The sequence below is a fragment of the Megascapheus bottae genome, chromosome 13 (genome assembly GCF_031878675.1).
Source record: "Megascapheus bottae isolate mThoBot1 chromosome 13, mThoBot2.hap1, whole genome shotgun sequence".
Classification (NCBI taxonomy): domain Eukaryota; kingdom Metazoa; phylum Chordata; class Mammalia; order Rodentia; family Geomyidae; genus Megascapheus; species Megascapheus bottae.
The window spans coordinates 2,288,227-2,564,125 of record NC_143521.1 but is presented as its reverse complement, the minus strand read 5'-3'; the positions used below and the strand labels follow the sequence as shown (position 1 = coordinate 2,564,125).

General features: G+C 36.6%; 2 long non-coding RNA genes across 2 annotated transcripts; both read left to right on the top strand.

Moving 5' to 3' along the window:
• Positions 1 to 34,626: 34,626 nt before the first annotated feature.
• Positions 34,627 to 123,805, top strand: LOC150055414 (uncharacterized). The gene is made up of 3 exons (XR_016537426.1): positions 34,627 to 34,680; positions 116,553 to 116,621; positions 123,764 to 123,805. It is a non-coding gene; the product is annotated as an uncharacterized LOC150055414 (long non-coding RNA).
• Positions 123,806 to 127,336: 3,531 nt separating this feature from the next.
• On the top strand, positions 127,337 to 252,114 carry LOC150055413 (uncharacterized). Its single transcript, XR_016537427.1, has 5 exons — positions 127,337 to 127,379; positions 210,253 to 210,372; positions 248,138 to 248,229; positions 248,944 to 249,051; positions 252,040 to 252,114. It is a non-coding gene; the product is annotated as an uncharacterized LOC150055413 (long non-coding RNA).
• The last annotated feature ends 23,785 nt before the right edge of the window (positions 252,115 to 275,899 follow it).

The window sequence follows — 275,899 nt, the reverse complement described above, 5'->3', positions numbered from 1 at the left end:
CTATAATGAAATTATTTTTGGATTTCCAAAATGGTTTCTGAGAATCTTACCTCTTTATAGGAATTGGCTTCATTGCTGAAGAATTGTACAAGAATTGTCATAAGTTGCTTGCTTGATTTTACTTGCCGAATGATCCTAAACAAGTCACTTTGACTCTTTAATTAAGCCTTGGATTATTTTTCTGTGAACCAAGAGTTGTATTTGAGAGCACTAATCAATAGAGCATATATAATATAATAACTGATACCATGTAATAATAACTATCACCTCATCAAGATGGTAACAAATCATAAAATAAAATAGGGTTGTTTTCCTTGTTTTTCATTCTAAAATCTTAACAATAAAGCAATTCCAAATGACTGTTGCTCCGTAGAATAAAAGCATTAAAGCCATTTAATTATAAATTTAATGATAAACCAATTTTACTGAGGGATATAAAACTTGTAGACACGAAGTCAAATTTCTTTTGGTAGGTAAAAAGCTCCTGGCTGTTTCAGAGAAAGAATATGTTTCCTGTGACATTTAATCTAATAATAAAAGCAGTGGGATAACTCTTACGGGAGGCAAACAAATTATATGAAGTGCTCCATTCTGGTTGTTGCAGTTCAAGATTGAATAATCTTCACTAATGTATAAAGAGTTAGTTTATCACAATACAGAGGAACAAATAAATATCTTGGAATGTAAAGGCCATCTGATATAATTGGTGGTTTACATTTTAAAATGCAATACATATCACAAAAGATTGTTATTAATATTTTTCATTGAATTAACTTAAATTTTAAAAGTTGGTTTTAACTTCAGTTTTGGATAGCATACTGTTTCATTCAATTTCAAGATACAGTATTAGCTCAAATTTGTTGGAAGAAATTATTTTTTACCCTGTGAAATCTTTTCAGACTGTTCAAATGAACCCCAAGCATTATAAATCCTTTACAAAGTAATTAAACTAAACACCTAAAGCACCTTCATATATTTTCTGCTTAGATGTAAGCACAAACATGATTTTGAGGATGGTGGTGTCTAGAACAAGTTGAGGCTGGTTTAGTTGAAGGGGGTCTTCCTATAGTAGGACCATTTCTTTTCTGATCCTTACGTTTGAACTCAGGATCTGGGTGCTGTCCTTGAGAGATTTTTTGTTGTTCTATTTTGCTTTTTGTACTCAAGGCTAGTGTTCTACCACTTAAGACAGTTCCACTCTGACTTTTTGGTGGTTAATTGGAGAGAAGAGTCTCATGAAATTCCCTCTCCCAGCTGACGCCTGACTGAGATGTTCAGATCTCAGCCTCCTGAGTAGCAGGATTATAGGCATGAGTTCTTGGCTAGCTTTTGATGATACTTTTCAGTGGCTAATGGTGGTTACTTAACAGTTCTTTTTGCCAGTTGTGGAGCTTGAACTCAATGCTGAGCACTGTCCTTAGACTTTCTCAAGATTAGAGCTCTAGCTCTTGAGCCACAGGACCACTTCCAGGTTTTTCTATGTATGTGATACCAAGGAATCGAACCTAGGTTTTCATACAAGCTAGGCAAGCACTCTACTACTAGGCCACATTCCTGAATCCTTAACAGTTTTTTTTAACTGCATATAATCATTCCCATAATGCATTTTGTTATAATGATACTAATGTGCAGTGCATAAACACAAACTCTTAATTAGGGGTTTTATTGAAAAGACTACTAAAGGACAGCCAAATTCTGGGCTGTGCTATTTAAAGAGTTTTCTTTCTAGGAGACAGGACAGAATGAACTATCTAGATAGGAGTTAGAAGGAGTATTTAGAATTGGACTTTGAGCAATAGGGGTAGATCTTGAGTTTGAACTTAGGAAATAGATGTCTGCCTCCCTCATTTCTATCCTGCTTTCATGCATCAGAAGGCATTTGAGTGTTAAGTGCAAGTAAGTAAATTTATTATTTTTTCATAACCAGGGTAAATTTTTCCTGAGAGTACTTCTTTTCTTTTTGTTGATTTTTGTGATTGAGTTTTACAACAGTGCTCAACTGAAAGATTCCTAATAAATTCTGTAGGTTTTATTGTCAAATCTTGGATGAGCTAATGATTTGACTAGTTCTAGAAAAAGAAAAGGCATATTAGGAACTTGAAAGTAATTATTTCTTTCCTTACAACAAAAAAAGAGCTAAACAAACCGAAAATAAACAACTGCCTAAAATCTAGAACAATAAATGGGGAGACAGTAAACTGGAGCAAAAGCCAGCAGCTGAAGAAGGCACCTGTAGGAATACTGCAAACTACAGTTGTTCCAAACTCAATATAGTCATACAGGGGTCAGTCTTCTCAACTCTCCTGAGTTTTTTGTGTTTTACCTTCAAGAGCTAAGCTGAGTTCTCATTATGAAGAAAAGAAATCTTAGGAAAATCTAGTGTTTCTGGCAGAGAGAATAAAATAAATAACCATTTTCAGCATACCCATAGATTTTTGCTCTCTTTTATACCCTAATGTTTAAGGAATAATATGTTGTCAGCATATATAATTATGTGATTTTTATTTCATTTTATTTTTTTGTGCTGGTACTGGGGCTTGAGTTAGGGCCCTGGGCACTGTCCCTTTCCCTCTTAAGGCTGGCGCTCCATCATTTGAGCTATAGTTCCCATTGTGGCTTTTTGGCAGTTAATTGGACATGAGTCTTATGGAGTTCTCTCCCCACCCCGGTGGGGAGGGGTAGTTTCAAACTGCAATCGTCAGATCTCAGCTTCCTGAGTAACTAGGATCATAGAAGTGAGCCACTGATGCCATGCCATCAATGCATATTCTACCCAAGCTATTATTCTGCAATAAAAAGATATCCGACTGTAGCCCCTTTAAAATTCAACATAGACAAAGGGGTATACTCACTTTGTGCTTAATTGAGATCTAATCATATTCCTGTTCTTTCCCAGATCTTACTCCCAAGTCAATATGGTTCCTCTATAAAAAGAGATAGTTGTATTTAAAACTGTAGAATGTTACAGGCTCTATTCAAGGAATCTTAGAAAAACTCAAGACAATGGGTAGATAAAAGCAAAGAGTACATTTTAGCCTGACAACATAGTTATAGGAAACAAAATGTCTTACTAAAGACCTTTTTACTTCAGTTCTTATTTGATATGTCATATCCCACAACAAAAAAATCATGAGCATGCTAAAAAGCAAAAGGAAATGGAAAGACTTGGAAAAAAACCATATTAAATGAAGTAAGCCAGACACAAAGGAATGGTTTCTCTCATTTGTAATAATTAGTACACACCCAGGACTCTCCTAGCAGAGGACTGCAATAGCTCAAAACCTAGATACATAAGGCTATATAGGATGAGGCTAAATGAAAGGATCTCCAAGATGGAAACAAGAGATTTACACTGTGTGATTGTTGTTCCTAATAGTATTTCTCTTCTATGTTATTTCTTTTCCCTTTTGTTGCCCTTTGGTTAATCTCATATTGTTACAGTATCTGACTTTGTTACCTAGCATATTGTATATACATTTACTTGTTTATTTGAAATAGGAAAGGGGAAGAGGGAAAACAGGATGACTGGGAGAGAGGCAGGGAGGGAAATGGGGACAAAAACATGAGAAGAGATCAATGTGTGAGAAGTAATGCACCTAATACTTAGCAAATATAACTTTAACCCCTCTATACATTACAACAAAAAATAATAGTTAAAAAAATCCCCAAACAGAGTAAGCCTCAAGACCAGACTCAGATAAGACAGAAATGTTAAACTTAGTAGCACCAAAATTTAGAATAACTATAATTAATACACAATTGTAAACTGATCTCCTCCCCCCCTTAATATGGTAAAGCTCTGTTTGGTGGTGGAGAGTCTTAGGTTTCCATAAGGTTGTAATTGAGAAACAGCAAGAAAATTTGAAGACATTTAATTAAACATTTTTCAAAACTAAGATGTCAAAAGGAAAAAGAATGAAAAAGAAGCCACACAGTATTCAATATTTGAAGAAAAGTTTTCAATAAACATTTATATCATTGTGGAATAATGAAACAAAGGATATATATATATATATATGTACATATATATATAAAACAGATATATATTAAACAAAGGATATAGATATGTAGGGCCTCCTAGCTGGTGGTGTAGAAGCCCAGGTTGCTATCTGTGCTTCCAAGACTGCAGAAAGGCACATACACTCCTGGGCACATCCAGTGATGTGGGTGGTTGGGAACTGGAGGGCCCCTGGTTGCTTCCAGTAAGTGGGGCATGTCTCAGGATACCACTGGCTGACGGTTGCATCAGAAAGGTCCCTATTTGCTGCTGGTATGAGGTGGAAGCCATTGCATTATCTGTATTTAAGCTAGCACCTTTTTTATAAATTAAGTTAGATCTGTACCTGGAGTCTGGTCTCTAGGGTCTGTGTTGCTGTGATTATTCATGTGCTCCATTGCTACTTCATTCCACTCCCAGATGTCTGAGAAGGACCCGGATGACTACATAGATATATGTGAGATATATTGTATATGGGATAATGAAACAAATGAGATAGATATTTATATGTGTATATATATATATACACATATACATACTCATATATATATATACACACACATACGTGTGTGTGTGTGTGTGTGTGTGTGTGTGTGTGTGTGTGAAAAAACAGAAGGGAAAAGTAAAGTCTTATTGCAGAGCAATAAGGATAAAAATTACTTTGGACATCTCACAAATGATGCAAGCACAAAGAGATTTCAATGTCATATTTAAAGAGTTGAAGGAAAACCCCTCACCAACTTAGAATTCTTTATCTAATGGAATTCCCCTTCAAATACAGATGAAGCCTTTATTAGACAAGCAAATATTTAAGGAATTTGTTTGAAAAAGGCTTATCTTGCAAAAAAGGTTTAAACCTATAGTTCACATAACATTTAATGATGACATAAACTTCCTCTAAGTCTAGGAACAAAACAAGGATACCTCCTCTCACAGATCCTATTTAACATTGTACAGAAGGACTTGCATTCAAAATATACAAATACTTCTTTAAAATTTATCAATAAGACAGGACTAGATTTTAAAAGGGATAAGAAAATAAACAGCAAATGATCAAGATCTACATAAATAGCAAATAAGTATGTGTAAAATTCTTACTATGCCATTCTTTATTTTATAATAAAACAAGAGTGAGGTATCACAGTACATCTATCATCACAATCTATCCTAGAATCCAAACCACTGACCATAGCAAATATTGAGGAGCATATGGGAAAACAGCTCTCATCCACTGCTAGTAGAAATGAAAGATGCTGCATCCATGTGGAAAACAGTTTTGAAATTACATTGCAAAGCTAAATTTAGTCATCATTATGTCTAGTAGTCATCATGCTCCTAAGTGTATATCCACATGTTTTGAAAATGTATATTTACATAAAATCTGCACACAAAGGTTTATAGTAGCTTTATTTGGAGTTGTAAAATAACTCTCTATAGATGAATGGATAAACCTCCACAGAACCCAATATTATCTTGTGAAGAAAATAAATCATCAAATCATGAAAAGAGTTGAAGGAAACTTAATGACTGGTAAGTAAAATTAACTAGTCTGAAAAAGCTACATGCTGTATGATATCAAATATGCAAAATTCTGCAAAAGGCAGAAGTATATAGCACAGAAATGAGTGGTGCTGGAAGCTCAGCATAGGGTGAATGATGTGAGTACACAGGAAATTTTTATTTTATATTTTAAAATTTACTTTATTGTCTTATAAAGGTGATATACAGAGGGATTACAACTACATGAATCTGGTACATTAAGAACAACAGTCACTCATAATTAAGCTCTTGTTTCCCTGTCTTAGAGGTCCATTAATTTGGCCTCATTCTATATTGCCTTATGTATCTATTGTAATCCTTTGCTAGAAGAGTCCTAGGTTTGTACTAATTATTACAAATGAGGGAAACCATTGAGTTTGTGTTCCTTTGGGTCTGGCTTACTACACTTAATATGATTTTTTTCCCAACTCTTTCCATTTCCTTACAAATAGGGTGATGTCATTCTTTCTGATAGCAGCATAGAATTTCATTGAGTATAAATACCACATCTTCGTGATCCAATCATCTACTGAGGAGCATCTGGGTTGGTTCCATATCTTTGCTATGGTAAATAGTGCTGCAATGAACATCGTTGTGCTAGTGGCTTTAGTATGTCCTTGTTTCTGGACAATTGGGTAAATGCCAATTAGGGGAGTTGCTGGGTCATTGGAGAGCTCTATGTTTAATCTTTTTTTTGCCAGTCCTGGGCTTCAGCTCAGAGCCTGACGACTGCCCTTGTACTTTCTCAAGGCTAGTGCTCTGCCACTCGAGCCTCAGCACCACTTCTGGCTTTTTTCTATGTATGTGGTATGGAGGAATCGTAGCCCAGGTTTTCCTGCATGCTAGGGCAAGGGCTCTATCACTAGGCCAAACTCCTGGACCCTAGGTTAAGTCTTCTGAGGAACCACCATACTGCTTTCTGTAGAGGTTGAACAAGTTTACTCTCCTACCAATAGTATAGTAGCATTCTCTCCTGGCCATATCCCTGCCAGCATCTGTTGTTTTTGGATTTCTTGATCATGGCCATCCTACTCACTTTCTTGTAGTTATTAATGCTGTATATGCTTGTTCAATGAGATTCAGATGTATGTGAAAAGTGAGAGACTATTTCTGAGGTTATTTTTAGGGTTACAGAGAGAAAAAAGAAAAAAAACAATACTCCCCTTCTGTCAAGCTATTTTCATCCATACCTTCCTACTTAGTTTTTTAACTAAAGAAGCAAATGGGTGAAATGAGGTTTAGGTAAGTAATAGCTGGTTTTACTATGCAATTATTGAAGTTGATAAGTAATCACAGAGCTCACAGCTGATAAGAATTAGAGTAGGAAGCCATTTTCAATCTCATTTTCTTTTTCCTTCAGCATTAGTCTCAGAGAATTCGTAGACAAGGTAAGATTCCTATCTACCTTGTCTTCTATATAAAAAGACCAGTTTTTTTTAACAAAGCATTTGATGTATACAATGCATCTTGACTGGTGTCATCCTTTCAACACACCTATCTGCCTGCAATCTAGCCCATCCCTTATTTTTTTTCTTGATCCTATGCTTTACACAATACGTTCCTATCTACATTATATTCTATTCCGTGGCTAATTCTTTTCATTTTCAAAAGACATTATTGTAAATGTATTGTACAACAGAGTCACTGTAAATTTCTTTATGAACAGTCTCATCCCATTCCAAATTTTCTCTCAGTTTTTCACCTCCCAATTCCCTTCCCCCCATGTTGTACAGTTCATTTTCAACATAGTATAAATGATGGATTAGTTCACCCTTTATCCCATCATTTCTTTCTCCCCCTTCCCTCTCCAGACAAAGGATAGAGAAATCAAAAACAGCAACATAAGGGAATACTCTAAAGAATAAAGCTAAAAAAAAAACACAAGCCTTACCAAAAAATAAAAAAAGTCTTGTGTCCATTCCCTGGAGTTCATTTCCATAAGCATCATTTTATATGAACATAGCTATGGAGCCTTGGTTCATTCTTCTACCCCTTTCCTTATACCTTTCTTGTCTAAGTACCAGGAAATTCCTGGTGTTTATTTTGTTGGGATTTGACTTAGAATTTCTAAGAAATTATACTACGTTAGTTCTCCAGAGAATCTAGTATACTTCAGTTTATTCTATTTTAATTGCTTGCATGCCAAAATTTAATACATATCCTAAACAAATAAATCAAGAAAAGCAAGGGAAGTGATGGGTTGGCAGGGATGGGGGTGAATGTTGAAAGGGGTTATATTGATCAAGACTCACCTTACTCAGAAACTGTTCTGTTGAATGGCAACTCCTTTCTACTCCTTTCTCCTTTAACAATGAGTATTTAAAAAAATCACTTCTGGGTAGATGATAAAATTCTAATTATTTAACAGTAATACACAAAATTATATCTTCCTTGTCTGGCACTGTTGTTTCAGGTCTATAATTGTAGCTACTCAGGAGACTGAACTATGAGAATCATAGTTCCAAGCCATCTTGGGCTTGAAAATCAGTGATTTTTATCTCCAATTAGCCACCCGAATAGTGGAAGTAGAGTTCAAAGTGATAGAACTCTAGCTTTGAGCAAGAGCTCAGGGACAGCACCTAGGCTCCCAGTTCAAGCCTCTTGACTGACAAAAAGAAAAAAATTTCCTAAAGATACATATCATCCAGAAATATTTTAGCAAATACTAGACCATTGAATTAAAAAGTTTTCTTTATTGATAGATTGATTACAAAAAAATGAAACTCAATAGAGAAACATGTATGTAATGAAAATAAATGATTAAAAACTTTGTATTTTAATTTTTTGTGATTTTTAAAACATAAATATGGATAACATCCATGCAAAGGTACTTTACAAAGCAAAACATTAAATGGACCATGGAATTAAAAACTATGTATCACTAAAATCATACCAGGGAAATGTATTTTTAGAAGATACAATTTTAGAAAAAATAAAAACTATTCATACATATAAAATTGACATTAAAATTTGTAAAATAATTTAAATTTTATGAGAGTATGCAGTAATGACAATTACAGTACATCATATGAAAGCATTTGTAGCACACACTTTGTTATGAACAGTAATAACTTAATATGATAATGATAAATTGAAGAAACACATAGTAATTTACTTGTCTGCCCAGAAGTCTTCATATTTAGGTATAAGCCATAGAAAAAGTGGGCAAATATGTCTCAGAAAAGAGACATGTGTATGTTCGTAACTGCTTTTTCCATAATAGCAAAATTACAGCATTTTTTTTTACCATAACTAAGATATGAAAGTAACCCAGATGCCCCTCAGCAGATAAATGGATAATAAAAATGTGGTATTTATGTGCAATGGAATTCTATGCTGCCATCAAAAAGAATGACATTGCCCCATTTGTAAGGAAATGGAAAGACTTGGAAAAAATCATTAAGTGAAGTAAGACAGACCCAAAGAAATATAGGCTCCATGGTTTCCCTCATTTATAACAATTAGTACATGTCTAGGACTTCCCTAGATGAGCATCACAATAGCTCAAATGCTAAGTACATATGACCATATAGGATGAGGGTAAGGGGAATGAACTTCAGGGTATGGAAATAAGAGGTTTATCTTTGTGATTGTTCTTAATGTACTTTGTGAAGTTATTTCTTTTCTCTCTTCTTGCTTTTCTTCTTATGGTTTCTCTCATGTTGTTACTGTATCTGACTTTGTTACCTAGTATATTGTATAAACATTTATTTGAAATAGGGAAGGGAAGGGGAAAAACAAGATGACTGGGAGGTGTTGGGGGAGGGAAAGTGGAAGAAAAACATTGGAAGAGGTATCAATACTGAAGAAGTAATGTACCCACTAACTGACAAATGTAACTGCAACCCCTTTATATATTACCCACACAACAAAATACAATAAAAATAATGGAAAAAAATTATAAAAAGCAATTTAAGTGTTGTGCAAAAGCATTAAATTATTGATTAAATTAGTTATTTAGTTAAAAATGTAATTTCTGCTTTTCAAATTAATATTTGAAAATTAATCTTTGATTAATATTTCAAATTAATATATGACTGAATCCTTGATACAATCTATACACAAATTCACACAATTTCCTGATATTTATACACATGCAAATTCCAAATACAGCATGTTTTTGTTGGTATGCTACAAAATATTTGTGACTCCATCCTTGAGTGTTGCTTCATCATTGAAATAAAGCTTTAGAAAATATCACTTGCAACATACACATTATCACTTATGGACCTTTGAACATAAAAAAAGCAATGAAAGTTGAGTGTTTTTATCATGTGTCAAGCTCTCCACAAGCTATTGAGAAATTAATCCTCTTCTCAAGACTTCCATGTCCACGAGAGTGGGCAGTTTTTAGCATGAACCATATTATCCTTATGCCTGCCTTGCTCTTCTTCTTACTTAGAATACCAGTTCTGTTCATTTTAATTTCCTATGTTCTTTACTAGGAGCATACTGAATCTATTGGTTTCATCACTGTATTTTCAGGTATGAATGATGGTGTTTTCTGTGTGAGATTTATGCCCTCAATTAGATTATGAACTCTTTTATGGTAGAACTTTTATTATTCTTTTCATTTCCATTTCTTAGTACAGTTCCTACAATAAGTGTAGGTTTAAAAGAGCTGATATTGCCTCTGAGTCAGAGTTCTGAAGTTATTAGATGAACGTCATCCTGGAGTTTAGCTTTTTATCATTTCTGACTGTGTATTTGTTGAGTAAGTAGTGTCAATAAACTTTGTAAGCTGCCTTAAGCATATTAGGAGTAAATATTTACATTTCAGACAACTGATGTATTTGTGGGAAATCATAAGTATTCAATAAAACCTGGTATTTTGTTAGGCAGTCTTCTATTGTTTAGTTCTAGCTATACCATTACTTGAAAGTAATAGAGCCGACATTTCTTTGAAAATCAATATTAAATACTTTATTAATTCAGAATGCCTTAACACCGACCATATTTATGAATTTTTTATAAATTTAAGACATCTGTGATATAATAAAAATGTGGCTACTACCCACTTTCCTTCTGTAGGTCTTGCCATGCTTCAGGCATTATAGGTACAATTCTTTATTTTGAAAAATGAAAATGTATTGACACTCTCATCTGTGATAAATGAAATAAGGCAAATGGATTGTGACTTGGCTTACTGCAATGGATTGTTTCTGTCCTTTAGAAATTTCAATTACAATGCCATTTTCCTTTTTTTTTCAGAGAATGAAAAAGGAAGAAATGAAGATATCATGGGAACTCGTGCATATAGTTTAAACATTTGGCAGGCTGTGGTGGGCCTAAGTTATATAGAAAGACGTTGTCAAAAACAAAGGAAAACAAAATAAAACTAAAAGCCAACTAACAGACAAAAGCCAGAGAGGTTAGAAGATTTTAAAGTATAGGAAAGAAGCCTGAGGCATAGTAGAGAGTTCCTGTATGTCAGATAATAATCTCTGTCTCTGTCTCTCTCCGTCTCCCTCTCTTCATTCTCTCCTGTCTCTCCCTTTCTCCCTGTCTCTCTCTCTGTCTCTCTCTTTCCTGAGGGTATCTTGATGCCCTTACAGGCAGCACTGGCTGAGAAAGAGACAGGTTCCTCTGTTTACAAAGACTGTCTGTGTCCAAGCAGGAAATTTAGAGATGAGTTTTGGGTTTCATGATGGCCAAAAGAAAGATAGTGTAAAAAATAAAAAGGGTTATAATGTCACACATAGTTTGACACATGACAATGGCAATTGTTCTTATGATGATTATAAACTGTCCTTGCTGGTTATGGATGGTCCAGATGCTGAGGAGGGTTCTTAGAATAGTTCTCTGCTGTGTGGGAAAGCAGTTGTTCACTTTCATGTTCTCTTTCTGTTCTGTCCTGGAATCCTGTAAAATTGGAGTTGTTCAGCTTTTCAGATTTGTTAATGCTACCATTTAAGACCGAGGAAGGAGCCAGGAAGTAAGATTTCCTAAACAGATTCAAAGAGTGAGGGTCAGTACTCTTAACAGATGGCAGTTTGACTTATGGAAAAGTCAATTGCTCCTTTCATTTCCAGCAGGCATTGAGAAGAGCTAGAGAAACAGTTCCCAGAGTATGAGGAAAAGAGAAGCAGAAGCTTTGGTGTCAAGTCAGATCAAAGAATGTTTGAGGATAGTTAAGCATTTGGAGGGAGCCCATGAAAAGTGGAGGGAGCTATTCCTTCCATCTCCAGCCTCATGTGCACATTCATCTAAGATCTGTGGGTGAACTTTCATATGCAAAGCAAAGCTCAGAATTGGCCTTCCCATCAAATGTTCTTGTTGTTCCTTCACATTCATGAAGCTGGGACCTGGGAGCACAAAAAAGGGAAAAGAATAGTGACGAAGTTAAGATGAACTTTTGTGGAGCTGAAGCCCATGTTAAATGTCTAACATAGGCAGGATCTGTTTAAAACTATCATTTCAAATGGTACTGTGACCATAGCGTGAAATCTTTTGGATGAATGATAAACACTGAATTAAGAAATATCTGAACAAAATACCTTCTCTCAGGCCTTAATGTTTTGAGCTTGCAAAGGCTAACAGAGAGCAATGATATGATTTGTATGTGGTGACTATTGAAGTTCAATGATATTTATGTAGGAAGAAGCTCAAAAGATGCCCTTTAATCAGAAATATACTCTATTGCTGTCCCTTTGTCAGTCATCTTGTTTGCAGGAAAAAAGAAAAGACTCACATAACTGTCTTGAGTAGAAGGCAAACCATTCCTCAAACAAGCAATTTTTTTTTTACCTTTTTGTTTTCCTGGTTATGAGGTTTGGATGTAGGGCCTGGCTTTTTGATAGCTATTTGGAGGTAAGACACTCATGAACTTTCCTGCGTGGGCCAGCTTCAAATAACAATCCTCAAATCTCAGTCCCCTGAGTAGCTAGGATTACAGATATGAGCTACTGGCATAGCCTTCTTTAACATTTCAAAGAAAATAGCCTAAAGCTTAAGAGATTGCATTGTTTTTGTTCTCCTCAGTAATAAAGTATTGAAAGTGTATCTGGAACTCCTCTAGGGACAAAGACTGAGATAATTGTCAACCAAGCCACCCATGACTTGGGACAGTTTGTCTATGCATACCTTTCTGATCCCTGACTTCAATCCTTCCCAATGTCTGTACCTCAGAAAATGGCTTGAAGATATATCTTCCTACAGTTGCCATGTAGTAAATCTTTCTCTGCCCTTCCCCATGTCTGTTTATTTGTCATATATGCATGAGGAGGTGGATCTGTTTTGGGATTCCCGGAGTTTGGGGTTGGGGCTTAAAAACCTGATTGATTTATACCTTCATCACATTGAAAGTATCTAATAGTCAAAATGTGACAGGAAGTCACTTCCTTTCTTTCCACTGAAACCAGTAGTATCATTCTTCTGTGTGTTGAACTTTAGAGTTCATTAATTTTTAAGTAGATGGAGAAACTTCAAATTAACTAAGTACAGCCAAGAAAGTCTTTTTGGTCTTCTGATTAAACTTACAGTAAAATGGGGCTAAGGTTTGATGTTGTTCTCCAAATTATCAGATATTGGAGACTTAATCCTTGATGATGAAAAATTGAAAGGTGATCCCTTTCATGAGGGCTTTGTGCTCATGAATGAGGTAAGTGTTATTATTACAGGATGAAGTTAGTTATTGAGAAAGTGGATTCCTGATTAAAGAACTAATTCAGTCCTTTCCCTCTCTGTGTTACATGGTCTTTTCACATTCTATATTGTGCCATGAAGTGAAACATCAAGAAAGCTTTTCCCAGATGCAGGCTTCCTGACCTTGGACTTCCCAGACTTCAGAAGTATATAAAATATATCTCTGTTCTTTATAAATTACCTGTTCTCAAGCATTCTGTTTAAGCTACACAAAATACATTAAGACAAATGGGAGGAGGCAGCTACAAATATAAATGAAAAATGTTCTTTTAATCTCAAATTGCAGTGGATTAAATGAAGCACCAACTGTAATGATGTTAAATGCCTTTAATAAATTAATTGAAGATAAAAGAAATACAAAATTATTTACACTGAGTTTAGAGCTTGATGGGCTACTTTGAGTCATTGACAAACTCAAAATAATGCATTGTCATTGAGCAGCTGGCCACTCCACGTCTGAAAGATTTATCCCTTATTTTTTCCAGTACTGGGGCTTGATCTCAAGGTCTAACTGCTGTCCCTCAGCTTCTGTTTAAGTCTAGTGCTCTACCATTTGAACCACAGCACCACATCTACCTTCTTCTAAGTAGTTTATTGGAAATGAGAATCTTATAGTCTTTCCTGACTGGGCTGGCTTCGGACAACAATCCTCAAATCTCAGCCTCTTGAGTTGCTATGATTACAGGCCCAGCTTTTATCCATAGTTTTGACAGCAAAGGTACAGAGATGTAGAAAATTGTTAGGCCTTATATATTGTTTTTCTTCTTGAAGTATCAAAGGTCAAGTACAGGGCCTGGAACCTGAAATAGACTGATGGGACTTTCTACTGTGATATTTAAGGTTTGAGATTTTAAGGATTTGTATATATGTTTGATAATTCAAACTTTTTATTTGTGGTAAGCTTCATTTATTAGAATTGTAGGAAACTTCTGATTAGATTTCATACCTGGAAAAATTACATCTCACATTTATTTATTTATTTGTTTTTATAATTTTATTTTTATTGTAAAAGTGATGTACAGGTAGGCTACAGTTACATATATAGGTATTGAGAACATTTCCTTTTGAACAGTATTACCTCCTCCCTCATTTTCTCCTAGGTTTTTCCCTCCTGATCCCTTTTCATCCAAGTTTTATAGTTAATTTCCTACATAGTGTCTTGTACACTGCTGAATTGATTCACCTTTCATCCCACCATTTCTGTGCTTCCCCTTCCTCTCCCCAAATCAGATAAACTTTCATACAGGACCAAAAACACAGAAATTTAAAAAAACATTGATAAAAGGGAATAAAAATAAAGCAAAAATATAGAAAAAAATCCCATTGATTCCAATTCTTGGAATTCACTTAGATAAATATTGCTTTACATGATCATATGCATGTAGCTATTGAGCCTCTGTGATCCTCTCCTAAGGATATCCTCCTGTGGTCTCACTGTATGAATGTTTAGAGTCTTATTTAATTTATCATGTCCAAGTGTAATTCTTTTGTCTTTTACTATCCATTGGGTGTACTTGTAGATTTGTAGGCACATTCTGATGAGTGAAAATGAGGGAAACCATACAACCTATGTTTCTTTGGATCTGGCTTACTTCAATTAATGCATTTTTTTTCTGTTTTTCCATTTCCTTACAAATGAGGAAATGTCATTCTTTCTGATGGAAATATAGAATTGTGTATATATACTACAGTTTCTTGAGCCATCATCCACTGAGACGGCATCTGGATTGATTTCATATCTTCGCTATGATAAACAATGCTGCAATGAACATGGCTGTTCTGGTGTCTTTAGTGTAAGCAACCTTTTATTTAATGCCCAGCTTTTTCAGATTAGACTGGAACCCATCTGTCAGCGTTCACTCCTTTTAACATTTTGCAAAAATGTTTAAACAAACAAGACACTCAAGTCCATTAACATTTTTAAAAGCCTAATCTTCCTTAGAATGTTCCGATTCACTGATAAGGGATTTTGAATTCTGAAAAATAATTTGCGTCTATTTTTTTCTTAAAGAATTTATTAACATTGATTTTTACATGATATTTCAAATGACATGTTTAACAAATAAGTATTTAAGAAGGGAATCTCTATATACAATCATTGTTGTGTCTATTTTTTGATCTAAGTGTATGGAGGCTTAATGAAAAGTATCTGAACTTGGAACTTGAGCACTAAAGGATAGAAGCGTACATACGTGTTTTTAGAAACAAAATGCCTAAAATATAACAAAACTAGCTTTTATCTATAAATATTGAAACAACTAGCTTATTCATCTACCAACAGCTTTGTCATCTGTATGTAATGGAATATTGATGACTTTTACTGGGGAAGTTCCCCAAGGTATCACACAATCTGGATTTATAATCAGATTTCTCTAAAGAGAATTCAGGGAAGATGGTAGAGGAGAAAGCACAGAAATCTGTCTCCCTACTCAGACAGCAATTAAACTGAGGAATTCAAGGGTCTTCTATGGATGTGACCTTCTGGGAGCTTAGAGAGCAAGTACTAGTAACTTTATTCAGTTACTACTCTTACTCTTGACTCCTCAGTGATTACCCCCACAGCACCACTCTCATTTTTGGACCAGCTTGTACACACTTTTTTTTTTTTGCAATTGTGGGGCTTGAACTCAGGGGCTGGGTGCTGTTCCTGAGCTTTTTTGTGCTCAAATCTAGTGTTCTATCACTTGAGTCACTTCCAGCTTTTTTTGAGTAGTTTATTAGAGTTATAAGAATCTTAGGTACTTTCCTGCCCTGACCTGGTTTGAACCATAATCCTTATATCTTAGTCTCCTGATTAACTAGGATTACAAGCATAAGCCACAAGTGCCCGGCTTGTGTGTACTTTTAAGGATCCAGCAGTGATAATAAGCAGCTTGTCATCCATATGAAGGGCGTGGGGGGTACATATTCTAATTACTAATGTAGTACCAGATTGTGAATGGGGCAGCCACTTTAACAACAAATTTTTTGCAGCCCTGCTTGCCATTGTGAAAGTAACATCTGGACAACTTAAAAGACCGGTGTATTTTAGAGTCCTTCACAGTTTCTTTCTTTATTTGGGATTCAGACATTAAATAAATGGAATTAGATAAAAGTCTCACTGGCCAGGAAAGGTACAGGCTTATAAAAAATTAAAAAAGACACTAAGTTCACACTTCCAGTTGCTGCTTGGAACAAAAGTAGCTTACATTAAGAACAGAAGACAACACAAAAATCAGCACAGGAGAGCAGATCATAAATTTCGGGCCAGCTTCAGCTGCACAGTGCCTCCCCTCACATACAGGAAGTAGAGAAACCGGATTCCATTGTGACCTCATTAGTAGACTCAAATGTCTAGATTTCAACTAAAACATTACAGGAAATTCACAAGGGGAAAAGAAAGCAACGAATTCTTCCCTGAAAATGACCCCATGGCTGATATGGCAGGGAAGTTTAAAAAATAATTACTCTGAAGATGCTAAAGAAATAAAGCAAGATGGGTCAATGTATGTGAATTAATGCACCTTCTACCTGGCAAATATCATGTAACCCTTTTACTAATTACAATAAAAAAAGAAGCAAAATTTGAGATGAAAAATTCACTATTAGAATTAAAGGCAGAGTTGATCAGTACAGTAAAGAGTCAGCAAATTTGAAGGAGACTGAAATTATTGAGTCAGAGAATTTCATTTATTTATTTTTAAATTTTATTTTATTGTTGGGGTGATGTATAGAGGGGTTATAGTTACGTTCATCAGGTAGGGGGTACATTACTTCTTTTTTTCATATATTTTTATTGTAATTAATACAAGGGTTACATGATAATTGCCAGATACAAGGTGCATTAATTCACATACATTGTTACCCTTTCACATGTCTTGATCCCTATTTCCCTCCCCCACAACCCCATCACTCATATTGTTTTCCCCCCTTTCCTATCCAATTTCAAACAAGCAAATACAAATGTATGAGATATATCAGGTAACAAAGTGAGATACTGTAACAATATGAGATAACCAAGGGACAGCAAAAGAGAGGAGAGATAACATAGTACATTAAGGACAAAAATCATTCATTATATGGCTTTTGTTTCTATATCCTAGAGGTCCTTTTATTCAGCATCATACTATATGACCTTATGTATCAAGGTTTTGCACGATTGCAAATCTCTGCTAGGAGAGCCCAAGGTTTCTACTGATTAGGAAAAATGAGGGAAACCATTGAGCCTATGTTCCTTTGAGTCTGGCTTACTTCACTTAATATGGTTTTTTCTAAGTCTTTCTATTTCCTAACAAATGGGGCAATGACATTCTTTCTGACAGCAGCATAGAATTCCATTGTGTACAAATACCACATCCTGTTGATCCACTCATCAACTGAGGGACATCGAGGTTGGTTCCATATCTTTGCTATGGAATAGTGCTGCAATGAATATTGTTGTGCTAGTGGATTTAGTATGTCCTGGTTTCTGGACAATTGGGTAAATGCCAAGTAGTGGAATTGCTGGGTCATAGGGGAGGTCTATGTTTAGTCTTTTGAGGAACTGCCATACTGCTTTCCATAGTGGTTGAATGAGTTTGCACTCCTACCAACAGTGTAGTAGTGATCCCTCCTGGCCACATCCCCTCCAGCATCTGTTGTTATTCATTTTCCTGATCCTGGCCGTTCTAACTGGCGTGAGGTGAAATCTTAGAGTTGTTTTGATTTGCATTTCTTTTATAACCTGAGATGTTGAGCATTTCTTCATGTGTCTATAGGCCATTTTTGTTTCTTCTTCAGAGAAGACTCTAAGTTTTGGCTCATCTTTTAATGGGATGGTTGTTTCTTTGGAGATTAGTTTTGGAGAGATTCAATTTTTTGAGCTGTTGACATATTTTAGATATGAGGCCTTTGTCCGTTGTATGGTTGGGGAAGATCTTGTCCCATTCTGTAGGCTTCCTAATTAATTTACTAGCTATGTCCTTTGCTATACAAAAGCTCCGCAGTTTAATGCAGTCCCACTTATCCAGTCTTTCTCTGATTTGTTGTGTTTCTTGGTCCTTATTAAGAAAGTTTGGACCTGTGCCAAGGAGGCCTAGTGTATCTCCTATTCCTTCTTCTGAAGTTTTCAGTGTGTTGGCTTTTACCTCATGGTCTTTGATCCATTTGGAGTTAATTCTAGTGCAGGGTGACAAAGAAGGATCCAACTTTAGTTTTCTGCAGGTTCTTAACTAGTTTTGCCACTACCACTTGTTGAAGAGGCTATCTTTCTTCCATTCTATTTTTTTGGCTCCCTTGTCAAAGATTAGATAGCCATAGGTCTGTGGTTTAATATCTGGGTCCTCAGTTCTATTCCATTGGTCTTCAGGCTTGTTCTTGGGCCAATAGCAAGCTGTTTTGATAATTATAGCTCTGTAATAGAGTCTAAAGTTTGGAATTGAAATTCCTCCTGTGCTGTTCTTTCTGCTAAGAAGTGTTTTTGCTATGCATGGTCTTTTATTATTCCATATGAAATTTTGGATTGCCTCTTCTATTTCTTTAAAAAATGACATTGGGATATTGATGGGTATTGCACAGAATTTGTAGATAGCCCTTGGCAAGATTGTCATTTTCACAATGTTGATTCTTCCAATCCAGGAGCATGGGAGGTTTTTCCATTTCCTCAGTTTTGGTTTACTTTCCCTTTTCAGGGTTTTAAAGTTTTCATCAAAAAGGTCCTTTACATTCTTAGTTAAGTTAATTCCTAGGTACTTTATTATCTTTGAGGCTATTGTGAAAGGAGTTACTTTCCTGATTGGTGCCTCATTCCTCTCACTGTTGGCATAGAGGAAGGCAGTTGATTTTTGAGGGTTAATTTTATAGCCTGCTACCCTTCCAAAGTTTTGAATCAGCTCAAGGAGCTTGGGAGTAGAGTCTATAGGATTCTTTAAATACAGAATCATGTCATCTGCAAAGAGGGAAAGTTTTACTTCCTCTTTCTCTATTTGGATCCCCTTTATGCTTGCTCTTTGCCTTATTGCATTGGCTAGGAATTCTAGTACTGTGTTAAAGAGGAGTGGAGAGAGTGGGCATCCTTGTCTCATTCCTGATTTTAGAGGAAATGGCTTTTAGCTTTTTGCCATTAACTATAATACTAGCTGTTGGCATACACAGCCTTTATTATATTGAAGAATGTTCCATGCATTCCTAGTTTCTCCCGAGCTTTTAACATGAAGGGGTGTTGGATATTGTCAAATGCCTTTTCCACATCTATTGAGACAATCATGTGACTTTTGTCCTTGCTCCTGTTGATGTGTTGAATTATATCAATTGATTTGCCTATGTTGAACCAGCTTTGCCTCCCTGTGATGAATCGTTTTTGATCATAGTGTATAAATTTTTGATGAGTTGTTGTACATGGTTGGCCCTTATTTTGTTGAGAAGTTTTGCATCAATGTTCATCAAAGAAATAGGTCTATAGTTCTCTTTCTTTGATGAATCTCTGTCTGGTTTGGGGATGAGGGTTATACTGGCTTCATAGAATGAGTTTGGTAAAGAACCTTATTTTCAATCTTGTTGAAGAGCTTGAGGAGTATTGGTGTGAGCTCTGCTTTGAAGACTTTATAGAATTCATCTGTGAATCCATCTGGCCCTGGGCTTTTCTTAGGTGGAAGGACTCATAATGCCATTTCTCTTTCAGTGCTTGAAATAGGCCTGTTGAGTTGGTTTAGGTCTTCTTGGTTCAGTATGGGTATGTTAATATTGGCTAGGAATTCATCCATTTTTTTCTAGATTCTCAAGTTTGTTGGCGTAAAGTTTTGAGAAGTATTCCCTCATAATAGTCTGGATCTTGGTAATTTCTGTCATGGTATTACCATTTTCATCTGTGATTTTGTTTATTTCGGTATGCTCCCTTCTTTTTTCGGTAAGATTTGCCAAGGACATGTCAATTTTGTTAATTCTTTCAAAGAACCAACTCCTTGTTTGTTGATTCTTTCCATAATTTTTTTGGACTCCATTTAATTTTGCTTTGATTTTAATATTTGCTTCCTTCTAATGGGATTAGGATTGGTTTGTTGCTCTTTTTCCAGGAGTTTAAGGTGACACATTAAATTATTGGTTTGTGATTTTTCCAATTTGTTATTGTAGGCACTCACAGCTATAAATTTTCCTCTGAGTTCTGCATTTGCCTTGTCCCAAAGGAGCTGGTGTTTTGTGTGCTCTTTTTTGTTGAATTTCATAAACTGTTGGATTTCTGTTCTGATCTCTTCGATGACCCATTGGTGATTCAACAATGTGTTGTTCAATCTCCATGAGTTACAGGGTTTTCTTTGGTGGAGCCTGGTGTTCAATTCCAATTTGAGGCCCTTGTGGTCTGAGAGAGGGCAGGGAATAATTTCAGTGTTTGTGAATCGGCTCAGGTTTGTTTTATGCCCTAAAATGTGGTCTATTTTGGAAAATGCTCCATGTGCTGCTGAAAAAAAAGTATATTGTGTTGTTGCTGGGTGGAATAATCTGCAGAGGTCTGTTAGATCTTGTTGGTCTATATAGTTTTCAATTCTAAGGTTTCTCTGTTGAGTTTTTGCCTTGTTCATCTGTCCATAGGTGAGAGTGGTGTGTTAAAGTCACCAGCAATCACTGTGTTTCAATCTATGTATGGTTTCAAAGAATGTAAAGTTTGCTTGATGAAGTTCCGAGCTCCCGGATTAGGTGTGTAGATATTTAGGTTGGTTATGTCCTCCTGGATTAAAGATCCCTTTATTAGTATGTAGGAGCCTTCTTTGTCTTTTCTCATTAATTTTAGTTTGAAGTCTATTTTATCTGTTGTCAGGAGGGCAACTCCAGCCTGTTTATGGGGGCCATTACCTTGATAAAGTTTATTCCAATTTCTCACTTTCAAAAAATGTTTGTTTTTTTTTTGGGTAAGTTGTGTCTGTTGAAGATAGCAGAACGATGGATCTTGCTTTTTGATTCAACTAGTTAATCTATGTCATTTAATTGGAGAGTTAAGTCCATTGATATTGAGAGTCAGGATTGAGAAATACTTATTAGTTCCAGCCATTTTTACAAGCTTTCATTAGGGCCTGTGTCATGATAGTTTTTGTGGTACTTAGATATTATGAGTTTTAGGTGCCATATCTTTCTCTCTATTACATTTGTGTTGGTTTTCTATGTGTAGAACATCTTTGAGAATTTTCTCTAATGTTGGTTTGGTTGCTACACAATGTTGCTGCCTTTCCCTGGAATGGAATGTTTTTATTGTTCCCTCAGTTATGAATGAGAGCTTAACTGGGTACAGTATTCTTGGTTAGTAGTTATTTGACTTCAGGGCATGACAAATATCCTTCCAATCTCTTCTTGCTTGCATGGTCTCTGCTGAGAAATCTGATGTTATTCTGATTGGTTTGCCTTTATAAGTGATTGTTCTCTTCTCCCTGGCTACTTTTAGGATCCTATCTTTGGTCTCTATTGATGCAGTTTGGATTATAATGTGGTGGCGGGATGTTCTTTTCTGGTCAGGTCTGTTTGGGGTTCTAAAAGCTTCTTGTATCTGGATGGGCCTGCCCTTCTGGATATTTGGGAAGTTCTCTGAGATGATTCCCTGAAGTATATTTCCAATACCATTGACCTCTTTCTCCAGATCCTCCTCAATACCAATTAGCCTTAAATTAGGCTTCCTATTTGTATCTTGGACCTCCTGTAGCGTTTTCTCATATTTCCTAGATTTGAATCGACTCATTTTCTGTTCTTTCTCTATAACAACTAAATCATCTTCAGCCCCAGAAATTCTCTCCTCTGCATTGTCTAACCTGCTATCAAAGCTATCTACTTTATTCTTCATCTCCCTTGCTTCTAATTGCTCATTTTTGATGCCTTGCATCTCTTGTTTTAGATCATGTATGGATTTCTTTAGCTCCTTGATTTCCATTTGAGTGGTTAGCTCAGCAGCTTTATTCTCTTTGGACATTTGCTTGAGTTCGGTCACCTTTTTGTTTGTGGATCCTATGAATTCATCCATTTTTCTTTGAAAAACCTTTATTATGGCCTCCTTTATGGCTTCCTCTTTTTCACATATAACCTTGTTTATGGTTTCCTCTTGTTTAGCTGTGGCTTCCTCCCTTTTCTCTTTCTTTATATTTTCACACTTTTCATTAATGATGTTTATCAATTGCATTTACATAGCACTTGGAAGGCTCTCCTCTAGATTTGCCACTGACTGCTCCATTGCCTCTTTATGTTGGGTGGGAGATGCTATTCCTTGATTTGACATTTTTCTTGAGTTTCTTGTTCTATCCATTTGAAAATGAGAGCAAGATTAATAGTAAACAAGATTTTAATTTTTCAGCTATAACCAACCTAGACCTTTTTAGTTGGCTGACAATAGATGTTCGCTCTTTTAGGTTGGTAATATCACTGTCTGTTTCTTTTTGTGCACTTACCTACAAATCTAATATAATCAGAGATGACCAATTTATGACCAAAACAAATAGCCCCTCAATCCAATCTGTATTGTATTTAAGTCCCTCTGGACCTATAGTATAACTGAACACCTAGATACACAGCGTTGCTCAACAACCATCAAATGTAGAACCATGCATTATAAGAGCTGAAGGATGAACAGAGGACCAGAGATAGAAAAATAGTATGAGAGACAACAGGGGACGTTCAGAAAGGATAACGTAGGAGTGTAAGGATAACTGACCTAAGATGATAGACAGGTAGAGTATTTGAGTAGAAAATTTAGATGTACTTAGATAAAACTTATGAAAATAAGGAGAGTAATAAGAAGAATATATAGAGAAAAGAGGGAGGTAGATGTAGGTGATTTCAGTGATACAAATTTTAAAAAGAAAAAAGAAACAAAACAACAACAAAATAAAAGAAAATGGAACACACAGACACAAACAAAAACAAAACAAAAGAAAACAAAGCGAAACAAAGCAAAAAAGAAAAGGTGGGGGGAGATTCCTCAGTGTTCTGAGTTCTTACCCAAGAGATACTAGGGTTGAGAACCAGGAGTTTAAAAGGCAGGTGACTGTATCAATATGGATATCGTTTCGTTTTTATTTAGACTGTACCCAGGGCTGTCACTGTGTTTCTAGGAATGACCACAGTGACAGCAGGATTGAGGGAAAAGAGAGGAGAAGAAAAAGAAAAAAGATTGAATCCTAACATTAGAAAATAAGGTGTAGGTGTAATGTCAAAGAGAAAAATAAGAACCTCTAAAAATACAAATGAGATGGGGTAGAAGAAAAAAATAAAGGGTATTCTTCAGTTTTTTTTGTGGGGGGGGCAGGATAGGAAACTTGTGTCTCCACTAAATTCGGGATCTAAACACTTCAGAAAGTCTTTTTCTCTTGTGCTTTGGCTTTGCAGTTTTTCGGATCAGATTGCTTGTTTGGTAAAAGAAAGCTGAAAATCCACAGGCGGCTTTGTTTACCAGGTCTGTGCCTGGCACAGGGGATGGATGGACTTCAGCAGCGCTGGGGCCCAATTTCCGACTAAGGTATCTCTGGGAAATCCTTTGCCAGTTAGAATGACGGCGTTGCCAGCATCACCTCTCAGGTTCCAATTGCTTTGGCCAGGTCTTTGCCAGCAGTCAAGATGGTGCTGCGGGGCACCCTCCCAATTCTGTTCCGCGAGTAGAAGTGGAAACTTTTCCTTGGAGGTACTCACAAATTGCTGGATTGTCCGTGAAGCTGGCAGGTCCGTGCACGGCCGGGTGTCAGCTCTGGGTTCGCGCAGGCTCTGTGTGGCTCTGTCTGCAGCTGGTGGGTCTGCGCTGCCGACAAGCACTGTGTCTGCTCTGATTCAGAAGAGCCTTTGTCTCCCCGGCCGCTCCACGGCTGGCGGGGCTCCACACTCTCTTCTCACGCAGATATGCCCTTTTTTCCTCTCTGCCTGAGATATCTGTGGTGCTAAAGCTTACTTAGGATCAATTTCTGGTAAAGAACCATCTCCTGCACTGCCAAAATATGAATCTTGGCAGGAGCTCAGTACGTCTCACATGGAACCGCCGCCATCTTCTGCTGATCTCCGGGTACATTACTTCTTAAGCATGTTTTTCCCCCATTTCCCTTCCCTTCTCTATTTCAAATAAACAAATAAACATATATACAATATACTAAGTAAAAAAGTCAGATACAGCAACAACATGAGATAAACAATAAGGGAAAAAAGGAGGAAAGAAATAGTTTCACATAATACATTAAGAACAACAATCACACAATCACAAAGATAAACCTCTTGTTACCGTATGCTGGAGTTCATTTTGCTTAGCCTCATCCTATATGGCCATATGTACATAGCTTTTGAGCTATTGTGATCCTCTGCTAGGAGAATCCTAGACACATACTAATTGTTACAAATGAGGGAAACCATGAAGCCTATGTTTCTTTGGGTCTGGCTTACTTATTTAATATGATTTTTTCCACGTTTTCCCATTTCCTTACAAATGGGGCAATGTCATTCTTTCTGATGGCAGCATAGAATTCCATTGTGTATATATATCACATCTTCTTGATCCATATATCTACTAAGGAGCATCTGAGTTGATTCAGTATCTTAGAGCTCTATAATTAGTCTTTTGAGAAACCACCATACTTTTTCCCAGAATGATTGAACAAGTTTATACTCCTCCCAACATTGTAGTAGTGATCACATCCCGCCAGCATCTATTGTTATTATATCGCTTGATAATGGCCAATCTAACTGGGGTGAGGTGAAATCTCAAAAGTTGTTTTGATTTGCATTTCATTTCTGTCCAGAGATGCTGAGCATTTCTTCCTGTGTCCATTGGCCATTCTTATTTTCTCTGCAGAGAAATCTCTCTTTGATTCTTTAGCCCACCTTTTAATGGGACGGTTGTTTCTTTGTGGATATGTTTTAGAGGGATTTGATTCCTTGAGCTGTAGTCATATTTTAGATATAAGTCCTTTGTCTATTGTAAGGCAAATGAAAATCTCCCACTTTGTGGGCTTTCTATTTATCTTGCTATGTCCTTTGCCATACAGAAACTTTGAAGTTTATTACAGTCCCATTTGTCCAAACTTTCTTTGATTTGTTGTGTTTCTCAGCCTTTATTAAGAAAGTTTCAACCAGTGCTGAGGAGCCCAACTGTGTCTCCTATGTCTTTCTGTAAAATTTTCAGGGTATCTGCTTTTACCTCAAAGTATTTGATCCATCTGGGGATGATTCTGGTGCAGGGTAAGAAATAAGGATCCAATTTTAGTTTTCTACGGGTTTTATCCAGTTCTACCAGCACCATTTGTTGAAGAAACTTAAGTCAAAGAATATTAAGAAAAATCGTCAAGGAAATATGAAGAGTCCAAAGGACCCATAGACCAATGTTAACCAGACCAGCTATGCATTAAGAAAGTCCTAGAAAGGTATTTTATGTGTGTTATTATGTGTGTATGTATGTGCATATACACATGTGTCTCTGTGTGTGTGAGAGACACAGAGTTTTAAAAGAAACAATGCCTGAATTTTCCCTAATTTGATGGAAGACATGATATTAAAATTCAAGACATTCAACCAAGTCCAAACAGGATGACTTCAAAGATATCCATACTGAGGTGCATTATAATTGAACTGTTGAAAGCCAGTGGATGTTGAAAGCCAGAAGGAAGTGTTTCCTTGATTACAGATGTCCCCCCCCCCCCGCTTGCCAGTCTTGGGGCTTTATCTCAGGGCCTGGGCACTGTCCTTGTGCTTTATCCAATGCTAACACTATACTACTTGAGCCACAGCACTACTTATGGCTTTTTTTTCTAAGTACATGGTATGGAGGAATTGAACCTAGGTCTTTGTGCATGATAAGCAAGCACTCTGCCACTAGGCCAAAACCCCCAACCCCAGTTGTTCACTGGTGAATTATAGAAAATGAGTAAAGAATATTAGTCATCTTCAAATTTCTCTAAGAAATTCAGAGAATAAATACATTCTAGTTCATTCCAAGGAATCAGCATCACTATGCTGTCAATGTTGACAAAGACAAATAAGGTGATCTAAAAGGCAATATCCAAATATCCTTTCAACACATAGATATAAAAATGTTCAACAAAATGTAAGAAAACAAGCTTATGTGATGTATAAGTAGGATTATTCATGCAGGGTTTATTTCTTCACTTCAAGGGTAGTTTGGCATAATAAATTGTGTCATTACAGTGATGCATTTCTTGAGAGAAGGAAAGAACCCCACCTAGCAATCTCTCTTGAGGAAAAGGCATCTAGCCAAACTCAGAAGCTATCTCAATTTAGAAAAAAACACAACTCATGGATATCATACTCTGTTTTAAAAATGCAAAACTTGGGCCAGGAGCATAGCCTAGCATGCATGAAGCCCTGGGTTTGATTCTTTAGTACCATATACTCAGAGAAAGCCAGAAATGGTGCTGTGGCTCAAGTGGCAGAGCAGTAGCCTTGATCAAATGTATCCAAGGACAGTGCCCAGAACCTGAGTTCAAGCCCCAGGACTGCCACACACACACACACACACACACACACACACACACACACACACACACACACACATAACCCAGAAAACCCAAAATAAACGAAACAAAAAAAATTATCCAAAACACAAAGCTTATCCTCTAAATCAGGAAGAGAGCAAAACTACTCATATCCACCACCTCTACACAACACCATACTTAGAGATCTGATAGAGTAAGTTAAGAAAGGAAATAAAAGTGATACAAATTAAAAAAGAAAAGGTAAAATTTTTCTTTGTAAGATTTTAGGACCTTATATGCTGAAAACCATAAAAATTTCCACAAAATTCTTTTTTTTCAGTTCACACTGGACATGTATGGCAGCTTGATCTACCCAAATATGAAATTTAAGAAGCCAAAACTATTCTAGCTTTGTTAAAAGAAAAGTGCTGTAGACTATTGTCCTGATGATGGTTAACAATTCAGGGTAAATCACCACGCAAACCATGTTACAATCTCTGTTCAATTGGATTATGGCTGGTGTAGGTCCTAACTTACACTTTATACAGGTATGGCTATGACACAACGAATCCTCAAAGGACACAATTCTCAAATTATCGACTTCTTCAGATACAGCCTCAAGATAATTCAATTTCTACTATGATAATCACAAAAGACATATTTGTCTGTACTGAATTAGTTCAAATTAACAGATGAACCTGAAAAGGGAGATGCTTTCTGATAAGGACAAATGCAATTGAGAATTCTGATTAGAACTTATTATTATTATTATTATTACTATTATTATTATTATTCTTTCTTTCTTTTTTTTTGCCAGTCCTGGGCTTGAGCTCAGGACCTGAACACTATCCTTGGGCTTTCTCAAGGCTAGAGCTCTACCACTTGAGCCTCAGCACCATTTCCGGCTTTTTTTTCTAAGTATGTGGTACTGAGGAATCCAACCCGGGTCTTCATGCATGCTAGGCAAGCACTCTACCACTAGGCCAAACTCCTGGCCCCTTATTATTATTTTTAAGAGTAGATATTAAAAAAAGTTAGTAATTTCTAGGGACCAGTTTAGCCCTAACAACAACAATTCACTCAGATTTAGAGGTTTTTCAATTTGATGCTTTTTCAAAACCTGATTGGTTTCTATTTTCAGTAAATGTTTGACAGTTCTTTTTTTACTTAATAACAGTCTCAGCACTTTTATTAAGCATGCAAGACTAACAAAAACTTGGGCAATGTATAACAAAGTGACAAGAGAGAGCTTTTACAATTAAGTCTTCTAATACTGCCTTCACAGTGCGAAAATTGTGCTACATCCACCAAAAGAGGGCCCCGTCTACTGAAATATTTTAGTACTACACGCCAGGAACAAACTCCTTTGCATTTGCATTCAGATTGCTCTTGACCACCAGATCTTCCAGAGAAGAGCCATCACTGATAACAAGGTCATCAAGTTGGTCTTGAATTTGGTCCAACTTTGTGGGAGATCTCGAGCTGGAATAAACCACTCATTCTCTCCTTCCTCCTCCGGAATTTCTTGGAAACAACGTTCAATAAATTCTTCCCACAGGTTCTGAGAGAACTTAATGGCTGCTAGGGAAAAAATGCCCATTTCAATCATCATATGTAAAATTATTTGAGGATGGATCAATAGTCTAAATATAAATATGTATACATATATATACACATACATATATACATACACACATATATATGTATATGTATATATATACATATATTTATGTCTGTATGTATTTGGTGCCAGTCCAGGGGCTTGAATTCAGAGCCTGAGCACTTTCCCTGAATTATTTTTAAATTTTTTTTCTTAAGCCTAATGCTCTACCACTTGAACCACAGCACTGCTTCTCACTTTTTCTGTGAATGTGGTATGGAGGAATCAAACCCAGGACTTTGTGTAGGCTAAAGCAAACGTTGTACTCTTGGACCAAACTCCTGGCCCCTAAATTTAAGATTTATATCTAACAAATCTAAGAGATATAGAGATAAATCTTGATTACATGAAATTTCACATGTATGATATAAAAGACAGATAATTAAAGAAAAATAGACAATTGGACTGTCTGGAAATGAAATGCTTAACAGAAGGCAGTAATGACAGTAAAAGCAGCATTTATAGAATGATGGATATCTTTGAACACCATATCTGAGAAGATTTGGTAGTAAGTAGGGGTAGCTTCTGATTTTTATGTGAAATATATATTACAATATATAATATTAATTACATAAAATATATCTATAATATATCCATGATACATAAAAGTCTCCTAATACACAACAATAAAACTACCAAATGTACAGCCTGACTCTAAAATATTCAAAGGAATTGAAATTATATTTATCCAATGAAGATTCATATAAGACCAGTGTGCATAAATATGCTCATTTTTACAAATTTGTAAGGAAAAGAAAATCAGAAGTACAGTGTGATATCACTTCATATCCATTTTGACATGAACTATCAAGTAATTATTAAAATGTTTTATTTAAAAAGAACCCTTTTTGAAAGGGTTAATATTGCACTAAGTACCACTGTACAAGCCTGTAATTCTAGTTACTCCAGAGGCTGAAATCTGAGGATTGAAATTCATAGCCTGCTAGTACGGAAAACCCTGTGACTCAACTCCAATTAACCACTAAAAAGCTAGAAATGGAAGTATTGCTCAAATGGTAGTGCACCAGCCTTTAGTAAAAAAATTAAACATGAGCATGAAGCCAGGAGTTCAAACCCCAGTGCTGGCACATGGCACACACACACATGCACACACACACACACACACACACACACACACACACACACACAGAGAGAAAGAGAGAGAGAGAGAGAGAGAGAGAGAGAGAGAGAGAGAGAGAGAGAAGAGGAGAGGAGAGGAGAGAGGGGGGAGAGATCAAGCAGAAAAGAGATAGAGATAGAGACAGAGAAAGAAGGAGAAAGGAGTGTAGATATTGTCTTGTTAATTTATAAAATTAAACTCGATATAATGTTTCTTCTACTAGCTTATAGGATTTTTGAACAATATATATTATGACAGAAAAATGAGAAATGTATCTACTTGAAAATGAGATTCTATTTTTATACCTTATAACAAATTTTGTAATTGTATTTTTTTAAAACAACAACACTAAATTTGGCTTTAAATTATTTTGTTTTAAAAACTCCTATTTACAGCTTGGTACTGGTGGATCACACCTATAATCTTACCTATTCAGGAGGCTGAGATCTGAGGATCACAGTTCAAAGCTAACCTAGTTAGGAAAATTCTTGAGACTCTTACCTCCAATAAGTTACAGGAAATAAAAATAGTTGGAAGTAACACTGTGGCTCAAGTGGTAGAGTGCTCACCTTGAGCAAAATGATGGTCAGGGACAGTGCCCAAACCTAGGGTTCAAGCCCCAGGACCAGTAGAAAAAAATTCCTACTTATTCTCCCAAAAGTCAATACTGAGAAATAACATTTATTTGAATTATTATATGTTGCTCTCCAGCAACACCTGTTCGAGAGGGATACCCAGGGCCAGTTCATTTCCTTATGAAAATAGATGCATGAAATTTTACTTGTTAGCTTTACATTTTCTTATGGAAGGTTGATTGGAAGTTAAAATCTGTTGTTAGGCCAACATCTTTCTTGTGAAAGTTCAGTCCTCTGACAGCTCAACAAGGATGTTCGAATGATAAATCAGCAGCAGCACATAAATAGTTCTCAATGCTTACATGCAGTCAAGAGTTTGGATCATTTTCCACTTCCAGCTGAGGTCTGGTTTGCATTCTACGTGCATGGGACAGAATCTCTCTTATCATCATAGTTTTGTTATAATAATTGCTATTGAGCATCATAAAAATTACTGGCAGGCAGGAGTCTGAGTGAGCCTTTGAACAACTGGCACATGTAGATAGTGTTTGTTAATATAAATTTTATTAAATGGCCAATGAAAAGCCCAAGGAAGGAGTCAAGACTGAGAACTATCATATTAATTTGAAGGTGGCGGGGCAGGATGATTCTGTGGTGCAATTTAAGATCTAAGAGGCATACACCACTTAGTAAACTAATGAAAGCCTATTGTGAATGACAGTGAGGCAGATCAGATTCCAATTTGATGGGCAGCCAATCAATGAAACAGACACACCTGCACAGTTGGAAATGGAGGATGTGTTCCAGCAGCAGACGGAGGTGTTTACTAAAAAAGAGAACCTGCTACTTTGCTCCAGAACTTTGTTCTTATAGACCAAGAATACATTCTTAATCAGAAAACTGCAATTTGGTTCCACCACATCCTGACTACTACAATATAGTTATTTCTATTCTTTCATTTTCCCCTTCCCCATTCCTTTATTGTACATAAAGAAACTGGTGTATGTGCACAAGCATATTGCTTTTCTGTTTTCTTTTTTAACTAAATGGCCAATGGTATATTTTGATTGACATCAAATGGAGATGGGATGGGGAAAAATACTGGTTCTGTGAAAATATCCCCTTTCTCCATTAGTGGCATACTCATTCAGCTTTTATCTTTATATTTCAGTAAGTTATTTTGCTCTCACTGTTTTAACAAAAAAGGAAAAAAAAACAACAAAAATCCTTGCATACCTTGTTTGATTGGAGAATTTTAATGTTTTTGTTTATCATTGTAAAACCAAGGACAATTTTATAACTTTTTTGTATGTAGGGCAAATCTATCTTTAAGTAGGGGTAGATTACTCTTAAAAAAAAAGAATTCTAGATAGTTTTCCCTTAAGTCAAGTGTATTTTTGTTTAAATAAACTTCTTGTTTAAAATGAAAACAATATATATAAATTTTATTAATATTAACACATCAAACACTAGCCAAAGTATAACTGCCAATATCGGAGAATTAATAGAAAACTTGTTTTGCTAATGTGATTCATAGTCTTCTCTTTAAATACATTGAATTTATATAAATTGGTTTTATGATAATTAATCTAAATATGAAGGATATAGTTCCCAGAGGTGATGAGAATACTGCTCATCATATATTAAGTATTCTCTGAGGGTAAGAATGCTCTAATGCAGAGGATACATTTAAGAAACAAGAATGAGTTTAAATTTGGACTTGCTAATTTGTTTCTCCTTAGTTAAATAAAATTAAAAATAGTGAGAATATGTTTTTATCTCAGTTGAGGGACATTTATGAGAAAAAAGGAGTGTTTTTTTTTCCTTTTTCTTTCTTTTTGTCAATTGTGGGGTTTGAACTCAGGGCCTGAGTAGTGTCTCTGAACTCTTTTGCTCAAGGCTAGTGTTACGTTCTTTAGAATATCTTTAGAATTTTCTTGAGAAGTCTACAAAGACATACAAGGTTAAATTCTCTAATTAGTATAATGGATTAGAAGTTAAATTATTAGCATTTTTTTTCTTGAAAGTTATTTGAAAGAAAATTTGACAGTCCTCTATAACTTGAAAAAACAACATAGGGGAAGAGCTGGTAGATACCAAAACCTTGGTTCAGCTGGTATATTGTATATAGATTTATTTGTTTATTTGAGAAAAGGAAGGCAAAGGAAAAACAAGATGAGTGAGAAGGAGTGGGGGGAGGGAAAAACATAGGAAGGGATAACAATGTTCAAGAATTAATGTACCCGCTACTTGATGAATATAACTGTAACTCCTCTGTACATCACCCCAATAACAACTTTGGTTACTATTGTAATATTTTGAAACATGGTCTTATCTGTTTAATTTGTTTTCTTTTTAAAAATATTTTTATTGTGATTAATAGAAGGGTTACATTATATTCACCAGATACAAGGTGTATAACTTCACAAACATTGATACCCTTTCTCATGACATGGTCCCCATTTCCCTCCCACCCTCTCCCCGCTTATCTTATCACCATTTCCCTCCCACCCTCTCCCCACTTATCTTGATTTCCCCCTTCCTATCCAATTTCAAATAACCAATTAAGCACATATAAAATATATCAGATAACAAGGTGAAATATTGTAACAATATGAGATAACCAAGGGATAGCAAAAGATATGAGAGATAACAGCATATTAAGGACAACAGTCACTCATTATATGGCTTTTGTTTAAAGCTTTTATTTTTTAAAGCTTTTACTTTCTAAGAAATAAAAATATCTATGACATACAAACCCTCAGCCTAATTTTAACTATATTCTAAAATCTAAGTGCCAGTGATTGTATATTGAGATTCCCTTCTTGAATATTTGTTTGTTAAACATGTCATTTGAAATACAATTAAAAATCAATGTTAATAAATTCTTTAATAAAAAAGAAATAAAAAAGAAATAATGATGCCTTTTAAGCCTTCTTTTATTCCTAGTTTGTGCTACAATTCATTTGAATAAAGTTTATCATTTGCTGTTCATAACTATCAAAGCACTGTTTTCAGGATGAAATAGCAATGATAAAAAAGAAATAACTTTTGCCTATGAATTTCTACCCCAGAGAATATAATATTTTTTTCTTGCCAGTTTTGGGGCTTGAACTCAGGGCCTGGGTACTGTTCCTGACCCTCTTGTGTTCAAGGCTAGCACTCTATCATTTGAGCAATCATGCCATTTTTTGTTTATGTGGAATTGAACCCATTGCTTCATGCATGCTAGGCAAACACTCTACCACTAAGCCACACCCCAAGCCATTTCTGGCTTTTCATAAGTACTTATATTCCCCCAATATGCTGGACATCATCTTATAAATAGTTATTTTTTATTATGCTTTGTTTTTTTTATAAAATTATATAGAAACCTTATCAGGTACTTTCACATCTAATAACATTCTGGGATGTACATGTTGTTTACTTTCTATTAGTCATCCAAATTTTATATTTGGACATTGTTTAATTTTTCTTTTATGTAGCAAATTAGAGTTTCTTATTTTAAGTAATTTTAAATTATTTATGAACAAAAATTTTGTTAAAGCAAAAAATATCTAATTTATTGTAAGATTCTATTTTTCAAAACTTAAAATTTTAGCTGAGGATATAATCTACATCTTGACCTAATTCCTGTTTTGTATATTAAAATTTGTTTACCTTTTATTTGTATATAGTAGTTCTAAAAGATGATTTTATTATATTTTAAAATGTGTTACTCAAATTTACTAAACTAATTCTTCCCAAGAGTGTATTGATAATGTAAAGTCTACAGTATTGCCCATTAAAGGCTCTCCTACATGTAGTTAAGACTTCAGGTTATTTCTTACTATTATCCTTGTATTCTCTTTCAGAATAGGCACCATGTAGATCGTGTAAAGGAAGCACAGTGAGTGGTTAACTCATATCTTATTCAGTTGTTGAGGAAAGATTAGGAATTATGATTGGTTTTTCTTAAAATGTTTCAGTATCAAAACTTACTGATTAGCAAGTTGAGATCATATTTGATGAAGGTATTGTGGACTTTAAGCAAATGAGCTAGGGAGACAGAATATTGACTTTCTTTAATCAGAAAACTGATTTGTTTTGCAAAATCACTAGTTTATAGGGTGTGATAGGAACTCTGAAATCTCTAGTTGCCTGTCTGAATCTGTGCATTGCATGGAATGAAGGTGAGGTCCTGCCACAGCCCTGAGCTGTGAATTGATGCTCACCTGCCAGCTAACAGCAGTAGAGCCTTTGCTCACTGCAACTGGGGGTACTGATGATTTCTAGTTCTAGCACAGCCTAAATTGCTTCCTTCATACTGCCGGTGTCACCATGGTAACTGTCCTCAGAGACCCACTGTGACACTGAGAATCTTGTTCTAGTGACTAGATAGAATTCTAAGTAGGGTATTCTTTTAAAACAGGCTAAAGAAATCTGATTCTACTGCCTCATACAAGATACATTATGCATAGTATCCAAGGTCTAGACAAGTAAGTATTAAATAGTGAATTAACACTGATTAGAAAAACATGAATTTCAGAAGAATCAATTTCTTAAATTGTTAAAGATTGATGTCTCATTTCACATTATTAAAAAATTAAAATTGAGGGACAGTGTGGATTGCCATGTGAATCTTTGCTAATCTTTGGAAGACAGATTTAAATTCACATTAGATAATTGGCTGCTATCTTTTTTGTTTTGTTCTGTAGTGAGAGAGACAGTTCTGGGAAGTTACATCTCATCAGCTCTACAGAGTGTTATTGGTATGTACCTATTGTTAACAATATTGGTGTGTAGTAGATTGATACCATCAGAATAGCTGCTGTCTTTATAGACCCTTTACCTTGAACATGATATGGAGCAAAAGCATGAGTTCAACAAATATAAAAATGATTTGATAAACAACAGAAAATTGATCTTTTTCTTCAAGGTGGTTTGAGAGGCAGTGTTAGTATACAGATTTTAGATATTGTTTCCTCCATGGGAGAGCCTTCTCTATATCATCTCTGCACTTAGTATTCAGTGATTTTTTCTGGTCTTCCCCATCCACTTTCTCCTTTTTCTTTCTTTCAGTACTGGGATTTACACTCAGGGCCTTGCACTTAGTAGGCAGGTACTGCACTACTCCATCCAACCCTCCTAGCCTTTTCATACCTTAGTTATTTTTCAAATAGTTTCTGGTACTGTAGCTATCACAGCAGAGTGTTTAGGACACTACAAGGGGAATGGCATGGAATGACAAAGACACAAAGACAACCTCAAGGAACTGAAGTAGAGGAGCCAGGGTGCACTCCATTGTTCACGATAAAGGCCCCTAGTATACCTCCCAGGCGATTTTTCATTATCTAGGAAGGTTAGACAGCAATAACTTGCAAAGTGTAGTAAATTCCTTTTCTAACACAAAGCTGACATCCTTCTAATAGAAAGGCATTCTCAAACTGATCATCATACTTTTAAGCAAACTTCCCTGGATAAAATAGCTATATCCTTATCTTGACCAGTGATAGGGGCCAGGGCCACTATGTCTCATGTGCAAGCTTCTGCACACCACTGAAGTGACCCTCGTCATGTAGGCATTTTGAGTGCCTTTACACTCAGTCAAATATGCCTTCAGCCTTGCTTAGGGAGAACAGCGATTCCCAACAGTCTGGCATTTAAAATAAAGATTTAAGTCTTCTTCATTCTCATAAATTATAAAATATGAAGGTCACTGTTTTAATGACAGGTCTCACAGAGTACTGAAATAAGTTTGCACAAATATATGTCAGCCCCTCTAGCAGAGCCTAGTTGGAAGAAGATCCTCCTCACTGCTGGGCCAGCAGTGCTGTTCTGTTGGGCTTTCTCTTTTCCAGCAACTAGCCAGTTGTCTGTTTCTTACCTCCTTTTCTCTGTCTTGTTCATTGCTATACGTGACTCTCCTCATAGCCTCCTCTTTTCTGCTGTGGCCTCATCTTAAAAATTTCTCAGCAGTTTTAACAGCAGTTTTATATCTTAGCACTTGTCCCTCAAGCTAGATCATACTTTGCTCTATGGTAGTTTACATTCTGCTCTGCTTTTTTTTTTTTTGAGGCAGAAAGTTGTTTATTGAGAGGAAGAACAAACTGCTGGCCCACACAAAATGGAGGCACATGAAGACAGAGGGGAAGGAAAAGAGAAAAAGAGGAGCGGACTTGTGTTGAGCCATATAGTATAAGGAAAGGCAGGAGGTGGGATTCTGCTTTACTTTAAAAAATAAGTTTTTTTACTTTGACCAAATTTGTCTGTTGACATTCCTCTCTGTCTCAGTAAGCCGACCTGCAGTCCTGCCATTATTCCTGGAGCACTGCTGCCATTCTTCATCTCTAGCTAATTTGCTACTTTGAGAGGAGCTTTTCTTTTCTTTCAGCAAGTTTCCATAGACTTCCATCTAATTGCCTTTCTCCTGAGACCTTGGCAGCATCTGATACACAACAGTAATGGCTCCAACCATGGATTTCTGACAGGAGTGTTGAGGATAATTATGGCACAGTTTTCAATATGCTTGATGCTTGGACAAAGTCTGTCTGTAAGCTCATCCATCGTATGCATGCTTCTTCCTTTCTAACTTTCTTCCTCCTCCTCCTCCTCCTCCTCCTCCTCCTCCTCCTCCTCCTCCTCCTCCTCCTCCTCCTTCTGTCATGGGGTTTGAACTCTGGGCCTGGGCCTTGTCCCTGAGCTCTTCAGCTCAAGGCAACCACCCTACCCTTTGAGCCATAGCACCACTTCTGGTTTTCTAATGATTAATTGGAGAAAAGTCTCACTTTAGTGCCCAGGCTGGCTTTTAACTGAGATCCTAAGATTTCAGCCTCCTGGGTAACTAGGATTACAGGCGTGAGCCTGGATTTTCTTCTTTTTATCTATCAAATTCTGCTATCTGTTCTGCCTGCTCTTCAATGATATCTCTGAGAATGTTTATCTGATAGACCAGTTTGTACTTCTTGTTTGATTGTGCACTGAAACTGTGGCTTTCTTAAATTTCTCTTCTACTTCAGAAAACATCTGTTGCAACATCTGTTGAAGTGTCCCCACTTCCTTTTCTGGGAAAGTTTTCATTGAGAGGTAGATTTTTCTGATGATGATCTCATGTTATTGTCAGTACACTGTCAGGTTTTCATCCAACTTTTGGTTGTATATCCCATTCCCTGGTGTTTATTTCTGACTTCTGTCCTGCAGCCCATTTTGCTGCTAGCCTTCCCTCTGCCTCTCTGACAAAATTATTTAGAACTTCACCTCCTGTAGAAAATTCATATTTTGGGATATTATCTTCCTTCCAGAGGGTGGAGTCCCCACATGTTCTAAATAATGTTTCTGCTTTGAAAGTGATTTTGTTCTCCATCTAGCCCTTAATGATGGTGGTTTTCTTTTCCACTATTTATTTTGCTTCTAAATTTCTCGTTTATGTGGTTGTGATGCCATCCTGAAAGAGATCATAGGTATAAAAAATGAAAGGGGAGAGCCAGAATCCATTTTTTGTTCCCAACCTGGTTTGGTGAATGGACCCTATGATTCCCTGCTCCTGTTTCTAGCCAGGCAGTCATGCCCTGAGCTTTTGCTCTGGCAACTCAGATTCACAAAGGCTATGATTAATAAGCTGCAGCTCAACCCAAGTTTCCTGCTTCTGTCCCACGTTGACCTTGAACTATAGTCTTTTTACCTATGGCCTTTTCATAGCAGAATCAAGGGGGAGTGCCACCATACCTAGTTTGTTCGTTGATATGGGAGACTAGCTAACTTTTTACAAAAACTGGCCTTAAACTTAATGATTTCTGCCTCCTGAAAAGCTGGGGTTACAGGTATGGCAACTGGAGCCTTATTAGAAACTGTGTGTGTTTGTGTATGTGTGTGTGTGTGTGTGTGTGTGTATGCTGGTGTGTATGCTGGTGTGTGTGTGTGTGTGTGTATGCTGGTCCTGAGGCTTGAACTCAGAGCTTGAACACTGTCACTGAGCTTTTGTGATCCAGGCTAGTGCTCTACCACTTGAGTCATCTCTGGCTTTTTTTTGTTGTTGTTTCCATATCATGGAGTTTATTTCATTTAGCATAATTTTTTAAATATATTTTTATTGTAATTAGTAAAAGGGTTACATGATATTTGCCAGATAGAAGGTGCATTAATTCACATACATTGATACCCTTTCACATGTCTTGGTACCCATTATCCTCCCCCCCAGACCCCCCACCTGTTTTGGTTTTCCCCCCTTCCCTATCAAATTTCAAATAACCAAATACAAATAAATTCAATATATCAGATAACAAAGTGAGATACTATAACAATATGAGATAACCAAGGGATAGCAAAGGAGATGAGAGACAACGTAGTACATTAAAGGACAAGAATCATTCGTTATATGGCTTTTGTTTCAATATTCTGGAGGTCCTTTCAATTAGCTTCATACTATATGGCCTTATGTATCAAGGTTTTGCTCTATTGCAGATCTCTGCTAGTAGAGCCCAAGGTATCTCTGGCTTTTTCATGCTTAATTGGAGATAAGTTTTACAGACTTTCCTGCCCACACTGGTAGAACCACAATTATCAGATCTCAGCCTCCTTAGTATTTAGAATTACAGGTAGAAGTCACTGGTGCCTGGCTAGAAGCCATCTTGATGTATAATCCCAACAAAAAGGTATAATATCACATTTATTAAACTATTTTAATATAAAATCAAGAGAAGAATGCTTTGGCTAGTTTGTTGAGAGATTTGTATATGATTATCTGATGTGCATCTGTTCTTATTTCTCTGATATACTTTTCTTTTGCCTTTTTAAAAAAATTTTATTGTGAAGTTTATATACAGAGGGGTTATAGTTACACAAGTCAGGTAATGAGTACATTTGTGTTTAAACAGCATTTACCCCCTCACTTATTTTCTCCCACTTTCCCCCTGATTCTCATCCCCCAAGTTGTAAAGTCCATTTTCATTTTCAACATAGTGTCTAGTTAGTATCACTGCTGCATTGGTGCATCCTTTGTTCTATTGTTTCCGTGATTCTGCTTCCCATCCCCTAATCAGATGAACTTATACACAAGACAAAGGGGACAGAAATAAAAAAAGAGTGACAATAGGTAATAAACAACAGGAAAAAAGAAAAGAACTTCAAACAGTATAATAAAGAAAACTAATTTTCTTTGTCAGGCATGGGGCTTGAACTCTGGGCCAGAGTACTGTCCCTGAGCTCTTCAGCTCATGGTTATCTCTCTACCAGTTGAGCCATTTTGACACTTCCTGTTTTCTGCTAGTTAATTGGAGATAAGAGTCTCACAGACATCCATGCTCAGGCTGAACTGTGATTCTCAGATCTAAGCCTCCTGAGTAGCTAGAATTGCAGGTGTAAGCCATTGGTGCCCAGCTGAAAAAAACCCTCTTGCTTCTATGTTTTGAAATTCATTTTGATAAGCTCACTCATATCCACATCTCTACTGAGCCGTTGTGATCCTCTGCTAAAAATAACCTGGACATATACTACTTATTACAAATGAGGGAAATCATGCAACCTGTGGTTCTTTGGGTCTGACTTATTTAGCATAATATAATTTTTTCCCAAGTGTTTCCATTTTCTTGTGAATGGTGATATGCCTTTCTTACTGATGAAAGCATAGTATTCCATCTTTTTTTTATATACCACATTTTCTTGATCAATTCATCTATCTGGGTGATTCCTTATCTGGGTATCTGGGTGATTCCATATCTTAGCTTTTGTAAATAATATTGTGCTGCAGACCGACTCAGCAGGAGTGCGGGGAGACCAAGTCTGGATTCACAGGTCAGGAATGGATTCGGCGATGACAGACAGACACAAACGCAAGGGAGGTTTGAAATCTGCTGCGAAGTTTTACTTGTTGAATGTGAGATAATATACAGTCAAAGCAGGAGCATTTTCTTTCAGTTGGCATAAGGTCAAAAGATTACAATTATGTTTAAGAATGGTTACAGGGTACATTTTTCTAAGTAGAAAAGAAACTTCTCCCTCTCTTCTAAGGAGTTATGGTTAATATGTCAGACATTGTGGTTAGGCGTCATCCGCCTTGGCATTAATCAATATTAGTTTTGTTTACCATTTGTTCCATTCTAGTTCTTTCTATGATTCTGTTTCTGAGTCAGTAATTATTACCCTGTGCCAGGAATTGTAAAACCTTAAACCTAAGAGTCCATTGTTGCTGTTCAGTTAGAGCACACCACGGTGCTCTAGCCCTTCCAATCCTTTCCCATGTGATTCATTATGTACTTGCAATGTTTACACAAGTAATGCAGACGCATTAAAGGCATATTCAGGCCAACTAACATTTATTACTAATTCAAAGATCATATTTTCCATTTTAGTTTCTAATTCTGTCTTATTATTAATAGAATGCATTGAGGTCATCAAGGCTGCTGTGGGTGTGTCTTGCGCCAGAGTAGCCGGGCATGCACTTTTAGTTCCTGGAACATCTAGTCGCTCAATCAATTGTTTAGGCCAGTAGCTGGCACAGAATATTACTGCCATGCCATCAACTATCAGAAATGAAAACAGTGTTAAAAGAATCCCAGCACCCAGCATTATGAGAATTCCACGCATATGTCCAGGTCTCTGCCAGGGACCTCCAGGAGGCCTGATCACCTTTGGTGTGAACCTCAGGACTGGCAGCCATTCAAGCTCTTTCTGCTCCATGCTGCACAGACTCCACTGGAGTGGTGTAGCAATATTGCAATGGACATATTTGTGCTGGTTGCTTTGTTATAGTCTTGTTTGCAGTCATTTGGGTAAATGGCCAAGAGTGGGATTGGTGGCTATTGGGGAGCTCTATGTTTAGTCTTTTGAGGAAACTCAGTAGTGTTTTCAAGAGTGAATGAACAAGTTTACATTCCCACTTACAGTGTAGTAGCAGTCCCTTTTGGCCACATCCATACCCACATCTGTTATTATTAGTTTCCTTGATAATGGCCATTCTTCTAAACTATTTGTTTGTGAATATGTGGGATGTAGTGGCAATTGATATAAAAGCTTGTTATCAGCATGGATATCTCTCATGACAGAAGCTACTTTTTTGATTTGGATCAATTCATAAGGACAAAAACGATGAGACAAAGTATCATACAGAATTTCCTAGCTGACTAGATATTATATTGTGTTGTGGGAATGGAAGTGACCAAGTTGGCATCTGGAGGATCCTGTACCCAAAGAAGAGCTATCCTTGTGTTCACTTTAAGGCTCAGTGTATTCTAGTGGGAAAGCATGAGCCATATTCCCTGAAACTGGTTCCTGATCAGATCCCTTATACCACAGCCCCAACATTGTTAGATCTACATCTTAGTTTGAGAGGAAGGCTTTTGCTTTAGAAATCAGTATTAGTAAATATAAAGGGTGATGACCAGGATGTGAACTTTTCACATTATAAGCATCTACCAGAAATCATGAGAAAATGTGACCAAATTCGCTTCTCTAGATAAGCGAGGTTGACTGACCAAAGTTTTTGCATCCCAGAGACATTTTCTTGTTTAATCCATGTTGTGTTAAGCACCATATGTTCATACTGCTTACACCCAGGGGAAATTTTTTCAAGAGCTAAAAATTCCATACTTCAAGGACAACTTAAACAGACATCATCTCCCAGAGAATATCAAAATATGATAACTTTATGCAAATTGCTCATAAAGGGACAGAAATTTCTGACCTATGATAAACAATTTGTGCAAAGTACTCTCATTTAAGAGAAACCCAAATATTCCATTCAATTTCCATAACCTGGGTATAATATAATTTTCTCTAAACTTATAAATAATAGAACATACTAATCAGATTTGCCTTAATTTTTTTCCCAATGTAATCAGAATCTATTTCAGAGGTTGGAATCCTAGATACTTTTAGATTTGGTGATGGATATTAATGGTTAGGAAATGCATTCGGGTGTTTTCTTAAAATCCCAACCATGGAAAGGAAAGAAGCAGGACTTGGCAGATGGAGGGGTGGATACATGATGTACTTCCAATAGAAGCCCCTCCCCCCACCATTCAATAGCATTTCAGATTTGTTCTCAAGGTGGGTATTTAGAGCAGCTATGTGCATATTCCCTTAACTTGGGGAAGGACACTTTCCAGGTAAGACAATTTCTGCTAAGGTTTTAGAGGCAAGGAATTCAGCACAATCTGTACCTGGCAATAATTCCTTTTAGTTGTAATATGGATCACAAGACTCATGATTATGGGCTGTCACCAAATTCATGGATAGAAGTTCTACCCCTCATCTCCTAGCATGTGGCCATAATTGGAGTGATGGTGATTAAGGAAGTGATTTAGTTAAAATGAAGTCTAGAGGTGAGCCCTATTGAAGTATGATATCATTCTTGCAGGAGGAAGAAATTTATATTCAGAGAGACCCCAGGCATTATGTGTTCAGAAAAAGAGAACCAATAAGAATTCCCTCTGTAATATTAAGTGAAGTAAGCCAGATTCAAAGGAACATAGGCCCAATAGTCTCCCTCATTTGTCATAATCAGTAGAAACCTTGGGCTCTCCTAGCAGAGATTTACAATAGAACAAAATCTAGAGACATTAGGCCAAATGGTATGACACTAAATGTAAGGAACTCCAGGATAAGAAAACAAAAGCCATATAATGAGTGACTGTTGTCTTTAATGTACTATGTTATCGCTCATCTCTTTTGCCATCCCTTGGTTATCTCATATTGTTACAATATCTCACCTTGTTATGTGATATATTTTATATGTGCTTAATTGGTTATTTGAAATTGGATAGGGAAGGGGGGAAACCAAGATAAACAGGGAGAGGGTGGGAGGGAAATGGGGACCATGTCATGAGAAAGGGTATCAATATTTATGAAGTTATACACCTTCTATCTGGTGAATATAATGTAAGCCTTCTATTAATCACAATAAAAAATTATTAAAAAACATTAAAAAAGAGAATTCCCTCTGTAAGAAATTTGAGAAACTTAGAAGGAATTAGACCTGATGACATTTTGAAGTCAGATTTCCAGCTTCTAGGTCCATAGAACTAGCTCCTTATCTATAGTAGTCTAGAGTTAGGCACCAAGTGAAGACATTTACAAAGCTAGCACATTTTTTATGATGAGAAATATTTATCAATGTGATGCAAAAATAAAAGGAGCTTTAATATATACTTATTATTTTTAAATGGCTTAATTAGCTCAACTAGTATCTGCCACTAAGGAATTAGTGTAGCTGATATTTTTCACTGAATATAGCAGAACCAGCCCTTAGAGCAATTCTAAGGAGAAGAGGGATTTTTGCCATAATTTGGCAGTAGTGGAAGTAGAACTTGGGGAATTACAATCATTTGACAAATACTTTATAGAATTATTTTTTAAAGTTCTTTTGAACATTTTATTCTGAACTTTTTTTTTTCTTTTGCCAGTCCTGAGGCTGGAACACAGGGCCTGAGCATTGTCCTTGGGCTTTCTCAAGGCTAGAGTTCTAATACTTGAGCCACAGCACCACGTCTGGTTTTTTCTGAGTATGTGGTACCAAGGAAGAGAACCAGGGTCTTTGTGCAATGCTAGGCAAGCACTCTACCACTAGGCTACACTTTTTGCCCCTATTCTGAACTCTTTAAAAGTAGGAACAACTTCTACTAAAATAAAACATTACACATCATATATTTTCCATTTAGTATATGTTACAGGTGTATTATAGTCAGTAGCCTAAGTATTGTATTGCTTATTGATTTCATTGGAGATAAAATAGTAAGAATTTGTTTTTGAAGGTCCTGAGTCTTGGACTTAGAGCCTAGGCACTGTCCTTGGGCATTCTCAAGGCTAGAGTTCTACCTCTTGAACCATAGCACCATTTTTATCTTTTTCTATGTATGTGGTACTGAAGAATTGAACCCAGGGCTTCATACTTGCTAGGTGAGCACTCTGCTACTAAGCCACAGAACCAGGCCCATAGATTGTTATTTTTGTTACAAAGGAAAACTTGAACTGGATCTTAAGGGGTGGGACATTTAGAAGAGGGGCAGCATTTCTGCTTAGACAATAGTGCAGGATGGATGGGACACAGGCAAGGAAACACTTGCTCATTGGGAGACAATGACAGGGTCCAATTCAGCTGTCTGGTTGCCTGCCCTTTCCTCAAACTGGAATGAAATGAAGCCAATAGAATGGGGATACAGAGCCAATCCTAATTACAGCTGGTAACGTATCAATTTCCTGTCAACAACCAGAGGTTTCAAGGTTAAATTCTTTATAATATGTGTCACGAAGAAAAATAGCTCCATACAGCCCAGGCCTTCTCCAAGACAAGCTCTTTTACCTCTGAAAATGCCATGCAGTAGTTACTCTTCTTAAAGTTGCCACTTGCATCCAGAAAGTGGCCTGGGTCAAACGTATCTGGGAAACTTCATCATCGTTTAGGACAGAATCAGAGACGTTAATATGTTTGTTCCCTTTGGGATAAAATAGTCTCTGAATTGAATGTCCTTAGTCACTACATGGGGCATATTAACAAGGAGGACGTCAAAATATCCCTGGATCTCATGTACCACTGCATCTGTTTAGGGCATGTGACTCTTATCCTGCATGGATGGATTCTGGTACCTGCCAATCACATGTTCATTCTCTTCCTGCATTTTTAAAATTGAAACTGAGTTTTTACATCATATTTCAAATGTCATGTTCTACAAACAAGTATTTACAAAAAAATCTCTATGTGCAACTGTGGGGCACGTACCTCGTGGCCCAGTGCTCACTTCCTGGTTTTGGAGATCCATCCTGCCTGTCTCCTGGTTGGGAGGTTTGGCTATGGTTTGTGATGTAAAATAAGGCTACCTGGAACCCATGGATTGGCCCTGCCGCCCCCTCTGACCGCACCTACCTCCCCCTGTCCTGCCTACTTTTATGTTAATAGATTCCTGCTTCTTACTTTAGCCTCTGGTATCTTCCCATTAAATGAGTCTGCTGTGACATTCTCCCTGGCACGTCTGTGTCTTCCCTCTGGAGAAGGGAGGGCTGGGTGAAGGCGGCCAGCCGGCACTATCCTTTCTCAGTCTCCTCTTAGTCGGGGCGTGTTCTCTTTGCCCTTTCTGCTGGTCAGGAGGCAAAGAGTGCTAAAAACCCCCACATGCAACAATTGGCACAAAAATTTAAGACCATAAGTAGCCTTACATTGAATCATTGTCATGTCATAGATACTTATCGAACTATATGATACAATATATCAACAAATGTCTAGAGAATATTTATCCTATCATAGATCTATATGTCCATGTAGATATAATATGTCTCCAAATTCATGTCAAAGCTAGCACATTTTGAATAGAATTGAGGACCCAGATATTAAACCACAGACCTATGGCCACCTAATCTTTGACAAGGGAGCCAAAAAAATAGAATGGAAGAAAGACAGCCTCTTCAACAAGTTGTGCTGGCAGAACTGGTTAAGCACCTGCAGAAAACTAAAGTTGGATCCTTCTTTGTCACTTTGCACTAGAATTAACTCCAAATGGATCAAAGACCATGAGGTAAAAGCCAACACACTGAAAACTTCAGAAGAAGGAATAGGAGATACACTAGGCCTCCTTGGCACAGGTCGAAACTTTCTTAATAAGGACCAAGAATCACAACAAATCAGAGAAAGGCTGGATAACTGGGACTGCATTAAACTGGGGAGCTTTTGTATGGCAAAGGACATAGCTCGTAAATTAATTAGGAAGCCTACAGAGTGGGACAAGATCTTCACCAACCAAACAACGGACAAAGGCCTCATATCTAAAATATATCAACCACTCAAAAAATTGAATCACTCCAAAACTAATCTCCAAAGTAACAACCATCCCATTAAAAAATGGGCCAAAGACTTAAAGAGAGTCTTCTCTGAAGAAGAAACAAAAATGGCCTATAGACACATGAAGAAATGCTCAACATCTCTGGTCATAAAAGAAATGCAAATCAAAACAACTCTAAGATTCCACCTCACTCCAGTTAGAATGGCCAAGATCAGGAAAACGAATAATAACAGATGCTGGAGGGGATGTGGCCAGGAGGGATCACTACTACACTGTTGGTGGGAGTGCAAACTCATTCAACCACTATGGAAAGCAGTGTGGCAGTGCCTCAACAGGCTAAACATAGAACTCCCCTATGACCCAGCAATTCCACTACTTGGCATTTACCCAACCATCCAGAAACAAGGGCATACTAAATCCACGAGCACAACAATGTTCATTGCAGCACTATTCACCATAGCAAAGATATGGAACCAACCTAGATGTCCCTCAGTTGATGAGTGGATCAACAAGTTGTGGTATTTGTACACAATGGAATTCTATGCTGCTGTCAGAAAGAATGACATCACCCCATTTGTTAGGAAATGGAAAGACTTAGAAAAAATCATATTAAGTGAAATAATCCAGACTCAAAGGAACTTAGGCTCAATGGTTTCCCTCATTCGTCATAATCAGTAGAAACTTTGGGCTCTACTAGTAGAGATCTGCAATGGAGCAAAATCTTGATATATAAGGCCATATAGTATGAAGCTAATTGAAAGGACCTCCAGGATATTGAAACAAAAGCCATATAACAAATGATTGTTGTCCTTAATGTACTCGGTTGTCTCTCATCTCCTTTGGTGTCCCTTGGTTATCTCATATTGTTACAGTATCTCACTTTGTTATCTGATATATTGAATTTATTTGTATTTGGTTATTTGAAATTTGATAGGGAAGGGGGAAAACCAAGATGGGTGGGGGTGTGGGGGGGAGGAGGGAAATGGGTACCAAGACATGTGAAGGGGTATCAATGTATGTGAATTAATGCACCTTCTATCTGGCAAATATCATGTAACCCTTTTACTAATTACAATAAAAAAAAAGCTAGCACATTTTAACTTTTTATTCCATCAGGAAGCATGAGCTTAATTTAGAGTCTTCCTTTATGACTTATTGAAAATAAGTAACCTAATTATCCATACTTTATAGTTATTATTCCAATCCTGTATTAATTTTGCATAAACCATTCATTAAGCTGTAACATCATTCAGCCATATTTTTAATCAAATATGCAATCAAGGCTGAATTTATGGGATGGTCATGGTTGCATATACTTATAATCCAAACCACTTGAGAGATAGAAGTAGGAGGATCACAATTCAAGACCAGTTCAGGTTGTCAGCTCCCCTAAAGTTAGAAAATTCTATCAAAAACAAGTTGGATATGATGACATATGACTGTGGTCCTATTTGTGAGACAGAAGGAAGATCCTAATTTGAGGCTGCAATTAGTAAGGCCAAAATGGCTAGGGATGTGGCTCAGATAGTAAAATGTGAGGTCCATTTTAAATGTCAGCACTGTAAAAAACAAATAAAAATGTAAATGAAAGAAAGCAACAAAATGGAACAGCTGTAATTATTATTGAAGATTAAGAGAGCTACGTTGGTTAAGCACAGTGTTTTCAAACAAAGCAGATAATTTACTTTACTGATATGGTGCTCTTGGAATTTGGATACTGGTGAACATTCAGTGACAGGAATGGGTTAACCCAGCTGGAGAAGCCTGGTCCCTAGCCTGGACATTATTTTCATGCCTGCATTTAAGTGGCAGGCTCATTGGAGTGAGGTTGTTGCTGACTGGCTGAATTCCAAAAGAAGAGGTGATGCCACTGATTGACTGGCTTTCAGAAGCATGTTCATTGAGGTGAGATATCATTGACTGAACAAACAAATTTAATTCTAGGTCTGGTTGTTACCTTTTAGCATGACTATAAAACAATCATTTTTTCCCCTAAGCTTAGGGAAACCAGTGCCTTGCAAATGAAGGTGTTGATAAATATTTGCTGAGCTAATTGAAAGATGGAAGATGTCAAGTAGGGGAAGCTGGGCCTTAAGGAGTCACACTTGGGTATAAAGCCTGAATCTAGGAAGATAATCCTGAATCTATGAGCAGAATAAAGGAAATCTCAGCTCCAATGCAAAGATAGCTTCTCTGTGACATTGCACTTATACCCTGAACTAGTCTGACTAAAAGAAAAAAATATATAATCAATATATAGAAGAATTGACATCTAAACAAGCTTTCTTCTTTCTTTCTCTCTTTAAATTTTATTTTAATAAACAGAGTGGTCACAGTTACGTAAGAAGGTAAGAAGAAAGTATCTTTCTGAATATTGTTACCCCCCTCATATTCTTCTGCTTTCCCTCCTCCCCACTTTACTTCCCCATCAAGTTGTAAATATTATTTCCAACATGTTGTCCAATAAATATTGCTGTGGCATTCGTTGATCCTTTGTCCCACCATTTCTGTGATTCCCCTTCATGTCCATAAATGGAATAAGCATACATACAACATAAAGTATAACGAAATCAGAAACTGACCACGGATTAAACCAAGGAGAAAAAAATGGAAAAAAAAAAGAAATAAGTCCAAATAGTACGCAAAAAAGAAGAGAAAGAGGAAAACAATACGATAACAAAAAAACCTCATTTCTATTTTGTGGAGATCATTTTGATTAGTAATATTTTGTATGATCCCATGTACACAGCTATTGGCCTATTGTGATTCTCTGTTAAGGACTATCTTGGACATATACTAATTACTACAAATGAGGGAAATCATGGAGCTTATGTTTCTTTGTGTTTGGCTTACTTGTCCTGGCTCTCTCTGGTTGCTTCTCCTCCCCCACTTTTTGTCTTTCCTTCTCCTCCTCCTTCTTCTTTCTTTGTGTGTGATCAGTTCTTCCTCCCCATTCTCCTTCCTGACACAGATTTCTGAGTACAAAGAAGTGAGCAAAGGATGAATTACCAGTTAAAACTTAGTAAATAAGAAGAGAAACAGGTTTATTCCCCCTTTCCTGCAGTTGAAAGATAAATAGAAGTTAGGGGAGGGAAAGGGAGACAAAAACCCCTCCCCTCATCTTGTTTTCCCCCCTTCCCTTTCCTATTTCAGATAAACAAACATATATACAATATACCAGATAACAAGGTAAGATACTGTAACAATATGAGAATAACCAAGGGACAACAAAGGAGATGAGATAACATAGTACATTAAGAACAACAATCCCTCAGTTGATGAGTGGATCAACAAGATGTGGTATTTGTACACAATGGAATTCTATGCTGCTGTCAGAAAGAATGACATTGCCCCATTTGTTAGGAAATGGAAAGACTTATTAAGTGAAGTAAGCCAGACTCAAAGGAACTTAGGCTCAATGGTTTCCCTCATTTGTCATAATCACTAGAAACCTTGGGCTCTCCTAGCAGAGATTTGCAATAGAGCAAAACCTTGATACATAAGGCCATATAGTAGGACGCTAAATGAAAGGATCTCTAGGATATAGAAACATAAGCCATATAATGAATGATTGTTGTTCTTAAGGTACTGTGTTATCTCTCATCTCTTTTGCTGTCCCTTGGTTATCTCATATTGTTACAGTATCTCTCTGTGTTACCTGATATATTGGATATATCTGTATTTGGTTATTTGAAATTGGATAGGGAAGGGGGAAAACAAGATGAGGGGTGGGGTGGGGGGGAGGGAAAAGGGGACCAAGACATGTGAAAGGGTATCAATGTATGGGAATTAATGCACCATCTATCTGGCAAATATCATGTAACCTTTCTATTAATCACAATAAAAAATATATGAAAAGAAAAAAAAAAGAACAACAATCCCACATTATATGGCTCTTGTTTCCATATCCTGGATGTCCTTTCATTTAGCCCCCTCCTATATGGCCTAATGTATCTAGGTTTTGAGCTATTATAATCCTCTGCTAGGAGAGTCCAAGGTTTGTACTAATTATTACAAATGAGGGAAACCATTGAGCCTATGTTCCTTTGGATCTCGCTTACTTCACTTAATATGATTTTTCCAAGTCTTTCTATTTCTGTCCAAATGGGACAATGTCGTTCTTTTTGATGGCAGCATAGAATTCCATTGTGTATCAATACCACATCTTGTTGATCCTTTATTTCTTTTTCTGAGAGGCTCTTATTAAGTCTTTAGCCCATTTAATGATAGGGTTGTTGTTTCTTTTAGGATACTGTGAAAAGTGATCTACAAATTCAATACAGTACACATCAAAATCCCAACAACATTTGTTAATGAAATATAAGAAGCAATCCAAAAATTTATTTGGAGTGTTAGAAGACCACAAATAACAAAAAAAATTCTTAACAGGAAGAAGAGTGCTGGAGGAATATTAATACCAAGCTTCAAACTTATATAAAGTCTTAATTGTAAAACTAGTTTGGTATGGCCACATGAACAGACCTGAGGAGCAAGAGAATAGAATTTAAGACCCAGAAATGATCCCACAAACCTACAGCCATCTACTCTGTGATAAGGGAGCCAAAATTACAGGATGGAAGGAATACAGCTGGGCATGGTGCCTCACACCTGTAATCCTAACTACTCAGGAGGTTGAGATCTGAGGATCACAGTTCAAATCCAGGTGGAGCAAGAAAGGACCAGAGATTCTTTTCTCCAATTAACCTCTAGAAAATGGGAGTGGGGCTTGGCTCAAGGATAGGGTGATAGCCTTGAACTGAAGAGTTCAGGGGCAGTGTCCAGGCCTAGGAGTAGGGAGGTAGCTTTGAGCTGAAGAACTCAGGAACAGCACTGAGGCATAGTTCATGCCCCATGACCCACAAAAAAGGAGAAAGAAATACAGCTTCTTCAACAATTGATACTTGGAGAATTGGCTATGCACAAGTAGAAAACTGACATTCAATCCTTGCATATCATCTTGTACCAATCAACTCTAAATGTATCAAAGACCTCAACATGAATCACATACCCTGAAAATATTACAGGAAGGAATAGGGGAAAATAGTAGGGTATTTGGTACAGGTCAAAGCTTCCTAAATAACTAGAAACACAAAAAATCACAGAAAGACTGGATAAATGGATGGCAAAATAAATAGCCCACAGATTGGGAGAAGATCTTTACTAGCTATACAGTAGACAAGGACCTCATATCTAAAATATATTTAGAGCTTAAAATTACCTTCCCTCTCAAAAAAATACCAAAAGAGAGTATATTTCTTATCTCTTTGTTCCAAGGCAGAGCACAATGGTGTCTTCCTCTCTGTGTAGTTGTCTTGCAAAGACTGATTTTTTTTTTCACAGCACAGGTAATTTTGATTTGATTCTACAGAAATGTAGCATTATGTAGAAGGTAGGCTTTATCTAGGTATTACTATCCACAGCAGAAGGTAGAGAAAGTACAAATAAGGTTACCTGGTAGTCCACAGAGAGACTTGTAAGTAGGGAAGCAGGGTATGAATTGAGCTCAGTAGACTAAGTAAATAGTGTAATTAGCTTTGATGGGATTTGGAGAAATCTGAAACTAGACTGAAAATGAAGAGATGGCAGTCACTCCATTGCATTAACCATCCTAGAAAGCTCTGCAATCTAATGTTACACTATGCTAGAAACTGAAGGATGTGCAATCAGGATCAACCTTTCAACATAAAGCTGAGAAGTTGGCAAAAAGTAGATGCGTGTGACTTCATCGTTAAAGAGCAGGAAGTAGCAGTGAGACCCTTTGCTGTTTGATATCTGGGGAAAGAAGTTGAGTAATCAGTGGCAGTGGCACATGATTATTTACTAGTCCTTGAAATTCAAAGCAAAGATCAAAGAAAATGAACTTGACAACAACACAGAACTGAATGGAATGAAGAATGTAGAATGATACTTAGAATTATTAGGTCTTTCTATTTCCCTGTTTGACATTAAAACCGTGTTTGAGAGAGTTTGGTAAACACTTGCACTTTTTAACTCATACAACTTCCCAAAGCTTTGGGAAGGCAGATGGACAGATCCTGGGCATCTCCAAAGTCCTACTTAAAGAGTGTCAGGGTGTCAGCAAACATAGAGACTCCTGGAGTCTCCGGGGACCCCACAGGCAGGAAGGAAGGACGGAAGGAAGGAGGGACTCCTGGAGTCCCAGGGTATTTGTTGGGATGCCTCTGCCAGGAATTGGGCTGGTTACCTTGTCCTGAAGGCTTTTGAAGTTGGTCAAACAGCGAAGAGCCTCCTGTCTGTAGAATAAGAGCCCAGGGACAAGGAGAGGGAGAAGAAGGAATAGATGAGACCTTCTCTGGGTTTACGCATATGACCAATCATCTCTCAAGCCACTGTGGGTTGGCTGTCCACTAGGCATGTACCGCTTATGTAGGCAAAGGCCACGAGGTCGGTTCAGGCAGCTGTTTAGCCCAATAGTAAGCTCAGAAGGCTCTGTGCTTCCAATAGAGGAAGGCCTAGGAAAGAGAAGTTAAAAAAGCTCGATGAGAGGTGGCCAGGAGGCAGGTGGAGGGGACCCAGTTAGTCCTGGTGCTTTTCTTCTCCTGGGTTTCGGCACCAAATGTAAGGAAAATGGAGGAGAATGTAAAAGGAATAGGCCAGACTTGAGCCTCAACAGGTGAGGAGAGTTTATTGAGGAACAGGGAGGGGCACTAACCTTCCCGTGTGATTGGAGGTTTTGCTCAGATGTTTTAATGATACAAAAGTACCAGCATTGGCCGGGAGTTTGGCCTAGTGGTTAAAGTGCTTGCCTGGCATGCACGAAGACCCGGGTTCGATTCCTCAGTACAACATACATAGCAAAAAGCCGGAAGTGGTGCTGAGGCTCAAGTGGTAGAGCTCTAGCCTTGAGAAAATCCAAGGACAGGACTCAGGCCCTGAGCTCAAGCCCAGGACTGGCAAAAAAAAAAAAAAGTACCAGCATTATGACCTGGTGGCAATCATTTCCTATTGTCTGTATTCTTATGCTATATCTGTGACACTGAGGGTCTTGACAAAAAAGTTGAGGAAGGATTAATTATCAATCATAAATGTAGGCCAACTGTTGATAATTATTGTCATATATAAAGCTCTCACAATATTAGGCAGATGCTTTGCTTAAGAACAGTTGCTCTGACAGATGAATTTTTCAATGGTCATTAAGTGACTGAGGACTCATTAGTAAAGTGTTCATTTTGTAATATGGTTAGGAAATGAATGGGAACCTAGTGTTTTCTTAATTTGCACCTTAAAGTGGAAGTCTAAATGTGTGTGTGTGTGTGTGTGTTGTCTCGAAGTTTTATCTTTGTGACTTAATATTTCACTCTTTATTTATGGTTTACAGATGATACTTTACGTGGACAACTTATTGCTACTATTTAATTAAAAAAGGTTAAATTTGGAGCTTGGAGTGTGGCCTAGTGGCAGAATGCTTTCCTAGCATGCATGAATCACTGTGTTGATTCCTTGGTATCATGTGTACAGAAAAAGCCAGAAATGGTGCTATAGCTCAAGGGGCAGAGCACTAGCCTTGAGGAAAAGTGTTCAAGGATAGTGCCCAGACCCTGAGTTCAAGTCCCAGGACTGGCAAAAAATAAAAGTTTAAGTCAAAACCAAGTTATGTCAAAAATATCAAAAAGAAACCAAGAAGTCATCCCAAAAGTGTTTTTGTCCCCTTTGACTCATGCATGTCATTGTGATGACAGTTGAGTGCTCAAAATTAAGAAAACAATAACAAAGCTTAATGAGAGTTGTAAGTTTTTATGTTCAAAATCCCCTCAAGCTGCCAGGCTCATTTTTTCCCCTTGTGATTTAAAACTATATTGCAGAAGGGGCTTGATTTAGAACAAATGATCTTTTTTCTTTTCCTTCAAGAGAAAAAATACAGTAGATATTTTTCTTCATGGATTGTCAAAATTTTCTTAAAGACATGATAGGCTAAATGATGGTCCTCAAAGGAGTCTGCACTCTTATCTCTGGAGCCTGTGACCATGTTATATTATATGAAAGGGTTCACAGACAAGATTAAGGATTTGAGGTGGGTGGTGTTCTAGATTGGGTAGTATTCTGGACTATTTAGATAGGTCTGATAGCTGCATTTATGCAGTAAAACGTGGCATCTGCCAGAAGATTCATTTTGAATTTCAAAACTGCAAGAAAATAAATTCATTTTTTGTTTTCAAGTTATAAAATTTGTTATATTAGCAATACGTAAATATACAGTGTTATGGCATTTGCCTACAACTTATTGTATCATTGGTGCTTAAGTTAATGTGTGATTATTGAACTTAATGTATGATGTTATTTCTCATCTTTTTTGTTTCTCCTTGGTTATTCTTATATTGTTACAGTATCTTACCTTGTAATCAGGTATATTGTATATACGTTTATTTGTTTATTTGAAATAGGAAAGGGAAGGGGAGAAACAAGATAAGGGGAGAGGATGAAGGAAGGGAAATAGGAACAAAAACATGAGAAAGGGTATCAGTGGATGTGAAGTAATGCACATTCTGTTTGGTGAATATAACTGTAACCCTTCTATTAACTGCAATAAAAATAAATGAGTTCTAGGACAAGAAAAAAATTGATCTGTCAATTTTGTGCTAGTTGTGTTATCAACCACACAGAGTAGGGTTTCCCAAATAACAGCTGAATCAATGCCAGTTTGATTATTTGCTTAATTAGTTACTATGCATTCAGTAAATAGTTTTCAATTCCTATTATTTGCTTGGTGAACAAAATAAACTAACATATACTTTCTTCAAGTTAATATGTAATTGTGTATATTTTTTCAGTACATGGGTAGGGATTAAAACTTTCATGAAGAGGAAGGGTACCACTATGTGAATAAAATGTTTATCAGTTCTTGAGGTCTTCATGCCATGTAAGATGCTTCAAGTATTCAAAACTTTAAGATGATTTAGCTTGATCACAAAGTAGGTACTTCCTTGAGTAACTCATACCTGAGAAACAAAAGATGAATATGAATGGCAGGTAAACACAAGCCCAGAGAGATGAAAGATGCATGCCTTCCCTAATGTTATATTTAGCACACAAATTCATAAATAGATTCATTGAATAATATGCAAGTATAAAAATATATTAAGAGAAATATGGTAGATTCAGGGGATATTTCAAATAGTGTAATTCCTTAGTAAGTAAAAAATCAGAGCTCAACAGAAGAAAACATCAGGTAATGGGTATTGAAAAGAGGTGAGATGGGGTCCAAGGGAAAGTGGTAGATGAATGAAAAGGAGAAGAGGGGGGAAATGCAGTCAAGCTTCCAATATAGATCATATATACCTGAGACAAGCGAAGGATGGGGTTGGTAGGTATGGGACAGATGAGTGAAAATGTTGAGAGGAATGATATTTCTCAAGATATGTTGTATTCATAAACTGCTTTGTTAAATGGTAAATCCTTTGTACTTAAAGATAATGAAAAATGAAATGGGTAAATACAGCATATGACTCAATATGCATGTGTGAAACTGAAACTTGGAAATGAGATTGGTAGGGCAGGGGTGTGTGGGAGCAGAGAAAATGATGGAAGGGGAGATGCTGATTGAAAGGATATCCTTTCCCAAAAAGAAATGTACATCACTTTTATAATGATTAAAAATAAAAACTAAAGGTGATATTTCTCATCTGTTTAATCTCAGTGTATCCAATTAGTGACACAAATATTATGAGAGTAAGTATGATCACAGGTTTGCATAATACTGCTCATGATGATGACTAGAGAATATTAGGATTTAAGAACTCAAAGAGTAGACAATGAAATCTGCTGAGATATCACAAGCATATTGCAATCATCACTATGTGCTTGGTATCAAGCATTAACTTTTCACCCACTGCCTGATATAAAATCTAAAGAGAAATTTTGATTCCTATCATTAAAATTTTCTGTGATATAAGGAGAAAAATCGTTACTTTGATGGAGGAATTGATATGTATGGAATGCCAAAATCCTATGATTAAAAGTGAGCAAATAGAAATTTTTGGTCAGTCAAAATTTTTGTAAGTTTATGAGAGAAGATTCTAAGCATTTTAAAAACCTGGTTGAAATGTGGAAAATGAATTGGAAAGAAGGAAATAGAAAAACAATGAAGACATATTAAAGTTTGTATATGCTTTTTTTGTGAGTCTAGGAGCAAGATCATTGTGTTTTGATGAGAAAAGGATCTACGTAGTCAATACAGTGATAGAAAGAGGAAGAAAGGCTAAAACAGGAAGAACACAACACACATATCATTCACTTGAATGATAAAGAAACATGCCAATATGTCACTTACTTTGTCACATTACATATTGTAACTAAAAGCAAACTTTAAGTAGAATATAAATGAAAATCTCCAGCACTGCTAGGCAGTTTAACTCATGTTTTCAATTCTAGTTAGAGGCAGAGATCAGGAAGATGGTGATTTAAGACTAGATCAAACAAAAAGTGAGACCACATCACAAGAAAATTTGGGAGTTGGGCCGGGAGTTTGGCCTAGTGGTTAAAGTGCTTGCCTAGCATGCATGAAGACCCGGGTTCGATTCCTTGGTACCGCATACATAGAAAAAAGCCAGAAGTGGTGCTGAGGCTCAAGTGGTAGAGCTCTAGCCTTGAGAAAGTCCAAGGACAGTGCTCAGGCCCTGAGCTCAAGCCCAGGACTGGCAAAAAAAAGAGAAAAGAAAATTTAGGAGTAGAGAGCCCATCTGTGATTTCAGAACTGTGGGAAGCATGAGTAGGAGAATCCTGGTCTAGGTCAGCCACAAGGAAAAAAACGAAATACAATTCTACTTGAAAGTAACTAGAAAAGCAAAATGGAGCTGGGTGCATGGCTGAAGAAGTTGAGCAGGTACGCCAGTGAGTTCAACACACAAAAACCAAACAGAAGCAATAACAACAAAAAATGAAAAATGAAAAAAATTGTTAAAGAAAGGAAAAAGGCAGCAGTTTGAAAAAGTTAGTCTGTTATTGCTGAAGTGGAAAAGAGTTGTGGAAAACAGAAGCTTTGCTGTCTTGACAAGAAGCTTAGGCTTGATAGTTCACCACAGCACATCAAAGAATGGTGCTTTTAGGTGCCCTGGAAATTGTCATGGCAAGAAAATAAAAGAGGGCTTACTGTAAGTTTAGGAAAAGAGGGGATGTGTAAGGCACTGTATCCAATTGTAAAAACAACAGTAGGACTTATTGGTAACCCTTTACTATTGTCATGTCTGTGATGAAGAGACAAAATTGTACACTGATCTGCTGAGCACAACAGAGGATACAGGGGTGGGAAGACAGTGATCACCAAGTCTGACCTCTGTGCTGCAGCCCTAACCAATCATGAAACATATCAAGTGGGAAACCAGCAAGGGGTACTTATAATCAATGAGGAAATGACACCTGGAGATGACAGAAGTTTCATATGCAATCAGGAAAATTAGGTATTTTGTCTTTAATTTTATTAGGAATATAAACATAAGCCATTGTTGTCCTTAAGGTACTATGTTATCTCTCATCTCTTTTGCTGTCCCTTGGTTATCTCATATTGTTACAGTATCTCACTTTGTTACCTGATATACCAGATATATTTGTATTTGGTTATTTGAAATTGGATAGGGAAGGGGGGAAAACAAGATGAGGGGTGGGGGTGAGGGGGATGGAAATGGGGACCAACACATGAGAAAGGGTATCAATGTATGTGAATTAATGCATCTTCTATATGGCAAAAATCATGTAACCCTTCTATTAATTACAATAAAAATATACGAAAAGGGAAAGAAATGGCACCTGAACAGCATACCATCTAAGGACCACAAGAACTGTCAAGACACAGGCCCAAATAAAAGCTTTTAAAAATGGTAGGAACTAATAAATATCTCTCAATCCTAACTCTCAATATCAATGGACTTAACTCTCCAACTAAATGGCATAGACTGGATCAAAAAGCAAGAGCCATCGTTCTACTGTCTTCAAGAGACATATCTTACCCAAAAAAACAAGCATCTTTTGAAAGTGAGAAGTTGGAATAAACTCTATCAACCTAATGGCCCCCATAAACAGGCTGGAGTTGCCATCCTCATATCAGATAAAATACACTTCAAACTAAAATTAGTAAGAAAACACAAAGAAGTTTACTACATATTACTAAAGGGATCTTTCCTCCAGGAAGACATAACGATCCTCAATATTAACACACCCAATCCCGGAGCTCCAAACTTCATCAAGCAAACTTTACTTACACTGAAACCATACATAGATTGAAACACAGTGATCATTGGTGACTTTAACACACCACTCTCACCTATGGACAGATCAAGGCAAAAACTCAACAGAGAAACCTTAGAACTGAACAAATATATAGACCAACTAGATCTAACAGACATCTGCAGAATATTCCACCCAGCAACAACACAATATACGTTTTTCTCAGCAGCACATGGAACATTTTCCAAAATAGATCACATCTTAGGCCATAAAACAAACCTGGACAGATTCAGAAACACTGAAATTATTCCATGCACACTCTCAGACAACAAAGGCATCAAATTGGAACTGAACACACATCTCCACCAACGAAAACCCTGTAACTCATGGAGACTGAACAACACATTGTTGAATCACCAATGGGTCATCGAAGAGATCAGAACAGAAATCCAACAGTTTATGAAATTTAACAGTAAGGAGCACACAAAATACCAACTCCTTTGGGACACAGCAAAAGCAGTACTCAGAGGAAAATTTATAGTGCTGAGTGCCTACAACAACAAGTTGGAAAAATTGCAAACCAACAAGTTAATGTGTCACCTTAAGCTCCTGGAAAAAGAGCAACAAACCAACCCTAAGCCCAGTAGAAGAAAGTAAATTATTAAAATCAAAGCAGAATTAAATGATTTGGAATCCAAAAAAACTATAGAAAGAATCAACAAAACAAGGAGTTGGTTCTTTGAAAGAATTAACAAAATTGACAAACCCTTAGCAAATCTTACCAAAAAAAGAAGAGAGCATATCGAAATAAACAAAATCGCAGACGAAAATGGTAAAATCATGACAGAAATTACCAAGATCCCGAATATCATGAGGGAATATGTCTCAAACCTTTACTCCAACAAATTTGAGAATCTAGAAGAAATGGATGAATTCCTAGCCAATATTAACATACCCACACTGATCCAAGAAGAACTAACCCAACTCAACTGGCCTATTTCAAGCTCTGAAATAGAAATGGCAATTAAAGGACTTCCACCTAAGAAAAGCCCAAGGCCAGATGGATTCACAGCTGAATCCTATAAGGTCTTCAAAACAGAGCTCACACCAATACTCCTCAAGCTCTTCAACGAAATTGAAAATGAAGGTTCCTTACCAAACTCATTCTATGAAGCCAGTATAACCCTCATCCCCAAACCAGACAGAGATTCATCAAAGAAAGAGAACTATAGACCTATTTCTTTGATGAACATTGATGCAAAACTTCTCAACAAAATACTGGCTAACCGTCTACAACAACTCATCAAAAAATTATACACTATGATCAAACTGGATTCATTACAGGGAGTCAAAGCTGGTTCAACATACGCAAATCAATTAATATAATTCAACACATCAACAGGAGCAAGGACAAAAATCACATGATTGTCTCAATAGATGCAGAAAAGGCATTTGACAAGATCCAACACCCCTTTATGTTAAAAGCTCTGGAGAAACTAGGAGTCCATGGAACATTCCTCAATATAATAAAGGCTGTGTATGACAAACCCACTGCTAGTATTACACTTAATGGTGAAAATCTAAAGCCATTTCCTCTAAAATCAGGAACGAGACAAGGATGCCCACTCTCTCCACTCCTCTTTAACATAGTACTAGAACTCCTAGCCAGTGCAATAAGGCAAGAAGCAAGTATAAAGGGGATTCAAGTGGGGAAAGAGGAAATAAAACTATCCCTCTTTGCAGATGACATGATTCTGTATTTAAAGAATCCTATAGACTCTACTCCCAAGCTTCTTGAGCTGATTCAAAACTTTGGAAGAGTAGCAGGCTATAAAATTAACCCTCAAAAATCAACTGCCTTCTTTTATGCCAACAGTGAGAGGGACGAGCCTCAAAGAAAATAAAGTACCTAGGAATTAGCTTAACTAAGAATGTAAAGGACCTTTTTGATGAAAACTTTAAAACCCTAAAAAAGGAAATTAAAGCAGAACTAAGGAAATGGAAAAACCTCCGATGCTGCTGGATTGGAAGAATCAACATTGTGAAAATGACAATCTTTCCAAGGGCTCTCTACAAATTCAACGCAATACCCATCAATATCCCAATGGCATTCTTTAAAGAAATAGAAGAGGCAATTCAAAATTTCATATGGAATAATAAAAGAACTCGTATAGCAAAAACACTTCTTAGCAGAAAGAACAGCGCTGGAGGAATTTCAATTCCAAACTTTAGACTCTATTACAGAGCTATAATTCTCAAAACAGCTCGGTACTGGCACAAGAGCAGGCCTGAAGACCAATGGAATAGAACTGAGGACCCAGATATTAAACCACAGACCTATGGCCACCTAATCTTTGACAAGGGAGCCAGAAAAATAGAGTGGAAGAAAGACAGCCTCTTCAACAAGTGGTCCTGGCAGATCTGGTTGAGCACCTGCAGAAAACTAAAGTTGGATCCTTCTTTGTCACCCTGCACTAGAATTAACTCCAAACGGATCAAAGAGCTCGAGGTAAAAGCTGACACACTGAAAACTTTACAAGAAGGAATAGGAGATACACTAGGCCTCCTTGACACAGGTAGAGACTTTTTTAATAAGGACCAAGAATCACAACAAATCAAAGAAAGGCTGGATAAGTGGGACTGCATTAAAGTGCGGAGCTTTTGTATGGCAAAGGATATAGCTAGTAAATTAATTAGGAAGCCTACAGAGTGGGAGAAGATCTTCACCAACCAAACAACGGACAAAGGCCTCATATCTAAAATATATCAACAACTCAAAAATTTGAATCACTCCAAAACTGATCTCCAAAGAAACAACCATCCCATTAATAAATGGGCCCAAGACTAGAAGAGAGTCTTCTCTGAAGAAGAAACAAAAATGGCCTATAGACACATGAAGAGATGCTCAACATCTCTGATCATAAAAGAAGTGCAAATCAAAACAACTCTAAGATTCCACCTCACGCCAGTTAGAATGGCCAGGATCAGGAAAACGAATAATAACAGATGCTGGAGGGGATGTGGTCAGGAGGGGTCACCACTACACTCTTGGTGGGAGTGCAAACTCGTTCAACCACTATGGAAAGCAGTGTGGCAGTGCCTCAAAAGGCTAAACATAGAACTCCCCTATGACCCAGCAATTCCACTACTTGGCATTTACCCAACCATCCAGAAACAAGGGCATACTAAGTCCACTAGCACAACAATGTTCATTGCAGCACTATTCACCATAGCAAAGATATGGAACCAACCCAGATGTCCCTCAGTTGATGAGTGGATCAACAAGTTGTGGTATTTGTACACAATGGAATTCTATGCTGCTGTCAGAACGACATCGCCCCATTTGTTAGGAAATGGAAAGACTTAGAAAAAATCATATTAAGTGAAGTAAGCCAAACTCAAAGGAACTTAGGCTCTATGGTTTCCCTCATTTGTCATAATCAGTAGAAACCTTGGGCTCTACTAGCAGAGATCTGCAATAAAGCAAAATCTTGATACATAAGGCCATATAATGTGAAGCTAATTGAAAGGACCTCCAGGATATTGAAACAAAAGCCATATAACGAATGATTGTTGTCCTTAATGTACTATGTTATCTCTCATCTCCTTTGCTGTCCCTTGGTTATGTCATATTGTTACAGTATCTCACTTTGTTATCTGATATATTGAATTTATTTGTATTTGGTTATTTGAAATTTGGTAGGGAAGGGGGGAAAACCAAGACGGGGGGGTTGGGTGGTGGATGGGGGGAGGGTAATGGGTACCAAGACATGAGAAAGGGTATCAATGTATGTGAATTAATGCACCTTCTATCTGGCAAATATCATGTAACCCTTTTATTAATTACAATAAAAATATTAAAAAAAGAAATATAAACCTTAAAATCGAAGTTGAGATGAGAAAGTCTACCTTTTTCATGACAAGTCTGAGATGCTTCTTCCTTTCTGTTCAGAAATAATCCTAGTTAAAGGGAATATGTAACCCAAACATGATCACACAAGAGGGTTTCAATGGATATGTGTTCATTTATTTATTTACTTTTCCATATATTTTTATTGTAATTAATAGAATGGTTACATTATATTCACCAGATAGAAGGCACATTACATCACAAACATTGGTACCTTTTCTCATGTCTGGGTCCCCATTTCCTTCCTCCTACCTCCACCCCTCATCTTGTTTTCCTCCCTTCCCTATCCTATTTCTAATAACCAAATAAGCATAACACAATATATCAGATAACAAGATAAAATATTGTAACAATATGAGATAACCAAGGGACAGCAAAAGACATAAGAGATAACATAGTACATTAAGGACAACAATCACTCATTATATGGTTTTTATCTATATCCTGGAGGTTCTGTTATGGACTGTCTGGATATGAGTTCTTTACAAATGGTCTTGACCCACCAAAGTAATCCTGAGCAAAAAAGCAATGTCATCACAGTTTCAGGCTTCAAACTACTATAGAACTCTAGAAGGAGAACTAATTTGGTTCTGGCACAATAATAGCCCTTAAGACCAATGGAGAACATGGGAAGATCCCCAAATAAATCAATATATCTAGAGACATCTAAAATTTGACAAGGGAAAATATGTTGGAGCTTGTCACCAGTAGCACATGTATGTAATCCTAGCTATTCAAGAGACTGAAATCTAAAGAGTGAGACTCAAAGTCAGCATGCACAGAAAAGTGTGTGAGACTGTTATCTCCAATAATCTACCAAAAAAGCAGAAAGTGAATCTGTGGTTTAAGAGGTAGAGAGTTAGCCTTGAGTTAAATATATGTAGGAACATTACCCAGGCCCTGGGTGCTTGCCCCAGGACTAATAACCAATAATAATAAAAATACTAATTATGTATTGGTAAAAATTATACCCACTTCAACAAATGATGCTGCGTAAATTAGATATCCATATGTGTAAGCCTGAAACTGAGTTCCTTGTCTGTTACTTTGTATTACTATCAATTCAAAGTCAAAGACCTCAAAGTAAGACCAAAAACCTTGGAACTACTACAGGAAGGAGTAGGAGAAACGGCAGAACTTACTGTCACAGGTAAAAACTTCTTGTGTGGAGTTTTAGGGGCTCAGCAAATAGGAGAGAGAATTCACAAATGATATTGCATCGAACCGAAAAGCTTCTACAGTTATCAAGTTAAAAACTTCTAGAGAATGGGAGATCTTTACTAGCAACATATCTGAGAAACTCAGAATATGCAACCAGCTCAAGAAAGTTAACCTCTAATAATCATTAGCCCAATTATTAAATGGTCAATCTAAATAGAGACTTCTCACAAGAACTCAGAAGGTCAATTAACACATAAAGAAATGCTCATCATTTCTGCAAAATCAAATCAAAATATACTGAGATTCCACTTAAACTCAGTAAAAGTGACCATCATCAAGAATATGAATGATAAATGCTGGCAAATGTGTGAAGATAAAGGAACCCTATCATAGTACTGTGATGAAAATGCAAACTAGAACAGCCACTCTTGAAAGCAATTTGGAGATCACTCAGAAAACTGAACATAGAACTATCGTATGATTAAGTGATACCAGTCTCAGGCATTGAACCAAAAGCTTGGAAGTAGAGACACTTGCAAACCTATTTTCACTTCTGCATTGTTCCTTATAGCCAATTTGTGAAAACAACTGATATGCCTTACAATAGATGAATAAAATGTGGTATATATTCAATGTGGTTTTACTTATCCATTAGGAAAAATAGTATCATGCAACTTGCAGGGTAGTTGATAGACTAGAAAAGTTATGTCAAGTGAAGTGAGTCAGGCTAGGAGAAACAAAGGACATATTTTTTCTCTCATATGTGTATGTTAGACTTAAATTATAAACACATGCAAAAACTTATAAATGAATATGAATATTTACACAAACATATCATCAAAAGAATAGTGTACACAGAAAAGGTTTCCAGTGGTGAAACTCCACTGAACAGTTAATTTACAATTTAATAAAATGAATACTGGGAATTGGAACATGTGATATGAGGGGAGAGATGAGGTCAAGGGGAGGAGTGCAGATAAATGGATAATATTCAAGGTACATAAATGAACATAGAATCAGGCAAATTGAGGGAAAGGGTGAAGTAGAGATGGGGGAATGATAAAAGAGTGATATTGATCAGGGTGCACTCATAAATTGGCATGTTGATTTGAAATCCCATTTGTACAATTACTTAAAAATAACAATAATGAAAAAGAGAAACTTAGGTTCTTGACACTGCTTGGCTGTGAACTCGGACAAGTTCCTAGGTTTCTTATCTGTATAACTAGTTTTTATAAGGAGATAATCACCTTCTGTCTGTCTTGTCTGCCTCTCTGTCTCTTTCTCTCTCTGTCTCTCTTTCTCTCTCTCAATGTGGCCTGAATTCAATGATTTGTTGTCTTGGTTAGCTTTTTGCTCTAGTCTACCATTTAAGCTATATTACTTCTGGATTTTTGCTAATTGGTTAGAGTTATGAATTTTTTGGATTTGTTTCCCTGGGCTGACTTGAACCTCAATTCTCAGATCTCAGTCCCATGAGGAGTTAGGATTACTATCACAAGGCCCCTGCACCCAGCCAAATCATATATCTCTTACATGATTTATCTTCATTTTCTTAAAATTAAATAAAACACTATTTCTCAATGATGAATTGAGTATTTTGAGAATGAAAATTTAAAAAGAGGAAAAGCATGATTGCGTTTTTCCTGTAATAAATGGGTAGAAATAGCCATGCATCCAGTGTTGGGCTGGCTCAAAGCAAGGAAGATGGGTGGTGATGAAATAAGAACTAAAACTTCCTATGGAAGTCTCAGCCTGAAATTTATTCTCTTGCTAAAGTCCAGGACAACTGCTTCTGAATATACAATTATATAGAAATTTCTTTTTATGTCATTTCAACATTTTTCATTTTAACTGGGATAACATTAACTATCCTGCTACATAATATATGTATACTAATTACTGAACATTTATGAATTTTTTGTTGAAGCAGTTACATTTTGTACCTTCTGAGCCAATAGATATTATATTATATAGAGTATAGGATGATTTTAGACAGTTTAATTGCAACCACTATTTATTAAGAACTCTATAGAAGAATATGAGCTGGAAATTTTATATATTTATCTCATTAAATGCCATGGAAGCTTGGGTCATTATTGGTAGCTTCTTGAAAACTAACTTGAAGTTCAGGACTTAGGGAACTCATTTAAAGTTGATCATTTGACAAATGGCTAAGAGAAAACCAGGTATCAGTTCTTAATCGTTATTTGTTGTCTAGATTCTCTGCAACAAATTAGTGGTGATAATCTTCAATTATATCAATTATCCTGTAAATGATACAGTTTCAACTACTGTTGTATGATACTTCATTGCATTAGATATCGTACACTTTCTTGATTCATTAATCAACTGTACGACATCTGAATTCCTTCTATACCTTGGCTATTGTGAATACTGAGACAATGAACATGAGTGTACAAGTACCTCCATTAAATCCTGCCATAATTCTTTGAATATATGTCCTAAAGTATTTTCACTAGTTTGTATGATCATCTTATTTTAGTTTTTTGAAACCTCCATGCTGATATCTTTAGAGGTTATATTTGTTTGTAGTCCCACCAATAGTATATAAGGCTTCCCTTGCTCCTACATCATTGCTAGCATTCACTCTAGTTTGTGTTCTTGTTGATGGCCATTCTGATTAGAATGAAATGAAATTTTAATGTTGGCTTAATTTATGTTTCTTTTATGTTGAAGGATGTTAAATATGTCTTAATGCATTGTTTGTGTTTCTGTTTACTTCATCTGACCCTTTATTAGTTAGGTTGTTTATTCTCTGGAGTTTGGTCCTTGAGCTTCCTGTAAGTACTGTTTATTAATCACTTGTCATATTAAACTATTTATTGCATTTGTCAGAATTTTATGTAGCAAATGATTTCTCCCATTCTATGGTCCAGGGACTGTTACTTTTGTAGTACAGAACCTTTCAAATTTGATGCTATCTTATCAATCCTTGCTGAACTATTACAGTTCTACTCGGGAAGTTAATGCCTATTACAATGTGTTCTAATGTTTCCCCTAATTTTTCTTGTAGTAGTTCAAAAATTTCAGGTTTTAAATTCAGATCATTAATCCAAAGCTGAATTCATTGGCTCATGGCTATAATTTGGGCTACCCAAGAGGTTGAACTATAAAATAAAAATTTGAAGCTGGCCGTATAGGCAAATCCATGACACTTTTTCCTCCAGTTGGCAAACAAAACCCAGATGTTGAATTAGGATTTAAGGAATAGAGCAGCAGATGTAAACAAACAAAAAAATAAGTAAGAACACATTTCTGAGTTCATAATAACAAACACTCATTTATTTTGAATTGATATAAGTGCATGGTAAGAAATGGAGAAAACAAAGATTTAGTTTTGTTTTTCCAGCACTATTTGCTAAAGAGGTTATTATTTTTCTCTCCAACATATATTTGAGTTCCTTTAAAAACATCAGCTGACTGTAACTGTATGAATTTTTTCTGGTTCTTTTACTGTATTCCATTGGTTTTCATGTCTGTATCTGTGTCAAAACAGTACTGTTTTTCTGCAATGGCGCTGTAGTGTAATTTGAAGTGCAATATTCTGATATTTCTATCACTGCTTTGACTATTTAGGATCTGTTGTAGTCTGTAGGATTTAAATATTTTATGTGTGTGTGTGTGTGTGAGAGAGAGAGAGAGAGAGAGAGAGAGAGAGCGAGAGAGAGAGAGAGAGAAAGAGAGAGAGAGAGAGAGAGAAGAGAGAGAGAAATGATTCTAGAATCTTGATGGAGATTGTGCTGAATTTGTAGATTGCTTTAAGTAGTGCAATCTTATTCTGCCAGTATATGAGCATGGGAGGTTAGTCTTTCCATCTTCTGTTATTCAATAATGTTTTCCTTATAAATATTATTCCTAAAATTATACACTATGATCAAACAGAATACATCACAGGGAGGCAAAGCTGGTTCAACATACGCAAATCAATTAATATAATTCTACACATCAACAGGAGCAAGGGCAAAAATCACATGATTGTCTCAATAGATGCAGAAAAGGCATTTGACAAGATCCAACACCCCTTTATGTTAAAAGCTCTGGAGAAACTAGGAATCCATGAAACATTCCTCAATATAATAAAGGCTCTGTATGACAAACCCACTGCTAGTATTACACTTAATAGCGAAAAGCTAAAGCCAGTCCCTCTAAAATCAGGAATGAGACAAGGATGCTCACTCTCTCCACTCCTCTTTAACATAGTATTAGAATTCCTAGCCAGAGCAATAAGGCAAGAAGCAAGCATAAGGGGATCCAAGTAGGGAAGAGGAAGTAAAACTTTCCCTCTTTGCAGATAACGTGATTCTGCATTTAAAGAATCCTATAGACTCCACTCCCAAGCTCCTTGAGCTGATTCAAAATTTTGGAAAGGTAGCAGGGTATAAAATTAACCCTCAACTGCAAATCTCTGCTAGAAGAGTCCAAGGTTTCTACTGATTATGACAAATGAGGGAAACCATTGAGCCTATGTTCCTTTGAGTCTGGCTTACTTCACTTAATATGATTTTTTCTAAGTCTTTCCATTTCCTTACAAATGGGGAGATGTCATTCTTTCTGACTGCAGCATAGAATTCCATTGTGTATAAATAACACATCTTGTTGATCCACTCATCAACTGAGGGACATCTGAGTTGGTTCCATATCTTTGCTATGGTAAATGGTGCTGCAATGAACATCGGTGTGCTAGTGGATTTAGTATGCCCTTGTTTCTGGATGGTTGGGTAAATGCCAGTAGTGGAATTGCTGGGTCATAGGAGAGCTCTATGTTTAGTCTTTTGAGGAACTGTCATATGGTTTTCCATAGTGGTTGAAGGGGTTTGCACTCCCACCAACAGTGTAGTAGTGATCCCTCCTGGCCACATCCCCTCCAGCATCTCTTGTTATTAGTTTTCTTGATCCTGGCCATTCCAACTGGAGTGAGGTGGGATCTTAAAAGTTGTTTCGATTTGCATTTCTTTTATGACCAGAGATGTTGAGCATTTCTTCATGTGTCTATAGGCCATTCTTATTTCTTCTTCAGAGAAGACTCTCTTTATGTCTTTGGTCCATCTTTTAATGGGATGGTTGTTTCTTTGGAGATTAGTTTTGGAGTGATTCAATTTTTTGAGCTGTTGATATATTTTGGATATGAGGCCTTTGTCCGTTGTATGGTTAGTGAAGATCTTGTCCCATTCTGTAGGCTTCCTAATTAATTTACTAGCTATGTCCTTTGCCATACAGAAGCTCTGCAGTTTAATGCAGTCCCACTTATCCAGACTTTCTCTGATTTGTTGTGTTTCTTGGTCCTTATTAACAAAGTTTCAACCTGTGCAAAGGAGGCCTAGTGTGTCTCCTATTCCTTCTTGTAAAGTTTTCAGTGTCAGCTTTTATCCATTTCTTTGATCCATTCTTTGATCCATTTGGAGTTAATTCTAGTGCAGGGGTGACAAAGAAGGGTCCAACTTTAGTTTTCTGCAGGTGATTAACCAGTTCTGCCAGTTCTACCACTTGTTGGAATTTCAATACCATACCTTAGACTCTATTACAGAGCTTATAGTGACCAAAACAGCTTGGTACTGGCACAAGAACAGGCCTGAAGACCAAAGGAATAGAACTGAGGACCCAGATATCAAACCACAGACCTATGACCACCTAATCTTTGTCAAGGGAGCCAAAAAAAAATAGAATGGAAGAAAGACAACCTCTTCAACAAGTGGTGCTGGTAAGGGGGAAAATAAAATGAGGTATGGGGGTTGGGGGGGAGGGAAATAGGGACCAAGACATGTGAAAGGGTATCAGTGTATGTGAATTAATCTACCTTCTATCTTGTTGGGAGCCAGAGTGGAATCAAACTGTACCTTGACTTGCATCAGACAATGGCTTTATTGTCTTATTGTTTTCTGGCCCTATTCTATGTAAATGACCTGAGATTTACCATATGAATGTAACACCTGGAGGTTGCCTGGGTCTGGAGGAGGGAAGAAGCGGGAGTGAAAAATAAACGCGGCAGTCTTTACCTGGACTGCGGACATCCCGGACCCGGTGTGTCTGTCTCTCTTCTATTTCTTCCTAGTCCTTGCCCCCTATTTCAGGAACCCCAATCTGCGAACCCTGGTTTGCTGCTGGTTGGCCCCGGCACTATCTGTCAAATATAATGTAACCCTTCTGTTAATTACAATAAAATATATGAAAAAAAGAAGAAAAGAAAAAAAAGAAAAAAACTGAAATTCTGTATCTTCAAAAAAAGATTATTCCTTGGTTTACTTTATTTCCAGGTATTTGATTTGATTTCTTGTATGTATATTTTGACTGAATATATTTTTCTTGATTTTTTCTTGAGTCTGTTTATTGTTGTGTAGATTTTTGTACACTGTATATTGCTATGTTGCTGAGAGTGTTTATCAAATCCATAAACTTTGGGTAGGATATTTAAAATTTTTATGTATAGAATTTTGTCTGAAGATAGGGGTGATTTGACTTCTTTTCCTTTCTTGGTCCTTTTATATCTGTCTCTTACTTAATGTCTCTGGCTGTGAATTCCAGTACTATTTTGAAAATGACTGAAGGGCATGGCCACTCTAATCTCATTGCTGAGTTTGGAGATAATGATTTTAAATCACTGCTTGAGTCAGGTTTTTTTTTTTTTTCTGGTTATTTTGGAGTTGAATCTCAGAGTTTCTGTAGGGGCTGTTCTTGAACCTACAATCCTGTGAATATCATCCTTCCTAGGAACTAGTATTAGAAGCCAGAATCACTGGCACTAAACCCTTTTAGTTCTTATATTCTATTTGTCTTAAAATATTGATTGCTTCACATAACTGAAAGTTGGAAGGTGGAACAAATTGCAGTGGAACCTGGTTGTCTTCTTAATATATTCATTCCTTTATGACCTGCCCTCTGATTGGCTGCCTAACTTAAAATTAGGTGTATTCTTTTAATTTTTTCTTGCAATGGTAAAGATTTAATGCAGGGCCTTAAGCATGCTAGGCAGGTATGCTAAACTACCCCACCATTCTGAGTGCTCTGCCCTTTATCAGAACTGGAAGCCTTCTTGCTCATATCCAGAAAGACAGATGGTTAAAAATTCATTCCTAATCATGAAGTATGAATCCTCTCCAGACTGGAACAATTACAGCCACATGGCCACTTCTGGACCAAAACCAGTCACTTGGAGCCAGGACAGTCTTCGCTATGCCCAGCGTAATCAGAATCCATTCTGAATTTGGGAACTGAGTCAATTTTTCCTGAAACATAGTGTAGATTCACAATAATAGTGAAGATAGAAGAGGAAAAAGATACTGGTTAGGACCCACTCTGGTATTTTCATTTATTTATATCTTTCATGGATTTTAATTTTGTTCGTAGTTTATAAGTCTGTTATAATAAAGATAGACATTAAGCTGCAATATATACTTATTTATTTTCCTTTCTTTACTCTATTCAAATTTTCTATCTTGTGATAGTTCTGGGAATTGAAATTAAGGCCTTGTTGCTGTCCCTGAGCTTTCTTCTCCTGTTCCTTTTCTTTTCCCTCCTGCTTCTGCTGCTGCTGCTGCTTCTGCTGCTTCTGCGGCTCCTGCTGCTTTGCTCCTCCTCCTTCTCCTCCTCCCTCAAGACCAGCACTCTACTACTTGAGCAACATCGCCACTTTTGGCTTTTTGGTGGTTAATTGGAGATATGAATCTCATGATCTTTCTTGTCTTGATTTGTTGTTGGTCATGGGGCTTGAGCTAATGGCTTGGGTACTGTCCCTGAGCTCTTTGCTCAAGGCTAAAGCTCTAGCATTTTCAGACTTTCCTACCTGGGTTGGTTTTGAACTGCTAATCTATGAGATTTTTATCTCCAATTAACCACCAGACAACTGTAAGTGGTGCTGTGGCTCAAAATGGTAGAGTGTTAGCTTTGAGAAAAGAAAAGAGCTCAGGGACAGTGCCCAGGCCATGAATTCAAGCCCCATGATCAACAACAACATTAAAAAAATCTTTATTCAAATGTATAGTGAATGATTATATTCAGAAGTTATTTTGATGTGTGATGGTGATAAAAGACTTCTGTTTATTTTGGTGTCTAAATTGTTAAGCAGTTATATTGTATATCCACTAAGTAAAACTCCTTTCATGCAGTAAATTTCAAAATAATAGAGAGATGTTAGAAATTTTCATATCACATGATGATGGCACAAAATAATCTATGACTTTTGATAGCACAGAGTTCAGAATATTAGTGCTCAAAATTAATTCCACAAGTGTTGTAAATAACCTGATAGGGCAAGAAAATTAAAATATATTGAGAAATTCATGGGTGGTATACAAATTTCATATGAAACTTTAGCCCAACTTTATAGGCTGGTTGTTATTCCTATCTATTGGGGTTTGTAAGTGTAATTTAAAAAATCTGTTCAGGTTCTTTGGGTCAATAGTTGAAGAGGTAGGATTTGACCAAAAGCTTATATCGTCTCACATTTTGCTTAAAAAGATAGCAGCCTGTCTATTGCTAACATAATGAGGGACATTGAAGCTTTGTGAGTCAGGTGCAATTTGTGAAGAATCTTAATTTAAAACCATCATATTAGAAATAGTTATGGTTTCCCTCATTTAAAATAATTGGTACAAACCGTCGACTCTCCTAGCAGAAGATTACAATAGCTCAAAACCTAGATATACAAGGCCATATAGGATGAGGCTAAATAGAAGGACCTCCAGGATGGGGAAATATAATGTGTGATTGTTGTTCTTAATGTACTGTGTTATTTCTCATCTCTTTTGTTGTTGCTTGGTTACTCTCATATTGTTACAGTATCTTACCTTGTTATCTGATATACTGTATATATGTTTATTTGTAATAGGATAAGGAAGGTGGGAAAAAGATGAGGGGAGGAGGTCGGTGGAGGGAAATGGGGACAACAACATGGCAAGGAGTATCAGTGTGTGTGAAGTAATACACCGTCTATCTGGAGAATATAACTGCAATCCTTCTATTAGTTACAGTAAAAAAGAAATACTTATGGGATTTTGTCTCAAAATCCTTCATATCTTCTTTGGTAGTGAAAAAGTTCTCATTCAGTAAATAATTATTATTCCCTCACCATATTTCCTCATTCTATTCCTTCTTTAATGTAGGGAACCTCTGATAATAAATATGTCCCTTTTGTTTTCACAAATGTCTAAATCTGAGAGTTTCACAATTTAGTGTTTTATATCTGATTTTGTTTTATCTTGTTGGTAAAAAATGGCTCAAAAATCCTTCCTATATGGAGGGAAGGAATAACAGTTCCCAGAGTCCTAGGGAAAGCCTGCCTTCCTTATTTATTTATTTATTTATTTATTTAGAAACATGATTTATTTCCTGGTAGTGGCTGAATATAATCATGTTCTCTATGGTTTTCTAAGAAAATAATAAACAAATTCACTTTTGAAATCTCTATGGGTGTCCTTCACTGCAAATACTTGCTACATTTATATGATACAAGAATGTTTTATTTGAGCAGGATCTCTCTATAAAGCCTAGGCAAGACTTGCTTTGTGGCTCAGGGTAGCCTTGAACTGGAACTCTTTTTTCTATATTTTTTATTGTAATTAATGGAGGGGTTGCATTATATTCACCAGATAGAAGGTGCATTATTACACAAACATTGATAACCTTTCTCATGTCTTGGTCCTTTGAACTGGAACTCTTAAGGGCTAATATTCTATACACTTGCCATTTCACTTGAATTGGTAGAAGAGTCCTTTATTCTTCTCATAAAACAGGTACCCATAAACTCACTAAACAATGATGGCATTCTTGAAATCCAAAATGGCACAAGTCTACGAACTTAATTTTTTAAAGTTAATATGAAGAAAAAAGACTTTATTAAGGGACTGGAGTTAATTGTAAGTTTTTGAGTTCGATTTTTATTGTTGTCACTTATATTTGCTTATGTGAAATGGCACAGAGATTTTTTTCTTCTCTTTTTAATTGTAATTAATAGAAGGGTTGCATTATAATCGCCAAATAGACGGTGCATTACTTCACAAACATTGATACCCCTTCTCATATTTTTTCCCCATTTCCCTCCCCCGAACCCCTCCCCTCATCCCGTTTCCCCCCTTTCTTATCCCATTTCAAATAAACATATCCATATCCTGGAGGTCCTTTCATTTGGCCTCATCCTATATGGCCTTATGTATCTAGGTCTTGCCCTATTGAAATCCTCTGTTAGGAGAGTCCAAGGTTTATACTAATTATGTTTCCTTACAAATGGGGCAATGTCATTCTTTCTGATGGCAGCATAGAATTCCATTGTGTATAAATACCACATCTTGTTGATCTAATCATCAATTAAGGTGCATCTAGGCTGGTTCCATATTTATGCTATGGTAAATAGTGCTGTTGATATATTTTAGACATGAGCCCTTTGTCTGTTGTATGGTTAGTGAAGGTCTTCTCCCACTCTTTGGGCTTTCTATTTAGCTTGCTAGCTATGTCCTTTGCCATACAGAAGTTCTGCAGTTTAATGCAGTCCCATTCATCCAAACTTTCTTTGATTTGTTGTGTTTCTGGGTCTTTATTAAGAAGTTTTTGTCCTGTGCCAAGGAAATCTTCTTTATCTCCTATTCCTTCTTAGAAAGTTTTCAGTGTATCTGCTTTTACCTCCAGGACTTTGATCCATTTGTACTTAATCCTGGTGCAGAGTGACATACAAGGATCCAACTTTCGTTTTCCGCAGATGTTTAACTAATTCTGCCAGCACCACTTGTTAAAGAGGCTGTCTTTTTTCCATTATATTTTTTTGGCTCCCTTATCAAAGATTAGGTGGCCATAGGTGTGTGGGTTGATTTCTGGGTCTTCATTTCTATTCCATTGGTCCTCAGGCCTGTTCTTGTGCCAGTGCCAAGCTGTTTTGGTTACTATAGCTCTGTAATAAAGTCAACCACTTGAGATTGAAATTCCTCCTGTGCTGTTCTTTCTGCCAAGAATTGTATTTGCTGTATTATTCCATATGAAATTTTGGATTGCTTCTTCTATTTCCTTAAAGAACGACATTGGGAATTGATGGGTATTGTATTGAATTTGTAGATAGTCCTTGGCAAGATTGTCATTTTCACGATATCAATTCTTCAAGTCTGGGAGCATGGGAGGTTTTTCCATTTCCTCCGTTCTGTTTTTATTTCCTTTTTCAGGTTTTTAAAATTTTCATCATAAACTTTCTTTACGTTCTTAATTATCTCCTAGGTACTTTATTTTTTTGAGGCTATTGCAAAAGGAGTTGCTTTCCTGGTTGCTGCCTCAATCCTCTCCTTATTAGCATATAGGAAAGCAGTTTATTTTTGAGGGTTAATTTTATACCCTGCTACCTTTCCAAAGTTTCGAATCAGCTCAAGCAATTTGGGAATGGAGTTTATAGGGTTCTTCAAATACAGAATCATGTCATCTACAAAGAGGGAAAGTTTCACTACCTCTTTCCCTATTTGGATCCTCTTTATGCTTGCTTGTTGCCTTATTGCTCAGGCTAGGAATTCTAATACTGTGTTAAAGAGGAGTGAAGAGAGTGGGCATTTTTCTCTTGTTTCTGATTGTAGCTTTTCACTATTAAGTATAATGCTAGCTGTGGGTTTGTCATACACAGCCTCAATATACTGAGGAATGTTCCATGTATTCCTAGTTTCTCCAGAGCTTTTAGCATAAAGGGGTGTTGTATCTTCTCAAAAGGCACAGAGTTTTATATGTATATTTTCAATGACCTTGCAGTAAATGTATATTTTCTTGTATACTAAGTGCAACTCAATTTTATAATCAGAAAAAAGTTTAAAATTATAGATACTTTTTAATCTAAATCTAGGATTTCCTAGACTACCAAGCCAGTATTTTCATATGCCACTTGTTAATTTGTTTTCTCTAAAAAGAATGAAAACTTCCTGGGATTGGTACCATTGAAATCCAGTAAGGCACACTTAAGTTTAAACAGGATATGGCAACAGCTCAGAAGTTCTAATTTTCCAAGTAGAAAACAACTTCTTTGTGTGTGGGACAAATAACCTGGAGCAGACTACTTAAACTTCCCTTCTATCACTCCTACAAATGAAAACAGCAAGTTGAAATAAAACAACCTCAACAACATTAAAACTAAACTAAAACGTTACAAGCAAAGCACATATATAGTATTCAGAATTCTGTCCCACTGTGAACCTGCTGTCCTGGTAAGAGAGGATGAGCAGGTGTTTGTTTCCTTCATGTCTGCAAAGATTCCAGTCACTTCTTACCAACACTCTGCCTAACTCATCCAACTGGTTACTGGTTATTCCAGAGACTCAAAATTTCCTGAAACTTAAGAACACTGAATTTCCTTCCCATCAGACAAGCATGGTTCTCACTTATCAGAGCCAGAAATCTACCATCTAAATAATAATTGAACTTATTTTACAAGTCAATTTATCACATGTAGAATTTGTGGTATAACTGAAATACATGCATCTGAAAAGATGGTGCAGAACTATAAATATTTTGTGGATGGATTTGTGGCAACAAATCTGCTTTGTAATTGTTTCTTCAGAGATTTGTCACTTTGAGAATTGCATATCTCTACTCATAAACAAATCATAAAATATTTGTTTATGAACTGTTGAGTATCATAAAACCCACTGCCTCACTTAGGTCTTAAAAAATAGAATTTTCAAAGTGTCCTTTAAATAACGGAGAGTTTTGAGCTTCTACCCGGGAAATCCAACAGATTCATTTTTGACAGATTCATATCATAACTTCTCTAGATACAAGAGGGCCTTTCCTGGTGTTCGGTTTAGTTGTAATTTCTATAATATGTTAGCTACTTTTGTGGGAGAGGAACTATATTTGGAAAGAAGTCAGTAAAGCATAGATTGCAATTGTTTCCCCTGCCAAAGAAGCAAAATTCAGCAGAAGCTCTTACAGCTGTGTCTTGCCATGGAGGATCCTCAACAAGAAAACAAAGGAGCCTTTCTCCTGCATAAGCATTACACTCTAGTACAGTGCATAACCTGTCCATCATGTTAACAATGCACATCATTTTAGAAAAGCTCACTGAACTGTAAAGTTGCCAAAGTTTTTTTTTCTTGCTATTTTAGATTTTTAAAAAATCATGAAGATGATTTTTCTCAGGGAACAAAGAGAAGATAATTATGAATAGATCAGTTTCAATTATGTTGAGGGCATTGTTACAAATAATTCTTTTTCAGTTTTTTTCTGAAGCTCATTTCTGTAGCCATCACAGCTGAAAGCTGGGCATTTTGTCATTTCAGTAGTGTGTTAAAATAAAAGCTCCATTCAGTTTTGCTATATCAGCTTCAGACTGAAGTCTAGAATTCCTTGAATAACTTCTTGACTCTCAGTTTCAAAAGCAAAAGTTTCATATTTTGACAAAATGCCTTTCTAAAAATATCGACTAGCTCTCTCTTTGTTTTTTGTTAAAAGACAGCAAATATTTTTACAGCAAATATTTTAAAATATTAGTATTTGAGAAAATTGGTGAAGAATAAACAGTCTTCTCCAGGTATGGTATCTTCTTTTCTAAAGTAAAAACTCAGTAATTATCATCTTCTCCCACTCTTCCTGTCTTAGCCCATTTTGTTGCCATGACAAAATACCCTAGGCCAGTTCAATATAAGAAGGAAAGTCATTAGGTAATTTTTATGGAGGCTGGGTGTCCATGTTTGTGTGGCCCCATCTGCTTGGCCTCTAGTGAGGGTCTTCTGATTAAGTTATACATGATGAGTGGCTCCCCATGATGGGACTGTGTGCCAGAGAGACATTTGGTGAGAAAAAGTGAGATACAGGCTTATTCTTTCAACTAATTGTTGTGGGAAGGAATCTGCTGACTTTGTAAGGCTCTAATCCCTTCACTAGATCATTACACAATCATTACTTACCATTTTGCAATAGCATTCACTGGGTCCTAGCACCTGGACCTGTGGGGAACAACCACAGCACTTCTCCTCTGACGGTTACTGGGAAAGGATCCTTTATACTCTGGTCATACATATACTTTGGGTACATACATATACTTTGGGTACATACATGAAGTAGAGTTTAGCGTCTGGGGCCTTTCTCTAGCTATCATTGTGGTACCTGAGTGAACCAAACTGAGATTTCTTCTATTTCCAAGTAAAAGAGTACTTGTCATATGAGGGTGCAGTGTGCCACATTTCTGGTTGTGAGAAAGCTCTCATGATCTCAGCGCTTCTTGTCAAGCAGGTTGACCTCCTATCTACCTCAAGGGCTAACATTGTTCCTTGTTTGGGGTTATCTTGTAAAAAATACAATAAAAAAGAAACATTAAAGATTATTCCTTCACTATTCCTCTCCTTTACTGTAGCATGTTCTGCTTTACAACCAAACCTGTATGTAAAATTTATTAATGATAGATTTCTTCAGGAAAAAAGTTAAGGGAGAAACACAAGGATAACACAGAAAAGAAAAATAACCACAGTAAATAACAAGGCATATAACACATAATAAACACAAATAAGTAACACAATAAACACAAGTAACACACAATAATGCCTAAAATGTGGTAACTACAAGTATTCTTGCTCTTATCTTTGAGACAGACAGTACAGCATAGAACAATGAAACAGTTTCCAAATGTAGAGGTGTGTATCCTTGAACTATTTAAATTGGAAAGAGTTACTTTTAGGAGTATAATTTTCCTTGTTTGTATAATGGGCATTAAAAATACCTGTACATTTGAAGAAGAGTAAGGTATTGGGAAGGGCCCTGTGATTCAGACATGTATAGTAAACATATCAGACTTTTTTGTCTTGATGAACTAGTGCTAATGATTTCAGGCCTTTTGTGGTGTTGTTCAAGTCAGTGTAGGGCTATCATTCTGTAAAGATTTAGCTTTGGAAATTTTGTGATGGTTTTATCTCTTTCTAATGTTTTCAAATGAATTTCTCATAAAATCCATATGCACATAGACATATATATTTACATATTCTAAATGCTTCTATGTTTTGTAGTGTTTGAATGTTTGTACAACATACTAAACATACATGTGGCAAGTTCTGTAAACATAAATGATGGGGGCTGGGAGTTTGACCTAGTGGTAGAGTACTTGCCCAGCATACAAGAAGACCCAGATTTAATTCCTAGGTACCACATACGTAGAAAAAGCTGGAAGTAGTGCTGTGGCTCAAGTGGTATAGTTCTAGCCTTGAGAAAACCCAAGGACAGTGCCCAGGCCCTGAGTTCAAACCCCAGGACTGGCACAAAAAAAATCAGTGACTGAGCTTAGAGCATTTCAAATAAAGCACACAGGGCCAGGAGGATGGCCTAGTGGTAGAGTACATGCACAAAACCCTGGGTTTGATTCCTCAGTATCATGTATATAGGAAAAGCCAAAAGTGGTGCTGTGGCTCCAGTGGTAGAGTGCTAGCCTTGAGAAAGGCCAAGGACAGTGCCCAGGCCCTGAGTTTCAAGCTCCAGGACTGACACAAAAAACCAAACAGTGAAAAGCCAAATCAAATAAATCTATGTTTTTGAAGATTAGAATTTCTTATAATATCAAGAGATTATTGGAACCTACAATAATGGTCAAGATCTATCCCATGATTTTTATATTTTCTATAATAACTTAGGGTGTCACATCCAAATGACAACTAAAGCAAAATGATTTTTCTTTCTTTATTCAGTGTGTATATATAAAATATGTTTGATATATTTATGTCTACATCTTTGGGTACAAGACTTGTTAGTATATTCTAAAAATCTTTTGATGAATCTACATAATTCTGTATCCAAATATATTAGTAATATATATTCATTTGAAAATCTCAGAAAAATGAAGTTTTAGTGTAATTGCATAGACAAAGAATAATGAATCATTTTTTCTATGTCTTATTAACTTGAGAATATGTGTTAATATATAATGTTGAAAATGACCCAAATAGGATTTACCTTTGACATCTCATTGATTAGAAATACTACTATCAGCAGTACTCCAACAGTAATAACCTAAGGGTAATCTAAGGGTTAAATGAGTCAAGTTTATGGTATATTTTGTAAAAGATTTGTCAAAGCTAGAGGAAGGAATGTCTTGAGTAAAATCAGATATTAAATTATTTTTTTCCATAACAAATATTAGGTTTTAAATAATTTAAGATGTTAACTTTTATTTTAACTATTAAATATTGTTTTACAATTTTTATATAGTAGATTTTTGAAAATTTTAAATCCTCATTCTACTTAGCTTCTGCTTCCCTCAGTGAATGTAATTAGTAATTAAAAAAAAGAAGAGAACAATTTAAGGATAATTTTATCGTGTTTGGGTTTTACATAAATTTTTAATAAAATAATGAAGCTCTCTCAAAACCAGCTATGTTTCCAAATACATCAGAAATGATGTAAAAAGGCAGAAAAAGAGCTCTGAAATGTCTACAGTTATTCTAGGTTTTTTTTTTTGATTTCCCATATGGTCACATAAAGTTTCTTCAGTCAAGTATCTGAACTATTAAAGCCAATTTGGCTCCCAAGGAAAGGAGAATAAATTCAATTACAGTCTTAGTTACTAAAAGCAAATGCTAGAAAGAGAAGAAAAACATCACCCTAGTGGCCTTTACAAGAACAGAATCTTATTGCTTATGTGATTTCCAGGGAGGTTTTCGGAACTGTTTAAGACACATTTATGTAAAAATACATTACCTATCCATGAATAAGATTAACATATTGTTTCAAGAGATAATACATGCATGTGAGAGAATTTGTGATTTTTTTCTTTCTAACAATGTGAAGTAATTTTTGTATGAGAAGAAATTTTGCTAACTTAGCAGTTCAAGGTGTTTGATTTTTATCTTTTTAAAACTTATGCTTCTTATCACCTTCAAATTGAGTTGGTATTTTGAGCAATTATGTGCTACTTAATAGACTCTTAGCTCATAATACAAAACAAAATAAGTTTAAAAATGCATAGCAATTTAGAAATAATAAAATCAGGCAAGATTAAAAGTGTTGTTGATAATAATTATTGTATAATAGGAAATTATACTGTCTTTAATCAACCAAAACATCCCTCTCTGCTTGGTGAATCATAGTCAGAGTTTAAAGGTTTACACAGGAACATTTCCATTAGTAAGCGAGTTCTGCAGTAATAATTCCTACCAGTCAGATACCATCAGTGGTAAACCATGTAAGCATTCCTTTTGCTCAAATATTTGCACAACTGGCTTTGCACATCACTGGCCAGATTCAAAATAGAAGGGACACATGAAACAAAACCCATCTGGCCACCTGATGATTAGTGTTGTCAAGCATTTTTTCCCTCCACTTGTTGGCTATTTGAATATCTTCTTCATTTGAGAAATGTCTATTCATACTATTTGCCCAATTTAAAATCAAATTATTATTTTTTGTTGTTTTTTCCAGTCCTGGGCTTGAGCTCGGAGCCTGAGCACTGTCCTTGGACTTTCTCAAGGCTAGAGCTCTACTACTTGATCCTCAGCATCACTTCCGGCTTTTTTCTATGTATGCAGTACCAAGAAATCGAACCCGGGTCTTCGTGCATGCTAGGCAAGCTCTCTAGCACTAGGCCAAACTTCTGGCCCCCCATTTACTATTTTTTGTAAAGAATTTGTTCTTCCATAGTTAGATACAAAATCCTTCTCAGTTGAGTAGTTAGCAAGTATTTTGTTTTTCTTATTCTGCAGTTTCCTCATTCTGTTACTTTGCGGTCTTTTTGGGAAGTCTTTTTTAGGAAGGGTTGATTTAATCCAATTTGCCTATTTTAAGTGGTGCTTAGGACAGATTTCAAGGACTATGTATGCCAGGAAGGTGCTCTTTAATTGAGGTATGGGCCCTGCTTCTCACTCATCTAATTTTGCTTTTGTTGCTTGTTTTTCTGGAGTCATAGACACAATGTCATGGCCAAAAACAAAGTCTTAAATGGATTCCTTTTGTATTTTATTTTACTTGTTTAATTCAGACTTTATATTTAGGTCTGATCCATTTTTAATTTTGTATTTCTGAGAGATAGAGGTCTAGGTTTTTCTTTTGCATATAATAATATTAATTTAGAGAGTGTGGAAAACAACATGAAAATCCCTCCAAATATTAAAAATAGAATAAGCATATGAGTCAGCAATATCACTACTGAGTATTTGCCAGAAGAAAATAAAATTTGTATGTCAAAGAGACATGTAAATTATCTGCTTTTTAACAGTACTGTTAACTTTCTCTTTCTTTCATGTGCTTGCTTTACACTTTTGATGAAAATCAATGGGCAATGAAAGTGTGGGGTCATTTGTGGAATTTGCCTTCTGTTTCATTCATCTATCTGTGTGTGTGTGTGTGTGTGTGTGTGTGTGTGTGTGTTTTCTAGTACCATGATATTTCAATCAGCGTGTCTTCATAGCAGAGATCTCTGCCTATTCAGGGCATTTTGTGTTTGCATATGAACTTCAAGATTGTGTTTGTTCTGAGAACAGAATTATTGGTGTTTTTTGTTGAGATTACAAAGAATCTATAAACTCCATTGATGGTTTGGACATTTGAACAATATCAGCTGTTCAGATCCAAAAGCATGGGACATTTTTCCAATTTTTCTTCATTAGTGTTTTCTATTTCTCATGTTACTGTTTTCTTTGATCACATTTATTCCACACATTTTACTTTCTTTGTAACCAGAGTGGGATCAATTGCAGAAAGGGCATTGATGAAATATATTCCCTTTAGTACCTTTTCTTAGATATCTCTATTTTCTTTCCCCTCTCTAATAATTTTTCTTATGTTTAATTATGTGAGTTTTATTATACAAATGCATGCATATTGCTGTCAGAAAGAATGATATCGCCCCATTTGTAAGGAATTGGAAAGATTTAGAAAAAAAACATATTAAGTGAAGTAAGCCAGACTCAAAGGAATATAGACTCAATGGTTTCCCTCATTTGTCATAAACATTAGAAACCTTGGGCTCTCCTAGCAGAGATTTACAATAGAATAAAATCTAGATACATAAGGCCATATAGTATGAAGCTAAATGTAAGGACCTCCAGGATATAGAAACAAAAGTCATATAATGAGTGATTGTTGTCCTTAATCTACCATGTTATCTGTCATCTCTTTTGCTGTCCCTTGGTTATCTCATATTGTTACAGTATTTTACCTTGTTATCTGATACATTGCATATATGCTTATCCAGTTATTTGAAATAGGATAGGGAAGGGGGGAAAACAAGATGAGGGGTGGGAGTAGGGGGAGGGAAATGAGGACCAAGACATGAGAAAGGTTATCAATGTTTGTGACATAATGTGCCTTCTCTCTGGTGAATATAATGTAACTGTTCTATTAATTACAATAAAAATATATGGAAAAAACACAAATGGATGCATATAAATAAACTTACATGAATATGTAGAGTATAAGCTATATATTTCTCAGGGATTAGAAACTCATCTATTACCTTTTAGTAAGATATTCAATGTAATTAAAGCTCCAGTCAGAACATTGGGACATTAATAAAAATGAAGTAGATATAATCTAAGGAGAAATATAGTAAAACTTTGAATATATGTGCACATATGTGTATATGCATGTATGTACACACACACACACACACACACATATATATATATATGTATATGATTAATGAACACCTGCTTCAAAAGTTCTCTACCTGCCCAGGTCTCTAATTTTTCAAAAATATCTCAAAAATATACATGAAGATTCATCATGAAATTTATGTATGTGATGAATAATCATATTTATTTTGCCAAGGTGGGAGAATCTATAGTAATACTTACAAGATAATTAAGGTTTGTACATCATAATCATTTGTTTCTGCAGTCCTATGTATTTTGAAATACATTTTACCTTCCTTTAATTTTTTTAAGCTGTAAAGTGTATGTCCATTGGAGATATAAGGAATGACACAAAAGGGATTGAAGGAAGCTTGTATAATGAATGAGAGATTTGCTTTTATCTGAGTACTTAGGTATAAGGGATAGTAGTCACATGTTAAGAGGTGGCATAATCATTAGGAGATTCTTAAAGAAAACTCTCATTTAATCTCTAGTCTTGCTTGGCAAAGCTCACAAGAAAAATTTTTAGTGTTTCTATAACCTCAGGTTAGTGAACTGGAGTCTGTAAAGGTGTTCTGTGGACTGAAGAGTGCAGATCATGTAGTGCTGTAATCATTTCTCTTGTATAGATTCATCCTGCTGAGAACTTACCTCTAACTGTTCTTCTGTAACAGTAACTTAAAAACTATCTCTTGAATATTGGTATATTCCAAAATTCTTGTTTTTGCATGAAAAATTTTTGAATACAGAAGAATCTGATTTATTAAGACACATATCATCTAGGAGCTCGTAACTCATGCACATGCAATCTTAGCTACCTGGAATGCCAGCCTGGAAAAATTACATGAACAAAGTTGGGTGTGATGGCATGTACCTGTCATCCCGGCTATGTCAGGAACCCTAACATAGGCATATTTTGCTATAGTGTGTATGTGGGTAGGAAGCAAGACTATATCTCAAAGATACCTTGTCAAAAAAAAAAAGGCCATAGGGAAATGGTTCAGTGATAGAGTTCCTGCCTAGAAAATGTGAATTCCAAGTTCAATCCTCAGTACTGGTACAGAAGAAAAAGAAGCAGAGGTAGTAAATGTAATATCTAGTGTAATATCTAGCATTTGATCCTCCAGTTGTGAGTAAGCAGGTTATACATACAGTACATATGTATAGGGACTATCCAATGGTAAAGATCCCCCAGTACAGACTTCAAGATTCACTAAAAGATCCGGGGATTATTCAGCCTAGATATATAATGACCAGAAACAGAAAAACAATATAAAGCAAACATCAGCATAGGACAAGAGTGTGTGAGGCCAAGTCCAGAGTAAGCTAGGCAGTACCTCCAAGGAATTAACATGTTGAATTGAAACCCCTTTGTACAACGTAAAGATTAAAAGAAGTATTTTATTCAAGTGGTTCAAGCACACTATAATGCTTTCTCCTGTTGGGAGTAAGTAGATGGGGTCATTCTTGAAATCCTAGTTTTTGTAGGACAGTCAAAGATAGTCAGCCCTCATAATAGACCTTGAGGAGGAATATTGCCTGAGACTGTTTGTATTGCTATAACAGCACATTGAAGAGGAATAATTTATAAGAAAATAAAATGATTTGTCTTCTTATTCGCGGCTGACTGTGTATGTCTTCTCAACTTGGTCCTTGTAGCTATAGAATGTGGTAGTGGTGGGAAAATATTTTATAACATTCAATGCACAAGAGAAGGCAAAGGAACAAACTCACAACCCTGGCCCCTTTAAAGGCCAAAATGACAGAACCCTCACAGCTTAATTACCTATAAAAGGCACAATCACCCTTTGATACTGTTGAAATGGGAAATTATTTCCCAGCTACAAACTCCTATAGGTGTGTACTAACCATGGCAGATAGCGTGTTCATGGCACACTTGCTAGTTAAGTTTTTATCACATACTGTATTTGTCTTTCCTACTGTACTGGTAATTAATATTTTGCCCTATTTTTATAATCCTTCAAATAGCAAACTTGGAAAAGCAGAATAAATAGTTCACTTTTATTTTCATGAAAGAATGATGTGAAAGATACATATATTGCACTTATGCATTTATTTTATTTTATTGTCAGGGTGACGTACAGAGGAGTTACTACCTTACATAGTAAGGTACAATTCTTCTTGAACATTGTTAAAGTTCATTTCCAACATACTGTCTTGTGAAAATTGTTGTTTCATTGGTTCACCCTTTGTCCTTCGTTTCATTATCTTGTTTCTCCCCTTCCCTTCCTTAATTCAAATAAACAAGTAAGTATATATACAATAAACTAGGACATGTATGTATTTTCTGTAGGATACAATAGTTTTGCTTCAGCCTTTCCTACTCAACACCTGTATATTTCAGATGAGTTGAGTTTGCTTCAAATTTCCATGTTTCATAGATTTGTGTATGCATGCCTGCCTGAATGCCGATCTTAATAATGGCAATCAAGGAAGAGAATAGTTCTTCGTCCACAAGAATTTCTGCATGTTTTTTTCTACACAACAGCCTTTATTTATGCTTTCACTTCCCCTTCTCACTCTAAATTTCTGATTGTCACAAAGATTTTACCTGCATCTTGTAATATTGAGAATACTAAATAAATGGAAACATAATACTAGGCAGGCTTTAAGATTGAGCTTTTTTTCCTCAACAATATCCCCTGGAGATCTAGCCAAGTTCCACATGTCAGTGGCTATTCTTTGGTATTAATGAGCAGTGTTCCATGAAATGTGGTTCCACTAACATTTCACCCATGTCCAGAAAATAGATTATTACAAATAGAGCTCCTATAAATATTCATGAGTTTTCTTTATAAAAGTAAAAAAATATTTTTCTTCAATTAGTATCACAAAATACAGTTGCTAGGTTGTGTGGTTATTCCATATTTATTTAGCTATCCTGATAGATATGGAGCAATATCTCAATTCCATTTTAATTTCCATTCCCCTTTGCTCAAATAATGTCCACTATTCCATAAGCTTGTTGGCTCTATGAATAAACTCTTAGATGCAATGTGTGTAGTTCATTTTCAGTTGAATTTTTTATGTTGAATTTATGTAGTTTGAAAACTAGTTACTTCTTTAGTATCTTGTGTTTGGCACACATTTCATCTTATTGTATTCCTTGCCTTTCTACCCTCTAATAAGACATTTCACAGGATAAAAGTTTAAATTTTGATATTCAACTTGTTTAATATATTTTAGATCTGCTTCTATGTTAAATCTAAGTACGATCTCTTCTCCTACCCTAAGTCCTAAAGATTTTTATTGTAGTTTAACATAGTATTAGAATTCCTAGCCAGTGCAATAAGGCAAGAAGCAAGCATAAAGGGGATCCAAATAGGGAAAAAGGAAGTAAAACTATCCCTCTTTGCAGATGACATGATCCTGTATTTAAAGAATCCTGTAGACTCTACTCCCAAGCTCCTTGAGGTGATTCAAAGCTTTGGAAGGGTAGCAGGGTATAAAATTAACTCTCAAAAATCAACTGCCTTCCTCTACGCCAACAGTGAGAGGAATGAGGCAACAATCAGGAAAGCAACTCCTTTTGCAATAGCCTCAAAGAAAATAAAGTACCTAGGAATTAACTAAGAATGTAAAGGACCTTTTTGATGAAAACTTTAAAACCCTGAAAAAGGAAATTAAAGCAGAACTGAGGAAATGGAAAAACCTCCCATGCTCCTGGATTGGAAGAATCAATATCGTGAAAATGACAATCTTGCCAAGGGCTATCTACAAATTCAATGCAATACCCATCAATATCCCAATGTTATTCTTTAGAGTCTGACTTTTTAAAAGAAACCTGCATGTACAGTGGGAGAGGAGACATACTCCACTAAAATGCAAAAGTCAGAATTTCTAGGATTTTTTTAAATGCCTGAAGATCTGCAGCCAGGGATTAGTTCAACGAAAATATTCTCACACTGTTCAAAACAATCTCCCTGCCCTGTAGGTGGCATACCATCACCACCATTTCCTTCTTAGTTGTAGACAGTCCTAATTTCACAGCACAAATGCTGAGTAGAGCGCCAATGATCATTCCATTTTCAAACTCCTTGGAATTGAGTTTTATATCTTCCAGTGTTGCCTCAGATTTCTGCTATCTTGTTCCGACTCATATGTATGTCTGATTTACACTGAATATTAATTATTTGCAAACATTCCACCATTTTTCTCTAATAACTGAATTGTGAATGCCCATTCTCAAAAGTCATCACTGGAATTTAAAGTGCTGACTATCAAAGAGGAGAGTATTCATCATAAGGAAAATGTAAAACTATAAATATAACCTGGGCACGGTGGCTCATGCTTGATCCTAGCTACTCAAGAGGCTGAAATTTGAGGGTTGTGGTTCAAAGCCAGCCTAGACACTAAAGTCCATGAGACTCTTATCCCCAATTAACCACTAGGAAATCAGAAATATATATATATAATATTATATATAATGCCATTCCTAAACTGAGTGATATTGCATAAACAAACTATTAATGTTTCTATATATCTGCCTCTATGAGATATATAATTTTCTTTAGGAAATGCTTATTTGAGAGTAAACAAAACAAAAAACCATAAACAATGATAGCAACAAGGTGACAGAAGGACATGAGTCAAACACTCAAGGGAAAATTCTGACTTTAATGGGTCACTAAGATTTGGAATATTTGTTTTCCAGTTTTTCTAAAATAAGTTTTGTTCTATAATAACTTTTGAAGCAAAGATTAATTTACAATTTTATTCTTAGCGTATTACAGGATTTCAAGGTGAAAACTCATTGCATGAACCAGTCATATGCCAACTCAGAATAAAATTTTAGCTCATCAATCTTTCAGGTTGGCCTATTTTATAGTGACTGTAACAAATAAAGCTGGGATGAATCAGAATCAGTAATATTTTCTTTGTGGTTGAAAGAGAGAAAATTGGAAATATTACTTTTTCTGGACTGAGTATTCTGTGAACCAGAAGGAATATAATCATCATGAGAGCTAATAAGCAATAAAAGAACCATGTCCTGAGGTTGTATAGAGTGCCAGTTATATAAGCTGGATGGAGAAACAGGTTTTTATATCTGCTGGAAGCTTTTAGTTGCTGATACACAAAGAGATTAATCTTGGCAATGATCATAAAATGTAGGAAGGTTTTCTACCTTACAGATGGTTGCTATTATTTTTAATAACCCTGAGATCCTGAATTATAGCCTGTTTTTCTGACCAAAACCCATGACTACACACTAGAGAGAATGTTCTTTGAAGAAAATAATTTGTATTTCATATGTACTGCTTAAAAATTATATGCTGGAAAAAGTCCTATTAGTCACATAACTGAAAAAGAATATAAATACCTTTAGCAACTTATTACTAAAATACAAACAATATCTTTAGTCACTTCTTGTTAAAAATACAACCAAAATATAAGCCGTCTTATCAAAAAATGTGTAACAAACCCTTTACTAAAGATAATATAAAGATGCGAAATAATTACATGAAAAAATGTTCAACAACATTAAGGTATAAGTCAAAACTTCCTAAGAAAGGCTGGGTGCAGTGGCTCATGCCTATAATTCTAGCTATTCAGGAGGCTAAGATCTGAGGATCACGATTCAAAGCAGCCTGGGCATTAAGGCCCTGAGACTTTTATTTCCAATTAACCATTAGAAAACCAGAGCGGCACTATGGCTCAGGGGTAGGGCAGTAGCTTTGAGCTGAAGAGCTCAGGAACCGGGCCCAGGCCCAGAGTTCTAGCCTCATGACTGACAAAAAAACAAAAAACAAAACAAACTACCTAAGCAAAGATCTAGAATCACAGATTGGATACATGGAATTTCATCAAACTGAAGAGTTTCTGCATGGCAAAGTATAAAGCTAGCAAGATAAATAGAAAGCCCCTGGAATGGGAGACGGCCTTTACTAGATATGCATTAGACAAGGACCTTTCTTCATTTTTCAAGTTTACCAGTCTTTCTGCTCTGCTAAGTTGTATCTTTCTCTGCTCTTTGAAAAACACTAGTCCATTTTAGGTATTTATATGAGTTTTTCTTTTCTTGTGTTTTAAACCTCTGGATTTTGTCCCAAACAAGTTATTTTAATCAGAAATAGAAAGGAATTCTCATGCTCACTATTAAAGTAAAAATTTCCACTCCACAACTAATCCTATAGATTTTACTTTATCCATTTTCACTGTTGAACATAATCTTTTCCATGTATTTCCATGCTGATAAGTATTTGATCTGAAGGATTCTGTTTGTTGTGAAAAGTATATGATCATATTTTTTTTTGCCAGTCCTGGGTCTTGAACTCAGAGCCTGAGCAATGTTCTTGGGCTTTCTCAGGGCTAGAGCTCTACCACTTGAGACACAGCATCACTTCCTGATTTTTTTCTATGTATATGGTACTGAGGAATTGAACCTGGGTCTTCATGCATGCTAGGGAAGCACTCTATCACTAGGCCAGACTCCCAGCCCCATATAATCATATATTTTTGTATTCTAATTTTGAGTCCCATTTCTGCCTTCTTGAGTAAAACCTACAATGCTATTAGTTTTCTTTCTTTTTAGAAAATATTCCCAGTCCCTTTTGGAAGTAAAGATGGATGCTTTGATTAAAAGTACTATTTCCATTTGTTCTTCATATATATATATGTGTGTGTGTGTGTGTGTGTGTGTGTGTGTGTGTGTGTGTGTATATATATCACTTCATACAGTCCAAGTGCTAGACTTTTCCATAAACTTAGAGCTAGAAGCTTTTAGCTATATAGGCTAAAGATAAAAATGATCTTTATTTTGGCAGGAGAAGCATCATATAGACTACTTTTTAATGTCATGAAAGCTGTAGACTATCTCTAAGTTAATAAATATGTAACAAGTCTTTCATACTTTCATAGGATTTACTTACCTTTTTCATGATGATTTTGGTAATGAGCTTTGAAGGGAAATCTTCATACTTGTGATAGCCAGTGCTTGACTGTTGAGACATGCATCTAGCCAGTTTTGATTTTTAGTTATTTTCCATTTTTCCCAGCTGGCATTATTATTTTAACAGATACATACCATAACAGTCAACTTTATTGGTTGAGAAGGGTCTTACTAACTTTTTGTCTGACCTGGCTTCCAACTGATAACCTTTAAATCTTCTCCCAAGTAGTTGAGATGACAGGAATGACCTGCTGTACTCATCCTAGTTTATCTGCTCTTTGAAGCTCTGACTAGGAATATATAAAAATATGAAACAATTTACGTGAGTAAAAAATCCAATTACTAAGTGGGCAAATTAATTGAACAGACACTCATTCAACTGAGAAGTAAAAAGGGCCAATAAATATGATTAATTTCACCTACCTTCCTTCCTTCCTTCCTTCCTTCCTTCCTTCCTTCCTTCCTTCCTTCCTTCCTTCTGTCTTTGTATGATAATAGTGTGCTTGAACTCAGTGCCTTGTGTTCTTACTTAGCTTTTTTTACTCAACGTGGTCCATACTACTTGAGTCACACTTCCTCTGAATTTTTGTTGATTAATTGTGGATTTAGGTCTCTTGAATTTGTTTACCTGTGCTGGCATGAAATTCCTTTTAGCTATGGTTTGTAGCTAGTGGTGAATTTCTTTATCTATGAGCTCTAGGCTAAATATTTTTGTAGGATTATTACTAAAATATAAGACATTTGTAAATATCCTTGTCGTATAAGTTCCATAAACCAGACTAGGCAGAAATATGTACTGAATACCTGAACAAATCTCGTTTTGTTCTGCGCTGTTCCTGTTCTGCTATTACATACTTTCAGATTTTTTTTGCCAATCCTGGGCTTGAGATCAGGGCCTGAGCACTGTCCTTGAACTTTCTCAAGGCTAGAGCTCTACTACTTAAGCCTCAGCACCACTTCCAGCTTTTCTCTATGTATGTGGTACCAAGGAATGGAATCTGGGTCTTTGTGCACGCTAGGCAAGCACTCTACCACTAGGCAAAACTTCTGGCCCCAACTTTCAGATATTTTTGAAGAAATATTCTGCATGTATGTAAATTATTAGATCAATGCATGGTTGAATTATTACCATTTTTTCAAAGGACATTAAATGACAGAGTTGACTAAACTCTTCAATTGCCATTTTCTCTCTAAACAGAGCAATGTGACTTTTCTCTTTTTTTAAACCCATTAAAGGTTGAAGAAGTCATTAGAATGTGGAGTGGCTATCTCAGGAATTGATGTGTTACAATTGGAGCTGTTATATTAATGAATGAGAGATTATCATAGAAATGAATCATACAGCCATAAACTTGTAATACAGTGTGGGAGCCATTAGCATGTCAATGAAAATGATATGATGTTATCAAAGACAATGGGCTTTGTCTTAATGAAGAGAAAGTGGAGAGTGGAGCACATAATTAAATTTTAGAAAACTTTCAGAGAATTTCAAACCTAAAAGTACTCCTTTATATTTAAAGCCTTTAAAATAGGCTCTTTGTTGAAGATAATACTTTTATTATTTAAGCTAATAGTGGTTGAAATTAATTACTATAATGTTGTCATTTATTTACTTATTCTTTTTTTGTGGCAGTACTCATGCTTGAATTTATAGCCTGGGCACTGTCTCTTAGCATTTTCAACCAAGACTGATGCTCTACCATTTGAGCCACAGCTCCACTTCTGGATTTTTACTGATTAAATGGAGATATGAAACTTATGGCTTTCCTTCCTTGGCGGGCTTCAAACTGTAATCCTCAGATCTCAGCCTCCAGTATAGCTTGGATTACAGGCACGTACCACTCATGCCCACAAAATTAACTTTTAAACGTCTTTCAATCCGTATGGAAATCCTGCTAGTTTTGTTTTTTTTTTTAGCCCAAGGATCTAGTGATAAAAGTTATTTAAATGATTTACAAAGGTAGAAATGAACTTTACAACTTGGGGGAGAGGTCGGAGAGAGGGATGGTGGGAGACAAAAGTGGAAGGAGGTCGAGGAGGTAACAATATTTGACAAGAAATGTACTCACTACCTCATGTATGTAACAAATCTCTCTGTTTATCACCTTAACGATAAAATTTAAAAAAATGAAAGGTGGCTTTGGATTAGAAGTTGGACATAAAAGAAAGATATTAAGAAGTTCAGCTTCTGGAGCCGGGAGTTTGGCCTAGTGGTAGAGTGCTTGCCTAGCATGTACAAAGACCCAGGTTGGAATCCTTATATATATGCCTGAAGTGGTGCTGAGGCTTGAGTGGTAGAGCTCTCGCCTTGAGAAAGTCCAAGGACAGTGCTCTGGCCCTGAGCTCAAGCCCAGGACTGGCAAAAGAATAAAAGTTCAACTTCTATCTGGTGATTGGAATTTGAGTGGAATTATAGCTTCTCTTCTGTATTTAAAAATGTGGGGAAAGCCATGTGTGGTGGCTCACATCTGTGTTCCTAGCTGAGATCTGATGATCGAGGTTCAAAGCCAGCCCAGGAACTAAAGACTGTGAGACTCTTACCTCCAATTAACCAGTAGAAAAAGCCGAATTGGTTTGTGGCTCAAGGGTAGGGCTGTAGCCTTGAGCTGAAGACTCAGGGACAGTGCCCATGCCCAGAGATCAGGCCCCACCAACAAAAAGTTAAAAAATTAACATTAAAAAATATGTGGGAAAAATTTCTTGTGATGAATGTATGGCATTTATTCTCCAAGTTGAAAACAACTCAGCTGGGTTCAGCTGAGTTCCTGGATGGATACAAGGGTCTGTTTACCTCAAAGAGAAAATGTTGCAATCCTATTCCACTTAATTTTTCATCTGAGAGTCTCTGAAAAATCTTACCCAGGAAATGATCATTTTGAATTTTATTATTTCACTTTATTGCTATTTTGGAATCAGTATTGCCTTAGATCAACTCTCATGGCTTACATCTGTAATCCTAGCTACTCTGGAGGGTGAGATTTGAGGAATGTGATTTAAAACCTATGTGGGCAAGGAAGTAAATGAGACTTTTATCTCCAAGAAACTACCAAAAATGCTGAAAGTGGAGCTGAGGTAGAAATCTAGATATGAGCAAAATAAGATCAGGGACAGGGCTCAGGCTGAGTTCAAGTGCCAAGACACACACACACACACACACGCACACACACACACACACACACACACACACAAGCATATAAAAGTAAATCTCATATTTTAATCTTTAAATAGTATCTTTATATTTTTCTTGTATTAAAAGCTACTTGTAAAAATGTTTTAGCTGCAGTTAATCAATAGAAGCCACTGAAAATTTATAAAAGTACATGGAAGAGGTGATATTGATGAAGATTTATTATATTCAGAGATGGATATGTTGAATTGAAACTCCTTTGTACAATTTAACAGTAAAATAATAAAAAGTGAAGCAGCCAAGAAAGTAACAGTATGTACTCTATTCAAACTACTGAGAACTCAGAAACTAAATCTAATTGTTTATCAAGGAAATGTTTCATGTTTAATTGTTAATACTAGTGATTCCCAAGATAAAAGCAGAATATAAATAAAAGGACCAACATATATTTGTTAAATCTTTACAGTTATGTGTAAGAAAATGAGAGCTTTGTCTGGCCCTCCCAAACAATTAAGTAGATAATTTAAATATGAGATGAAAATTTCTCTGTGAAAGCAATCCAGGGTACTAATTACTGAGGAAGACAGTTTAGCTTAGGGGATCCTTGGACTTCAGTATCCTATCCTTTATGTGTCTCACTGTCATAGTGCCTTATACATTGCATGTGTTTAACAAATATCTACTGCATGAATGCTTTACAGCAGAGTACCTGCCCTCCGGTAGCTAACAGTTGATATGGAGACAAACATAAAGAAATCATAATTGTATCCATTAACAACAAAAACTGATAATGATGACTACATGTAAATATTTTCTTTGTGGCAAAAATATTTTCTTTGCGACAAATTTTACATTAATTGTATTTAAGCTTTTTAAATAGTCAAGAAAGATAAGTAGCTGATTTATATAATTTATTTTATGCATATTACATGTAACTATGCATATTACATGTAACTGTATGCATATACAATAAGTGCATGTTCTTTAGTAAGTGTTGGTAAGAAGAGCCATGAAAGTGTTTGTTAGGGAAAAAATAAAGATCAGAGGACAGAGACTGAACAAAAGTTCAGAAGTAAGAGTGCAATGGTAAAATAATTTATAAAAGCTGTGTGGAATTCATTTATCTCTGAACCTCTGCCCTTCTGGACCTCATATAATCTGGCTAGCTAGTTTACAGGAAAGACCTTTAAAATGTTAGCTCAAGTCTTAACGTTTTCTCTAAAATATGCTTTGTATCATGGTTCTGGTTTCATTACGTTTGTTTAGGAAAAGGTTTCATTTTATCCTTTGTCATAATAAAGAAGCGAGACCACAAACCAGTGATATTCAGGATCAGGAGAAATTGTACTGTTCTGAATCTTAAAACACAAAATGCTTTTTTCCCCACAAAATATTCTTTTACTGTTTAGAAGCTTATTTTTCTAAAATAAGAAAGTAGCCAAAGAACTATCAAAATTGCTATGTCTTTCCTATTTTCTGCCACTGCTTTAATGTAAAACCAAATAAAAAGAAGCCTTTGAGCTCAGCTGCAGTAAAGAGAAAAAAGCCATTTCAGTTTCTGTTTTGTTCAAATATGAAAAAGTGATTTAAGCAACGTCTTGGTCACATTGGTGAGAAAATATGACAAACTACATATGAAAGTGAGAGCCGCCAGGACAGTTTGTAATGAAACTGTCAACACTGTTTTTAAGAGGCCCAGCTGGAGGCTGCTACAGTCTCTGGGTTCTTAGACTCTGTCTTTCTTTATTGAAGGGCTAACATCAACTACAGGTGGTAAATAGTAACCAATTACATTTCCACCAGAAACATTAATAGCATTGTGCAGTCTGACAGTCTTGGCTTGTGTGTCTTAACTATTAATCCACTGTTCTTCTCTCTCCTTCCATGGGGATACATTAGATTCAGCAGCTGGAGCTGGTCAGAGAGCCCAAACATACCGCCATCTCTCTTCTAATGAGTTGTGTGGAGTAACAGTAATATCTGCCAAGAATCAGTCTTCCTCTGGAAGTCATTCCCTTCAGCAGGACCTGCTTCCTGCCTCTGCCTTGGCCTCCACCATGGGTATACGACATTTGTGCTGGTCACAAGTATTCATGGGAGTTCTCTGGAGGTGGGAAAAGAGGCCTGGAGTTGTGTGAGCTGCATATCTTTCTGGCTTGATGTTCCTGAGACAGGAAATATGAAGGCAGCATTAAATAGACTGCATTATCTTCAATGACCTGAAGCCATTTTGGCTCGAGATTTATAACTCAAAATTTATATTATAGCTCATCTTTAAATTTTTTCTTAGTGCTCTGCCTCCTGACCTTTCTTTTTGATGACTATAAATCCATACACCTGTCATTTTGAGCTAAGTATTCTTGAGGGAGTGAGTGCATGAGATACTGCAATAATTATTTGGTTCCTGAAGACGCCTATTACCAGCACAGTCTAAACTGTACAGTTGAAGTAGACTAATTGTCATGGTAGATTTTTTTTTTGTCAATCGTGGGACTTGAATTCTAGACCTGGACGCTGTCCGTGAGCACTTCAGCTCAAGGTTACAGCCCTACCCCTTGAGCCACAGAGCCACTTCCAGTTTTCTGGTGATCAATTGAAGATTAAGAGTTTTATGGATTTTTTAGTGTTTGGGCTGGCTTTGAACTGTGATTCTCAGGTTTCAGCCTCCTGAGTAGCTAGGATTACAGGCATAAGCCACCATGCCTATAAATTTCTGCAACATCAAATCTGATGCAATAGGTAACTGTCAAGAGGCAAAACTGACGTGTGCTCCTATACAGTTTTTCCTCATTGTGTGTGTATGTGCGTGCGTGTGTGTGTGAGCGTGCGTGTGTGTGTGTGTGTGTGTGTGTGTGTGTGTGTGTGAGAGAGAGAGAGAGAGAGAGAGAGAGAGAGAGAGAGAGAGAGACAGACAGACAGACAGACAGACAGACAGACACAGACAGACAGACAGAGACGAGAGAGAGGAAGAGGGAGAGGGAGAGGAAGAGAGAGGGAGAGGGAGGGAGGGAGAGAGACAGAGAGAGGGAGAAGGAGAGGAAGGGAGGGGGAGCGAAAAGGAGGGAGAGGAAGGGAGAGAGGGGGAGAAAAAAAGGGAGAGAGAGGGGTGAGGGGCACACAAGCAAGCTGGGACTTCAAATGTCTGGATGCTATCCATTAATGTCCATTTACATTTCTAGTTCAAGGCTGGCATTCTACCACTTGAATCACAGCTCCACTTCTAGCTTTTTGGTGGTTAATTGGAAATATGAGTCTTACAGATCTTCCTGCCTTGGCTGGTTTCTATCTGGGACTCTGAGATCTCAGCCTCCTGAATAGCAGAGATTATAGATGTCAGGCACGGTGCACAGTTTTCCCTCTATATTTGTATTTACATAATTTAGAACTATACTTCTACTACTGCCAGATCTCGTTATCCTTTCCTCTCTTTTTTCCACACACCCTGTGTTACTATATAGGGAAGTGCTTTACCACTGATTTACATTATCACTCATTTAATCCTACCTTTCTTGATAAATAAGTTATGAGATTTCTTGTTACATTATCTCTACTGTATTTTGAACAATGATTTCACAGTCCAAGGGGATTTCAAAGAACCCAGTTTTACCTTTGTGAAGAAATTTCCACATATTTTGTATTTTACTCTATAATAAATTAATACTTATTTAGATTGATATTTCAATTAGAATGTTGAAAGGGTGACACTGATCATGACGCATTACATTCATAAACTATTTTGTTAAATGATAACTATTTTCAACAAATATGTAAAGATAATAATAAAAATAAGTTAAAAATTCAAGTCACTTGTTATAAAGTTGCAGGTCTAAAATATGCACTGTGTGTCTTGAACCTTTGAGGAGCATATATTCCTCTTAGTATTTTACATAGTCTAGTCTTTGGGTAAGAAACAACTTTATATCTGTATTCTGATTTTGATCTTTTTGCTTATTTTACTAAACTAGACTCTATAAATTTTTTTCAAATCTTCAAATGTCAACAATTTCTTGAGTATCTGATTTGGGAAAAGAGAAGATCTAATTACTCACTGTCTTGCAACATTTCATCTGTTTTAATCATGTTTTGAGTTAGACTGTAAATTCCTAACTGCATCCTTAGTACTGTCAATAATTCAATAATGTAATACCTACAAGTACGTAGGTAGGTAAGTAGTTGGTTGTAGAGGATTCATTAAGCACTGGGAAGAAACAGTTGAAGGGATGAAAATTATTAATATTTTTGTTTTGAGAGTTGGGCTATCTTTTTAAGAAATGGTTATGAACAGATAACCGCTAAGTGAGCTTTTTAATCAGAATAATAGAATATTGTTTCACTTTTATATTTCTGGTTAGCTCTATTTAACTTTTCATATGCTCAAAATCTCTTATAATGACAATCACTTGAATATGCTGTTAGAATAAGGGAAAAGCTGAGTAGAAGTCTTATCTAATTAGTTTTTACTGTATTTCCTAATGATTATTACTTTTATGAAATCTTGTTACATTTGTGGCCCGAATCACATCAGTTAGTATTTGTCTCCATGCTGTGTTTTTCCTCCAACCATTTTTATGGCATCCATATACTCTGTATATTATTCACTATATATTATTCTATGAAAAATGAAATAATGCTTTTGACATGGAAGTGGGTAGAACTGGAAATGACCATGTTAAGGGAAGTAAACCAGGTTCAGAAGAATAAAGGTCATATGTCTTCTCTCATATGTGGAAGCTAGAAGTAAAAATCTGTATATAGGTAGAGTTATATAAACATATATAGCAAGAACACTGTAATCATGGACCTGCTTGAGGGGTCTAGGGAGAGGAAAACGTCAAAAAGTGTTAGAAGTTGAATACTATTTGAAATATATCTGTATGTCAATGTGGCATAACAAACTTCACTGAAGACAGAGGAAAAGGGGAAGAATAAATAATACAGGAAGTAAATCTGATTAACCTAATAAATACACATATGAAGTACCACTATGAAATTTGTTTCAACAATCAACATACACCTTAAACAATGAAAGACAAAGCTGGGTGCTGTGGCTCACGCCTGTAATCCTATCTACTCAGGAGGCTGAGATCTGAAGATCAAGGTTCAAAGCCAGCCTGGGCACAAAAAGCCCTGAGACTCTTATCTCCAATTAACCTCTAGAAAATAGGAAATGGGGCTTGGCTCAAGGGTAGGGTGGTAGCCTTGAGCTGAAGAGCTCAGGGACAGCACCCAGGCAGAGTTCAAGCCCCATGACCAAAAAAGAAAATGAAAGACAAGAATGGGAAACATATCCTATATTTATGTGGAAAAAGGTACTAATGAAAGATGGAAGTGAAAATGGTGAGGGGGAATGGGTGAAAATATGATTGAAATACTTTATAGACATATACTAAGATACAACAATGATTTCCTCGGGGCCGGGAGTTTGGCCTAGTGGTTAAAGTGCTTGCCTAGCATGCATGAAAACCTGGGTTCGATTCCTCCGTACCACATAGAGAAAAAAGCCAGAAGTAGTGCTGAGGCTCAAGTGGTAGAGCTTTAGCCTTGAGAAAGTCCAAGGACAGTGCTCAGGCCCTGAGCTCAAGCCCAAGACTGGCAAAAAAAAAAAAAAAAAAAAAAAAAAAGAATGAAAGGAGACACTTAAAAACAAACAAACAAACAACAACAACAAAAAAACACAAAAAAACCCCCAATGATTTCCTACCTTATTTTAAGAAAGGGAAGGAGGAAAGGAGAGCAGTAGAACAAATGAATTTGAACAGGTTACACTATACGCAATTAAAGTGTGTCAAAATTAATCGCTGTTACAGAGCAAATCAACGTTTTTTTAAAAATGAAGAATTAGTCTACTTTATAAAGGCAGAACCTATTACTGCAAATACTTGCAGGCCCACAGTGCTGGAAACCCTAAATACTTTACTGGCCAGAATTCAAATCAATGTTGAGACACAACCAAGAAATGAATAGTGAATCACAGAGAGAGGTGCCTGAAGGCTAATCTCTTACTCTATTTGAATTTCAAAACTCCAAAATGACCTTGCATGTGTATGTAAATGTTTACCTTTTCAAATGCTTTCAAATTATATCTTATTTCATCTTCCTTGGTATTTTATCCAACTAGCTCCTAACCTTTTATAATAACAGTGCCTCTGGGCTTGATTTTATAAACTTCACCTGACACTTGTAATTCAGTTCCTGTTATCCTTCATGTCATAGCAGTTTGAATAATGTTTTTATAGAAGACTTTTGCAGATGGAAATCACACACCAACATTGATACCCTTTCTATCTGATGAACATAAAAAAAATCTTTCACTAATAATAAATGTGGCTTGATAATGGAAAACAAAACAAAATGAAACAAAAACAACAACAAAAGAAAACAGAAATAAATATGTGCACTGATATTTTCAGGTTGACCTGACACTGATTTTTCAAAGAAAAAATGATTAAAAGATTGAAAAATAGGGCCGGAAATTTGGCCTAATGGTTAAAGTGCTTGCTTAGCATGCACGAAGGCCCGGGTTCGATTCCTTGGTACCACCTACATAGAAAAAAGCCGAAAGTGATGCTGAGGCTCAAGTGGCAAAGCTCTAACCTTAAAAAAGCCCAAGGACAGTGCTCAGGCACTGAGTGCAAGGCCAGGACTGGCAAAAAAAAAAAAAAGAAATGAAAAGAAATCACACACCATTTTCTCAGTTTCATACTTTAGAGGGCTTTATGTAGTCATCTAATTTTTTTAGCACTCTGTAAATTCTCTCAGCACATTCAATGATGAATTGTAACCTATAAGGTTACCATATAGCATTACTCAATTTGTACTAATATCACAAAATAAATATATTTTATCAGTTGTTATATATTGATTTATTATCATGGCCTATGACCTCAGAAATCTAAGGTAGAATAGGCAGATTATTTGTTTCTCAATGTCAATCTGTGTCCTTTACTTCAAGAAGACTTGTCTTTCAGATTTTATATCGTGCTATCCCATTGTCTTCTATTCTTATGAGCACTCTTTCATTTGTTGAAAAATTTAGCTCCTAGCCCATTCCCCATCCCACTTTCATTTTATGGAAGTCACTGCTCATGGTCACTTTATCATCCAACATCCTTGATTCTTAAAGTATAACTCTCACCTTTTTCTGTATTTATTTATTTATGAGCTTATTATTTATTTATGAACTATAAATGGTTTTACAGGGTTTATAATTCAACATAGCCATTTATATGAAAAGAGTCAGTTTCTATTATTCTTCCCTACTTCTGCCTATCTCTTTCTCCACCAATCATTTTCTCTTAATGACATAACCATTCAATTTTGGGGGAAGTTCTAAACTATAATAGTCACACTTGGCTATTCTTCTTTCTTGTTTCCCTCATCTATATATCCCCTCCCAGTCATATTCAATTCAAGCACAAATTATTCTCCACTTCCACTGCAATCATCTTTATCCAAAATACCCTGATTCATTGCTAGGCTATTGAGAAGATCTTGTTTGTCTTCCTAATTCTCACATTCCTGAATACTGTGATTTTTAAAAACTACAACACCAATCATGACAATTTCCTGCTTAAAACACTGTAATGATGAATGACTTACCTATCTAGTTACTGTTGAAATACATTATATTATTATGTTATTTTTTGAATAATTTTTGGTTTTCAGCATAGTTATGCTGATGGTACAGAGATTCCCATATGATGGTACAGAGATTTCCATATGATGGTACAGGGATTCCAGCCCATGATCATGGATAACATCACTCACTGCCAATGCACCCCATTACTACAGTGAAACATTTATTAAAGCTGATAGGTTTCATTGACAACATAATCACATGGAGTCCAGAGTCTACATTTGAATTCCTGGTGATATGGATTTGGGAAAGTATATAATGACATATGTCTTTTGTTCATCATCCACAGTGTCATACAGAATTCTTTCACTGCTTAAAACTCCTCTGTGTTTTGCTTTTTCCTTCTTTTTCTTTTTTTGGGGGGAGGGGAGGGTAAGAGTGGTCCTGGGGCTTGAACTTTGGGCTTGGACACTGTCCTTGAGCTCTTCAGCTCAAGGCTACTGCCCTACCCTTGAGCTACAGCCCCACTTCCCATTTTTAATGATTAATTGGAGTTAAGATTCTCTTGGTTTTGCAATGCCTGGGCTGGCTTTGAACCACAATTCTCAGATCTCAGCCTCCTGAGTAGCTAGGATTACAGGCGTGAGCCACATCGTCTGGCTGTGCTTTGGTTTTTCATCCCTTCTCCTTCCAACTTCTGGCTATCATTGTACTTTTACCACCTCCATAGTTTCACAGAAGTCTGTGCCAGGATGTTATAGATTTAGTATTATATGCTATGAAACCTTGTAGTATTGGTTGCTTTTACTCAATGATATGCATTTAACTTTGTTCCACATCTTTTTACAGCTTTATTATTATCGTTGAACAATATTGTCCTGCTTAAATGTATCAAAGTTTATTCATTCACCTACAAAGAGGCATCTGGGTTGTTATTGTTTGGACAATGAGACAATCATGAGAGGAGCTGTGAAGTAAGGAATTCACCACATATGTCACTCACTAGAGCATACTGACTGCTTTGTGTTCAAGGAATTTTAAGAGAAAAAGATACAAGAAGATGACCCTGGTCTCCATATTTGAAATCCTAACAACTCAAGAGGATTGTGGTTACAGGCCAGCCAGTGCAGGAAAAGTCCATTAGACTCTTATCTCCAATTAACCAGTAAAGTGTTGGAAGTGGAGGTTTGGCTCAAATGATAGAGTGCTATTCTTAAGTGAAAAAGCTGAGCAGTACCCCTAAATTCAAATCCAATATGAGCAAACATGTGCACACATGTGCACATTTGTGTGCAGATACATGCAGAATAGATACAATTCCCTTGTGAAGGACTTTTTCTGTATATAAGGAGGAAAGAATTACTCTTATTAAGATTAGAAAATCTAGGCTGAGAGAAATCTATGTAAACTTTGTTACACTAATTGTTGTCTTTCTGGTCACTTAACTAAATCAATAATTTCTGTAGTCCAAATTTTTTCGTTTGTTACATTTTTATATTACTACTCGTTATGGTATGAATATACTATGAATTTGTTTTTGTGTTAAAACTTTGATCTCCACTTGGCAATGGTAAGAGTTAGTGAAGGTATAGCAGAAAATAACTAGGTCCTTGAGCTATCATTGAGTAAAACCAGCCACTTCCATCTCTCTCTGGCTTCCTTTCCTTCACATGTTGACTCCTGTATGAGGTCAGAAAAGAAGTCACAGAGGGACCATGTTGGTCATTCACATGTGTTCCAGCCACTGAGATACTGTTTATGGGACCCTTACCAGAGGTGAGTTTATGCTGGCTCCATATACTTGAACCTCCAGACCTACAAACTGAATAAGTTTCTTTTTAAAATTTTTTTCATATATTTTTATTGTAATTAATAGAAGGGTTACATTATATTCACCAGATAGAAGGTGCATTACTTCACAAACACTGACACCCTTTCTCATGTTTTGGTCCCCATTTCCCTCCCCCTCCCCCAACCCCTCATCTTATTTTCCCCCCTTTCCTATCCTATTTCAAATAACCAAATAAACACATATTCCATATATCAGATAACAAGGTGAAATACTGTAACAATATGAGATAACCAAGGGACAGCAAAAGAGATGAGAGATAACATAGTAGATTAAGAACAACAATCACTCATTACATGGCTTAAAGATTTTTTTAACACTTTGAGTTCATCAGTCATGACTGAATATCTCTAAGACAATACATTAGTTTTCTACTGTTTATACATAATACTTGAAATGAGTAATTTATACAGAAAAGGAGTTTATTCAGTTCACAGTTCTGGAGGTCCAATAGATTGGACCTGCTTTCCTACTTTGTTCTAGCAAAAGACCCCTGGGTTGCATCATAAAATGGCAGAAACAGGTGTTAAGTGGGAGACAAAAGAAGACAAGATGTTAGAGCTGAGATGTCAGTCCTTTTCTTTTTAGAGAGGTTCACTTTCATGGACCCTAACAAGAGACCTATAAGAAATGTTAGGTTGTTTTTTTCCTTTGGGAAGTAAATGGTGGCCTAAGTACTTCTTAAATTCCATCACTATGTCCAATATTCTAACATGAACCTTTGTTGGTTCATTGAAACATATTGAAACCACAGCAGACATGTAAGTACAATTTTGCCTTCCCATAAGTTGCTCTTTCTTACCATGTGTTTTCAATATCTTCAGGTTAGATGTCAAGGAATTCAATTGATGCATCATGGGAACAGGCCATGTTTAATTTTGTATGCAGTCATCAATTTGTCTTCTAAGTTGCTGTGCCATTTTGTGTTCAGAAGCAGTGAATGAAAGTTCCTGTTGTTCCAGTGCCTCAAAAACTTTCAGTGTTGTCATTCTTCTGGGTTTTGGCAATTCTGTTGGTTTAAGTGGTATTTAATTTACATTTATGCAATTGAACATCTTATGTGTTATTTGGTATGTTGTGGGGCTTGAACATTGGGCCTGGGTGCTGTCCCTGAACTCTTCAGCTCAAGGATAGTGCTCTACCACTTGAGCTACGGCACCACTTCTGGTTTTCTGGTGGGTATTTGGAGATAACAGTCTCATCGACTTTCATGCCCAGCCTGACTTTGAACAATGACCCTCATAATTCAGCCTCCTGAGCACCAGCTTGACTCAATTTCTGATCAGGTATTTTTTCTTATTGTCGATTTCTAGAAGTTCTTCATATATTTGTATAAAATTCTTTTCTTCTAAAATGCTTCTATAAATGTTTTCTACCAGGCTGAAGCCACAATTTTGTTCTTAGCCTTTTCATAATGGTAATGAATTGAAAATTACTTTGTTTTGTCATTACCTAACACACACAAGACACACAGGAAATTATTATTAAGCAGTACTGCTCTGTTGATATCTGCCTTCAATAAAGGACAAGTGCATGAGGATATAATTAGAATTCATAAATCAGTTTTTTTAATTGCTGAGATTTGTAAATTTCAGTTGCATTCAACCATAATAGCAGGTGCTTCTCTGATTTTCTTTTTGGTCCTCTCACCCTCTTCCCCTGCTTCACTCCTTTTGTCCCTTTCTTCCTCTCTTCTTGCCTCCTTCTTTTTTGCCTGCTCCTCCTCCTCCTCCTCCTCCTCCTCCTCCTCCTCCTCCTCCTCCTCTTCCTCCTCCTCCTCCTCTTCCTCCTCCACCTCTTCCTTTTCTCCCTCATTCCCTTCCTCCTTCTGTGTTGGGGGCTGTTGATTTCACAGACATCCTGGTTCTTAGCCAAGAGATTGACAGTGAAGGGGACATTGTCCACCCAGTTCCAAGGCCTAGAGGTGGGACAAGCCATCCTTTGAATTATAAATGCCTGGCTCAATGGGTAGAGTTGGGAGGGCTCTGCTTTAGTAAATATGTAGATACATTGTATGGTTTAGCCCCTGCTCCTTGTACAGTTTATATATAATGCTTTGCTGAGCTTGATATCCACCCAACATGTGGCCTTTGTCTTTGACAGCTTGGTGGAGCTGCAGGGTGCAGGACTTATTGGCTGCCTGCAGACTGCTAGCACTCCAATAAAGATGCCAAAATTTGACCACACAAATTGTGGCTTCTCTATCTTCTCATGACTAGATTTATATATCTGATTTATCTCCTCCCCCTTTAATTAAGTTTTTCAAAGATCATATTAGAGAACCTTATATTTTGGATTTATATGTCGTTCCTTGAGGGACACAAGCAGATATTACTATAGAGTTGGCTTTGAACATTATGGGATGAGAAAGAGAAGGCGGAGAGGGAGAGATAGAAGGTAGGAAGTGTATTTAGTTGAAACTGGGCATGATATGTCCAAGTGTGAACTGATTTTGATATTTGTCTATTGCTTCAGAAGAGAAGAACTCAAATTTCTCCTACAAGGTGGAGTTCAAAACCTATGTTTTGTAGAGATCTTGCTTGTATATTCAGTAGTTTTGTTGTTTGACACATTGCTTCTCACTCACTGGGCCCCTTCCTCTTAAAACATAATTTGGCTCCTACCTTTTAAGGATCTTTACACTTAATGTCCCTCATCCTTTTTGTCCCAGACAGAAAAATGGAACATTTCTCTCTCCATTTTGTGTATCTGGCTATTTATCTTTAGGTTGGAGTTCAAATAGTCTTCTTGAAAGCCTTTCCTAGACCTGTGAGCCAAACACAACATTTCCCATACTCATAATAAACAAATCTAGATTACCTTCTTTTTTTAAAAAAATAACCATTTAAATTCTGAAATGATTTTCCTGTTTTTGATTGCATCCATTGTATTTTACAATATATTTTATACAAAATACAACAAGCATGTCATAGTTTACAGAGGGATTAGAACATATTGGCTTTCTCTTTATATTCATAACAAGTATATCCAAATCTGATTCCAAAATAAATCAATTAAATTGTTTGTAATTTATTTAAAAATTTCAGGGCTTAATGCCAAAAAAATCAGGAGAGGAAAAGTATGTAAGTTTATTTTACATAACTGCCAAAAACTAAAATAGGGAGAGAAAATGGAATTTAATATAGTTGAATTTTCCCTGAAGGAAGGGGAGGTTCCTGATACAGAAGGTAATCATTATATCCACATTATCACTTTTTGGAACTTCTGAAACTGAAAGGTCATGGTATTATCTCTCCCCTTTGTGAATCAACTTCTTCCATAACTATGTCTTTGAAGAGCCATAAAAATGATTGCAAGATTGAAATACGTGCCCTTCTTTGTAGATTCTGAGCATATTCCTTTGACTGAACTTACCAGTATTTTTAATAGTTCCACCCATTGCAGTGTAGATCTGGAGTTCAAAGGACCAGGAAAATGCAGTGCAGGCATGGGGCAGACTGGGAGAAGAATGGATATTGTTACTGTTGCCACAATTAACCATCCTGGTGGATGGTAATGGAAGAGCCAAAGGAGTCACAGACAAGTCTATTTACAGTGGATTGGATTTTCCCATTCCTTTTAAAATTTCAAGTGAGCACTGTAGGGTTCCACTGCCATCTTCCTTCTTTTTCTTGCTTTCACTTGCTTAATTGTGCCATTTTTCTTTCTCTTCTCTATTTCTTATACAGTTACAAAAGCTTTATAAAAGACAGTCACTATGGGCTGGGAGTTTGGCCTACTGGTAGAGTGCTTGCCTAGCATGCACGAAGTGTGCTGTGGCTCAAGTGGTAGAGCACTAGCCTTGAGAAAGACCAATGGCCCAGGACTGGAAAAAAAAGACATTCATTGTTAGCACTATGCCAAGTATTTATTAAAGTGCTTGGGTATAGTAATAGTTAACGGTTGGTGAAGGAATAGGGAATAGCTAGCAATAACATGAAAATAAGATTTTTTTTCCCTAAAAAATGGCCTAATGAAGAAATAGCTTGCGTGTCTTGAGTTACTTCGGACACCCACACTTGGAGTACATGAAGTCATAGGAATCCTGGCTTCTGATGATTTTTTTTTTGTGGGTCATGGGCTGTGAACTTGGCCTGGGCACTGTCCCTGAGCTCTTCAGCTCAAGGCCATTGCCCTATCCCTGGGCCTGGGCAATGTCCCTGAGCTTTTCTACTCAAGGCTACCACCTCACTCTTGAGCCAAGCCTCACTTCCCATTTTCTAGGGGTTAATTGGAGATGAGTCTCAGGTCCTTTTGTGCCTGGTCTGGCTTTGAACCTTGTTCCTCAGATCTCAGCCTCCTGAGTAGCTACGATTACAGGCGTGAGCTACTGCCCTTCTAATGAAATTTAAATCTTGACTGTACCTACTCATGGTGAATGTATACTTACTGCTAATCACTGAGATTGCTTCTCAAGCACAGTCAGCTCCACATGATTGCCTTTTTGTTCTTGAACAGGCCTCAGAAAAGCCATCTGTTTCTTTATCATTTACTTACCCTCTCTTCTAATTCTTGTTTCTCCCAAAGCAGTTTTCTGGGTGGAAGGCAATTTCTTAGTTTCTTATTTCAGTTTGGTCTCCAAAGATACAGCTATTAATTCTATCCACTTTAGAGACCCCACTAGTAGTTACTTAAGGAAGCCAGTGAGGGAATTAAATAAAGAAAAGCATAATAATATAAAGGAAAATAAAGAATCTCTTGGCATTTTATAGTAAAATAGATAAATCTCCATATCACAATCCTTTTTGCAGATATTATACACTTTTTGTGGTGCACAGGATAAAAACCAGCCTTGAGCATGGTAGACAAGCACTCTACCATTGAGCTACATTCTTAGTCCAAAGCAAGTATTTGTATTATGTTAGTGAGGTGCTTATGAGTCTGAGGATTCACTGCCTTTGAGCATTTCAAGGAAAGCCAAATTATTTTTTTGTCAGTTACAGGCTTGAACTCAGGGCCTGAGCACTGTCCTTGGACTTTTCTCAAGGCTAGAGCTCTACTCTTGAGCCACAGCACAACTTCCAGATTTTTTCTATGTATGTGGTGCCAAGGAATCGAACCCAGGTCTTCGTGCATTCTAGGCAAGCACTCTACCACTAGGCCAAACTCCCTTCCCCAAGCCAAACTTAATGCAGCAAATTAGAAGAAGTGGTGAAGGTTGTATGAGCTTTCATACATGGCCTAGAAGATACAAAAAAATGCTATCCCTGTTCAGAAATTGTTTGGCAGCTTCCTCACATGAGTAGAGTTTCTCAGCTGCAGACAGGATGTTTGAAAAATGAGAAAGAAATTAAAATAGGTGACACTTGTAGCCGTTTCAGAACCTCACACTTTCTGAAATCTCTTTCATCTTCCATTTCTGCTCTAGAGGATGAAGGGAATGAATTTTGCATCTCTTTTTCTGGATTTCCCACAAATTTATCCTACTAGTCTAATGTAAATCACACATAGGCTGAAAACAAGGAACCCTGGGAAAAGTACCCATAGACCTCTCGCTCCTGACATTCAATGAACAACATAGTGGTAGAGTTTTATTTTAGCAAAGGAAGAAATGACTACCAATGTCCAAGACAAACTAATAGAGTTCATATCTACTTTAAGATGGATGACAACAAAGCAGAGCAAAGCAGATAATTGTTTTTTTCTCTAGGGAATTAACTCCTGATTGAAAGATTCTTGTGCCACTGAAGGACTAATATAGATACAGTTGCTAATATTCTTTTCTTTAATTTTGCAAAGAGCAGGTTAGGAAAAGAGGTGAATGGATTTAAGGGCTAAATGGATTTTTCATTCATTCTGGATGATGCCTACCCTTTGAAGTTGTAAGAAAGAGGCAGAATTATGAAGTCCTATATCACAGTGCTGGAAAACTTTGGCTGAGATGATAAGATTAAAGCACACAGGACAATTTGAGAGCAAATATACTGATTAGGTTTTAGTTTTATAGCTGCTCTGATAAGAAAGAAAATGCTTGTATGTTTGGAAGAGAAGGAAGAATATTACCTGAACTATAAAGATGGATCATATTTGGATCTGTATGAGTCAGAACATATATTGAAGGTATATTCTCTGAGGAAGAAAAATACAGGCAATGTAGGGCTGGGTACATGGAGGATCAGATGGAGTTTTACCAATAACTTTATTATTATTACTGTTACTATTATTATTATTGCTATCATTAAACAGTTTGAGAAGAGGTTATAATTTCATAAGTCGAATTATGAAGAAAATGCTTCTTGATCAGGTTCTTAATCATTATACATCTGAGCCTAATGTTTCTTGGTCTTCTCTTCCCATGTTTCCTCCTGTTTTTCTCCTGCCATCTTTACCCCAAGTTACATAGTTCAGTTTGTCAATAATCTTTTACAGCAGCTTCTCTGTCTCTAAGTTTGCCCTTGCTAGTTCCTTCTCAATACAAGTTATCAATAAGTTTCATATACTTGCCTTCTTTGACATATGTAAATCTGCATTTTATGACATCATGCAAATATTTGATTGGAATGCTGCTTTTTTCTTTTGGTGCCAGTACTGATATTTAAACTCAGGTGCCTGTGCCCTAGTGCTCTTTTTTTCTGCTCACAATTGGTGTTTTACCACTTGGGCCACACCTACAGTTCCAACTTTTGTTTCGTTTTGCTGTTAATGGAGATAGTAGTTTCATAGACTTTTCTGCATGGGCTAGCTTTAAGCATGATTCTCATATTTGATCTTTCGAATAGTTCAGATTATAGGCATGAGTTACCAATCCCTAACTAGAATCATGCAGATTTTATGTTAGCTAGATTCTAATAGCTTGTTTCCTATAGGAAAAAGAGGAGAAAGTAACTGTTAGAAAACTGGGGATATAACTTAGTAGTTGAACATGTGCCTAACAGACAGAAAGCCCTCATCTTTGTCCTAAGAAGTGGGGAAATGTATATGAAATATAATGAACAAGGAGGTATTTGTTAAAAATTCTTTGTCTCTTATATAAAAAAATAAGTCCTGGAGAACTACTGTTTAGCATACTAAGTAGAGTTGGTAATTTTATATTACATAATTTTGCTAAGAGTAACATGTTCTATCACATACACTCACAAAAATATAGACAACAAAAAAGACAACTTTCAAGTGATGGACAAATTTATTATGAAGATTGGTTTCATGGACAAATACTTATCTCAAAATTCATCAAGTTAATTATATTAGGAATATGTTTCTTTTAAAATTACTCTCAGTAAAGTAGCTTGGAAAAGTTCTGTAGTAACTATTTCAGCAGATATCTTGGAAGGGAGGAGTAAGTGTTGTTACATAAGCTATTCTAAACAGCTGATGCTCAGAGATGATAATAACTTTCTCAGTATCAAAAGGTTGGTCAGAGAAGGAGTGGCTTTAAATACTTATCTGTCACTAACACCCTTCTGGGTTGTGGTTACCAGTACTGAGGAAATGACTGATATAACTGGTCATATAACTGGATAACTGGTCACTATTCCTCCCTGAAAGCTTGGTTATTTCTTTTAAACTTTCTCCACAATACAAGAGAGGTCTGATATTTCCAGTTCCATGCCTGTCCTTTGGCCTTGAGTCCTGGGTCTATAGAGAGTGAGCTTGTACAGCATAGCACACAGCCTGTTCCATTAACTGGAATGCCATTCAGTGTGCAGCTTGAAAATCCTTCTGCCAAAAGGAATTTCAGTGTGGAGGCGCAGCTGCTGCAGGCAATTGAGCTGCTATTTGTAAGAGCCATCTGAAGTCATTTTTCTTTTCACTCTGTATCAACAGAGGTGGATAATCTTTCACTTCCTGTATTGCTTTTCTAGCCATTCTTCTTAGAATAGCAATATTACCTATGGTTGCTTAAAGCGTGCCACTCTCTTGTGATTTCCACCTGGGCTTTTTCAAGAGTTAGAAGCAAAAGGTGAAACTGACTTACAAACATAGGAGCTGACTTTAGCAGATTCTGTATAAAATACACTGCTTCCATAAACCTCTAAGAATCATTTCATAAGGGAGATTTATTTTTTCTACTTTGGGTGAACAAGTCTCACTGTCACTCAATAACAAACTGCATGTTTCCTGATGTTTATCACTATTATTATATATTTTTTTGTTTTTCTTTTTGTGGGTCTGTTGTGCCCCTGCCCAGATTTTGAGTTCTTCAAAGACCACCAAGGAGCCGAATATGATGTAAGAGCACGAGAGTCTTTATTGCAAGCTCAAGCCTAGACTCACAACCAACACCGACACAGCGGGTCTGAGTTGAGAGTCCCTACTTCCTGTTGTACAGGGTTTTTATAGGGTTCTGGGAACTTTCCAATCATAGTCACACGTTTGAGCAAATCATAACACACCATGGACAAATGGCTGGAAGTGATTGGTTAGCTCAAAGGGTTGAAGTATTATGAATTGATTGGCTCATGCTAGGGGATACATGCGGTTTGTGCTTAGGGCATATGTGCTGAACTGCGGGGCAGCTGCAGGGCAGCTAGTCAGGATATCACAGTGGTTATCATATCCTGGAGACTTTAATCACTGGGGGTGACTTTTACACAGGGAGTTGTCTGGAATTTACTATTTTCTTTGAAGCTCCCATCTCTTCTGGTTTAGAATTAGTTTAGAGTGACCTTCTGTCGGGGGAGGGCGGTCTGGGTGACCTTCTGGTGGGGCCTGTTTAAAAATAACTTTCTACTGAAGTTGATTGAACTTCAAAATTAATTTAGGCTTCTCAGGTCATGGGGCTTGAACTATTCAGCTCAAGAGTACCACCCTGTCCTTGAGCCAAGCCCCACTTCCCATTTTCTAGAGCTTAATTGGAGATAAGAATCTCAGGTTCTTTTGTGCCTGGGCTGGCTTTGAGCCTTGATCCTCAGATCTCAGCCCCTAGAGTAGCTAGGATAACAGGTGTGAGCCACCATGCTCATTTAGCTGGTTCTTGAACTCAGGGCCTGGGTGCTGTCCCTGAGCCTCTTTGTGTTCAAGGCTAGCACTTGGCCACAGTGCCACTTCCTTTTTCTTAGTAGTTTATTGGAGATAAGAGACTCACTGCTGCATTTGTTCACCTTTTGTTCAATCCCACCATTTCTGTGCTTCATAACCTCTCCCAAACAGAAAAACGTACATAGAAGACAAAAGTTACAGAAATAAGAAAGCAATGACAAAGGAGAGAACAAAATAAAAAATTCAAAGAAAACAAAATAAAAAATCTTGCTTTCCTTTCTTGGAGTTTACTTTGAGAAATATCATTTTATATGATCATATGCACATAGCTATTGAACTGTCATGATCCTCTCCTAAGGTCATCCTTTGGTCTCATGTGTGAATGGTTAAAGTCCTGTTTAATTTATTGTGTCCAAGTATAGTTTTTTTTTGGTCTTTTTATATCCATTACGTTTACTTGTAGATTTATAAGCACATTCTAATTACTACAAATGAGAGAAATCATGGAACCTACTGTTTCTTTGGTCCTGACTTACTTCACTTTTTTTGAGGAAGGGTTTTGTTAACTTTTGCACTGGGTAGCCTTGAACTATGATTCTCTATAATCTCTTCCCTTGTGACTGGAATGACAGGTGTATACCACTGCTCCTGACCTAATTTAAATGTTTACTTATCTCTTTAATGCATACCAGATTGTCAGCTCTACAAAGTAGTTTGTTTGGTTGTCATTTTTTGTACAAAAGTACGAAGACTGTTAACCTCAAATATGCTATATAAAGGCAATGGAGTAGGTACTTTACATTATTATTATTAAATGAACGACAAGTTACAAAAGTCTGATAGTTTTGATCATTGTGAAAATTTCCACTCTGTTGCCAGAAAACATAACCATCCCTTATTAAAAGAGTGAGTCATCTGAGGATTTTTATAATGCAGTACTTACTAGAACAGAACTAGAGCAGGGTCTAAAATCTGAAATTTTACTTAGCTATTGGATGCTCCTCATTGTTTCACATCACAGCCATCAACTAATATATCCCAGCTTTAATTGCCATGGTCTTAAGTAGCCATCCATGGATTCCTTACCATCTTTATGCAGACTGAAAATTCCTCAGAGAAATAGCTCAGTGACAAGTTATTGCCTCCAGTTTAGAAGACTTATATCGGGGACTTTTGATTTAGGGATCGTTTTCTGAAGCCTCTGTTTATTTCCTTTGTCACTCTTTAAATGCAAGTAGTGCCTCTCTCCTGTCAGTAGATAGTATAGTGTGCAGTGTCAGCTGCTCTGTGGGAGTCTCCAAAAATAATTTTAGTTGTATGACACAGCCTATATTTTAGTTTACATGATTTGTAAGATGCTACACTAAATATCACAAATATCTAGCTATCCAGATTTTTAGGGGTAATAGCAAGATTGACAAACAGGTTAATATATTCAAGCCTCATTAAATTTATAGTTATTTTATATTATTTGTATTATATATTATTTTAATTTATTGCTATTATTATTATTATATTCCTCACAGTGGGTTTAAATAATCAGTTTCATGAGCTTGTGAGGAAGAGGTGATAATTCATGCAAGACATAGAGCACAGCTGTGGGATAAGAACTCATGGAGGGAACACTTAAATCATTTAAAACATCATTATTACTTAACTTTACTATTGCTTACCTAAGAATGTTCAGTGTAGGCATTTTGTGGGTTTCAAATGAGCAAAGAATTCTTTTTATTATGAACAAATTGGAAGCTGAGAAGTCTATTCCTACGCCTATAACTGAACTATTTGCTCAGCTATCACCACTAGTTCATTTTTAAGACAATAAGAACTCTTCACATGATTAAGTCTTACCTGGATGTTTGTTAGCTTTAAAAAGTATTTTAGAAATGACTTTATTCTGGGGCCAGGAGTTTGGCCTAGTGGTAGAGTGCTTTCCTAGCATACAGGAAGACCCAGGTTAGATTCCTCGGTACCACATACATAGAAAAAAGCTAGAAGTGGTGCTATGGCTCAAGTAGAGCTCTAACCTTGAGAAAATCCAAGTATTTGGGCCCTGAGCCCAAGCCTAAAACTGGCAAAAAAAGAAATTACTTTATTCATTCTTTTTCATTACATGTTATCTGAGTCCTATTATATCTTTTCATGAATATCTAGTTGGGATAATTTTTGGTCTTATCTTTTTCATTTTTAATGGATGTTTAAATTTCCTAACTTTCACCTTGCTTATCTCATAGTTAATATTAGGATCTAGTTTTATACTTTGCACCTGTTATTTAGCAATGCAATTTTTATTTTTTATTTTTTTTCATGTTTAGTAAGTTCTTAGTTTTTTTTTATTGTAATTAGTAAAAGGGTTACATGATATTTGCCAGATAGAAGGTGCATTAATTCACATACATTGATACCCTTTCACATGTCTTGGTACCCATTTCCCTCCCCCCCACACCCCCCACCCGTCTTGGTTTTCCCCCCTTCCCTATCAAATTTCAAATATCCAAATACAAATAAATTCAATATATCAGATAACAAAGTAAGATATTATACCAATATGAGATAACCAAGGGACAGCAAAGGAGATGAGAGACAACCGAGTACATTAAGGACAACAATCATTCATTATATGGCTTTTGTTTCAATATCCTGGAGGTCCTTTCAATTAGCTTCACATTATATGGCCTTATGTATCAAGATTTTGCTCTGCTAGTAGAGCCCAAGGTTTCTACTGATTATGACGAATGAGGGAAACCATTGAGCCTAAGTTCCTTTGAGTCTGGCTTACTTCACTTAATACGATTTTTTCCTAAGTCTTTCCATTTCCTAACAAATGGGGCTATGTCATTCTTTCTGACAGCAGCATAGAATTCCATTGTGTACCACAACTTGTTGATCCACTCATCAACTGAGGGACATCTAGGTTGGTTCCATATCTTTGCTATGGTGAATAGTGCTGCAATGAACATTGTTGTGCTAGTGGATTTAGTATGTCCTTGTTTCTGGATGGTTGGGTAAATGCCAAGTAGTGGAATTGCTGGGTCATAGGGGAGTTCTATGTTTAGCCTTTTGAGGCACTGCCACACTGCTTTCCATAGTGGTTGAACGAGTTTGCACTCCCACCAACAGTGTAGTAGTGATCCCTCCTGGCCACATCCCCTCCAGCAGCTGTTATTATTCGTTTTCCTGATCTTGGCCATTCTAACTGGAGTGAGGTGGAATCTTAGAGTTGTTTTGATTTGCATTTCTTTTATGACCAGAGATGTTGAGCATTTCTTCATGTGTCTATAGGCCATTTTTGTTTCTTCTTCAGAGAAGACTCTCTTTAAGTCTTTGGCCCATTTTTTAATGGGATGGTTGTTACTTTGGAGGTTAGTTTTGGAGTGATTCAATTTTTTGAGTTGTTGATGTATTTTAGATATGAGGCCTTTGTCTGTTGTTTGGTTGGTGAAGATCTTCTCCCACTCTGTAGGCTTCCTCATTAATTTACTAGCTATGTCCTTTGCCATACAAAAGCTCTGCAGTTTAATGTAGTCCCACTTATCCAGCCTTTCTCTGATTTGTTGTGATTCTTGGTCCTTATTAAGAAAGTTTCGACCTGTGCCAAGGAGGACTAGCTTATCTCCTATTCCTTCCTGTAAAGTTTTCAGTGTGTCAGCTTTTACCTCCAGGTCTTTGATCCATTTGGAGTTAATTGTAGTGCAAGGTGAAAAAGAAGGATCCAGCTTTAGTTTTCTGCAGGTGCTTAACCAGTTCTGCCAGCACAACTTGTTGAAGAGGCTGTCTTTCTTCCATTCTATTTTTTTGGCTCCCTTGTCAAAGATTAGGTGGCCATAGGTCTGTGGTTTAATATCTGGGTCCTCAGTTCTATTCCATTGGTCTTCAGGCCTGTTCCTATGTCAGTACCAAGCTGTTTTGATAATTATAGCTCTGTAACAGAGTCTAAAGCTTGGAATTGAAATTCCTCCAGCGCTGTTCTTTCTCCTAAGAAGTGTTTTTGCTATACGGGGTCTTTTATTATTCCATATGAAATTTTGGATAGCCTCTTCTATTTCTTTAAAGAATGACATTGGGATATTGATGGGTATGCAATGCAATTTTTATTATCAGTTTACAAGTAAATTGGGGTTTTTCCATTTTATAATTATTTCATTATGTTAAATACCTCCTCCTCCTTCTCCTCCTCCTCCTTCTTCTTCTTCTTCTTCTTCTTCTTCTTCTTCTTCTTCTTCTTCTTCTTCTTTTCTTCTCATTCCATTTTTTTACCTTATCTTTATTATGTGCATAGTGCTGGGAACAGGGCCCAGGGACTCATATGTTCTAGGAAAGTATTCTGCCACTGATCTATAATCCTATCCTTTGGAACAAAGACTGTATTGGATAGTTCTGGGGCACTTCAGGTTTTATGCAGTTCTAGGAATCCTTATTTCTTTCTCTTTCCGGAGAACCTCACTGAGTTCATATATCATGGTCTACTCACATGTTTTATAATTATTTCACACTGAGTAGTACAATACTTGTTTGGTTGAGATACATTGTTAGAAATAATAAAATGATGTTTGAGAACTCTTAAAATCATCAAAATTCCCTGTTTGTGCCACTATTTCTGTGAATTTGCTAAGTCCAATGAAGGGTTGGACTTCCTAGCTCATGTTGTGGGTCATGAGGAAGATCTCAAAATTATCTTAGATGCTCTGCCAGTTATTACGAGGACAGTGTCAACAGTTTCATCTACAAAATGCCTTACCTAATAAAATTCTAAAAAAATGGGTTTAATTTGAGGTAATGGTTTTAGAGGCCCTACTCTATGGCCAAAGGCAGTGTGTGTGTGTGTGTGTGTTATGGAACAACTACTTCCCTCATGCAGAAATAATAAAAATGGAAACAAAGGCAAAAATATCCGGGTCCCAACATTGCCTTTGAGAGAAAAGGACTCCTAATAAACCCATTTTTAAAATTTCTACCACCTCCCTATTGCACTAACAATTGGGCACAAAGCATAGGGACAAATGGTTTTTGAGAGCATTGTGCAGCTTCAGTGTAAGGATGTAAGGGATGATCGTTTGAATATAATCACCTGGGAAGGTCTTAAAAACAACAGTGTCTATTCTTCTTTTCTAAGCTTCAGCTGGGGGACAGGTCCCAACAATTTACTGTCAGTAGCACACCTTTCTGCAAAACTGAACATTGCCTTGCTTGTTACTTTCAAGTTGGTGTCTTTTCCTGAGACATATCCAACAATTTGGAGATTCACCAGAGAATTTTCAGGTAACCTACTGGTGTTTGGGGAGCCTCTTTTTAGCAGAAGATACATCCTGCTGTCTCATTGTGGCACCCTTCATGTTGGGCTTCAACCTACACTCCCTTGTGGCTAATATTGGAACCAAAATTGAAAGTAAATTGGGAACGTGGGAAAATGGCCCAGGGAAACCCTATGATAATCAGGTATCTTGCTTTGGGCCAACACAAAAAATCAAACTATATGTACTGCCTTTGTGGTTGGTATTTGGCTGGTTGAGTGTGTGTGCGTGTGTGTGAGAGAGAGAGAGAGAGACAGAGACAGAGACAGAGACAGAGACAGAGAGACAGACAGAGAGAGAGACAGAGAGACAGAGAGACAGAGAGAGAGACAGACATAGGCAGACAGAGGAGAGACTGAGTGACTGAGTGAGTGGATTGTATCCTAGATATGCAGAGAATATGGAGTCTGAATCTTTGGTTTTGTTCTCCCACTAAGAATAAACTGCTGGAGATAGATGAAGCAATCTTGGATTGTGGATTGTGGGAGAAACCTCTAATATATGAGGTGAGTGAGTAGAAAAGGGGAGTAAATGAAAACTCCATTGAGGAGGGGCCTGTGAGAAAAACTCCAGTGTGTATGTGTGAATAGAAAAAGGGGTTCAGAAGAAACCTCCAATGGGGAGGGAGTTTGGAAAAACAATTCCAGTGTGTGTTTATGGGAGATGAGTAGAATAGGGGTGCGCAAAAACTTTAATTGGGAAGGGGATTTAGTAGGCCAGAAAACTTAGAGACATGCCAAAATGGGGAATAAGGAGGAAGGGGAAGGTTAGGAGATGGGTTGGAATGTTGAAATGGGTGACACTGATCAAGACCCATTGTATTCATACAATGCTCTATGAAGTGGCAATACCTTTGTACAATTAATGAAAGACAAGAACTCTGGCTGTAGGGAAACCAAGAAAAGAGGAAATGGGTCCCTTTAAATACTGTGATAGCCTTTTGGGAAGAACATTGGGGAAATGGTCTGAGTTCTCCAAACACAGTCAATTTAAAAAATATTTTTATTATAATAATAGAAGGGTTACATTATATTTACCACATAAAGGTGCATTACTTAGCAATCATTGCTACCCCTTCTTATGTTTTTGTCCCCATTTCCCTCCCTCACCCACTCCCCTCATCTTGTTTTCCTCCCTTCCCTATCCTATTTCAAATAAACAAACATAAATACAATATACCAGATAACAAGGTAAGGTATTGTAACAATATGAAATAACCAAGGGACAACAGAAGAGATGAGAAAAAGCATTAAGAATATCAGTCACACACTATATGGCTCTTGGTTCTGTATCTTGGAGGTCCTTTCATTTAGCCTCATCCTATCCAGCCTTATGTATCTAGGTTTTTCCCTATTGTAAACCTCTGCTAGGAGAGTCCAAGGTTTATACTAATTATGACAAATGAGGGGAACCATTGAGCCTTTGTTCCTTTGAGTCTGGCTTACTTCACTTAATATGATTTTTTTCTAAGTCTTTCCATTTCCTTCCAAATGGGGCAATGTCATTCTTTCTGATGGAAGCATAGAATTCCATTGTGTGTAAATACCACATCTGGTTGATCATCAACTGAGGGGCATTTGGGTTGGTTCCATATCTTCGCTATGATAAATAGGAAACACAATCAATTTTTATGAACACTTTATCCAACCAAAAGTTTGCACATGTGTGTATATCTTTTTTTTTTGGCAGTCCTGGGCTTGAGCTCAGGGCCTGAGCACTGTCCTTGGACTTTATCAAGGCTAGAGCTCTACCACTTGAGCCTCAGCACCACTTCCAGCTTTTTTCTATATGTGGAACTGAGGAATCGAACCCGGGTCTTCATGCATGCTAGGCAAGCACTTTAACCACTAGGCCAAACTCCCGGCACATGTGTGTATATCTTGTGTAAATATTTTCAGAAAAACTTATTGTGTGTGTGTGCATGCACATAACTACCCCAAGTCAAGGAAGGAAGTTGAGTTTTAAACTCAAATGACATCAAGGTCCTGAAAAGAGAGGATTTTTAAAGTTATAAAACACAAAATTTAACAGGGGAGGAGGAGGAGGAAACAAAGTGGGAATGATATAAGAAGATATTAAGACACTTTTTTATTCTCAACTGCCAGGGGAAGAGACAGGTGCAGTAGAAAACTGAAAAAAATGGGATTAATACCTAGGATGACTGTTTAAAGCCAGCCAAATTCTTAATGGCAGGGAAGTTGTGAAATCTAATCAAGCATGCATACCTGGTTGAATAAAATCAAACTGGGTCTATGAGAAATCCCCTTGAGGAAAACAGATAAGATTTTGTGTTTACTTACAGATTCATAGGCATATTCCAATTATTACAAATGAGGGAAAACATGCATCCTATGTTTCTTTGGGTCTGGCTTACTTTGCTTAGTATAATTGTTCCAAGTTTTCCCTTTCCCGTATGAATGGAGCAATGTCATTATTTCTGATGACAGCATAGAATTCCATTGTATATATACCCCAAATGTTGTATATATACGCCATTTGTCCACTGAGGGACATCTGTGTTAATTCCCTATCTTGGCTATGATAAACAATGTCACAACAAGGTTGTGCTGGTGACTTTAGTGTAGCCTGGTTTGCGGTCAATTGTATAGATGCTCAGAAGTGGGATTGCTAGGTCACAGGGAAGCCCTATGTTTAGTCTTTTGAAAGACTCCATACTGCTTTCTAGAGTGTTACAACCAACAGTGTTGTGATGTTCCCTTTTGGCTACATCCCCTCCTCCAGCATCTGTTATTGTTAGTTTTCTTGATAATGGCCATTCTAACTGGGGTGAGATGGAATCTCAGTGTTTTGACCTGCATTTCTTTTATGGCCAGACATGTTGAACATCTCTTAACATGTCCATTTGATCATACTTATTTCTTCTTCAGAGGAGTCTCTGTAACCCAACATCTCCAATCTACAAATAAACCCAAAATATAGTAAAGACAAATAATTATAGTTGGGCATGATTAATTGAGCAGTAATCTAAACATTCACACAGTGAGAACAAAGGAGGATAGTCTTAGGAGAGGAACACAGGGATTCAGCAGCTATGTGTATATGATCATATGAAAAATTATTCTTATCAAGATGAACTCCAAGAAATGGAAGAAGAGTTTTATTTACTATCTATTTTATTGTTGTGCTAATATATATAGGGGTTGCAGTTACATTTGTCAGGTAGTGGATACATTACATCTTGAACATTGATACCCTTTCCCATGTTTTCTCCCACTTTCCTTCCCCTCCCAGTCATCTTGTTTTTCCCCTTCCCTTCCCTATTTCAAATAAATAAATAATATTACATAAAATATACCAAGTACTAAAGTCAGTTACGGTAACAATGTGAGAAAAACCATAAGGAGAAGAAGAGAGAAAGGAAGAAAGAAAGAGACCGAAAGACAGAGAGAGAAAATAACTTCATATAGTATACAGTTCCAAAGATAAACCTCTTGTTTCCATATCCTGAAGTTTATTTCACTGAGCTGCAAGTGATTGTTTTTTAATTGTACTGTTTATGGTTCTTTTTTCCTTTCCTTTTTTCTTTGTTTTATTTACTTCTGCTGCTGTTTTTCATTTCTGTACCCTTTGTCTTGTATATAACTTTATCTGATTTGGGGAGGGGAAGTAGAAACACAGACATAGGGACAAAGGATGAACCAATTCAGCAGTGAAACCCACTAGACACTATGTTGGAAATGAACTATACAGCTTTTCAGGGAAGGCAAGTCTGGAGGGATAAATTTGGAGAGGATGAAGGAGGGGGTGACACTGTTCAAAAAGAAATTATTCATTACCTGACTTATGTAATTGTAACCCCTCTGTATATCACCTTTACAATGAAATTTAAAAAAATATTTTGTGAATAGTTCTTCCCAAGTAATTAAATATATGGAATCACTGGACTGTGGTTAAATCAGTCTGACCACTTAATTGGTGAGCTTGAAGGTGCCAATTATTAAGTGAGGTTTGATCAACATCATAGGGAAAGATAATGCCCACAATAAGTTTAAGTCCTGGAAAGTTGATTGAAGAACTATGTGCTGGATTTCTCCATTACGTTGGCTTTCTCTCAGGCTGTGAGGTCTTTTTGCTAAAACCGGCTATTATCAGCTCACCTTTACAGACAGAACACTCATGTCCTGATGAAAGCAAGGATGGAAGAAAGCTTGATTCCATCTGGAAAGGACCAACTCAAGTTTTGCTCACCGATGAGATTGTTGTTTGAATGGTGTAACAAGGCTAGATTCTTTACACCTGAGTCAATGTTGCTCTGCCTTTCTATGGAAAGGAATAATAGACTGTAGTCTCTTACTTCAGCCGTACAGCTTTCTAGAAACATAGCCCTAGTTGATGTAAATTACATACAGAGAATTCCTTTAAAGTGACCATCCTTGTCTTGAAGACCTGGATAGACCCTCCATATTGAATTTCAGACCCAGGATCCAACCCCTCGGCTAGATTCAAAATTTAAATTCCAGACAGACCACAGAAATTAAAACAGGAAATGGGGGAACCAATTGGGTGGACTGGAGTAAATTTTCTCTGTTTGCATTAAGTGAAAGTAACCGTTAAGCTTGTGCAGCAGGGAAGTCTATACAAAGGCTTCACAAGGACTGACTTCTGTGGAAAATGTGTTGGCTGAAAACTCACAGATTAACAATGGTTTGGAAAGTAAAACGGGATCCTGTCATCTTTATTAATTATCCGAATATTGACTCTTTGCTGTATCTCTTTCATAAGAGGTCTGTTTAGAAATTTGATTGAAATTGCTCTCATTAAACATGTTTCCTATCAATATGCTGTATTTTACTGAATGGGAAGTCAGTGATGACTAGGTTTGAAGAAAATATAAAAAGGGAGGAATATAGGAATTAGAATCATTGCTGTTAAAGTGGTTTCTGCCATTTTAAGGGTAGCCACCATCTTATAAGAAATCTATTTTAAGACAATCCCTGTTATAAAACAAATTTTTCTAGAGGGATGCATGGATCAAGAGGTAGAATGCCATCTGAGTAAGAATTGTTTCTGACAAGTTTGGCCAGATGTTCTGGTTTTGGTTGATTGCTTGAGTAAACTTCTAACACTTTCAAACTAAGCAGTTGTGCAAGATTGTGAACCCGAGTTTTAACCCTTCAGAATGAAAGGCAGTACCTTATGGTTTATCTCATGTGGTTACTCTATCTGACTTTATTGCCTGGTATGTTGTATATATGTTTATTTGTTTATTTGAAATAGGGAAGGGAGAGGGAAAACAAGATTATTGGGAGGGTGTAGGGGAGGGAAATGGGGACAAAAACATGAGAAGGGGTATCAAGGTTCTAGAAGTAATGTACCCAATTACCTGACGAATGTAACTCTAACCCCTGTATACCTTATCACAACAATAAAATAAAATAAACAAAAAATAAATAAATAAAAACAAAAACACAAACACAATGAAAGGGTATCAATGTATGTGAATTAATGCACCTTCTATCTGGCAAACATCATGTAACCCTTCTATTAATTGGAATAAAAATATATGAAAAAAGAAGTAAAATTCAAAACACTCTGCTTTCATTTCTTGGGGTTCATTTCAATAAATATCATTTTATATGATCACATAAAAAAAGAATAAAAGGCAGTAAGTACTGTGTTAGGGATAAAACCTGGGTGGACTGCCCACCCAGTGTGCTCAATTGCTTGCACCTCACTAGAATGTTTGCAGAAGTAAACTTTGCCTTGCTGAGTTCTTTTGAGTTGGTGTGTTCCTTCTATGCAGTGTTTCAATATTCTGAGATAGTGACTCAAATGTGAACCTTGCTTAAACTGCATATGAAGTATGCACTTATATGGAACAGGTTTAGAAATTTAATTTCAAGTGATAAGCATTTCTAGAAATGAGAGGAAGTATATAAGAATATGACCAGATTGCTCAGGTTAATAAAATAAATTCAAGAAAAGGATGCACTATAGAGGTAAATTTTTAAAAGTTAAAGAGAATCTTCAAAAATTAAGGTGTATACACTATTTAAAGTGATTTGTTTGGCTTACTGCTTACATTTTAGTACATTAATCATGTAGACATGGAATAAAGGCCTGCCTAATAAAATAAAGATCCCTCTAACATATACTACCATAAATATACATAATATACCAAAATGTGTATACAATATGTGGATACATGTATATGTGTCTGAGAAACTTCTTACAAGCAACATTGCATACATGCAGTATGTGCCTGTGCTACTGCAATGTATTATGTGTACTCTTTCATGTAATCAATGTCATAGGGGTCCAGGGGATTCAACTCAGTTGAATTTTTAACTCAAATTTGTTCTAGCACTTGTGCAATGTCATTTCCTCTACACTTATTGAGGCAAAATGAATCCAAGACTGAGTAGACCAAGCAATGTGGAAAGGGAAAATTTACAATAAAAATTGGTTTGCTTTGAGATGTCACAACATATTAGGCTTGGCACAAGACATCATCAATCTATGTCTCACATAAACATCTCATACAAAACACTGAAAATTTCTAAAAGTTGCCTAAAATGAGATTGGTTTATGTTGAGTCACATGAGTACTGTATGTGTATGTTACCCAGAAATGAGAATTGTGCATTCATTTTCTTATCATGAGCTTAAATGATAAATGTAGGATACATACACATTTAAATTATACATTTTGTATAATTCAGATCTTGGTTTCAATACACATAGGGATTTCTATATTTAAAAGATAACCATTTATAATTTTAATGTAAAGCTGTCAGCATTCTCCCTCTTATAGAGTGCTTCCATACTTCCATACTTCCACGAGTCTATTTACATAAATGCTACAATAATCTTTATCCAAAATTTATTACAAAACACTGCATAAAAAGGAACCACTTCAGTGGTTGTAAATCTAAATACCTGATGGAAGCTCTGACAAAACTAGAAATTTATCACAAACAAGCCAATTACAGATTGCATGGAACAAATCAACAGCCAGTCTCGTTCTATTTTCTGCTCAGTAGAGATAAGATTGATTACTGCACCTACATAACCTTTCTCAGGTGCACTAAAAATACAAAGTAATGTTCAAAGGGGATTGTATAGATGTGCTGTTGGGAAGATTCACAAGGAAGGTGAAAGATCAGTGAGAAAACTCTAGGGATGTAGAATTAGCAGATGGGATGCCAGGTAAGTAAGATTTCTTGTCACTACATTGAGCAATTATTTTTGTCTTGATTGCTGTTACTGGAAATAAAATGTGGCATTTTTCTTTCCTTCTTGAGAAATAAGTTAATTTTTAATACAATATTAAGAACAGGATATAGTTATTGTTGAATATCCAAAATATTTTACTGTTATGAGAAACTTAGATTTAGTTATATCTACAGTCTTCAATGTAGTTATAACTGCAAGCTGATCACACTACAAAAAAGTAGAGAAAAATCTAGTCAGTTTAAATAAAGTTGAATGATGTGTGGCTTTGAAATGTATGGTAATAACAAGTGTTTGAAAAAGACCACTAGACCAACTTGAGAAATTATTGGTTTGTGGGGACTGTAAGCATTCCAGAATATATTATTTATTTTTGTATTGAAATTGCAAAATTGAGCCAACCAGGATTTGTGTGCAGCTGGAGGTTTTGGCCTGATTAGATTTTCCCTCTGCAGGAAGAATAATCTGCATTCTGAAAACAAGGTGATCGTAAAGGTAACTGAATTAAATCAATATTTTAATTTTCAAATACATTATAAATGTCTAGGAGATATATGTTTAGGGGGAGTATGTTTAAGACACATTTGTAAAGCAGTCTCAATGATATATATATATGCCAGTCACATATATATGATATATTTATATATATTTATATTTACATGCCAGTTACATAAATCGTTACTTGGGAAATTGATGGCTGAAAGTAGCCCAAACACTTCTTTCCATTAAATAGAGCAGAAACCTATCATTTTTCTAGGTGTCTTTACTTATGTTACTTAGTGAAAATGCTGAGAAGCATTGTAGCATAATGACTAACAACATGAACTTGAGAATCTGGGAAACTTTTGGCAAAATTACAGTTTAGTGATAAAATAACACTGACAAAAAAAAAAAAATAAATAAATAAATAACACTGACATTTCCTGGCCTTCAGCTCTTGAATCTTAATTATTCTAATATTAGTTCCTTTAATTTTAAGATTTAGGAACATTAATTGAAAGATATACCTTTTCACATACCTGTATATATACATATATGTATATCTGTGTAAAAATAATGTATATACATGTATATACATATATATTTTATATATGTATGTATAAATACATATATATATATACATGTATGTGTGCATGTGAATGTTAATAAAATTTTTTGTTCATCAGTACTGGGGTTCAGGATCCTTTGGTGAGTGTCCTACCATTTAAGCCATAGGTCCATTTCTGGATGTTTGTTAATTGATTGGAGATGAGTCTCATGAACTTTCCTGCCTGGCTAGCTTTGAAACTCAGTCTCTCAAATCTCAGCCTTCTGAGTAGCTATGATGACAAAGTGAGTCACCATCTGCTGGAAATGACTTATTATACAGTTATTTTCCTCAATTCAGTTTTTAAAAGTTATTAAATAATTTCCACAATAATAAAGTCTGTCATTGCAGGTACTGCACAGTGCCTTGTTTGTTCTTCTGTTTTCTCTTCCTGACACTTCACACCCATCACAAACCTGAGAGTGCAATTTGCTGTCACACAGAGCAAACATCTAATCTCTTTCCCAATAATTTGTGATCTTAAGAGTTTTGCAAGTTTGATTCCTTATCAATTAAAAATGTTATACAAAGACATTTTTAATTTGCTATGGTGTGTTCCATAACTCTCCAACTGTTGTGGTATGTGTGAGGTGAAGACTTTCACTTACTAGATGGAGAAAATTCAATCTACTATTTCCATGAACTGTATGTATGAGCATTTCTACTTTCCTTTGTTGCCTGACAGGTGGAGGGTATGTCTTACCCATTCTTCCCAGCACACTCATTGTATGGAGGAAGTGCTTTCTGAACATGTCCTGAATGAGTGGATGCTATATTTGTGATGTGTTTAAATCTAGATATATCCTGATTATAATAACTCAGGCATGCTAAAGAAATTCTCCTGAATGAAGAAATTTTATTTTAAGGATTATGAATTTTGCAAATATTCTAAATCTTATCAGGATGTGTACCTGGAAATTGAAATGTGCATTTTGTTTTTATAATTTAAATAGTTGACTATTTGTGTTGATGAAAGGACCAATTCGGGCCACTTCTCTGAACATTGTTTTTTTCATACAAAAATATTTGTATTCAGGGATTTAATTATATCCAGTCTACACTTCTGAAACTTGTTCCAATTTCAAGTCTCAGTTTTCTGACTTTTGTTTGTTTGTCAGATAATAAATTCAGTTGGAAACCCCACTTCATTGTCAATAATCAAATCGCATGGTTGCTTGAAAAGCAACCTTGCTCCTGCTTCTTGCAAAAATGACCCTGGTGAATAAGAGCAACAACACATCAGCTCGTTGGCCATTCTAGCTTCCATTTCCATTACAGCACAGGAATCTGGTCTCTTTGGACAAAGGATAATAGTTTTATATTTTTGTTAAAAACATTCATATTTAATATACAGACTCATTTTCTCATCTTTTTTTAGCTTTCTGTTTATCCATGAACCATTTGTAATCAGGGAAGAAATACAAAATCAAAATACACAGAGATATGAGTTCTTGCTTAGCACTATGAAATCCATCACCATCAAGGGGATGTTGATCATGGGCTTCTTATTCTGGGCCACATACCTTTCTTATAATTTTTTTCCCCAAAGCTGGGGACCAAACTCAGGGCCTTGCACTTGACCAGGCAAGTGCTCTTATACTGAGCTAAATCCCCAACCCCTTATAAGATTTTTCTAATTATAAGATTCACTACTCTTGATTGAAAGGATTTTTGCTGCTGTTGTACTATTTGTTGTTGTACTTGATTTATTTTTATTTATTTTTAAGAGATATACAATCATGTTAATGAGGTACTATGACATTTTGATCAAGTAATGTTCACATATAAATACATTTATGTTTATCCTAATATATATCCTCAAGTATTTAAAAGTTTCATTTGCTCAAGAATCTCAGCTCTTTCAACATTTATGCTCCTATGTTAATTACTATAATTGAAAAAGTTTAGTAAAATAGGGAATTAAGTACAAAAAATGAAGGGGAAGTTTAAAATACTCAAAGAAAATTTGAGGGAAAACCCAAGGATACAGAATAATTAAAACTAGTTATTTATATGCAAATAATTTGGGATAGATTTGGAATCACTGAAAGTAAGAATAAAATGTACGTCGTGGGAGAAAAATATAGATTATTTTGGGGAGAAGTCTCACAGGTAAGACAGAAATACAAGAGAAAGTTAAGACTACTCTATAAAAATAAAAGAATACATCAGATGTGAGGACGATCTGGCTGCGATTATCTGTCACCCCATTGATCACCAGGGTTGATCAGGATGGCTACGTGGGTGTCCCCTTCCTCCCTCACTGACATGCATCCCTCCCAAAGCTGCTCACTGGGTAGTAGAGGAAGACCATCCCCAATAGAAGAAGACTAGTCTTCTGTTAAGGGTATAGAGTAGTTGCGCTCCCCTGCTAGAAACTCAAAACAAGCTCTCAAGAAATGAAAGAACACCTTAGGGACTTGAACAAGACAAGAAATAGCTCTAACACTTTAGGAAGAAAATAGACAACATACATGGCGGGATTCTTCCCACCCCTCCCACAGATGTACACATTTTCACCCTTGAAGAAAGATCAAATTCTTTGGAGAAAGATTCATACAAATTTTAGATGAATATCTACCAAGAAAAGAGAACACCACTTTATCCCAAGGGAGCTAATGGGCTCATAATTATTATTTAGAAAATCTGGTGATGCATACAGGTTGTACAGTTTGGATACATGCTGGACACAGCCTTGTCCTGAATTCTACCTGAAAAATTTTCTGGACTTAAAGGGAGAGTGTGAGACAAAAAAGACTGGATGAAAGGTGTGTACATTTTTTACAAGTGGCTTAAAAATCTTGCCGCCTTACATCTAAATTTTGAGCATATCTTTATAGAGGAGTTTGTTAGTTTCAGGACTATCAATACAAAAGCTTATATGATTAGATGCCATTGAATTTTTAATTCTTTTTTTATTTTAATTTTTAATTGTATTTTATTGTAGGGGTGGTATATAGAGGGGTTCCAGTTCCACTCATCAGGTAAGGGGTACGTTACTTCTTGAACACTGAATATTTTATTTTATTTTATTTATTTTATTTTATTTCTTTGCCAGTCCTGGGCTCGGGCTCAGGGCCTAAGCTTTGTCCTTGGGTTTTCTCAAGGCTATAGCTCTACCAGTTGAGCCTCAGCAACACTTAAGACTTTTTTCTATGTATGTGGTACTGAGGAATTGAACCCGGGTTTTTGTGCATGCTAGGCAAGTACTCTACCACTAGGCCTGACTCCCAGCCCAAACACTGAATATTTTTTAAAATGTAAACTAACATTGTTTTCAATGGACTTTCTCTGTGGTATATTCAAACACAAGACTTAGTCCAACGTTGCTCCAATAAATAACATTCCTCCAAGTTTGTAGCCACCCAAGAACTAAATAGTTAATATATCAGCTTTAACACTAATGAGACTTTGTGGAAGATCAGTTTATTCAGATGACAACATGGGACTTGTTAATTTGAAGATAAGCTTATGTCCAGTACACTCACTTGGGGACAATGGAAGGACTCCAGTTCTCGAGGAAGCTGGGCCATATGAATTAAGTGTGAAGAGAATTGGTAATGCTTTGTAGGCAAGTGGACTTCAACATGGCGAAGGGTTTACAATTTTGTTGATCTTAAGCCAATCTGATACCAGGAGAAAGAAATTGCTCCAAAGGATCTTCCTTCAAGAGTGGAAAGTGTGGTGCATAGAAAGCCTCCTGACATTAGAGGCCTACCCAATGACATTGTATATCAAAAGCAATTATTACAATGCAATTAACTCCACAAAATTCCTGGTGAACAGAACTAGCTCCGTAATTTCCATATTTTTTTCCTGTAATTAAAATTATCTTTCATTGTACAAAGGAGTTGCCATTTAACAAGACAAATTAAAAAAATCTTATTTCAACTGTTTTATGGGAAGCCACCAAAAATCTCTAGAAGAAGTAAAGTGATATAAAGACATTGTCCAATCTAATAGGTGGATCTTTCATGGCTTTCTGATCAAGCTGTTTTCTAGTTTGTTTAATTTACTAATACTACATACTCAAAATGATTTGTCATAACCCTAGGGAGGTGACTTCTTCAGATCCTGTCACTTTTTGTTTGTTATCAATGGCTGGTATAGAATTTTTAGCTGATATGATAAGTTCATCTACACAGGGATGTTATGGCTAGAAACATATTCTACATTATGTATATGAGAAAAATATGTCAAAGGGACATAAGGTAGGTACGAATGTTCTTTTATAATATCTCTGAATGAGATTTATACCTTGTATTCAAGTCAGTTGATATTGTGTTTCGCACTGAATAAGTTTTACTCTACAAGAATTCCTTTCACTGGAGCTATAAGTGCAGCTCCTGCCTAATAGGATTTCAGGCTAGAATAATCAACTGTACTAAACCCCAACATGAAGGCTACAAGAGTTTCACAGTAAAGCTTAGGCTAGGACTCAAATGGAGCTGGGCTAGTATGTATTCCATGGTTTTTTGGGTAAGTTGCTTGATTTCTCTTTGCTATTTATTTGCAAAATAGTAATGTTCCATCTAAGGTGATTTTAATAACAGATTACATGTATGTGTGTGTCTGTGTGTTTGTGTGTATAATACATATATATAAATACCCTACTAAGTACAAGTTACTACTATATTGTCCTGAAGATTGTTACAGAATGTTAGGTACTCCTTAAATTGTTGCTTTGCAATGAGTATGTTGGGAGTCTTTACTTTCCTATGGGTGTCTTGGGATAGATACAGATACAAGTATTTTTAGCCATCTTGTATCACTCACTCTGACTCTACACTGGTGTCAGAGACTTCTTTCCAAATGTAATTAAGTATATTCTATCCCTTTATTAAATAAGAAAAGTTTGATTCTTTTTTTCTATATTATCCTTGTATAACTCTAGGACTTGGCCAGTCCCTATTTCTTTTTCTCTTGTAATTCATTCCTTAATTTCTATTTGAGTCTGTTTTACAAATATGAAGACATGGTAGTAAATAAGACACTATGACTCTATTGGCACAGAAATCCAATTGGACATCTTTTCATAAGAGTTTCTAATAATCTTATAACTAGAAATATAATGATATATCACTTCTCTTTCCTTTTGATTGTATTTACAATGCTTCCAGTGATTCCATCTTTAGGATCATATTTCAAATGTTATGTTTAACAAACAAATATTCAAGAAGGAATATCTATATATAATCACTGGCACATAGATTTTAGAGCATAATTAAAATTAAGCTGAAGGTTTGTATGTCATAGATACATATCAATCTATATAATATAATATTATGTCCAGTTTGATCTAGTGGTAGAGTGATTGCCTAGCATGCATGATGACCCAGGTTCGATTCCTCGGTAACACATACATAGAAAAAAGCCTGAAGTGGTACTGTGATTCAAGTGGTAGAGCTCTAGACTTGAGAAAGCCCAAGAACAGTGCTCAGGCACTGAGTTCAAGCCCCAGGACTGACAAAAACCCACCCATCTTTCACCTTTTTTAGTTTCTTATACTGAACTGAATTAAAAAATTAATGTCATCATAATCTTAACTTGCTCAGTATTTCTTTTTAAAAAATTTATTGTAAAGTTGTTATATAGAGAGGTTACAGACACATTCATAAGGCAATGAGTATGTTTCTTTTTGAATATAGGGGTTAGCCTCTCTCTCATCTTTCTTCCACTGTCCCTTCTCCATGGCCCCCCAAAGTTGTAAAGTTTTCTCCACCTAGCAAATGAGGCAAAATTTTTGACTATTTGACCATGGCCATCTGGAGGTAGTATGAAATCCAGGTTTAATCTGCTAGAACTGGTGGTCTTGGAGGCAGTGTAGAAAAAGGGAAAAAAATGGAGAGGAGAGCTTGTTTTTTACCATTGCAATGTGAAGACATGAGAAAGTGTTTTCAAGTCAGGAGCAGAGCTGGATCAAGAGCAGTATCACTGATGGCTTGATGTAGAACTTCTATCCTCTAGAACTATAACATTAGTTTTGTTTCTATGGTTTTGTTCCCCCTCACAAATATCCCTTGCTCCAAATAAACTTTAGGTATGCCCAAATATGTATTTCTTATCTTTGGTGGTTGCTTGACAATACCATGCTTTGGCACCTGTCTTCCTGGTCTGGAATGCTTTCCATTTTTCTCATGAAAGACATTCTCATCTTCTGAGGGTATGCTTGCCTTTTTCTTAGTTCTTTTGTAAACATCCTAATACTCTAAGTAATTTGAAACATTTGCTTAGAATATAATGTGTGGATATTTTTTTTTCCAGCCTGGGGCTTGAACTCAGGGCCTGAGTACTGTCCTTGGGCTTTCAAGAGCTCTACTACTTGAGCCACAGCACTACTTTTGGCTTTTTCTATGTATGTGGTACCAAGGAATTGGACCCTGGTCTTCATGCATGCTAGACAAAATTCCCTGCCCCATAATGTGTGGGTTTTATAATCAATGTTATCAACGCATTTTCATATTTTTCTGCCATTTAGAAGTAACTTGATTAAGTTAGGTTACATCTTCATATTTTCAGAGCTAGCAGACATATATAAAGATATAAAATTTGAATGCACTTTTCTAAACCAGTGGTATTAAAGTGAAGGATGAATAAGTGAACCTTAGAGTAATTTGTTTCTATGCCAGCTGTTAATTTATTCAGTCTTATGTATTAAGTAGCTCCTAGCTTCTAACATTAGCTTTGCTCCATTAGACAAGCATGAGACCATTGAGTTGAAAGGGAAAATTTTGTCCCATAGATGAGCTTTTTTGTTTTTTAATAACATGTTTATCTCATCAAGGGAGCTAAAACATAACCATCCATCCGTTTTAAGGATAGGGCTGCCCCCCCTAGGCATTTGCCATGTCACTTTTATAGACCTCAGAGAATAACAATGAGTTTATACAAAAACAACTGCAAACTTTCCTGATTAGTAATAAAGATATTCAGTTCTATATAACAACTGCTAGTCATGATGCAGAGCTATAAAAATAAAATATATTTAACAAGCTTAAAGAGAATCTTTGCAGAATAATATAATAAAAGGATTCTGGCTAAAGACAAGAAAATAATCTTAGACATAATGGGATAATGTAGTCAATATAATAGTATGTTTTTAATTATCTACAATGAAGTAATAGCATTCACTTTGATTTTAAACTTGTTGCTTAATATAACTTTTAATCTTGTCTTATAATGTTGTGACTACAGATCTCAGTGAAATCTTAGCTCATTTCTAGTGAAATATACAACTCATAGCTGTATCTTAAGCAATGTATTTTAGAATTAATGTTTACACTAGTTAATACAATTTGATAATTAAGATTATAAATGTAGGGATTTTCTTCATTTTTCTGTCCCTCTCCTTTTCATACCCATTACCACTAGTCAAAGGTTTCAGTCTCCTGATAATTATTTTATTTAAATGGCTGTTAATTTTTTCTAAGGAGTCACATTGTGGGACTTCCAGCTCCTCTAGATACCATTAAGTCAATTGATCATTTATATGTACATATGGACCTCTATGTGTTTTCACATGCATTTATATTTTAGATGTAACTTTCACATATAAGAGAAAACAATGTGACTTTTGTTTTCAGTCATAATCTGTGTATCTCTCACACTGAGCAAAAACTTGAGGGCATGAATGGATGAGAAAGTGGCATGTTTGAGAAGGAATGATGGAAGGGTTGAGTATGATCAGTGTGTTATACAAATAATTGTCATGCTAAATTGAAAACCATTTGTGAAATTACTTGAAAATCACATAGAGTTAAAAAGATTTGGGGGATGTTTAACAGTTTAAACCATTTATTGTTTAGTTAGACCTCATTTGTGAGAAATATATCAAAGAACAGAACAATTTCTTCAAACTGTTAATGTTGTTATACAGAAAAGCTTGCTAGTCCTGTTCTATTTTCTCAAGATGACTAAGAATCAATTTATACTGGAAAATTGGTAGAATTTGATTATGTCAAAACTGGACTTGAGACTAATCTTCCTACCTCTCAGAGATCTGAGGAAATGAATTATTTCACTCCTTATATCAGCATCTATAAACTACTAACAACCATTCTCATCTATCATCTTTGTACTACCAGACACAATCTTAATGGTTGGCACTAAGAACATACTCAAAAAATGGTTGAACAAAGAATGAAAAAAAATGGATATAAAAAGAATTTGGAAGCGAAATGGTGAGAAAGAACTTATAATTTAAGCTTAAGTGGATATTGGTTTGAATCTTTAATATGATCTTAACACTAGTTTATTTTGGACATTTAATGTAGTAAATACAGATGCATGACAGAGTTGCTCAGATGCAATGGGAAATCCCTTTGGTTTCCTTTTGGAAACTCAAGCAGGTCCACTTTTTTCCCTTGAAGGTCACTCCTGGGTTTCCCTCCTATACTTTGTATCATGTTTTGCTGAATGTTGATTATGGTGCATAACACTGATTTGGATAAGTTGAACCATCATCCTTGCATCTCAGTTGATTATGATAAATCATTTTGAGGTATTATTAGATTTTTTTGCTAATGTTTTGTTAAGATTTTTTTTACATCTGTGTTCATCAGGGGTATTAATTTTGAAGTTTTCTTGTATTCTTTCTGGTTAAGTGTTAGGGTAATGCTCGTTTCAAAGAATGATTTTGAGTTCCTCCATTTTAGTGTCTCTGGGTAGTTTGAGAATACGTGGTCTTAGTTCTTTAAAAGTTTGGAAAAGCTAATCAGTGAAGCCTTTTCTTTTTGCCAGTGGAAGATTTTTTTCTTTTTTTCATATATTTTTATTGTAATTAATAGAAGGGTTACATTATATTTACCAGATAGAAGGTGCATTACTTCACAAACATTGATACCCTTTCTCATGTCTTGGTCCCCATTTCCTTCCCCCCACCCCTCATCTTGTTTTCCCTCCTTCCCTATCTTATTTCAAATAATCAAATAAGCATATATACAATATATCAGATAACAAGATAAAATACTGTACCAATATGAGATAACCAAGTGACAGAAAAAGAGATGAGAGAAAACATAGTACATTAAGGACAACAATCACTCATTACATGGCTTTTGTTTCTATATCCTGGATGTCTTTTATTTAGTGTCATACTATATGGCCTTGTGTATCTAGATTTTGTTCTATTGTAAATCTCTGCTAGGAGAACCCACAGTTTCTACTGATTATGACAAATGAGGGAAAACATTGAGCCTATGTTCCTTTGAGTCTGGCTTACTTCACTTAATATGATTTTTTCTAAGTCTTTCCATTTCCTTACAAATGGGGTGATGTCATTCTTTCTGACAGCAGCATAGAATTCCATTGTGTATAAATACCACATCTTGTTGATCCACTCATCAGCCAGTGGAAGATTTTAATTATTGACTCTATCTTTGTTATCATTGGTCTATGCAGGTTTTCTCTATCTTCATAGTTCTATTTTGATAATTCATTTGTATCTAGAAATTTCTTTTGAGACTTTCCAACTTGTTGATATATGACTGATCTGATAGTTACTAATGCTCCTTTGTGTTCCTGTGCTAACAGTTTTTCCTTTATAACTCTAACTTTACTATGTATATATTTTCCTCAATTGTTCTAAAATATTTCATTCTCCTCTATTTGTTCTATTAATTTAAACTTGGTTTGCTCTTGTCCTAGTTTTTTGACATGTGGCAACTAAATTTACAGAACCTATTTTTTAATAAAACACAGCAGGCCTCTCCTATTACACCCAATCATTGTGTTTTCCCCATAGTTGGAATGACAGGCATGTACCACAACACTTAGTCACTGGGTGAGATGTAGTCTTGAAATCCTTTTGCTGTAATTCCTGTTCCTTTTTATCTCCTCCTCCTTTATAGGTAAGATAACAGGCTTGTCACACTGTGGTTAGGCACAGATACCTTTCTAAACAATTATTTTGGTGGTAATGAAGTTTGAAAGCAGGGCCTTGAGCTCCCTAAGTGAATGCATTTACACTGAGCTACACATTTAGCCTTGTTTTTAGTAAGTTATTTTCAAATAGCATTGTTTCTTGGCTGGCTGGAAGCCTGGGCATGATGCCACTTATATTGGGTTGTACTGTAGCTAGAATAACAGATATATAGCACCACATTCAACTTTTCATGATGAAAGGTTCATGCAGACATTTTTCTGCCTAGATTTGCTTGAACCAAGATTCCAACAACCTAACCCTCTTAAGTAGCTAGGATTACAAGCATAAGCCACCAGTGTCCACTCACTGGTTAACTTTTAGTTTTTAAAATTTTTAAAATTGTGATTAATAAAAGGGTTACATTATATTCACCAGATAGAATGTACATAACTTCAAAAACATTGATACCCTTTCTCATGACATGATCCCCATTTCCCTCCCACCCTCTCCCCACTCATCTTGATTTCCCCCCTTTCCTATCCAATTTTAAATAACCAATTAAGCACATACAAAATATATCAGATAACAAGGTGAGATATTGTAACAATATGAGATAATCAAAGGATAGCAAAAGAGATGAGAGATAACACAGTACATTAAGGACAACAATCACTCATTACATGGCTTTTGTTTCCTTTTCCTGGAGGTCTTGTCATGCGATATATGCTGTAATATAATAGAGATGATGACAATTTAAAATTTGCACTGCAAAAAGTTTTCTTAGAACAAACACCTGAAAGTAACAATGAAGAATTATGATCAGTTTGCAATTGCTATGATTTAAGATGTAGATCAATATCAATAACTTGCTGTTGTAGCTCAAATGACTGCCTCTTCTCAAATGTTTGTATTTGTCATCTAGGTATAATGCTAACTCTGGAGGGTCTGGGGGTTTTCAGGCCTCAATGAACTACTGATCTCATTCAGAATTGCCAGAAGTAAAATGTAATTGTTTTAAGTTTTTTTTGTTATCAAAATGCTCATAGACAGAAGACTTTTTATGTTTACATGTCAAGCTGAGAAAAGTTAACATTTAGAGTTACCAGTAAACTGGATTCTTGCACAGATTTCCTTACACATGCAATCATCGAAATACAATAATACTCATTGAAAGTACTGCTTATAAAACCCACATTCACTCAAACTGTTAGGACAAAAGTACTTCAAAAATTTTAGAAAAATAAAGTTTGACAATTATTTAGTATTTAATTCACTATTTTTAAAATTCTTACACATTAATTAAAATTAAGGAAATCACTCTAAAAATTAGAAGTTGAAGTATATTCTTTGTTTGGAAGCACTGATTTAATTCTTATTGTTTTCATATATATACAAATGTATTTGAATGCGTGTGCATATACATGTTTGAAAAAATATATATGAACATTCAACCTAAAAAAGAAATTAATATAAATAGGTGGATAATTAATGATTCTCTTTTGAATTACTAATTACTTCAGTTAATTTGCTAAGGGTGAATAGAGAAGTATATTAAATCCCTATTTTATATGCATATTTTCCAATGACATAATCAGATCATTTTGTTTTGGGGTTGGATTTTTATTTTTGTGGTTGATTGATGAGAAAATTTTATATTTTGTTGTCTTACAGAATAGTTTTGCTGTTAATTTTGGAAGTAATGGAGGGGTTTTACTTTTCTTGTAATAAATACAAACTGTAAAACCATAAATGTTAGGGCCTATAGATAATTAGCTGACTAGGAAAAGTGACAGAATTCAGGTAGTTATTTTAAAAATAAATTTTAGATAGATTTTGAAGGAAGGTCAGTACAATTTATTTTATTGAAGAGAGAACTTTTGCATGACTTGCATACTACATCTTGACTCACTGTAATGATTGATATAATTTTTAGTTTTTCATTAGTTGTGCAATTGAAAAGTACAGCATTTAAATATATTGAGCCTGTCTATTCCTAAACTGCTTTGTTAAATGATACCTTTTTTATATAACTAAAGATAATTATCATCTTATTCCTTGTTTAAAATGTTTTCTAGTTAAAAGAAATAAGGCTAAAATATACTCATTACCTGACTTATGAAATGGTATCCCCTATGTACAATACCTGAGTTAAAAAATGTCTTTCTGGGGAACCTTTAGTTTTCATTTCTTTTGCATTTCTATCCATTTATCTTCCTTGATTTTTGCTTTGTATAAGGAAGAAGGTCTTAGATTAGCAAGTTTTTAATAATATCTCTGCAACTATCTCACCAGCATGCATATATTTCAGTATGGCCTAGATTATGTTAAACCTCATTTTTCTGTGGTGTTAACTATCCCTAACTGTGAGCCTCCAATATTTCTATGGCCTGGTAACAATCATTTGCTAAATATGAAGATCTAATTTTACAATTGGATTTTCATGTTATTTGATATAAAATAGCCATTGAATGGTTTTTCTTGTACAGTTAAAATCTGAGGTTTATATCAAAGGTGTGTGTGTGTGTGTGGATATGCCTATATATAAATAACAGGCTTTCATAGTCAGATGATCTTTGTCCCCATTTAGCAGGAAAATGCATATAATTTTCTATGCATGTACACGAAAGCTACTTTGAGCAGATTTTGAGTTAGCTGGGTTCTTGGGGGAAAAATCACAAAATATATTAGCAAAGAAAGAAGAAAGAGATTTTCTTTTACTCTCCCCTTGAGAAGTGACAGAATAAAAGAATCCTTGAGAAATGTGTCAGATCATTTCCCCTTGTGGAAGAAAGGATTCTGAAGCTAAAAGGAGAAGGCAGTCTTTGTGAGTCTTATAATCTGTGCCAGCTGGCCTGAGCTTTTTGTTCACTCTTAACACACAGTGTCTTGAAGTCTCTAAGAACACTGAGATGGAGAGCAGCCGTGTGAATGAAGGTAGACTGTCATTCTAATGATCAGTTGTGAAGTGGAACTTTTTAGTAGAGTATTTTTTGTTAGCTTAATAAGTGGTTCAAGCTTTGAACATTAAAAAAATTCAAAGTAGATATGGATGTAAAAATTGCATCAATTGCTTAGACTCCATGAGCTCTGTCTTAGTTTCCCAAGCAGTGAGAGTACTACTGCTTATAGACTGATTTAAAATGTTCATGTTCGATTCCTCGGTACCACATACATAGAAAAAAAAAAGCCTGAAGTGGTGCTGAGGCTCAAGTGGTAGAGCTCTAACCTTGAGAAAGTCCAAGGACAGTGCTCAGGCCCTGAGCTCAAGCCTATGACTGGCAAAAAAAAAATGTTCATTGTTGGAACAATTTAAGTTGGCCATATTTCTTATACTCAGCAAGTAATATATAGTAACAGGCGACAAACTTCATATATCTTTGTTCATTTCCATGTTGTTCATATATTCTCTGCCTAAATCTAAAGGCTTAGAAACATATTTCATTCTATAAAATTTGCCATTTATACAATCTTGTTGAACACAACTTCAATGTCCTAGGCAAAGAAATATGTCAATAAATAGTTGAGCCATCTCAATAATATGCAATACATGGGAACATTAACAAAAGGCTATTAGCATGTTAAATATATTTAAGTGAATAGATAATACCAGGGAGAATAAGAAATAGATATCATATTAATGTTTCAACTATATTGTTACATGAATTCTTGGTAAAAGTAAGCAAATGAAGTATGCAAATGAAAACTCGCATTTGTAAATTTCTCCACTTTTGGTTTTCTAATTCAGCTTCATTTTATTCCCTTTCCTGGAGTGAATTTATATAGTTGAGCCCTCCACCAAGAACAGACATGTCAATTCTGGGAGTAAAGCAGACCACATTCTGTAGAATCCTGGGAGATAGGGGAGTGAAAGCAGATATGTTCTAGCCATGTAGGCCTATAGAACCTTGAGTTTTAATTTCTAAGGATCCTTTTGAGCCCTCTCTTGCATGTTTCCTTTAAGACTTGGGGACATCTTTGCTTCTTCTGAGACTTGCTTGGATGTAAGAATCACTACACAATTCTGTTGTCTTATCAGTGACATAGAGAACGTGTGACCCCCAACAGAAAATCTAGTCATATACCCTTCAAAAAATATTTCTAGCATGACATGAAGTCCTCTTTGTTGTTGGATTTCCCCTATTGACATCTGCTGTGGCTGTCTCCTTGGGAATAGGCTTCAGAATCTTTTTATTTGGAGCGTGTGTGTGTGTGTGTGTGTGTGTGTGTGTGTGTGTGTGTGTGTGTGTGTGTATATACTGACATTAATTTCTACTCTGTGTCTCTTTCCCTTTCTGTTTTCAACCTGTGTGTGCAAAGCCTATAATAGTATCTAGCCCTGTCAAATGTTTTGTTTTTGCTTCTGTATTCCTTTATGGAAGGAATTCATGGCAAAAGCATCAAGATATTACAATTCTTCCCTTCCCAGACCTCTGCTTCCTCACACCCTTCCTTTGAGGACTTGAAAAATAATTGGTCAGAAAGCTTTAACTAGAGAATAGGATAGGAAGGGAAAATTAGAAATAGATACCAGATTAATGCTTCAAATATATTAATGCATGAATGCTTGATAAAGTAAGTGCTAATGTTAGTGAACTGAACAAACCATTCATGTGGAGGCTAACGTGCTCTTGTAGGTATTTCCTCAGCAGAAATGATGGCAGCTGAGGAATCCTGCTTGTGAATTTACACTGGTGTTCTGCTCAAGTCACTTTAAAAGTCTGAAAACTATGTGTAAAAGTAGTCTGTTTCTTCACTACATTCATACATACATTGGCAGGTCATTCCTTGGGCTTAATTATTTTTTTTTTTAAAAAAGTAACTCTTGGGGTTTGAGATAGCACTGACTTTCTTCTCTTTTGTGACTGTGGCAGGCATAGTAGATGACAAAGATAACCTTTGCCACATACAAGTAAACTTACTCTGCTTGGTTGAAGTCATCCTTAAATCTGGGCCAGCATGATTGTTGCAAAGATGGGGCCGAGTGCCTGAGGAAAAGAGTCAGGGGGTGCAGCACATAGAAGACTTTGAATGCCAACTCTTGATTTTTAGTGATGTCTGAATGTACTTGGCGCTGGATGTGAGTCTACAGGGAATTTTCAATTTTAGAAGACAAGAGAGAATTGGGTTTAAAGAAAGCAAAAAACTGGGAGTGGTGACACATGCCTGTGGCCCCAGGTACTCAGGAAGCTGAAGATGAGTCTTGCGGGAGCCCCAAAATTTAAAGCCAGCTTGGGAGGCATTGAGACTTGTCCATGGAAAACCAAAATGAAAATTATAAAAGAATGTGAAGTAATACACCTTCTATCTGGTGAATATAATGTAACCCTTCTATTAAGTACAATAAAAAAGTATAAAAGAGAGGCATTAGTACTGTTGAACTCTCAAATTGCATTAGATTTGAGAGTTTAGGAGGTTTTTTTTCCAGTCCTAGGGCTTGAACTCCTGGCCTGAGTACTGTCCTTGGGCTTTCTCAGGGCTAGAGCCCTACCAGTTGAGCCACAGCACCACTTCCGGCTTTTTCTATGTATATGGTAGTGAAGAATTGAATCTGGGTCTTTGTGCATGCTAGGAACTCTATCACCAGGTCAACCTCCAGGCCCGAGAATGTAGGTGTGTGTGTGTGTGTGTGTGTGTGTGTGTGTGTGTGTGTGTGTGTGTATGTGTGTATGTTTAATTGGTCATGGGCCTTGAATTCTGGACGTAGCTGCTATCCCTGAGCTTTTCAGCTCAAGGCTACTGCCCTACCTTCTGAGCCACAGGGTCACTTCCAGATTCCTGCTGGTTAATTGGAGATAGAGTCTCATGGGCTTTAGTGCCAGGACTGGCTTTGAACTGTGATCTTCAGATCTCAGCCTCCCGAGTAGTTAGGATTATAGGCCTGAGCCATCTCGCCTGGCAAGAATGTAGTTTTTGATTAGTCCTATGGACAGCTGATTCCTACTAGATGTGGCTGGTTTTTGTTAAAACTCTACACTATGATGCAGCCTATTTCCTTTCATTTTTGCCTGATTTGGTCATTGTTTAAATACAGTGAATTCTCAAAGGCTTTTTGTGAGCAGGGTCACTATCTATCCCCACTTTTGTATGCTAATTTCCAGTGAGATATTGAGAAAATGATTTACTTTTATTTTTATTAGCATCAAGTAGTTGTGCAAGGGGTTGGGTCCTTGATCAGGCTCACCCCTCCTTTATCACCCTCCTTCATACTCCATTTTTTAAACCAATCTCAACAAGCTTTATTGTTCTATTTTCACACATGTATGTGAAGCAGTTTGACCCTCCTTTTTTCTCTTCATTTGCCCTCCATCTTCCCTCTAATAACTTCACCCTGACTCGGACATAAACACTATCTTTAGATTGAATGTTATTTAGAATCAGAATCTGTCCCTCTCAAATCCCCCCTCCAAAAAATAATAAAAAAGGTTTTTTTCTTACATGGCTATGTTCACATTACATTCTTGCATCCCAGGGCACTTCCTCCAGTAAAATACACGAGAAATACTGGAAAATAGTGTATGTTGTAGTCATCCTGTGTTCTCATACAAATGTACTACTTGAATCTACAATATTTGCTTTGGCTTTTCATGTGAGGGTGTTGTGTTTCTCTGCACGAATTCATTTAACAATCTGCCCCCACTGCAGCTTCCAATATGCTTCAGCCTTGTGGAAACCCCTGGGGATAGAAACCACTTGAGAGGCTGGCAAGCAAACAGCAAGTGCTATTCAAAAATCTCTTGAGCCAGAAGCAAACTCAGAGAGAACACTAGAAAATGAATTTCATTTTAACTTGAAACGGGGATCACAACAGATATGGATTGGGATTTGGAGATGATTATGTGGAGGATTCAGTTAAGAGATTTCATCTCTTTGGGAAACACAAGGCAAACAGTCTCATTACTGACCTGTTGATCTTTGCTGTATTTGACATAATGATATGACAGGTCTCTGTATTGTTCTAACAGGCCCCACAACTTAGCTACTATGTTTAATTCAGAACCAAGGTAAATCAATTTAGTTTACATCAAGACTTTTTTTTTCAGAGGGTGGGGTAGTTATTTTTGTATAAAATATTTTGGTAAGCATTTCCCTTTTGGATTTAAAACATAAACTGATAACAATTCTGGGGAGAAAGAATCCTTTCAATACATTTGGTGTTTCCTAGGGGAACAGGCGTGTTGATAAAAAAAAACTGCAAGGCATATCCAAAACCATCTAGATATAATTTAAAATTTTATTTCTACAATTTATTTTATTTTTTTACAATAAGAACAATCAACTGTGTGCAGTAAACTGAGAGCAGTCAATTTATTCTGAGCAATCTGTTGAAAATATGTTGAAAGTAAAATTAGAAAACAAATTAAGGGGAAATCTTCTCTAGGCTATGTGAGCACAGAGGATTCTCAGTTCATAGGATGGCTGCTTAGGAGGATCAGGCCTCCTCCTGATCACTACTGCTTCGTGCCTCCTCCTCCAGTCTTCACTAAAGGTTCATTGGGCAAACAATAATAAATTTCTCTCCCATTCTTGCCATATGTGCACAAGTTTTATGGTTAAAGCCTGTGTCCTCCCATTCATTTAGCAACTTTATGATTTTTACTGAACATCTATTCTTTGAGGAAGAAATAGTGATATACACTGAAATAATCCATATATAAAATTAAATATTTTATGTTCCAATTAACAAGTGCTACATATCAGTTTTAATGCTTCTTTTGCACTAAGGAGAAAATTGTCAGCAGTGGTATAGATCTTAAAGAACAGGGAAAGATTGACGAGCTACACTGGCTTGCAGAATACTGCAGTGACAGCTGCTTTGGATATATAAAAGAGATGCCTGAAAAGCATATGAATATGGCAGTAGAAAAAAATTACTTTTCTTAGCAACACACCTGTTTTTCTTCTTATTGTAGATTCTGGTGAGATAGACTTCTGCGATTAGAATTTGTTTCACCTTTCTCTAACATAAAGCTACATTTTATACCAAATGAATGTTAGATTTTGGAGATGAATGATACAAGGTAAGATTTGCCAAATGTAAAATTTATTTGCCAGTACTGGGGCTTAAACTCAGATGCTCTACCACTTGAGCCACACCTCCAGCTCAGTATTTTGTTGAATATTTCAGACATGGGACTTTGGACTTTTCTTCCTATCCTGGAAGAGTCATCCTCTGAATCTCAGCCTCCTGAATAGCTAGAATTACAGGTTTAAGCCAGTGGTACCGACTGACAATTATGCAATTCTCATCTGGAGTGGTTAAATTGAAAATATTTCATATATAAACGATTTTATGATCAAACCTATATCAAGATACAAAACAATTGTAGAGTATAATGTCAGGCTTTGAGGAAAAGAAAGTCATTTTAACAGATAACAATGTATTACAATATACTTCAAAATATCTAAGTAGACATGAATTAGGTATACAAATGAATAGACCAGCTTTGAAAGTCATGTGTTTGAGTGAGTGAAAGGTGGTTTCTTTTCAAGTTTATATCCAAATCAAGGACTCTTGGGTATGAGTTCCTAAGATATCTACGTAGCTCTCTGTGTTTTTCTGCTTTTAGATTGATCTGTTTTCATGCTTAAGAAAGGAAGAAGCTTCTGCTTCTCTGAATCTGAGAGAAACTGGCTAGATGGAAGCTAGTTTACAATCCTTATTGTTGGTTAGATGAAGTAGCATTTTGTGACCAGAGTGGAAAATTTGAGCCATTGACCAGCAAGCCAAGACCACAGTGACTTAAAATGTAAAGCAGCTTGCATTCTTGAAATGCTGTTTTCCAAGAATGCTCATAATGTTATTTACTGTGATACTGGTCAGCAATAAGTTTTATCTTCCCAGCTTCATTTTATGAGATGCTTTACTACTCTGCAAGAGTAGAAATTCTTACAGTGTTACTTATAATTAGCTTATGTAGATTTGTATGCCTGAGCATAAAAATTTGAACACCTATAGCTACAAGAAAATGAGGAGACATGTTCAGCATGTTTTTGGTAGATTCTCTAGGAATTTATGTACTAAAATATATGTATGAACACAACATCTATTCAATTCAAAACCTCACAAGAAAACTGAAGGATCTTGATTCAAAGCCACACTGAACAGAAAAATCCATGATATTCTATTTCCAATTAAGTAGCCAAAATCTGTGGCTCAAGTGGGAGAGAAGCAGTGAAATATGCAAGCTGAATGTGAGAGAGAGAAAGACCTTGAGTCAAAAGTATCCCTTGTAATCACCACAGAATATTTCTATTTTAATAAGTTGACTCTCACAAGTTTTTTTAATAGAGAATCTACATTTAATCAATATTACATATAATTATTACATTAACTGCTAGCACTATTGAGGTCAAACCTACCATCCTGTTATATACTTTTATTTATTTATTTATTTATTTATTTATTTTGCCAGTCCTGGGCTTGAGCTCAGGGCCTGAGCACTGTCCTTGGACTTTCTCAAGGCCAGAGCTCTACCACTTGAGCCTCAGCACCACTTCCGGCTTTTTTCTATGTATGTGGTACCGAGGAATCGAACCCGGGTCTCCATGCATGCTAGGCACGCACTTTAACCACTAGGCCAAACTCCCGGCCCCCTGTTATATACTTTTTGTTGATTCTATTTTTTAAAATCTCTCGACTTCAAAAACAGATGTTTTGTTTCAGTAAGTTCATTTTTTCCCTTGAATCAACTTGGTAGCTTCACATTCTTGTTCTATTGCTTTTGTTACCCTTCTATACTTGTAGTGTAAATTTTTAAAATAAGATTTATTAAAATTAAAACTTCTCTCTTCTCACCCATGGGCTGTACATTTAGCAACCATCCTCCATTAGTGCTGGATCCCTGTTTTTGTTCCCATTCTCCTGTGCTGTGCCCAGTGCTCAGATTTTTCCTTCATTAGACAACAGCTCCAAGGGAGATGTCATGTTAATTGCTGAATTTTCTTCTTCCAAATAAAGCCCCATAATTTCCTATTGCCCTGGTCTTTCTAATGTCTGGAAAAGACTCTCTTAAATTCTGCCTTTTGGTTCTCAACAAGAAGACTGCTTTGAAGTGCCTAGTCTATCACAGCAGAATTTTACTCCCTAGAGAATTGTACAGTCAGATCATATTCCTTACCTAAAAATCTTAGTGTGACTTTCCTTGCTCATTCATTGGAACAACTAGCATTCTCTGTGGACTAGCCACCCAATCTCTCTTCTTTTTTTTTTTTCTTTTTGCCAGTCCTGAGCATTGTCCTTGGACTCTCAAGGGTAGAGTGCTACCACTTGAGGTATAGCACCACTTCCAGCTTTTTTCTATGTATGTGGTATGGAGCAATCGAATCCTAGTCTTCATGCATACCAGGCAAGCACTCTACCACTAGGCCAAACTTCCGGTCCCAATCAACCTCTCTTCTGAACATTCCTCAGCAGCAGCACCAGTTTCCAGGCTATTCCTTACCTATTTCTTTTGTTTCTTTTGCCTAGAATCTGATATTCTTCTCATTTACCTCTGGCTTGGTCCAACCCTCTTTCAAATTTGCTTTCTCAGTGAAGTTGAGTATTTCCAGTTAAAGATGATCTGTTTAGCCACTCCCTATTCTTGGGCCGATGAACACTATTTCCTCTATCCATTATAAATTCCAAGGTGACAGGAAAATTTTTTGTAAGTTAAACATCCCTAGAGTGAAGAAAATGCCTCGCACACAGTAGGAACTCAATTACTATGTCTTTTTTTATTGTTATTTCTTTCTTTCTGTTACTTGTAGTGGGGCTTTAACTCAAGGTCTTGTGTGCTCTGGCTTGAATTTTTTGTTTTGCCCGAGGAGGGGTTTTACCACTTGAGCCACACTCCACTTCCAGGTTTCTGCTGCTAAATTGGAGGTAGAATCTCACTGGCGTTTGTGCCCAGGCTGACTTTAAACTAAGCGAGCCACCAGTTTCTGTCTTAACTCCTTTTTAAAATTAAGACATGAGTAATGAACTTACCAGTAGGGCAAGAATTGTGTCTCTGTATTTGAGAGATATTGAATAAGTAGAACCAACCTATTAATTCCAGAAGGCAGGTGATGGGGCAGTATGAATCTATGATGACAATTATGTTTCTGGCTTGGCATTGTTGTTTCTCTGAATAGACAAATCATGGTTTACTGAAGGCAGTTCTATTTTTCTCTGACTCCATTTTATTGGGTTGATATCAGGGTTTAACTTTGAGGCAGCAACTACAGTAATGATACTCTCCAGGGTGCTGCCTATAATGTCAAGGGACAAAATGTCTCCTGAGGGCCAGAGTTTCTGTGGCTCCTGAATTTGACTCCCTAGATGTCAATTATATGGCAAAGATAAGTTCTCATGATAAGATTAGAGTGGTTTCAATGTCCTAAGCATTTGAGAAAGGACCTAGAAAAGAAAGACTGCATTTGCTTGATCAGCATTTGGGTAAGGTAGGGGTTTCAGCTCAGATATAGGAATGAACCTGAGTGTGGAAGGCAAGAAGAGGAGAATTGGATGAATTTTTAGAATTGTGAAACAGTTGGAGTGAGCATGCAAGATGAGCATTTTTGTGGAAATGAAAATCTTCATATTGCTTCTTGGGAAGAGGAGTATATTGGTGACATAATTTGCAATTATGCAGCATGTTAAGGGAGAATGGAAAATAAAGCAGAGAGCACATGGTAGACACAGGGTCAATTGGAAGGATTGACACCCCCACCCTGTTTTCCCAGGTATATATAGAGATATGTCAGGCAAGCCACCAAAGGTATGCTCAGACTGTCCTGATTTAGACAGGTCAATCTATGTAAACCTGGCTGTGAATATTTCATTGTGTGCCCAACTGAAAAGCCCCACCTCCCTTGACCTAATGGTTTTTTCATTAACTTCTGCCTCCTAGCTCAGACGTCATAAAAACACAAGTCCTGTCCCATTTCTTTGCAGTCTCCAAGCCTAGGGAAGGCCAGGCCTCTTGCTGCTTTATCTCAATGAACAGTCACCTCCTGTGGAAGATGGAGTCCAGCCTATTTCCTGCCTTTTTCCTCCATTTTCCTGACATTTTTCATCTATTTCAGTGCTTAGTTTTTAAAAACAATAAGCTACCTTTAATTACTAAGTAATTGTACAGAGGAGTTGCCATTTAACAAAGCAGTTAAAGAATATATCTTGACCAATGTATGCTATCTTGATATGATTTATTGATTTTAGTCATAAATGCAATTCTAGCTATTAAATAAGCTAAGAAGATGATGATTCAAAAGCCATCTCATGCAGAAAATGCCATGTGACTTTTTATTTCTAATTTGGCTAAATTCTAAGTTGGCATTGATGGTGTCGCTCAAGTAATAGTGCTAACTTCCAGAAAAAGCCAAGCAAGAGCAAGCCCTAAGTTAAAGCCCAAGTACTGTCACACACAAAGTAGCAAATTGAATATCTTATTTTTTTGTGGTACTAAGCTTTGAACTGTGTACTTGGTAAGGCAGTGAAAGAGCCATTTTAGCCACACACCTAGTTTTTCTTGGCTTTTGTATGTTCAGATATGGTCTTGACCAGGATAAGCCTTAAATTTCTGCCTTCTGTCTTACTCTCATGGGTAGATGGGATCACAGGTTCTAGACTCCTGAGAAGCGGAGATAGGTATGTGCCATCATACGTAGCCAGCAAATACAGTATTTGACATGAGGGATACAATTTTAAGTCATCTGGAAGTTGTTTAAGATGGGACACCAAACACAGAATGCACATCCTTGAGAAATCTGAGTACAAATCTTACATCAAGAAAACCACAGTTTATTAAAACTAATGAACAAAGCAATGGAGGAAACCACAAAGTAGGCTATATATAGATGAAAGTAAGTATCAAAGTAAAAATCTGACATGATCTTTTTATACTCCACTAGGGTATTAAAGGAAAACATTTTAGCTTCTAATAGAATTAGCTATTGATCAGATAAAATATCTTCTCTCTAACCATCTTCTCCCTTTTGGATTTCTCCCTTTGGTCCATGTCCTCTGCAGTAATCTCACACACCCCAGAAAAGCAGAAGGAATCCTTAGAATTATCTGTGCTAACATATTTCCATTAACAATCTTTTAGTTCATTAACCTACATATGTATCTGTGAGAATGAGAAAGTGAATATCAAGGCCAGAGCCTGGTACATGCATCCTACCCCTGAATTGCATCCTCAGCCGCAATTCACTTCATACAAAACATCAAAAGAACTAAGGTGATTTCCGTCATTTCAAAATTTAACATTATATGCTTCTGTAGGAATTTTGGTCTGTATCTAACTGTATCAGAGAACAATTGGGATACAATGCAAGACTATAGCACTAGACCAGTGTTTGTAAAAGAGCTTGGTAACATCTGCATTAAACCTGCAGAGAACTGAGATTCCTGGCCAACACAAAAGCCAACACAAGCCCTCATTTACCAGTGTTTCCACGAAGACCTTTGTTCTAGGTAAGTGCCTGTCACTGCCTCTGCTTTCAGAACAAGAGATGTGGGCAGGAGCATATTTGGTTTCTTTTCAGAGGATAGGAAGTTGTATGGAGAGGACAGAGGGTGCTGTGGAAACAGGTAATGTGCCTGGAGTTCCTGGCACACACTGCTGACTATTACTTATGTGAGGTGAGAAGGCAGACTCAACAAGACCGAAGCCTTTAATACATTTGTCATTTTACTGAATGCTTTCACCTATAACTTCAATTGTAGAGCAGTGTCAGTAATTCACTTTTAGGTAATTCGTTTGTATGAAGATCTATATGGGTTACCAATAGAGAGGAAATAATTTACAATTATAGGTGTTGTCAGTGTAGAAAGGGGCTTGGTGAAATGGCTTTTGGGTTCAAAGGCTAATATCATCTCCATAAGTTGCTAAATGTAGAATCTGAAAGTAGATATACAACATCCTTAAGACTCAGTTTCTTGTCTTAAAAAATTGAGTATTTTAAAATGGGACTCAAAGAGGAATGAGGCAACAATCAGGAAAACAATTCCTTTTGCAATAGCCTCAAAGAAAATAAAGTACCTAGGAATTAACTAAGAAGGTTAAGGAACTTTTTGATGAAAACTTTAAAATCCTGAAAAAGGAAATTAAAGCAGAACTGAAGAAAGGAAAAACCTCCCATTTTCCTGGAATATTAATGTCATTCTTTAAAGAAATAGAAGAGGCAAATCAAAATTTCATATGGAACAATAAAAGACCCTGTATAGCAAAAACACTTCTTAGCAGAAAGAACAGCACAGGAGGAATTTCAATACCAAATTTTAGACTCTATTACAGAGCTATAATCATCAAAACAGCTTGGTACTGGCACAAGAACAGACCTGAAGACAAATGGAATAGAACTGAGGACCCAGATATTAAACCACAGACCTATGGCCATCTAATCTTTGACAAGGGAGCCAAAAAAATAGAATGGAAGAAAGACAGCCTCTTCAACAAGTTGTGCTGGCAGAACTGGTTAAGCACCTGAAGAAAACTAAAGTTGGGTCCTTCTTTGTCACCCTGCACTAGAATTAACTCCAAATGGATCAAAGACCTCGAGGTAAAACCTGACACACTGAAAACTTTACAGGAAGGAATAGGAGATACACTAGACCTCCTTGGCACAGGTAGAAAATTTCTTAGTATGGACCAAGAATCACAACAAATCAGAGAAAGGCTGGATAAGTGGGACTGCATTAAACTGCAGAGCTTTTGTATGGCAAAGGACATAGCTAGGAAATTAATTAGGAAGCCTACAGAATGGGAGAAGATCTTCCCCAACCATACAATGGACAAAGGCCTCATATCTAAAATATATCAACAGCTCAAAAAATTGAATCAATCCAAAACTAATCTCCAAAGAAACAACCATCCCATTAAAAGATGGGCCAAAGACTTAAAGAAAGTCTTCTCTGAAGAAGAAAGAAAAATGGCCTATAGACACATGAAGGAATGCTCAACATCTCTGGCCATAAAAGAAATGCAAATCAAAACAACTCTAAGATTCCGCCTCACTCCAGGTAGAATGGCCAGGATCAAGAAATCTAATAACAACACGTGCTGGAGGGGATGTGGCCAGGAGGGATCACTACTACACTGTTGGTGGAAGTGCAAACTCCTTCAACCACTATGGAAAGCAGTATGACAGTTCCTCAAAAGACTAAACATAGAGGTCCCCTATGACACAGCAGTTCCACTACTAGGCATTTACCCAATTGTGCAGAAACAAGGACATACTGCATCCACTAGCACAATGATGTTCATTACAGCACTATTTACCATAGCAAAGATATGGAACCAACCCAGATGTCCCTCAGTTGATGAGTGGATCATCAAGATGTGGTATTTGTACACAATGGAATTCTATGCTTCTGTCAGAAAGAATGACATAGCCCCATTTGTTAGGAAATGGAAAGACTTAGAAAAAATCATATTAAGTGAAGTAAGCCAGACTCACAGGAACATAGGCTCAATGGTTTCCCTCATTTGTCATAATCAGTAGAAACCCTGGACTCTCATAGCAGAGATTTGCAAAAGAGCAAAACCTAGATACATAAGGCCATATAGTATGACGCTAAATGAAAGGACCTCTAGGATATAGAAACAAAAACCATATAATGAGTGATTGTTGTCCTTAATGTACTATGTTATCTCTCATCTCCTTTGCTGTCCCTTGGTTATTTCATATTGTTACAGTATCTCACTTTGTTATCTGATATATTGGATATATTTGTATTTGGTTATTTAAAATTGGATAGGGAAGGGGGGAAAACAAGATGAGGGGTGGGGAAGGCGGGAAGGGAAATGGGGACCAAGACATGAGAAAGGGTATCAATGTATGTGAAGTACTGCATCTTCCATCTGGTAAATATAATGTAGACCTTCTATTAACTACAATAAAAATATATGGAAAAAAATGGGACTCAAATTATGGTCAAACAACTTCATGACCTACTTCCTGTCGTATAGTAGGACAGTAACTGTTCAAGCAATGCAAGGTAATTTTCTTCTGAGAAGTCATGTACTCTTGTTTTTCTTTTGGAAGTACAGGATTTGAGTTTGGGGCTTTCCAGGCATGTGCTTCTAGACATGTGCTCTGTACTTGAGTCATCATCCCAGTCCATTTTTATTATTTTTCTAATAGGGATTCTTGAGTAGATCTTAGATCTGTCTAGATAGTCAATCCTCTATTTATAATTCCCTGTAGCTGGAAAGAGCAGTATGCTCCTCAATTTGCTTAGCTCTCAAAATTTTTGTAAAATTAAATATGGGAATTACAGTAGACATCATTTTGCCCATTCTTTTCCATTGTTTCCTTTCTCAAACCCAATTTACTTTTCTTTCACTAAAAAGAAGATGATGGCAATATTTTCTTTCAGTTTAATTCAGTATATATCTTTCCTGCTTATTCTGTATGAGAGAATAAGTGATTGATCCAACCTCATTAGGTACTACATGAACAGTGTGATGTAACAGAAGTATTACATGTCCTTGTATAGCAATCAACTTTTCATTTATTTGATTATTTTATTTTTTGTCCACTGGGCATCTATGCTACCATATGTTGGTACAAGATTCTGCAGTAAATGCAAATTTAACAGCCCAAAAGTAAGCCTGAGTAAGAAGAAATTTTTTAGCCCCTGTTATCTTGACCTAATGTCAATGTCTTGAGAAAATAAAGTCAATAATATTAAGTGAATAAGATATTAAATGTGTGGGTTTTTTGCCAGTCCTGGGTCTTGAACTCAGGGCCTGAGCACTGTTCCTTGACCTTTCCTCAAGGTTAGAGCTCTACCACTTGAGCCACATTACCACTTCCAGCTTTTTTTCTATTATGCGGTACTGAGGAATCGAACCTGGATCTTCATGCATGCTAGGCACACACTCTAGGCCAAACTCCTGGCCTTAATATGTGAGATATTGATTCTGATAGTTCATTTTTTTTTGCAGAGGCTTATCTATCTTGCTATTCTTGATCTGAAACAAAAAGAATCAGATGAAGTGAGACTTTGAATTTGAATTGCTATAATGTTAAAAGGAAAGGTATAAACATCTGGAATGAAAAACATGAATCACTGATGTTGTTAATGTATTGTTATTTCTTGTCTCTTTTTTGTCCCTTGGTTATTCTCATGTTACAGAATCTTACCTTGTTATTTGGTATATTGTATATGCATTTATTTGTTTATTTGAAATAGGAAAGGGAAGGGGAAAACAAAATGAGGGGAGGGAGTAGGAGGAGGGAAATAGGGACAAAAACACGAGAAGGGGTATCAATGTGTGTGAAGTAATGCACCTCCTATCTGTTGAATATAACTATAAACCCTCTATTAGTTACAATAAAAATATATGAAAAAAAACTGAAAAAAAGAAAAAGACGAATCACACAATATTGAGTGAAGAAGGAAATGGAAAATAAATGAACTAAAATTGCTTAAACAGAAGGCACTAGAGTGGACGAGCTGGTTCATTGTTTGTTTTTAAGTAGGATAAACCTTGGACTATATCATTTAAAATGATTGTTAATTTTATCACAAGAAGGTAAAGGTTAATTATTGCTGCTTTCTCTGCCTTTGATTGCATCATCACTGAATTCATTAAGCACATATCACTCCCTAAGAGAAGAGGCATTGCTGTCATGACACAGGTACAGTTGTTTGGAAAATTGGTACAAACATGGACAAATGTAAGAAAGCTTTGAATTTCAGAAAGAAAACTGACATCTGGGAACTGGGCACCAGCAATCATCTCATTGAGAAACTAAACTTGTTGTAATGCTGAATAAACAATCTCAACCAGCAAAACAAACACACATAAACAGCAGCCAAATGAAGACCAGCCTTGAATTGAAACGCATCTAGTTCTCATTTCTGGCTTTGCTTTTTAGTTTGTGGTCCCTGGGAAATAAACAGTGTATCTTTGAAATTCAGTTTCATTTTCTCTCTGTGAAAGTTTGACTATTAAATGAGAAGGAGAAATGAAGTACTTTAGAAGATATAAGGAGCTCCATCCAGAGTGTTCACTGTTTTTTTTTCACACAGGACTAGCACTGAGGAGGTGCTTTGCAAATATTTCTGGTACTAAATTGAATATATAACTCCTGGGATGGGTCTGAGGCTATATATAAAAGGAAAAATATACAATAACAGCAGCACAAGGGAGAATTACCATAAGTTTCTGTTTTCTTCATCCATAGAACAATGAGGGATAGTACAAGATGGCCTTCAAAATTTCTTTTTAGCTTTTTAAAATTTGATTTTATTGTCAAGGTGATATACACAGGGGTTATGGTTACATACAGAAAGTAATGAGTACATCTCTTTTCCAACACTGTTAGCCCTCCCACATTTTAAAAATTCTGTAGTTTAATTCTGATTTTTTATAAGAAAATGTGGCTTTCTGTGGATGTTCATACAGAGAAGTACTTAGTTTCAACAGAACACACTGAACAAAAAGACTACGAGTGCTTCACCAAAAAGAATTCTGTTTAAAAAATGCATTCTGCTGTTTCCCTCGTGAAAGCAAAGAATCTGGAAAAGTTGAGAGAAAATGAATGGGAGCAATATGTAAGAACATTGAAATGCAGGTAAAAAGAAGATTGAGTGGTAATAATAACAAATGAAACATACTGAGAGAATATGATAGAAATCACATTGGATGTGAATAAGGGTAGAAGTAGGAGATCAATAGATAATAGCACAGTGGAGGGGAGAAAGAAATAGTTAAAAGCAGGCAGGAAACAAGAAAAACTGAGTTGAATTTCTCAACAAGAAATAATTATTTAAAATGATAAAAGGACAAGATGATATGTAGACACTGGCTGGCATGTAGAAAACAGATAACTCTCTACTTTGGTTTCCATGTGTTGAATAATGTTTATTATTAATATGGTTTTCCAACAAAATTTACATATTTGTCACTGTTCTTTTCAGGAGGTTCTCATCAGTGAGATGGTCCACTTTTTTTTTTTTTTTGCCAGTCCTGGCCTTGAGCTCAGGGCCTGAGCCCTGTCCTTGGATTTTTCTCAAGGTTAGAGCTCTACCACTTGAGCCACAGCACCACTTCCAGCTTTTTTCTATGTATGTGGTACCGAGGAATCGAACCCGGGCCTTCGTGCATGCTAGGCAAGCACTCTACCACTAGGCCAAACTCCCGGCCCCGATGGTTCACTTTTGTTTGGGCTCCGGGATATAATTAATGCTTTCTTTTCTTTCTCTTTGCTAAGTTTATTGATTAAATTTAAAACAAAATATTTGAATGGTTGTATAAGGATATTTTAATTCAACACATCCATTTATGTGTCCAGGGCATCTTAAGCCACATTATTCCTTTCAGCACATTCCACATTCCCACCAATTCCTCTCCTTACCAACTAAATTTCTTCCTTTCTTTTAAACATGTGCATTGAACATCATGATTATATTTGTCCACCATTCCTTTTTTTATTTTTCTCCTCTCACCCCATTCAAAATATGTTTTAGCATCCTGATAATTTGAAAACTGTCTTGACTCTAAGGAAGTTGCAACAATGATACTCACTAGGCACTATGTTGGAATTGAACTTTATAATAAGGAGGGGAGGGGAGTAGCGAATAATAAGCAGGAAAAAATGAGGGAGAGGGTAACTGTTTAAAAAGAAATATATTCATTACCTTATGTAACGGTAACCCATCTGATTCATTTTAAAGGAAGTAACACCATGGAATTTCACTCTTTCAAATGTCATACTTTAATCACTTGCTCATTTATATGGGCATATGGACATATATTTACGTGTTTGTATTTTGGGTTTACAACATATTAAAAGGAACAATGTACCCTTTTTGAAAGATTTAATTAACACTGATTTTTACATCATATTTCAAATGTCATGTTTAACAAACAAGTATTCATAAGGCAATCTCTATATGCAATCACTGGCACATAGATTTTAGAACATACTTAAAATTAAGCTGAGGGTTTATTTGCCTTAGATACATATCAATCTACATAATATAACATTATAGCCATAGCATTTATATTTCATCACAGATTTTTATGTCTATATAGTTATGTTTATATCTCTAAGACCATGTCCATAAACGTGGGTACTCCGATATTGAGTCGTCACTCTTCTACTGTTTGGATCTAATATCCACCTATCAAGGAGACAGACCATGAGCCTTTGGTTCTTTGGTTGTGACTTACCACACGCAACATAATTTGATCTAGTTTCATCTACTTTCCAGTGAATGCCATTATTTTATCCTGTCTGTTGGCTATGTAGAATTCCGTTGTATATATACACCACATTTTTTTAATCCATTCATCTGTAGTGGGGCATGTTTCCATCGCTTGGCTAGTATGAATAGTGTAGAGATATATATGGCTGAGCAGGTGTCCTTATCATATCCTGGGTTATTATGCTCAGGGAAGATCCCCAAGAGTATTATGGCAGGATGGTAGGGAAGGTCTATTTTCAGTTTTTTTAAGAAACCTCCAAATTGCCTTCTACAGTAGTTGTACTAGTTTATGATCCCACCAGCATTTCAGCAGGGTTCCTCTTTCTCCACAACCCTGCCAGTATTTATCATTGTCTGAGTTTAGATTATTGACCGTTCTAATTGGGGTAAGGTGGTATCTTAGGGTTGTTTTTATTTGCATTTCCTTTATGACCATGGATGGTGAAAATTTTCCCATTTTTTGCCCATTTAACTGCTTCCTTTGATAAGTTTCTTTTTAGTTCCTTTGTCCATTTAGTGACTGGTTTGTGGGGTTTAGAGGAGATTAGTTTCTTGAGTTCCTTGTAGATACTGAATATTAAAAATTTGCAAGATATTATTGGTAAATGTCTTTTCCCAGTTGGTTGGCTGTCTTTCTATTTTAGTAGCTATGCCTTTGTGCAGAAAATTTTTTATTTTTAGGTAGTCCCACTTGTAGATGCTCTATCCAATCTGTTGTGACGCTTGGACTCTATTCAGGAAGATTTGCCTGTGTCTATATGTTCCAGTGCCACTCATGTAAAAATTTAAGAGATACAGGTCTATTGAGGTCTTTGATCCATTTTGTACATGGCAAAAGGCCGGGATCAAGTTTTAGTTATCTGCATGTGGCTGCCTAGTTTTCTTAACACCAATAAAATCGAATGGGCTGTGTTTGCACAACTGTATATCTCTGGATACTTTGTTGAATATAAGTTGACTATAGGTATGTGGTTTTACTTCTGGATATTCTATTCTATTCCATTGATATTCTGGTCTATTTTTGTGCCAATTCCATGCTGCCTTTCTCATAATGGCTCTATATTATTACTCTTTTCGAATCTCCCTTCTTGTCATTCATACTATTTTTCTTTCTCTGGTCCTTTGTTCCTTCTTCAATTTTTATAATGCATTGATCTACAGTTGATTGTTGTTGACCAAGACTATATTTGTAAGTGTTTGATTATACTGTAGGTCCAGAGAGACTTAAATATCATAGAAATTGGATTGTGGGTTTTTGGTCATAAAAATGTCTTCGGTGGTAGTATTAGATTTGTCTGTAAGTGCACAAAAAGAGAGCTAGAGTGATAATACTAGTCTAAAATTGTGAACTTCTATATCTGGCCAGCTAAAGAGCTCTAGATTGATTATATATTAAAATTGTAATCTTGTATGGTTTTTAAATGGGCAGAACAAAAAACTCAAGAAAAATGGTGAATCAAGGAATAGCATCTCTCACTCAATATAAACAGGCAACAGAGCAATCAATGGCAAAGCTAGAAGAGAGTTCTCTAAATGCTATACAACTGCAGTTGGTAAACATGATTAATGAAAAGTTTGAAAACCTGAAATGAGGAAGCCATAAAGAAGGGTATGCATGAACATAATAAAGTCAAGCAAAAAAAAAGGATGAATTCATAGAATCCATTAAAAAAAAGCTGACTGAACTCCAACAAATGTCCAATGAGAGTAAAGCTGCTGAGATAAAGGATTTCAAAGAGACCACTCAAAGTGAAATCAGGGAGGGAAAAGTCCAAACAGGATCTAAGTCACAAGATGCAAGGCATCAAAAATGACCAATTGGAAGGAAGGGAGATGAAGAACAAAGTAGAAAGTATTCATAGCAGGTTAGACAATGCAGAAGAGAGAATCTCCGGGCACTAAAATAATCTAGATATTATAAAGAGCAGAAAATGAGTCAAACCAAATCTAGGAAATAGGAGAGATCTCTCCAGGAGCTCCAACATACAATTGCAAAGCCTAATTTAATTCTAACCAGTACTGAGGAGCACCTGGAGAAAGGGGTCAATGGAATTGGAAATATATTTTAAGGAATCATCTCAGAGAACTTCCCAAATATCCAGAAGGGCAAGTCCATCCAGATACAAGAAGCTTTTAGAACCACAAATAGACCTGACCAGAAAAGGACATCCCACCACCACATTATAATCCATACAGGATCAGTAGAGACCAATGAAAGGATCCTAAAAGCAACCAGGGAGAAGAGAACAGTCATCTACAAAGGAAAACCAATCAGAATAACCACAGATTTCTTAGCAGAGACCTTGCAAGCAAGAAGAGCTGTAAGGATGTCTGTCATACCATAAAGACAAAAAACTACCAACCAAGAATGCTGTACCCAGATAAGCTCTCATTCATAACTGAGGGAACAATAAAAATCTTCCATTCCAAGGAAAAGTTGCAACATCATGTAGCCACCAAATCAGCATTACAGGAAATTCTACACATTAAAGGATGTTTTACACATTGAAAACCAACACAAACATGGTACTGACAGAGAAATGGCACCTAAAGACCATACCAGCTAATTACTGCAAGAACTGACAAGCCACAGGCCCTAATGAAATAAAAAATGGGAGGAACTAATAAATATTTTTCAGTCCTAATTCTCAATATCAACAGACTTAACTCTCCAATTAAACAGCATAGACTGTCTAGCTGGATCAGAAACCAGGATCCATTGTGTGCTGTCTTCAAAAGAGACATCTTGCCCAAAAATACAAACATAGTTTACAAGTGAGAGATTGGAATAAAAACTATCAATCTAATGTCCCACATAAATAGGCTGGAGTTGCCATCCTCATATCAGATAAAATAGACTTCAAACTAAAATTAGTGAGAAGAGACAAAAAAGGTTATTACATACTAATAAAGGGATCTCTCCTCCAGGAGGACATACCCATCCTAAATATCTACACACCTAATCCTGGAGCACCAGGCTTCATCAAGCAAACTTTGCTTTCGCTAAAACCACACATAGATCCAAGCACAGGGATTGTTGGTGACTTTAACACACCACTCTCACCTAGGGACAGATCAACTAGGCAAAAACTCAACAGAGAAACCCCAGAATTGAATAATCGTAAAGACCAAACAGATCTAACAGACACCTGCAGATTATTCTACGCAGCAAAACCAGAATATACGTTTTTTTCAGCAGCACATGGAACATTTTCTGGAATAGAACACAGTTTAGGGCATAAAACAAACCTGTGCAGATACAGAAACACTGAAATTATTCCCTGCATTTTCTCAGATCACAATGTCATCAAACTGGAACTGATCACCAATCTCCACCTATGAAAACCCATGTAACTCATGGAGATTGAACAACACAGATCTAGTTTTAATCTTCTACATATTTATGTCCGGTTTTCCCAGCACTAATTATTGAAGAGATTGTCTTTTCCCAATATATATATTTGGATCCATTGTCAAACATCAGAGGTCTATAAGTATATGTGTTTATTTCTGGATCTATTCCATTGGTCTTCCAGTCTATTTTTATACTAGTACAAAGTTTTGTTTTTGTATAGATTGATGGTAAAATTTGAAGTCTGGACTAGTGATACTTCCAACATTTTTTTTGTTGTTCCAAAATTAGTTGGGCTATTTAGGATATTTTGTAATTTTGTATGAATTTTAGGATTTTCTTATCTCAGTAAAGAACAATGGGAGAAAGCCAGGCACAGTGGCTCACGCCGGTAATCCTAGCTACTCAGGAGGATCAAGGTTCAAAGCCAACCTGGCCACTAAAACCTGTGATACTCTTATCTCCAATTAACCATTAGATAGAGGGAAGTGGGGCCATGGCTCAAGGGCTGGGGCAGGAGCCTTCAGCTGAAGCACTCAGGGATAGCGCCCATGCCCAAAGATCAAGCCCCGTAACCCCACCCCCCAAAAAAACAAACAATGGGACTTAGGCAGGTATAGCCCTAAATTTGTAATTCACCTTTGCATTATGGCCATTTTCGTGGTATTCTACTGATCCATGAACATAGGAGGTCCTTCTATTTCTTGGTGTCTACTCTTGATTTCTTTCTTGAGATTTTTTCATATATTTTTATTGTAATTAATAGAAGGGTTACATTGTATTCACCAGATAGAAGGTGCATTGCCCTCCTCTCACCCCCAACCCTCATCTTGTTTTCCCCCCTTCCCTATCCTATTTAGCAAGTATTTTCTTAAGGAGCTTTGCATATATGCTTGCTCAAAGTTATTGGTTTATAATTTTTTTCTTGTTGAGACATTACCTGTTGTGATTATGAATATAATGTTGGGCTCCTACAATTAAGTTTGGAAGTGATCCTTCCATTTTTCTTTCATGGAAAAGTGTGAGAAGTTCTGGCCTTAGTTCTTTAAAAGTCTTAAAGCTGTAAATTCTTGTAGGACTTGGACATTTTCTTGTTGGAAGACTCTTTTATTTTTTGACCCCATTGTTTGGTATGTACTATTTAAATGGTTTATATCTTTTCTTTTCAGCTTGGACAGCTCATATGCTTTTTGCAATTTATTCAATTCATCTAGAGTTTCCATTTAATGAGGGTATAGATTTTTAGAGTAATTTATGGTAGTGTTTTGAATTTTTTAGATACTTGTTATGGATTTGAGTCTCTTCATTCCTGTTTTGTTTTGGTCAAATTAGATTGGGTTTGTCAACCTTATTTTTTCAAGTAACCAGCTTTTTCTTGATTTTATGGATAGTTGTTTCAATCTCTAATTCATTGATTTCTTGTCTAATTTTAACTCTCTCTGTCCAACAGTATATGATTTGGTTTGATCCTATTTTTTTCTAAAAGCTTTATTTTATTTTATATGTTTCTAGTTTTGCATCATAAGGATATTTACTTGATCATTTCTATTTTCATAATGTTGCTGCTTAAAGCTATGGACTTTTCTCCCAGCATTACTTTTGCTGTTTGCCAGAGATTTTGTTCAGATATACTTTATTTGTGTCGAATTGCAGGAAATTTCAGATTTTACTTTCTTCCCAGACGTTATTAAACAGTATGTTACATAGTCTCTATGTTTTTATTATGTACTGTCTTTGAGTATTTGCTCTTAATCTTGAATTTAAATTTAATGTGCTCAGTTAAAAGTCAATGAATTCTCTTATTTTTTCATTTCTTAAATTTCTTTTTTATTGTGATTGATAGAAGGGTTACATTATATTCACCAGATAAAAGGGGTATAAATTCACAAACATTGATACTCTTTCTCATGACATGAACCCTATTTCCCTCCTACCCTCCCCCTGCTTATCTGGATTTCCTCCTACCCTATCCAATTCTAAATAACCAATTAAGCACATATAAAATATATCAGATAACAAAGTAAAATATTGTAACAATATGAGATAACCAAGGGATGGCAAAAGAGAGGAGAGATGAGATAGTACATTAAGAACAACAGTCATTCATTATATGGCTTTTGTTTCCTTATCCTGGAGGTCCTTACATTTAGTGTCATACTATTTGGCCTAATGTCTCTAGATTTTGTTCTATTGTAAATCCGGGTTGGTTCCATATCTTTGCTATGGTAAATATTGCTGCAATGAACATCACTGTGCTAGTGGATTTAGTATGTCCTTGTTTCTGGACGATTGGGTAAATGCCAAGTAGTGGAATTGCTGGGTCATAAGGGAGCTCTATGTTTAGTCTTTTGAGGAACTGCCATACTGCTTTCCATAGTGGTTGAAGGAGTTTGCACTCCCACCAACAGTATAGTAGTGATCCCTCCTGGCCACATCCCCTCCAGCATCTGTTGTTATTAGTTTTCTTGATCCTGGCCATTCTACCTGGAGTGAGGTGGAATCTTAGAGTTACTAGCATTGTCCTTTGCCTTACAGAAGCTCTGCAGTTTAATGCAGTCCCACTTATCCAGCCTTTCTCTGATTTGTTATGTTTCTTGGTCCTTATTGAGAAAGTTTCTACCTGTGCCAAGGAGGCCTAGTGTATCTCCATTTCCTTCTTGTAAAGTTTTCAGTGTGTCGGCTTTTACCTCGAAGCCTTTGATCCATTTGGAGTTAATTCGAGTGCAGGGTGACAAAGAAGGATCCAACTTTATTTTTCTGCATGTGCTTAACCAGTTCTGCCAGCACCACTTGTTGAAGTGACTGTCTTACTTCTCATGGTGTTGCTGTATCTGACTTTGGTGTTTGGTATATTGTATATACGGTTATTTCTGTATTTCAAAATGGGAAGGTAGGGGAAAAACAAGATGAGTGGGAGGGGTGAAACAAGGAAAAATTTGAGACAAACATTGGAAGGGGTAACAATTTTCAAGAAGTAATGTACCCATAACCTGATGAATGCAACTCTAACCCCTCTGTACATCACCCCAACAATAAAATTAAATTAAAAATTGTCCTGTGAATATCACTGTTATACTGGTTCATCCTTTGTCCTTTGTCTCATCATCTTGCTTTTCCCTTTTCCTTCCCTGATTTAAATAAACAAATAAATGTGTATACTGTACACCAGGTATCAAAGTCATATACAGCAACAACAGAGGACAAACCTTAAGCAATAAAACAATGAAGAGGAGTAAAGAAATAACTTCACATAGTACAGTTTGGGAGTGTGTGGGTGGAGGGAAAGTGGGAGAAAAACAGGTAAGGTGTAACAATGTTTAAGAAATAATGTACTCATACTTTATAAAAGTGACTGTAACCCCTCTATAATGTGATTTTGTAATATAATGTAATAATGTAATTTTGTAAAATTAAAAAATAGAAAAGATCTAGGCATCATGGCTCATGCCTGTAATCTTAGCTACTCAGGAGGCTGAGATCTGAAGATCAAGGTTCAAAGCCAGCCTGGGCACAAAAGAATCTGAGACTCTTATTGAAAATTAACCTCTACAAAACGGGAAGTGGGGCTTGGCTGAAGGGTAAGGCAGTAGGATTGAGGTGAAGAGCTCAGGGACTGTTCCCACGCCGAGTTCAAGCCCCATCACACACGCACGCACACACACACACACACACACACACACACAAAACACAGAAAAGGTTCTGCAATTCAGTCATTATGCTTTCTTTGTAGAAGATTTTTTTGATCCAATAATTTTAATAAAAAATAATAAAGTTATTGAGCTAATATCCAGGTATACTCATTTTGTTATCCATCATATCCAGGGTTTTTCTTTTCTTTTTGCAACTGCTAGATGCTATTGCATTTTATTTAACAATGAAAAGTCCTTTCAGTACCTAATGCAGAGAAAGAAAAGGGAAACAGCAAAGCAAGTGAACTAAACCATAATCCTACTACTGCTCCATTTAGCTTATAATGCATATCATGTACAGAGTGCAACACATTTCTTTATTTTAATAATTTGTTTATCTGTGCTTTATTTATTTATTTATTTATTTATTTATTTATTTTGCCAGTCCTGGGCTTGAGCTCAGGGCTTGAGCACTGTCCTTGGACTTTCTCCACTTGAGCCTCAGCACCACTTCTGACTTTTGCTATGTATGTGGGGTACTGAGGAATCGAACCTGGGTCTTTGTGCATGCTAGGCAAGCACTCTACCACTAGGCCAAACTTCTGGCCCTGTGTTTTATTTTTATATAATTTTTTATTTTAATGTATGGAGGGGTTACAGTCATGTTCACCAGATAGAAGTTGCATTAATTCTCACACATTGATATCCCTTCTTATGTTTTTGTCCCCATTTCCCTCCCCCAACCCCTCCTTTTCTCCCTCCTATTTCAAATAAACAAGTAAACATCTATATAATATACCAGGTAACAAAGTGGGATACTGTAACAATATGAGATTAACCAAAGGACAACACAGGAGAAGAAACATTATACATTATGAATAAGTCACTAGGGCATCAAATTGGAACTGAACAGTAATGTCCACCAAAGAAAACTCAAGAAATTTTTGAAGTTTGTTCCCACTAAGTTCTCTCTGAAGATTTCTTTGGAGATAGCCTCCATGAACTCATTTGGATGAGATTCAATCTCTGTACTTTAGATGGTGTCAGAGTTCCACAGCCTTTGTCCCTTTAGGTTCATGGGTGAATCACTCACCCTTCATTCAGGCTATGGGTGCCCTGGATGTAATAAAAATGTTTTTTTTCTACCCTTCTTACTGTCTTTGCGGGGCTGGGTGACTAAATACCATTTGAAGAGGCTGTAGGCTCTTAGGTGGGCATGAATCTTCAGCCTTCTTGTGCCTGTGTAGGGATGTGAAGTTGCTAATTCACCTATGGTAGTTATTGGCTCTGGTATATGTTGATACCATCTCCTTCTTAAGTTTCATTGTGGAAGTTTTAATGTCCTTTATTAGCTGTGTCTCTGGGCTCATGAGAGTAGCATCTGTTGTTTATGCAGATTTTTTTTGCCAGTCCTGGTATTTGAACTCAAGGCCCAAGCACTGCCCTTGTACACTTTTTGCTCTAGGATACAGCTCTGCCACTTGAGCCACAGTGCCACTTCCAGATTTTTCTGTGTATGTGGTACCAAGGAATCAAATCGAGAGCTTTCTTCATGCTGGGTGAACATTACACAACTAGGCTAAGCTCCTAGCCTGTTTAAGTAGACTTAAAAAATTTCTAAGGCACCCACTCCAGACTGAAGTTGTAGACTTGCATATCTCCGCGGTATAGTTGGTACATGAGTCTCAGGGGCAAAAAGTAAGAAAAATATATGGGAGAAAAATCTGTGACTTAGTGTTTCTGCCAAGCTGCAGAGGCTGTGCATTTGTGAGTCTGTTTAAGTCTCCTCATTTTTATCTTTAGGAAGCTTAAGATTTGATACTTCTTAGTTGGCACTCAACTCTGTCTACTTATAATTTCTCTGGCATTCTTTGCTAGGCTGCATTTCCTTGCTGAATCCCTGTGCTGGTGATGGATCCAAGGGATCTCTGACTTTTTTTCTGTCACTATTGTGCCATTTTCCTAAAATCCCATATTTGATTATTTTGAATCTTCATATAGCCTTTTGTAGTGGTTGTAGGAATGTGTATTCTGACCCTTATTGTAATTTTGCCTTTCCCCTCCCCACATTCCACATAGCATTCATCATTTATATTTCTTTCTTTTTAAAAAAATCTATTTTGTTCAGTCCTGGGGTTTGAACTCAGGGCTTGAACACTATCCTTGGGCATCCTCAGTGCTAGTGCCCTATCACTTGAGCCACAGCACCACTTACATTTTTTTTTCTGTATATGTGGTACTAGCTTTGAACATGTTAGGTAAGCACTCCTACCACTAGGCCATGCTCCCAGCCCCTCATAGTTTATATTTCTGATGCCCATTTTCAATAAAGTGAGATAGAATCTTAATGTTTTGATTTTCATTTTCTTTATAGTCAGGAATGATAAGCATTTCTTTTGGTGTCTATTGACCATTGTGCTTCTGAGAAGTGTTAATATAGCAGTTTCCCATTAATAGGTTTATGGATTTTTTGAGAGTATAATTTTTAAGCTCCTTGTATTTTCTGTTTCTTAGACCGTTGTCATTGTTACACCTAAAAAAGATCTTTTCCATTGTGTAGACTGATTTTTCGCTTAGTGATTATATCCTTCACCATGCAGAAACTTTTAGCTTTATGCAATTGTATTTGTCAGTTCTCTTTCCTATTTATCAATACCCTTGAATTCTAGGAGTAGTCTATGCCAGTAAATTTGTTTTACCAGGTATTATATTGAGGTATTTGAACTATTTTGAATTGATGCTGGTAGAGAATGAGCGATAAGGATCTAATCTCAGTCATTTGCATGTAGATATATTGATCTCATGGTATAATACATTAAAGAGGTTATCCTTTCTCAAATGTGTCAAAATCAAATGGCTTCAGGTGCATGTGCTTATTTCGGAGTCATCTAATCTGTTTTTGAATCTACTTTTGTTTGCCAGTACTAAGCTATTTTGTTATTATGGATTGTAGGACAATTTAAACCTGATATTGTGCTACTTACTGCATTGTACACTCCTATTCCTAGAATGACTTTGTTTATGAAAAGTCATTTGCATCAATATCTGAACTCTAAATTTTCCCTTTTCTATCTTGTTGCAGAATGACATTAAGAATTTGAGGGGCATTACATGAAATTTGTAGTTAATTGCATTATACATGTTCATGGTATTCTAATTATTCAAAAAAACAGGACCTCTAATTTCATGTTTTCTTTGAAACCTTTTTTCTCATGGGTTGTATGGCCTGTACTCTGGGCCTAGACTCTATCTCTGAGCTCTTCACCTCAAGGCTACCATCCTACCCCTTGAGCCACAGCACCATTTCCAGTTTTCTAGGGGTTAATTGGAGATAAAAGTCTCACTGTCTTTAGTTCCTGGGCTGGCTTTGAATTGTGATCCTCAGATCTCAGCCTCTTGAGTAGCTAGGATTATAGGCATGAGCCAACACACCCAGCTTTTGATATCTTTTCTTCAAGCAGCTATTTTTCATTATAATATTCTTCACCTTCTTGGCTAGCCTTTTTCTTAGCCATTTTATTAGGCTCTTTTTCAGCTGTTCTGAACAGAGTTGTTTTCCTAGCTACCCTCTCAATCTATTCATTGCTAGTATGGAGAAAAGCTACTAATGTGTGTGTGTGTGTGTGTGTGTGTGTGTGTGTGTGTATGAGTGTGTGTTTTATAACCTGCTATCTAACCAATTTTCTTCATCAGCTCTAGGAATTGATGTTTTATATTTGTTGGTTTAGATATATTTAAGCAGTCTTATATCTCTGTAATGGATTCCGTTTGTTTGTAGCATATGATTTTTTATTAGTTGTTGAATTTTATTGGCCTTTTTAAAAATTTATTGCCCCACCCATGTTTTTCTCACACTTTCCTGCCTCCCACACCCTCTCAAGTACTAACGTTTATTTCCAACATATTATCTTATGAATATCACTGTTACATGAGCCATCCATTGTCCTTTGTCTCATCATCTTCTTTTTCCCCTTCACTTCTCTAATTCGAATAACTAAATAAATGCATATACAATACAAGAGGTACAAAAGTCAGATACAGTAACAACAGGAGATAAACCATACGGGGGTGGGGAGAAGCAAGGACAAGAATCACATGATTGTCTCAATAGTTGCAGAAAAGGTATTTGATAAGATAGAACATCCCTTTATGCTAAAAGCTCTGAGAAACTAGGAATCCATGGAACATCCTCAGTATAATAAAGGCTATGTATCACAAACCCACAGCTAGCATTATACTTAATGGTGAAAAGCCAAAGCCATTTCCTCTAAAATCAGGAATGAGATAAGGAAGCACACTCTCTCCACTCCTCTTTAAATTAGTATTAGAATTCTTATCCAGAACAATAGGCAACAGGCAAGCATAAAGGGGATACAAATAGGGAAAGAAGAAGTGATACTTTTCTTCTTTGCAAATGACACGATTCTGTATTTTAAAAACCCTATGGGCTCCACTTCCAAGCTGCTGGAGCTGATTCAAAACTTTAGCAACATAGCAGGGTATAAAATTAACCCTCAAAAATCAACTGCCTTCCTCTATGCCAACAGTGAGAGGAACAAGGAAACAATCAGGAAAGTAACTCCTTTTGCAATAGAATCAAAGAAAATAAAGTACCTGGGAATTATCGTAACTAAGAAGGTAAAGGATCTTTTTGATGAAAACTTTAAAACTCTGAAAAAGGAAATTAAAGCAGAACTGAGGAAATGGAAAAACTTCCCATGCTCCTGGATTGGAAGAATCAACATCGTGACAATGACAATCTTGCCAAAGGCTATCTACAAATTCAATGCAATACCCATCAATATCCCAATGTCATTCTTTAAAGAAATAGAAGAGGCAATTCAAAATTTCATATGGAACAATGAAAGACCCCTTCTAGCAAAAAAAAAACAACTTCTTAACAGAAAGAACAGCACAGGAGGAATTTCAATACCAAACTTTAGACTCTATTACAGAGCTATAATTATCAAAACAGCTTGGTACTGGCACAAGAACAGGCCTGAAGACCAATGGAATAGAACTGAGGACCCAGATATTAAACCACAGACCTAGGGCCACCTAATCATTGATAAAGCAGCCAAAAAAAAATAGAATGGAAGAAAGACAGCCTCTTCAACAAGTTGTGCTGGCAGAACTGGTTAAGCACCTGCAGAAAACTAAAGTTGTTACCCTGTACCAGGATTAACTCCAAATGGATCAAAGACCTGGAGGTAAAAGCCGACACACTGAACATTTTATAAGAAGGAATAGGAGATACACAAGGTCTCCTTGGTACAGGTTGAAATTTTCTTAATAAGGACCAAGAATCACAACAAATCAGAGAAAGGCTGGATAAGTGGGACTGCATTAAACTGCAGCAAAGGACATAGCTAGGAAATTAACTAAAAAGTCTACAGAGTGAGAGAAGATCTTCACTAACCATACAACAGACAAGGGCCTTATATCTAAAATATATCAACAGCTCAAAAAATTCAATCACTCCAAAACTAATCTCCAAGGTAACAACCATCCCATTAAAAGATGGGCCAAAGAATTAAAGACAGTCTTCTCTGAAGAAGAAATAAAAACGGCCTATAGACACATGAAGAAATGCTGAACATCTCTGGTCATAAAAGAAATGCAAATCAAAACAACTCTAAGATTCTCCTCACTCCAGTTACAATGGCCAGGATCAAGAAATCTAATAACAACAGATGCTGGCGGATGTGTCTGGAGGGATCACTACTACTATTACTGTTGGTGGGAATGCAAATTCATTCAACCACTATGGAAAGCAGTATGGCAGTTCCTCAAAAGACTAAACATAGAGCTCCCTTATGACCCAGCAGTTCCATTACTTGGCATTTACCCAATTGTCCAGAAACAAGGACATACTAAATCCACTATCACAGTGATGTTCATTGCAGCACTATTTACCATGGCAAAGATATGGAACCAACCCTGATGTCCCTCAGTTGATGAGTGGATCAACAAGGGGTGGTATTTATAAACAATGGAATTCTATGCTGCTGTCAGAAAGAATGACATAGCCTCAGTTGTTAGGAAATGGAAAGACTTAGAAAAAAATCATATTAAGTGAAGTAAGCCAGACTCAAAGGAACATAGGCTCAATGGTTTCCCTCATTTGTCATAATCAGTAGAAACCTTGGGCTCTCATAGCCAAGATTTACAATAGAACAAAACCTAGATACATAAGGCCATATAGTATGATGCTAAAGGAAAGGACCTCCAGATTATAGAAACAAAAGCCATATAATTAGTGATTGGTGTTCTTAGTGTACTGTTCTCTCATCTCTTTTGCTATCCCTTGGTTATCTCATATGGTTACATTATTTCACCTTATCTGATACATTGTATGTATGCTTATTTGGTTATTTGATATTGGATAGGGAAGGGGGAAACAAGATGAGGGGTGGGGGTGAGGAGAGAGAAATGGGGACCAAGACATGAGAAAGGGTATCAATGTTTGTGAAGTAATGCACCTTATATCTGGTGAATTAAATGTAACCCTTCTATTAACTACAATGAAAATATATGGGAAAAAAAGAATATGAATATTTTATAATGACAAAAAAATCTAATATATCTAGGCAATAGCAGTCTTAAATATGTACATATAATTTGTTTGATATATTGTATATATATTTATTTCTTTATTTGAAATAGGGTAAAGATGGGGGAAACATGAGGAGTGGAGGCAGTGGGGGGAAAGAAATTGTGACAAAAAAATGAGAAAGGGTATCACTGTTTGTGAAGTAATGCACCTTTTATTTGGCAAATGTAATGTATCCTTTCTCTTAATTACAATAAAAATGAATATTAAAATAAAAAATGATAAAATTAATAACTCCATGTTTTATATTAAAAAAAACAGCTGGAAAGATAAATTTCTTGTTCCCATATCCTGGAGTTCATTATGCTTTGCCTCATCCTGTATGGTCACATGCAAATAGTTACTGACATATTGTGATCCTCTACTAGGGAAATCCTAGATATATACTAATTATGATGAATGAAGGAAATCATGGAGCCTTTGTTCCTCTCTTTGGGTCTGGCTTACTTAATATGATTTTTTCCAAGTTTTTCCATTTCCTTACAAACAGGGCAGTGCCGTTGTTTCTGATGGCAGTGTAGAGTTCCATTGTGCATAAATATCATCTTTTCTTGATCCATTTTTCTACTGATGGACATCTGGGTTGGTTCCATATCTTTGCTATGGTAATTACAGCAGCAGTGAATATGATTTTACTGGTAGGCTTAGTGTGGCCTTGTTTCTGGACATTTGGGTAAAGGTCCAGGAGTAGGATTGCTGGGTCATAGGGTATCTCTATGTTTAGTGTTTTGAGGATTTCCAGACTGTTTTCCAGAGTGGTTGAACAAATTTACATTCTCACCAACAGTGTAGTAGCATTCCCTTCTGTCCACATTCCTGCCAGAATCTGTTATTAGATTTGTTAACAATGGCTATTCTAACTTGGCTAAGTTGGAATCTCAAAGTTGTTTTGATTTCATTTTTGTATATTGGCCAGTATTTTATTGAAATGTTTTGCATCTCCATTCATCAAAGAGAAAGGTTTCTGGTATTAGGATAAGTGTTATGGTGGCTTCGTAGAATATACTGGAGAGTGATCTGTCCTTTTTTATTTCACTATAGAATTTGAGTAGGATTGGGCTGGTAGTCAAACCATCAGTACCTGAATTTTTTCCTAGATTCTTTTTATTGTTATTTCATTTCTTTTTATTGCTATTTTATATGATTTATATCCTCTTGGCTCAGTTTATGTATGCATAGTTTATGTAGAAATGCATCCATATTAGTTAGATGTCTCTAATTTTTTGGCATAAAGTTTTGAAAAGTCTTCCTGTATAGTACTCTGAATTTTTCCTGTATCGATTGTGATGTCATTTTATTTGTCTCTAATTTTATTTGGGTGCTTTATTTTTGTCCCATTTTCTAAGGACTTGTCGAGTTTGTTAAAATTTTTAGTGAAAGAACATTTTGTTGACTATTTGCATATTCTGTAATTTAGTTAATTTTTTTTCTAATTTTTATTTAGTCCACTGAGTTGGGGTTTGGCTTGTTCTTATTTTTCAAAGACTTTCCAACATTCTTGAATTGGCTGAGACTTAATTACCTTGGATGTGATCTATTGTTCAGAATGTTCTGTGGGTTGCTAAGAAGAATGCATATTTTGCTACTGCTGGGTGAAATATTTTGTATGTGTCTGGTTGGCCCAGATGGTCAATGTAGTTATTTAATTTCAAAGTTTGTTTGCTGAATTTATGCCTGGATGACTATGGTGTATTGTAATCTTCAGTGATCAATGTGTTTGCACTATGAGTGATTTTAAGTCAACTAGTGATTATCTGGCATAGTTCAGAACACCAACATTTTGTGCAGAGATGTTAAGAATTATTTGTCTTCCTGATGCAAATTTTGGTTAATTAATAAAGTATATTCTTTGCCTCTTCTCTTGAGTTTTTCTTTTAAATTTGCTTTAGTATGTATTGTTATCTCTATATCAGTCTTTTTAAGAGGGCCCTTTGGTTTTAAGACTTCATTCCAACTTTTCGACTTGACTACATATTTGTGTTTGCTGGTAAGTGTGCCTCTTATAGATAGCATATGGTTAACACTTGCCTTTTGATTATACTAGCCAATCTGTGGCTTTAATTGAGCATCAGGACCATTTTAATATTGAGTGTTCTAAATGAGAAATATATAGGAGATTCTACCATGTTGCTAATCATTTGGGGCTTATATCTCTATATTAACTACATTTATTGATTCATCTGGAACTGTCAGCTTTCTTTCATTTATGTTTATGTTGATCTTTTTGCAGAACTTCTTTCATTATCTACTGAATTGCTACTTTGCTGGTAATAAATTTTTTTGTGTGTTTCATAAACTGTCTTTATTTGGCCTTCTGTTATAATTGAAAGCCAAGCCCTTCTTGCTTTCAATGTTTCTGTGAGAAATCTCTTGTTTGGATAGGTTTCTCTTTGTTATAAACAATCTTTCCTCTTTAATGGCCCTTAGCATTTTCTCTCTTATTTTTTTCAATGTATTCACAATATGGCAATGGAAGGTTCTTTTCTGATCTGGTTTGTTGTTTTTTGTTTGTTTGGTTTTTGTTTTGTTTATAAATCATGTCCTCAAATAGGCTTTCCCTTATCAATGTTTGGGCAGTTTTCTGATAAAATTCTGCTGTAAATATATTTCTTATATCCTTATCTCTTTGCTCTTCTCCCTCCTCAATAACTTTCAGCTGTAAATTTGGTCTTTTAATTGAGTTCTGAAGTTCTTGCAAACTCTTCTTTTGATTCTTGATATTTTGTATGAATACTCCCTCTCTATTATATCTACTGGCTTCAAGTCCAGATACTGTCTTTATTGTAATCTATTCTATTTCAGAACTGTTGTATATTTTTATTTCTCTGCCTTCTGTTTGATAATTTTCAGGAATTCTGTCTCTTTACTGAAGTTGGTTTTTAGATCTTGCCTTGACATTTTTGTTGATTTGTTCATTGCTTCTGTTTTTCACTTTACAAATTGTTTGGCTGTGTTTTCCCCCCATTGGAGTCTTACACAATCTCTTGGGTTCATTTAGCTTTCTTTTGTATTTTCCATGAAATCTTCAGTTATACTTGTCTCATGTTCATGAAATAAATTGTAGAGGATATCTGTCTTTTCGTGGAACATTTTTATAAGGGATCTTTGAGAGCACCCTCTGGAATTTTCTCTAGATTATTATGTTGCTGTTTCATTGTCTTAAGGTTATCGTATTTGATGGATAGGTGTATTTCCATGATGACTAATCTTTCTTGTAGTCCTATGATGGGTTTTATCCATAGACCATTTTACTATTGACAGTTAGGTGCCTGACGTCTTCCTAATAGGCTGTGTTCTCCACTGACTAGTTAATTGTTCAATTGGGTCTTTCTCTATAGTGGTGTGGGGTATATGTCAACTTTGGTACCTTATCCAAGTAAAGATTAGTTGAAATCTGACATATAGTGGGACACCTTTGTTTGCTTTATTCTTCCAGTCTCACTGTATGTTCATAGAATTGGAGTTCTTTCCTGCTTGTTTGGGGCTATCACCCCACTAGGTGGCATAGACCCTCAGCCTTGGCCCTGCTGGTATAAAATCCTACTATAAACCAGTTCTTGCTCTGTGACTGTGTCCTGAGTGATTATCTGTTTTTGGACACACCCCCTCTGTTCCGATCCCTGTTGGTGTGAAGCCTGTTTGGAAACAAACCTCTGATTTGTTGTCATGACCTGAACAGGTCTCTTGATTGGTGATCCAGCATTGAATTCCTGTCCCTGCCAGCATATAGTTGGAAGCCGATGTTACACTCACCTGAGGCCTTAGTGGGTTTGTGAGATTGGAGTGTATATCTTAGTCCCTGTCCCTGCCTCTTCACCACCAACCTATGCTCTGGGTCAACTTATTAGTTGCATGGAGGTCATGAGTCTTGTTGTGACTCATGTATAGTAGGTATCCATGTAACTTCCTATTCCTCTTGGGAGAAATTCTGATTTTGTGTTTCTTCTGTCATTCTGTCATTCCTGTACTTGTCTGCTCAACTGTTAGAGTCTGTTTTCTCTCAACAGTTCTTTGAGTCCAGTGGGAGGATTTGTCTATTCTTGTGTGTTCCTTTGTTTTGCTGTTGTTTTCAAGGAGTATTGTAGTTCCCTGTTTATTAATATTTCTTGCATTTATTTGATGGGATTTACCCTTTTGAAGACATTTTGGTATTGAATTTGCAGTGTCTTAAATCTTCTTGATGCGCTTTTTTCTTCCCTGCTTCCTTTCTGGATTGTCTTGTGAAGCAGTTTTACTGCAGCTTGTGTAGCCCATATAAAGATCCTTTGTTTATCAGTTCTCTGGAATTCTCAGAGAATGTTCTCTGTACCTCTGTTTCTATTTGTTTCCAAGGTTCTAAGCCTTCAATCAGTTGCTGAACTGCTGATGAGGTGGTTATGTATGAGCAAAAATGAAAAAAAAAAAAAGAAGCAGGGGTAAGAGTGGGAGCACAGCAGTAGGTCCAAGGATCAATTTAAGGTTTATTTTCTCTTTTTCTTCCTCTTTGTTAGAAGCTTGAATTTTGATATTTCTTGATTGGCACTAAATTCTGACTGCTTATAGATTTCCTGATATGCTCTCTTGAGCATATGAAGATTTCTTTGCTAAAGCCCTCTACCAGTAAATGATCAGAGGGAGCTCTGATGTTCTCCTGTCACCACTCTGCCATGTTCCCTTGGGCTCTTACTTCTCACACCTAAAAAGAAGACACAAGATAGATCATTTTTTAAACCAAAACTTTCAATATTAACAAAGACAAAATCTAGAAGAAACTATAGTAGGTCAAAATGGAATAGGTCTAAAGGAATAGTAATGTTTTCAAACTTGATTCAAATACATGTTACCAACCTTTTGCTTTTGAAATTCCTACTTTAATTATACTGCACCTATCCCCCAGGATAGCTTTTATAATTGCATTAATCAAATCAGTAATATTTTTTAAATTACTGTAAAGGTGATGTACAGAGGGGTTACAGTTATATAACTCAGGAAATGAGTACATATATTTCTTTTCATAGTATCATTCCTTCCTTCACTTTCTCCTATCATTTTCCTTTTAAAGCAATCTTCCCTCAAAGTTGTATAGTTTATTTCAAGATTCCCTCATTAATCCATTTTTTCCTCCTTCATACCTTATTTCCAGTATTAACTTTAATAATTTATTTTATGCTCTCATTTAGTAGTATGTTTACTAGGCATATGGATTTTTATTTACACAACTGTTGTGGTAGTAAAGGTCTATTTATAGATGATCATCATACTGTGATGGAGTCTAATTTATAATTTTAAATTATTGAGTGATATTCCATCTTTTGAGTCTACTGCACTTTCCTTTTCCTTTCTTTACAGGAGGTGCACAGGTGAACTCCATTCCACTTCTAACATACATAATTATCACTAAAAAATCTTTGCCTTGCTGGGTGCAGTGGCTCCTGTCTGTAATCCTAGCTACTCAGGAGGCTGAAATCTGAGGACTGTGGTTCAAAGTCAGCCTGGGCACTAAAATCTGTGAGAATCTTATCTCCATTTAACCACTAGAAAATGAAGTGGCTCAAGGGGTAAGGTGGTAACCTTGAGCTGAAGAGATACAATCATCTAGGCCCAGGAGTACAGCAGTCACCTTAAGCTGCGCAGCTCAGAGACAGCACCTAGACCCAGAGTTCAAGCCTTTGCCCTTTTTGCAACTATTTAGTTACTTATCTATGACAAAAAGTGCCCAATAACAGGGCAGTAGTGTCCTTACTGTGAAACTGCTCTGACACATTACATGTTTATGCTCTCTCATATGAAATTAATTTCTCCATACCCTTTAGGTATTTCAAAGTTTGACATTATGTAGCCTCATAACTTAATCTTTCCTTAGCCCCTCTTTCCTCACTTCCCTCATTTCCATTTTCTTATTACATTATAGTAACACATGAACCTTATAAGACATGTGGTTATTGCCCATGTGTGGGGCATGTTTCTCGCTGTGTCTGCTTCACTCTGTTTGTAATTCTGACTATGTTAATCATATCCAAATAAAATATTTTACTGTCATTGTAAAGCACAAGGCCTTTTCAATAACCAAATAAAAATTGCTACAGTGTTATTTTGATCAATAATAGCAAAAAAAATCTGGCTTGCATCATGGTTGGAAGTACTCCTTTCAAACATCCCAAGGTGAAGGCACATAAACTACATATATTACATTGGTTTGTAGTCATTAACTGTGTGCCTTATCACTCAGTGATTACTAATTAGGTCACATTACTATTCATTTCAATGTTCTACTTGCTCACAGACCCATCAAATAACTGCAGCATCTTAGGTTTTTAATAAAAATACTCAACCTTTTACTGAGAGTTCCTGAGACTTCTTAGTGATCTCATTGATCCCACTCTTTTTACACTAGATCCTTAAAGAACCTCTACCAGTTAGGATATTACTGGCTGTTCTGCTGACCTTAAGAAAGGGGTTTCTTTAAGTTTCTTCCCATTCATTGGATTATATATTGCTATAAGATTTTACTCTTTTCCTTTCTTTTCCTTCTTTTCCTTTCTCTTCCCCTTTTTTCTTTCTCTTCCTTCCTTTCTCCCTTTATTTCCTTCATCTTTCTTTCCTTCTGTCCATCTTATCTCCCTCCTTCCCTCTTTTCCCCTTCCTCTCGCCTCTCCTTCCTTCTTTCCTTCCTTCCTTCATTGCTTCCTCCCATCCTTTCTTTCCTCCTCCCTCTTTCCTCCTCCTCTCTCTCTTTCTTTTAAAATATATATTTATTGTAATTAATAGAAGGGTTACATTATATTCACCACATAGAAGGTGCATTGCTTCACAAACATTGGTAACCTTTCTCGTGTTTTGTCCCCATTTCCTTCCCTCAACTCCCTCCCCTCACCTTTTCCCCCTTCCTTATCCAAATAAATATATATACAGTATATCATATAACAAGGTAAGATACTGTAATAAGATGAAATAACTAAGGGACATCAAAAGAGATGAGAAATAACATAATATATTTGGAACAACAATCACACATTATATGGCACTTGTTTCTATATCCTGGAGATCCTTTCATTTAGCCTCATTCTATGTGGCCTTATATATCTAGGTTTTGCCCTATTGTAAACCTCTGCTAGGAGAGTCTAAGGTTTATACCAATTATGACAAATGAGGGAAACCATTGAGCCTATGTTCCTTTGAGCTGGCTTACTTCACTTTGATTTTTTCTACATCTTTCCATTTCCTTCCAAATGGGGCGATGTTGTTTTTTCTGGTGGCAGCATAGAATTCCATTACATATAAATATCATATCTTATTGATCCAATATCAACTCAGGAGCATCTGGGTTGGTTCCATACCTTTGCTGTGGTAAATAGTGCTGCAATGAACATCATTGTGCTAGTGGGTTCAGTATGCCCTTGTGTCTGGATGATTGGGTAAATGCCAAGTAGTGGAATTGCTGGGTCATAGGGGAACTCCATGTTTAGGCTTTTGAGGAACTGCCATACTGTTTTTCATAGTGGTTGAATGAGTTGACAATCTCACCAACAGTGTACTAGTAATCCCTCTTGACCACATCCCCACCAGCATCTGTTGTTGTTGGAATTCTTGATAATGGTCATTCTAATTGGAGTGAGGTGGAATCTCAGAGTTGTTTTGATTTGCATTTCTTTTATGACCAGAGATGTTGAGCATTTCTTCATGTGTCTACAGGCCATTCTTATTTCTTCTTCAGAGATGATTCTCCTGAAGTCTTTGGCCCATCTTTTAATGGGATGGTTGTTCCTTTGGAGATTAGTTTTGGACTGATTCAATTTTCTGAGCTGATGATATATTTTAGATAGGAAGGCTTTGTTTGTTGTATGGTTTGTGAACATCTCCTCTCTTTCCTCCTTTCTTTCTCACTTACTTTCTATCTTTCTTTCTTTCCTCCTTTCTTTCTTTCTTTCTTTCTTTCTTTCTTTCTTTCTTTCTTTCATCTTCTCCTAGTGCTTGAGATACTATCTGGAACAAGTAATATTAAGTAACTGCTGTAAAATGTATATGAATAAATTTTCTTATTTTCATATATTTATTTAGTATGTAACATGTACTAGCAAACACATAGCCCCGGATGTAGTTATAACCATGAATTATTGATTCTGACTGTATATACTAATCAAAGAAAAACACAGATTAGTGAAAAAGCAAGGTAGTATTCTATGGAACATAAAACAGAAGAATGGGAAAAGAATTCTGAATACAGTAAAGTAGGGCATCCAGACACCACATTTGCTATCCATCTGGTGTGTGATATGTGTTAGTTAAGGATAGTAAGAGGATTTTCTTAGTTTTCTGTACACAAGAATGATATCTTAAAGTTGTAGGTAAATTCTATGTTTTATGTTTTTTAAGGAATTTATTAAAATTCATTTTTTTTGGAGTGATTCAATTTTTTGAGCTGTTGATATATTTTAGATATGAGGCCTTTCTCCGTTGTTTGGCTGGTAAAAATCTTCTTCCACTCTGTAGGCTTCCTATTTAATTTATTAGCTATGTCCTTTGCCATACAAAAGCTCTGCAGTTTAATGCAGTCCCACTTATCCAGCCTTTCTCTGATTTGATGTGATTCTTGGTCCTTATCAAGAAAGTTTCGACCTGTGCCAAGGAGGCCTAGTGTATCTCCTATTCCTTCCTGTAAAGTTTTCAGTGTGTCAGCTTTTACCTCCAGGTCTTTGATCCATTTGGAGTTAATTCTAGTGCAAGGTGACAAAGAAGGATCCAACTTTAGTTTTCTTCAGGTGCTTAACCAGTTCTGCCAGTACAACTTGTTGAAGAGGCTGTCTTTCTTCCATCTATTTTTTTGGCTCCCTTGTCAAAGATTAGGTGGCCATAGGTCTGTGGTTTAATATCTGGGTCCTCAGTTCTATTCCATTGGTCTTCAGGCCTCAGCTTGTGCCAGTACCAAGCTGTTTTGAGAATTATAGCTCTGTAATCTCCAAAGTAACAACCATCCCATTAAAAAATGGGCCAAAGACTTAAAGAGAGTCTTCTCTGAAGAAGAAACAAAAATGGCCTATAGACACATGAAGAAATGCTCAACATCTCTGGTCATAAAAGAAATGCAAATCAAAACAACTCTAAGATTCCACCTCACTCCAGTTAGAATGGCCAGGATCAGGAAAACCAATAATAACAGAAGCTGGAGGGGATGTGGCCAGGAGGGATCACTACTACACTGTTGGTGGGAGTGCAAACTCATTCAACCACTATGGAAAGCAGTGTGGCAATGCCTCAAAAGGCTAAACATAGAACTCCCCTATGACCCAGCAATTCCACTACTTGGCATTTACCCAACCATCCAGAAACAAGGGCATACTAAATCCACTAGCACAACAATGTTCATTGCAGCACTATTCACCATAGCAAAGATATGGAACCAACCTAGATGTCCCTCAGTTGAAGAGTGGATCAACAAGTTGTGGTATTTGTACACAATGGAATTCTATGCTGGTGTCAGAAAGAATGACATCGCCCCATTTGATAGGAAATGGAAAGACTTAGAAAAAATCATATTAAGTGAAATAAGCCAGACTCAAAGGAACTTAGGCTCAATGGATTCCCTCATTTGTCCTAACCAGTAGAAACCTTGGGCTCTACTAGCAGAGATTTGCAATAGAGCAAAATCTTGATACATAAGGCCATATGGTATGAAGCTAATTGAAAGGACCTCCAGGATATTGAAACAAAAGCCATATAACGAATGATTGTTGTCCTTAATGTACTATGTTGTCTCTCATCTCCTTTGCTGTCCCTTGGGTATCTCATATTGTTACAGTATCTCACTTTGTTATCTGATATATTGAATTTATTTGTATTTGGTTATTTGAAATTTGATAGGGAAGGGGGAAAAACCAACACGGGTGGGGGGAGGGTAATGGGTACCAAGACATGTGAAAGGGTTTCAATGTAGGTGAGTTAATGCACCTTCTATCTGGCAAATATCATGTAACCCTTTTATTAATTACAATAAAAAATTAAAAAAACATTCATTTGTACATCATATTCCTAATGACATGTTTAACAAACAAGTATTCAAGAAGGGAATCTCTATATACAATCACTGACAGTTAGATTTTAGAACATAATCGAAATTAGGCTAAGGGCTTGTATGTCATAGATACATACTAATTTATGTAATAAAATATTATGTCTATAGAGTCATAGGATTTTAAATCTATGTATTGTGTTTATATTTCCAATACCATGTCCGTAGCATTGGGTATGCAAATATAAAGTCCTCGCTCTTGTACTGTTTGGATCTAATAGCCACATATTAAGGATACCATGTGCCTTTTGTTCATTTGGTATAGACTTGACTCACTAAACAGGATTCCCTCTAGATTCATCCACTTCCCTGCAAATGCCATTATTTTATCTTGTCTGTTGGCTATGTAGAATTCCATTGAATATATACATACCACATTTTCTGTATCCATTCATCTGCAGTAGGGCTTCTGGATTGTCTCCATTGCCTGGCTATTGTGAATAGTGCAGAGATAAACATAGCTGAGCAGGTGTCCTTATCATATCTTGGGTTGTGATTTTCAGAGCAGATGCCCAGAAATGGTATGGCTGGATCATAGGGAAGGTCAATTTTCAGTTCTTTAAGAAACCTCCACAATGCTTTCCAGAGTGGCTGAACTAGTTTACAATCCCACCAGCAGTGCAGGAGGGTTCCTTGTTCTCCACAACCCCGCCAGCATCTGTCATTGTCTGAGTTCAAAATCTTGGCCATTGTTGTTGGAGTAAGGTTGTATCTTAGAGTTGTTTTTATTTGCATTTCCTTTATGACCATGGATGATGACAATTTTTCTCATATGCTTTTCTGCCATTTTAATCTCTTCTTCTGATAAATCTCGCTTTAGTTCCCTTGCCTATTTAGTGAATGGTTTGTTGGGTTTTGGGGGGGATTAGTTTCTTGAGTTCCCAGTCGATACTGGATATTAAGCATTTGTCTGATATACTATTGGTAAATATCTTTTCCCAGTTGGTTGACTGTCTCTCTACTTTTGTGGCTGCACTTTTATCTGTGCAGAAACATTTTATTTTCAGGTAGTCCCATTATTGAGTCTCTCTCCAATCTGTTGTGACCCTTGGATTCTGTTCAGGAATCTTTTGCCTTTGCCTATGAGTTCCAGTACCTCTCCTACTCTATCATGTAGCAGTTTCATGGTTTCCAGTCTGACATTGAGGTCTTTGATCCACTTTGAGTTAAAGCTTGTGCATGGCAAAAGGCTAGGGTCAATTTTTAGTTTTCTCTGTGAGGCTGCCTAGTTTTGCCAGCACCAATACTTGAATAGGCTGTGTTTTTTCCACAGCCTATCTTTATGTATCTTTGACTCCTTTGTCAAATACAAGTTAACAATAGATATGTGGTTCTATTTCTGGATCTTCTATTCTGTTCCATTGATCTTCTGGTCTGTTTTCGTGCCAATACCATGCAGTTTTTGTTATTAGGGCTCTATAGTAGAGTTTGAAGTCTGGTATTGTAATACCACCAGCATTGCTCTTTTTGCCTCAAATTGTTTTTGGCTATTCTAGGTCTTTTCTTGTTCTATATGAACATTTGGATCATAGTGGGAGACCTCAATACGCCACTCTCACCAAATGACAGGTCAACTCAACAAAAGTTAAGCAAAGGCACCATCGACTTAAATGACACCATAACCCAGATGGGCTTAACAGATATAGAGTCTTCCAATGGCAAAACTTTTGACATTTTTCTCGGTAGCACATGGAACACTCTCCAAAATAGATCATATAATAGTTCATACAGAAAACTTAAGCAGATACAAGAGGACTGATAAAATCCCATGCATTCTATCTGACCACAGTGGAGTCAGAGTAGTGCTGAACAATGCAGTAAAAGGCAAAAAACATTCAAAAACTTGGAAGCTTAACAACACACTTCTGAATAAATCCTGGGTTACAGATCACATCAGAGAAGAAATTCAAAACTTCCTTGAATGTAATGACAATCAAGAGACATCACAAAGGAACTTATGGGACACAGCAAAGGCAGTTGTAAGGGTCAAATTTATTGCACTAGGAGCACATATTAAAAAGACAGAAGTAGAACATGTAAATAACCTAAAAAAATTGAAGCACCTAGAGGAGCAAGAAAAAGTTAATTCTAAAAGAACTAGAAACACAGAAATAATAAAAATAAAATCAGAAATATCAGACATTGAAATAAGATCAACTGTATACAAAATTAACAAACCAAACAGTTCTTTGGAAGAGTTAACAAAATTGACAGACCCCTGGCAAAACAGAAAATGGCTATACTGCCAAATTGACATACAAATTCAATGCAATCCCCATCAAAATCCCAAAGACATTCTGTACTGAAATGTCTCTTTTTTCCATATATTTTTATTGTAAGTAATAGAAGGGTTACATTATATTTGCCAGATAGAAGGTGCATTACTTTACATACATTGATACCCCATTTCGTTCTCCCCAACCCTGCCCCTCATCTTGTTTCCCCCCTTCCCTATCTAATATCAAATAACCAAATATGCATACATACAATGTATCAGATAACAAGGTGAAATACTGTAACCATATGAGATAACCAAGGGACAGCAAAAGAGATGAGAGAAAACAGTACACTAAGAACACCAACCACTAATTATATGGCTTTTGTTTCTATATCCTAGAGATCCTTTCATGTAGCGTCATACTATATGGCCTTATGTATCTAGGTTTTGCTCTAATGCAAATCTATGTTAGGAGAGCCCAAGGTTTCTACTGATTATGACAAATGAGGGAAACCATTGAGCCTAGGTTCCTTTGAGTTTGGCTTACTTCACTTAAGATGATTTTTTTCTAAGTCTTTCCATTTCCTAACAAACGAGGCTATGTCATTCTTTCTGACAGCAGCATAGAATTCCATTGTGTACAAATACCATATCTTGTAGATCCACTCATCAATTGGGGGGCATCTGGCTTGGTTCCATAACTTTGCTATGGTAAATAGTGCTGCAATGAATATCGTTGTGCTAGTGAATGCAGTATGTCCTTGTTTCTGGACAATTGGGTAAATGCCTAGTAGTGGAACTGCTGGGTCATAGGGGAGATCAATGTTTAGTCTTTTGAGGAACTGCCATACTGCTTTCCGTAGTGGGTGAAGGAGATTGCACTCCCACCAACAGTGTTGTAGTAATCCTTCCTGGCCACATCCCCTACAGTATCTGTTGTTATTAGATTTCTTCAACCTGGCCATTCTAAGTGGAGTGAGGTGGAATCTTAGAGTTGTTTTGATTTGCATTTCTTTTATGGCCAGAGATGTTGCGCATTTCTTCATGTGTCTATAGGCCATTTTTATTTCTTCTTCAGAGAAGATTTTCTTTAAGTCTTTGGCCCATCTTTTAATGGGGTGGTTGTTTCTTTGGAAATTAGTGTTGGAGTGATTGAATTTTTGAGCTATTGATATATTTTATATATGAGGCCTTTGTCCGTTGTATGGTTGGGGAATATCTTTTCCCATTCTGTAGGCTTCCTAATTAATTTACTAGCTATATCCTTTGCCATACAAAAGCTCTGCAGTTTAATGCAGTCCCACTTATCCAGCCTTTCTCTGATTTGTTGTGGTTCTTGGTCCTTATTAAGAAAGTTTCGACCTGTGCCAGGGAGGTCTAGTGTATTTCCTATTCCTTCTTGTAAAGTTTTCAGGGTGTCAGCATTTACCTCGAGGTCTTTGATCCATTTGGAGTTATTTCTACTACAGGGTGACAAAGAAGGATCCAACTTTAGTTTTCTGCAGGTGCTTAACCAGTTCTGCCAGCACTACTTGTTGAAAAGGCTGTTTTTCTTGATTCTATTTTTTTTGTCTCCCTTGTCACAGGCCATAGGTCTGTGGTTTAATATCTGGGTCTTCAGTTCTAATCCATTGGTTTTCATGTCTGCTCTTGTGCCAGTAACAAGCTGTTTTGATGATTATAGCTCTGTAATAGAGTCTAAAGTTTGGTATTGAAATTTCTCCTGCGTTGTTCTTTCTTCTAAGAAGTGTTTTTGCTATATGGGGTCTTTTATTATTCCATATGAAATTTTGGATTGCCTCTTCTATTTCTTTAAAGAATGCCATTGGGACATTGATGGGTATTGCGCTGAATTTGTAGGTAGCACTTCTCAAGATTGTGGTTTTCACAATGTTGATTCTTCCAATCCAGGAGCGTGGGAGGTTTTTACATTTCCTCAGTTCTGCTTTAATTTCCTTTTTCAGCGTTTTAAAGTTTTCATCAAACAGGTCCTTTACCTTCTTAGTTAAGATAATTCCTAAGTACTATATTTTCTTTGAGGCTATTGCAAAGGGAGTTGCTTTCCTAATTGTTGTCTCATTCCTCTCACTGTTTGCATAGAGGAAGGCAGTTGATTTTTGAGGGTTAATTTTATACCCTGCTACCTTTCCAAAGTTTTGCATACTCTCAACACACTTGGGGGTGGAGTCTATAGGATTCTTTAACTACAGAATCATGTCACCTGCAAAGAGGGAAAGTTTTTCTTCCTCTTTCCATATTTGGATCCCCTCTATGCTTGCTTCTTGCCTTAATTCTCTGTCTAGGAATTCTAATACTATGTTTAAGACAAGTGGAGAGAGTGGGCATCCTTGTCTTGTTCCTGTTTTTAGAGGGAATGGCTTTAGCTTTTCGCTGTTAAATATAATACTAGCTGTGGGTTTGTGGTACACAGCCTTTATTATACTGAGGAATGTTCCATGGATTCCTAGTTCCTCCAGAACTTTTAACATAAAGGGGTGTTGAATCTTGTCAAAAGCCTTTTCTGCATCTGTTGAGACAATCATGTGATTTTTGTCTTTGCTCCTGTTGATGTGTTGAATTATATTAATTGATTTGCATGTGTTGAACCTTCTTTACCTCCCTGTGATGAATCCAGTTTGATCATAGTGTATAATTTTTTTTGATGAGTTGTGGTAGATGGTTGGCCAGTATTTTGTGGAGAAGTTTTGCAATGATGTTCATCAAAGAAATGGGTATGTAGTTCTGTTTCTTTGATGAATCTCTGTCTGGTTTGGGGATGAGGGTTATACTGGCTTCATAGAATGAGTTTGGTAAGGAACCTTCCTTTTCAATTTCATTGAATAGCATGAGGAGTATTGGTGTGAGCTCTGCTTTGAAGACCTTATAGAATTCAGCTGTGATTCCATCTGGCCCTGGGCTTTTCTTAGGTGGAAGGTCTCTTATTGCCATTTCTCTTTCAGTGCTTGAAAGAGGCCTGTTTAGTTGGGATAATTCTTCTTGGTTCAGTGTGGGTATGTTAATATTGACTAGGAATTAATCTATTTCTTCTAGATTCTCAAATTTGTTGGTGTACAGGTTTGAGAAATATTCCCTCATGATACTTTGGATCTTGGTCATTTCTGTCGTAATATTACCATTTTGGTCTGCAATTTTGTTTATTTCAGTATGTTCTCTTCTTTTTTTGGTAAGATTTGCTAAGGGTTTGTCAATTTTGTTAATTTTTTCAAAGAACCAACTCCTTGTTTTGTTGATTCTTTCTATAGTTTTTTTGGATTCCAATTCATTTAATTCTGCTTTGATTTTAATTTTTTGCTTCCTTCTACTGGGATTAGGGTTGGTTTGTTGCTCTTTTTTCAGGAGCTTAAGGTGACACATTAACTTGTTGATTTGTAATTTTTCCAATTTGTTATTGTAGGCTCTCAGAGCTATAAATTTTCCTCTGAGTACAGCCTTTGTCATGTCCAAAGGAGCTGATATTTGTGCGCTCCTTTTTGTTACATTTCATAAACTGTTGGATTTCTGTTCTGATCTCTTCGATGACCCATTGGTGATTCAACAATGTGTTGTTCAGTCTCCATGAGTTCCAGGGTTTTCGTTGGTGAAGATGGATGTTCATTTCCAATTTGATGCCCTTGTGTTCTGAGAGAGTGCATGGAATAATTTCAGTGTTTCTAAATCTGCCCAGGTTTGTGTTATGCCCTAAAATGTGGTCTATTTTTGAAAATGTCCCATGTGCTGCTGAAAAAAACGTATATTGTTTTGTTCCTGGTTGGAATAATCTACAGATGTCTGTTAGATTTAGTTTGTCTATACAATTGTTCAATTCTAAGATTTCTCTGTTGAGTTTTTGCCTGGTTGATCTGTCCATAGGTGAGAGTGGTGTGTTAAAGCCACCAACAATCACTGTGTTTTGCTCTATGGATGGTTTCAGTGAAAGTAAAGTTTGCTTTATGAAGTTCGGAGCTCCAGGATTGGGTGTGTAAATATTTAGGATCGTTTGTCTTCCTGGAGGAAATATCCCTTTAGTAGTATGTAGTAAACTTCTTTGTCTTTTCTCACCAATTTTAGTTTGAAGTCATCTGATAAGAGGATGGCAACTCCAGCCTGTTTATGGGGGCTGTTACTTGATAGAGTTTATTCCAACATCTCATTTTCAAAAGGTGTTTGTTTTTTTGGGTAAGATGTGTCTCTTGAAGATAGCAGAACGATGGATCTTGCTTTTTGATCCAACTAGAAAGTCCATGCCATTTAATTGGAGAGTTAATTCCATTGATATTGAGAGTTAGGATTGAGAGATATTTATAAGTTCCTACCATTTTCAAAAGCTTTCATTGGGGCCTGTGTGTTGACAGTTCTTGTGGTCCTTAGATGATATGCTGTTTAGGTGCCATTTTTTTCTCTGTATTTCATTTGTGTTGGTTTTCTATGTGTGGAACATCTTTGAGAATTATCTGTAATGTTGGTTTGGTTGCTACATAATGTTGAAGCTTTTCCTTGGAATGGAATGTTTTTATTGTTCCCTGTTATGAATGAGAGCTTAGCTGGGTACAGTATTCTTGGCTGGTACTTATTTGACTTCAGGGCATGATATATGTCCTTCCAATCTCTTTTTGCTTGCATGGTCTCTGCTGAGAAATCTGGGGTTATTCTCATTGGTTTGCCTTTACAGGTGATCGTTCACTTTACCTTGGCTGCTTTTAGGATCCTTTCTTTGGTCCATATTGATCCAGTTCAGGTTATAATGTGGCAGTGGGATGTCCTTTTCTGGTCAGGTCTGTTTGGGGTTCTAAAAGCTTCTTGTATCTGGATTGGCCTGCCCTTCTGGATATTTGGGAAGTTCTCTGAGATGATTCCCTGAAGTATATTTCCAATACCTTTGACCTCTTTCTCTAGACCCTCCTCAATACCAATTAGCCTTAAATTAGGCTTCCTAATTGTATCTTGGACCTCCTGTAGCGTTTTCTCATATTTCCTAGATTTGATTGACTCATTTTCTCTTCTTTCTCTATAACAACTAAATTATCTTCAACCCTGGGAATTCTCTTCTGCATTGTCTAACCTGCTATCAAAGCTATGTACTTTATTCTTCATCTCCCTTGCTTCTAATTGCTCATTTTTGATGCCTTGCATCTCTTCTTTCAGATCATGTATGGATTTTGTTAGCTCCTTGATTTCCATTTGAGTGGTTAGCTCAGCAGTTTTATTCTGTTGGGACATTTGTTGGAGTTCAGTCACTTTTTTGTTTGTGGATTCTATGAATTCGTCCATTTTTCTTTGAAAAACCTTTATTATGGCCTCCTTTATGGCTTCCTCTTTTTCACATATCACCTTGTTCATAATTTTCTCTTGTTTAGCTATGCTTTCCTCCCTTATCTCTTTCTTTATGTTTTCACAGTTTTCATTAATGATGTTGATCAATTGCATTTGGATAGCACTTGGAAGATTCTCCTCTAGATTTGCTACTGACGGCTCCATTACATGTTTATATTGGGTGGGAAATGTTATTCCTTGATTTGACATTTTTCTTGAGTTTTATGTTCTGCCCATTTGAAAATGGGAGCAAGATTAATACTAAACAAGATTATAATTTTTCAGATATAACCAATCTAGACCTTTTTAGTTGGCTGGCAATAGATGTTCACACTTTTAGATTGGTAATATCACTCTTTCTTTTTGAGAACTTACATGCAAATCTAATACAACCACATATGACCAATTTATGACCAAAACAATAGGCCCCCCAATCCAATCTCTTTTGTATTTAAGTCCCTCTGGACCAAGGATATAATTGAACACCTAGATACACAGCATTGTTCACCAACCATCAAATGCAGATCAGTGCATTATAAGAGTTGAAGGATGAATAGAGGACCAGAGATAGAAAAATAATATGAAAGACAACAAGGGAGGTAGGAAAAGAATACTGCAGGAGTATAAGATTGTTATAGTAATGAAGAAAATTTATAGTGTAAGGATAACTGACTTAAGGTGATACACAGGTAGAATATTTGAGTACAAAGTTTAGAAGAACTTATATAAAACTTATGAAAAGAAGAAGAGTAAAAAGAATATACAGAGAAAAGAGGGAGGTAGATATAGGAGATTTCAATGACACAAATTTTAAAAAGAAAAAAGAAACAAAACAAGAACAAAATAAAATGAAACAAAACACACCAAAAAAAAGGTGGGGGGAGATTCCTCACTATTGTGATTTCTTATCCCAGAGATACTAGGGTTGAGAACCCGGAGATTAAAAAGCAGTGACTGTATGAATATAGATATCATTTTTATTCAGACTGTACCCAGAGCTGTCACTGTGTTTCTAGGAACGACCACAGTGACAGAAAGAATGCGGGAAAAGAGAGGAGAAAAGAAAATAGGAAAAAAAAGGAAACAAGAAAAAAAGGAATGAATTATAACATTAGAAAAAAAGTGTAGGTAAAATGGCAAAGAGAAAATAAGAACACCTAAAAATGCACATGAAAGGGGGTAGAAGAACAAAAAACAAAACCAAAAAATGGTATTCTTCAGGGTTTTTTTTTTGGGTGGGGGAGCAGGATAGGAAACTTTTGTCTCCACTAAATTCGGGATCCAAACACTTCTTGTGATTTGGCTTTGCGGTTTTGCGGATCAGATTGCTTGATTAGAAAAACAAATCTGAAAGATTCTTGGGTGGCTTTGTTTACCTGGTCTTTGACTTGGTGCATGGGACGGACTTCAGCAGTGCTGGGGCTGGATTTCCAGCTAAGGTATCTCTGGGAGATCCTTTGCCCTGTAGAATGATGGCACTGTCAGCATCACCTCTCAGGCTCCAATTGCTGTGGCCGGGTCCTTGCCAGCAGTCAAGATGGTGCTGCTCTCAGCTGGAGGCATAGGGGCTCCCTCCCAATGCTGTTCTGTGAGCAGAAGTGGAAACTTCTCCTCAGAGGTCCTCACAAATTGCTGGATTCTCCGGTTCCCTGAAGCTGGCCGGTCCGTGAATGGCCGGGTATCGGCTCTGGGCTCATGCAGGCTCTGTCTGCAGTAGGTGCGGGCTCATGTGTGGCTCTGTCTGCAGTAGGTGCGGGTCTGGGCCGCCGTGTAGCACTGTCTGCTCCGCAGCTGGCTGGGCTCCATGTTGTCTTCTCGTGCCAGTATTCTGCCTTTTTCCTCTCTGACTGAGATCTCTGTTGTGCTAAAGCTTACTTGGGATCAATTTTTGGTAAAGAACTGTCCTATATGCTGCCATAACTTGTATCTTAGCGGGAGCTCAGAACGACTCACACTGAATAGCTGCTATCTTTCGCTGATCTCTGTTTTATGTTTTTAAAACATGAACATTTCTAAGGGACATGAGGAGATTGTTCAATGCACCTTTTTTCCTAATTTACCTCAGAAGAATTTCTGAAGGGAGTCTAAATTTGTGGGGTATTTATTTTACTTTTAAATGTATAGTAATTTTAATGTTTGAATAATATGATACCAAGCGTATGAGACCAATTCATTTTTTCTTTCTTGGTGAAACATGAGAGGAAAAGCAATAAAATTGGAAGTGCTTTCATTCTTTTTCTGACTTGTTTAGCCATTATTGGCAGACATGCACAATGATTTTTTCGTATTTCTGGCAAAGCTCATAATATACAAATGTATATTCATAAAGTCAGTTTCAGTGGGACCTTTGGAACTTATTTATCATATGATAATAGACTAATAAATTGTGATAAGCTCTCATAAATGAACTTTCCCCTTCTATAACACACATGATAATATTTTGTTGTGTTTCAATATGTATGAATTTTTTTATTGCAATGTTCATTTATGTTCATGAAAACACAAAGAAGAGTCTCACTTTCTAGTTATTTTCTGACAGTATATGACTGCATAATTAGGAATCTTGCATTGCATAGTTTTAAATGGCTTATGACTTCTTGAGTGCGTAAAGCATATATTTGATTTCAACATAGAACCGTAAGCTAATATTAAGTAAATCACCACAAGTTTTAATTTTTTTGCCAGTCCTTAGGGTTAAAATTCAGGATCTGGGCACTATCTTTGAGCTTTCTCAAGTCTATAGCTCTATCACTTGAGTCACAGCACCACTTTCAGCTTTTTCTGTGTATATGGTACCAAGGAATAGAACCTATGGCTTCATGCATGCTAGGCAATACTCTTGGCCCCTGCCACAAGTTTTGATAGTAAAGTTTTTGAAGAAAGTAGCTACCACTTTCGTATTAAAAAGTCCTAGGTTTACTTGTCTGTAGCTGGACCATAAAACATTTGGGAGGAACACACTGAGAAAGTCACATTAATAGTGCATATGGATGTCTTGTCGTCATTGGAGAATCACAGTTCTAACATTTAAATTTATTGCTAATTATCTGAGATATGATAGTTCAGTTTTCACCCATTCTATCTATGTAAAATTATGCTTATTTTATCTAAATTATTGCCCATATTTTAACAAGTATTCTGATCTTTAGAGGAAATGGGGAGCTTTCTTCCTGTTACTGTTCTTTGTTGCTATTCTATGCACATGAGCCAACATTTCATCTCTCTGAATTTTGAATTAATGAATTTAACTTTTTCTACACAATCTATCATTTTGTTGTTGAACTATCTTTTAATATTGGTAAGAAACAAGTAATATTATTTTAGCTGTTTTCATAGAGGTAGTTTTAGTTTTTAGGTAATCAAATTTGAAAAGACCTTTTATGTTAATATCTCTCCCTTTAAGTGCTCAGCTTTTCGGACAAGTTTCTTCCTCTTTTTTTGTTCTTTTCTTCATACCATAGTTTCTTCTACATCTCAGTCTGTCCCTATTTCTTGCTTCAGCATTGCCTCGATCTCTTTCTCTACCAGGGTGAGCTTGCCTGCTTTAATTTGCCAATATATCACTCAAAACTAGTATTTCAGAGACTCGTTCTACAGAAGCTTCTGACTATATGTCTTTTTAAAGTACTTAGTTTGTGCCAGCATTTCTGAGTGATTAAAATGCAACATTTCATTTCATATTAACACCATTCAGTTAAAGAAATGAGATCACTTGCCCAAGGACACACAGCAAATGAATATCAGAGAGAAGATTTGCATTGCGAGTGCAATCAGGCTCCTGGGACATAATCTGAGTGGCAGCTTCTGTAGCACCACTGTAATTACTTGATGATACCCATGCTTAAAGTGCAAGGATACCCTTGACATCTTGAGTTTGAACATCTATTCAAAATATCGAAAAAAATCTCTTTCCTGCATAGCTGAGCAATAATGAACCCATTTCTTCCTCTTCATATATATAATGGGAAAGAATGAACTTGTGTTTAAATAGAAAGCTATACATGTGCCATTAGGTAAAGCTATACAGTTTCCATCAGGTAAAGTATTTTGCTTTTAGGACTTCTTTCTTAGATTACATTGAGAATTCTGGACACTAGTTAATAAATGTATTGGGGGTAGGAAGCATCTTTTCAGTTCTGGTGTCCCATCGCTTTAGTGTCACCAATTTAAAATGTATAATAAGGGAGTTCCACCACCAGCCTTAAACAGGTGAGACAATAAAGGTCAACATGGTGATGCTCTGTGATGTGTACATAGGCCTTTTTTTTCCAGGTCTGGGGTTGATCATTGATCTCAGGGCCTGAGCACTGTCCTTGGGCCTTCTCAAGGCTAGTGCTCTACCATTTGAGCCACAGCATCACCTCCGGCTTTTTCTGTGTATGTGGTACCAAGGAATTGAACCTGGGGCTGGCTTCATGCATGCTAGGTAAGCACTCTACCACTAGGCCATGCTCTCAGCCCTTACATAGGAAATTTTTTTCTGTGTGTTTCATTTTTATTCATCTTCATGGTTAAGACTAAGAATGGTTAAAGGTTGATGGTTTTGACTATCTGTTTCACCTTACAGGTTCACTATAAATCGTGTGTATGTGTGTCTTTAAGAGGGCTACTTAAGGTTATTATCTTACTGTAAATATAACTTAGAAGAAAACAAAACCCTAGCTAGGCAACAGTTCCTGGAGGAGATACCAGTGTGCATTTTCAGTAAATAGTGCTATAAACAGAAATAGCATAATGATCACTATCAGTTCTACAGTAGGATAGAAGAAGCTTTAACAGAACTATGAAAGATTATTCAGAATCACTTATGACTATACAACAGTATCTTGTGGCAATTGGTTATGGAATTTTTGCATTACTTTGGGCTTGGAATTCAGTAACTTCCCTGTCTACTGACAAAGACATTTGTGCACAATCACAAAGAAAACCATATATATATATATATATATACATATATATATATAATTTTATTGTTGGGGTGATATACAGAGAGATTGCAGTTATGTACATCAGGTAGTGGGTACATTTCTTCTTGAACACTGTTCTCATGTTTTTCTCCCAATTTCCCTTCCCCACCTCCTTCCCACTCATCTTGCTTTTCCCTTACCTTCCTATTTTCAAATACACAAATAAATGTATATACAATATACCAAATACCAAAGTCAGATACAGTGAAAACATGAGATAAACCTTAAGGGGAAAAGAAGAAAAAAGAAATAGCGTGTGGCACTTATAAGAAAACTATATTTAAAAGGCTTGAGAGAAATATATTACTTACCTCTTTCTTATAAATTACTTTATATCAAAGAAATCACTAGATGAAATCAGTTTATTTTCAATCTAAATTATCAGGATTAATAAGTATAACTCTTAACAGAATTGTAGATGACTCATTTTAGCTTTTTTATTAACATTTCACTAGTGATAACAAAACAGTGCTTAAATGGTTCCACCACCTCTCAATTGTGCTTCAGGATGACAAGATAAACTTTGGCATGTGGCCTTGGGGAATATTTAAGATTAAAAGCATAACACCTCTAGGGACTGAGATTTAACTCCTATGTACATGGCTTTAAAATGATGAAGAACCTGCTATCAAAACTATCTACTTTGTTTTTCATCTCCCTTGCTTCTAATTGCTCATTTTTGATGCCTTGCATCTCTTCTTTTAGATCATGTATGGATTTCTTTAGCTCCCCGATTTCCATTTGAGTGGTTAGCTCAGTAGCTTTATTTTCTTTGAACATTTGCTGGAGTTCAGTCACCTTTTTATTTGTGGATTCTATGAATTCATCCATCTTTCTTTGAAAAACTTTTATTATGGCCTCCTTTATGGCTTCTTCTTTTTCACTTATCACCTTGTTTATGGTTTCCTTTTGTTCAACTATGGCTTCCTCCCTTATCTCTTTCTTTATATTTTCACATTTTTCATTAATGATGTTTATCAATTGCAATTGTATAGCACTTGGAAGACTCTCCTCTAGGTTTGCCAGTGACTGTTCCACTGTCTGTTTACATTAGGTGGGGGATGTTTTTTCTTGATTTGACATTTTTCTTGAGTTTCTTGTTCTGCCCATTTGAAAATGGGAGCAAGATTAATACTAAACACGATTATAGTTTTTCAGATATAACCAACCTAGACCTCTGTAGCTGACAGACACTAGAGGTTCACAAGTTTTGATTGGTGTTATCACTCTTTCTTTTATGCACTTACAGACCAGTCTAATACATCCACTGATAAGTGATTTATATCTGAAACAATAAGCCTCTCAATCCAATCTCTACTGTCTTTAAGTCCCTCTGAGCCTAGAGAATAATTAAACACCTAGATATACAGTATTGCTCAACAGCCATCAAGTGTAGATCCGTGCAGTATTAAGGGTTGAAAGATGAACAGAGGTCCAGAGATAGAAAAATAGAATAAGAGAGGTCAGGGGAGGTACAAGAGGATTAACGTAGGAGTGTAAGAATATTGTAGTAATGAAGAAAATGTATAGCATAAGGATAACTGACCTAAGTTGGTAAGTAGGTAGCATATTTGAGTACAAAGTTTGGAAAGTATTAGAATAAAACTTATGTGTTGCTGGATGACTAGCTCTTAGCCCAACCAGTGGCCTCAGTGGACAATGGGATGGATCCGCGAGCTTCAGTCTGAGCGTGCTGGGCAGACGTTTTCCTGTGCTGCTTCCAGGGGCGGCCCCCAGCCAAGGGTCTGGGGATTGAGAGTTTCCAGGGGCTCTCAGCTGAGGATGTGGGCTCCAAGGGCGGAGCCTCGCCTTTCCGATTCTCAGAAGGCGAGCTTCGCTGCTGGTCGGCCCTTCAGATCCCTGCTGTGTTTCCACTGCTTTGTCAGAGAGTCTGACTGTGGGGGCGGACCCTCGGTGCTGTCTTGCTCAGGATTCCCAGCTGGAGGATGCCCTGCTCAAGAATTGAGGGGGGACAGGTGCTGGCTCCTATTTTCCCCGAACACCCTACCTGCTGTTGTAAGGCCGGGTCCCAGCACCCTCCACTCTCCAGATCCTGTGGCCTGGGAGAGGAGTCTTAGGGTCCACCTGCTTGTCAGTCTCCAGTCAGAGGGCTGGGAGTTCAGCCTGTTGGGCAGGTGGGAGTTGGGACAGCCCCGCCTCCCTTGGTGGGGTGCTGGGTCTTAGGTAGCCTGCCTGTCAATCTCCAGTCAATAACCTGAGGGAGGGGGCTGTTGAGGGAAGGGACAGGATTCTTTTTTTTTTTTTTTGCCAGTCCTGGGCTTGAGTTCAGGGCCTGAGCACTGTCCTTGGACTTTCTCAAGGCTAGAGCTCTACCACTTGAGCCTCAGCACCACTTCCAGCTTTTTTGTATGTATGTGGTACCAAGGAATCGAACCTGGGTCTTCGCGCATGCTAGGCAAGCACTTTAACCACTAGGCCAAACTCCCAGCCCCAGGGACAGGATTCTTAATTCCTTGTCCCCCTGCTCCTGCCAGTCTTTCTCAGGCGGGGTGAAGGGGACTGAGTTAAGGTCTATTGCTTGGCATCCGCTCTGCTTTCCCGATGGGTTTTGGGACGCGTTGTATTACTCACGCCTCTGCGTTCCATCTGCGGGTGTTCCATGGTGGTGGGGAGTCTTTCACTCCCCTCGGGTCTCCACCGCCGCCTGTGTACCGCGTCTGGGTTACGCTGCTTCCACCACTCGCTGGCCAGCTCTATGCTGGTTTCTGCAGCTGTCGGGCTGCCTTCCGCCAGCCACCACTTTTCGCGGCTTGGAGCCGGCAGAGAGAGAGGTGGGGGAGGGGTTCTCGCGTTCCGAATTCTTTGAGAAAGTTGGATGTGAGCTTTATCTGGATTTCTTTTCCGGTTTGAGTCCTTCTCTGTTGCTTTTTAAGTATGTTGTTGTGGATTTCTTAAGATAATTGGCTCGTGGGACTCCCTGGTTCTCTCTTTTTGTGAGAGAGAGCTAGGCAGGATCCCTATTGTCTCGGCGCCATGAAATGTAATATTCTTTAATGATTGTTTTTTTTTCTTCTCTATAACTACAAATTTAGAAGGCTTTGGCCAATCAGCCTCTACGTTCCGTCTGCAGGTGATGCACGGTGGTGGCGAGTCTTTCACTCCCCTCGGGTCTCCGCGGCTGCCTGTGTTCCGCGTCTGGGTTCCGCTGCTTGCTGTTGGAGCTACTGAGATTGCTGAAATCTGAGCATCATGGTTCAAAAACAAAGTAGATAGCTTTGATAGCAGGCTAGACAATGCAGAGGAGAGAATTTCCGGGGCTGAAGATAATTTAGTTATTATAGAGAAAGAACAGAAAATGAGTCAATCCAAATCTAGGAAAAATGAGAGTGCGCTTCAGGAGGTCCAAGATACAATTAGGAAGCCTAATTTAAGGCTAATTGGTATTGAGGAGGGTGTGGAGAAAAAGGTCAATGGTATTGGAAATATACTTCAGGGAATCATCTCAGAGAATTTCCCAAATATCCAGAAGGGCAGGCCCATCCAGATACAAGAAGCTTTTAGAACCCCAAACAAACCTGACCAGAAAAGAACATCCCACTGCCACATCGTAATCCGAACTGGATCAATAGAAACCAAAGAAAGGATCCTAAAGGCAGCCAGGGAAAAGGGATCAGTAACCTATACAGAATAATCCCAGATTTCTCAGCAGAGACCATGCAAGCAAGAAGTGACTGGAAGGATATATGTCATGCCCTGAAGTCAAATAACTACGAACCAAGAATACTGTACCCAGCTAAGATCTCATTCATAACTGAGGGAACAATAAAAACATTCCATTCCAGGGAAAAGCTGCAACAATATGTCGCAACAAAACCAACACTACAGAGAATTTTCAAAGATGTTCTATACATAGAAAACCAAAATAAATGCAATATAGGGAAAGAAATGGCACCTAAACAGCATACCACTTAAGAACCACAAGAACTGTCAAGACAGATGCCCTAATAAAAGCTTTTAAAAATGTTAGGAACTAATAAATATCTCTCAGTCCTAACTCTCAATATCAATGGAATTAACTCTCCAATTAAACGGCATAGGCTGTCTAGTTGGATCAAAAAGCAAGAGCCATCGTTCTGCTGTCTTCAAGAGACACATCTTACCCCCAAAAAAACAATCATCTTTTGAAAGTGAGAGGTTGGAATAAACTCTATCAAGCTAATGGCCCCTGTAAACAGGCTGGAGTTGCCATCCTCATATCAGATAAAATAGACTTCAATTAGTAAGAAAAGACAAAGAAGGTTACTAAATACTAGTAAAGGGATCTTTCCTCCAGGAAGACATAATGATCCTAAATATTTACACACCCAATCCCGGAGCTCTGAACTTCATCAAGCAAACTTTACTTACACTGAAACCATACATAGATCGAAATACAGTGATTGTCGGTGACTTTAACACACCACTCTCACCTATGGACAGATCAACAAGGCAAAAACTCAAGAGAAACCTTAGAACTGAACAACTATATAGACCAACTAGATCTAACAGACATCTGCAGAATATTCCACACAGCAACAACACAATATACGTTTTTCTCAGCAGCACATGGAACATTTTCCAAAATATTACACATCTTAGGCCATAAAAGAAACCTGGTCAGATTCAGAAACACTGAAATTATTCCATGCACACTCTCAGACCACAAAGGCATCAAATTGGAACTGAACACACATCTCCACCAATGAAAACCCTGTAACTCATGGAGAATGAACAAGACATTGTTGAATCACCAATGGGTCATCGAAGATATCAGAACAGAAATCCCACAGTTTATGAAATTTAACAGTAAGAAGCACACAAAATACCAACTCCTTTGGGACACAGCAAAGGCAGTACTCAGAGGAAAATTTATAGCGCTGAGTGCCTACAACAACAAGTTGAAAAAATTGCAAACCAACAAGTTAATGTGTCACCTTAAGCTCCTGGAAAAAGACCAACAAACCAACCCTAATCCCAGTAGAAGAAGGCAAATTATTAAAATCAATGCAGAATTAAATGATTTGGAATCCAAAAAAACTATAGAAAGAATCAACAAAACAAGGAGGTGGTTCTTTGAAAGAATTAACAAAATTGACAAACCCTTAGCAAATCTTACCAAAAAAAGAAGAGAGCATATTGAAATAAACAAAATCGCAGATGAAAATGGTAATATCACGACAGAAATTACCAAGATCCAGAATATCATGAGGGAATACTTCTCAAACCTTTACGCCAACAAATTTGAGAATCTAGAGGAAATGGATGAATTCCTAGCCAATATTAACATACCCACACTGAACCAAGAAGAACTAACCCAACTCAGTAGGCCTATTTCAAGCTGTGAAATAGAAATGGCAATAAGATACCTTCCACCTAAGAAAAGCCCAGGTCCAGATGGATTCACAGCTGAATTCTACAAGGTCTTCAAAGCAGAGCTCACACCAATACTCCTCAAGCTCTTCAATGAAATTGAAAATAAGGTTCTTTACCAAACTCATTCTATGAAGCCAGTGTAATCCTCATCCCCAAACCAGAGATTCATCAAAGAAAGAGAACTGTAGACCTATTTCTTTGATGAACGTCGATGCAAAACTTCTCAACAAAATACTGGCCAACCGTCTACAACAACTCATCAAAAAATTATACACTATGATCAAACTGGATTCATCACAGGGAAGCAAAGCTGGTTCAACATACATAAATCAATTAATATAATTCAACACATCAACAGGAGCAAGGACAAAAATCACATGATTGTCTCAATAGATGCGGAAAAGGCATTTGACAAAATCCAACACCCCTTTATGTTAAAAGCTCCGGAGAAACTAGGAATCCGTGGAACATTCTTCAATATAATAAAGGCTGTGTATGACAAACCCACTGCTAGTATTACACTTAATGGTGAAAATCTAAAGCCAGTCCCTCTAAAATCAGGAACGAGACAAGGATGCCCTCTCTCTCCACTAATCTTAAACATAGTACTAGAATTCCTAGCCAGTGCAATAAGGCAAGAAGCAAGTATGAAGGGGGTCCAAGTAGGGAAAGAGGAAGAAAAACTGTCCCTCTTTGCAGATGACATGATTCTATATTTAAAGAATCCTATAGACTCTACCCCTAAGCTCCTTGAGCTGATTCAAAACTTTGGAAGAGTAGCAGGCTATAAAATTAACCCTCAAAAATCAACTGCCGGGGCCGGGAGTTTGGCCTAGTGGTTAAGGTGCTTCCCTAGCATGCATGAGGACCCGGGTTCAATTCCTCGGTACCACATACATAGAAAAAAGCCAGAGGTGGTGCTGAGGCTCAAGTGGTAGAGCTCTAGCCTTGAGAAAGTCCAAGGACAGTGCTCAGACCCTGAGCTCAAGCAAAAAAAAAAAAAATCAACTGCCTTCCTTCATGCCAACAGTGAGAGGAATGAGGCAATAATCAGGAAAGAAACTCCTTTCACAATAGCCTCAAAGAAAATGAAGTACCTAGGAATTAGCTTAACTAAGAATGTAAAGGACCTTTTTGATGAAAACTTTAAAACCCTAAAAAAGGAAATTAAAGCAGAACTAAGGAAATGGAAAATCCTCCCATGCTCCTGGATTGGAAGAATCAACATTTTGAAAATGACAATCTTACCAAGGGCTATCTACAAATTCAACGCAATACCCATCAATATCCCAATGGCATTCTTTTTTTTATTGTAATTAGTAAAAGGGTTACATGATATTTGCCAGATAGAAGGTGCATTAATTCACATACATTGATACCCTTTCACATGTCTTGGTACCCATTTCCCTCCCCCCCACACACCCCCCACCCGTCTTGGTTTTTCCCCTTCCCTATCAAATTTCAAATATCCAAATACAAATAAATTCAATATATCAGATAACAAAGTGAGATACTATACCAATATGAGATAACGAAGGGACAGCAAAGGAGATGAGAGATGACATAGTACATTAAGGACAACAATCATTCATTATATGGCTTTTGTTTCACTATCCTGGAGGTCCTTTCAATTAGCTTCACATTATATGTCCTTATGTATCAAGATTTTGCTCTATTGCAAATCTCTGCTAGTAGAGCCCAAGGTTTCTACTGATTATGACGAATGAGGGAAACCATTGAGCCTAAGTTCCTTTGAGTCTGGCTTACTTCACTTAATATGATTTTTCTAAGTCTTTCCATTTCTTAACAAATGGGGCGATGTCATTCTTTCTGACAGCAGCATAGAATTCCATTGTGTACAAATACCACAACTTGTTGATACACTCATCAACTGAGGGACATCTAGGTTGGTTCCATATCTTTGCTATGGTGAATAGTGCTGCAATGAACATTGTTGTGCTAGTGGGTTTAGTATGTCCTTGTTTCTGGATGGTTGGGTAAATGCCAAGTAGTGGAGTTGCTGGGTCATAGGGGAGATACACTAGGCCTCCTTGACACAGGTCGAAACTTTCTTAATAAGGACCAAGAATCACAACAAATCAGAGAAAGGCTGGATAAGTGGGACTGCATTAAACTGTAGAGCTTTTGCATGGCAAAGGACATAGCTAATAAACTAATCAGGAAGCCTACAGAGTGGGAGAAGATCTTCACCAACCAAACAACGGACAAAGCCTCATATCTAAAATATATCAATAACTCAAAAAATTGAATCACTCCAAAACTAAAATATATCAACAACCCAATGGCATTCTTTAAAGAAGTAGAAGAGGCAATTCAAAATTTCATATGGAATAATAAAAGACCCCGTATAGCAAAAACACTTCTTAGCAGAAAGAACAGCGCAGGAGAAATTTCAATACCAAACTTTAGACTCTATTACAGAGCTATAATTATCAAAACAGCTTGGTACTGGCACAAGAACAGGCCTGAAGACCAATGGAATAGAACTGAGGACCCAGATATTAAACCACAGAACTATGGCCACTTAATCTTTGACAAGGTAGCCAAAAAAATAGAATGGAAGAAAGACAACCTCTTCAACACGTTGTGCTGGCAGAACTGGTTAAGCACCTGCAGAAAACTAAAGTTGGATCATTCTTTGTCACCCTGCACTAGAATTAAATCCAAATGGATCAAAGACCTGGAGGTAAAAGCTGACACACTGAAAACTTTACAAGAAGGAATAGGAGATACACTAGGCCTCCTTGGCACAGGTCGAAACTTTCTTAATAAGGACCAAGAATCACAACAAATCAGAGAAAGGCTGGATAAGTGGGACTGCATTAAACTGTAGAGCTTTTGCATGGCAAAGGACATAGCTAGTAAATTAAATAGGAAGCCTACAGAGTGGGAGAAGATCTTCACCAACCAAACAACGGACAAAGGCCTCATATCTAAAATATATCAATAACGCAAAAAACTGAATCACTCCAAAACTAATCACCAAAGTAACAACCATCCCATTAAAAAATGGGCCAAAGACTTACAGACAGTCTTCTCTGAAGAAGAAACAAAAATGGCCTATAGACACATGAACAAATGCTCAACATCTCTGGTCATAAAAGAAATGCACGAGACAGACTAAAAGGAACATAGGCTCAATGGTTTCCCTCATTCGTCATAATCAGTAGAAACCTTGGGCTCTACTAGCCGAGATTTGCAATAGAGCAAAATCTTGATACATAAGGCCATATAATGTGAAGCTAATTGAAAGGACTTCCAGGATATTGAAACAAAAGCCATACAATGAATGATTGTTGTCCTTAATGTACTATGTTGTCTCTCATCTCCTTTGCTGTCCCTTGGTTATCTCATATTGGTATAGTATCTCACTTCGTTATCTGATATATTGAATTTATTTGTATTTGGATATTTGAAATTTAATAGGGAAGGGGGGGAAACCAAGACGGGTGGGGGGTGTGGGGGGGGAGGGAAATGGGTACCAAGACATGTGAAAGGGTATCAATGTATGTGAATTAATGCACCTTCTATCTGGCAAATATCATGTAATACTTTCACTAATTACAATAAAAAATTGAAAAAAAGAAATGCAAATGAAAACAACTCTAAGATTCCACCTCACTCCAATTAGAATGGCCAGGATCAGGAAAATGAATAATAACAGATGCTGGAGCTGATGTGGCAAGGAGGGATCACTACTGCACTGTTGGTGGGAGTGCAAACCCCTTCAACCACTATGGAAAGCAGTATGGCAGTGCCTCAAAAGGCTAAACATAGAACTCCCCTATGACCCAGCAATTCCACTGCTTAGCATTTACCCAACCATCCAGAATCTAGGGCATACTAAATCCACTAGCACAACAATGTTCATTGCAGTATTATTCACCATAGCAAAGATATGGAACCAACCTAGATGTCCCTCAATTGATGAGTGGATCTACAAGTTGTGGTATTTGTACACAATGGAATTCTATGCTGCTCTCAGAAAAAATGACATTGACCTATTTGTTAGGAAATGGAAAGACTTAGAAAAAATCATATTAAGTGAACTAAGCCAGACTCAAAGGAACTTAGTCTCAATGGATTCCTTCATTTGTCCTAACCAGTAGAAACCTTGGGCTCTACTAGCCGAGATGTGCAATAGAGCAAAACCGTGATATATATGGCCACATAGTATGAAGCTAATTGAAAGGACCTCCGGGATACTGAAACAAAAGCCATATAATGAATGACTGTTGTCCTTAATCTACTATGTTATCTTTCATCTCCTTTGCTGTCTCTTGGGCATCTCATATTGTTACAGTATCTCACTGTGTTATCTGATATATTGAATTTATTTGTATTTGGTTATTTGAAATTTGATAGGGGAGGGGGGAAAACCAAGACAGGGGTGGGTGGAGGGTGGGGGGGAGGGTGATGTGAAAGGGTATCAATGTATGTGAATTAATGCACCTTCTATCTGGCAAATATCATGTAACCCTTTTATTGATTACAATAAAATAATTCTGAAAAAAATAAAATGAAGAAAAATGGTTTTTGGAATCAATTGAGGTTTCAGATATAAAGGTAGAAATTTATTTATTTTTTTGAATGTGCTATTGTTAAAGACTGAAATTTCCTGAGAATTTATTCTTGTTGCAAACAAAATATAACTAACTTACTGCCTATTAAATTCAGCTGTATCTTCCTTAGTCAGAGAAATCAAATCCTATCTTGTTAAAGTCTACTCTAGCGTACTAATAAAATTCATTAGCTATACAGTTTCTCTTATCTGAAAGGTGATAAAAAACTAGAAGTTTAGTATATACAAGTCATGATTATTGTATGAAAAGATCAGTCTGATATATTTCATCTTAATATCTCTATGTACATAAATACATTTGAATTAACTTTTTTTAAAACTTTCGTTGCTCTATATAAATTTTAATTTTGAGTCTTTTTAAACTACATGGTAGTGTATGGTAGTATGGGTTTTAGGTGGCTTTGAAATACTGAGACGTATATAATTTTTCCATATAAATTACTACATAAATCTGTAAGAAAAGCTTCAGGTGTGTTGGTGACTAATGTATTTTGCTTCTAGTGTGAAACATTGTTCCTGTGAATATGCATTTTATAGAATTCAGATTGAGTCTACTGGACTGCTCTTGAAAATCTGTCAACTTTAAAAGATAGATTACTGGATATAACCATGTGATCTATTCATATTTAGTTTGTAATGTATTCCAGGCATCCTTTTGTGGCTCATATTTTATTGTAGTAATTACCATATATCCAACTATATTTAAGCTATTGGATAAAAAAAAACAGGTTTTCCGTTTCTGGAGCTTTTATAATACAAGTATGAACATGAATATTTCAAATTTATAAAGTTTTGGTGATAGGGGAGCTGGATTTTTATAACCCGTTCCAAGAAACATTGTATATTCTGGAAGTATTGTGTCTGTGATTCTATTTAATCCCTGAAATCTGAAAAATGATGGTTTGCTTTTATCTCTTCATGCCCAGGAGAAAGCCTGTTCTTACACTGTTGAAAGTTCTTAGGAATGTGATTATGGCAATTCTCTTTAGAATAGTAAAGAACATTTGTGCAGAACTTTCTCCAAGTTCTTATGCAAAAGGTTTTTGCCTGCAAAACTACATTTATATTAAAGTGTTTTGGAATGAGTTGGGAATGAAATGTTTGAAGTAAAATGATGATTAGCTTTATATGTAACTTTTGCAAATCTTCTTTACTATTCTGAATTAAAAAACAAAACTCTAAGCTGGGCACTGGTGGTGCACAGCTATGACATTAGCTACTCAGGAGGCTTAGATCTGAGGATTGTGGTTTGAAGCCAGCCTAGGAAAGAAAGTCTGTGAATCTCTTACCTACAATTCATCACAGAAAAAGCTGTAAGTGGTGCTATTTCTCAAGTAGTAGAGGGCAAGGTTTCAAAAAAAAGATTATTTAGAGACAGCACCCAGGCCCAGAGTTCAAAGCCAAGGACCAGCAAAATTCTTTTTTAAATTAAAAGAATGAAATAATAAAAAAGACTTGATATCCTTTTTTTGCTCATTTTTATTGTAATTAGTAAAAGGGTTACATGATATTTGCCAGATAGAAGGTGCATTAATTCACATACATTGATACCCTTTCACGTGTCTTGGTACCCATTACCCTCCCCCCCTACACCCCCCACCCATCTTGGTTTTCCCCCCTTCCCTATCAAATTTCAAATAACCAAATACAAATAAATTCAATATATCAGATAACAAAGTGAGATACTATAACAATATGAGATAACCAAGGGACAGCAAAGGAGATGAGAGACAACATAGTACATTAAGGACAGCAATCATTCATTATATGGCTTTTGTTTCTATATCCTGGAGGTCCTTTCAATTAGCTTCATACTATATGGCCTTATGTATCAAGATTTTGCTCTATTGCAGATCTCTGCTAGAAGAAATGCTCAACATCTCTGGTCATAAAAGAAATGCAAATCAAAACAACTCTAAGATTCTACCTCACTCCAGTTAGAATGGCCAGGATCAGGAAAACGAATAATAACAGATGCTGGAGGGGATGTGGCCAGGAGGGATCACTACTACACTGTTGGTTGGAGTGCAAACTCATTCAACCACTATGGAAAGCAGCGTGGCAGTGCCTCAAAAGGCTAAACATAGAACTCCCCTATGACCCAGCAATTCCACTACTTGGCATTTACCCAACCATCCAGAAACAAGGGCATACTAAATCCACTAGCACAACAATGTTTATTGCAGCACTATTCACCATAGCAAAGATATGGAACCAACCTAGATGTCCCTCAGTTGATGAGTGTATCAACAAGTTGTGGTATTTGTACACAATGGAATTCTATGCTGCTCTCAGAAAAAATGACATCGCCCCATTTGTTAGGAAATGGAAAGACTTAGAAAAAATCATATTAAGTGAAGTAAGCCAGACTCAAAGGAACTTAGGCTCAATGGTTTCCCTCATTCGTCATAATCAGTAAGACTTGATATCCTTTTATGTCCTCTCATTATTATTTGAAAAATAAGCTCAAGATGCATATAGCTATGGCATGTCTCAATCATAAATTAGACTGACTTTAAGTTTCTATCCAACACAAATGAGTTATCAGTCAATAAGCTAAATCACACTGAATGGAAAGCAATGACAACGGAAGTCTTGTAATGTCATAGTTAAGACAGCAACAGATATGTAAACGAATACCTCTAAGGTAGCAGATGCTGGCTCTGTGGGAAGCCAGTTTCTCTAATTTATCAGGAATTAAGATATTTTTTGTGGATGAATTCAGGAAATTGAATTGTTCTATCTTCCAGAATATATTGCTTTAAACTTAAGTGATACTTAGTACATATAACCTGTTATGCTCCAGAAATTAACTCCAGAAATTTAAGGCAAATCACATCAAGTGACATAAGAAAAATTTAATCAGGAATCTAGAGGACAGAGTTTGACAGTTTTGTTTCTGGTATTCAATTGGTGTTTGGATTTGAATTACTTGAGTCAAAATTTAGGTCTTTAAAGAAATGAACATTGGGTTTTTCCTTATTTAAGGAACCTTATGGCAAGATACCTATCCTTTATATTTTAAGTTTGCTTTATCTTTTAAGTTTGCTTCTTTTTTTCTTTTTTTTATACAGCATTTTGCTTTATTTCTTGATGTTACATTCTCAGTATTCTTTTTTATTGTATTTAATAAAAGGGTAACATGATATTTGCCAGATAAAAGGTGCATTAGTTCACATTCATTGATACCCTTCCACATGTCTTGGTCCCATTACCCTCCCCCCCACCCCCCTCTTGGTTTTCCCCCCCTTCCCTGTCCAATTGCTTCTGAAAGAAAAGAGAAATGAGAGAAGAGATGTGTGTGTGTGTGTGTGTGTGTGTGTGTGTGTGAGAGAGAGAGAGAGAGAGAGAGAGAGAGAGAGAGAGAGAGAGAGAGAGAGAGAGAGAGAGAGAGAGAGAGAGAGACACGAGAGGGACATGAGAGAGGAGAGAGAATGAGAGAGGAAGAAAGCCCCTCAGATACCAATAGGTTATTATTCCCCCCAGTAATGTAACTTTCATTACTATAAAGGTTCTACCACCTCCTCATAGTGCTTCAGGATGGTAATAAAGCCTTCAACATGAGTTCTTATATAATATTTAAGATCTATGACATCTTTTACAGGGGTTTTCTTTTGAGTTGGAAATAAAACTTTTTTTTGCCATGACCCCAAGGCCCTTAATGATTATGTGCTATACATACCACGTGGCAAATTTATTTTGTGCTATACTCCTATTTTGTCCCAAATGGTCATTTTTCTTTTCAGTTATGTGACTTTACAAATACTGATTGGCAATGTAACATAAAGCAGACCTTTGTAAAGTATATTTTCCTCACCATTCTATACTTTAAAGAAGTCACTGGATTTTCACACATTAGGCCTTAGTTTCAAGATACTTTCTTGGAAGTCTTCCTGGAGTACCCTAAGAAGGTCCCTGTGCATTTATGAATGTGAGTTTGAGTGTAAGTGTGTGTGTGTGTGTGTGCGTGTGTGTATTTGTGTGTGTGTACTACTAGATACTATCCTACCAATGATCACAATTCTTGCAACTATTTGGTAAGGAAAATTATTATGTGGCATGCTTTTTTTTGTCAGTAGTATGATTTCAACTTGGGGCCTCATACTTGGTCAGCTAGTACTCCAGCACTTGAGCCATGTCTCCAGCCCTATGTTTTGTTTATGATTTGGGAGACGAAGTCTAGCAGACTTTTCTACTTGATCTTGAACTGTGATTCTCTGGATCCAATTGTGATTCTCTGGATCCAATTCTTCTAAATAGGACCACAAGCATGAGCCACAATTACATGACTTGTCAATTTTAATTTTCTTTTAGTTAATTTCTGTAGTTATTTCCCATTTATTTTTCCTTTATCAAGAACAATTGCATGGGCCGGGAGTTTGGCCTAGTGGTAGAGTGCTTGCCTAGCATGCACGAAGACCCGGGTTTGACTCCTCGGTACCACATACTTAGAAAAAGCCGGAAGTGGTGCTAAGGCTCAAGTGGTAGAGCTCTAGCCTTGAGAAAAATCTAAGGACAGTGCTCAGGCCCTGAGCGTAAGCCCAGGACTGGCCAAAAAAAAAAAAAAAAAAAGAACAATTGCATGATGATAATAAAACAATGGTTAGTAAAAGATAGGTAAATAATCTTTAAACAGATGGTTTGTCTGCTGGTTTTTAATGTATTAGGCCAATTTAAGTCCATTAAATATTATCATTTATTTGTAATTCAAGTGCTTGACTTTGTACATGTAGAAAACTTCAGAGAAAATAATCATGTAGAATGTATTTTAGATGCCCTTCTGCTACATGACATGTTTTTGCCTCTATCTAAGATAACTTAGAGAAATACTACTCAGTCCTCATGAAAATTTGAGAAGTAGCTAGACTTTGAATTTTATCTAGGCCAGATCCTCCATGCCATGATAGCATTTATAGTCCATGTCTGAGGATGATAGACTGAGATGTAGTCACTTTCCGAGTGGTGGGGGTCTTCAGTCATGGGTCCCCTTTTTATTCAGTCCTGGGGCTTGAACTCAGGGCCTGAAGAATATCCTTGGGCTTTCTCAAGGCTAGTACTCTGCCACTTGAGCCACAGTACCACTTCTGGCCTTTTCTATGTATGTGATACTGAGGAACTGAACCTGGGTCTTTGTCCATGCTAGGCAAGCACTCTACCACTAGGTCAAACTCTCAGCCCCCCACAGTTCCCTTTCTATCCAGTCAATCCTAAGGAAGCCTTCTGTGAGGCTCTTCAGTAGGTTATTTTTCCAGGTTGATTCTATTCTTGGCTTCTCCTCCTTGCTTCTACTCTCTCATATGATCTTCCTGGATCACATCTGAAATCCCTCAGGAGGGTTTAGAGAGATTTGGGAGGTGAAGTCTTACTTATTCTTAGATAGCAAATGATATGAGCAGACCCCCCAAAAGCTACACTATGTATTTGCCTTTTCTAAAGCAAGGGCTTTAAAAATATCAGACCTATGGTTCCCCTTTATTATCTTTTTGTTTTCCTAATGATCTGAAGGGCCAAAGACACCTTGCTTTTATTTAGTAGCCCCATTTTATAAAGTAACAAATATTCTGGTCTCATTTCCTCAATAATAAAGGTATATTTTTCTGTTGTATGAGGATACTGGATGATCTATGTCTCCCAGGGCTTGTCTTTGCTACTAAGAGGGAGTCAGTAAGAACACCTGTGAAAGCCTGTCCAGTGCCACCATAGCATTGAAAGTAATTTTCCCAGTTCCTTTTTTCTTTAAAAGACAAAACATTACCAGGATTCTATTCCCCCACTTATTCTTTAAGATATTCTAGCATACATTCTATAGACAATGTTTATCTTTCACTGATTGAGGTAAGGATCAGATATGGTAATGGTAATCATACAGAAAAAAAGAGATATTTACATTTCTAATGGTCTAAATTATTTCTTCTCTGAGTGAGGCACTATTATTGAAAAAATATTTGGAGAAACCAATTTACCATAGATATTTACTTATTTTCAAACCAAGATAGAAAAACATGAAACAGATGTTAAAGAGCCTTAAACATAAGAGATCCTCTTCCTCAGCCTTCCGAGTGCTGGAATTAAAGGTAAATATAACCAGGCTTATTATATCTTAGCAATTTTATTTTTACATGAGTACAATTTACTATGCATTACTTATGCTGGTTTAGCAGGTGACATTAGCTGAAATTTAGGATAGCTGGTATGGTTTAGCCACAGCGTACAATTTTATATTTGTTGGTTACAATACCAAAATTAAAAATCATTATCTAACTGGACATTGGTGGCTCATGGATATAATCCTAGCTACTCAGAAGACTGAGATCTAAGGATCCTGGTACAAATTAGCCTAGACAGAGAAGTCTGCAAGACTTTTATCTCTAGTTAACCAGCAAAAAACTATCAGTGGAACTGTAGCCCAAGTGGCAGAGCACTAGCTTTGAACAACAACAACAAAAAGCCAAGGGACAACACCCAGGCCCTGAGTTTAAGTCCCAGTACTTGCTCAAAAAGTCATTATCTGATCCTTTTTCCCAGCGTCCAATTTCAAGGGCACATATGAAATTTATCCTTCCTTGTTTATGATTCTGCAAAGGAAGGTATATCTAAAGAAAATGCATAGCCAGCATTTAGAAAAGAAAGCACAATTTGTAGTGTTGGCTCTGCTGGTAGATAAGCCATAAGAAGAGATGGTAAGTTATTAAAGTAAAATAGTGACTGCTAAATGCCTTTGCCAAGAGGTTTATTATAATGGAATATGGATCTTGTTAATTAACTTGAGAAAAAGCAGTAAATCTAGAAAGTCCTCTTTGGAAAGTAAAGAAGTGTGTTTATATGCCCTAAAGAATGTTATAACTTCACCAGCTTTTTGCTCAAATGTGCCAAGTGCCCACAGTATATCACATGCTCCATTGGTGGTTGTGATGAATTGTATGTTTTATAGAGGGAATAAGATGTAGTATTTAAATTCCAGAGTGAGAATCCAGATCCAAAAGAGAATTTTCAAAGGAAATGCTAAGTTGCAATTTCAAGATCCCTATTATTTCTTAATTTGAAGTTATAGAATGATCTATGGAATGACTAATGAATAGAGAACTTTTGTAAGATGGTGGCTAATTTCTATATATATACACTCAAGGGGAGTGTGACAATATCTCCAGATAAGAGATTCAGCACACAGCTGAATCATATAAAAGCATGAGCCTGTGACTATTAGCATAGGTGACAGAACAGAAGAAGAGGGAAAGGTTGAGAGGCTCCCTCTGGTGTGGTAATGTTCCTGGGATAGATATGCCAGGCTCAACGTCATTTAAAAGAGTTTTACTCACAAATAACCCCACCACTAGGGTTAGACTACCACACACTATGGTGACCAGAAAATCAGAAACCAAAGAAGAGAGCTCAAAGAAAAGTATGAGAAGTAGGACACTTCAAGTGATATCCTTCAGGAAAGGAAAAATCTCTCATAAGCAACATTCAGGGGACATAGTCAGGCAAGTAAAACTTCTTGTATATAAATTTCATTTTCTCTCCCAGAATTCAAATTGTAGAAACAGCTAGAAACTGTAGATAACAACTGGATAAGGAAATAAGTGAAATGGGATGTTTGTAGTCTTCCTTATGTGCAGGCAGCTGCTAAACACAGATCTCTACAATAGAAGAGAGGAAATTTCATTACAAGTCATAGTCAAGGTTTAGATTATTATTATTAGGATAAAATATGTTAATAACAAGTGATTGTCATGTTAGTAAGTCTCTGAGTACTCAAACTCAGTTTTCCCTCAAATCCAGGGAAGAGGGTGAAGACAGGAAACTTGGGAAGTAAGAATTGAATTGTATCCTGAAGGCATTCCATAATCCATAATTACTATACATTACATTTTAGAGAAGCATTATGAAGTTGCCACTGTGGAGGAGTCAAAGCTATAAGAGACTGATATTTAAATAGGAAACCGTGGGAACACTTGTGAAGGACATTTTAAGCAAAATAAAAGATATGAGAATAATTTCGGGAGGATTTTGCCTCAGCTGAATCTTGATAGATGAGCAAATATAAATTAGAACTAGGTAAAAGCATTCTGTTTAGAAGGAACAGCACATACCATGTTCTGATGACTTGCTAGAGATATATTTTTATCTATGTTTATGGCCCATTTCTCTCTGCCAGCCTCAGTTGGGTCAGAAAAAAAGGGAAAAAATTGAAAAAAGCATATATACTTTCTAGCCCCCCGAACAAATTTTCCAGACACAAAAGGCATTTGTAACTCAAACTGAAGAGACTCAGAGGACTGAACTGCACAAAGAGTCTCCTGAACCTTTGCTAATTAAGATTTCACCCTTCATTCGTACATGTTATGAGTCTTGATTAGTGGGGTAAGAAATGAGTGGGGAAGTTGTTCATTATTTGTGACCAAATGAACTGTCATTTATCTTACTATTTTCTTTGTGTGGAGGCCTGTCTCCATCTCTGGGGCCTGTTCATCATTCCGGCTCAGCAGCCATTAAAGGGCTTTGGCCAGGCATTCCTTGCATACCTCTCTTGAGGTATTTCTGTGTATGTGATTCAACTGAACCGCCCCAGCGCGAATGCGCTTTCCTGCACCGGTCCGCACAGTACCTAAAAGTTTGCCCTGACCCTTAGTGATGGCACCTTGGCCCTCTTCCTATTGGTCCTTTTTTCTTGCTTCCCAACCTCCTCTTTCCCCCACAGTATATAACTAAGTGCCTGACACAATAGAGATCTGCTGTGCTTTTATGGCTAACACAGCTCCTGGCTCAGTGTTGTTTTCTCCCCGGTGACTGGGGGAGGGATGAGTTATCAATACTTGCCATCTCCCTCTGGGGGACTTCAGGCTGGCCCTGGGTGTCCCTCTCATACCCGTGTTGCTGGAGAGCAACATGTATGTGTGTGTGCATATGCACATGCATGTATGCACACCCATAATACCAGGGCTTGAATTCATGTCATGCTGCCTTGGTCTTTTGCTCAAGATTGGCACTCTACCACTTGAGCCACATCTCAACTTCAGGTTTATGTTTTGCCAATCCTGGGGCTTAAATTCAGGGCCTGAGCTCTGTCCTTGGGCTTTCTCAAGGCTAGCATTTTACCACTTGAACCAGAGCACCACTTCCAGCTTTTTCTATGTATGTCGTACTGAGGAATTGAACCCCGGCCTTTGTGTATGCTAGGCAAGCAAACTCCCAGCCCCTCCACTTCACGTATTTGCTGTTATTTAGTGATAAAAGTGTATCGCAGACTTTTTTTCTTAGGCTTTCTGTCTGTCAACATCCATCCTCAGATCTTGGCCTTCTGAGCTCTTCCTTGGGTGCTTATACACTTGAGGTACAAGCAAAGAGCTCTGAGCATATGCTTATTTTTTAAGCTTATTCTTGTATTTGGATCATCCATTGCACATATCAGTTCTCTACTAAATTCTCTAGAATATTCTCTCACCCACCCTGCCCAGTGACTGGTCTTAAGGAAGACCCCAAAGTGTTAGCTAATAAATTACCTTGTCAGGATACTTCCATTCACCATGAGGGTACCTGCTCGATTTCAGACTCAATGTCTCATTGATTAAGCATCCTCCAATGATTATACAGAGTTGAATGTTGTCAGATTCAATGTGGAATGAAAATCCTTACCCCACTGATTGGGATATATATCGCCGCTCTTGACTCATCATGTGTCCTTGTCTGTCTCCACCAGACAAAGGCCAGGAGGTTGAAGCTGAACTTTTGGAAAACCATCAAGAAGAGACATCAACTGTATAAAAAATTGCAGAAAAAGAGGATGATCTAGATCCAAGACATGAGAAAGGGTATCAATGTATGTGAAGTAATGCACCTTCTATCTGGTGAATATAATGTAACCCTTCTATCAATTACTATAAAAATATATGAAAAAGAAAAAGGAAAAGAGAATGATTTTAAAAGAACAGCTCAAAAATACAAAGAAATCATAGATGTACCTTCTTTTATTTCTCTCTCCTTTGCAATGTTCCTATCATAGATTTTTATGGTAGTGGTAAAGATTTCCTATTTTTTACCATTTAAGAGTTTGGGTCTTTGTTTTTGTGTTTTGGACACGATGTTACCCAATTTAGTACTTTCATACTATACAGAAAGGTATACTACATTTAACTTCTTTCTGCTAGGATTATAGTTTCCTGTTTAGATTCTGCCTCCCAATCAGTACAGTTCACTTGCTGCTTTTAAAACAATAGTGAGTTGTTGGGAGAAGCAGAGATTATTCCCACAGATTCAGAACTCAGGGGCTTAGTGCATATGCTTATTTTTTATAGGTATTTTGTTTCCACTTACATGGAAGTTTCAATTAGCTAATTGATGAAATAGTAATTTAACCATTAAGAATTTTAAAAGTAAATTGTATATAATTTGCTTATTTTACATATATTCATTTTTACTTGTTTTGGATACAGGATTTATCTAAAAATTCCTTATGGGAGAAAACATGAAGGCAAATGTTTACCTATGCTTTATACCAGTAAGACTTTGTTAGAGACTATATTGAAGAATTACAAGGATAAACACAGAGGGCCTGAGTGGTGGATCTGTGACCTCACAGTAAATAAAACCAGGACTGGTGGGGGAAAAAAGGGGTTGTTGAATCCTATAGACCATGAGAACTGTCTTTAACTCCTATGAGCCTTAAACCCTTGGGCAAGAAAAAAGAGTTCTGATTTTTCATGTCTTAGTCTTTTAATTTCAAGAATTCCATAGAATGCAGAAGAGAGTGCAGCTCAAAGCCAAAGTACTGCTTTCTACAATTGGGACTACCAATCTCAAATTGGATGACTGTAAAGCTTCTGCTGACCCTCTGCTCCCTGTTTTGTCATCTTCAAAAGGGTCTTTTCCATTGCAAAATATTTTAAGACTCAAAAACACATTATATTTTACACTGCCAAATACTACACAAATATTACTGAAGCTTATCTTGGCAACAGATCTGACTTAAATCCAGAACAGTGCGAGCTCTAGGAGTTGTAGTTCACCTCTCACAAGTTGTACAACCTTTTGGTAGGTTGTTGAATTTCTGTGTGCCTGACTACAGACACATAAAATGAAAATAATTTTTTAAGGTTGTTGTAAATATTAGATTACATAGTTGAGTGTCTAGTTGAGAGTCTGACACTTACAGGTATTAAAAAATAATATAATTTGCTTAACATTAAAGTAAAGTTATGTGTCAGTTAGTGATGAGGATATGTTATCAAAATTGTGTCATTAGACTGTTTCCTCTACATGCAAGTATGGTAGAATCTTCCTACATAAACCAAGATGGCCACTAGATGATAGCTATCACATCAGTAGGTGACAAAATGTTATTATGCCTCTGTCATATGCAATCAGTTGCTGCGGGTTTGCATGCTTGAATGCAAACCCTCAAACACTTGATGAGGTGATATAACAGTATTCCCTGTTGGGCAGACATCTGAGATTATTTAAAAATCAAAGTGACATGGAAGTCTGATTCTTTAACTCTGAGAATGTAGCTAGAAACACACACAGACACACACACATACATCTATGTATATTCATATATACATATATGTGTGTGTATATCAGAGAATACAGTGACATTGTTACTACTTATTAGAAAGAACAACTGAGGCTCTATTCACTCTGTCCAGGATTACATGATCACATGTATGATGCCATTTTTTTTTCCAATCCTGGGCTTGAGCTCAGGGCCTGAGCACTGTCCTTGAGTTTTCTCAAGGATAGAATCCTACCACTTGAGCCACATCACTACTTCTGGCTTTTTCTATGTATGTGGTACCAAGGAATCAAACAGGGTCTTTGTACATGCTAGGCACTCTACCACTAGGCCAAACTCCCAGCCCCAGGTTGCCATTCTTTATGGACATACTTTTGGTCATTAACAGCACCAAAAGCAAAGGGAAGGGTGGAAAACAAGATGATTGGGAGTGATGGGGGTTAGGGAAATGGGGACACAAAACATGAGAAGGGGCATCAATGTTTGAGAAGTAATGCACATACTACCTGACAAATGTAACTGTAACCATTCTATACATTATCCCGACAATAAAAAAGAACACAAATAAATATAGGGAAAAACAACACCAAAAGCAGATGAAGCTTGAGGGAAAAAAACAATAATTAGGTTTTTCCTTTTTTATAATTTGCCTATAATTTTTAATCTCTTTAACGGGAAAAATATCCAGAGCAATAAAGCAGTAACACACCTTTGGAATTTGCCCAAAAACATTATTTTCTGGTAAAATAAGGATAGATGATCTATCCAGATATTACTGTGATAGCCTGATTCTGAATCTATTGCCAAATATACAAGTATAGAAGTATCATTTTCCTTGTCTTCAGTCAGTCAACATATTGGTAAATATCCTCTTTTTATAAATGAGATAATGTAGATAATTTCTTGCATCCAGAACTTTTTCTCTTTGTCATACAGCTGTTTCTTATTTAAGAAAATAATGTGGATTTTACTATAAACTATCCACACCTAAGATGACAGAAAATCATCTTAATTAACAAGATTACTAAGAAATCTATATTTTGAATGTTTTAAGGCATTCTAATACTGGATGATAATGCATTTAGTTTGGTATAATGAGGAACTGCCTGATTTAAATATCATTCTCCGCTCAGCTTTCTTCTTTTGTATCAGTTCTGTAACTTGAATTCAGGGTCTTTGTCTTCCTCAGCTTTTTCACTTAAGGCCAGTGAGCTTCAACTTGAGGTACACTTCTACTATTTCCTGATTAGTTGGAGTTAAAAGTCTCAAGGATTTTTCTGCTCAGACTGGCTTTGAGCTGAAATCCTCAGATTTTAGCTTCCTAGTTCTCTACAATTATAGGCATGAGCTACCAGAGTATGGCTGTTCTCTCACTTTTAAAAACTTATTTTGATTATTTCAATATTACCAATGTGATTTTTCTATATGAAATACTTCTCCATTTGAAACCAGGCTTCCTGGGAAGGCCTTTTATGATTACAGGGCTATTTCTGTCTGTAAAGCTCTTTCACTGCAAAGCAACGAATTCAGTGTGGTGATTGTGCAGAGTTGTAAACCCGCCCACTCTTCTATATTTGCAAGTCATCACACTGTGGTACTCAGCTGGAAAGCATTGAGAATGTTAATTGGTGACTGCATTGCTCTGTCTACCACTATATTTTGGAAAAGTAAGGGAGAAAAGCATCAATTCTAACACAAGCATTTCAGTTATTTGAATTCTTCACATGTAGTTCCTTGATGAAACATGCATAGGCATTGCTCTTGATTACTTAGATATATTTAGAAACTTATTACATTAGCATCTCACATTAGGCACAGAACGGAGTATTTTGTGGGGAGATGAAAAGAGGCAGGAGTAGGTAAAAGAAATTTTAAAGCAAGTTCTACATTTCAAGTTGTTTAAACAAGAATTCCCCCTCCCCCACCTACTGGCAAACAGAAACCAAAGGAAGGAGGATGTCTCCATGCACTTTAGGAAATGTTCATTGGGTGGGAAATGGGTACGAAAACATGAGAAGTAATGCACCTGCTATCTGGCAAATGTAACTGTAACCCCTCTATACATTACAATAAAAATAAATTGAAAAAATAATTTGGCTGGATAGTTTTGAAATTCTTGATGTAGATATTTATGTTTCGGCCCATGAGTTGGGTAAATTATTTTGGAAATAACCTAAAAGTATTAAGAAATACTTAGTAGAGCCAGGCACGGTGGCTCACAGCTGTAATCCTACCTACTCAGGAGGCTGAGATCTGAGGATCAAAGTTCAAAGCCAGCCTGGGCACTAAAGGACCTGAGACTCTTATCTCCAATTAGCCTCTAGAAAATGGGAAAGGCCTTGAGCTGAAGAGCTCAGGGACAGTGCTCAGGTTGAGTTCAAGCCCCATACCAAAAGAACAAAAGAAAGAAGAGAGAGAGAGAGAGAGAGAGAGAGAGAGAGAGAGAGAGAGAGAGAGAGAGAGAGAGAGAGAGAGAGAGAGACACGGAGAGAGAGGAGAGAGAGACTTAACAGGCATGAAAGAGCCTGCATTAAATTCATATTGTGTACGGCACTTGGAGTCCAAAGGTTTCTCTAGTATATATCTGAGAACCTATGGTCTCAAAATTGCTCAGACTCCCCCTGCTATAACTTTTAGAAACTAACATCTGTGAAAATTGAGGACACAAAGATTAAAAAAAAAAACCTAAGGTAATAGTTACTACAGAAAGCAATCATTCAATTGCAAATACTTCTCTTGTTGCTAACAGTACCAATCTAGTTTACAATATACATTTGATGTGCCATTATGAATTAATTTTTATGTTATAGAGTCGGTCATTTTACAGAGTATCATATACTGTTAGGAAGGGTCATAATGCTTATAATAATAACTTATTTTGGAAAGTTACTGGGAATCTAATAATATGCATATTAATATATTTAATATTATTCTGATCTTAAACCTAACAGGCACACAGATATTGTTTCTTCAAGTAAGGAGTTTAAATATGCTAAAAATGTATACAATTAACGTCATACTATTTTGTGAAGTAATGTACCTTCTGTCTGGTGAATATAATGTAACCCTTCTATTAATTACAATAAAAAATATATGAAAAATGTATACAATTATGGTAGATCTGAGAATCCCATCCATATTTCCTTCCTCTTGATTTTCTTTCTTTTTTGTTGGTTGTGTGGCTTGAACTCTGGGCCTGGGAATTATCCCTGAGCTCTTCAGCTTAAGGCTAACATGCTCTTCCTAACGTGCTTCACTTCCTGTTTTCTGGTGGTTAATTGGAAATAAGACTCTCGGACTTTCTGTATATGGGCTGGCTTTGAATCTCGATCTTCAGATCTCCTGAATAGCTAGGATTACATGTGTGAGCCACCTATTCCTGGCTATGGACTTCATTGTTTATCTCTGAACTATGTCTAAGCAAGCAAATGTCCAACAGGTTTCTCAGTACAGCCAGTGCTGGACCCTAAATACCAAAATACAGTTCCCAAACTTAAAGAAGCAGTAGTCCAGCACAGATAGCCATAAGGATGACTACCATACCCTAGGCTCAATAATATAGTTGGAAAGCAGTAAGATCATGTAAACATAAGAGAAGATTCAAATTCAGTATTCGTCTTGGAAGACCAAGTATGCAGATTTGATACCTATGTCATTCCCCACACTTTTTTTGCTATAATAATCAGCCTTATAAACATTTACTAACAGTAGCAAGAATTTATTCATTATTCAAGTGATGAGCCAAAATAAGCATTCCAGGAAAGTATCTTTCATGTGATGATATAGAAGTCTTCAAGAACTGCTTTCTCCTAAGACATTCCCATTCAGATTTCTATTTAATCTCAAATTATTAACAGTTTCTTTAATCTTTAGGTTGTTGTACAAAATGGAACAGTTTATGAATACAATTCATCTTGATCAATGTCATTCCTTTCAGTATTCTCACTCATTCCTCCCCTACTTCCTCCTTCTCTTACTTTCTTAATTTTATAGGACATCCTCTGAATTCTTGACTATGTTTTTTCCCTCTATTTATTTGATATTCACCACTGTTTTTTTTTCTGCCAGTCCTGGCTTGAAATCAGGGCCTGAGTACTGTCCGTGGGTTTTCTCAAGGCTAGAACTCTACCACTTGAGCCACAGAAAAACTTCCAGCTATTTTTTTCTACATATGTGGTACTGAGGACTCGAACCTGGGTCTTTGTGCATGCTACGCAAGGACTCTACCACTAGGCTACACTCTACACTCTACCACTACAGCCCCACACCACTGTTTTTTAATATGTGCCATGTTCAGTTGACATAAGCAACAGTTTTATGGATGACACCACAACAAGGGATGTTTACTGGGGAAAATAAAAACAATTCAGGTCCATAAAGTTATTTGACATCTCTTTTTAACCATGAATCTGGCGTCTTTCCTCTCTGTAAAAGGAATGCATATTAAATTTTTCAATAACTATTACACCTGTAAGAAATTTTAGAAAAGTTCCAAAGAAAATGTAAATAAATTGGCCAGAACTATTTACAAGGTGATGTTTCAATGATTCTGAACTATTGTGGATCTCTGGGGAAGGATCCTGTAATTGGTTCACAATGTCTGCCAGGAAGTGGTAGTAGCATCACAAATACCACATCATCCTGACAACTGATCATCTAGCTGAAACAAGCTTTACCAATGGCAGAAACAATTGAAGTGACAATCACGCAATAAATAAGTGTAAGAAACAGAAATAGCCTTTAAATCTTTTGTTTCCAAGACCAGTGAACTTTCTCTTGTACAGAATTGCTATTCTGCTATTTTCAGCATAGACAAATATATTCAGAGTCCTTTTCTCAAACAGTAGAGTAAAATGTTTCATAAAGATTCAAGACGTAATTAATATCTTTAAATAGTTTTAAATTTTAGATTCTGAAGCCTGAGTTTAAAAAGTAAGAGAATAATAGCCATGTTCTTGTGCTTCACACCTGTAGTCTTCACTATTAAGGAGATGAAGATGTAGAGAATTATGGTCCAAAGCCAGCTCAGGTAGAAACATTTGTGAGACTACATCTCTTTTTTTTTAAATGAAACTTTCATATTTATTATGAGAAATGATGAGAAGCACAAATACTGCCACATGAATCAACATTCATCATTCATACCATTGAAATGAAAATTAAATTATATTAAACTGATAACTAGTAGAAAATTCAGGTTATTCAGTACATCTCTTTTTAATCATCAAAAATCTGGACAGGAGATTCCAGCTGTGATTGAGCATGTTGAGCACACTTGGCATTGTGAATTCAAACCCAAATCAAAAAGGAAGCAAGACCAGAAAATAACAAATGTTGCATTTTTCTCTGGTTAAATAAGCCTTGGTTCTTGATAAAATGATGCATATTTTTCTTTGTGGAACTTGAACAAAGGGTCTGGGTGCTGTCCCTGAGCAATTTTGCTTAAGGATAGCACTCTATCACTTTGTTATCATTTATTAGGTTTTTTAATTGAAGAGTCTCATGTCTCATGGCCTTTCCTGCCTGGGCTGGCTTTAAAGCATGATTTTCAGATCTCAAGCCTCCTGAGTAACAGGCTTGAGCCACCATATCACAGGCATGAGCCACCAGCACCAAGCTAAGTGATATATTTTTTGAAAGCTTAGCCCAAGCTTCCAAACATGGTTCACAAATATTATCTGATCAGATGAATGTGAAATAAAACCCAGTCTTTACATTTTTCCATTTCCCCCCACTGCATTATCTTTCTCCAAACACAATTATAGGTATTTCAGTACATGTATGCAATATGTAGTGATTGGATCAGGGTTATTGGTGGGTCTATCACCACAAATACATGTTAACTACTTGTGTTTGGGTAGCTCTCAGTTACCTATTTTGAAATTTGAAACTGTGGTGAATCATAAATACGCTATTGTGCTATAGAATGAGAGAGAACAATGTTTGAGAAGAAATGTACTCACTACCTTATCAATGTAACTGTAACCCATCAGTACATCACCCAGCAATAAAATTAAATTTAAAAAAAGGTTAGAGATTACATTTCCTATCTACCTGTACCTAACTCGTGATCATCTGCATTCATGGTCTTCTTGCCTAAGACACACATGTGTTGAGACTATAGTCATGCTTTTAATTTATTCATTGTTTATTTTGAGCTATCCATCCTTGAAATAGATCAAGCTTTGTTATATTTTTCTAATGACCTTAGTTCAATGTGCTATAATTTTGTTCAGAAGTATTGCATCTGTGCTCATCAGAGATTGCCCAAGAGACTGTTTGAGAAGAACCAGATTTGATCTGTACAGCGTGTGTTTATGTGTGTGTGTGTGTGTGTGTGTGTGTGTGTGTGTGTGTATGTGTGTGTGTGTGTTTGTAAGTGTGTGCGTATTGGTACTGGTACTTGAACTCAGGCCCTGGGAGCTGTCCCTGAGGTTTTGTTCAAGGCTAGTAATTACCACTTGAGACACAGTTCCATTTACAGCTTTTTTGTGGTTTAGAGATAAGAACCTTCTATGTCCAGGCTGGCTTTGAACTAGAGTCCTCAAATCTCAGTCTCTTGATTACCAAAGATTATAGGCATGAACCAGCAATACCTGGAATTAGTTCCTTAAAATGTTATTTAAAACTCAGTAGTGAATTTTCTTTAAAAAAAAATTATCTAGGGCCCAGAATTTGGCTTAGTGGTACAGTGCTTGCCTAGCATGCACGAAGACTCGGGTCCGATTCCTCGGTACTACATACATAGAAAAAAAGCCGGAAGTGGTGCTGAGACTCAAGTGGCAGAGCTCTAGCCTGAGAAAGTCCAAGGACAGTGCTCAGACCCTGAGCTCAAGCCCAGGACTGGCAAAAAAATTGTCAGGATGACGTACAGAAATGTTACAGTTTCATTTGTAAGCTAATGAGTAAATTTTCCAACATTGTTATCCCTTCCCATATTTTCTTGAACTTTTCCTCCTCCCTATCCCCTCCTAAATTGTAAAGTTTATTTCTAAAATATTGGCCTGTGAATGTTGCTGTTACATTGGTTCACCCTTTTTCCTTTGTCTCAACTTGTTTTATCCCTTCCCTTCTTAAAATAAAGCAAATAAACATATATACACTATACCAGGTACCAAAGGCATATACAGTAACAACAGGGGATAAAGCATAAGGGGAAAAAATGAAAGAGAAAAAAAATAACTTCACACAATCACAAAACAATCACAAAAATAAACCTTTCTTGTTTCCATATCCTGGAATTCATTTCACTTAGTCTCATCCTCTATCGTCCTATGTACATAGCTATCGAGTTTTGTGATCCTCTGCTAACTATTGTGATCCTAGATTTATACTAATTACTACAAATAAGGGAAACTATGGAGCCTACGTTTCTTTGGGTATGGCTCACTTCATTTATAATTCCTTCCAAATCTTTTCATTTTCTTATGAAAGGGGTGATGTTATTATGGCAGCATAGAATGTCGTTGTATATAAATCCTACATTTTTTTTAGATCCATTTATCTACTGAGGGCCATCTAGTTTGGGTATCTTAGCCATGGTAAATAATGCTGTAATGAACATGGCTGCTGGTAAGTTTAGTATGGCCTTATTTGGGTAAATGGATATTTGGGTAAATGTCCAGGAGTAGGATTGCTGGGTCATAGAAGAGCTATATGTTTAGTCATTTGAGGAATTGTTATACTGCTTTCCAGAGGGATTGAAGAAGCTTATACTTCCACCAACCATATAGTAGTTCCCTTCTGTCCGCATTGCTGCCAGTGTCTGTTATTAGATTTCTTGATAATCATCATTCTTACTGGGGTGATTGGAATCTCAATATTGCTTTGATTTGCATTTCTTTTATGCCAGAGATGTTGAGCATTTCTTCATGTGTAAATTGACCATTTTCATTTCCCATTTAGATAAGTTTTTAGCTCATCTTTTAATGGGGGTAATGATTATTCTTGATAATACCCATTCTAACTGGGATGAGATAGTCTCTCAATGTTGTTTTGATTTGCATTTCTTTTATGGCCAGAGATGTTGAATATTTCTCAAATGCTGGCAGGCATGTGGCCAAAAGGAATCTCTACTACACTGAGATTCTACTCATCCATCAGAAAGAATTCATATGGAAATGTATAGACTTGGGAAATTATATTAAACAAAATAAGCCAGATCCAAAGAAACTTAGTTTACATGTTTTTTGTCATTTGCGGTAGAAATAATGTGCCTATAAATCTATAAGTAAATACATCGAATGACATAGATTTGTACACACACACACACACACACACACACACACAAACACACATGTGTACACTCACGGTGTGATAAACTATGTAGTTCTCAACATTCACACATTGAGGCCAAAGGAGAGTGAATGAAAAAGGCTCAGTAGCTATGTGTATATGATCCTATAAAATAATGCTTAATTTGATAATCATTTTCATACTTCATTTCCAAGAAAAAGATACAGGAGAGTTGTTTTTAATTGCTGTTGTTGCTGTTTTGATTTTCTTTCCTTTTGTCTTGTTTATGTTTGACAGTATAAAGGTGAATACAGAAAATGTGTACAAAGGGTAAACAAACACAATGGAACTCAATAGATACTATGTGGGAAATCAACTGTATACCTTGTGTAGGGACAGGAGGGAAAGGAAGGGAAGATACAGTACAAAAAGAATTGTATTCATGCAACTTTAACTCCTTGGTATATTACCTCTACAATAACAATAATAAAAAGGCACTGGTGAGCAAAGATGAAACCTTTATAGGTCCTGATGAATAAATGAATTCTTTAACTCAAAAAGAGAGCTGGTTTATACCAGGTTATTTGAGGAATATATATATATATATATATATATATATGAAATGGAAATATACTTCCATTTCATATATATTTCCATTTTCATATATTTTTGTAATTTTAGATTGCTTTTTATTTTCTTCAATGACTCAATATCATGTTTCTTAAGTTATGAAGTTTCACTTGAAGTTAATGTCTAATTTTATTCCACTATGAACAGAGAAAAAACTCTTAAAGACCAGAAGAGACTGGGTTCATGCAGTCAATATTCTCAAAGAAAACAACAGTAAGTAATGATATGTAACCACCAATGTTACACTTCAGAAAGAAATGACAGAATTTTTACAAGATAAGCAAAAGCCAAGGAAATTAATGACCACCATGCTAGACATCCCAAAGTTTAGAACTATCCTTCATTCAAAACCTAAAGATGTAAGTGCCATCATAAAACCTAGAGTGCATCAGATAAATGGAGAAAAGGAACATAAAGTATACAGATAACTATCATCCTACATAAGGGAAGCTTACTCAGCATTGTAAGTGAACAAAGCTTCTTGTCTTTTTACTAGAGCTTCTGGTTTTCATGCCCCTCAGAATGAGCTGCACAGCTGCTTCTTGGGGCTATAGGTGTATGTATATAAGGCAATAATTGCTTTTGTTTCCAGGTCCTTTTAGCAGGGTATCTCACTTGAGACACCTTGTCCTGGTGCTTCAATGGAAAATATAAGGATGAACAGAACCACCCAGCTTGTTTGCAGGGCCAGACCAGCCACATGGCACAATCATAGGACCTTCAATATGCAAGTTTTGAATGGTACTTTGCATCAGAAGACTGGATGAACATGGCACACACATGATGAAGGCTCCCTTCAGCTAGCCAAATAGCGTATTTCTCTGTAGTCTGGCACACTAGGCTCAGAGCCTGAATAAGCTATGCAGATCTTTCCAGCAGCATCAACTTCAAATGTTTTTGCACTTGTCTATGAAAACTAAGGGCCTTCCACCTTCTTTTCTCTTGCTATGCTGTCTTTTTTGGTTAAGCTTTATTTTGACTAAAAAGACAGGATGATGGATTGATCCTTTCTTCATAAGTCCTTCTTGTTCCTTTCTTCATAAGTCCACTGTTCATCTTTGTGTTCTGTGACACTTCTACTCTATTTCCACTGCATTCTGTGCTCTCAGTAGACACTGGTTAAACAGCTTTTCATTCTTAGTGTTATGGTCCTCCTTAGAATTGAAAAGGGCACCTCTAGACAGCCATCTTGCTAATGTCCTCATTCAGATTTTTGTCACACTATTCCAGAATTCATCATGCACCAGTAGTGCTTTACTGAAATAGTGAAGAAGTTCCTTGATGCTAAATGTGGACACTATAAGTAGCCATTTAAAATGAATTTTCTAAATTATATTTAGGTAGTTGTACAAAGAGTTTCATTTCAACATGTCAGTTTGGGAGTACAGTGTATCTTGATCAATGATTCAGTGTCACCCCTTTCATCATTCTACCACATCTTTCCAAATGTGACCCATATCCTCAATTTTCCTAGTTTTTTTTTGTCACATATACACATGTAATGTTATACCCGCATTCTCCTACTCCCTCTCTTCATTTATCTAGCTACCTCTTCCCTCTTGACCTCCATGCCCTCACTGATACCTCAGGTTCTAATTTCCTGGTATTCATTTTGATAGACTGTGAGTTGCTCAAAGTATTTCGCTCCGGAATGCACCACACTTTAGTGAATACAATTGTGAATATATTAATATCATGTGTATATGTGTGTGTGTGTGTGTGTGTGTGTGTGTGTGTGTGTGTAGCTCTAACTTCCAAATATGAGAGAAAGCATGACTTTTGTCTCTCTGGCCCTGACTTATTTCACTTAATGTATTTTTTTCAGGTTCATTTATTTCTCTGCAAGTCACATTATATCACTTTTCTGGTGAATGATAAAATTCATGTATACATTATATACATATACAACATACTATACTTAACTGTAATATATATTCACATTTGTATTTAAAATTATTTTATTATTATATAAGCTTATTTTCATTAACTGAATCTATTCCTGTTCTAGCAGATGTATGTCTCTGAGGCATGGATTGAGAGACTGGGAAAGGAGAACTTCTGGTTTAATTTTTATCACAGATATCACTATATCACATTTTCTTTATCCTGTATGTGATCATTGATCATTTGAAATATGGCTAGTATCATGAAGGAGCTAAATTTTTAATTGTCCCTAAATTTAACTTAAATTAAAAGTCAAAGACCTGTCTAATGGCCAATATATTTACAATGCATATTTAGTAGTTGTTTTTAGGCCATAAGTCTTTAGTCACATTTTGATGCTTCTGACTCTTTTTAAATCATTAAAATCCAGTAAGCCACCTCTCTTAAGCTAGTTTCAGATCCAAAGACCTAGTATCTATGGTCTGCTTTTTTGACTATTATTAACTTAAATTAGTAAAGCAAGATACTATCTTCTATGTTTTCTTCCTGAGTACTATCTTTACCACAAAAGGATGGGAAGAGCTGAAAATCTATTTAAATTCTGAGTTTATGCAGTCCTGTTTTTTTTAATTGATGATAATGAAGATATAGATATAGTGACAAATAAATGTGTGCTCTTAATATTTTTTCATATATAAAATTAGGCAAATTTTGAGGTGCCTTGCAATAAATAGTAATTGCTAAATATTCTTTAGAAGTGATTTTTATGAATATTGAAGGAAAGAAAGCTGTAAACACCAATCCATTCTTCCACTGCAGTGGTCTGTGTCTGGACAAATTTTAGTGGTTTCATTTTCTTAGTATAATTGCTATCATCCATTTCTTTTACAAGATGGTTGAATCAACAAGATAGAGACACCTTTAGTTGGAAAATGGATGATAAACAGGGAAAAACGGTAATAGGTGATAACATGTGAGACTGGTAGGAAAGTGTGAATGTAGATAACAGTTGAAAAGATATTCCATAGAGTTTTGCTAAACAAGCTTTATCACCTGACAGTATGAGCTAAGAAAATAATTACCTTCTTTCCACCTATTACTATTTCTACATTATAACTGGAAGATAGTATCTCTTTTCTTGGATTTGTTGTTGGTCATGTTTAAATTATTGCACGCTATTAAGATGAATTAAGTTATACATCTCTTCAGTAAGTTTATATTAGCTGCAGGTAAATCTTCCATTTCAAAACTGTAAGAAAATTTAAAAATACAGAAAATTGTCTTGGGAAACCAGGAAAAAAGCACTTTATATATGGGAATGATTTAATGAGAAAATGCTTCTGATTTTAATATCCACTTTTTGTATTATTAAGGTGCTATCTTATTTTTTTCACTGCAACTGCTTCAATAACTGGATGATATATTTTCGAGAAACATACTTAAAGAAGCATGTGGTATTTATTCCTTCATGTTAAAAATAAAAGTATAGCAATATCAAGTATATATCAGTTCTTATGCAGATTGCCTGAGACACAGAGAATGATGCATGGGCACCTGTCACCATGTGCTCATAGTTTGCTTGAAGACACTTGAAACCAGTCTTCCTATGATGAAAATAGTACAAATGAAGGAGAGGCTAAAATTTGGAGGATTTTGGAAGAGCATTTTATATAACATCTGACCTAAGCCTTTAATGAAGATGTAGAGAGACCTCATAAAAAGACATGACCTTTAAATAATTTAGTGTTGCTAGCAGCTTTGGTTTATGTGAAGGTAGATATGCAAGGATCTTAGGGAAATGATGTGTGATCTGTTAAATTTGATTATTTTTTTCTGTAGATTATTGGGAAGTAGGTTTTAATATTTCTATGCTTGAACTAGATTGGCAAATAGGTCCTCTGAAGTATAAATTCTGGGAGATAACACATCTCATCTCAAAGAACACAACTCTGATAGGTTATAATTACTATGGTCAGCAGAGACCAGGTTCCATATGTTGTAGAATTCATAAAACTTATCTTTTTGCCAGTCCTCAGGCTTGAGCTCAGAGCCTAAGCATTGTCCTTGAGCTTTCTCAAGGCTAGAGCACTACCACATGCACCACAGCACCACTTTTGGCTTTTTCTATGTATGTGGTGCCAAGGATGGAACCCAGGTCTTCACGCATGCTTCATAAGCTCTCTATCAAAGGGCCAAACTCCTGCCCCACCCCCACTTTTTTCCACTTTTTGTTTTTAAAGAACTCATTTTTATTGTTGGAGTGATGTGTAGAAGGGTTACATTTATATTTGTCAGTAGGAGTAGGCAGTACATTACTTCTAGAACATTGATGTGCATTGCATGTTTTCTTCCACTTTTCCTTTCCCAATCCCTTCCCAATCATCTAGATTTTCCCCTTCCCTTCCCTATTTCAAATAAGCAAATAAACATTATATATATATGTACATATATAATATACCCAGTAACAATATCAGATACAGTAACAACTTGAGATAAACCATAAGGGGGAATAAAAGAGAAAAGAAATACATTCACACAGTACCTTAAGAACAATAATCACAAAGATAAACTTTCTGTTTCCATAGACTGGAATTCATTTCACTTAGCCTCAACCTAGATAGCCATAAATACAAAGCTTTTGAGCTATTGTGATCCTGCTGGGAGAATCCTAGATGTATACTAACTACTACAAATGGGGGAAACTATGGAACTTATGGTTCTTCGGGTCTGGCTTACTTCACTTAATATGATTTTTTTTCCAAGTGTTTGCATTTCCTTACAAATGGGCGATGTTCTTTCTGATGGCAGTTTAGAATACCATTGTGTATAAATACCACATCTTGTTCCATTCATCTACTGAGGGACATCTGGCTTAAACTGAACTAAATATGTTACTCAAAAATGGTCTTTGAAATAGAGTTCAAAATATTCATTTACTATCTTTAAGTAGTTATACAAAGCAGTTGCTGTTCAACATAGCAATAAATGAATACAGTGTATCTGGATCAAAGTCATCCTTTTAAACATTATCCTTCATCCCTCTCAACCCTGATATTTTTAATATGAGTCATATTGATGCTCAATTTATTAAGTTCTTTGGAAGAAGACGGCTATATTTCAAAATTCTAATACATAAAGCATAGTTGTTAGACAGTACCAGTGTTTATTGTAATAATATTTGATTTTGTCCTTTTACATCTTATTGTGCTTATAGGAAAATATCTTTTCAGATTGATAGGATTTGTCCTCTAGTACTGTAGGCATGAGCACAAAAAATGCAGTATTAGCTCCTCTATTTCCCACACTCCCACTAAGACCTCTTGCATTATAAGGATGTACACACACACATACACACACATACACATACACACACACACACACACACACACATACACACATACATCCGTAACTTAAAAGTCATTTATTCACTATATGACATTCTCTCCATTCATTCATGAATATTTTATTTAAGTAATTCTACAATTTATGGACTTACTAGAATGGAAGACAGAAGTATGTGGGTGGCCTTAGCTACTGGTTATTTTCACCATCATCGATATCTACAGTAGCTGAGCGGCTGCCTGCATCAGCTAAGCTCTCAGTGCAAGCAGACAAGAATGGATGTCTTTATTTCACAACAAATAAAAATGTCATGTATGTTTCCATGAACATTAAATCGATCCAATTTAAATGGCTTGTCTCGGTCTATTTGGACTGTTATAACAAAATGCCTTTACATGTTTTATAAGCAATCATTATTTTTCTTATAGTTCTTAGGGTTGGGAAGTTCAGTGTCAAGAGTTTAGGTGTCTGATGAGTGCCCTTCTTTATAGCCAGTGACTTTTAGCTGTATCTTCAAATTGTGAGGGGCAAAGTAGCAATTCAGGCTGCTTTTGTAGGAGCCTAATCTCACATAATCTAATCACCTTACAATGCCCCTCACCTGATCTAATTATTCTCTTAGGATTTAGTATTTCAGCATACTAAAGGATTTCAAGGAGGTGCAAAGATCCAGACTTGTAGGGTAGGGTAATTTCTCAATCACATGTATCTAAATTCAGAGTTCAATCTTGTACACTCTTATCTTTCCCGTTGTCCTGCTAACTCAGAAAAGATTCCATATTTGAATTGTAACCAGTGAATCTAAGTCTTACAAGAAATATTCAAGTATTGTTTTCAATACTCTTTAAATTAAGATAAATATAGCCACACAAATAACTTTTGTCTTCCTGCTCCATTTCCTGATAAGACATGCAAATAATCAAAACAGAATGGAAGATGTCTTGTATCAATTAACACATTACAGTTGAATACACTTGCATAGTGAATAGACACATGCTCCTCTGTGACTTCACTTTCCAATTTTAGGTAATTTTTAAAATCCAATATTTGGATTTTAAATATTAAAGAATGAGGCACATAAAATTTGATTTTAAAATAAGAATATATCTAAAGTTACCACTTGCAAAACATTTTACTGTGATAATTTTTTAGTTTGATCTTTAATGGTGCAGTTTATATTAACTTCCCTGTGATTTTTCACTCAGTGATTCATTAGTGAATTTAGCAATTTCTTTTGCATAGGCTTTTCATACAATTCAATCAAACCATTATAAGAAAATGCAGTTTTTTCATGTAGTGTTAGAAAGACTCAAATTATATGCAATTGTGGAACATAAAAATGTACTCATTCCTTACTTATGTAACTGTAACTCCTTTGATCATCTCCTGTTTAATACAGATAAAAAAATTTCAAGTTTATAAAACAATTTAGAATTATAAAGCACATCTGTGGATTATAAAGCTTATATGAATTTATAACCTAAAAGTATATTATTTGGCTAGGAGCAATTAAATAAACACTTTTGAGCAATATACTGGAAACATGTAGACAAGATTTGGCATTTGTAGGTACCAGAGTACCCCATAAAAGTTCTAATAAACAGTCCATGAACAGGAACCTGGGAGAAAAACATGGGAATGGGTATAAATGTTCAAGAAGTATTGTACCCATTACCTGACTAATGTAACTGTAACCCCTCTATACATTACTGCAACAATAAAATATGACTGAAAGAAAAAAAATACTTATATTCCATTTTTCCCTGAAGTCTTCTGTTGCTATTTACCACTGGCTTAGCAGCACTAATACCATGTTAAACATATGTGGTGTCTGTGCATAAGGATATTAGGGACCCATGGAATTGGGTGGAAGTTGAACTCAAGCTTTGGAAACTAATCAGATCCGTGAAAGCCTGGAAAGAAAAGATAAACTCCAGCTTTGATACATCATTGTCTTATTAACTTCCCCAATGTCTAGGAAAAAAGGCTTTGATGGTGCCAGAAGAGAGGATGGGTGTCACCTCACAAGATGAAGAACAAAGGATTAGGAAAGCAGAATATGATGCAATATGTTTGAGTCTAAAGGAGTCAACAAGCAAAGAACAAATATTTACTGCATAGATTTGTTTTCCAATACCTTAGGTACAGAAAACTTATGTGCTTAAAACTTGCTTTTTATGTTTTGCTAGTCCTGGGGCTTAAACTCAGAGCCTGGGTGGGCACAATCCTTGAATTTTCTCAAGCCTACTATTCCAGCAGTTGAGCCACACCACCACTTCCAGGTTTTTCTGTGTATGAGGAATGAAATCCAGCATTTCTTGCATGCTAGGCAAGCACTCTACCACTAGGCCACACACCTGGCTCAGGTTGTGCTATTTTTAAATGTCAGTATCATGTTCATTAGTGCAATTAAGTATCTCGAAGTAAAATATGTGAACAGGAATAAAACATACCTCTGAAATATGAGTGTTTTTTATTTTCTCTTTAGGTTTATTTTGCCCTATGTTAAATGAATTCTTCCAATCTTCCTTTAGATAATCTTCATTTATAAATTAATCTTAATATTTTCCTACTTTTTCTTCACTTTCGATACCTGAATTTATTTTTCTATAGATAGCTGTCTTATTTTGGGATAAGAAACTGACTTATATACAAGGATTTGCCTGTTTTTTTCTATTAGAAAGAATCCAAGAAAACAATTAAAGAAGTCATTCCAGAATGAGTTTGTTCTCAAGCTATTTGCCACTATGGATAAATTAATCTGAGCCCCAGTGGGGAAATATGCAGCCAGGACACATGGTTCATTGTGATTCCAGAAGTGAAATATGGAAGCTGAAGTATATTAAAAAAATTTCTTTGCCAGTCCTGGGCTTAAGCTCAGGGCCTGAGCACTGTCCTTGGACTGTCTCAAGGCTAGAGCTCTACCACTTGAGCCTCAGCACCACTTCTGGCTTTTTCCTATGTATGTGGTTCCCAGGAATCATGCATGCTAGGCAAGCACTCAACTACTAGGTCAAACTCCCTGCCCAAAGTTGAAGTATTTTGTAAACCATTTTTCACCAATCAGTACTCTCTGATCTGATGTAAGTGGTGGGCAAAGAGATCTCTAGCAAACAGAGAAGCTAAGAGGCAAGAAACTATAAAATCCTAGTGGAACCCAAAGCTATTTTTCCTAGCCTTCCTTGAGATGGCAAATTTAAGGACTGGTGGTCAAGACTACAGAAATGGCCCACAAAATCTTTGTCTACTTTTTATGAGAAGAGTCTGTAGCCAGCTGCTGACTACTTATACCACCACATAGTGGTGGTATAAAAAACTGGAAGAAGACAGTTATCCACACCTGTGGAAGCTGGCAGGCTGAAGATCTAGATTTTGAGATAGGCTAGATCCAGTACTTCAACCTTCACAGGACCTTGTGGCAAGACCTCCTGAATGCTATGCACGAGGCACAGAAAGCCAGGAGGTACTAGAATTCAGGCCACTGAAAGTAGGGATAAATAAGGGTAATGGATTATAGACAGGATCCAGTGACAGAATCCAATCTCTACACCTCTAAGCAAGAGTAAGTGTTCATTTATGCTGAGAATCATATTTTTTTTGCCATTCCTGGGCTTGGGCTCAGGGCTTGAGCACTGTCCTTGGGCTTTCTCAAGGCTAGAGCTCTACCACTTGAGCCTCAGCACCATTTCCGGCTTTTTGCTATGTATGTGGGGTACCGAGGAATTGAACCTGGGTCTTTGTGCATGCTAGGCAAGCACTCTACCACTAGGCCAAACTCCCGGCCCCCGAGAATCATATTTTTTATGGGCTCAGGTTCAGAACAGGATGGGGGATGGAGCCCTAGCTTCCCCAGAATTGTTATTAAACCTACTTGTTCTTTCATACTAAAGAAAAGCAATTAGGGTTTTCCATGTAGAAAGTGGGGCAGTTGACCAGGAAAGGGAATATGGAAGTATGTTCAAGTCACTCAAGAATTTGTACACAAGTGCAAGAAAGTTATATCAAAGTAACCTCGATTGTTCAATAGGAGACAAACGAATGTAATGTCATGTTTACTGCTAGAAACCAAAGCTTTATGAAAACTCTTGAATCTATGGGGCCTGTCTGTCCTTTCCCTGATCCCTGCAGACTGAAGCTCCCTTGGGCTTTGACGAGCCCAGCCTTGGGTGTTTTGTTCCATGATTGATTTGTGCTACACCCGAGTACTTCCTTTACCCTTATCTAATATTATTTTTTGGTAACACATCCTGACTCTTCCCTTCCCTTCTTTTCCTGGGAAAATACAATGAATAAGTATTTGGTACAAAAAAAGAGTAAGTGTTCATGTATTTGATAAGCTATATTTTGATGGGATGAACTGAGAGATAAACTGAGAACTGAGATCTGGAGAATTCAGCTGGAATTTCAAGTCCTGAATAAGACATAAGTCATTAGAACCAAGAAGATATAGGAGAAAAGGGAGAGAGCTGGAAGCCAAATGTCTTTTGGGTAGTTGAATAGGATATAGTAATTGGATAAATGAACATGGAGAAAATGACAGAAAACATTTGTTATAATCAGTAGAAACTTTGGGCTCTCCTAGCAGAGATTTAAAATAGAGCTAAACCTAGATACAAAAGGCCATATAGGATGACACTAAATGAAAGGACCTTAGGAGATAGAAACAAAAGCCATATAATGAGTGATTATTGTACTTAATGTACTATGTTATCTCTCATCTCTTTTGCTATCCCTTGGCTATCTCATATTGTTACAGTATTTTACCTTGTTATCTGATATATTGTATGTATGATTATTTGGCTATTTGAAATAGTATATGGAAGTGGGGGAAACAAGATGAGGGGTGGGGGTGGGGGGAGGGAAATGGGTACCAAAACGTGAGAAAGGGTATCATTATTTGTGAAGTAATGCACCTTCTATCTGGTGAATATAATGTAACCCTTCTATTAATTACAATAAAAATATATGAAAAAAAGAAAATGACAGCAAAGCTATATGGAAACTGGTTGTGTTGGTGGATGTTGAAGTATGCTGCCTGGTTCCTCCTGGAATCTAAAGCTGACTGGAAAACCAGAGTCTTTTGCTCATACTGGTCCTTGGGGGACCATCCAAGGGTGAGGTGACTTACTTAACATGATGCTATGTTCCCAGGAGCAGCTCAACCCCATAACACAATACAGTGCCATTGAATGTGGTATTCACTTAATTCTTTATAAGTCATTTATGGAGGGCCAGACGTGTTTAAGCACTGCTTGCCCTTACCTCATCTCTTCATGGATATTTTCCTAATGAATGAATAAGTTATCATTCCATGACTATGGTGAATACCACAAACTACTAAATTACAAAGGAAGAACTTCATTTTGGTTCATTGTGTCAGATAGTCCAGTCAGTAGTCAGTTGGTCACAATTGCTTTTAAGCCTTTGTCAAGGTATTGTGTGGTAAATCATAAGGTTAGAAAGCAGAGAAGGGAAGAGGGGCTGATATCTCTCACAGTACTCTTCAAGAACATCTAGTTACCTAAGTCACCTCAGGATTCTGGTCTCTCCCATGATTCTTGTGGGTATTTTAGAGCCAAACTACAGTGGCAAGTATGGAAATATCCCATCAATAAATTTCCATTCTAAAAACTTGTTTGCTGAAATCCTAATTTCAACAAGGAAACAAGTAAGGACAGGATTACTGATGAAATTAGAAATAATTTGTCTTGTGTCATTTTTCTAAATCAGGGTGGATAGCAGTTATCTGTACTCACATTTATTTATTCCAAACATTGTTACTTGCATTCTATATATTCCATATAGAGATAATGTCTACCAATGCATATTCTATCTGTATTATATTGAATACTTGTAGCTTTTATTAAATACAAATACCAGATGAATGTTTTTTCATGGATCATACACTAAATAAATTGTTTTATGGATTTCTACAAATGCAAGCAATTCAAAAAGGATCTGGAGATCTGTGGAAGATGGTGGAGGTTTAGGGTGAGACATACTGAGCTCCTGCCAAGATTCATACACTGGCAGTGCAGGATACAATCCTTTACCAGAAATTGATCCTAAGTAAGCTTTAGGACCACAGAGAACTCAGGCAGAGAGGAAAAAAAGGAAGAACACCTGCACGAGAAGACAGCGTGGAGCTCTACCACAGAGCGGCCAGGGAGACAAAAGCTCTTCTGAATCAGAGCAGAGATAGCACTGTCTCAACAGCGCAGACCCACCGGCTCCAGACAGAGCCACACAGAACCTGCGTGAGCCCAGAGCCAACACCCAGCTGTGCATGGACCTGCCAGCTTCACAGAACCAGAGAATCCAGCAATTTGTGAGTACATCCAAGGAGAAGTTTCCACTTCTGCTCACAGAATAGCATTGGGAGGGAGCCCCTCCCCCTCCAGCTGAGAACAACTCCATCTTGACTGCTGGCAATTGGAGCCTGAGAGGTGTTGCTGGCAGTGCCATCTTTCTTCCTGGCAAAGGATTTCCCAGAAATCCCTTAGCCGGAAATCCAGCACCAGCTCTGCTGAAGTCCATCTCCTGCACCAGCCACAGACCTGGTAAACAAAGCTGCTCGCGGATCTTTCAGCTCTGTTTTACCAAACAAGCAATCTCATCCAAAAAACTGCAAACCCAAATCACAAGAGAAAAAGACTTTGTGAAGGTTTGGATCCTGAATTTAGTGGAGACACAAGTTTCCTATCTTGCCCCAACCCCACACAAAAACAAACCTGAAGAATACCCTTTTTTAACCCCATTTCATTTGCATTTTTGGATGTTCTTATTTTTCTCTTTGCCATTTAAGCTACACCTTTTTTTCTAATGTTATGAGTCATTCCTTTTTTTTCATTGTTTTCATTTTTTTCTGTCTTTTTCCCAATCCTGCTGTCACTGTGGTCGTTCCTAGAAACACAGTGACAGCTCTGGGTACAGTCTGAATAAAAACGATATCCATATTGATACAGTCACCTGCTTTTTAAACTCTCCACCGTAGTATTTCCTGGGTAAGAACTCAGAATAGTGAGGAATCTCCCCCCACCTTTTCTTTTTTTTCTTTTTTTTCTTTTGTGTGTGTGTGTATGTTCTGTTTTATTTTGTTGCTGTTTGGTTTCTTTTTTTCTTTTCAGGTCCAGAAGGACTTAAATACGATAGAGATTGGATTGAGGGGCTTATTATTTTGGTCATAAATTGGTCATCTGTGATTACATTAGATTTGCATGTAAGTGTACAAAAAGAAGGAAGAGCGAACATCAATTGTCAGCCAACTAAAAAGGTCTAGGTTGGTTATATCCGAAAAATTATAATCTTGTTTAGTATTAATCTTGCTCCCATTTTCAAATGGGCAGAACAAGAAACTCAAGAAAAATGTCAAATGAAGGAATACCATCTCCCACCCAACATAAACAGGCAAAGGAGCAGTCAGTGGCAAATCTAGAGGACAGGCTTCCAAGTGCTATACAAATGCAATTGATAAACATCATTAATAAAAAATGTGAAAACATAAAGAAAGAGATAAGAGAAGAAGCCACAGCTAAAGAAGAGGCAACCATAAACAAGGTGATATGTGAAAAAGGGGAAGCAATAAAGGAGGCCATAATAGAGGTTTTTCAAAGAAAAATGGAAGAATTCATAGAATGCACAAACAAAAAGGTGAATGAACTCCAACAAATGTCCCAACAGAATAAAGCTGCTGAGCTAACCACTCAAATGGAAATCAAGGAGCTAACGAAATCTATACATGATCTAAAACAAGAGATGCAAGGCATCAAAAATGAGCAATTAGAAGCAAGGGAGATGAAGAATAAAGTACATAGCTTTGATAGCAGGTTAGACAATGCAGAAGAGAATTTCCAGGGTTGAAGATAATTTAGTTGTTATAGAGAAAGAAGAGAAAATGAGTCAATTCAAATCTAGGAAATATGAGAAAACGCTACAGGAGTTCCAAGATACAATTAGGAAGCCTAATTTAAGGCTAATTGGTATTGAGGAGGGTCTAGAGAAAGAGGTCAAAGGTATTGGAAATATACTTCAGGGAATCATCTCAGAGAACTTCCCAAATATCCAGAAGGGCAGGCCCATCCAGATACAAGAAGCTTTTAGAACCCCAAACAGACCTGACCAGAAAAGGACATCCCACCGCCACATTATAACCTGAACTGGATCAATACAGACCAAAGAAAGGATCCTAAAAGCAGCCAAGGTAAAGTGAACAATCACCTGTAAAGGCAAAGCAATGAGAATAACCCCAGATTTCTCAGCAGAGACCATGCAAGCAAGAAGAGATTGGAATGATATATACCATGCCCTGAAGTCAAATCACTACCAGCCAAGAATACTGTACCCAGCTAAGCTCTCATTCATAACTGAGGGAAAAATAAAAACATTCCATTCCAACATTATGTAGCAACAAAATCAACACTACAGAAAATTCTCAAAGATGTTCTACACATGGAAAACCAACACAAATGTAATACAGAGAAAGACATGGCACCTAAAACTCATAATATCTAAGTACCACAAAAACTATCAAGTCACAGGCCCTAATGAAAGCTTGTAAAAATGGCAGGAACTAATAAATATTTCTCAATCCTGACTCTAAATATCAATGGATTTAATCTCCAATTAAATGTCATAGATTATCTAGTTGGATCAAAAAACAGGATCTATTGTTCTGCTGTCTTCAAGAGACACATCTTACCCCAAAAAACAAACACCTTTTAAAAATGATGGTTAGATTATACTCTATCACACTAACGGCCCCCATAAACAGGCTGGAGTTGCCATTCTCATACCAGAAAAAATAGATTTCAAACTAAAATTAATGAGAAAGGACAAAGAAGGTTATTACATACTATTAAAGGGATCTTTCCTCCAGGAAGACATAACCATCCTAAATATCTACACACCCAATCCCGGAGCTCCAAACTTCATCAAGCAAACATTACTGAAAACATACATAGATCGAAACACAGTGATTGTTGGTGACTTTAACACACCACTCTCAATTTAGGACAGATCAACAAGGCAAAAACTCAACAGAGAAACCTTAGAATTGAACAACAATATACACCAACTAGATGTAACAGGCATCTGCAGATTATTCCACCCAGCAACAACACAATATATGTTTTTCTCAGCAGCACATGACCACATTTTAGGCCATAAAACAAACCTGGACAGATTCAGAAACACTGAAATTATTCCCTGCACTCTCTCAGACCACAAGGGCATCAAATTGGAACTGAACACCTATCTCCATCAACGAAAATCCTGTAACTCATGGAGACTGAACAACACATTGTTGAATCACAAATGGGTCATCAAAGAGACCAGAACAGAAATCCAACAGTTCATGAAATTTAACAAAAAGGAGCACACAAAATACCAGCTCCTTTGGGACATAGCAAAGACAGTACTCAGAGGAAAATTTATAGCTCTGAGTGCCTACAATAACAAATTGGAAAAATCGCATTCCAACAATTTAATGTGTCACCTAAAGCTACTGGAAAAAGCAACAAACCAACCCTAATCCCACTAGAAGAAAGCAAATTATTAAAATCAAAGCAGAATTAAATTTATTGGAATCCAAAAAAATCTATAGAAAGAATCAACATAACAAGAAGTTGGTTCTTTGTAGAAATTAACAAAATTGACAAACCCTTAGCAAATCTTACCAAAAAAAGAAGAGAGCATACCGAAATAAACAAAATCACAGATGAAAATGGTAATACCACAACAGAAATTACCAAGATCCAGAGTATCATGAGGGAATACTTCTGAAACCTTTACGCCAACAAATTTGAGAATCTAGAAGAAATGGATGAATTCCTAGCCAACATTCACATACGCACATTGAACCAAGAAGAACTAACCCAACTAAACAGGCCTATTTTAAGCACTGAAAGAGAAATGGCAATAAGAGACCTTACACTTAAGAAAAGCCCAGGACCAGATGGATTTGCACCTGAATTCTATAAGGTCTTCAAAGCAGAGCTCACACCAATACTCCTCAAGCTCTTCAACGAAATTGAAAATGAAAGTTCTTTACCAAACGCATTCTATGAATCCAGTATAACCCTCATCCCCAAACCAGACAGAGACTCATCAAAGAAAGAGAACTATAGACCCATTTCTTTGATGAACATTGATGCAAAACTTCTCAACAAAATACTGGCCAACCTTCTAAAACAACTCATCAAAAAAATTATACACTGTGATCAAACAGGTTTCATCACAGGGAGGCAAAGCTGGTTCAACATATGCAAATCAATTAATATAATTGAACACATCAACAGGAGCAAGGACAAAATTCACATGATCGTCTCAATAGATGCAGAAAAGGCATTTGATAAGCTTCAACACCCCTTTATGTTAAAAGCTCTGGAGAAACTAGGAATCCATGGAACATTACTCAGTATAATTAAGGGTGTGTATCACAAAACCACAGCTAGTATTATACTTAAAGGCAAAAAGCTAAAGCCATTCCCTCTAAAAACAGGAACAAGACAAGGATGCCCACTCTCTCCACTCCTCTTTAAAATAGTGTTAGAATTCCTAGACAGAGAAATAAGGCAAGAAGGAAGCATAAAGGGGATCCAAATAGGGAAAGAGGCATTCAAACTTTCCCTCTTTGTAGATGACATGATTCTGTATTTAAAGAATCCTATAGAGTCTACTCCCAAGGTCCTTGAGCTGATTCAAAACTTTGGAAGAGTAGCAGGGTATAAAATTAACCCTCAAAAATCAACTGACTTCCTCTACCCCAACAGTGAGAGGAATGAGGCAACAATCAGGATAGCAACTCCTTTCACAATAGCCTCAAAGAAAATAAAGTACCCAGGAATTACCTTAACTAAGAATGTAAAGGACCTTTTTGATGAAAACTTTAAAACGCTAAAAAGGAAATTAAAGCAGAACTGAGGAAATGGAAAAACCTCCCATGCTCCTGGATTGGAAGAATCAATATCATGAAAATGACAATCTTGCCAAGGGCTATCTACAAATTGAACGCAATACCCATCAATATGCCGATGTCATTCTTTAAAGAAATAGAAGAGTCAATCCAAAATTTCATATGGAACAATAAAAGTCCCTGTATAGCAAAAACACTTCTTAGCAGAAAGAACAGCACAGGAGGAATTTCAATAACAAAGTTTAAACTCTATTACAGGGCTATAATTATCAAAACAGCTTGGTACTGGCACAAGAACAGGCCTGAAGACCAATGGAATAGAACTGAGGACCCAGATATTAAACCACAGACCTATGGCCACCTAATCTTTGACAAGGTAACCAAAAAAATAGAATGGAAGAAAGACAGCCTCTTCAACAAGTTGTGCTGGCAGAACTGGTTAAGCACATGCAGAAAACTAAAGTTGGATCCTTCTTTGTAACCCTGTACTAGAATTAACTCCAAATGGATCAATGACCTGGTGGTCAAAGCCGACACTCTGAAAACTTTATAAGAAGGAATAGGAGATACACTAGACCTCCTTGGTACAGGATGAAACTATCTTAATAAGGACCAAGAATCACAACAAATCAGAGAAAGGCTGGATAAGTGGGACTGCATTAAACTGCAGAGCTTTTGTATGGCAAAGGACATAGCCAGTAAACTAAATTGGAAGCCTACAGAGTGGGAGATCTTCACCAACCATACAATAGACAAAGGCCTCATATCTAAAATATATCAACAGCTCAAAAATTTGAATCACTCCAAAACTAATCTCCAAAGTAAAACCATCCCATTAAAAGATGCGCCAAATACTTACAGAGTCTTCTCTGAAGAAGAAACAAAAATGGCCTATAGACACATGAAGAAATGCTAAACATCTCTGGCCATAAAAGAAATGCAAATCAAAACAACTCTAACAATGGCCAGGATCAAGAAAACTAATAACAACAGATGCTGGAGGGGATGTGACCAGGAGGGATCACTACTACACTGTTGGTGGGAGTGCAAACTCCTTCAACCACTATGGAAAGCAGTATGGCAGTTCCTCAAAAGACTAAACATAGAGCTCCCCTATCACCCAGCAATTCCACTACTTGGCATTTACCCAATCATCCAGAAACAAAGACACACTAAATACACCAGCACAACAATGCTCATTGCAGCACTATTTACCATAGCAAAGATATGGAACCATCCTAGATGTCCCTCAGTTGATTAGTGGATCAACAAGATGCGGTATTTGTACACAATGGAATTCTATGCTGCTGTCAGAAAGAATGACATTGCCCCATTTGTTAGGAATGGAAAGACTTAGAAAAGATCATATTAAGTGAAGTAAGCCAGACTTAAAGGAACTTAGGCTCAATGGTTTCCCTCACTTGTCATAATCAGTAGAAACCTTGGGCTCTCATAGCAGAGATTTGCAATAGAGGAAAACCTTGATCCAAAAGGCCATATAGTAGTACACTAAATGAAATCATCTCTAGGATATAGAAACATAAGCCATAGAACGAATGATTGTTGTTCTTAAGGTACTATGTTATCTCTCATCTCTTTTGCTGTCCCTTGGTTATCTCATATTGTTACAGTATCTCACTTTGTTACCTGATATATCGGATATATTCGTATTTGGTTATTTGAAATTGGATAGGGAAGGGGAGAAAACAAGATGAGGGGTGGGGTTGGGGGGGGAGGGAAATGGGGACCAAGACATGTGAAAGGATATCAATGCATGGGAATTAATGCACCATCTATCTGGCAAATATCATGTAACCCTTCTATTAATTACAATAAAAATATATGAAAAGAACAAATAAACTTATTCAAAATAGATGTAAGATACTAATAAAATTCTTCTGTATCGCAATACCTAAAAAAAAAATCAAAAAGCATCTGGAGAACAAAAGCAGGTCTCTTACCATGGGAGGCTGAAGCTGCTCATTTGTCAAGACTTCCAGCCATATTAAGAGTTAGTACAATTATTTTTCTGTAAAAATAATTACCTTTACTTTTAGAAATCTTAACGTCACCTTGTGATTTACCTTTAATACTTTGTGGCTTCATAGGCAATACATGTCTCCTCTGGACTTTACTGACACTTATTTCCATGTGATGTTTCTATTCATCTTGAATTAAAACAGAATTTTTATTTGGCAGTGATTCTGCCTCTTAAAGCTGTGAAATAACTTTTCCACTATATGAACTCCAATAACTGGCTTGAAAGGCTCTCTTTTTCTCACAATGAAAAAACTCTTTTATTTTCTGTTTATGTAATGTGTCTTACAGTCGACTTAGCCATGAAGCATGGAGGAAGAAACACTATGGGGAAGGCACTGTTCTCAGGGCTTTCTTTCGTAAGCATGAGGAAATTGGGCTTGACCTTTCTCAGCAGATGATCATAGCAGCAAGAGCTGCTATGGATTGAGAAATAATGATCATGTGAAGAAGACTGGGGCTCTAGAAAGAACTTTTCTCTGCTGTAGGAAAACAGCTTCTTCTTCTTAGCTATATTAACTTTTAGATAAAAGTTCTAATTAGAGTAGAATCATCTTCAATATTCTTGTCTGTGGTGTATTATTACTTTTTAAAGTTGTTATCTTTTCTCTTTTGGTACTGGAGATTGAACCCAGGACATTGTACTTGCTAGGCAAGTGCTTTGCATCTGAGCTACATCCCACCCTGTGTATTTTTACTTTGTGTCAGGAAAGTAAATCAATTTTACCAAAGTGATCTCATAAACATAATGTGATTATTAAGCTGAAATTAGGCTACTGGGCTTAGAGAGAAATTTACTAATAAAAATAGTTTTAATTTGATAGGAATAGCTTTATACAAATTCAAATTTGTAAGTCAGAGATCAATGGTCAAGATTGGTCTGAGATGATTCAGTCAATACCTGCAAGTTTAAGAATCAGTATAACTTTTGAGGTACTACCCTTCATAACTTGCAGTACCCATGAGCATCATAAGTACCCTTCATGACACTTGCAAAATACTAAGCAGTACATTACCCTCAAAATGCTGCAGTACCTCTCAGGAAGCTGCAATACCAATCAACACCCTGTAGCACCCCTCAGCAGGCTGTAGTATGCCTTAGCATTCTTTAGTAAAACTTAGTACCCTGTGGTACACCTCAGTATGCTCCACCACCTTTCAGGACCCTTTATACCATCATCAACATCTCCACTCTCTCTCTGTGTTTAGTAATACCCTCACAACTTGCTACCTTTCACTATCCTTTGTCATCCAGCCATGACCTTCTCAGCACCATGTACTACTTCTCAGCACTATGTAATACCACTCTGCACAATCTACTACTCTTCAACACACTCTAATACACTGTCCACTTGATCCACTTTACCATGTCTGGATTTTTCTATGTATGTGGTACTGGGGAATTGAACCCAGGTCTTTGTACGTGCTAGAAAAGCACTCTACCACTAGGCCAAACTGCCAGCCCCTACCTCTTTTTTTTTTTTTTTTTGCTTTTTAAAGATTTTATTAACATTGATTTTTACATCATATTTCAAATGTCATGTTTTATAAACAAGTATTCAAGAAGGCAATCTCTATATACAATCACTGGCATATAGATTTTAGAACATAATTAAAATTAAGCTGTGGTTTTGCATGTCATAGATATGTACCAATCTATAAAATGTAAGATTATGTCTATAGAGTACATATCCCATCATAGATTTTTATGACTATGTAGTTATGTTTATATCTCCATGACCATGTCCGTAAACTTAGGTACCCAAATATTGAGTCATCGCTCTTGTACTGTTTGGATCTAATATCCATATATTAAGGATACCATGCGCCTTTGGTTTCTTTGGTCTTGACTTATCTCACTCATCATGATCCACTCTAATTTCATTCACTTCCCAGCAAATGCCATTATTTTATCTTGTTTGTTGGCTATGTAGAATTCCATTGTATATATACCATATTTTTTGTATACATTCATTTGTAGTGGGGTATCGGGGCTGTTTCCATCACTTGGCTATTGTGAATAGTGCAGAGATGAACATGGCTGAGCAGGTGTCCTTATCATATACTGGGTTATGATCCCCAGGATAGAAGCCCAAGAATGGTATGGCGGGATCATAGGGAAGGTCTTCAGTTCTTTAGGAAACCTACAAACTGCCTTCCAGAGTGGCTTAACTAGTTTACATTCCCATCAGAAGTTCAGTAGAGTTCCTCTTTCTCCATAACCCCTCCAGCATTTGTCATTGTCTGAGTTCAGAATGTTGGCCATTCTAATTTACCCAGTCATCCAGAAACAAGGACATACTAAATCCACTAGCACACTGATGTTCATTGCAGCACTATTTACCATAGCAAAGGTATGGAACCAACCCAGATGCCCCTCAGTTGATGAATGGATCAACAAGATGTGGTATTTATACACAATGGAATTCTATGCTACTGTCAGAAAGAACGACATCACCCCATTTGTAAGGAAATGGAAAGACTTAGAAAAATATCTTATTAAGTGAAGTAAGCCAGACTCAAAGGAAAATAGGCTCAATGGTTTCCCTCATTTGTCCTAATCAGTAGAAAACTTGGGCTCTCCTAGCAGAGATTCACAATAGAAAACCTAGATACATAAGGCCATATAGTATGACACTAAATGAAAGGACCTTTAGGATATAGAAACAAAAGCCACAAGATGAGTGATTGTTGTCCTTAATGTACTATGTTATCTCTCATCTCTTTTGTTGTCCCTTGGTTACCTCATATTGCTACAGTATTTCACCTGGTTATCTGATATATTGTATATATGCTTATTTGGTTATTTGAAATCGAATAGGGAAGGGGAAAACAAGATGAGGGGCGGTGGTTGGGGAGGGAAATGTGGACCAAGACATGAGAAAGGGTATCAATGTTTGTGAAGTAATGCACCTCTATCTGGTGAATATAATGTAATTCTTCTATTAATTGCAGTAAAAAATATATGGAAAAAACAGAATATTGGCCATTATCTTAGGTTTGTTTTTATTTGCATTTCCTTTATGACCTTGGATGATGAGCCAAAATTGATATAGAAATTAAATGCAATTCCCATCAAAATCCCTAAGACAGTCTTTGCTGAAATAGAAGGTGTAATCCAAGGGTTCATATGGAACAGCAAAATACCTAGAAGAGCCAAAGCAATTCTAGGCAAAAAGAGCAATGCATATGGTATTACAATACCAGACTTCAAATTACTATAGAGCCACAATAACAAAAACAACATGGTATTGGCACAAAAATAGACCAAAAGATCAATGTCACAGAATAGAAGATCCAGAAATAAAACCACATACCTATAGTCAACTTGTATTTGACAAAGGAGCCAAAGATACACAGTGGAACAAACACTGCCTATTCAAGTATTGGTGCTGCAAAACTGGGCAGTCCCATGGAGAAAACTAAAAATTGATCACAGCCTATCACTATGCACAGCATTAACTCAAAATGGATCAAAGACCTCAATATCAGACCTGAAACCTTGAAACTGCTACATGATAGAGTAGGAGAAACAGTGGAACTCATAAGCACATTCAAAAACTTCCTGAACAGAGTTCCAGGGTCACAAGAGATTGGAAAGAGACTGGACAAGTGGGACTACCTAAAAATAAAGTTTCTGCCCAGATAAAAGTGTAGCTATTAAAGTATAAAGACAGCCAGCCAACTGGGAAAAGATATTTACCAATAATATATCAGACAAATGCTTAATATCAATGTCTACAGGGAACTCAAGAAACTAATCCCTCCCCAAACCCAACAAATCAGTTACTAAATGGGCAAGGGAACTAAAGAGAGACTTATCCAAATAAGAAGTAAAAATGACAGATAAACTTCCCTCTTTTCTTTTTCTTGTATTTCATTGTTGGGGTAATGTCTAGAGGGCTTACAGTTATGTTTGTTAGGTAGTGGGTACATTACCTCTCAAACATTGATACTCCTCATGTTTTTCTTCCACGTTCCTTCCCCAAACTCCCTCCCAATCATCTTGCTTTCCCCCTTCCCTTTCCACTACCACTTAATAGTCTACTATTTCTCAGCACACTCTACCATTTATCAGCACCTGGCAGTACCTCTCAACTTTTGCCATATCCTCAGCAAAACTCTTGTAAACTTTTTACACTCTATTAACCTCACACCATACTATACCACTCTTTAGTACTCTGTGGTATCCCTCAGTCACCAGAAGTACCTTTTAGTGTTTGCAGGTGACTCTCCTTCTCCACATCACATGTAGTACCCTATTCCCCTGTGCTATCCCTCAGTGTTTTGCACTGTCCCATAACATCCTTCTTACTCCTCAGTGTCTTTCATTAACCCTTAATATTTCATCTTCCTTCAATAGACCTTAGAAAATTGTATTACCCTCAGCCCCTTGAAGAAGGCCTCAGTATATTACAGTTCTTCTTACTATCCTTTATTTACAACTCTGTACCTTGTAGTACCATTTTTTAGTCCCTCATAATCCTAAAGTCTTCTTCAGTACTGTATATTTCCTTTCTGCACCTTGCAGTACCAGACAGCGTGCTGCAGTACGTTGTTAGCATGTTGGCACTGTTAATAAAATGGAATGAAGGAAGGGAGGAAGGAAAGAATGAAGAAAGGAAGAAAGGAAGGAAGGAAGAAAGGAAGGAAGGAAGAAAAAAGGGATGGAAGAAAGGAAGGAAAGAAAGAAAGAAAAGAAAGATCCTATAGCATGAGCATTAAGTCTTTCCATTTCTATGCTGCTGTCAGAAAGAATGATATTGGCCCATTTGTAAGGAAAGGGAAATAATTAGGAAAAATCATATTAAGTGAAGTAAGCCAGACTCAAAGGAAAATAGGCTCAATGGTTTCCCTCATTTGTCATAATCAGTAGAAACCTTGGGCTCTCCTAGCAGAGATTTGCAATAGAGCAAAACCTAGATACATAAGGCCATAAAGTATGACACAAAATTAAAGGACCTCTAGGATATAGAAACAAAAGCCATATAATGAGTGATTGTTGTCCTTAATGTACTATGTTATCTCTCATGTCTTTTGCTGTCCCTTGTTTATCTCATATTGTTGAATATTTCACCTTGTTATCTGATATATTTTATAAATGCTTAATTGGTTATTTGAAGTAGGGTAGGGAAGGGGGAACATCAAGATGACTGTGGAGAGGGGAGAAGGGAAATGGGGACCCTGACATGAGAAAGGGTATGAATATTTGTGAAGTAATGTACCTTCTATCTGGCAAATATAATGTAACCCTTCTATTAATTACAATAAAAGTATATGAAAAAAAAGAATGTGCATTAAGAAGTTCATGATAAGCTTGGCATCCTTGTTACTCAGGAGTTTGAGATTTGAGAATGGAGGTTTGAAGTCAGCCTGAGCAGAAAAGTCCCAGAAACACCTCTAATTATGCTCCAGGAAATCCAGAAGTGGAGCTGTAGCTCAGGTGACAGGATAGGTGACTTTGAATAATCTCAAGGATAGCACGTAGGTTTGAGTTTAAGCCAAGGACCAAAATACACACACACACACACACACACACACACACACACACACACACACACACACGAACAATAAATCACCACATAGTAGCTGTAAACAATAAGAAACATTCTCTCACAGGTCCAGAAGCCAGAAGTCTAAAATGTAGGCATTGGTGTGCCTACAATAATATCTGCATTTTGCATGGGAGCATTTCTTTTTTTTTTTTTGCCAGTTCTGGGCTTGAGCTCAGGGCCTGAACACTGTTCTTGGACTTTCTCAAGGCTAGAGCTCTACCACTTGAGCCTCAGCACCACTTCGGGCTTCTTTTTTCTATGAATGTGGTACTGAGGAATCGAACCTGGGTCTTTGTGCATGCTAGGCAAACTCTCTACCAGTAGGCCAAACTCCCAGCCCCGGGAGTATTTCTTTTGCAGTTTCTCTAACTTCCAGTAGGTTCAAGTTACTATTCCTTTGTCTGTTGCACAATTTTATCTCCAATGTCTAAAGGAGTTGGTGCCTGCCTCTCTTTTGCTAACTCTATCTCATTTTTCCCTCTCTCTCCTCTGATCTTATCTCCTCTCCCCTCCCCCATTTTTTTGTCTTGACTTTTATTTAAACAATCTTGCTATGTATCCCAGGTTGACCTTGAATTCCCAGTCCTCCTGACTCAGTCTTTTGAGTGCTGGGAATTATGGGCGTGCTCTATCATGTCTGGCTCTGTGTGTGTGTGTGTGTGTGTGTGTGTGTGTGTGTGTGTGTGTGACCGAAGTCATTGCATTAAGGAATCCCCGTACATAATCTTACTTTAAGCAATTATATCATAATATACTATTTCTAAGGAAGAATTCATTCTACAATTCCTAAGTAGCTTTAAATTTGGGAGGAACAGTCCAATGAAGTGCACAAGAAAAAAGAAAGAAAGAAGGAAAGAAAGAAAGGAAGAAAGAAAGAAAGAAAGAAAGAAAGAAGCAAAAAGCAAACAATCCAAAGGAAACTATCAAAATCAGGATATTGGGGCTGGGAATTTGGCTTAGTTATAGTGCTTGCCTAGCATGCCTAAATCCCTGGGTTTGATTCCTCAGCAGCACATAAACAGAAAGCAGGAAGTGACCCTGTGGATCAAGTGGTAGAGTGCTATCCTTGAGCAAAAAGTAGCTCAGGGGTAGTGCTCAAGCCCTGATTTCAAGACCTAAGACTGACACCAAAAAAAGAAAAATCAGGGTATTCACTTTATATCATGAGATTTTTTACTTACTATCTTTTCTTTCTTAGACATGCCTGTTATAATAACACAATATATTTTTAGTGTGTGCACATTTGCATTTCCTAATTAAAGCTGCAGAGAATACTTATAGTAAATATTTTTCAGCATCTGCTCTAAGTCATTGTGTTTAATAATTACATTATAAATGAGATTAGAAATAATGAGCTCATAGGAAATTAAATGTACATTCTATTGAACTGCAATTTGTGCTTAACTCCTGAGGATAATAGGGAAAACTGTATATGTACAGATTATTTTAGTTTCAAAAGTTTTTAGTTATTACACATTTGATGTTCTTACATCACATATTTCTCTAATTTGTTAACATCTTAAATTAACATGAAAATTTGTTCCTGTAAAAATACAGCACTCCTTACTTTTGAGTACCACATACTGCTTCAGGCTCATCCTATGTTATTTGGTCCCTAGAACTAGATGTAGCCATTTCATTCTTTTATTGCAAAAAAATGCTGGAAACCAAGTTCTTCTTGCTGGATATGCTTGTTGCCTCTAGGCCCCCTGAGCCAACAAAGTTTAGAAAAACATATGTGCACAACAGCTTTTCTGTACATATTGTAGTAAGTATGCATTTTGGTAATGCTACCTCTGTATCTGCATTGAATTATATGAGTACACATTGATGTTCTCACTTGAAATCTATCAATGAATCTGTCTTTGTAGCCATCTTTCCTTCTCTTCCAACTTCTACATCAGTAGTGAGAAACCTAGCTTTATGATTGCTATCCCTTTACCTATTTGTTCTATCATTATGCAAACAATTGTGTGTTATGGACAGTTAGCCTGGATAGCTGTGAAAAACAAATACAAACAAAACAAAACAAAAAAACAACCCTATCAACTAATGCAGTTTCCTCCCTTAGTGCTTTGTAAACAGTAGTCTTTTTTATTTTGTTATTTTAAATTTGTTATTTCTTAAACATTTAACAATATATTCCTCTATATAACGTATGTAGGCTTATAAAAATTAACAATAACTATGAGACTATTACCATACCATATTTCACATCTAATTACTATTTTTATTTTTAGTTTTTATTAAATATTCTTTTTTATTTGTTGTAATTAATAGAAGGGTTACATTATATTTACCAGATAGAAGGTGCATTACTTCACAAACATGGATACACCTTCTCATGTTTTCATCTCCATTTCCCTCTCACACGCACTCCCCTCATCTTTCCCCCTCTTCTTTATCCTATTTCAAATAAACAAATGTATATTCAATATACCAGATAACAATGCAGGATACTGTAACAAAATAAGATAACCAAGGGACAACAAAAAAGATGAGAAATAACATAGTACATTAAGAACAACAATCACACATTAAATGGCTCTTGTTTCTATCCTGGAGGTCCTTTCATTTAGCCTCATCCTTTATGGCCTTATGTATCTAGGTTTTGCCCTATTGTAAACCTCTGCTAGGAAGGGCTAAGGTTTATAGAAATTATGACAAATGAGGGAAACTATTGAGCCTATGTTCCTTTGAGTCTGGCTTACTTCACTTAATATGATTTTTCCAAGACTTTCCATTTCCTTACAAATGGTGTGATGTCATTTTTTCTGATGGCAGCATAGAATTCCATTGTGTATAAATACCACATCTTGTTGATCCAGTCATGTACTCTAGAGCATCTGGGTTGGTTCCGTATCTTTGCTATGGTAAATAGTGCTGCAATGAACATCGTTGTGCTAATGCCTTTAGTATGTCCTTATTTCTGGACCATTGTGTAAATGCCAAGAAGTGGAATTGGTGGGTCATAGGGGAGCTCTATGTTTAGTCTTTAGGGCAACCATCATATGGCTTTCCATAGTGGTTGAACGAGTTTTCATTCCCACCAACAGTGTATTAGCGATCTCTCCTGACCACATCCCCGCCAGCATCTGTTGTTATTAGATTTCTTAATAATGGACATTTTAACTAGAATGAGATGGAATCTCAGAGTTGTTTTGATTTGCATTTCTTCTATGGCCAGAGATTTCAGCATTTCTTCATGTGTAAACAGTATTCTTTACATTCCCTTTCCTCATTAGAGAGGTTACATATTTGTGATAGAGTTTGTATTCCATCTTTAGACCACTGACCTTGAGATTTTTGATTATTTGTGTACACCAAGGTTGACTTTTGTGGTAAAAATATGATTTTTGATACATCTATAGCATCATGGATCAATAATCATACACCAGGAAAATATGATTATCTAATTGAAAAAAATCCCCCCAACACAAAGGCCAGATAGCCACTGATCTATTTTCCTTTGCTGTAGTTTTGTTGGTTCCAGAATGTTTCAGAAAAAGAAGCCCTGTAGAATATGTATTCCAGATTGTTACCTGCAACTTCTTCATATGCATTTAAAAGGTATCCATGTGGCTTTATGGATCCACTTATAGTATTAAACGGTATTTTGTTTTCTTTTTTACTGGTCCTGAGGATTTGGTACTGTCCTATTCAAAATGAACTCAGTCTCTGGCATTTTCTGAGTAGTTTATTGGAAATAAGGGTCATGGACTTTCGTGACTGGGCTGGGTTTGAGCCATGATCCTCAGATCTTAGTTTACTGAGTAGCTAGGATTACAGGTGTGAGCCACTGGTGCCTGGCTTGAACAATATTCTTTTATGCAATGTATTACACACCATTCATCTGTTTGACAAATGGATACATTTTTGTTATTTCTATGGTTTTTATTTCTCTTCTTTGATGGTTATGCATAAAGCTGATATAAATACTTACAGATGGTTTTATGTGAATACAAATCTGCCATGGGTACTGTTCAAGGCCTTCTGAAATTTTCTTATGTATTTAAACTCAAAATTCACAAGCAATTTTATCCAATTGATTTGAAATTTATATTTACACAGCAACATTCATGTTTGTTTCTATCTGCTTTATTCATTAGCAGTCTGTGTTACATAGAATGACTATGGATTGCTCAATTAACCTTTCAGTTTTGATATGAACTTTCTCTATGTACTTCTGGGTTTGATTTCCTAGTATTTCATTAACGATTTCTGTGTCCATAATTATGTGAGGTATATTTTGCATGAAATAATTTTATTTTGTTTTCTTATTAGGATACTATGTTAGTCAAACTTCTATTACTATAACAATATTTAAAGTATAATCAACTTTAAAAGAGGAAAAGCACCAGGATTAATTCCTAATGGATCAAAGACCTCAAGGTAAAAGCAGATACCCTGAACACTTTACAAGAAGGAATAGGAGATACACTAGGTGTCCAAGGCACAGGTCAAAAATTTCTTGATAAAGAACCAGAAACACCACAAATTAAAAATGTTTGGACAAATGGGACTGCATTAAACTGTAGAGCTCTGTATGGCAAACAACATAGCTAGCAAGCTGAATAGAAGGCCTACAGAGTGGGACAAGTTCTTTACTAACCATACAGTAGACAAAGACCTCATATCTAAAATATATCAACAGCTCAAAAAATTGAATCATTCCAAAACTAATCTCCAAAGAAACAACCATTCCATTAAAATATGGGCCAAAGAATTAAAGACAGTCTTCTCTGAAGAAGAAATAAGAATGGCCTACAGACACACGAAGAAATGCTCAAAATCTCTAGCCATAAAAGAAATGCAAATCATGGGCCGGGAGTTTGGCCTAGTGGTTAAAGTGCTTGCCTAGCATGCATGAAGACCCAGGTTCGATTCCTTGGTACCACATACATAGAAAAAAGCTGGAAGTGGTGCTGAGGCCCAAGTGGTAGAGCTCTAGCCTTGAGAAAGTCCAAGGACAGTGCTCAGGCCCTGAGCTCAAGCCCAGGACTGGCAAAAAAAAAAAAGAAAAAAGAAATGCAAATCAAAACAACTCTGAGATTCCACCTCATTCCAGTTAGAATGGCCATAATCAAGAAATCCAATAACAACAGATCCTGGTGGGGATGGCCAGGAGGGATCACTACTACACAGTTGTTGGAAGTGAAAACTCTTTCAACCACTATGGAAAGCCATATGATGGTTTCCCAAAGACCTAAACATTGAGCTCTCCTGTGACCCAGCAATTCCATTCCTTGGCACTGACCCAAATGTCCGGAAACAAGGACATACTAAAGGCACTAGCACAACGATGTTTATTGCAGCACTAATTACCACAGCGAAGATATGGAACCAACCCACATGCTCCAGAGTACATGACTGGATCAACAAGATGTGGTATTTATACACAATGGAATTCTATGCTGCCATCAGAAAGAATGGCATCACCCCATTTGTAAGAAAATGAAAAGACTTAGAAAAATTTATTTTTCTTATCTAGGTAGTTACTATTTTGAATGTGGAATGCTCTACATAGCACCTCTTCTGAGCTTTCTGATACTCTGAGGCCTGTTAGTGGTGGACTTCCTCTTTTTTTGCCATTGTGGTGATTTTTATCTCCTGTCTGTTGTTACTTAGCTTGCCTAGAGTTTTGTCATATTCATTGATTTTCCCACCAAAGAAACAGCTCTTGTTTTCCATGATTTTTCTTTTCCTCTGTCTCTTTTTGAACTATTTTCATTGACTTGTTTTACATTTTGCATTACTTCTTTCTTTAGTATTTGTGTAGGTTTTGTTTGCTCTTTATTCTCTAAATTTCTGAAATAGATGTTTACATTATTGTGCTTATATAATTTGCACAATATCAAGTTTTATATTGAGATATGTAATGATACTATTCTGAAGAACTCTTGGAAAGTGTCTTTCATTTTTCTATTGTTGAAAGACAGGAGAATCATAATCATTAAATGTTTTTTACATTATAGTTGTGAGAATTAGGCCAACAGAGATTGTGTTGGGGTTATAGATGAGGAAGACATAGGGCTGAGAGTAAAGGAAATACAGGTATAGAGGTAGATATAGATAGATTGATAGATATATGCAAGACTTGTTTGTTGAAATATGATTTTTATTTTATTGGAAATAGCTATTTTATTTTTATAATGATAATATTAACTTTCATATGCTTTTTGGAACAATATTTTCAGTATAATTTTTAATATAATTTTGATACAACTGAGAAATGAAATGTGTAGTATAAGAAAATGGGAAAAAAGGATAGAGTAATATACATTTTTCAATATATTACTTTTCTACTCTGAAATTCATATTGGAATTTCTTCCTCATTATTAAGTATTAAGAAGGTAGTACCGGACCATAATTTTTATAGGTATGTACCTTTGGAGTAATTAGGTAGATAACCATCCAAGGTAAAAGTGCTTCACAATTGTATTCGGATGGTATTATGATATAACATCAGAGAGAACATAGAAACAGAAATGTTGCATCCCGGAGTTTGGCCTAGTGGTAGAGTGTTGCCTACCATGCACAAAGACCCAGGTTCAATTCTTCACATACATAGAAAAAGCCGGAAGTGATGTTGAGGCTCAAGTGGTAAAGCTCTAGCCTTGAGAAAGTGGACAGGGCTCAGGCCCTGAGCTCAAGCCCAGGACTGGCAAAAAAAAGAAAAAAGAAAAAAGAAAAAAAAATGTGACAATAATGTTTACAACCTATATCTCACCACGTGATTCTCTAAGCCAACTGAAAACTGTCAGTCAGAAAACCTTTATCAGATGCAGCTTTTTGCTCTTGTTCCTCGATCATCATGAGCCTAAATAAACGTTATTTTTTTTCAAAGTAATTCAGTGTGCAGTGATTATGGTATTAGCCACAGACTGTGGATGGGTACAAAGTCAGTTTGCTTTAAAAATTTATTATATTTCTTTTTTAAAATTTTTATTATACTGTCAGGATGCTGTACAGAGCGGTGCAGTTATTTATGTAAGGTAATAAACACATTTCTTCTCAAATATTGTTAGCCCCTCCCATGTTTTTCTTCCACTTTCCCTCCCCCAACCAGTCCCCCAAGTTGCAAAGTTCATTTCCAGCATATTGTCTTGTGATTACATTGGTTCTCCCTTTCCTTTCCTGATTCAAATAATCATATATACAATACACCACGTACCAAAATTAGATGCAATAATTTTTAAGTAATTGTACAAAGGCATTTAAATTCCATTGGATTCAATTTCTTATCCACTTGAAAGAGGATGTATTCTGTTTTTGCTTTTTTGTATATTCCTGGTGATCTGACATTGCTATTAGACTATGTGCACTCATGAGTGAATTCTTTATTTAAAAAATACAATTTATGTTTTCTTTTTTTTCAGGGTATAAATGTGTGAGAAGTAACGCACCTTGTACCTGAGGAATGTAACTGAAACCCTTCTATACATCATCCTGACAATAAAATAAAAAAATTTAAAAAGAAACTCAAAAAGTATCATTTAATATTGATTAGAAATACCAGCAAGCCACGAAACTCACTTATGCCCATCCAAGCTGAGCTGAAATGAGCTCTCCAGCAAATGAAAAAGCCAACTGCACAATCAGGGCTCTGCTTTCATTTTCTGAAATCCATTTATTGGTTTATAGACAGTTTTACACACTTTATGGATACAGAAAAAATAAAATTTAAAAACTCTGGTTAAGCAGCAGTTGTGATGTTTCCAAGGGAAATATGTATGTAGTGTTTTGACATGGCTTTGTTCATGCTAGTGACTCTCTCTTGGTCTCAACTATGTAATAGTGTTTTCCACTTTATTTGAATAGTATAGCACTATATTTAAAAATAGTAAAGACAAGTAGAAGAGTCTTCTGACTAAAGATCATCAGCAAAGTAGGTTGTTACTTCCAAAGGAAATTTGTAAATTAATTGTGTTCCTTACAAAAATTCCAGTGGCAACCTTCAAGGAAATGAAAACATGAATCCTAAAACCTACATGGGCTCCTAAAAGGTAAAGAATAGCTAAGTCATCCTGAGAGAGAAGAGAGCTATTTTATAAGTATCACATCTGAATTTAAAGTATGTTGCAGAGATCTACTAATGAAAGGAACATGCTACCTGCAGCAAAAAATATGGACTAATGAAATGATGGGACACAGAACTATACACATTCAGCTAGTATCCATCTAATTTTCAAATAAATTGTCAAAATAAAGGTTGTAGAAAAGACAGGCTTACTGGGGGCCTAGTAACACCATGTCTAACTTTGAGCTATATCATCAGTAATTACTTTCTGCTGAGAGGCAAGGCAACACGCAAGTGTTACTGCTTTGAGGGAAGGGGCAATAAGGCAAGGCACAAGAGGCAAGGCGCACGAGGTGAGGAGCAAGACTTGATTACCATTAGTTACGAATGTGTTGTTGCTTTATCACTTTCTGCTGAGACCTATAGTGGGAGTAAACACGTGGACCTCCCTGTCCTGCCACCTTTGTGTTGATAGACTCTGGCACCCAATATTAGGAGGAGGGACTTCCAGAATAGAGAGAGATTCCTGCCTTACGAACCTGCCTGATGCATCTGTTTGTGCTCTGGAGAAGGGCGGCTGAGTGTGGGCAGTAAGTTGGCCCTCTCTCCTCTCTCGGCTCACCTAGTCATGGCGTTTTCTCCCTATCCCTCCTGCTGATTGAGAGGGACCAGAACGAAAGACCCCTATATTCTATCACCCAACGTGGGTCACGAGAAGGGCACGAAGAGAGTGCTCATCAAAAGCGAGCCATCGGCGACTTGAGCCAAGCAAGAGATACATGGAAGAGGGACTGAAGGGCCAGGGAAACCTGAAGTGAAAATGCAAGTTGAAGTTTCTCACAGGGTAAAAGAAAAAGACAGGGAGGAAGACAAGGAGAAAGAGAGAGACAAAGATAAAGAAAAAGAAAAACCAGAAACGAAGAAAACACAAGAAGAGAAGAAAGCTAAGGCTAAAGAAAAGACTGAAGAGAAGATTATGAAAGAAGTGAAAGGTGGTAAACAGGAGAAAGGGAAGCAACTACCTGCAAAAGTCAAAGAAGTAAGAAAAACTCAAAGACTGAAAAACCAGAGAAACCTGAAAGGAAAATACAAACTAAAGTTGCTCACAAAGACAAAGAAAAACCCACAAAGAAAGAAATCCACAAGGAGAAAATTGAGAAAAAAGAAAAACCAAAAACTCCTCCAAAAGCTAAGGAGAAAGAAGATAAAGAAGCTGCAGCTGTGTCAAAGCAGAAAAGTAAACACAGCAAAAGTAGCCAGGTGTTCTATGTTGGGCAAGACACAGCTAGACTCAAAGTAAAACAGAAGAAAAAAGCCAAAATCATACTACAAGTAAGCTTAAAAGACTTGTACAGATCATTCCCAGTCTGCCTCCAAAGCACCGTGGTGATGCAGCAGGTCATTTTGGCATAGTGGGGAAACACTGAGGAACCTTGCAGAAGTCTCTGGCCAGAGTGGCAAAGGCAAGGCAATAATGGGTTCAGAAAAAAAACTGGAATAAGGGGTTCAGAAAAGAACCAGAATAATGGGTTCAGAAGCTTCCAATAACCAGATGGAATAATGGGTTCAGAAGACACATTAGCTAATGTTACTGCAATAAAAGAAGCCACGGTTGCTGGCTGCCTGGAAAAAATTGGAAGAAAAACTTCAGGAAAATGAACAGAAGATATTAATTTTGTGTACTTTAAGATCTTTGAGTATGAATGTGTGTGTGAATGGGTGTGAGTGAACATGTTCAAGGTTAAATTGTCAGCATGCTATGTAATTTATACTTAAAACACAAAAGTAATTGGGTAAATCTAAGTCTAAACTATGTGGCAACTTATATTGGAGTGCTTGCTTTCGTCCAAATAAATAGTTAAAGAATAGATGGAAAGAAACACAGAGAGTTGGAGAAATACTTGAGAAAGAGGAAGAATTAAGTGGTAGTGATTCAGAAAGCCTGTGCTCAGGTGCAGAATTTCAAGATAGGGAGCCACCGCCCATAGTTGAATGTTTTCAATGTCTCAAAGGATTATTGCATTCTTTTAAAGAGGAACTGGTTGAAATGATTTTTCTAAAGATTCTGAAATCTGCATTGAGGCATTAGGGAATTTGGAATTTATTTCCTTGAGTTAAAGTTTGGAGAAATTTGTGAATTCGTTTAAATAAGTTAAAAGGTCTGTGCAATTGTTAAATGTTTTAAAATTTCACTCATGATACAATGATGACAATCCTGGCAACCCCTTGGTAAAAGAGGTTAAGCTTTTTAGGGTCCCTAGCTAAGTATAGAGACAACGCTCCTGAGTCAGCTTGAAGAAGTTATAGAAAATGGATCTTCTCCCATCAACCCCCATAAAATCAAGGGACCAGAGTCATTTTTGGAAAGTGAGATAGGATAAATTAGAGACATGGGAGACAGTAGTAACAGATGTGCAAGAAGGGCAAGGGATAGTACAGTGTGCACATTAGACATTAGAGTTGTTGCTTTTGAAACAAAGGGGAGGATTGGAAGACTCCCAAGGAAAATAATACAACGTCAACATGGACAATGAATGTTAATATGACAGGCATTTGCTGCCATGGAAACAGGTGCATCATCTCAGGTCTAGCTTGCTTAAATGGATGGCTAGTAGTCAAAGACGGGTAAGTCCCAGCTGTTAGCTTATCAACCTAAGACAGGAGCCAAGTAAAGAGTACTTGGTGATCCCATGACGGGTAAGAAGACTAATGAGCTTGGAGACACCTAAGACAGGCACAGTCGATGTGATATGATGGTAGCCACACATATCTTAGGTTTTTTTCTTTTTTTTCTCAAATAAAGACAGGGGAGATGCTGGGGGCCGAGTAACACCATGTCTAATTTTGAGCTATATCATCAGTAATTACTTTCTGTGAGAGGCAAGGCAATACGCAAGTGTTAGTGCTTTGAGGGAAGGGGCAATAAGGCGAGGCGCACGAGGCGAGGCACAGGAGGCGAGGTGCAAGACTTGATTACCATTAGTTATGAATGTGTTGTTGCTTTATCACTTTCTGCTGAGACCTATAGTGGGAGTAAACACGTGGACCTCCCTGTCCTGCCACCTTTGTGTTGATAGGCTCCGGCACCCAGTATTAGGAGGAGGGACTTCCAGAATATAGAGAGATTCCTGCCTTGACGAACCTGCCTGATGCATCTGTTTGTGCTCTGGAGAAGGACGGCTAGGTGTGGGCGGTATTCGGCCGGATCTCCTCTCTTCATTCATCCTGGTCGGGGCATGTTTTCCCTATCGCTCCTGCTGGTTGAGCGGGACTGGGGACTCTATTTCTTAACATGTACAAAAATCAATTAAAAGGTCAGAAAGACTTTCATAATGGGCCTTTAATAGTTCAGGAAATAAAAGTAGAAAATTACAAATGGGAGTGTATCAAGTTAAGAAGCTTCTGAAAGTGAAGGAAACAATCATCACAGAGAAGAGAAAATGTACAAAATGAGAGGAATGTCACCTGAGAGCAGATTAATTTCCAAAATATATAAATGATATATGAATGTAAGTACTAGTAGAACAAGTAAACTATTCAATAAATGACATTGAACAGTTTACAAAGACAGTCCAATGAACAATATATACCCAAAGAAATGTTCAACATCTAATGATCATTAAATTATTAGAAATGTAGAGTAAAACTTTATGATTCTCTCTCATTCTAGGCAATACTCATAGGATATGCTTGGAGAGTGCTTAAGAATCATGGTTGATAGGAATCCAAACTATTGCAACTACTATGAAAATCAGTTTGCAAGTTTCTCAGCAAAGTAAAAAAGGAATGACTACACAATTCTATTATTTCACTTCTGCACAAATACATATAATAGGAATATCACATTTTTGCTTATTTCCTTGGCTCAACTTTCTTTTTGGTGCCTTTAATGAACTTTTTGACTGTTGATTTCTCTAGATTTTGGTTTCTTTTTATTATGTCCTCATTGTCTCTTTGCCAGTTTCAGACATTTCCATGTGCTGATGACAATAGGCCCATATTTTAGCCCAGCCTAAACTTTTGAGCCCTTCAGTGACATACAGAGCTACTATTCTGTTTCTTCATACTCATCAGTAACTGTTGGAGTCAAAATATATTCCAAAATGGACTGTGCTCTTGTTCTCTTACCTGTTTCTATTGGTGTGACCTGATTCAAAAAATTGTCACCTCCTCAGTTGTCTGTGGTAAAATTGGGACTATTCTTCCATTCTCTTCCACTGGCCCACAACCTCACTAAATCACCAAAAACCAAACATGTTGCTTTTATGGCATGTCTGCTACTGGACTTTTCTGTGGATTTCTTAGTACCTGTTTAGATGAGGGCTGGCTTGTGTAACTAGTCTTCTAATTAGAAGGTATTAGCTTCTCAGCACTTATATTCTGGGAAAGATTATTACTTTTTATTTTAATTAAGAACAGATCTAGCTTTTGATCTTTCTTGTAAAGCTGAGTTTCCTACACAAGATGATTGATGACTACAAAACTAACATTTCAATTTCTTAATATGATATTTAGTAATTAGAAATCACTTCAAGGCTAAGCCACTTAGCATAAAAGACAAACTTCCTTACTATAATGTTATCTTTGTATAACAATGTACATATATATCTCAAACCAAAATCTTTTAAAAATTCTTGGTGCAGTATTTTCCTTGAGTAAAACAGAAAAAAAATGTACATAATACTTCTTTTACCTAACATTACCTAATATGTCAACCATTGAACATATGGTGTCACTCATCACTGACAACTTTTAACTTCTAGAATGCTTTTCAGTTCATTCTTTTCCCTGAAAGACATTCAAATCTGTTTTATAGTTGAATTCATCTATTCATACTGCTCTATTTTTGCTTTTCTGAGTCATAAATCCAATAAAAACTTCAAAAATCTTGGCCATCAGAGTTTGTGAATGGTGGTAGTTTGGATCTTGCGCCGTGGGATATACTGTTGTGTCAACAAAATTTGAAAAGAAAACCATAAACTGTTAAATGAGAAACCAAGTACACACAAAATAAAATGCTCTTATTTCTTCTGTGGTTTTGAGCCTTACTAAAGAGTCTCTTATATCATTTTTATGGATTTTGTTATGCTTCAACACCATATTGTGAAACATTTTTCTGAAAAATGTAAACAAAAGCCACCAAGATAACACAAGTATAAATAGTTATACTTTCATGAATAGTTTTTATTCATAAATGATTTGCAATTCCTCTTCTGCATTCTCATTGTTTATATGCTTTTACCATTGTTAAAAATCATTTGAAGTTCAGGTCTATAATCCTAGCTACTCAGGAGGCTGAGATCTGAGGATTGAGGTTCAAAGCCAGCCCTGGCACTAAAGTCCATGAGACAGTTATCTCCAATTAACCACTAGAAAACCAGAATTGGGGCTGTGACTCAAGGGGTAGGGCAGTAGCCTTGAGCTGAAGTGCTCAGGGTTATCTCCCAGGCAGAGCTCAAGCCCCATGACTGACAAAAAACAATCATTTGATTAATTGCTAGGCAAATCAGTAATATGATATAGATTGTTTATTTCTGACAAGACACAGTGCTCCTTGATTCTGAAAACATAGCATTCCTGTTGCCAGTGAAGAATTTCTTCTATGCCAGTGATAAAGAGCCTAATTAGGATGGCTAACTGATGCTGTAGCAATGAGATGAAAGAGGTCAGTCCATTTCCTCCAACCCATACAACCCGTCTTCAACTAAGGGCAATTTGTGGGTCTACAAGTAACCATAAAACTTTTGTTCTTGGAGGAGGAAAATGGCGCCGACACAATAGGGTCACTGCCTAGCTCTCTCTCACAGAAAGAGAGAACCAGGGAGTCCCACGAATCAATTACCTTAAGAAATCCACAACAACAATCTCAAGAAGCAATGGAAAAGGACCCAAACTGGAAAAGAAATCCAGATAAAGCTCACATCCAACTTTCTCAAAGAATTCAGAACGCGGGACCCCTCCCCCACTGCGCAAGCTCCAAGCCAAGAAAAGCAGCAGTGGAGGGGGTGGTGGAGGGAGCCGGGCCGGGCAACGCCAGGCCCAGCCACCTGGTCAGCGAGCCATAGAAGTAGCGGAACCCAGATGCGGAACCAGAACAGCAAGCAACGGAACCCAGACGCTGACCACAGCAGCAGTGGAGATCCGAGGGGAGTGAAGGACTCTCCAACACGGTGCAGCCCCCACAGACTAACGCAGAGGCATGAGTCCCCCCCAAAGCCCAAAAGGCAACAAGAGTGCAGAGATGAGAGAGATGTCACCATCCCAAGAAATAACACCTGAAGAGACACGAAACATGACCCTATTCAAGGAGATGATTGTGAACATGACTAAAGAGATTAAAACAGCATTCCAAAAACAATTCCAGGAACATAAGCAGGAAATCTCCAAAGAGCTCCTCGAATTCAAAAGAGAAATGGAAGAAAAAAGATTAATACCTTCAGAGCAGACATGATCAGCTCAGTGTCCACACTTCAAGGAAAAATGGAGGCATTAAGCAGCAGATTGACGGAGATGGAGAATAGAGCATAAGAAATGGAAGACAAAACACAAGAGCTGGAACAGAGAATCGCCACCTTGGAAAAATCAGTCAGAATCTACCAGAGAGAGCTCCAGGAACTGGCAGATGCAGCAAAGAAGTCTAATCTTCATATAATAGGATTGAGGAGGGGCCGAATTCTAGGACAAAGGTTTGCAACCTTTATTCACCAAAATCATAGCAGAGAACTTCCCCAACTTCAAAAGGGAAAATACTCACATTATTGAAGGTTTCACGACCCCAAGCAGGCAAGATCCTAGAAGGAACTCACCTAGACATATCATAGTAAAGACATTAGACCCGAATACCAAGGAATTGATCTTAAATGCTGCAAAAACAAAGAAGGAGCTATATTATAATGGGAAGAACATTCCCATTACAGCAGATCTCTCCACGCAAACCCTAAATGCAAGAAAAGCTTGGAAAAACATCCTTGATGTCCTGAAGACCAACAACTGCCAACCCAGACTGATATATCCAGCAAAACTAGCATTTACATTTCAGGGAGAACCAAGAATATTTCACTCCAAAGAGAAGCTTTATGAATACGTGCACACTAAACCAGCGTTACAAAGAATACTAATTAACCGAGAACAAATTGTAGAACATCAAGAACCCCCATCAAGAAGCAAACATCTATAATTCACTAAACACAAAAGGGGAAAAAAGAGAAAGAAACTTAGAAGTAAAAATAAATAACAAGAATGGACACTGACCACTTCTCCATAATCTCCCTAAATGTGAACGAGCTGAACAATCCAATCAAAAGACACAGAGCAGCAGACTGGATTAAGAAACACCAGCCATCCATATGTTGCCTCCAAGAGACACACCTCACTGCAAAGGCAGAAACAAATTCCAAGTGAAAGGCTGGAAACGAATTTCCCACTCCAATGCACCATGCAAAAAAGAAGGAGTAGCAATCTTAATCTCCGACAAGATTAACTTCTCAGTAAAATCAGTACACAAAGATAGAGACAGCCATTATATATTAGTAAAGAGTACAATCCATGCCCATAATATTACAGTTATAAACATCTACTCCCCCAACACGGGAGCACCCAAATTCATCAAACAAACTCTTTTTGAACTGCAGAACAAGATAGACTCAAACACACTCATTGTCGGTGACCTCAATACTCCACTCTCAACAAATGACAGGTCAACTCAACAAAAGTTAAGCAAAGACACCATCGACATAAATGACATCATAGCCCAGCTGGGCTTAACAGATATACACAGAGTCTTCCACCCAACGGCGAAACTTTTTACATTTTTCTCAGCAGCACATGGAACACACTCCAAAATAGATCATATAATAGTTCATACAGAAAACTTAAGCAGATACAAGAAGTCTGATATAATCCCATGCATCCTATCAGACCACAGTGGAGTCAGACTAATTCTGAAAAATGCAGTCAAAATAAAAAAAACATTCAATCACATGGAAACTGAACAACACACTTCTGAATAACCCCTGGGTAACAGATCAGATCAGAAATGAAATTAAAAACTTTCTTGAATGTAATGACAATCAAGAAACATCACAAAGAAATTTATGGGACACAGCAAAGGCAGTTCTAAGAGGCAAATTTATCACACTACGAGCGCATATTAAAAAGACAGAGGAAGAGCACGTAAATAACCTTCAAAAAAAACTGAAACACCTAGAGGAGCAAGAAAGAGTTAATTCTAAAACAGCTAGAAGGACAGAAATAACAAAAATAAAATCAGAAATTTCAGAGATTGAAATAAGATCTACTATACACAAAATTGATAAATCAAAAAGTTGGTTCTTTGAAAGAGTCAACAAAATTGACAGACACTTGGCAAGATTAATCAAAAAAAGGAAAGGGGAGACTCAAATAAACAAGATTAGAGACCCCATGGGAACAATCACAACTGATTCCCAAGAAATACAGTCCATAATGGATAGGTACTACCAGGGCCTATATTCAAAGAAACAAGAAAATCTAGTAGAAATGGATGATCTCTTAAATAAATATAGGCTACCCACACTGAACAATGATGAGGTAAACAAACTGAACAGACCAATTTCTTACAACGAAATTGTGGAAGCAATCAGGGAAATGCCAACCAAAAAAAGTCCAGGTCCAGATGGTTTCACTGCGGAATTCTGCAAGACATTTAATGATGAAATAACACCTATACTCTTGAAACTCTCCCGAGAAATAGAAACAGAAGGAGCAGTACCAAACTCATTTTATGAAGCTAATCTTACTCTCATCCCCAAATCAGGGAAAGACCCAACAAAAAAAGAAAACTACAGACCTATCTCTCTAATGAACACAGATGCAAAACTCCTCAATAAAATATTAGCCAACAGAATCCAGAAAGAAATTTAAAAAATCATACACTACGATCAAGTGGGCTTCATCCCACAAATGCAAGGCTGGTTTAACATTCGCAAATCAATGTAATACATCATATCAATAGAGCTAAAGATAAGAATCATATAATTTCTCTGGATGTGGAGAAGGCATTTGACAAAATACAACATCCATTCATGTTGAAAGCACTAGAAAAAATAGGAATAAGAGGTACATTCCTCAAAATAGTGAACACCATATATGAAAAACCTACAGCCAGTATTATACTAAATGGTGAAAGACTGGAACCATTCACCTTAAAAACAGGAACTAGACAGGGATGCCCACTCTCTCCACTTCTCTTCAATATAGTGCTGGAACCCTTAGCCAGAGCAATAAGACAAGAAAAGGACATCAAAGGGATCCACATAGGGAAAGAAGAAATTAAACTATCCTTATTCACAGACGACATGATCCTCTACTTGAGTGACCCAACAAACTCCACTCCCAAACTACTAGAATTAATAAACCACTTTAGCAAAGTGGCAGGATACAAAATCAACCTTCTTGTACACCAACAATACACAAACAGAAGGCCAAATCAAGAAAATGATCCCATTCGCAATAGCCCTCAAAAGAATAAAATGCTTAGGAATATACTTAACCAAAGAAGTAAAGGAATTATTCAATGAAAATTATAAAAGCCTAATGAAAGAAATTAAAGAGGACACTAGGAAATGGAAAGACATCCCATGCTCATGGCTAGGGGAATCAACATAGTGAAAATGGCTATACTGCCAAAACTGATATACAAATTCAAGCAATCCCCATCAAAATCCCAAAGACATTCTTTATGGAAATTGAAGATATAATCCAAAGATTCATATGGAACAAGAAAAGACCTAGAATAGCCAAAACAATTCTAGGCAAAAAGAGCAATGCTGGTGGTATTATAATACCAGACTTCAAACTCTACTATAGAGCCATAGTTACAAAAACTGCTTGGTACTGGCACAAAAACAGGCCAGAAGATCAGTGGAACAGAATACAAGACCCAGAAATAGAACCATATACCTATAGGCAACTTGTATTTGACAAAGGAGCAAAGATATACAATGGAACAAACACAGTCTATTCAATTATTGGTGCTGGCAAAACTGGGCAGCCACATGCAGAAAACTAAAAATTGACCATAACCTTTCACCATGCACAAGCATTAACTCAAAGTGGATCAAGACCTCAACGTCAGACCGGAAACCATGAAATTGCTACATGATAATGTAGGAGAGACACTGGAACTCATAGGCACAGGCAACAGATTCCTGAACAGAATCCCAGGGTCACAACAGATCGGAGAGAGACTTGATAAATGGGACTACCTAAAAATAAAAAGTTTCTGTACAGATAAAAGCATAGTCACAAAAGTAGAGAGACAGCCAACCAACTGGGAAAAGGTATTCACCAACAATACATCTGACAAATGCTTAATATCCAGTATCTACAGGGAACTCAAGAAACTAATCCCGAAAACCCAATAAACCATTCACTAAATGGGCAAGGGAACTAAAGAGAGACCTATCAGAAGAAGAGATTAAAATGGCAGAAAAACATATGAGAAAATGTTCATCATCTATGGTCATAAAGGAAATGCAAATAAAAACAACCCTAAGATACCACCTTACCCCAACAAGAATGGCCAAGATTTTGAACTCAGACAATGACAGTTGCTGGCGGGTTGTGGAGAAAAAGGATCCCTACTGCACTGCTGGTGGGATTGTAAACTAGTTCAGCTACTCTGGAAAGCAGTGTGGAGGTTCCCTAAAGAACTGAAAATAGACCTTCCCTATGATCCCGCCATACCACTTCTGAGCATCTATCCTGAACAACATAACCCAGGATATTATAAAGACACCTGCTCAGCTATGTTCATCTCTGCATTATTCCCAATAGCCAGGCGATGGAAACAACCCAGATGCCCTACTGCAGATGAATGGATACAGAAAATGTGGTATATATACACAATGGAATTCTACATAGCCAACAGACAAGGTAAAATAATGGCATTTGCAGGGAAGTGGATGAATCTAGAGCGAATCATGCTGAGTGAGATAAGTCAAGACCTAAGGAACAAAAGGCGCATGGTATCCTTAATATGCGGTTATTAAATCCAAAGTGTACAAGAGCGAGGACTCAATAACTGCATACCCAAAGCAATGGACATGGTAATGTAAATACAAACATAACTATATAGACAAAAAAACCTATGACTCTATAAACATAATGTTTTATATCATAAACTGGTATGGTTCTATGACATACAAACCATTAGCCTAATTTTGATTAAGTTCTAAAGACTAAGTCCCAGAGAATGTAATTAGAGATTTCCTCCTTGAACAATTGTTTGTTAAACTTGTCATTTAAAATATGATGTAAACATAAGCCATATAATTAATCATTGTTGTTCTTAAGGTACTATGTTTTCTCTCATCACTTCTACTGTCCCTTGGTTATCTCATATTGTTACACTATCTCACTTTGTTATCTGATAGATCGGATATAATTGTATTTGGTTATCTGAAATTGGATAGGGAACGGGGGAAGGGAAATGGGGACCATGACATGTGAAAGGGTATCAATGTGTGGGAATTAAGGCACCATTTATCTGGCAAATATCATGTAACCCTTCTATTAATTACAATAAAAATATATTTTAAAAAAAAGGTAAAGAAACATACCTTGAAAAAAAAAAACTTCTGTTCTCCTCAGTATTGACCTCCTAAAACTAGGCAATCTTCTTTAATTCACTGCAACTTAGTAAAAGAGGAGAAAGTAAAAGGAAAAGCAAGACCCTTCTCAGATTGGGCTGTTGTATCTCTAGAGTACAGTAAAAATACTGGGGTTAGAAACTGTGAGGTGCTTTGCTTGTCATTGTCATTACTGAAAGAAAGCATAGTTGTACTAGGAAGGAGTAAATAATAACAATTTTTCCACATAATACATTAAGCAATCATATCTGAAGAAATTATGGATTATTGAGGACAAAATCATTCACATTAAAAAACAAACATCACAGGCAATTTTTTCCTTTAGCAAGAAAAAAGTTTTCTCCTAAGTGCCTTTTTGCTCTTTTTTTTTTGACAAGTTACAAAGAAACATATCCTGTATTGAGAATTTTTACTTTGTTTGAGAAACACTTGATTGTGAATGTTAACCATCATAGTACATCAATGAGTGATTTACTTAACATCTTTTTCTCCCTTCTAGTTCAGGGATAAAAACATGGGCTTCATACATGCTAGAGAATTGTTGTAAACTATGCTTAAAGGTGATGGTGGAATACAACACTAGATGGCCTTTGAATGCCTCTCACCTCTAGGATTTCTTTTTTTCTTTTTAGTTGTCAGGGTAATGTATAGAGGGATTACAGTTACACTCGTAAGGTAGTGGGTGCATTACTTCTCATATATTGATACTCCTCATGTTTTTGTCCCCTTTTCCTCCCCCCACAATCAACTTTTTCCCCCTTCCCTTACTCTTTCAAATAAACAAATATATATGTATATATATATATATATATATATATATATATATATATATATATATACACATTATGCCAGGTAACAAAGTCAGATACATTAACCACATGAGATTAACCATAAGAACAAAAATAACCTAGTAAATTAAGAATTGCAATCACACAATATAAAGCTCTTGTTTCCATATCCTGGAGGTCATTTCATTTAGTCTCATCCTATATGACATGTGTGCATAGCTTTTGGGCTATTGTGATCCTCTTCTAGGAGAGTCCTAGATGTGTACTAATTATTACAAATAAAGGAAACAATGGATCTTATGTTCCTTTGGTTCTGGCTTACTTTATTAATATGATTTTTTCAGTCTTTCCATTTCCTTAGGAATGGGGCAATGTCATTCTTTCTGATTGCAGCATAGAATTTCCTTGTGTATAAGTACCACATATTATTGATCCAATTATCTACTGAGGGGCATTTGGGTTGGTTCCATATCTTAGCTATGGTAAATAATGCTGCAATGAACATCATTGTGCTAGTGCCTTTATTATGTCTTATTTCTGGACATTCAGGTAAATGCCAAGGAGTGGGATTGCTAGGTCATAGGGGAGCTCTATGTTTAGTCTTTTGACTACTTTCAATAGTGGTTGAATGAGTTTACACTCCCACCAACAGTGTAGTAGTGATCCCTCCTGGTCACATCCCCACTGGCATCTCTTGTTATTAGATTTCTTAATAATGGCCATTCTAACTGGAGTAAGGTGGAATCTCAGAGTTGTTTTGATTTGCATTTCTTTTATGGCTAGAGATGTCGAGTATTTCTTTATGTGTCTATAGGCCATTTTTATTTCCTCATCAGAGAAGTCTCTGTCTGTGGGATTTCTATTTTACTTGCTAGTGACGTCCTTTGCCATACAGAAGCTGTACAGTTGAATGCAATCCCATTTGTCCAAACTTTCTTTAGTTTGTTGTGTTTCTGGGTCTTTATTGGATTTTGCTATTTGCAAAGATTTTTTTAAAATTTTGCATCAGTGTTCATCAAACAAGATGGCTACATATTTCTCTTTTTTTTGCAATTCTGCTTTTGGAATAAGTGTACAGTTCAAAATTCAGATAATGAGTTTGGTAATAGTTTCATGGAAAAACAAAGGTTATTAGTATTAGCTCCCCTTTGAATGTCTGGTAGTTCTTGGGCATCAAAACCTGGGCTTTTCTTTTTTTGTGGGGGGGCACTATTTTTGCTTCATTCTTTTTACTCGTTACATACTTTTTAACTCTTTTATATAATTTTGCTTCAATTTGGATGGGTCAACTGTACTTCAGAATCTCCCCATTTCTTTTCAATTTTCCAGCTTACTTATCTATAGATTTTTAGAGTACTTTCTCATAATCCTTTGGGTTCCTTCATTGTTTATTTTGATATTTTATTTCTCATTTCTCATTTTACAGATTTGAGTCTATTTCTCTCCTTTTGTTCAAATTAGCAAGTGGCTTATCTTCTTGTATATTTTTTCAAAGCACCGAATCTATGTTTCAATGTTTCTTTAAAAGGTTTTTGAAAATCTACTCCATTAATTTCTGACCCAATTTTTACTGACCCAATTTTTCTTCTTCTTCTTTTTTAATTTAGGAACTCATGGTTCTGAATTTTCCTCTCCACTGCCTTTTCTCTATCCCAAAGGTTTCGTGACTTTCCAGGAAGTTTTGGATTTCTTCTTTTGACTTCAGTGATTCATGTGACATTCATTAATTTGTTGTTCAGTCTCCCATGTGTTTGAATATCTTTTGTAGTATTTTCTGCTCTTTGATGCATTTAATTCCATTATGATCAGATAGACTACAAGGAGGTGGGTTTTTTTTGTTGTTGTTTTATTTTTTTGTGGGTCATAGGGCTTAAACTCGGCCTTCGCGCTGTCCCTGAGCTCTTCTGCTCAAGGCTACTGCCCTACCCCTGGGTCTGGGCATTGTCCTTCAGCTCTTCAACTCAAGGGTACCATTCTACTCTTGAGCGAAGCCCCACTTCCCATTTTCTAGAGGTTAATTGGAGATAAGAGTCTCAGGTCCTTTTGTGCCTAGGCTGACTTTGAACTTTAATCCTCAGCTCTCAGCTCCTGAGTAGCTAGGATTACAGGCATCAGCCACTACTCTGGGCTAAGAGGTAGGTTTTTTTAGGGTGTCTTTTTGGTGTGCTTTGTTAGACTTACTGAATGTCTTAGGATATGATGTATTTTGGAGATAGTTCCATGGGTTGCTGAGAAAAATGTGTATTGGACAGCCATTGGATGAACTATCAATACCCTGTAAATATTTCTTTTGTCTCTTTTTTGTCCTATGCTGTTAGTGAATCCTGATGTTTGTTTTTCATCTTTTGTTTGGTGTGAGTGCGGTAATCTCCAACTACAATTTTGGAGTCTAACAGTACTTGCAAGTATAAATGTGTTTGCTTAACATTAATGCACTGTTATTTGATACATATATATTAAAAACTTTAACTTCTACTTCATAGATACTTTTGTTAGTATCAGGTTACCTTCCTTGTGTCTTCTGACTGATTTAAGTTTGAAGTCTGTTTTACTAGATATAAATATGGCTATGAATGCTTACTTTTGAGGTAGATTTGCTTACAAGATCTTTTTGTACCCTTTTTTTTTCTAATCTTGTGTTTTTTGTCAGTGAGATATGTTTCTTTCAGGTAACAAAGTGATCTTGTTTTCTGCTCCAAATTGCTATCTTTGAATTGTAGATTTGAGCCCATTGATGTTTAATGTTACTTCTGATGAATGTGACACATTTCCTATTCAGTGTGATATTTTGTGATAGTTGGTCCATTTTTCCCTATGTGTGCTAGGATCCATGTAAATCTGTAGCATGATTTGTTTGGAAAGTTCAGAAATGTAGTTATAAATCAAAGAAGGACTGCATAAATGGTATTGCATCAAACTGAAGAGTTTCTGTATGGCAAAAGACATAGCTAATAAGATAAATAGAAAGCACACAGAATGGGAGATGATTTTTTCTAGCTGTGCGTGAAAGAAATAAAATATACCGAGAGCTCAAAAAATTACCCCCCCCAAATAAACCCTCAAAGAAACAACAACCCAATTATAATGCTAGGCTAAAGACTTAAAGAAAGACTTCTCAGAGCAAAAGTAAATATGGCTTATAGATACATGAAGAAAGTTCAACATCTCTGGCCATAAAAGAAATGAAAATGAAAACTACATTGAGATTACACTTCATCCCAGTTTAACTGACCATTATCAAGAAAACTAGCAATAACTAACACTGGCAGAGATGTTGTCAAAAGGGAACACTACTACACTGTTGGTTGGAATATAAATTTGTTCATACACTTTGAAAAGTAGAATGGAATTTCCTCCAAAGACTACATAGTGCTTCTCTATGACCCAGCAATCCCTGTCATAGTTATTTACCCAAATGACCACAACCAAGGCTGCACTACAGCCACCAGCACACCTATGCTTATTTCAGAATTATTTACCATACCTAAGTTATGGAACCAAGCAAGATGCCCCTCAGTAGATGATGGATCAAGAAAATATACCAAGACGGGGAGGGGGAGGGTAATGGGTACCAAGACATGTGAAAGGGTATCAATGTATGTGAATTAATGCACCTTCTATCTGGCAAATATCATGTAACCCTTTTATTAATTACACTAAAAATATATATTTAAAAAAACCCAGCATGAGAGCCACTCGGGGTCACAGTGTCAGCTCCTGAGTCTACACTATGTCCCTGGGCGGTCAGTTCACCATCTACTTCCCCAATAAATTCCCCTTTTTATATGAAAAAAAAGAAAATATAAGTAAGTGTATGTGTGTATCCATATCTATATGTATGTATATGTGCCCAAAGGAATTCTATGCTTACATCAGAAAAATGGCATTGCCTCATTTGTAAGGAAATGGAATGACTGATAAATGTGCTTATAATTCTACAAGTAAACACACTGGATGGTTAAAAAAATACACTGGGACATGATAAATTATACAGATCTCTAGACATTCACACAACGTGAGACCAAAGGATGATATTCTTAAGAGAGGATCACATACGTTCAATAGCTATATACATCTGATCATATAAAAATATTTATTGAAATGAATTACAGGAAATGGAAGGAGGATTTTTTCCTTGGCTGCAGTTTCTTCCTTTCTTTTTGTCTTGTTTGTTCCTTCATCTGTCTTTTTGAGGACATCGGGGACACAGACATGGAGGGACAAAGGCTGAATAAAGCCATAGTGATACTAGACACTGTTGAACAACTTCTGGATGGGGATAGGAGGGAAAAACTAGGAAGAAAGTCAGAGAAGGGTTGACATTATTCAAAAAGAAATATACTCTTCATTCAGCTTATGTGACTGTAACCCCTCTGTCTATCACCTCTACAATAACAATAAACATTTTTTGTTAATAATTGTTTTTCTTTCAGCCTATTCAGAAAGCATACTGAAAACGAATTCCTTACTCTATACTTCAATGTTTCCTTTTCTTTTCTTTTATGAAATAGGTAGTTTAATAGTCTATAAACGTTATAAAGATATATGTCTAGTTTTAAATCTCCACAAAGTAGTCAAAGTCCTGTAGATTCTGACAGTTTCATTCTGGGTATGTCATATCTGGTGGGCCTACCAGGCAATCTAGAGAGAACTTCCTCTGTGCAGTGATTGACTACTTTCTTAGGCTTCTTGTGACACATCGTTGTGGTCATGAAGTGCCAAGTCAGGTTCACCTCATTGACGCTGATGGACGTTCTGATGGATTTTGTGTACAAAGTAGGCTGCTATTTCACATTTCTAGAAACAGTGGCACTTGAGCTCTACTGAGAGAGTTAGCCAGTCTCTTGCTAGTATAACCACTTCAAATGCCTACTATGAATTTAGTTTTGTGATTTTGAATCTCATGAGCTTTATTGAGGCATAATCTGCATAAAAGAAAATAGATAGCACACATGCAAGTCTGGGGCTGTGTTTTACTTACTGTAGTTATGTGCCTTTTAAGCTCCTAGATCTTTTTGTTTTCTAAACGTGTATTAGCTGAATGGTTCCTAGATCTTTCTTCTTAACATGTATTAGTTGTGCAAGGGGATTTTATTGTGCTATTTTCACATATGTATACAATGTATTCTGATCAAATTTACACTCTTTCTCTTATCCTCTCTTCCCTCTTCTTAAAATAACCTCAACAGATTTTATTCTTCCTTCCTTCCTTTCTTCCTTCCCTCTTTCCCTCCCTACCTTTTTTCTTTTTCTTTTCTGGATCTTCAGGCTTGAATACTGGGCCTGGGCACTGTTCCTGAGCTCTTCAGCAGAAGGCTACTGCCCTACTCCTTGAGCCACAGCCCCATTTCCCATTCTGATTTACTGGAGATAAGTGTCACCTGTCTTTAGTGCTCAAACTGCCTTTGAATTGCAATCCTCAGGTCTAAGCCTCCTGAGTAGCTAGGATTACAGGTGTGAGACTTGCTCCCGACTTCTCTTTTCTTTCTATGCCAGTCCTGCGGCTTGAACACAGGGCTTGAGCACTGATCCTAACCTTTTGCTCTAGGCTATCTACCACTTGAGCCACAGCTCCACTGAAGGTTTCCTTTTCTCTTTCTTTCTTTCTTTCTTTCTTTCTTTCTTTCTTTCTTTCTTCTTTCTTTCCTTCCTTCTTTTCTCTCTCCCTCCCTCCTTCCTTCCCTCTGTGTATCTGTCAGTCTATCCATCCATCCAACTGTCTGTCTCTTTTTGTTTTTAAAATTAAGGCTTGGAAAGTATTTCTTATTTGGGGATAAAAGCAGCTAGTGGAACATCCTTATTTGTCCCCTTCCAATTCTGTGATATAGTAGCTGTTTAGTTTTCTTCATCTAAAATGCTATCTCATTGTAAATAGAATTCTCCAATAGGAATGAGCCTCCACAATCTACAGGTAGCTGGATTGTTAGACCAAGTGTAGAATTAAAGATTTGTTTCAAGGACATACTAAATCCACTAGCACACCGATGTTCATTGCAGCACTATTTACCATAGCAAAGATATGGAACCAACCCAGATGCCCCTCAGTTGATGAATGGATCAGCAAGATGTGTTATTTATACACAATGGGATTCTATGCTGCTGTCAGAAAGAACAACATCACCCCGTTTGTAAGAAAATGGAAAGACTTAGAAAAAATATTAAGTGAAGTAAGCCAGACTGAAAGGAACATAGGCTCAATGGTTTCTCTCATTTGTCATAATCAGTAGAAACCTTGGGCTCTCCTAGCAGAGATTTACAATAGAAAAAAACCTATGTACATAAAGCCATATAGAATGACACAAAATTAAAGGATCTCCAGGATATAGAAACAAAAGCCATAAGATGAGTGATTGTTGTCCTTAATGTACTATGGTATCTCTTATCTCTTTTGCTGTCCCTTGGTTATCTCATATTGTTACAGTATTTTACCTGGTTATCTGACATATTGTATATACGTGTATTTGGTTATTTGAAGTCAGATAGGGAAGGGGGAAAACAAGATGAGGGGCGGTGGTGGGGGGAGGGAAATGGGGACCAAGACATGAAAAAGGGTATCAATGTTTGTGAAGTAATGCACCTTCTATCTGGTGAATATAATGTAATCCTTCTACTACAATAAAAATATATGAAAAAATATTTGTTTCTGATATTATTATCTCCCACTTTTCCCCCACAATAAGATAGGGAAGTTATGGAAAATGAACAAAGCAATTAAAAATTAAAAAAAAACACTACTTTTTGTTCAAATGACAGCTTGTATATTTCACTTTACTTTTCCTGAGATTAACTTATTTTGGTCCTTTAAGTTATATATATTTAAAATAGTTTCTAAATCATTTGCTGATGTAAATAGACTTAAAAATTTATGTTTGACCTATAGCAATATCAATGCTACGTGATGCAGCTTAAATGCTGCCATTGTTCCTGGAAACAAAATGCTTCACTTTAAAAACCTTTAATTTTAAAATAGTTTACCTGTGATTCAAAGAAAAATACTTTCTTTTTTCATATATTTTTATTGTAATTAATAGAAGGGTTACATGATATTTGCCAGATAGATTGATACCCTTTCACATGTCTTGGTCCCCATTTCCCTCCTCCACCCCCACCCCTCATCTTGTTTTCCCCCATTCCCTATCCAATTTCAAATAACCAAATACAAATATATCCGATATATCAGTTAACAAAATGAGATACTGTAACAATATGAGATAACCAAGTGACAGCAAAAGAGATGAGAGATAACATAGTACCTTAAGAACAACAATCATTCATTATAGATGGACTGAACCAAATCAGTCTATAGTCATATTTTAAAGCATTGAATTACAATATATGGCCATAAAGTCACTCAGCTTAGATTCATATAGTTTGTGCATAAATGTTCTGGAGTATCAGACTGAAATTTAGAAGATTTTTTTCATTCCCTGGCTAATACAGAACCTCATATCTGAAAGATAACAGACTATTTAACTTAAAAAAAATCTCATATTTTAAAAGAATAGGTAGGTACTGAGACCAAAGTAACTCAGCTCAAATGATTAAGAGGTTGAGGATTATAGGAATTAGTAGTAAATGAGAAGGGAAAAATATCTACAAGCATCACCTAGAATTTCCTGAAATTAATATACGTAAAATAATCCACATAAAGTACTGCTATTCTTGGGCTAAACCAAAGGTTATTGGATCATACGTATTTTTGAAGTACATGCATACATCTTCAGAGTTCACAAAGTAACTTTTGATTTCTTATAACCTTCAAGACTTCTTTGGATATACATTTTGGCATTTCTTAGATTGTCCAAAAAATGTCATTGCTAAAGGAGCAACAGAAAGACTGTCTTACAAGACTGAATAGTGAAGAACAGTGACATATGTGTTCAGAACTGATTAATAAGTCATGTCCCAGGAAAAGTTTGACATGTGACCTTTCTTACACATGGTGTTTTGAAGGTTGCTAGCTAAAGTTTTTCAGTGATTGCATAGACATGGATTTTTGTTAGCTAAAGAGTGGGAGCATAATGATATAAATATGATTCAGTCAAATGTAAGACAGGTAAAATAGAAGTTTGTGGTACTGATAGATTTTCTTCTGGACAGTAGCCATGAGGAATTCATTATGGCATCCAAAAATAAAATTCCCTGAATCTATAATATTATGTTAAACAAATATGATTTCCTAAATGGCATACTTCAAAAATTATTTCTTCTTATGTATCTGGTTTTGAGTACTTTTAGATAATCAATAAAATTTCCCTTCCGACTTATTTTTTAAGATTTAATACTAATTAGAGGTGACAGGTAAGATGATGATGTAGCAGTAGGAATTCTCTTCCCAGGGAGTTGACAATGATAATGAGTTTTCAACTATATGTAAAGAAAAGTCACCAGGAGAGCTCTGGAAGACAACAATAAAGCAGCAGACTCGCTGTGGAAAACAAAAGTTCAAGATGTAAATAACTTACCAGTATTACCTTTGCAGTCCAGAGTAGCGAGTTGCTGAGACCAATCTCCTTGAAAGAATTCCCCCAAGAGGCAAAGAATATAAGAACCTCAGAAGGAAAGACAGTAAGATAGCAGAGGGTCATTAGAGACTCTACACACCTCTTTCCAAGAAACCAGAGCTTCATGATTATACCAGTCGGCATATAGAGAGTAATACCGAGGGAGCCATAATTGGACAGAGATTTTTGCCAGAAAGGAAAAGCACAGGCATCCTGCTTAAGAAAACAAATTTGAGTACACACCAATGGGAGTAGCTGTGACAGCAGTTGCAACCAGAAAAAAATGGGATAAAAGCATCAGAGTGTGCACTGATTTTCACTCTCCTCCAGCATGAACTGGATAACCAGGAATATAAACCACATTCTGCTGGCCACAGATGGCTGCAGATCACAGATGGCCCAAAACACCAAGAGAAAGCTTTAGTATCCCCCCAACCCCATTTTCAGTCCCACTAAGAGAACAGCTAGAAAGAAAGCCTTCCAACACACAAGAAGAATGCACACTTTAAATATGAATAGAGTTGGCCAGAGCAGCTAGCAGGTTAACACTGGCCTGAGAGGCAGCAACTGCACTGCCATGTTTCAACAAAGCAAAGGAACCTGACCAATGAGAATCAGCTCCACCCAGGGGAAGATAGCCCCATCCAGGAGGAGGAAGCTCCTCCCAAGGAGCTACAAGTTATTGGAGCAGGCAGAGCAAGAGGCACCCCTAACCATCTGCAGCAAACAAAGACATTCCAGTCATATAAGAACTCAATCTGAAGCTTAGCCACCTACAGGAATTGAAAAACCAAAGGTCTGTAAAATTTCAATGAAAAAAGCTAGACAGGTTGTATAAGCCAAGAGTGGCTTTAGGATGGACAAAAATCAAGGTCCATCTATCTGCTGTCTTGAAAATACATCCTACATAGAAGAGGTTTATCTTTGTGATCGTTGTTCTTAATGTATGATGTAGTTATTTCTTTTCTCTTTCATTCCACTTAGGGTTAAGCTCCTGTCGTTACTGTATCTGATATTGCTACCTGGTATATTTTATATACATTTATTCATTTATTGAAATAGGGAAGGGAAGGGGAAATACAAGTTGAGAGGGAAGAGCTGGAAAAGGGAAAAAACATGAGAAGGGGTATCAATGTTCGAGAAGTAATGCATGCACTACCTGACAAATGTAACCCCTCTATACATTATCCCAACAATAAAACACATTGTAAAAACAATTCACATAAGAAATGCTGTTGAAATGTGAGAATACTGAGTAGCCACAGTTTGAGGGATCAAATCTTGGAGTCTTTATTAAAAGGCCAGAGTGACTGCATGGTGGACTACTGTCTCAAAGACCAGCAGCCAGCAAATGCACTTATCATAATAAGGAAACAGGCCAGAGAAGAAACCTAGAACAAAAACAGTGCCCACAAATCAATGCAGCTCTGGTGTAGAGTTGAATTGGGACACCATGATGACAGATGAACAGCCAGGAGATAGGACACAGGACATGAACATGGAGTCATATGGCATGGAGACATGGAATAATGATGCCTAAGCTGGTCAAGACCTAAACATGGTCAGAACAGGGGCCAGGGTCACAGGAAACTCCCTGTTTCAGGCATTGGACTGAGGTTTTGTAACCTATCAGTCAAGTACCAGCCCCCACCTCCAGTGATCGGCATACACCCACCATCTGAGGGGGTAGGGGGACTTCGGCTTCCTCCACCAGGAAGTCAAGATGTCAAACCTTAAATGGACATGCTCAGGTACTAGCAGAGCTTTTTACATCTAGGGAAGATAGGCATCAAACTTCCATATAGGGCATACTTAGGGGCTACTCAGAGGGTGGTGATTCAAGCAATGTAGGGAGTTAATGCAGAATCAGAACATTCCCTATGGGAAAAGCTTTCCTAAGGCTATGACATCTGCATTTTTCTGAAGCAGAGAACACCTAGCTCACCTTGAGCTAGGCATCTGCATTCCATGAATGGTCTTTCTCACCTCTAGGCTTTTCAGCATCAGGTGAAGAATTCCCTCCACTCAGCAAGAGGCACCAGAATGGCTGCAAGAAGTTACTTAGCTCAGCCTCCCTACTTTAATGGAAAGTGAGTTCAATATCCATAGGACAATTAATGTAATTCAACATTTCAGTGGCAGCAAGGACAACAACATGTTCACCTCAATAGATGCAGAAAAAAATCATTTGACAAAACCCAACATCTCTATGATGAAAGCTCTGGAGAAGCTAGGAATCCATGGAACATTCCTCAATATAATAAAGGCTATATATGACAAACCTACAACCACCATTA